A 246,123-nucleotide genomic window follows, 5' to 3' on the forward strand; every position below is an offset into this window, starting at 1 on the left:
CAGAAATTACTACAAAGAGTTGAATGCCAACAAGCAGGGGAATCTAGCAGAAATGGATAGATTGCTGGACACATACAACCTACCTAACTTGAACTATGAAGACAAAGAAAACCTAAACAGACTCATAAGCAAGTCAGAAATTGAAGCATTAATAAAGGCCCTCCCTCCAAAAAATGCCAAGGACCAGACAAATTCACTGCTGAATTCTACCAGACATTTAAAGAAGAACTAACTCCAATTCTCCTCAAACTATTTAAAACAATTGAAAGAGAGGGAATGCTCCCACATTCTTTCTATGGCACCAGCATCACCTTAATTCCTGAACCTGAAAAAGATGTAGCCAAGAGAATTACAGACCAATTTCCCTGATGAACATAGATGCAAAAATACTCAATAAATTTCTGGCTAATAGAATGCAACAACATATCAGAAAGATCATCCACCCAGACCAAGTGGGATTTATCCCTGGTATGCAGGGATGGTTCATTGTTCACAAATCAATCAAGGTGATACACCACATTAACAAACTGCAGAAGAAAAACCATATGATTATCTCAATAGATGCAGAGAAAGCATTCGATAAAATACAACACCCTTTCATGATGAAAACTCTAAACAAATTGGGTATAAAAGGAACATTCCGCAACACAATCAAGGTAATTTATGAAAAATCCAAGGCTGATATCATATGAGGAAAAGTTTGAAGCATTTCCACTGAGATCTGTTACCAGACAGGGATGCCCACTCTCACCATTGCTATTCAATATAGTACTGGAAGTTTTAGCCAGAGCCATTAGGCAAGAAAAAGAAATTAAAGGGATACATATTGGGAAGGAAGAATTAAAATTATCCCTCTTTGCAGACAATATGATCCTTTATTTAGGGGATCCAAAGAACTCTACTAAGAGACTACTGGAACTCATCGAAGAGTTTGGCAAAGTAGCAGGATATAAAATCAATGCACAAAAATCAACATCTTTTCTATAAACAGACAATGCCATGGCTGAGAAAGAACTTCTATCTATCTCATTCAAAATAGCAACAATAAAAAAGCAAATGCCTTGGAATAAACTTAGCTAAGGATATCAAAGACATCTATGATGAGAATTACAAAACTTTAAAGAAAGAGAAGAGGATACCAAAAAGTGGGAAAATCTTCTATGCTCATGGATTGGAAGAATCAATATCATCAAAATGTCCATTCTTCCAAAAGCAATTTATAGATTCAATGCAATACCAATCAAAATACCAAAGACATTCTTCTCAGATCTGGATAAAATGATGCTGAAATTCACATGGAGGCACAGGAGACCTCAAATAGCCAGAAAATCTTGTACAACAAAAACAGAGCCAGAGGCATCACAATACCAGATTTCAAGACATACTACAGACTACAAGGCAGTTGTTATCAAAACACCATGGTACTGATACAGAAACAGATGGCAAGAGTAATGGAACAGAGTAAAAATACTAGACATCAATCCAAACATCTATAGCCAACTTATATTTGATCAAGCAGCTAAAACCAATTCCTGGAGCAAAGACAATCTCCAACAAATGGTGCTGGGAAAACTGGATTTCCACATGCAGAAGTATGAGGCAAAACCCCTACCTGACACCTTACACAAAAATCCACTTAACATGGATTAAAGATCAAAACCACAACCTGAAACCATCAAATTATTAGAGAACATCGGAGAAACTCTGCAAGATATAGGCACAGGCAAAGACTTCTTGGAAAAGACCCCAGAGGCACAGGTAGACAAAGCCAAAATTAACAAATGGGATTACATCAAATTGAGAAGTTTCTGTACTGCAAAAGAAAAGGTCATTAAAGTGAACAGGCAATCAACAGAATGGGAGAAAATAATTGCAAATTATGCAACTGATAAAGGATTAATAACCAGAATCTACAAAGAGATCAACAAATGCCACAACAACAAAACAATCAATCCATTCAAGAGATGGGCCAAGGACGTCAATAGACATTTTTCAAAAGAGGAAATCCAAACAGCCAACAGACACGTGAAAAAATGATCAGGATCACTAGCTATAAGGGAAATGCAAATCAAAACCACAATGAGGTTTCACCTCACCCCAGTTAGAATGGCTTATGTACAGAAATCTACCAACAACAGATGCCGGTGAGGATTTGGGGAAAAAGGGACACTAACCCACTGTTGGTGGGAATGCAAACTGGTAAAGCCACTATGGAAGCCAGTCTGGAGATCCCTCAGAAACCTGAATATAACCCTACCATACAACCCAGCCATCCCACTCCTTGGAATTTACCCAAAGGAAATTAAATTGGCAAATAAAAGAGTTGTCTGCACCTCAGTGTTTATTGCACAATAGCTAAGACCTGGAACCAACCCAAATGCCCATCAACAGTAGACTGGATAAAGAAATCATTTGATATGTACTCTGTAGAATACTACTCATCGATAAAAGCAATGAAATCCAGTCATTTGCAACAAAATGGAGGAATCTGGAAAACATCATGCTGAATTAATCCAGTCCCAAAGGGACAAATATCATATGTTCTCCCCCAATCTGTGACAACTAAGCAAGCACCTACATTGAAAATGGTGGAAGTGAAACTGACACTATGAGGAACAGTGATTTGATCAGCCCTTGTCCTTACTGTCAAGGAAAAACTTACTATTTTATTCTTTTTAGTATTTTCTTTTTCTACTTAATACCATTGGTCAATCTCTTTATTTAACACGCAATTATTCTTAGCAGTTAGAATCCAACTGAAAATTTATCCCTGTTAAACATAAGAGTGGCAATAAAAGAGGGGAAGAGATGCACACTTCAGCAGAGGCTCACTTGGACTTACCCCTAAAGGTAAAGCTAAAAATGTCCTATGGACTCCAAATCCCATTAAGTTGGCAGGTTACCAATGCCATCTTACTAGCTAAAGTGATCAGTTTAAGTTCATAATTGATCATAAAGATAGTATTAAGTGTCAAAGGGATCACATAAATAAGACCAGTGTCTGCTAATAATACTTGATAGAATTAAAAAGGAGAGAACGACTCAACATGGGAAGCAGTATACAGTATACACAGCAGACTCAGAATGGCAAATGCCCTAAACAGCACTCTGGCCTCAGAATCAGCCCTTAAGGCATTCAGATCTGGCTAAAAAGCTCATGATAGTTTCTCATGGAAAGCCAAGACATTGTGGCAAAAAATGACCTAAATGAAAGATCACTGTGAGATCCCAGCGGAAAAAATGGGGCCATCAAAGGAGGAGGTACCTTTCTCTGAATGGAAGGGAGAATTTCCACTTTGATTATGGTCTTGTCTAAATAAGGTCGGGGTTTGTGAACTCAAGAGTCTTCCATAGCCTTGGCAGCTCATGACAAGAGCCTCAGGTTATTACTGATGTCATAAATGTAAGAGTATCAATTGTTAAATCAAAAACAAGAGTCCCTGTGCACTCACTCCCCATGTAGGATCTCTGTGTTTAATGTGTTGTACTATGAGAATTAATGGTAAAAATATTCTTCAAACAGTACTTTATACTTTGTGTGTCTGTGTGGGTACAAATTGTTGAAATCTTTACTTAGTATATACTAAGTTGATCTTCTGTATATAAAGATAATTAAAAATAATCTTAATGAAGAATGAGATGGGAAAGGGAATAGGAGGTGGATGATTTTTGAATGGAAGGGTGGTTATGTGGGGGAAAACAGCTATAATCCAAAAGTTGTACTTTCAAAATTTGTATTTATTAAATATGTTTTCTAAAAAAAACACATAAAAATTGAATCATGAAAAAATTGAGAAAGAACAGATATTTAGTCTCAAATGACGAAACCTGATTAAAACTAAGTGAAATGTAAAAAAGAAACACTGCAGAGGAGAAATGCAACAGACAGCATCAACAACATCACTAGTAATGGAGAAATCAAGAGTGTAGATTACATGACAGTATGAAATGATCACAGAATCCCTTCTGTTATGCCCTTAACAAAAACTGTATAATCCTAACCTAATTATACTGAAATATCAGAAAATATCCAATCAAGGACATTCTGCATGATTGGAATTTAGTCTTCAAAAGATCCATAGTCATTAATGTCAAAGAAAAGGAAGGAACTCCTCCAGATTGAAGAAATCTAAGAAAGGCAATAACTAAAAGAAATTCATGGATCTGAATGGGACTCTCTTATTATCAAGGACATCACAAGACATGTAACAAAACTTGAAAAGAATATGCAGATACACAGAATAGTGTTAACTTTGTGATTCTGAGTGTTTTAATGTATTTAGTATGTCCTTACTTATAGGAAATATATTCCAAAGTAGTCAGAGGTGATGGCATAACATCAGCAGATGACTCCCACTTTCTTTAAGAGGGCAAATTATTTGTACTAAAACTTAATTTTTTTTTAAATTTTAGCATTGTTTCCTAAAAGGTAATAAAAATTAAAAAGAAAACATGGAAAGCCATAGGTAAACATAATTTCTCCATGAAGAAGTTGTATGAATCAATGCCTAAAGTTAAAATTACATAATTTTGGTAGCACTATAAAATTATATTGCATCCAAGCAATGGTATTGACACTGGCCAGAGTATCAGTATACCAAAATGATGTCCATCCAAATCATTAGGTTTGTATGTAGTAGCAAAAATTGGCAAATACAAAGAAGCCCTTAATTAATCCCACTAAAGTGTTCAATTCAACTTGGTTTTCTGGGTGCTGTATAATGGCCACCGTTTGGACAATTCAGTTTGTAAAGTTAATCATACTGGTTTTCATTTGCAAAATCTGTGCTAAGTTAGTTATACATCCAACAGTTTCATGTGCTGCAACTGGCCTGCCATTGGGAACAGAAGTTAAGATGCCGTTTGAAATATCCTGAATCCCTGGTGGAATCCCTAGCAGGACCAGACTCCCATCCTGATTCCAGCTTCCAATAATGTGTACTCTGGGAAGTGGTGAATGACAGAACAAGTAATTGGATCCTTGCCACATAAGTAGGATACCTGAATTGAATTCCTGGATCCTGGCTTCAGCACAGCCCACCTATATTTCACTGTAGATATATGGGTACTGTACTATTGGAAGGGGGATCTCTCTGTTTTCCCCCTCTTTTCCCCTTCCCCTTTTTCTTGCTCCCACCCTTACCACTATCTCTGTCTTTCAAAAAATATAAATTGGAAATACAAAATTTCAATTGTAGATACATAACACAAAATGTTTTCAATAAATGAAGATTTTCCCACATAATATATTTAAAAAGAAATAACAGGTGTGTTACATAAGCAGTGGTCAGTAAAATTTTATAATATAGAGCATAAGTAAATGGTAACTGTGTTACATAAGCAGTGGTCAGTAATTGTAATACAGAGCATATTTTTTCTTTAAAATGTGTACGTATTCTTTTGACACTTTTAAAAATACACGTTGACTTAAACTGGACTCGTTGGTTCCTAGGTCACTTTTTAAGTTTCTCAGTAGCTGGAAAAAAGGAAAGAATTCCATTTTTTTAATATCAAAGATATCATAATTAACTGCTTAAATCAGTACAAGTTGATAATTTCAAGAAAAATTTGTATATTACTAAAGTACAAAATTACTATTAGACATAATTTGTCTATATTTACACAATGGAATTATTACTGTGAGCTAAATATCAGATCCTGTATTTTTCTTCTTTTTCATTCTTTCCTCAGCTTAACAATGTGATTAAAGATGAAGATAATACTGTACATCTCTAAATAACCATATGCTATGTCTAAAAATATAGATGAAGGGGCCAGCGCTACGGCAGAGAGGGTAAAGCCACCACATCCCATATGGGCACCAGTTCAAGTCCCAGCTGCTCCACTTCTGATCCAGCTCTCTACTATGGCTGGGAAAGCAGTAGAAGATGACCCAAGTCCTTGGGCCCCCACACCTGCATGGGAAGACCCAGAGGAAGCTCCTGGCTCTAGCCATTATGGCCAATTGGGGAGGGAACCAGTGGTGGAAGATATCTCTCTCTCTCTCTCTCTCTCTCTCCTTCTCTTTATCTCTGTGTGGAACTGTAACTTTTAAATAAATAAATACATCTTTAAAAAATATAGATGAGGCAACTTCCCTATGGGGATAGGAATAAAGTAGGGTACTATCATAACACACAGAGAAGAGAAATTGTTTCTAATTTTATGTCATTACTGTAGGTTTTTTTAGTGGCAGTGGCATGGAAGTTGACAGTACAAGGAAAAAATATACCTGATAGATGGAAAGCAGACTGAATGCAAAGAGAGAGAGCTCAGGAAGAGAACTTGTGGTATCATAAGTAGGCTGGTTAGTCTTGACAAATGGATTAGTGCTTTGGTTCCTTGCTAAGGATTTTGGAAACTTACTTGAGGGTAAAAGTCAATGAGCCCAGATGTTAAGTCTACTGTCAAGCAGCTGCTTATGAACTGTCATTGCTTGAGTGGCTATGACAAGGACTTGAGACGGCCCTTATGTCACTATGATGCACTTAAGAAGCTGATGATGCCACTGTCTTCTGAAAACAGCTTTCGTATGTAGGCTGACAGTATCACAGAGACAGCAGAAGCGTACAAAGTGTAGAGTCAGAAAAAGAGAGGCCCATAAACCTTTTTGAGATTTTTTTAAGCTATGGGATATGAAGACTATATGATAAATATATTCCTCATTATAATGTTGATATGTTCACATAGTTCATTAGCTTTATGTGAAGTAGTGAACCAAAAATAAAAAGGGATGCCGCTTGCTACTTACAGTTTATGTCATAAATCAATGCATTCACAAAATTTGACAACATACCTCCATCTCGTTTGCTAATTAAATTGTGTTGTGCTTTCCACATCTGAAACAAGGCAAATTTTATGTATAATATTTAAGTTAAACTAGTTACATTATCATGGGAATAAAGTATCAGTTAAAAATATGGTCCTTAATTCTTTTAAAAGACTAGACCACACTTGAAGCTGGCTTAAATAGAAAAACAGTCACATATATTAAACAAAATTCCTAGTGATTTTATGTTAACCCAATAGGAAAATATGATTAAAAAGTACATTTAGCATTAATCTGTTTCATACATATTATTTTAGAAAGGTGGCATTTAATTAGTACAAAGGTTAAAACAAGTCAAGTCAGATTTTACAATAAGTGAATGACTTTGTACTTACTAGAACAACTCTGTACTTTATAAAAGATGATTTTTTTCACTTTCATGTGTTTCCATTAACTGAATTTTCCATTACCCACTTCTAGAAAAACTCATTTTAAAGTATTCCATGGTATTTTCATCATGGAATATTAAGCAAATAAGTAAAGAAAGTGGTATTGTCATAATGTCATGTAAAAATTCTACTGGGGAAATATTAGATAAAAAAAACTATCCTGTGTATATTATAACACAACAGTACTGTATTCATTTGGACATGAGTATTCAGAAAATTCTACTTTTCAAATTCAATTGTTAGATGCATGACTTTCTAGAATGAGAAATAAGGAAACTAATGTATAACACTTTAATTTTCATTTCTTTTAGGAAGTTAGCAATGGGGCATGCATTGTAGACCAGCAAGGTAAGCAGCTTCTCTGATGCTAGCATCCTGTATTAAGGCATCGACTGCTCCACTTTCATTGCAGCTCTCTGATAATGCACCTGGGAAAGCAGCGAAAGACAGCCTGAGTGTTTGGGCCCCTGACACCCATGTAGGAGACCTGGGTGGAGTTCCAGGCTCTGGCTTTGGCCAGGCCCAGCCCTGTCCATTGTGTCCATTTGGGGAGTGAAGAAGCAAATGAACCTCTCTGTCTCTCCCTCCCTCTCTCTATCTCTGCCTTTAAAATAAATGTTGTAAAAATGTAGTCAAATTTTGAAACATTTGTTTTTTAAGTTTGATCTTATTTTTAAAAAATTATTTAATATAAACACATTTCATACAGTTCACAAATACAGTTCTAAAAAGTTATTAATTTTAATTATCCACTTAATTATGAAATGTGAAGAAATATTTCAAAATATATTGCAGCTGTCTCTAGAATATTCTTACTTAAATATTTTATATAAAAGTTATTATCTAATAAAATATCTCAACAGGCTTTAAATACTCCTACACATGACATAATGAATAGTTCATGGAGATCATGATAAAGTAATAGAAATACCTTCATTCTGGCATGAAGGCAAATTTTGTTGACTCGTATATTTTTCAATGATCTGAAAACATCTTTCCCATAAAGTTGAGATGTCAAGATCCTGAAGGGCAAATTTTAGAAATTGAACAATGAGTCAACAGCATCACCAAGTAGAATATGGGGGGAAAATAACTCACTACAATATGTTGGAAAGAACAGTTACTGGTAGAATCTTATGTTATCATAAATAAAAATTACATAAAGTATAAGTCACATTCTTACATAATTTGAATGAAGGAACTACCAATGTAATATTATTTTCCTCAATAGTTCTCCTATATATATATTTCCTATGTATAATAGATGATATTATCTTATATTACACTCAAAAATATTTAATAGTATACATTTTACATAGATAAAATGAGATGTCCTTCTTGAAAAGTTCCTTACTTTCATGTTAAAGAAACTGTAACTTTTTATTATTTTTTTATTAAACTTTTATTTAATGAATATAAATTTCCAAAGTACAGCTTATGGGTTACAATGGCTTCCCCCTCCCAAAACCTCCCTTCCACCCACAACCCTCCCCTCTCCCGCTCCCTCTCCCCCTCCAACCACATCACGATTCACTTACAATTCTCCTTATATACAAAAGATCAGTCCAGTATATATTAGATAACGATTTCAACAGTTTGCCCCCACATAGCAGCACAAAGTGAAAAAAAAATACTGTTGGAGTACTAGTCATAGCATTAAATAAGAGTGAACAGCACATTAAAGGCAGAGATCCCACATAATATTTTTTAAAAAATTAATTAATTTTCTATGCCATTTCCAATTTAACACCAGGTTTTTTTTTTTCATTTCCAATTATCTTTATATACAGAAGATCGATTCAGTATATAATTAGTAAAGATCTCATCAGTTTGTACCCATGCAGAAACACAAAGTGTAAAAATACTGTTTCAGTACTAGTTATAGCATCACTGCACATTAGACAACACATTAAGGACAGATCCCACATGGGATGTAAGTACACAGTGACTCCTATTGCTGACTTAACAATTTGACACTCCTGTTCATGGCGTCAGTAATCTCCCTAGGCTCTAGTCATGAGTTGCCAAGGCTATGGAAGCCTTTAGGGTTCGCTGACTTTGATCCCATTCCGACAGGGTCACAGTCAAAGTGGAAGTTCTCTCCTCCCTTCAGAGAACGGTACCTCCTTCTTTGATGGCCCCGTTCTTTCCACTGGGATCTCACTAACAGAGATCTTACATTTAGGTCTTCTTCTTTTTTTCTTTTCCATGGTATCTTGGCTTTCCATGCCTACAATACTCTCATGGGCTCTTCAGCCAGATCTGAATGCCTTAAGGGCTGATTCTGAGGCCAGAGTGTTGTTTAGGACATCTGCCATTCTATGAGTCTGCTGTGTATCCCACTTCCCATGTTGGATCGTTCTCTCCCTTTTTGATTCTATCAGTTAGTATTAGCAGACACTTGTCTTGTTTGTGTGATCCCTTTGTTTCTTAGACCTATCCAAGCCATTGAATGTGAACTGAAATTGATCACTTGGACTAGTGAGATGGCATTGGTACATGCCACCTTGATGGGATTGTATTGGAATCCCCTGGCACATTTCTAACTCCATCATTTGGGGCAAGACTGATTGTGCATGTCCCAAATTGTGCATCTTCTCCCTCTCTTTTTCCACTCTGAAATTTAACAGGGATCACTTTTCAGTTAAAATTTAAACACCTAAGAATAATTGTGTGTTAATTACAGAGTTCAACCACTAGTACTAGAAAAACAACAACAACAACAAATACTTAAAAGGATAAAGTATTACATTGTACATCAACAGTCAGGACAAAAGCTGATCAGGTCATTGTTTCTTATAGTGTCCATTTCACTTCAACAGGTTTCCCCTTTGGTGCTCAGTTGTGGCTGATCAGGGAAAACAAATGAAATTTGTCTCTTTGGGACTGGCTTAATTCACTCAGCATGATGCTTTCCAGATCCTTCCATCTTGTTGCAAATGACTGGTTTTCATTGTTCCTTACTGCTGTATAGTATTCTATGGAGTACATGCCCCATAATTTCTTTATCCAGTCTACTGTTGATGGGCATTTGGGTTGGTTCCAGCTCTTAGCTATTGTGAATTGAGCTGCAATAAACATTAATGTGCAGATGGCTTTTTTATTAGCCAAATTAATTTCCTTTGGGTAAATTCCAAGGAGTGGGATGGATGGGTTGTATGGTAGGGTTATGTTCAGGTTTCTGAGGAATCTCCAGACTGACTTCCATAGTGGCTTAACCAGTTTGCATTCCCACCAACAGTGGGTTAGTGTCCCTTTTTCCCCACATCCTCTCCAGCATCTATTGTTAGTAGATTTCTGGATGTGAGCCATTCTCACCAGGGTGAGGTGAAACCTCATTGTGGTTTTGATTTGCATTTCTCTGATTGCTAGTGATCTTGAACATTTTTTCATGTGTCTGTTGGCCATTTGGATTTCCTCTTTCGAAAAATGTCTCTTGAGGTCCTTGGCCCATCTCTTCAGTGGGTTGTTTGTTCTGTTGTTGTGGATTTTCTTGATTTCTTTGTAGATTCTGGTTATCAACCCTTTATCTGTAGTATAGTTTGCAAATATTTTTTCCCATTCTGTTGGTTGCCTCTTCACTTTCCTGACTGTTTCTTTTGAAGTACAGAAACTTCTCAATTTGATGCAATCCCAAATGTTAATTTTGGTTTTGACTGCCTGTGCTCCTGGGGTCTTTTCCAAGAAGTCTTTGCCTGTACCTATATCTTGCAGGGTTTCTCCAATGCTCTCTAATAATTTGATGGTTTCGGGTCATAGATTTAAGTCTTTAATCCATGTTGAGTGAATTTTTGTGTAAGGTGAAAGGTATGGGTCTTGCTTCAAGCTTCTGCATGTGGAAATCCAATTTTCCCAGCACCATTTATTGAATAGGCTGTCCTTATTCCAGGGATTAGTTTTGGATCTTTGATCAAATATAAGTTGGCTGTAGATGTTTGGATTGATTTCTGGTGTTTCTATTCTGTTCCATTGGTCTATCCATCTGTTTCTGTACCAGTACCATGCTGTTTTGATAACAACTGCCCTGTAGTATGCCCTGAAATCTGGGATTGTGATGCCTCCGGCTTTGTTTTTGTTGTACAGGATTGCTTTGGCTATTCGAGGTCTTCTGTGTCTCCATATGAATTTCAGCATTATTTTTTCCAGATCTGAGAAGAATGTCTTCGGTATCTTGATTGGTATTGCGTTGAATGTATAAATTGCTTTTGGGAGAATAGACATTTTGATGATATTGATTCTTCCAATCCATGAGCATGGAAGATTTCTCCATATTTTGGTATCCTCTTCTATTTCTTTCTTTAAGGTTTTGTAGTTTTCATCGTAGAGATCTTTAACGTCCTTGGTTAAGTTTATTCCAAGGTATTTGATTGTTTTTGTAGCTATTGTGAATGGGATTGATCTTAGAAGTTCTTCCTCAGCCGTGGCATTGCCTGTGTATACAAAGGCTGTTGATTTTTGTGCATTGATTTTATATCCTGCTACTTTGCCAAACTCTTCGATGAGTTCCAGTAGTCTCTTAGTAGAGTTCTTTGGGTCCCCTACATAAAGAATCATATCATCTGCAAAGAGGGATAGTTTGAGTTCTTCCTTCCCAATTTGTATCCCTTTAATTTCTTTTTCTTGCCTAATAGCTCTGGCTAAAACTTCCAGAACTATATTGAATAGCAGTGGTGAGAGTGGGCATCCCTGTCTGGTACCAGATCTCAGCGGAAATGCTTCCAACTTTTCCCCATTCAATAGGATGTTGGCCGTAGGCTTTTCATAAATTGCTTTGATTGTATTGAGGAATGTTCCTTCCATCCCCAGTTTGCTTAGAGTTTTCATCATGAAAGGGTGTTGTATTTTATCAAATGCTTTCTCTGTGTCTATTGAGAGAATCATATGGTTTTTCTTCTGCAGTCTGTTAATGTAGTGTATTATGTTGATTGTTTTGCGGACGTTGATCCATCCCTGCATACCAGGGATAAATCCCAGTTAGTCTGGCTGGATGATCTTTCTTATGTGTTGTTGCATTCTATTAGGCAGACTTTTATTGAGTATTTTTGCATCTATGTTCATCAGGGATATTGGTCTGTAATTCTCTTTCAATGCTGCATCTTTTTCCGGCTTAGGAATTAAGGTGATGCTGGCTTCAAAGAAAGAATTTGGGAGGATTCCCTCTTTTTTGATTGTTCTGAATAGTTTGAGAAGAATTGGAGTTAGTTCTTCTCTAAATGTCTGGTAGAACTCAGCAGTGAATCCATCTGGTCCTGGGCTTTTTTTTGTTGGGAGGGCCTTTATTACTGTTTCAATTTCTTTCTCAGTTATGGGTCTGTTTAGGTTTTCTATGTCTTCCTGGCTCAATTTAGGCAGGTTGTATGTGTCCAAGAATCTGTCCATTTCTGATAGATTTCCCTGTTTGCTGGTATACAAGTCCTTGTAGTAATCTCTGATGATTCTTTTTATTTCTGTGGTGTCTGTTGTTATGTATCCTTTTTCATCTCTGATCCTATTGATTTGGGTCTTTTCTCTTCTTTTTTTAGTTAGTTGGGCCAATGGGGTGTCAATTTTGTTTATTTTTTCAAAAAACCAGCTCCTCATTTGGCTGATTTTTTGTAATGTTTTTTTGGATTCAATCCTGTTGATTTCTTCTTTGATTTTAATTATTTCCCTTCTTCTACTGGGTTTGGGTTTGGTTTGCTGCAGATTTTCTAGATCCTTGAGATGACTTGAAAGCTCATCTATTTGGTGCCTCTCCAATTTCTTGATGTAGGCACCTATTGATATAAACTTTCCTCTTAACACTGCTTTTGTTGTATCCCATAGGTTTTGGTATTTTGTGCTGTTATCCTCATTTACTTCCAGAGAATTTTTGATTTCTCTTTTAATTTCTTCTATGACCTATTGTTCATTCAGCAGCATGTTGTTCAATCTCCATGTGTTTGCACGTGCTCTGGGGATTCCCGAGTTGCTAATTTCCAATTTCATTCCTTTGTGATCTGAGAAGTTGCATGGTATGATTCTAATTCTCTTGAATTTGCTGAGACTTGCTTTATGGCCTAGTATGTGGTCAATCCTAGAGAAGGTTCCATGTACTGCTGAGAAGAATGTAAAGTCCTTAGATGTAGGATGAAAAGTTCTGTAGATATCTGTTAGATCCATTTGGGCTATAGTGTCATTTAAATCTGCTGTCTCCTTGTTGATCTTTTGTCCTGTTGATCTGTCTATCTCTGAGAGTGGAGTATTGAAGTCCCCCAGTACTATTGTATTGGGGTCTAAGTCTCCCTTTAAGTCCCTTAACAAGTCTTTTAAATAAGCTGGTGCCCTGTGATTAGGTGCATATACGTTGATAATCGTTATATCTTCCTGTTGAATGGATCCCTTAATCATTAAATAGTGCCCCTCTTTGTCTCTCCTGACAGTTTTTGTGGTAAAGTTTATGTTGTCCGATATTACGATGGCTATGCCTGCTCTTTTTTCATTTCTGTTGGCATAGTATATCTTTTTCCAGCCTTTCACTTTCAGCCTGTATGGATCATTGTTGGAAAGATGAGTTTCTTGTAAGCAGCAAAAAGATGGGTTTTGTTCCTTAACCCAATCAGCCAATCGGTGTCTTTTAACTGGACAGCTCAAGCCATTAACATTCAATGTGACTATTGAGAAGGAGTAACTTTGCCCTGCCATTTGCCAAAGATATTTTCTAATATCTGGTTTGAGATTCCTGTGATCTTTTGCTGTGAGGTTTCCTTCCTTTACCTTCTTTCATATTGGTGACCGTGTTTCTGTTTTTCTGTATGTAACACATCTTTAAGCATCTTTTGCAGGGCTGGACGAGTGGCGACAAATTCTTTCAATTTCTGTTTGCTGTGAAAGGTCTTTATTTCACCTTCATTCACAAATGAGAGCTTTGCAGGATATAATATTCTGGGCTGGCAGTTTTTCTCTCTTAGTACCTGGGCTATATCTCGCCATTCTCTCCTGGCTTGTAGGGTTTCTGATGAGAAGTCAGCTGTGAGTCTAATTGGAGATCCTCTGAGAGTAATCTGGCATTTCTCTCTTGCACATTTTAGAATCTTTTCTTTCTGTTTCACTGTGGTGAGTTTGATTACAACATGTAGTGGTGAGGATCTCTTTTGATCATGTTTATTAGGGGTTCTATGAGCTTCCTGTATTAGGATGTCTCTGTCCTTCTCCAAACCTGGGAAATTTTCTGCTAGTATCTCACTAAAAAGGCCTTCTAATCCTTTCTCCCTTTCCATGCCTTCAGGAACTCCTAGAACCCGAATGTTGGGGTTTTTAATAGTATCCTGTAGATTCCTGACAGTATTTTTTAGATTTCTGATTTCTTCTTCTTTTCTTTGGTTTGCCTGTTTCCTTTCCTGTTCTGTCTTCTAATTTGATATTCTCTCTTCTGCTTCACCCATTCTGTTTTTAAGGCTCTCTAATGTGTTTGCCATTTGATCTATTGAGTTCTTCATTTCATTGTGGTTTTTTGTCACTATCTCAGTTTCCTGTTCTACTAGTTGTTTAATTTCATTTTGATTCCTCCTTAATATTTCATTTTCACGGGAGAGATTTTCTATCTTGTCCACTAAGGATTTCTGTAGTTCAAGAATTTGTTTTTGAGAACTTCTTAATGTTCTTATCAATTTTTTGAGATCTGCTTCTTGCATTTCCTCTATCTCTTCATCTTCATAATCTTGCATTGGCGTGTCTTGTTCACTTGGGGGCAACATAGTGTCTTCCTTGCTCTTGTTACCTCGGCTTCTATGTTTGTTGTTTGGCATGTTGGAGATAATTTATGGTGTTTTTTTTTTTTCCCTGTGGTTTTTTTTTTCTCGTTATACTATGCCTCTAAGTGAGCTGTGCTTTGTTGGATCCTTAGGGGCTGTGATGGGTGTGGCCAGAGAGCTATGCTTGATTCTTCAGGTTTAAGGCTGTGCAAAGAGCGACTCTCCCAGATTGCTCACTCCCTTGCTCCTTGCTGGATCTCTCTCTCTCTCTCTCTCTCTCTCTCTCTCTTTTTGACTCAGTTGGGAGTGGAGTTGAGGGTAGTTGAAATCTGGCCTCTGTGAGTATTCGTTTGATCTACCCCTGGGACAACACAAAGAGTTTATGCAGCCCTCAATGTCTTCTTGAGTTTCGCTAAAGTTACTGAGTTTGGCTGTGCTTTACATATGTAAAATCGCAGTGCTCTTGTTTTCCTTGGTGAGTGAAGGGAGAGGCCTCTGTTCCCCGCCCCCAATGTCTTACCCTCCTCCGTTGGTTCCCACGCTGGCGAGATTCTGTGGCTCTGGCTCGTCTCCTGCCACTCTGCTCAAGAAACTGTAACTTTATAGAGAAAATTTTTGTAAACCAATTTCAGCAAGATCATATGTGTTTTTAGATGACATGATTTATGTGGACAAACCTAAACACTCCACCAAAAAGCTGTTAGAATTGATAAACCAATTCAGTAAAGTTGCAAGTTACAAAATAAATATACAAAATCAAGTGCTTTTTCTAGGTTAATGATGAACTCATAGAAAAAGAAATCAAGAAAGAAATTTCATTCACTGTCAAAAAAGAAAAAAGAAATTTCATTCACAATAGGCACCAAAAAATCAACTGTTTAGGAATAAATTGAACCAAAGAAGTGAAAGGTTTATATAATGAAAAGTATCAAACATTGAAGAAGAGGTCATTAAGGACTCCAAAAAAAAATGGAAAGATACCACTTGCTCAGGGATTGAAAGATTCAAAATCATTAAAATGTCTATTCTATATAAGCAATCTATAGATTCAATGCAATCCCTATCAAACTACCAATGACATTCTTTACAAAACTAGTAAAAGCAATCCTAAAATTTGTATGGAATCACAAAAGACCCAGAATAGCCAAAGCAATCCTGAATGAGAAAAGTCAAGCTGGAGGCATCTACCTGACTTCAAAGCATACTACAAAGCTATAATGATCAAAGCAGCATAGTACTGGCATAAAAACCAATACATCTCTGTGAGTGAGATCCCAGTGGAAAGAACAGATCATCAAAGATGGAGGTACCTTTCTCTGAAGGGAGGAGAGAACTTCCACTTTGACTATGACCTTGTCTAAATATGATCAGAGTCAGTGAACTCAAAAGACTTCCATAGCTTGGCAACTTATGACAAGAGCCTAGGGTGATTACTGATGCCATAAACAAGAGTGTCAATTTGTTACGTCAACAACAGGAGTCACTGTGCACTTACTCCTCATGTAGGATCTCTGTCCTTAATGTGCTGTACATTGTGATTTAATGCTATAACTAGTACTCAAACAGTACTTTACACTTTGTGTTTCTGTGTGGGTGCAGACTGATGAAATCTTTACTTAATTTATACTAAATTGATCTTCTGTATATAAAGATAATTGAAAATGAATCTTGATGTGAATGGAATGGGAGAGAAAGTGGGGAAGGGGAGGGTTGCAGGTGGGAGGGAAATTATGGGGGGGGGAGCCATTGTAATCCATAAGCTGTACTTTGGAAATCTATATTCATTAAATAAAAGTTAAAAAAAAACTCAATACATAGAATGATGGAACTGAACAGAGAGCCCAGAAATTAATCCGCATACATACAAGCCAACTGATTTTTGACTAAAGTGCTCAGACCAAACAGTGGAAGTAAGGATAGTCTCTTGAACAAATGGTGCAGACAAAACTGGATTGATATGTGTAGAAGAATGAAATTAGATCCATACCTATCACCATATTCAAAAATAAACTCAAGATGGAGAAAAGACTTAAATTTTAGACCTGAGACTATGAAGTTGCTGGAAGAACACATAGCAAAATCACTCCAAGACATTGCTGTAGGGGATGGCTTATTGGATAAGATCCCCAAGCACAGCCAACAAAAGCAGAACTAAATAAATGGGACTCTGTCAGACTCAACAGCTTTTGCACAGCAAAGAAAATAATCAATAGAGTGAAGAGACATCCAAAACAATGGGGAAATATTTTCAAATCACTTTTCTGACAAAGGATATTAATTCCAGATATATCAGTAACTTTAAAATCTCAACAATAAATAATCCAGTTGACAAATGGGCAAAGGACTTTAATAGTTCTCAAAAGAAGAAATACAAATGGCCAACAAATATATGAAAACAGGCTCAGCATCCCAAGCCATCAGGGAAATGCAAATCAAAACCACAATGAGATATCACCTCACCCCTGTCAGAATGGCTAAAATCCAAAACAGAGAGCAACAAGTGCTGGTGAGGATGTAGAGAAAGGGGAACACTTATACACTATTGGTGGAAATATAAATTACTGAAGCCACTGTGGAAAATAGTGTGGAGATATCTGAAAACAAAAAACAAACTAGAACTAGATTTGCCATATGATCCAACAATCCCACATTGGGTATATCTCAAAGACTTGAATACTATTAAGAGATGCCTTCATACTTATGTTCATAGGAGCTCTTCACAAGAGCCAACATTGGGAATCAATGAAGGTGTCCACCATCAGAAAAATGGATAAAGAAAATGTGGTAGATATACACAATGGAATATTATTCAGGTATAAAGAAAAGAAGGAAATTCTACCATCTGAAGCAAAATGGATGCCACTGGAGGACATCATGATGACTGAAATAAACCAGACCCAGAAAAACAAATACTGCATGCTCTCCTTTATTTGTAGGGGATGAAATTAAAAATAAAATAGAAGAAAAAAGAAATGTATGTGTGTTAGCATTATTGAAAATACTGTTTTGTAAATTTTGTTATATATCTTTGTGAAACCAGTGGTTAAATGTGTTATATTACTCTAGTTTCAATGATCTGTGACTACTTCAAAATTTATTGTATATTATTTTTATACCCATTGTCTATTTTTCCCTCTAAACTAGGGTATTTTCCTTTTTAAACTTCTTATTCTGGGAAGTGTTAAGCCTTCGTACTGTAATGTAAATTTGAAACATTATCTCAAAAACTAAAAAAAAGGGGGGGGAGGAAAAAGTTTGGGAGGGAGAGATGGGGAGATTGTAAAGGTGGAGGGGAAAGTTATTAGGTCCTTAGGATTACATGTACAAAGTAAAATGAGTCTGTTAAAAACTAATTAAAAGTTAATATCAAAAAATACTCAAAATTTTTAGAAATTTTAATGCAATCAATAAACCCCAGGATTGGGGGAAAAATGAATACATGGATGGTGGGCATTGTGGTGTGACAGGATGACATCAGAGTATCTAGGGATCAGATTTCATCCATTATTCAATTCCAGCTTCTTACTGGTGTGCCTGCATGGCAGCAGATTATGGCAATGATGCCTGGGTTTATGCTACACTTGTTAGAGACCCAGATGGAGTTCCAGGCTCCTGATTCAGCCTGGTTCAGTCCTGGTAGTTGCCAACATTCAGGGAGTGAACCACTGGATGGAAGATTTCTTGCTCTCCCTGTTGCTCTATCATTCACATATATAGATGGATGGATGGATGGATGGATGGATGGATAGATGGATGGATGGCTAGCTGAATGTTAAAGTAATGGGTACTTGTAGAAGTGGTTTCCCTTTACAAAAATTCTCCTCCAGGCTTTCTTTCATTCTTTACTGCTTGACACCAGATATGACAGCTGAGGCTAACTGCCTTTGAGAACCAGGTAAGATATACAATCTCATAGTGTAAAAGCAAATATCCAGAGCATAGGGAGGGATCTTCCCCTCAAAGAGCAATTAGTCAAAGGGTCTTGAGTGTTGAATACTGTTTTCATCCTTACTGGTAGGAGGTTGCTGTGGTTCAGCTCATACCCACAAGTGAAATGACCTTTTAAAAGACACTTTCATGGCAGGTATTTGGTGCAGAGCTTAAAATGCTGCTTGAGTCACCTGAGTCCAGTGTCAGATGACCAATTTATGTGCAGGCTGCTGCAATTCCAATGAACTTAGAAAGGGAAAGGGAGTGCCACTTGCTACCTAAAAGTCAACAATTCCAACAAGAAAAATTACTGAAAAGATCAAGGAGGCGGCAAGATGGGGGAATAGGCAGGGAGCACACTTAGTCCGGGGGGAGAGAAAGTTTAATATAAGTGGAGATACTGCAGGGTCAAGGAAGAGTAGGGGATGAAACAGCAGAGGAAACTCTTCTGGAACTAGTGATTCACAGTGGACCTGCGTGGAGAGCGTGGGAGCCCAAGTTCGGGACACCAGCGGCAGACTCAACGCACCAGCACTGGAACGCGAGGTGAGCCGAACCTCCATAGCCTGAGATACCAGCAGGCAAGCGGTAAGAGGAGGCTAGAGGGAACGAGGCTTGAAACTCCGTGGGGAAAAGTTCACCAGGCTAACTAGAAGAGAGAGAAAAAAAATAAAAAAAGTGACTGATACGGACACAAGTTTCTCTCTCTCCGCTCACCTCTCAAAGGCGAGCAAGACAGAGCAGGCGCCATTTTGGACATACGTCATAAGCAGGGCGACCTCAGGTCTGAACCAGCCCTGAGCCTAGCAGAAAAACCTGACTCTGTCGGGAGGGGTGAAATAACAGGAGATTAGCATCTAACTTGGCAACCCAGTGGGAGACTGCAGGAGAATTGGAACCCACACTGAGGGCAGCAGAGATTCCCTGTGTGGTCCTTGGGAAAGAGCTTCCAATCTCTGGCTCCTGTGGGTATATCATTTGCCTGCTAACTACCTCCAATTACGTTCAGCTGTGCAGAATTACTTCCCTTTTAAATCAAAAAAAGAAAGAGAGATTTACCACACCTAACCTGGGAGTGTCATCCTTGACACGCCCTCAACCCTGAGGAACCAAACACAGCTCTCAGTCCACACTCATCTCAAGCCTCTAAGGCTCCACTGAAAGCAGACAGTCCACTTAATATAGAGCCATAGTGTAACAAGAAAAAACACCACAGTGAAGAAACCAAATATCTCCAACATGCCAAACAACAAATGCAAAAACCAAGCTAACAAGAACAAGGAAGAAACTATGACGCCCGCAAATGAAAAAGACACCCCAATTCAAGATTATGAAGATGATGAGATCGAAGAAATGCAAGAAGCGGATCTCAAAATATTGATAAGAACATTAAGAAGTTCTCAAAAACAAATTCTTGAACTACAGAAATCCTTAAAGGACAAGATAGAAAATCTCTCTCGTGAAAGTGAAATATTAAGGAGGAATCAAAATGAAATGAAACAACTAGTGGAACAAGAAATGGTGATTGTGACGAGAAATCATAATGAAATGAAGAGTTCAATAGATCAAATGACAAACACATTAGAGAGCCTTAAAAACAGAATGGGTGAAGCAGAAGAGAGAATATCAGACTTAGAAGACAGAGAACAGGAAAGGAAACAGGCAAACCAAAGAAAAGAAGAAGAAATTAGAAATCTAAAAAATATTGTCGGGAATCTACAGGATACTATTAAAAAACCCAACATTCGGGTTCTAGGAGTTCCTGAAGGCATGGAGAGGGAGAAAGGATTAGAAGGCATTTTCAGTGTGATACTAGCAGAAAATTTCCCAGGTTTGGAGAAGGACAGAGGCATCTTAGTACAGGAAGCTTATAGAACCCCTAATAAACATGACCAAAAGAGATCCTCACCACGACATGTTGTAATCAAACTCACCACAGTGAAACATAAAGAAAAGATCCTAAAAGGTGCAAGAGAGAAACGTCAGATCACTCTTAGAGGATCTCCAATTAGACTCACAGCTGACTTCTCATCAGAAACCCTACAAGCTAGAAGGGAATGGCGAGACATAGCCCAGGTACTAAGAGAGAAAAACTGCCAGCCCAGAATACTATATCCTGCAAAGCTCTCATTTGTGAATGAAGGTGAAATTAAGACTTTTCATAGCAAACAGAAACTGAAAGAATTTGTTGCCACTCATCCCGCCCTGCAAAAGATGCTTAAAGATGTCTTACACACAGAAACACAGAAACATGGTCACCAATATGAAAGAAGGTAAAGGAAGGAAACCTCACAGCAAAAGATCACAGGAAGCTCAATTTCTCTTTGACATAGAATTAAACTCTGATGCTCTGTTAAAGCAATGTGTTAAAGTAATCTATTATGTTCTCTTGATGTCTGTTAAATTCTAATTGTTCAAAAACAGCTGAATTTTTATTAAGAGCTATGGGTTATTTAAATATGTGCTTTTTTCAAAGATTTGAATAATCACCTTGTAACAATGATCAAATTTGGTCTATGTTATGTCATGATTTTAAGAAATCTTATTTCCACCAGATATTTTGGATTTTGAGCCTTCTTGGCATTCTTGATAGGCATTCAAAAAATCAAAGTTTCAAACAATCTGGTCTCTAAAATTTCCAGTAAATCCTGGACTTTGGTTTTTCCAGTTTGGGCCCAACTGAAAAAAATAGAAGGACCTATGTCTCTCATCTTATAGAGACACCAACTAATCAGTCTATTTGGAGTATATTAGAAGGACTGTCAGGATGTGATGTGGTACCAGACTTTAAGTTTCTATAATAAAAATGCTATTAATACAAATGTTTCAGAATTAAAAAGTCTAATGATCTTGTGTTACTAGACATGATAGTTATCTTAATGAGAAAGCCCCAGAGGCCTAAAGGGTTAAATAGTTGTAAAATCCTACAGGTGCTTTCAAAAATACTGTGAAGTAAGCAAGTGCCTCTTGTTGGTTGATGAGTTTATAATTTTAAACATGGCGACTTAAAGTCTTTTGTCATCCACAGTTATATATGATCTGCTGCTCATAAAACTAAAGCGTTGTTGGTTCTGTGTTTAGCTGTCCTCCTATAGGTTCCTATGGACTTTTTCCAGCCACTTTTATTGTATTCAGTACTTTGGGATGGCTCTGTAAACAGATGAAGCCAATAATGTATTAACAGTACCAACTGAGAGAAAGTACGGTTAACTGAGGTTACTAAAAAGAAAAAGCAATTCAAATCAATTGGCAATCTACAAAAAGAGTTAAAGATTTTAAAAGCTATTATTAAAATTGCTATATTGGTCTATTATGCTATATTATATGTGTGTACATATTGTATGTCCACATGGGGAAATTTTATTAAGAGTTTTATTTTAAATGGCTTATAGATAAGATTGTCCATAAATTTAAGCTGCTAAAATCAATCAAAGATACATTTTAATTTGTGGGACCTGAATCTGTGTATCATGTTTTAAACTTGTTGGTAGAAAGAAACTAAAAACATTTTAGATGGTTGTGCTTAAGTTTACTGGCTAAACAAACTACACCATGTTAGATATTTAAGAGGTGTTTTCAAATACATGATTCTTAAAATTTATAGAAGGCATTGGACCTTCTGGTAAATGTTTTCTTAAGTTGTTATCTAATGGTTGAAATGGTTTGCTAAGTATTCATGTGATATTGCTATTGTCAGCAAGCGATCTAGGACTAGCTCCCTCATTTCTCTATTCTAAGCCCAACTTGTTCTTTCATTTCTCTATTCTCTTCAAGGTAGGAAACTAATTCTATTATGAAGGAATCTGTAGGATGCACAATTTAATCTTTAGTCCTTATAAAAGAGATGGCTAACATTTTTCTGTAATAGCATAGCCAAAATAAGAACTTAAATAATAATCTCATAGCTAGATTCACTTCGCCATCAGCGAAGTATACAGTAAGTAGAAAAAACCTCCCTTTCAGACCAAAGGGAAAGAAAGTTTTAAAGTGAGAATATAATTTTCCTCATGGGCATTGTCTACCTTAGAAAAACTACTACAGAACATGCCTGTGACTATAGACTTGTAGTTCAGGCCACCGAAGATTAGAGATGGGACTTGGACACTCCCTTGACTTGCATTCTCTGGTCTGCTTTAACAAAAACCAGGAGGAAAAGAAAGCTCGGCATCAGAAGCAATGGGTGGCAGGCCTATTAATGGCTGATCTGTACAGTGATCTGCCTCAAAGAGACCCAACAGGCCAGTCCACTGCAGTGGCTTTCAATGTGGTAAGCCTGGGCTTCAGCAGAAGTCAGCTTGTGAAGAGCCCTAGTAGCTCTGCCAAGAGTTGGATCACTGGAAATGGACCTGCCCTGGAGTCGAAGGATGCCCAGGTCAGAGCCACAGATCTGATTGGCTCTAAGCTGAAAAGCCCTTCACTCAGCCCAACTTCCAAAGTGACCACTGCAGCTGAGGGGATGGCCAAGTAAGGTCAGCAGCATTGCAGGCAGAACTGTAAATTTCTTGTTAGAGATGCCCCCTGCCTTTACCTGGCCAGCTCTCCTCCCGGCCAGCCAAGTAATGAAAGTCAACAGAGTGCCTTCCCCTAGGAGGTTCACACCTCCCTTAGGATATACCCCATGTGAAGAGATAGATAGGTCTGGGCCTCTGAATTTACAAGGCCTAAAGCCCACCAGATTATTATCAAGCCCCTTCTATCAGGTTCTATTTGCCTCTCAATCAGAAAACTTAATTGTAGCTTAGACAGCACCTTTCTTAGCTCCTCTAATAATGACTCTGTCCTTTGTTCTAGGCCCTGTCTAGTGCACTTGGGCCTCATTCCTTTGTAATCATAACCTCTACTCTACCACCAATGGCTCTACTCCCAACCTGTGTGTACTGATGGTCCTCTTCCCCACTTAATGCTGTATAATTGTTCAAACCTGGTAAATGCCACTCTTAGGATCATTGGTTACTATCCTCACTCTGTCTTTTATGACCTTGTCTAAATATGATCAGAGTCGGGGAACTTGGAAGGCTTCCATAGCCTTGGCAACTCATGACGACAGCCTAGGGTGGTTACTGGCGCCATAAACTAGAGTGTCAATTTGTTGGGTCAACAACAGGAGCCACTGTGCACTTGCTCCTCATGTGGGATCTCTGTCCTTAATGTGCTGTACATTGTGATTTAATGCTATAACTAGTACTCAAACAGTATGTTTCACTTTGTGTTTCTATGTGGGTGCAAACTGTTGAAATCATTATACTAAATTGATCTTCTGTATATAAAGAGAATTGAAAATGAATCTGATGCAAATGGAAGGGGAGAGGGAGCAGGAGAGGGGAGGGTTGCGGGTGGGAGGGAAGTTATGGGAGGGGGAAGCCATTGTAATCCATAAGCTGTACACTGGAAATTTATATTCATTAAATAAAAGTTAAAAAATAAATAAATAAATAAATAAATAAAAATTAAAAAATGAAGGTAGATAGGAAGCAGAGAAGTATGGACTCAGACCACACACTCTCATATAGGAAGAGTGCATGTCACTAGCCCTGCAACATATTTGTGTAAATATCTTTATCATATGTGTTTTACATCCTTAACACTAATTGTCCTATTACATCTTACATAATAGATGATGACAACACATCATAAATGTCATTAACTTATGGGTGTAGTAGTGTACAATAGACCATACTATGCTATCTTGTCAGGTCTAATCCCAGAGTGAAGTTGCTAAAAGGGCAAAGAATGGTTTATTTCAAATTTTGACATGTGCTCTTAAGTTACCCTTCAGAGTCTTATAATTGTATTTAGCAACAGTAGATAATAACTTTTCCCTCACATTTGCCAACCATTAACTTTTAAACAAATACTTAGCAGTATGGTTTGCAAATATTATTTGTCTCTTGATATATTTCTAATTCCAAAGCATGGAATAAAATCCTTAGTAAAAATATGTTAATCATAGATAATAACCCAATTAGAAGTGGTTTTATAGCACAATAAAAATCACATCACCTAATGTTAAATATTGCTATAGACTTACGAATAATATTCTTCATTCTTCTTAGTGGCAGATTGCTGGTTATCAAGGTCCCCACTCTTTCTCTGCTGATTCAATCCACAACCATCACTGTCATCAGGAGGAGCAGCACTTTCATGCAAGTTTAACACTTCCATTTCCTTACGTTGGCAACGCTGCCCTTTTTCTTCAAACTTTAATGAAAGTTTCATATTAAAATCACTGTTAGTACATAAATATAAACATTTTTAGTTCATTTATTATTCATTTTATGTAGCACATTTATTGCTACATAAATGTTTTACATATACTGCTTTCTACTACAGTGACAGAAAAAAATTCTGAACATCCTGCTACTGGCTGGAAAAAGTTTGTCAATAATACTTTGGATATGACACATGTTACAATTCTGCAATAAAACAACAATGGAAACTGGAGAAAGAGAAACAATTCACCTCTGATAATTAGCTCTTACAATACACCACAGGCAATAGAGTGTGCTAGAATTCTACAATGGTCTTTAAATGCTAATGTAAATTTCTGATATTATTGATATATATTTTTTTTATTTTTGACAAGCAGAGTGGACAGTGAGAGAGAGAGACAGAGAGAAAGGTCTTCCTTTGCCATTGGTTCACCCTCCAATGGCCACCGTGGCTGGCGTGCTACAGCCAGCGCACCGTGCTGATCTGAAGGCAGGAGCCAGGTGCTTCTCCTGGTCTCCCATGCGGGTGCAGGGCCCAAGCACTTGGGCCATCCTCCACTGCACTCCCGGGCCATAGCAGAGAGCTGGCCTGGAAGAGGGACAACCGGGACAGAATCCAGTGCCCCGACCAGGACTAGTACCTGGTGTGCCGGCACCACAAGGTGGAGGATTAGCCTATTGAGCCACGGCGCCAGCTATTTTTTTTTTTTTTTGACAGGCAGAGTGGACAGTGAGAGAGACAGAGAGAAAGGTCTTCCTTTCGCCGTTGGTTCACCCTCCAATGGCCACCGCAGCCGGCACACTGCGCTGATCCAAAGGCAGGAGCCAGGTGCTTCTCCTGGTCTCCCATGGTGTTCATGTTCATGTAGGGTTATGATAAATAACCCTACACTTCTTAAAGATTTATTTACATATAAGAGAGAGAGAGAGAGAGAGAGAGAGAGCGTGCACATTCATCTGTTGGTTCCTTCCCCAGATGGCTGCAATGGCAAACACTGGGCAAGGCTGAAGTCAAGTGTCAGGAACCGCATCCAGGTCTCCCAGATCAGTAGTAGGGGGCCAAACACTTGGGTCATCCTCCACTGTCTTTCTCATGCCATTATCAGGGAGTCAGATTGGAAGTAAGAAGCCAGATTATGAATTGTCACCAAGTGGGATGCTGGCATCAAAGGTGGCAGATTTACCCACTGAGTAACGTCAGTTCCCTTTTTAAAATATTTATTTATTTATTTATTTGAAAATAACAGAGAAAGACAACCCTATAACTTAACTACATTGTAATAAACTTTTATCCTGGAAACATCAATTTTTAAAAAATCTAGAAAGACCAACACTTAGAATTCAAGAAATTTCCTTACAACATTATTGGATAAAAAGATTAGCTATTATGCAAAATGAGCCCATTTTTCTATTTTATGAAGGAAAGCTTATGAGCATAGTGCCAAGTGTATACAGTGAAAAACACAGTGGTTTCTAAGAAAACAGGGCAAGCAGTGGCATATGAATATGCCTCACATCATAAGCAACAACTTCTGTTTAAGTGCTTCACACAGAAATGAAGAACCAAACCAGAGTCTGACATAACTAGAGAAAGAACACAATTAAAGGGACCAAAAATCCACTAGGTTAACAAAGGACTGAATTGCTAGGAATCATCCTGTTGGGAGGACCTAAAATTCTTTTTAACTGGGTTTGCTCTTCAAAATAACAAAAATTTTAAGATTGCTGATACTGGCACAAGGAATTAATTGTCCAAGATAATCATGTTTAACATATTTTTAATCCAAGAACTGTTGAGGAGGAAGATGTATTTCATGGAAGTTCAAAGTGATTACTGTACCTAAGAAACTTGCCATGAATTTTAGTCAATGAAATATATTTGTGCTGCATTTTATATATTTTAGTTTTAGCATTACAACTCATGGAAATTTTGGTGCATTCTACTTCATTTCTGAATTATAAAATTTTGACAATTCTCCAAAATATCAAAGATGGTACTTCCTCATTTTATGCTTTTATTTCTATCCACATTTCACTATCTAATATGTTTATTAACCTGTATGGAAGCAATAAGAGAAACACATAAAATATGTCACTTTCTGTCATTGTCACTTGGGTTTTATATTAACCATCCAGATTTACAGGATTTGACAATGCAGGTCTCTAACAGCAAGGAGGCTTCCCCTTTGTGCTCCAAGCTATTTTTTCTCTCATTTCTTTTATAATTATTTTTTCTATAGACAATAACTTTTAAAGTATTCACACATCATTAAAACTTTAATAGTATAACATTCTTAACCATTGGGTTCACAAAGGTGTAAAACAAAGCTTTAGAAAACTATGTTGCCAGGCCAGTGCTATGTCCTTGGGCCCCTGCACCCATGCAGGAGGCCTGGAAGAAGCTCCTGGCACCTAGCCTTGGATCAGCACAGCTCCAGCCATTGTGGCCATCTGGGGAGTGAATCAGAGGATGGAAGACCTCTCTCTTTGTCTTTACCTCTCTCTGTAATCTGTCTTTCAAATAAATAAAGTAAATCTTAATTTAACTTTTTAAAATAAAGATCTTATTCACTTATTTGAGAAGCAGAGTTACAGATAGAGAGGAAGAGAGACAGAGAGAAAGGTCTTCCATATGCTGGTTCACTCCCCAGATGGCCACAATGAGGGGTGCTGGGCTGACCAGAAGCCAGGAGCCAAGAGCTTCTTCACAGTCTCCTATGTAGGTATGGAGCCCAAGCACTTGCGCCATTGTCTACTGTTTCCCCATGCTATAGCAGAAAGATGGATTAGAAGAGGAGCATCTGGGGCCGGTGCCGTGGCTCAGTAGGCTAATCCTCCGGCTTGCGGCGATAGGCACACCGGGCTCTAGTCCCGGTCGGGGCACCGATTCTGTCCCGGTTGCCCCTCTTCCAGGCCAGCTCTCTGCTGTGGCCAGGGAGTGCAGTGGAGGATGGCCCAAGTGCTTGGGCTCTGCACCCCATGGGAGACCAGGATAAGCACCTGGCTCCTGCCATCGGATCAGCAAGGTGTGCCGGTCGCGGTGCGCCGGTTGCAGCGCGGCGGCCGCGGCAGCCACTGGAGGGTGAACCAACGGCAAAAAGGAAGCCCTTTCTCTCTGTCTCTCTCTCTCACTGTCCACTCTGCCTGTCAAAAAAAAAAAAAAAAGAGGAGCATCTGGGTCTCAAACAAGTGCCCATATGGAATGCTGGCACCGGAGGTGGAGGCTTAGCCTACTAAGCCACAGCACTCGATCTGGGGGAATTTTAATTTCAAAATGGTTTTTATTTAAAGGCTCCCACTTATCCAAAATCTTATTGCTATAATCTAACATTTTTATATTATCCATGCTTCCCCTTCACTGAAATATTCTTTATAGCTTGACAGTTGACAATACAAATATAATAATGATGATTTGAAGGGTGATGATTTGAATGATTGATTTGTGAGTTCCAAACTGTGAAAACCCACAGAGAAAACAGTTCCTTTTCAAAAGCACATTAGGATGATTAGTCATCCTCGCAGCTACCATAGAACCAGACATCTGGCATAAATTGAACTGTGATAAAACCATACATTTTAGCTAAATTTTGGAAACTAATTCCTAATTACTTGTGTCAATTAGGCCTTATGTTTTGAACTGTACTGTACTGGCTGCATTAAATTAGTCATGTAGAATTGTCACAGTGCACTAGTGCATCAGGAAAATACTAATTACATGATGAAAATGTAAGGAAATAATTCTAATAGGAACACACAGAGGTGAGAAAGAGACATCAAGTCATACCATTCCCAGATATTTGTCATAGTGTCTCAGACACTAATAGAGCACCTGAATACACTATGTCAGTGCCTGGATTCCATTTCTGGTTTTGGATATGGTATTAAAAATCCTGTTGGGAAGGCCAAAATTGTGGCAAAGTGGGTAAAGTTGCTGACTGCTATGGTGGCACCCCATGTGGGCCTCAGCTCATAATTATGCTGTTAGACTTCTGATCCAGTGCCCTGCAAATGGCCTTTGAAAAGTAATGGAAGAAGGCCCATATGTTTGGGTCCCTGCTACCTACCTAGGAGAACCAGATGAAGCTCCTTTCTTTGGCCTGGCTTAGCCCTGACATTGTGACCACTTGTTGAGTGTGCCAGTGGAAGGAAGTAGTCTTTCTCACTGTCTCTCCCTTTCTCTGTATCTATGACTTGGAAATAAATAAGTAAACCTTAAAAATCCTGCTGTGGCTGGTGTGTGGTGCAATATATGAATCTGCCACTGGCAATGCAGCATTTCATAGTCCCATACTGGACTGTCAGTTTGAGCCCCAACTGTTATTCTCCTAATCCACCTCCTGCTCATGCAACTGGGAAAGCAGCAGAAGATGGCACAAGTATTTGGTCTACTGTCACCAAAATTTGAGGCTTGGCTAGAGCTCTGGGCTCCTGGCTTCAGCCTGGCCCAGCCCTGGCTGCTGCAGCCATTTGGGGAGTCAATTAGTGGATGGAAGAACTCTTAGTCGCTCAATTCTTTCATCCTTCCATCTCTCCATCTTTATCTGCCATTCTGCCTTTCAAATAATAGAATGAATCTCATTAAAAATTTCCAGCTAATACAGACTTGGAAAGGCATGACGTGATGTCTCAAGCAGTTAGGCCCCTGACAGGGAGACCTGGATGGAGTTTTGAGAACTTAGCTACTGGCTTTGGTTGGGTCTTGTCCCAATCATAGCAGGGATTTGGAAAGTAAACTTGTATGTGATAGCTCTGTGGGTTTGTCTTTCATCTCTCTCTGCCTCTTGGTTTCTCAAATAAATGTTTAAAAGACCAGACAATCATTCAGGTGTGGTCACTGGATTCAAATGACTTATATCACTTTTCACAAGTCTCCATTACCAGGGAAAGGCCAGCATATTAACATGTCTTGGGACTTCACTGAAGTCACAGAAATCAGTATGAAGCAGCTGCTCAAGTCAGAAAGCAAATCCTATCTCATTTCCAGTTGCCACTATGAAAATCACCATTATTAATACTTATGTGGTTATGAATATTGCTAGCATGAAGTTACTCAGTATTTTACACTTAAAATGTCTTATGTTTATCAAAACACAGCTAAATAAAAAATGATGAAATCTTTACTTAATATATACGAAATCGATCTTCTGTATATAAAGATAATTGAAAATGAAGCTTGACGTGAATGGAATGGGAGAGGAAGCGGAGATGGGAGGGCTGCGGGTGCGAGGGAAGTTATAGGGGGGAAAAAGCCCTTGTAATCCATAAACTATACTTTGGAAATTTATATTTACTAAATAAAAGTTTAAAAAAAATGCCACATGATCTAGCAGTCCCACTTCTGCTTATACACCTAAAGATGGGAAGGTACTGTATCGAGGATATCTGTGCACAACCATATTACAGCTGTACTGTTCATAAAAGCCAAAACAGGGAATCAAAGTGCCTTTCTAAAGATGAATGAATAGAAAAAAATGCAGCTCAGGTATGGAATGTAATAGTATTCAGTCATTTGAAAGAATGAAATTCTGCCATTTGCAGCAAAATGAAGGCAACTGGAGGGCATGATGTGAGGGAAAAGAAGATAGACACAGAAAAACAAATATCTTATGTTTTCCCTTAAAAGAGGCAGCATAAATCAAAAAATGAAGACAAAAAGGCAAATAAGGCAGAAATGCTTGTGTGTTTCGATACAGCTGCAAATGTCCTCTTGACAAGTTTTGTTTTATACCTTTGTCAAGCTCGTGATTAAGAATATTATGTATATAGATTCAATGATCTGGGATTACTTTGCAATTTATTGCAGATAACTGAAATAGTCCTTTTTCCATTTCATTATTGTCTTTGGCCTTGCCTATCTTCTTGCTATACTAGGTCTTTTTTTGCTTTTCACTTGTTGAACCAAGTATTTACAGGAGCCATGGAATGGAATGTAGATCAAGGACATAAAGTGAAAGCGAAGGAGAGAGGGGGTAAAGTGAGAGGAAGCAGGGTGGGAGGCACAGAAGGAGAGGGATGGAGGACAAAGGCATAGCATTATACTCTTAGAATTCCATGAGCTCTATGGAGCCTAATAAGACACTAAAAAGACAGAGAGAGACTCTAGAAGATATGGATACCATAGTTATCATTGTAATTGTGAAGTCTATTCGTCTTCACAGCTTCTACAAAACAGAGGATAATAGTAAATGATTGCAAACATAGCTGCCCTGCCTTCAAGAAAACACGAGGTTTGTGTTAACATCACTGAAATCAGGTATTTCCAAATCACAAGAAGAGACAGTACCTTAGAATTCCTTTCAGATTTGCTGTCTTCAGGATCTCTTTGGGAGGCAGACTCCTTATCTACAAATGCAGTAACAGATCCACTAGTGAGAACATTTATTCACATGGAACCAATTTACATAAAGGTGTGTCTCTCTCCACTCATGAATATCGCAATGCAATAAATATTTCAATGAAATAAAATCAATAGTAAGGATGAATTTCAAGGGTTGAAGCTGTTTCAGGAAGAAGTTGGTTATACTAAAAAGAAGCCAAAGAAAACCCTCAAAATAAATGGATACCGAATTCAGAGCTACTCATTTCTGTTCATTATATTTTAATATTAAGTTTCAAAGGATAGGCACTCACTACCTATGTCACCATTGTCCAATCCATGATCATAGTTGAATGCATATTTTTTAAAGGGCTGTTTTGGAGCAACTTGAGTGATGGCGGTATCTTTTAAAACCTTCTTACTCGCTACGGTTGACATTCCTTCCTATAGGAAGATAAATACACATTCAACAAATACACCCAAGTTCTCAACCCCTCAGCCACTCATTCAGGGAGACAGGATTTACCAAGTGTACCACGTCACAGGCACAGTCCTTGCAAAGGTTGAGCATATAAATAAACAGCAGATTCTACCCCATGCTCAGTTAAGCATATACACAAACAGCAGATTCTACCCCATGTTCTTTCAGTTGAGCATATAAACAAAGAGCAGATTCTACCCCATGGGAAAACAAAACAGAAAAGTATAAACCACTCTTTCTGCCAATGAAGTCAATATAGTTGAAGAAAAGGCAGAAAAGAGAATCCTCAGTTCAGTCTTGGAAGGTCAGGAAAGATTGCTTAATTTCTGGCCGAGAGTTAGAATTGGGTACAAAATAAGGACAGAAAGCCATCCGAGGTGTGAGGTAGATAGCTCATCTGACTTCTTCACCACTGGGCCAGGAGTTCAGCTCCTGATTCTTTTTTCTTAGGTTCTAAAGGCAAGAGAGTTGGCTGAAGCGAATGTCAAGATAGTCTCAAAACCTCTCCTTACGTAGCTTCAGATAAGTAAGGGGAAGCTTGTATTACATAGGTATCCCACTCTTTCCCAGATAAGAAATATCATCAAGAATATATGAACAAACAACAAATCTAGTTCAGAAATGGGCACAGCACCTCAACAGACCTGTCTCAAAAGAAGCCTCTCAGCTTAACAAACACATATATCCTAAAGAATGCCACTGAATGCTGTAGTGATCTCTTTGCTTTAACTTGTACGCATATTTTAGTATTTCCTTTTTTTTTTTCTCATTGGCTACCACAGATGCTCATTACACCTACGTGGGCATTAAATACTGGCATATTTTATGAATATGGTATATGGCATGCAAAAAGGCTATATCATCTTTCCAACGTACTGTAGCTAAAAGTGACAGTGCAACATACTAATATGTGCTATGACTTAAATAAAGTCAGTGATACCACTATACTGTAGCTTAAACTGAAGAGCTCTGAACATAACTACCTCACTCTCTTGTTGACACAGTAAGAAAACACATTTTAATTTATGTTACTATTTACATATTTACCAAAAGGACACTCCAGATTCATCAAATTCTAATTATCTCTATTTATGAAAACACCACCAAAGTTGTTGTCCTCCCACAAATTTACTACTTCTCATGTTATACCTTGCTCTAAATGTTACTACTTGCGTATGTCAGCTGCTATTCCAAAGATGTTAAGAATGCACTGAAACACAGGTATTAGGTTTTCAACTTGCAAGTTGTGGAAATAACACATTGATTTTGGTATCTAAAAATCTCATCAGCATGACAAGACATCTATAGATATAATGGAATCAGATGTCTGGTGGTACATTCTAAAACAATTTTCTTTTTTGTTGTTGTTGTTGTTGATAAATATAATTTGCGGAGCAAATTTACTTCTTTATATTACCCAGGTCCTATTTATGTGTTTTGAATTATGCTACAATTGTCACACTAAATAAGTCATGTAGAATGAACTGTAGAAGACTACTAAAGTAGCAGGGCAATAGTTACAACATAATGCATTACTAATTGTTTGATGAAAACAAGGAAATCAGAGAGTGTATGCACACAGATGACAAAGAAGAGCCACCCCCAGTACTCAGTAGGCCCCTGCCCCAGTGGCTCAGATGCTGAGCAGGACACCAGCATGCAATAGGAAAAACTCCAGGGTTCCATTACCGACCCCTGTGCAGCAACCCAGCTTCCTGCAAACGTGCAATCAGGGAGGGAGTCAATGATGTCTCAAGCTCTTGCGTCCCAGACACCCATGAGGGACACCGGGGTGAGTTTCTAACTCCTGACATTTGGCCTGGATCTGTTCATGGCGTCACAAACATTTGGCAGGTGATCTCTCTGTGTCTGCCTCACTTGTGTCTTTACTATCTCTCTTGATAAAGTGGTGACAGAAAAAAACAAGCACTCTTTTCTATATTTTACCATCAATTAATATAACACTCACATATAAAAGTCACAAGAAAACAAGGGACAGTACCTCAGACTTTAAGGAGCATTTTAAAGGCTCATCATCTGGTCTGAAGCCAGGCATATCTATAAAACATAGGCAGAGATGTATTAATGAGAACATTGTCAACTGTTGCTTTTTTTTTAAAGATATTTTAATTTATTTGAAAGTCAGAGTTACACCGAGACAGAGAGAGAGAGAGAGAGAGAGAGAGAGAGAGAGAGGTCTTCCATTCACTGGTTCACTCCCTGTTGGCTACAATAGCAAGAGCTATGCCAATCTGCAATCAGGATCCAGGAGCTTCTTATGGGTCTCCAATGTGGGCATGTGGGCATGTGGGCATGTGGGCATGTGGGTGCAGGGGCCCAAGGTCTTGCATCATCTTCTACTTTCCCAGGCCATAGCAGATATCTGGATGGGAAGTAGAGCAGCTGGCACTTGAACCAGTGCTGATATGAGATGCTAGCACTGCAGGTGGGGGCTTTACCCACTACACCACATCGCCAGCCCCAACTGTTGCTTTTAAAAATTTACACATTCAGCTGAGTTCATGAATAATATACTAAAATTAAAGTAACAGCAATAAGGAATTTCAGCTAGAGGGCCAGTGCTGTGGCATAGCAGGTAATGCCACAGCAATTCAGCACTGGCATACCATATGGCTACGGGTGCAAGTTCCAGTGGCCCCACTTCTGATCCAGCTCTCTGCTAATGTACCTGGGTAAGCAATACAAGATAGCCTGAGTATTTGGCCCCTGGCACACACATGGGAGACCCAGATGACGCTTCTGGATCCTGGCTTTGCCCTGACCCAGTCCTGCCCATTGTGGCCATTTGGGGAGTGAACCAGCAGATGCAAGACCTCTCTCTCTCTGTCTCTCTTGCACACACACTCACTCTCTCCTTCTCTCTCTCTCTCTCTCTCTCTCTCTCTCTCACACACACACACACACACAAACACACACACACAAACACACACTCTGCCTCTGACTCCACCTCTCCCTCTCTGTATCTCTTTCTGATAAAGATATAAATTAAAAAAAAAAGAATTTCTGCTTGTTCAATCAGCACTTTAAACCAGGGTGAGTTGGACATATAAACAAACAGCGAAAGAAAAATCATCAAAATAATGGAAATCATTTCAGTTGAGACATTAGTACTTAAACAGTGTTTCGTTGATAGATACTGACCAATAGTTTTGTCTTCTGGCACTCCAGCAATACCAGATAATGTGTCCTTTGCATGCTCTTGTGCACTTAGACTGACAGTCACATCCTTGTCAGTATCTCCACTTGATGGCATTGATGCTTTTCTCTATAGAAAGAAATAACACCACAAATTCAGCAACCATTCATTCACGTGCTCAGCCAAACAGGAAGACGTTTGCTGTGCTTGGGAAGCAATAGGCGTGCTCAAACAATGAGCTAAATATAAGGAAAGAAGACAGATTCTAGCCTGTAGACTAGGGGCAAATTGACCTATGTCGAACAAAGAACAGAAAACCAGAATTCCTCATTTTCAACTATTGCAGGCAGTAAATTACAATGAGGGTAGGATGACAGAATCTTGAGCATGACTTTGACAACTCAGGAAAGTCTGTAGGGTTAGGAACACATTGAGTAAGGCAGATAAAATGCAGGGGCAAAGCATGATGGGCCTTCTAAACAGAGCAGTGGGAACAAAAGGATGAGGCAAAACATGGCAAACGAGGGTTAATAACGTAAGGAAGTAAAATGGCCAACATATTATTGAAACTGAGAGAGACAGGTGCAGTACGTATCCAAGACCAAACCATGAATGCATATGGCATGCTGGAATCAGAGCTCTGCAGCAATGCGCTCCACCTTTCTCATTCACCATTTTGTCAATGTAGAAGAATATTTATAGTTATGCTAATACTAACGTGTCTATCATAAATATGTTGAATTCATTAAATTTTCCAAGATAGCCTATGTTTATTAAGACCCCAGTTAAACAGGCTTTATTTTCCCAAAAGAAAAATGAATTATTACTCATGTTTTACCTCGTGCTGAAATGCCATTACTTTCTGATCCATAATGGCATTTCGATTCATTATGCTTTTATTTGGAATTCTAAACACATTGAAATGGCAGTCCAAATATTTCTCTCAAAATCTCATTAAGATGAACAGGTGGCATTAGACATCACAAAATAATATTATTCACATTGGTGGAGCTAAAATAAACTTTTAATTTTTAAGATATAGCTAGTTTCCAAACCAAAACTGATTCCTTATATCTCTCAGGCCTACTTTATTATTGTCTACATTTAACTACACCAACGGAGTCACACACATGTGCAGATCTTCTCTAACGTGGCAGTGCACTGTTTACAATGCATTACTAACCTTATGATGGAAATAAATCATAAAGGGCAGACGTAAGAAAGGAAACTCAAACCTTCCTCTTTGTAGTCACTTGCCACAGTGGCTCAGATGCTAAGCAGGACAACAGCATACAATATTCCAGGATTCCTTTACTGATTCCTGCTTCTCTACCTCGCATCTTACTGATGCATATGCAAGGAAGAAATAGGTAGTGACTCAAGCTGTTGTGTCCCTGGCACCCATGGGAGGCCTGGGTTTAGTTTCTGATTCCTTTCACCTGGAATAGGCCTGGCAGGCATCTGGCCGGTATACTGTCTGTGTGTGTCTGCACACGCATCTTTCTTATCTTCCTCTCTGATTTGAAATAATTTTTAAAAGGCAAAAAAGGAGCAACTACACCTTTACACATCTTAGCATCAATTAATGCTCACATATCAAAGTCACAAGAAAATAAAAGGCAATAGCGCAGATTTGGAAGTGGATTCCAGACATTCATCTTCTGATCTGGAGGTAGCGACTGGATTTACAAAGCATATTCACAGCCCCTTGAATGAGAACGTGTATTTCTATGAAGTTTATAGGTAAATCCACAATCTATCACCATTCAGGAATATTGCAATGAAATGACAGTAGTGGCAATAAAGTGCAGAATGTAGAAACTATTGTAATAGGGAGATACTTAGCATATACATAAAGCTAAAGAAAATGCAAAAGGAAATGAATATCATAATGGGACCCACACTCCCCAGTTTAAACAGCAGCAATGATACTGTGATTCATTAAAATATACTGACCTCTTTGGCTATCCTTGCCCAACTGTATGACAGGAAATAATCCAGGATATCTCCTTCTGGGACACCTCCAGTGGCAGCAAGAACTTCACCCTTTCCACTTGATGTTTCTTCCTATGCCAAAAATAAATAAATAAATAAATCAATAAACAAACACTAAAGCAAAACAAGCAATCCAGAAACTCAGCAAACATTCAGTGGCTCAATCAGTAAGGTGCAATTTAATCTGCTTGTCAATTCCTAGGCACATTTCCTACAGAAAGATACATATATAAACAGAGGTATATTCTACCCTATGCTAAGTGGGAGCAGATACATAGGAAAACAAAGAATAGGAGCTTATAATTCACCACTTCTACCACTGAGGTAAAAAAAAAAAAAAAGCTACAGTAAAGGCTGACTTGAAACAAGACCCACAGCTTTCAGCATATACAAAAACTCAATTCCAAATGGATCAAGGAACTAAACTTAATACCTGAAGGTATCAAGGTACTACAGGAAAAACTAAGAGAAATGCTGTGAGGCATTGGCCTAGGCAAATACTCTTTGGATAAGACTCTCAAAGCACTGGTGCTAAAAACACAAACAGACAGGACTGAAACAAGACAAGAAGAGTCTGCCTATCAAAGGAAGCTGTGCATCTAATTTAATTTCTATTCTATTAATTCATTTTCAGAAGGTATAAAGAGCTCAGGAAACTTAACAACAACAAAGCAAACAATCTCTGGAAGAAACAGGTACAGGAAAGAACAGGTATTTTTCAAAGGATGAAATACAAATGGTTAACAGACTCATGAAAACATGCTCAGGGAAATGCAAATAAACAACATAATGAGGTATCACTTCTCTCCAGTAAGAACAGCTCTTAGCCAAAATCAAAGAATAACAAAAGCTGCTGAAGTGGTGTAGCCAAATTCACAAAAATTGGTATAGCCATTATGGAAAACAACACAGAGATTCTGTAGAAAACGAAAAATGGATCTACCATGTGATCCAGTTCTCCAACACTCCAGAATGCATCCAAAGAAACCAAAACAGCATATGAGACTGGTACCTGCATGCTCATGTTAATAGTAGCACAAGTCACAGTAGTAAAGGCATGAAATCAGCCTTTGAACTCCATGAACTAGTGATTGGACAATGTTACATGATGAAATATTACTCAGCCATAAAATATGAATTACTGATATTTGGAGCAAAACATAGAAATGGAGATCATTATTCTAAGTGAAGTAAGCCACCCAGAGACACAAATACCATGTTTTCATTTATTTGTAAAAGTAAATTTAGAGAGAACACAAAGTTGTGTGGCTATCATATGATCTGATATATGCTTAGAAATACTGTGACTCTGAGTTATTGTATTACACAACAATATGTTCCTGTTTCCTCACATAATGATCATTGAATTCCTCATTAGGTAACATTATTACCCATTTTTAAGAAAAGAGTGCATACATGTATACAGGTAATATATACGTAAGATGTGACTGTAGCAAAATGTAAAAAAAAAAAACGGTTACATCTTAAAGCTAAAAAAATGTATATAAACAGGCCGGCGCCGCGGCTCAGTAGGCTAATCCTCCACCTTGCGGCGCCGGCACACCGGGTTCTAGTCCCGGTTGGGGCACCGATCCTGTCCCGGTTGCCCCTCTTCCAGGCCAGCTCTCTGCTGTGGCCAGGGAGTGCAGTGGAGGATGGCCCAAGTGTTTGGGCCCTGGACCCCATGGGAGACCACGAGAAGCACCTGGCTCCTGCCATCGGAACAGCGCGGTGCGCCGGCTGCAGCGTGCTACCGCGGTGGCCATTGGAGGGAGAACCAACGGCAAAAGGAAGACCTTTCTCTCTGTCTCCCTCTACTGTCCACTCTGCCTGTCAAAAATAAAAAAAAAATGTATATAAACATTCAAAAGACTGAAGAAACACACACCACTTTTATGTCTTAATATCATTGAAACCTTTTATGGACAAGTACCTGAGAATCCCACGGTGATTCTACAGCTTCATCACTTATTCTGGAGATAGGCACTGCAACTACAAAATGTAGTAAGCAATCAACTAAGAAGAATATTTATGAAATGTACAGACACACGCAATTCATCTCTCTCTCCACTCATAAATAACTGGAGAAGCCGAAGGTAATACTGAAGGTGCTTTAGAGGATTGAGCAGTTTTAGGGAAAATGTCAGAAATATTTTAAAAAAACAAAACTTCCAAAACAAAGGTAAAATAAAATGGATGTAGGATTTCATTTAACACAACGTTGATGTTTCATTTAGCACTAACGTTGAAAAAAAAAAGAACATATATACACTCAAGGACCGCTTCTACTACCCCAGGGGATCAGTCTCTACTAACTTGCATGCCTAGAAATTGGTTAAGTGGGGCAATACCTTCTTCCCTCTTTAGAGGTTCTGCAGAGGATTCCTCCTATAGAAAAAAAGGAACCACAAAGTTAGCACACATACACATTCAATTACTCAACTACTCACTAAGACAAACATTTACTGTGTCTATCAAATCATAGGCACTGCCTAACAAAGACAGGCATGTAAACAGAGGCACATTCTACTCTAGGCTTCCATTGGGGTATATATACATATAGAGGAAAACAATGAAAAGGAAATTAAGATTCACTGATTCTACTACTGACGTGATAAATGAAGAAGTTACAGAAGAAGCTGGAGTTACAGAAGCTTCAGTTCAGCCGTGACAGTTTACAAAACAGTACAAGGCCACAGCCCTATATCTAAAGTACACAAAGTAGAGGGGCATTGTGTGTAGGGTCTTCTAAGAGAGGCTGCAGGAACAGAATGATGAGATAGAAAGCAACAAGACAAATGAGGGTAAGAAAGTAAGAAGGTAAAATTACAACACATTGCTTGGGACTGGGATACAGTTACTGTAGAGAATCAGGGACAAGCTGCAACTGGCATGTGGTATGCTACAATCTGAACACTTTTCTGTACAAGACTCCATAGAATCATGGCTCAATACTCTAGTCCTGAATACAATTTAGAAAGGCCAATCTGGCAGAATGTTCAGATGCATGCAATGCATTCTCTGAGGCATTTCTCAGATTTGAGAGCCTCAGGAGACTTAGGAGTCACATCTAGAAGAAGACTTATGGTACAGGAGCAGAAAACAAAAACACTCTGGGAAATGATGGCCTGTCAAAGAGATAAATGAATACAATAAGCTAAAATTGTATAAGCAAATTTTGTAATCATGGACTAAATCCTGATATTTTGGAAGTAAAAAAAGGAGCAAACTATCATGAGATTCTCATTGAAAATCACAGCTATCAATCATTTTATCAAGGATCTAAACTGTAACTGTTTTCATGTGTAGTTCTGTCATGTTACTGTAACATGCAGTTTTAAATTTCAGAAAAGACTTATGTCAACGAAACCTGTTGGAGATATTGAAATAGGAGATCGTAAAACATACATCTAAAAGTTTACAAGGTTAGACGTGCCAATGAGATGCCTGAGGAATGAAGAATCCTTTTCTGCACCATGATGATTTCAGATAGATATCCAAAACCATTCAGCATTAAGTTCAATTTGGTTTGCTCGTTTTTTAGTTAATTACATTTTTGAGCCTTCAAAACTAAAAGTACATAATAAGAAAACGGGAGAGGGGTTATAGATAGATCCATAGACATAGACCTAGACCTACACATAGAAATAGTCATAGACATAGACATATAGACACAGATATAGACACAGACATCAATAAAAGTATATACATAGATGATACAATCAGAGGGAGAGAGCGAAAGTGAGAGATCAGACAGAATCCTATAGAGGGTTTCATTATTCAAATTTCTGAAAATCCAGTCTAGGGTTTTCTAAAATCAGGAGCTGGGGACTCAGTCAATTTCTCCCAATTGGTAGCAAAGACTGAATTATTAATCCAGGGAAGCCTGTCAGGGTGTCTCCCGGCTGAAAGTTAGAATTAGGCAGAGGAAAAGGAAAGAAAGCCATCTGAGGTGTGAGGTAGATAGCTCATCTGACTTCTTCACCACCGGGCCAAGAGTTTAGCTCCTAATTCTTTTTTCCTAGGTCCTAAAGGCAAGAGAGTTGGCTGAAGGGAATGTCCAGGTAGTCTCAAAATCTCGCCTTCATGCATATTCAGACATGGGTAAAGAGAAGCTTATATTACATAGGTGTGAACTCTTTCCCAGATAAGAAATATCTTCAAGCATATTTGAAGAAACAACAAATCTAGTTCAGAAATGGGCAAAGCACTTCAACAGACATGTCTGAAAAGAGGTACAAAGGCAACAAACATGAAAAATTGATCAACATCAACACCCTCCTAGGAAAAACAAATCAATGCCTTAATGAGATATCACCCCCGTAACTCTCAGGATGGCTAAAAGTCAAAAGAAGCCACAAGAACTAGCAAGGATGTGCAGTAAGGTGGACACACTTGTACATTGTTGGTGGAAATGTCAACTAGTCTTGCTATTGTCTAGAGAAGTATGGAGATTTCCTTAAGAACTAGTAATAGAAATGCCATGTGATCTAGCAATCCCACTTCTGCTTATACACCTAAAGACAGGAAGGTACTGTATTGAGGATCTCTGTGACCACCATATTACAGCTGCAGAGTTCACAAAAGGCAAAAGAGGAAATCAAAGTCCCCTTTTGAAGATGAATGGATAGAGAAAATGTGGCTCATGTAAATAGTGTAATAGTAGTCAGTCATTTAAAAGAATGAAATTCTGGCATTTGCACCAAAATGAATGCAACTGGATGTAGGGGGAAAGAAGCTGGACACAGAAAAACAAATATCTCATGTTTTCCCTTGAAAGAGGCATCTGAAGTTGAAAAATGAAAAAAAATCATAAAAGTGGAATTACTGTAGCCTCAGGAAAAGACTCAAGAAAAAAACTGCAGAGGAAACGCTTCCGGATCTTGTGGATGAGACACAGAGGACTTACAGGGAACCCACAGCGTGGAAAACCAACCGAGACGAGCCGAGCGGCAGCGGCGGGAGAGGAGCCAGAGCCACAGAAGCTCGCCAGCACGGGAACCAATGGGAGGTAAGACAAATACCTGAGAAGTCCGAGACATTGTGGGGAGGGGAAACAGAGGCCTCTCCCTTCACTCACCAAGCAAAACAAAGAGCACCACGATTTTACATATGTAAAGCTCAGCCAAACTCAGTATCTTTAGCGAAACTGGAGAACACGTTGAGGGCTGCATAAACTCTGTGTATGGTCCCAGGGGTAGATCAAACGAATACTCACAGAGACCAGATTTCAACTACCCTCAACTCCACTCCCAACTGAGTCAAAAAAAAAAAAAAAAAAGAGAGAGAGAGAGAGAGAGCCAGCAAGGAGCAAGTAATCTGGGAGAGTCGCTCTTTACACAGCCTTAAACCTCAAGAAACAAGCATAGCTCTCTGGCCACACCCAACACAGCCCCTAAGGCTCCAACAAAGCAGAAAGCTCACTTAGAGGCATAGTATAACGAGAGAAAAAAACAAAAACAAAAACACCACAAATTATCTCTAACATGCCAAGCAAGAAACATAGCAGCGGAGGTACCAAGAACAAGGAAGGCACTATGACGCCCCCAGGTGAACAAGACACGCCAATGCAAGATTATGAAGATGAAGACATAGAGGAAATGCAAGAAGCAGATTTCAAAAAATTGATAAGAACATTAAGAAGTTCTCAAAAACAAATTCTTGAACTACAGAAATCCTTAATGGACAAGATAGAAAATCTCTCCCGTGAAAATGAAATATTAAGGAGGAATCAAAATGAAATGAAACAACTAGTGGAACAGGAAACTGCGATAGTGAAAAAAAACCTCAATGAAATGAAGAACTCAATAGATCAAATGGCAAACACATTAGAGAGCCTTAAAAACAGAATGGGTGAAGCAGAAGAGAGAATATCGGAATTAGAAGACAGAGAACAGGAAAGGAAACAGTCAAATCAAAGAAAAGAAGAAGAAATCAGAAATCTAAAAAATACTGTCAGGAATCTTCAGGATACTATTAAAAAAACCAACATTCGGGTTCTAGGAGTTCCTGAAGGCATGGAGAGGGAGAAAGGATTAGAATGCCTTTTTAGTGAGATACTAGCAGAAAATTTCCCAAGTTTGGAGAAGGACAGAGACATCCTAGTACAGGAAGCTCAGAGAACCCCTAATAAACATGATCAAAAGAGATCCTCACCACGACACGTCGTAATCAAACTCACCACAGTGAAACACAAAGAAAAGATCCTAAAAGGTGCAAGAGAGAAACGCCAGATTACTCTCAGAGGATCTCCAATTAGACTTACAGCTGATTTCTCATCAGAAACCCTACAAGCCAGGAGAGAATGGCGAGATATAGCCCAGGTACTAAGAGAGAAAAACTGCCAGCCCAGAATATTATATCCTGCAAAGCTCACATTTGTGAATGAAGGTGAAATAAAGACCTTTCACAGCAAACAGAAACTGAAAGAATTTGTCGCCACTCGTCCAGCCCTGCAAAAGATGCTTAAAGATGTGTTACATACAGAAACACAGAAACACGGTCACCAATATGAAAGAAGGTAAAGGAAGGAAACCTCACACCAAAAGATCACAGGAATCTCAAACCAGATATTAGAAAATATCTTTGGCAAATGGCAGGGCAAAGTTACTCCTTCTCAATAGTCACATTGAATGTTAATGGCTTGAACTGTCCAGTTAAAAGACACTGATTGGCCGATTGGGTTAAGGAACAAAACCCATCCTTTTGCTGCTTACAAGAAACCCACCTATCCAACAATGATCCATACAAGCTGAGAGTGAAAGGCTGGAAAAAGATATACCATGCCAACAGAAATGAAAAGAGAGCGGGCGTAGCCATCTTAATATCGGACAACATAAACTTTACCACAAAAACTGTTAGGAGAGACAAAGAGGGGCACTATATAATGATTAAGGGATCCATTCAACAGGAAGATATAACGATTATCAACGTATATGCACCTAATTACAGGGCACCAGCTTATTTAAAAGACTTGTTAAGGGACTTAAAGGGAGACTTAGACCCCAATACAATAGTACTGGGGGACTTCAATACTCCACTCTCAGAGATAGACAGATCAACAGGACAGAAGATCAACAAGGAGACAGTAGATTTAAATGACACTATAGCCCAAATGGATCTAATAGATATCTACAGAACATTTCATCCTACATCTAAGGATTTACATTCTTCTCGGCAGTACATGGAACCCTCTCTAGGATTGACCACATACTAGGCCATAAAGCAAGTCTCAGCAAATTCAAAAGAATTAGAATCATACCATGCAGCTTCTCAGACCACAAAGGAATGAAATTGGAAATTGGCAACTCAGGAATCCCTAGAGCACGTGCAAACACATGGAGATTGAACAACATGCTCCTGAATGAACAATGGGTCATAGAAGAAATTAAAAGAGAAATAAAAAATTTTCTGGAAGTAAATGAGGATAACAGCACAACATACCAAAACCTATGGGATACAACAAAAGCAGTGTTAAGAGGAAAGTTTATATCAATAGGTGCCTACATCAAGAAATTGGAAAGGCACCAAATAGATGAGCTTTCAAGCCATCTCAAGGATCTAGAAAATCTGCAGCAAACCAAACCCAAACCCAGTAGGAGAAGAGAAATAATTAAAATCAGAGAAGAAATAAACAGGATTGAATCCAAAAAAAAACATTACAAAAAATCAGCCAAACGAGGAGCTGGTTTTTTGAAAAAATAAACAAAATTGACACCCCATTGGCCCAACTAACTAAAAAAAGAAGAGAAAAGACCCAAATCAATAGGATCAGAGATGAAATGGGAAACGTAACAACAGACGCCACAGAAATAAAAAGAATCATCAGAAATTACTACAAGGACTTGTATGCCAGCAAACAGGGAAATCTATCAGAAATGGACAGATTCTTGGACACATACAACCTCCCTAAATTGAGCCAGGAAGACATAGAAAACCTAAACAGACCAATAACTGACACAGAAATTGAAACAGTAATAAAGGCCCTCCCAACAAAGAAAAGCCCAGGACCAGATGGATTCACTGCTGAGTTCTACCAGACATTTAGAGAAGAACTAACTCCAATTCTTCTCAAACTATTCAGAGCAATCGAAAAAGAGGGAATCCTCCCAAATTCCTTCTATGAAGCCACCATCACCTTAATTCCTAAGCCAGAAAGAGACGCAACATTGAAAGAGAATTACAGACCAATATCCCTGATGAACATAGATGCAAAAATACTCTATAAAATTCTGGCCAATAGAATGCAACAACACATCAGAAAGATCATCCACCCAGACCAAGTGGGATTCATCCCCGGTATGCAGGGATGGTTCAACATTCGCAATACAATCAACATAATACACTACATTAACAGACTGCAGAAGAAAAACCATATGATTCTCTCAATAGACGCAGAGAAAGCATTTGATAAAATACAACACCCTTTCATGATGAAAACTCTAAGCAAACTGGGTATGGAAGGAACATTCCTTAATACAATCAAAGCAATATATGAAAAACCCACGGCCAACATCCTATTGAATGGGGAAAAGTTGGAAGCATTTCCACTGAAATCTGGTACCAGACAGGGATGCCCTCTCTCACCACTGCTATTCAATGTAGTTCTGGAAGTTTTGGCCAGAGTCATTAGGCAAGAAAAAGAAATTAAAGGGATACAAATCGGGAAGGACGAACTCAAACTATCCCTCTTTGCAGATGATATGATTCTTTATTTAGGGGACCCAAAGAACTCTACTAAGAGACTGCTGGAACTCATCGAAGAGTTTGGCAAAGTAGCAGGATATAAAATCAATGCACAAAAATCAACAGCCTCTGTATATACAGGCAATGCCACGGCTGAGGAAGAACTTCTAAGATCAATCCCATTCACAATAGCTACAAAAATAATCAAATACCTTGGAATAAACTTAACCAAAGACGTTAAAGATCTCTACGATGAAAACTACAAAACCTTACAGAAAGTAATAGAAGAGGATACCAAAAAATGGAGAAATCTTCCATGCTCATGGATCGGAAGAATCAATATCATCAAAATGTCTATTCTCCCAAAAGCAATTTATACATTCAATGCAATACCCATCAAGATCCCGAAGACCTTCTTCTCAGATCTGGAAAAAATGATGCTGAAATTCATATGGAGACACAGAAGACCTCGAATAGCCAAAGCAATCCTGTACAACAAAAACAAAGCCGGAGGCATCACAATACCTGATTTTAGGACATACTACAGGGCAGTTGTTATCAAAACAGCATGGTACTGGTACAGAAACAGATGGATAGACCAATGGAACAGAATAGAAACACCAGAAATCAATCCAAACATCTACAGCCAACTTATATTTGACCAAAGATCCAAATCTAATCCCTGGAATAAGGACAGTCTATTCAATAAATGGTGCTGGGAAAATTGGATTTCCACATGCAGAAGCTTGAAGCAAGACCCATACCTATCACCTTACACAAAAATTCACTCAACATGGATTAAAAACTTAAATCTACGACCCGAAACCATCAAATTATTAGAGAGCATTGGAGAAACCCTGCAAGATATAGGCACAGGCAAAGACTTCCTGGAAAATACTCCAACAGCACAGGCAGTCAAAACCAAAATTAACATTTGGGATTGCATCAAATTGAGAAGTTTCTGTACTTCAAAAGAAACAGTCAGGAAAGTGAAGAGGCAACCAACAGAATGGGAAATAATATTCGCAAACTATACTACAGATAAAGGATTGATAACCAGAATCTACAAAGAAATCAAGAAAATCCAAAACAACAAAACAAACAACCCACTTAAGAGATGGGCCAAGGTCCTCAATAGACATTTTTCGAAAGAGGAAATCCAAATGGCCAACAGACACATGAAAAAATGTTCAAGATCACTAGCAATCAGAGAAATGCAAATCAAAACCACAATGAGGTTCCATCTCACCCCGGTGAGAATGGCTCACATTCAGAAATCTACCAACAACAGATGCTGGAGAGGATGTGGGGAAAAAGGGACACTAACCCACTGTTGGTGGGAATGCAAACTGGTTAAGCCACTATGGAAGTCTGTCTGAAGATTCCTCAGAAACCTGAACATAACCCTACCATACAACCCAGCCATCCCACTCCTTGGAATTTACCCAAAGGAAATTAATTTGGCAAATAAAAAAGCCATCTGCACATTAATGTTTATTGCAGCTCAATTCACAATAGCTAAGACCTGGAACCAACCCAAATGCCCATCAACAGTAGACTGGATAAAGAAATTATGGGACATGTACTCCATAGAATACTATACAGCAGTAAGAAAGAACGAAACCCAGTCATTTGCAACAAGATGGAGCAATCTGGAAAACATCATGCTGAGTGAATTAAGCCAGTCCCAAAGAGAAAAATATCATTTGTTTTCCCTGATCGGTGACAACTGAGTGCCAAAGGGGAAACCTGTTAAGTGAAATGGACACTATAAGCAACAATGAACTGATCAGCTCCTGTCCTGACTTTAGATGTACAATGTAATACTTTATCCTTTTTAGTATTTGTTGTTATTGTTGTTGTTCTAGTACTATTGGTTGAACTCAGTAATTAACACACAATTATTCTTAGGTGTTTAAATTTTAACTGAAAAGTGATCCCTGTTAAATCTAAGAGTGGAAAAAGAGAGGGAGGAGATGAACAATTTGGAACATGCTCAATCGGACTGGCCGCAAAGGGTGGAGTTAGAAATGTGCCAGGGGATTCCAACACAATTCCATCAAGATGGCATGTACCAATGCCATCGCACTAGTCCAAGTGATCAATTTCAGCTCACAATTGATAGCTCTGATAGGTCTAAGAGTCAAAGAGATCACACAAACAAGACAAGTATCTGCTAATACTAACTGATAGAATCAAAAAGGGAGAGAAAGATCCAACATGGGAAGTGGGATACACAGCAGACTCATAGAATGGCAGATGTCCTAAACAACACTCTGGCCTCAGAATCAGTCCTCAAGGCATTCAGATCTGGCTGAAGAGCCCATGAGAGTATAGCAGGCATGGAAAGCCAAGATATCATGGAAAAGAAAAAAAAGACCTAAATGAATGATCTCTGTGAGTGAGATCCCAGTGGAAAGAACGGGGCCATCAAAGAAGGAGGTACCCTTCTCCGAAGGGAGGAGAGAACCTCCACTTTGACTATGACCCTATCAGAATAAGATCAAAGTCAGCGAACTCTAAAGGCTTCCATAGCCTTGGCAACTCATGACTAGAGCCTAGGGAGATTACTGACGCCATGAACAGGAGTGTCAAATTGTTAAGTCAGCAACAGGAGTCACTGTGTACTTACACCCCATGTGGGATCTGTCCCTAATGTGTCGTCTAAAGCCAAGTGATGCTATGACTGGTACTGAAACAGTATTTTCATACTTTGCGTTTCTGTGTGGGCGCAGACTGATGAGGTCTTTGCTAATTATATACTGAAGTGATCTTCTGTATATAAAGAGAATTGGAAATGAAAAAAAAAAAAACAACCTGGTGTTAAAATGGAAATGGCATAGAAAATTAATTAATTTGAAAAAAAAATTACGTAGGATCTCTGTCTTTAATGTGCTGTACATTGCTATTTAATGCTATAATTAGTAATCCAATGGTAGTTTTTTCACTTGATGTTGCTATATGGGCAAAATGTTGAAATCTTTACCTAATATATACTAAACTGATCTTCTGTATACAAAGAGAATTGAAAATGAATCTTTACATGAATGGAAGGGGAAAGGGAGCGGGAAAGGGGAGGGTTGCGGGTGGGAGGGAAGTTATGGGAGGGGGGAAGCCATTGTAACCCATAAGCTATACTTTGGAAATTTATATTCATTAAATAAAAGTTTAATAAATAAAAAAAAGAAAAATGAAAAAAAACCAAAAAACAAAAAAAAAAACAAAAACAAAAAAAAAAACACAAAGAGACAGAAAAGCTTGTGAATTTCAATACTGCTGCAAGTGCCGTCTTTATAAACGTTATTGTATAATGTTGTCAAGCTCGTGGTTAAGAATATTATGCTACATAGTTTCAATGATCTGGGATTACTTTGCAATTTATTGCAGATAAGTGAAATAGTCCTTTTCCCATTTCATTATTTTCTTTGGCCTTGCCTATCTTCCTGCTATACTAGTTTTTTTTTTTTTTTTGCTTTTTACTTGTTGAACCAAGAATTTAGAGGAGCCATGGAATGTAATGTAGATCAAGGACATAAACTCAAAGCAAAGGAGAGAGGGGGTAAAGTGAGAGGAAGCTGGGTGGGAGGCACAGAAGGAGAGGGATGGAGGACAAAGGCATAGCATTATACTCTTAGAATTCCATGAGCTCTATGGAGCCTAATAAAACACTAAAAAGACAGAGAGAGACTTTAGAAGATATGGATAACAAAGTTATCATTGTAATTGTGAAGTCTATTCGTCTTCACAGCTTCTACAAAACAGATGATAATAGTAAATGATTGCAAACATAGCTGCCCTACTATGCATACCCTGTTCTTTCCCAGGTGGTAAGAGCAGAATGATAAATTCTATGTCTTTCTGTCTTATGCAAGTGTCTGTCTCCTAAGTAACTTTGTTTCTTCAGTCAATCACCAGTCCTGTTTTAACATCACTAAAATCAGGTAGTTCCAAATCACAAGAAGAGACAGTACCTTAGAATTCCTTTCAGATTTGCTGTCTTCAGGATCTCTTTGGGAGGCAGACTCCTTATCTACAAATGCAGTAACAGATCAACTAGTGAGCACATTAATTCACATGGAAACAATTTACATAAAGGTGTGTCTCTCTCCACCCATGAATATTGCAATGCAATAAATATTTCGATGAAATAAAACCAATAGTAAGGATGAATTTCAAGGGTTGAAGCTGTTTCGGGAAGAAGTTGGTTATATAAAAAAAAAGTCAAAGAAACCCTCAAAATAAATGGATTTCCAATTCAGAGCTACTCATTTCTGTTCATTGTATTTTAATATTAAGTTTTGATAGATATGCACTCACTATGTTTGTTATCTTTGTCCAATCCATGATCAGAGTCCTTCCCATATTTATTAATTGTCTCTAGTGGAGCAACTTGAGTGATGGCAACATGTTTTTTACTCTTCTTACCCGCTACAGTTGACGTTCCTTCCTACAGAACAATAAAATACAAATTCAACAAATACACTCAAGTTCTCAACCCCTCAGCTACTCATTCAGTGAGACAGCATTTACTATGTGTATCAAGTCAAGGGCCAGTCCTTGAAAAATCGAAGCATATAAACAAACAGCAGATTCTACCCCATGTTCACTTAGAGGCAGACATGGGAAAATAGAACAGAAAAGTATAAATCACTGTATCCATCGTTGAAGTATATATAGTTGAAGAATAGGTGGAGAAGTGTATCCTCAATTTAATCTTGGAAGGTCAGCAAGTATTGCTCATTTGGGGCTACATTTTGAAACGCAGATCAAATGAAATCAAAAGTCAGTCAGTCATGAAGGCATTCTATACAGCACAGATGAGGCAAACTATGGTATAGGCATAAACAAGGCAAATTAGCAGCCCCAGATATGGAGCTACAATGAGAACGTACTACTTTAGTAGAATGGGGTTTAGTGATGTATGGCAGATTTAAGACCTAAGGACCAAACCAATGGACATGCTGGAATGTGAATTCTCCCCTACTGGAATGGAAATCTACTCAATAAGCAGTTGAATTACATGATTACAAATATTTTTAAGGGACCACTCTGGCAGGAAATACACAATGTACAAAAACGTCTTCAGTTTGGCAACACCAGATTTGACGCACACAGACAACTTTTAGAAACCACATTTTGTCAAAGGAAAAAAACAAACAAACAAACTTTGAACACAAAATAAAAACTAGAGGGTGGGAGGTTATGGGGGATAGAGAAAGCTTGAAATATGGGTAAGAAACCAGAGTTACATTGAAGGAACGACTTCCTACTGCACTCACCTCCACCGCTGGGAAGAACCAGCACAGCAAAGGAAACACCTGGTGTCTAAGAGACTGACCGAAGGAAATCTTTGGTAAGGAAGTAAGGACAACTCTAAATGGCAGTAGGCTCAGAGAGCCAGTACAGAGAGAGGCAAGGACAAAGGTGTGAGGGGATTATGTTTTACAATAACCTAACACACACTGCATGAGCAAACAGAAGAATCCTCAAACCTGCAGTCATAAAGTAACATGAAGGGACGAAAAATCTTAGTCATCCTGTTTTGTTCAATACACATAATATACATGTATTGAAATACCACACTGTGGCCATAAACGTGTCATATTTAGTCACTCAAGAATTTTGAAAAGAAATGGGAATAGACAAAATCACTCAGAAAAAGCATATACTGATAAGAAAATACATATAAATAAATGTTTGTAAAACATTAAAATAATATAAGTAAATAATGTGAACCTAAAATGAAATCTGAAATTTGGATAACCAAAATAAAAAGGCAGAACCTATGAGATTTAATTTTTCAATTACATATTTCTACATATGTTTGCAGCATACAAAATGTCATATTTCTACATTTGTTTCAAGAATTTAAAATAAAATTTTAATTTATAAATTGAAATATAACATACATTTCTTACTACAGTGAGAATATGTGCTTCTGGAATTTTATGGCAATAGGCATTTTTCAAATCTGCTAAAAATAGAGTTCTGTGAAAAAATATAAGAGGCTACAGGAGGAGTGCTTTTCAAAAGTCTTGATTGCTTTAATGTCACAAAACCAAGTCCTGAGAGTCAGTCAGTACTCTGATTAAGCAGGGTGAGCTGCCAGACTTTTCCTTTTGTATTTTAAAAATTATCTCAGCTTCTCACAAAAAATAAGGAGACAGAAGGAAACAGGGAAGAAGAGAAAATGAATTAGAGTGGCATAGAGAAGCAGGCCTACAGAGGTGCCATCTGCTAATTCACTCTCCAAAAGCCTGTAAGGGCCAGGGCTCAGCCACACCAATGCCAGGACCTGAGTACTCCAACCAGTTTTTTTTTTTTTTCTCAGAACTTTTACTTATGGCAGACAGGTTGAGTCAAATGACAACGTAGTCAGGAAATCTTTCCTTTGTGTAGTGTTCAACCAACACTAAGCAAATACATGTGTGAGGTACATATGCAACTCTTTTCCAACTAGGCAATATCTTCAAAGTTATAAAAATCTCTACAAAGAGATAAATAGGGAGTCATGTTTTAGCTCCTAAAATGTGACATTCATTTCACATTATGTTTTTCACAAGTGACAATATAAATATCACCATGATTATGGCTGTCTCATGGTGTAAGTCTTGCTCATTCCTAATGCTTAGTATGATGAGGTCTGGGAGAGAGAAGAGAGGGGAAAAAAGCTGAATACAGAGGCCCTGCACTCACCTCAACCTCAGGGAAGAACCAGCACAGCAAAGCAAACACCAGGTGTCTTGGAGACTGACTGAAGGAAATCTTTGGTAAGGAAGTAAGGACAACTCTAAACGGCAGTAGGCTCAGAGAGCCAGTACAGAGGGAGGCAAGAACAATGTATACGGTAGCTCCTACGCTGGTGTTATGGCCAGGGGGACTCTATCTCACTGAGGAAAGTAAGCAGGAGGCTCTAAGGTTCCCACCATCATGGCAGAGCAGTGGCCCTAACTACAGAATTCCACAATCCTCGGTTTTCATTTACCCAGAAAGCTGACTGTGACTGAGGGCCTTCTTTGCCCTAAGAAAGACTCCATTATGCCTCTTTCCAAATCCCCAGACCCGAGTGGTTGCAGCAACACTGCGGCTATCCTCTATCCTGTCTTGGGGACAGCAAGTAGCCCAGATGCAGCAAAAGGACAGAAAGCCATCCTAGGTGTGAGGTAGATAGCTCATCTTACTTCTTCATCACTGGGCCAAGGGTTTAGCTCCTAATTCTTTTTTCCTAGGTCCTAAAGGCAAGAGAGTTGGCTGAAGGGAATGTCTAGATAGTCTCAAAATCTCGCCTTCACGCAACTTCAGACATGGGTAAAGAGAAGCTTATATTACATAGGTGTGAACTCTTTCCCAGATAAGAAATATCTTCAAGTATATTTGAAGAAACAACAAATCTAGTTCAGAAATGGGCAAAGCACTTCAAAGGACATGTCTGAAAAGAGGTACAATGGCAACAAACATGAAAAATTGATCAACATCAACACCCTCCTAGGAAAAACAAATCAATGCCTTAATGAGATATCACCCCCGTAACTCTCAGGATGGCTAAAAGTCAAAAGAAGCCACAAGAACTAGCAAGGATGTGCAGTAAGGTGGACACTTGTACACTGTTGGTGGCAATGTCAATTAGTCCTGCTATTGTCTAGAGAAGTATGGAGATTTCTTTAAGAACTAGTAATAGAAATGCCATGTGATCTAGCAATCCCACTTCTGCTTATACACCTAAAGACAGGAAGGTACTGTATTGAGGATCTCTGTGACCACCATATTACAGCTGCAGTGTTCACAAAAGGCAAAAGAGGAAATCAAAATCCCCTTTTGAAGGTGAATGGATAGAGAACATGTGGCTCATGTGAACAGTGTAATAGTAGTCAGTCATTTCAAAGAATGAAATCTGGCATTTGCACCAAAATGAATGCAACTGGATGTAGGGGGAAAGAAGCTGACACAGAAAAACAAATATCTCATGTTTTCCCTTCAAAGAGGCAGCTGAAGTTGAAAAATGAAAAAAACAAAAAAAAAAACAACAAAAAAAAAAAACAAAGAGACAGAAAAGCTTGTGTGTTTCAATACTGTTGTAAGCGTCGTCTTTATAAATCTTATTGTATAATGTTGTCAAGCTCGTGGTTAAGAAGATTATGCTACATAGTTTCAATGATCTGGGATTACTTTGCAATTTATTGCAGATAACTGAAATAGTCCTTTTCCCATTTCATTATTCTCTATGGCCTTGCCTATCTTCCTGCTATACTAGGTCTTTTTTGCTTTTTACTTGTTGAACCAAGAATTTACAGGAGCCATGGAATGTAATGTAGATCAAGGACCTAAACTCAAAGCGAAGGAGAGAGGGGGTAAAGTGAGAGGAAGCAGGGTGGGAGGCACAGAAGGAGAGGGATGGGGGACAAAGGCATAGCATTATACTCTTAGAATTCCATGAGCTCAATGGAGCCTAATAAAACACTAAAAAGATAGAGAGAGACTCTAGAAGATATGGATACCATAGTTTTCATTGTTAATTGTGAAGTCTATTCGTCTTCACAGCTTCTACAAAACAGATGATAATAGTAAATGATTGCAAACATAGCTGCCCTACTATGCATACCCTGTTCTTTCCCAGGTGCTAAGAGCAGAATGATAAATTCTATGTCTTTCTGTCTTATGTAAGTGTCTGTCTGCTAAGTAACTTTGTTTCTTCAGTCAAACACCAGTCCTGTTTTAACATCACTGAAATCAGGTAGTTCCAAATCACAAGAAGAGACAGTACCTTAGAATTCCTTGCTGATTTGCTGTCTTCAGGATCTCTTTTGGAAGTAGACTCCTTATCTACAAATGCAGTAACAGATCAACTAGTGAGCACATTAATTCACATGGAAACAATTTACATAAAGGTGTGTCTCTCTCCACCCATGAATATTGCAATGCAATAAATATTTCGATGAAATAAAACCAATAGTAAGGATGAATTTCAAGGGTTGAAGCTGTTTCGGGAAGAAGTTGGTTATATAAAAAAAAAAGTCAAAGAAACCCTCAAAATAAATGGATTTCCAATTCAGAGCTACTCATTTCTGTTCATTGTATTTTAATATTAAGTTTTGATAGATATGCACTCACTATGTTTGTTATCTTTGTCCAATCCATGATCAGAGTCCTTCCCATATTTATTAATTGTCTCTAGTGGAGCAACTTGAGTGATGGCAACATGTTTTTTACTCTTCTTACCCGCTACAGTTGACGTTCCTTCCTACAGAACAATAAAATACAAATTCAACAAATACACTCAAGTTCTCAACCCCTCAGCTACTCATTCAGTGAGACAGCATTTACTATGTGTATCAAGTCAAGGGCCAGTCCTTGAAAAATCGAAGCATATAAACAAACAGCAGATTCTACCCCATGTTCACTTAGAGGTAGACATGGGAAAATAGAACAGAAAAGTATAAATCACTGTATCCATCGTTGAAGTATATATAGTTGAAGAATAGGTGGAGAAGTGTATCCTCAATTTAATCTTGGAAGGTCAGCAAGTATTGCTCATTTGGGGCTACATTTTGAAACGCAGATCAAATGAAATCAAAAGTAAGTCAGTCATGAAGGCATTCTATACAGCACAGATGAGGCAAACTATGGTATAGGCATAAACAAGGCAAATTAGCAGCCCCAGATATGGAGCTACAATGAGAACGTACTACTTTAGTAGAATGGGGTTTAGTGATGTATGGCAGATTTAAGACCTAAGGACCAAACCAATGGACATGCTGGAATGTGAATTCTCCCCTACTGGAATGGAAATCTACTCAATAAGCAGTTGAATTACATGATTACAAATATTTTTAAGGGACCACTCTGGCAGGAAATACACAATGTACAAAAACGTCTTCAGTTTGGCAACACCAGATTTGATGCACACAGACAACTTTTAGAAACCACATTTTGTCAAAGGAAAAAAACAAACAAACAAACTTTGAACACAAAATAAAAACTAGAGGGTGGGAGGTTATGGGGGATAGAGAAAGCTTGAAATATGGGTAAGAAACCAGAGTTACATTGAAGGAACGACTTCCTACTGCACTCACCTCCACCGCTGGGAAGAACCAGCACAGCAAAGGAAACACCAGGTGTCTTGGAGACTGACTGAAGGAAATCTTTGGTAAGGAAGTAAGGACAACTCTAAACGGCAGTAGGCTCAGAGAGCCAGTACAGAGGGAGGCAAGAACAAAGTATACTGGAGCTCCTATGCTGGTGTTATGGCCAGGGGACTCTATCTCACTGAGGAAAGTAAGCAGGAGGCTCTAAGATTCCCACCATCATGGCAGAGCAGTGGCCCTAACTACAGAATTCCACAATCCTTGGTTTTCATTTACCTAGAAAGCTGACTGTGACTGAGGGCCTTCTTTGCCCTAAGAAAGACTCCATTTTGCCTCTTTCCAAATCCCCAGACCCGAGTGGTTGCAGCAACACTGCAGCTATCCTCTATTCTGTCTTGGGGACAGCAAGTGGCCCTGTTGCTACCAGGAGTGCCTGATTCCACCTCCCAGCTCCCCTGCCCACTGTCAGAGCCAGGCTGCTTTACAGGGCAAACAGTAGGTCCCTGCCTGTAGGGCTGAATTGCTGGGCACAAGCTTCAGGGGTCTGTCTTCTGCCTCTGTTTTTAAAAAGATAGAAGAAACAAGCACTGCATTTTAGATTTCAACTTCGCTTAGTGCTTATATTTAAAATATCATAACAAGAGACAGTACCTCAGGGTCCGAAGTTGATTCTTTAGCTTCATCTTCTGCTCCTAAAGTAAACATCATTTCTATAAGAGGTAGTCATAGATCTGATAATAAACATTATTATGAATTCTAAATATACATACATAGATGGAATCAGGTGCCTTCAGGGTGGTATTGCCATAGATTATCTTCCAGAGTGGCTATACTATTTTGCATATGGACGAGCAATGGATGAGAATCCCTATTGCTCTATTTCCTTATCTGCAATCACTGTTTTCATTGTTTTGAAATCCCTAGCAGTTCATGATGTTCAGAATCACTTCTTAAGTTCACTTGCCATCTTCCATGGGAAGGTGTTTGTTATGCTATTTTCCTGTTTTTAAGTCTGTTTGTTGTTTTTTAAATTTAGCTTTAAGAGTTCTCTAAACAGTTTGGTAATAGTTGTGTTTTTTTTTTTTTGGAAATATATCTTTTGCAAATATTTTCTTCCAGGTTATTTATTATACCCTTTGTGGTATATTGGAAGAACTAAATTTTTTTATGTGTTTATTTTTTTTAATTCTTTATTTTTTTGACAGGCAGAGTGGACAGTGAGAGAGAGAGACAGAGAGATAGGTCTTCCTTTTGCCATTGGTTTACCCTCCAATGGCCGCCACGGGTGGCGCACTGCGACTGGTGCACCGCACTGATCCGAAGGCAGGAGCCAGGTGCTTATTCTGGTCTCCCATGGAGTGCAGGGCCCAAGCACCTGGGCCATCCTCCACTGCACTCCCTGGCCACAGCAGAGAGCTGGCCTGTAAGAGGGGCAACCGGGACAGAATCCGGATCCCCATCCGGGACTACAACCCAGTGTGCCGGCACCGCAAGGCGGAGGATTAGCCTATTGAGCTGTGGCGCTGGCTAGAACTAAAATTTTGTTTCTTATCACTATTCACTTTTCATGAACATCAATATACTAGCAGAAACTCAGAATAACTGGTCTTTACAACTTGTTCACCCTAAAGATGCTTATGCAAATCTCATCCATGGCTGCCATACATTTTGTTACCTCAAGGGAATGAATGCTGTCACTTACGGTAAGGTAGAAAGGTATATAATTTATCTTACACTGCCTGCTTTCAGTTTATAGACCAAGCTGTGTCATGTCAAAATGCAATCTTAATTCTTTAGCATAGAAATCAATTTAAAAGGCCTGTTGTTTCCATCATCCTAAAATAATACCAAGAATCCCTAGAACCATCTGAAATAAAGTTCAATTTATCAATTTAAAAATATGCTAATTTATATTTTAATTTAACTCTGGATTTTCTAATTATTAAATTGATCTGCTCTATTATTTCTATGCCATGCCATCATTTGGTTATCTCCATAGCTTTACTCTATGATTCAGTCCTGAGAAAAGCAAATTTTTCTCGTTGTGCTTTTCTTCCTCAAAATGCTCCAGTAAATGTACATACATTAAAGCCTCATTAAAGGAAAAATAAATACACACGCACACACACACACACATCTCCATGAGTAATTCAACAATATATAAAAGTAACAGCACAAAAAAATTCCAAAGGGTTGAAGAAGTTTCAGAAAGAAGAATTTGGTCCTATGAAGAAAGATATTAAAAAAAACAATAAAATACATTGGGTAGCATTATTTATGGCTTCACATTAAACTTCATACAGTAACATTTAAATAGAAGGTTTTCATACACTGGATGGAACTGGAAATCACTATCCTAGAGAAATAGGCCAATCACACAAAACCAAATCTCACATGCTTTATATATGGAAGCTATAGAAAGTACAAAAACTGCTTGGATGCCATATTATTTGGTCTATAATCATATTGTTTTTAATGGATTATATCAATACATCCTTCTTTCCTCACTCTGTTAGCATTGTAATGAATCCCACATTTTTCTTACATTAATATTACTGTTTTTGAGAAAAATGTATATAAGTGTACATATATATCAAATGTTAAAAAATGTTCAATTTTAAAATTTACAAAAGAAATTTTGATCCACTTACCACACTTGTTATCTTCATGGACTCCATGAACACGAGTTATTCTGTCGTTCTTGGGTTGCTCTTCTGGTGCACTGTGAATGATGGCACTTGTACATCCTGGAATTATTAAGTCTTTCTATAGGAAAAAACACACAACCTCAGCAAACATGTTCACTCAGTTGTCCCACCACCCATTCACTCACTAAGACATTTATTGTGTAAATCAAAGCATAGGCACTGTCCTAGGAAAAGAAGAATTTGTCCACGGAAGGCACTTACTGCAGCATGTTAAAGTGGGAGTAGACATATAGTCAACAAAAACTCAGAGCAAGAAAAAAATTAATTCCATAATAGAGCATTTTACCTTGGCAAATGAAATGAGGCCTTTCTCATATGATGCAATCAGTTCATGATTAACATCAGGTATTTCCAAAAGCCTTGTGCACAAAAATATATAAGAAAAATAGTTAAATATTTTCTATAAAAAATCAGGGGAAACATCAACTAAATTTCTGCTAAATGATATTTTTTGATACAATGAAAATTTGACTCTTGTTTTAAAAAAACTTTTCATCCTCTATTTCTGCCTACATTACTCTCACCCGACTGAAATACTTGGTGAAGATAATACATCCCATAAAAAAATCTGTGAACATCAATATACTAGCAGAAACTTTACAACTTGTTCACCCTGAAGATGCTTATGCAAATTTCATCTGTGGCTGCCATACATTTCATTACCTCAAGGCAATGAACACTGTCACCTATGGTAAGCTAGAAAGGTATATAATTTATCTTACACTGCCTGCTTTCAGTTTATAGACCAAGCTGTGTCATGCCAAAATGCAATCTTAATTCTTCAGCATAGAAATCAATTTAAAAGGCCTGTTGTTTCCATCACCTTAAAATAATACCAAGAATCCTTAGAACCATCTAAAATATTTGAAAACTAAAGATATAAAAATCAAAAAACAAATGTGTAGGTTGTTGTTGGAAATGCCCTTCTCAGAGATATTAAGATGTTCAGTGATTTTCCCAAATAAGTGTTGCTGTTTCCTCATTCAGGTAAATGTAAACCAGTAAGACTTTAAATCCCATATAGGTGCTTATATACTTAAAAGGGAGACACTGCTGAGAAGAGTCATGGTACCTGTACTTTTGTTTCTGTTAATGGTATCTAAATATCTTGCCTCCTGTGAGCTCCTAACCCCAAATAACTCTTCAGGTGTCAATCACAGTTATGTGGTTTGGATAAGAGTTCAGATATCAACAAAAGGCCCATGTATTTGTGGCTTGATTGCAAAGTCTTATTTAATGGATAAATGGTAATGGTCAATGGATTAAGAGTAGAAACAATGCAATTATGGTGTCTAGGTGATGGGCCTAAAGGAGGTCTTTAGGTCACCAGGGGCTTGTATTGTGAATGAAGTTCTCCTGAGAGGAGTGAACTATACAATTGTGCTCTCTGCTGCTGGGTGCACCGTGTTATTCTCCCTTTGTATTCATTCCACCAACCAACATCCTCATCATGCTGCCACTTGTTCTTGGACTGTGAATCTCAAAACTTTATGCCAAAATAAATCCTATTCCTCTGTATGTTAGCCAACAGGTATTTTTCTGTAAGTAACAAAAAGCTGACAAACACATACAACCTCAAACATTAACATATTATACAGAAGATCAGTTTAGTATATATTAGGTAAAGATTTCAACATTTTGCCCATATAGCAACATAAAGTGAAAAAACTACCATTGGATTACTAATTATAGCATTAAATAGCAATGTACAGCACATTAAAGACAGAGATCCTACATAATTTTTTTTCAAATTAATTAATTTTCTATGCCATTTCCATTTTAACAGGGGAAAGGGAGCGGGAAAGGGGAGGGTTGTGGGCGGGAGGGAAGTTATGGGAGGGGGGAAGCCATTGTAACCCATAAGCTATACTTTGGAAATTTATATTCATTAAATAAAAGTTTAATAAAAAAAATTAACATATTAAGCCTACAAAGCACAGAATCCTGAGAAGAGGGTGGACTCAAACATACAATTGTAGGCACTACTTCCCTCTTCTAAAAAACAAGCTACGTTGAGTCTCAGTCATCTTGCCACAGCAAGTCACATGTAGCTCTGTAGGGCTTACCAGCCAATCCTATCCCCCTCTTACCAGATACATACCAGGGAGAGATGTCAGAAAATGGAAAAAAAGAGGTGGGCATGAGAGGACATCTGCCCTGGACCAAGTTCTTTGCAGATCATCAACCTCCAGGCCCCTAGTGCTCAAGGGAGACTAGATTACCCCTTTGAGTGTGTGTGTGTGGGGGGGGGCATGAAGTAGATGATATAGCATTACAGTCTTATCTGATATGGAGACTCTTCCCAGTGACTCTAAAAATCCACCTGTTGTGCAAGCATCCCATGTGGGCACTGGCTCATGTTGCAGCTACTCTTTCCAACTGTCTGCTTACAGCCTGGGAAAGCAATGGAAAATAGCCCAAGTCCTTGGGTCCCTGCACTCATGTGAGAGCCAGGAAGAATCTCCTCACTCCTGGCTTTGGATTAGCTCAGCTCTAGCCATTGCAGCTATTTGAGGATGAACCATGGATGGAATATATATATATATATATATATATATATATATATAGAGAGAGAGAGAGAGAGAGAGAGAGAGAGAGAGAGAGAGAGCGCGCAGGTTTTCTTTATTGATTCATCAGTTGATGAACATCTAGTTTGATTCCATATCTTAGCCATTGTAAATTCAGAATTTATCTGAATTGGACCTGTATCTTGATGCCACTGTTGTGTAAGTCTGTATCCATCCATGTTAAAGGGTAAGAGAATGCATTTGGGAGCAAGGCAGGCTGACATGGGTCAGTTAATTCTTTTACTACAGGGTCATAGGTCAATCAATCAACCCCTCAGCACTATAGTTGCCTAAATAGTAGGAAATAAACTACATTAACATATACATTGCAAAACTGGTTGGACAATTATAACAAGCAACAAATGTTAAGTACACAATATCCATCCAGCCCAGAGGAGAATACATAATGCATTTCTTTGCTTTCTATTAGTTAACAAATGGTTTTAAAAATCATTAAACCCTACCTTTTTCTATATTCTTTAGAATGCTCATCATCTATTAAAGAAAAGTAAATACATTTTAAATTAAATCAATAATAGAATAATATAGAATGTTATAATATATAGTACATTGTTAAAAATTACAGCTTTGGAGCCAGGTGTTTGACACAGAAGTTATGATGCTTCTTTGATGCTCACATCATACTGGAGTGCCTGGGTTTGGGTCTCAGCTTTGCTTTCAAACTGAGCTCCCAGCGTACCTTGACAGGCAGGAGGTTATGGCTTAAGTAATTGGGTCCTTGTGACCCATCTGGGTCCTGCTTTTGTCTGGCCCAGCCCCAGATATTGCAGGAATTTAGGGAGTAATTATCAGAGAGGGAAATAACACTCTCTGTTGGCTATCTATAGCTCTGCATCTCTACATTTCACATAAACTGAAAATAAAAATTAAAAAGAAAAGATTGATCACACTTACACACTTTTGATCACACTTGCAAATTATAGCAGAGTGATTATTAACTATATTATTGATAGCCATTATGGAACCTTACTTCTGCTACTTTGAATTTATCAATGTAAAGTGAATAATACAATTAATTAAGATGATATGGAAAACATATGCTCTATACAAAGACTGTAATCCAACTGAGAGACAATTGTATCACTAATAGAATAAGTATAAAAGACTGTAGGGTCCCAGTGCTATGTCACAGCAGATAAAGTCACTGCCTACAGTGCTGGCCTCCCTCATGGTTTCCAGTCCAAGTCTTGGCTGCTCCACTTCCAATCCAGATTCCTGTTAATGGGTCTAGGAAATCAGCAATAGATGTCCCAAGTTCTTGGCCATGTAACCATGTGTGAGTAGCTGAGTTTGACTACCAACTCCATGTTCTGACTTCAGTTTGCTGCCTGTGCAAACTCAGAGAGGCAGTGAGGCTCAAGTAATCAAGCTCCTCCCAAGCACGTGGAAGACCTAGATGGAGTTCCTGACTCCTGCCTATGGCTTCCATCCAAATGAGGCCATTGTGAGCATTTGGAGGACAAATCTGTAGATGGCAGCTTTGTTCTGTAAGTCTCCATGCCTCTCAGACACAAACATACACACACACACATAAACAGATATATATCTTTTTCTAAATTACACAAATGCCACAAAGAGATAAAGGGCCACAATTAGTGATTTTCTTCAAATAATTGTGCTTCAGGTTATAAATATCCTACAATAAACCTCTAAAATTTCTAAATACTAGATTACAAAGAAAGATTAAGGAAAACACACATATGATTAATGATTGACTTATCTGTAACTGCTCTTCTGTGATCAACTATTTCTTATGTTTACATTTTTTTCCTATGTTGGGACTAGCTGGAGAAGTTTTACCTGGATTTGTAGCTACAATCTTCTCAAGTACAGCATTTTCTCGAAACAACGAAATGAGTTGGTAATTTTGCCTATGTATAAGAATGAATAAAATTGTTTCAGTATTGATAAGGACAACTATCAAATGTATCAAATCCTTAGAATATTTCTGACAGTATCAAAGTTAGTACCAGAATTTACATTATGCCAACACACTTCATAATTATATGTTCTACAATATAATTTTCTTAAACTTATTGTAAAGATGAAAAACAGTAAGGTGAAGAAATCCTGAATTAAAGGGGGTATAACTCAATAAATTAACTAAAATTAGCATGACATAATAAGGTATCATAAACTCAGAAGACTCAGCTCTGTAGCCAACAGGTATGGACAAGTCACTTGTTTTAACCTCAAACTCTTCTAAAGAGTAAGGATTTTCCTATGTCTTCACTAGTAGTTGTAGAGATTTAATGTGTTAATATATAAAATACATAAATGCTCAATGAAATGAAGCAATGGAATACTTTGTTCTTGAAATTTACTACTGAAACTATTTTTGAATCCCGAAGAAAATCTGTAGTCTGTTTTTTCACTTTTCAGGCTACAGGAAATGTCATTAGTTTCTCATTCTGGCTATTAGTTACTCCATACAGCTGTAACCATAGATACCTCATCTACTTAACATATTGCAGCTACATGCATTTGTAAGTATATCACTTCACTAAGTTAGGTAACATAATTGATATGATTATTCACACTAAGGGTACAAAACTAAGAGCTGTCAAGTACTGGGCAGACTATTACTATTCCTGTTAAGGATTCAAACTCTGAACCAGTTGATATTTGCAAGTATGATGCTTAACGTCCCTGTTCAACTCCACCTAACTTGGAGGATAAAACTCCACTTTATTACATGGTTTCTGAGAAGTTATGCATGGGGCTTAGCTCACTTAAATCCATATAACATACTTTAGATTCAGAGAATTCTCAAGAATGGCTTGTGAGGCAGAATTTAAAACTACTTTGAAAATCTGATATAAAATGCACATAATTTAGAAGATTTTCATTTTCACTATTACAGCAAACAAATCACCTTAGATCCAACACATACTCTGGAGCACAGTAACATACATGGGACATTCCACAAACCAAGAATATATGTGCCCAGAATATAAAGAAGCCTTAGGGTACATATCTGGTGCAAAACATTAAATAAATTCTCATCTTTTCCTACATTATCTGAATTTGTCTGACAACAGAATGGTACCAAATATAAACTACTAGCAAAGTCAAGAACCTTATAAAGAACACATCATGAAGGTTTAAGGCTAAGAAGTAGATGCCACCTGAGGTTCTCATAAATAGCCTATTTTTTAGCTATATACATGCCAAAACCTAGGAAGTCAGAGTGGGGTGTTAATACTTTGTGGACAGTGACTGAGTATATAGGCATATGTAAGTCAACAAATAGACATTTTAATCTCAGGATATAAGTGCACATCACCACGAAGACTAGGGATCTGGATCAGTAAAAGAATCCTGGTAACAAAGGTCTATCATTACTAGACTGCAGGGGCAGCTTCCCTAGCAACATGGAAGTAATAAAAAATAAAAAATAAGTATTTTTTATTTTTATTTTTTGACAGGCAGAGTGGACAGTGAGAGAGAGAGACAGAGAGAAAGGTCTTCCTTTGCCGTTGGTTCGCCCTCCAATGGCCGCCGCGGCCGGTGCGCTGCTGCCTGCGCACCATGCTCATCCCAAGGCAGGAGCCAGGTGCTTCTCCCGGTCTCCCATGGGGTGCAGGGCCCAAGCACTTGGGCCATCCTCCACTGCACTCCCAGGCCATAGCAGAGAGCTGGCCTGGAAGAGGGGCAACCGGGACAGAATCCGGCGCCCCGACCAGGACTAGAACCTGGTGTGCCAGCACCGCAAGGCGGAGGATTAGCCTGTTGAGCCACAGTGCCGGCCCAAAAAATAAGAATTATTAGAACCCCATCTCTCTGATGAAGGAAGATTGCCTTGAGAACCTCATCTCTCTGATGAAGGAAGATTGCCTTGTCAGGCTTATGGAACTTCCTGGCTTCTTGTAAAACTCAAGAAAAAGAATTTAAGAGGCAGCTCCCAGGACAAAATATGAAATTTCCTGCTAATCTGGACATTGAAGGCCTAACCAACTAAGTAGAACTAGGAAGGTGTGACACTGTTTGGAGGATCATGGCAGGGGTTATATTTGAAATAACATGGATAATGTGGGCAGCCGCAGGGATAAAGACCTTCAAATCTCTGAGATAAAGAATTTGTACCCATCTGTACTTCTAACTAGCCAACCTTTCGCTTTGCTTTCTTTTTGTTTTTTTTTTTTTGTTTTTTTTGTTTTTTTGTTTTTTTTTTATTTTTGACAGGCAGAGTGGACAGTGAGAGAGAGAGACAGAGAGAAAGGGCTTCCTTTGCCGTTGGTTCACCCTCCAATGGCCGCCGCGGTAGCGCGCTGCGGCTGGCGCACCGCGCTGTTCCGATGGCAGGAGCCAGGTGCTTATCCTGGTCTCCCATGGGGTGCAGGGCCCAAGCACTTGGGCCATCCTCCACTGCACTCCCTGGCCACAGCAGAGAGCTGGCCTGGAAGAGGGGCAACCGGGACAGGATCGGTGCCCCGACCGGGACTAGAACCCGGTGTGCCGGCGCCGCAAGGCGGAGGATTAGCCTAGTGAGCCGCGGCGCCGGCCGCTTTCTTTTTGTTTTAAAGATTTATTTATTTACTTGAAAGTCAGAGTTACACAGAGACAGGAGAAGCACTAGGAGGAGGAGGAGGGGGAGGAGGAGAGGAAGAAGGAGGAAGAGGAGGTGGAGGATGAGAGAGGGCTTCATCTGATGGTTCACTCCCCAGTTGGCTGCAATGGCCGGAGCTGCACCGATTTGAAGCCAGGATCCAGGAGCTTCCTCTGGGATTCTCATGCAGGTGCAGGGGCTCAAGGACTTGGGCCAACTTCTATTGCTTTCCCAGGCCATAGCAGAGATCTGGATCGGAAGTGGAGTAGCCAGGAATCAAATCAGCACCCATATGGGATGCCAACACTTCAGGTGGCAGCTTTACCCTCTACATCACAGCACCTGCCCCTCTGTTTAGTTTCTGACTGTTGAAGTAAAGGGACTCACTGCCGTTCCAAAAACTGTGAGAGCTAAGTCATCTGAAAACATGAAGTACTTATACCTCAACTTCATGTTGATTACAATGTTAGTGTAAACACTTACATATTACGTTTTTGAAGAGCATGATCCCTAGCAGAATGTCCAGCAAGGTCTTCAGAAAGCACATCAACCCCTAGTTCAAGAAGAATGTGTACTATGTTTTCCGTACTATACCGTGCTGCAAACATGAGGGATGTTCTAAAATCACAGAAAGAGAACTTCATTAAAAACTTCAATGAGGCTACTCAAACAGCTGAGTTGCTCTATTTTACCAACTTAATATCTTGCCTGTGTATATGTGATCATTTACTTGTATTAATGGACATAAGCATCTTGGAATATCAAATGCTCATCTCCAGAAATTATCTCCAGTGTTAAAGAGAAAGAAACAAAATAAAGCCTCTTGTCTAACTGGGGTATTCCATAGAAGTTACTAATTTGAAGTCTTTAAGGGATAGTAACGCCATTGAGATCACTTGTTTAAATCAGGCAGTTTTAAGTGAAGAATTCACTCTTATTTCCCCAGTTTTAAATATTAAATATATCCCAGTCAGATAAGTAAAAGCTATCTGAAAGCATAAAGCTCTTATATTATATGGCAATAACAGTCACAGCAGTTTCAGTTAGCAATGGTGACAACCACGTGTCAGCTACTGAATTACATTTTATATATGACATTATATGCAACTACATCTGAAAGATAGGATACTTTACTATCCCACTTTCACTTCAGGTTAGATTTAATAGTTAATGTTCCCAAGGTTGCACACCAAACAGGTTGGACATCTGAGAATTAAGCCTTGTGCTATATGTCTTTTCTCTTTCTCATTTATTATTTGTCGTCATCAAAGGAAAAGCTTATCTAAGTAAACACATTTCTTCCCTCTTCCCATACTAATTACAAATAAAATTATAAGGATCAGGCATTTAATCTTGGTATTATGACATCAATTAAGAAGTCCCCTTCCCATATCAGACTACCTGGTTTGATTCCCAGATCCAGCTTCTACGTGTAGCCTCCTACTAATACAGACCCCGGAAGACATTAGTTATATTCAGCTTAGATGATTAGATTCCTGTAACTTCATGAAAGTCTTTATTGCATTCTTAGCTCCAAGCTTCAATCTGGCCCAGCCTGAACTGTTGCAGGCATTTGAGCAGTGAAACTGAAGTGAGAGAGTTCTAATTCTCTCTCTCTCTCTCTCTCTCTCTCTCTCTCTCTCTCTCTCTCTGTTTCTCTAATCTCTACCTCTCATAGAATTTTTTAAAAACCATGCTTTTAAAAATATCAAATATCAAAATAAAGCAGAATGAAAAAACTGATAAAATCATACTATCTGCTAATAACCACCTACAGTTGTTTAGTTATAACTTAACCACAATATACTTTGAAAAAAGAAATTAACAAAAAAAAAAGTCAGCAAAAAGACAAGATGATTTTCAATTCCTATTTATGTATACTACAGCATTTTTAAAAGTAGAGTATGTGGGCGCCAGATTCTGTCCCGGTTGCCCCTCTTCCAGGCCAGCTCTCTGCTGTGGCCTGGGAGTGCAGTGGAGGATGGCCCAAGTGCTTGGGCCCTGCACCCCATGGGAGACCAGGAGAAACACATGGCTCCTGCCTTCGGATTGGCGCGGTGCGCCGGCAGCCATTGGAGGGTGAACCAACGGCAAAGGAAGACCTTTCTCTCTGTCTCTCTCTCTCACTGTCCACTCTGCCTGTCAAAAACAAAAAAAAAAAATCAGAGTACATAGGAAAAAAAATGTTTTAAGATTTATTTATTTATTTATTTGACAGAGTTGGACAGTGAGAGACAGAGAGAAAGGTCTTCCCTCTGTCGGCAGAAAAATTTTAAAAAAATATTACAGAATGTTTAAGAAGCTCAATAGTGACTCATATTTATTAAAACAGTAAAACTAAAATGAATAACCTTTCATTAATATCAGACTATACAACCAAAAATCAGATTACTATTAAAATATAGCAGTCACTATCATAAGAGAATATGACCATTCCTATGTAGCTGGTTGTGTTGGCCAGTATGCATAATTGCTTTCCTAGCAGATAGATTTTTATTGTTACTTTTCATTGTATCTCAATAATATACTAACATTTTATTTCATATTTCTGACTTGAATGACTTTATAACTGATAAACATCACTGAGTTTAAAATATAGAATGAAGTAATTTACCTGTGTAGCTTATCAATTGCGAAAACATCTGCATTCTGTAATATTAAAAATTTAACCATACTTTCTTGGTTTTGTTGAATAGCCACTAAAAGTGGTGTGAGGCCAGTCTGTAAAATGATTCACAGTTCACATTATTACATATTTCTCAACAGAACTGAACACATTTCAGATGACAATGCAAACTCGGACATCAAATGTAGAAGGTAAATTAAAGGAGGCACTTTCTTCCCACCCCGTGCTTTCACATATGCTGCACATTTCTCTTAAAACTCTCCTCTCCATTGCCTCATTGTCTGGAACCTACACATCACCAAGACTCACTCCAAACAATTGCATTCCAAGATTCACTGCTTCCATCAAAACACTCACCACAGCATATTACAATTATTTGATTGCACCCAATAAAAACACAAGGTCCTCTGGAAGGCAAGGGCTACATGTTTTACCTCTGTAGCCATAAACCCTAAGACATAGTAGTTAATATTTCAAGCATTCTTATTGAACTGATGACCTAAATTATTGTCTCAAGAACAGCGTTTCTCAATACATATTTCCAAGAACATTTACTTTTGCACAAATTATATATATACTGTCCACCAACAGAAAAACGTCATGATCATGTGTTTGAGAAATATAAGAAAGCCATGCATCCTGTGTTCCCCTAGGTGGGGAGAGAAGCAAACTGGAGGGTATCTGCTTTTTAAAAACAGGAAACCCTCTGTACAGCATACAACTCAGTAATCTGAGCTCAAGGATCCCTGATTGGAATCCTTCAGATAATCCTGACAGTCAGAGGTGTGCATCAGTCTCCCAAATTTTATATTTTGAAACAATTTACAGAGGCAAACTACACACATCTCTGCACCATGTTCAGTCGATTCCTTTGAGTCTTTGTGTCAGCTGGCAATGCATTTCCAAATGATTTTGTATAAAGCAGGTATTAACATGTAATATCTTCACTTTTCTTAGCATCATCTAATTCACAAAAAGAAAGATCAGGCCCAACATGTAGTAAACAGGGCACACCCAATATATGATTTTCCAACAGTTAAACAATCATCCATTAGTATTTAAATCTGACAGTTTGTTATCCAAATGGATATTTGAGATACAGGAATGTTGAAACTGAACTATTAAAAGAATGTCCATCCATATTCTTAACACTACCATGGCTTTCAATTTTAAGTCTGCCATAGCGATTATGTGTCAGCGCTCCATGAATTCAAAACAACAAGATCTGATTGTGTACCATAAAGCTTCAATGAGGAAAAAGGTTCATAATTTGCTATAATTCTAACCATAAAGCCCTGCTTGCAATATACATTTCTTTGTAAAACGACCCATAAGCGTTATTCTGTAGGCTGAGAACTGTTAGTATTATTTCTCTTTGAATTTATAACTATAAAGGAAGAGAAAGACAGATAAAATCAGAGGTTAGTATTGTTGGAATGTAGCATCCATCAAACTCGAACTCTTCTAAAGATTCTTAATAGTTTTTGGGACCTAAGAACTTACACATTACAATTAAGAGTTTGGTGGTTCTTAACAAGGGTTTTATCAGACTCTCGGAGATATGTTTTTAAGTATACATGTAAAGGCGTAGTAAGATTTACTGAAATAAAATACTCTTGGGAGAGACTAGACTAGTAAGTTTTTCCAGGTCATTCTGATATACAACTCCAGCCGAGAACTGGTGCAGCAGACAACCACCACTTCCGTCTCTCCTCTCACACACATCATTTGGAGACTTGACCAAAACAAGGAATGAGGAAGAGACACACACACTGAACATCCCATTTCATTTTTCTTGAGTAGGAATAAATCAACTAACAGTAAACTCAAAGTGCGACTTAGATTTATTTGTAGGATCCTTTTCTTCTACTTTCCCACAAACACATTCTATATTTGAGAGCTGAGTTTAGACACTTTTCCTCAGCAGCACTTCCTACCAGAATAAAATGTCAATCATTTGTTCTTCCCTCTTGTTTTCTACATTCATCACCACCTAGTCACTCCAAATATGGTTCCCCCAAAGCAAATTTACAACTTATTAATAATATTAATGAAAGTACAAGTTATTATACTTTCAAAGAATACTTGGTCTACACAAAACTCAACAAAAATAAATCAAAAAATCCCACCTCCATATTTTCCCTCAATTACCTAATTTACACGTTTCATTCTTCTATCCTTTTCTCTTGCAAAGTTTCCCAGTTAACCCTTGACACTCTAAGGTAACTTTTATATAAATAAACTTATTTAGGAAATTGACAGCAACAGCCATATTTCTGTTTACTTATAACATGCTTTTTTCTTGAGTTTTAAGCAAAAGCCTATGTCAAGACAAAATTTGGCTTCTCCTGTTTTTGCACCACTTAGAAAAAAGTAACTGGGAAAATATATTTGAAAATATGTCTGACCTTTAACAAATTCAGTGCTTTTATAAATGCTGGCCATAAATGCCTCTCAGTCTGTCCTTTCCAGTATTTCTGCAATGGTATCAATATTTAAACCTAAATCTTGGACAGTTTTTATAAAATATCTTTATTCAATGCAGCTTGTACTCCCAAATATGAGAAACTGCTTCTATATATGTCAATCTTTTAAAAATGTATTTCCAATAGTGTAAAAATTAAGTTAGATGATCCATACCTTATTTTTTTTTTCAATGTCTGCATTGCTGGAAAGCAGCTTTTCGGCCATTCTTACGTTTTCTCCATAGGCCACATAGTGGAGAGCAGTGTTGCCAATTTCATCTGCACTATTTGGATCAGCACCATGATCCAGTAACAGTGTAGTGCAGTACTCAGTGCAACACTGTACAGCCTGCCAGTAATACACCAATCACAAATTGTAACTTCTAGAAATTCAAAGAAAAACTCCCCATCCCAATGGTTGCACCAGGTAGTCATATATAAATAAGATAAATTCATTTTTATTCTAAGTATATAAACCAAGCCCTTCCTATACTGGGGTGGTTGGGCACTAAATACCTTTATTAGCGGTGTTGCAGCCCTTTTATCTTGCCGATCAATTTGACATGCTCTGCTTATAAGCAGAGCTACCACATCTTGATGGCCTTTTGCACAGGCCCAGTGCAGAGCAGTCCTATAGGAAATTATATTGCACAATCACAAAACAGGCAATTCTCATGTAATTGTAAGAATAAAATAGCATATTCCCCTACCCTCAAATCTAATACTTTTCTTCTGAACAAAGAACTTTATGATCACTTCTTATCACTAAACTAATGAAAGAGAAGCCTATTAAAGAAAAATAACATGATCAGCCGGCGCCGTGGCTTAACAGGCTAATCCTCCGCCTTGCGGCGCCGGCACACCGGGTTCTAGTCCCGGTTGGGGCGCCGGATTCTATCCCGGTTGCCCCTCTACCAGGTCAGCTCTCTGCTATGGCCCGGGAAGGCAGTGGAGGATGGCCCAAGTCTTTGGGCCCTGCACCCGCATGGGAGACCAGGAGAAACACCTGGCTCCTGGCTTCGGATCAGCACAATGTGCCGGCCACAGCAGCCATTGGAGGGTGAACCAATGGCAAAAAGAAGACCTTTCTCTCTGTCTCTCTCTCTCACTATCCACTCTGCCTGACAAAAAATAAATTAAAAAAAATAAAAATAAAAAAAAATTTAAAAAATTAAAAAAAAGAAAAATAACATGATCATTACATTAACCACAGCTTGGTTAAATACTATTTTAAGTTATGACTAGGACTTTGAGTATCTCAATTTCCTGATTAAAAGAATGGGGAGAAAAAGAGTAGTTGTCTCAGTTTACCATTGTGATGCTTAAATGAAAATCTATGTAAAATATTTAGAACGGTTACTGACAAAACTAACAGCTCAGTAACTGTCAGACGTAGTCATTACTAATACCATGACTTAAAAACAGCATTTTAATTGAGTAAGATAATATAATTATCCTGACTTTCCATATATCCTTGAAGCATTAGAGAAAATATTATAATTCACTGACTCTTAATATGGTCAATGCCTCTCACTTTATCATTTCTCACATTGAAGTGCTGCTTATCATAATTCATTACTTTTCCCACTGTAATTGGCAGCATTTAAAAATTTAGCATCTATTGAGATAATTCTATGGTTCTATGGTTTTGTTCTTTGATTTCTTAAGGTGATGTATCAGATTTATTAATTTGTATATGTCAAAATGTCTATGTACATCAGGGATAAATCCCATTTCATCTGGGTGAAGGATTTTATTAGATGTGTTGTTGGATTCCATTAGCTAGAATTTGTTAAGGATTTTTATCTGTGTTAATCAGTGACACTGGTCTATAGTTGTCTTTCTTGGTTGTTAACCTTTTTTCCTGGTTTTGGAATAAAGTGATATAGACATTTGGACCAATGGAAGAGATTAGAGAGCTTAGAAATTCATCTGTGCATCTACCATCAACTAATCTTTGACAGATGTGCTACAATCACTCCCTGGGGAAAGGACAGTCTCTTCATCAACTGGTGCTGCAGAAATTCGATCTCTGCATGTGGAAGTAGGAAACAAGATCCATACTTTATAGCTTTCACAAAAAACAACTCACAATGGTTCAGGGATCTAAACCTAAGACTCAGAACCATACAATGACTAGAAAAAAAAACATAGGGGAAACACCATAATTCATTGGCATAGTCAGGGACTTCTTGGATTAGACATCAGAAGCACAGGGAATAAAGGCAATAATAGACAAATGGAGTTAAATCAAGGTAAGAAGCTTCTCCACAGTAAAGAAAGCACTCAACAAAGTAAAGAGGCAATCAACAGAATGGGAGAAAACAATGCAAGCTATACATTGGATAAAGGATTAACATCCAAAATATATACGAAGTTCAAGAAACTCAACAACAACAAAACAGAAAATACAGTTAAGAAGTCGGAAGAAGATTTAACAGACATTTTTCAAAGCACGAAATACAAATGGACAACAAGCACATGAAAAAATGCTCAGGATCACTAGGCATCAGGGAAATGCCAATGAGTTCCACACTCACCCTAGTTAGAATTGTGTTCATCCAAAAATCAAAAAATATAAAAAATGCTCGTGAGAGTGTGGGGAAAAGGTACCCGAATACACTGTTGATGGGAACGTAAATTAGCATAACTATTATGGAAGACAGTTGGAATATTTCTCAAAAATCTAAAAATAGATCTACGATATGACCCAGCTATTCCACTCCACAGAATTTACCCAAAGGAAGTAAAATCAGCATATAAAAGAGTTATCTGTAACCCAATATTTATAGTAGCTCAACTCACAATAGCTAAGATATGGAATCAACCCAGATGTACATAAACTGATGACCACATAATGTGTGCTATGTAACCATGATGGAATACTATTTAACCATAAAAGATGAAATCCTGTCTTTCACAACAATATGCAATTGGAGATCATTAAGCTTAGGGAAATACACCAGTCCCAACAAGCAACTAAAACATTTTCCTGGATTTGTAGTAACTAACATACAGAGTACAAAATATGCAGATGAGTGAAATCGACATTTTAGATTTGATTATATATAGCCCTTATCTATACTCCTGAGAAAACATTGTTTTCCCACTTACTACTTATTGAATTCTTTATTTAGTGGAAGGTTAAGCTTGTGATTACAAAGTAAAGTGAAACTTGGTCATTGTAAAAATTAAAATAAAAATAAGAAAGTAGGAGAGAGGGTGAGAGTCAGGCAAGGAGGGAGAATAGGTTGGGAAGTACCATTATGTTCTTAACATTGTATATATGAAATACATGAAGTGTGTTATCTTTATATAAAGTGTTTTTATAAAATAGAAAAAAAATGGCTCATTGATACCTACTGATCACACAATCCCCATGGTGCCTAACAATAAGCGCAAAATAGCATATAAAAACACATTTATGGCAACTCTAGCCATATGATTGGCATTAAATTTTAGTTTCTAAAAGTTCTATAGTTTAGAAGAGACAGATAACATTACAAACATGTTTAAAAACAAAGTAATTCTTTAATCTCAGTAATATTAAAAATTTAACTAGAGTGTCTACATCCGATCATTGTGGAAATGACAAGATAAAGAAAATTTCACAAGAATTCAAATACCTCTAAGTAACAATTTTAATCACATTTTGTTGGCTAACACAGTCCGCAATTTGTGTGTATGTATAAACAAACACTTTTCTCATACAAATTGCCTACATATTTGTATGTCCACATGCATCTGTGGGACTCCCCACCTTTAATGGTCACCTATCAATGCAATCTATGAATGCGCCATAATTTATAGGTCCATTATGTAGGTTCTTCTTAACATATGGCCCTTTTAAGCAGTTGTAAGAGGAAAAAAATGGCATGCCTACCTCTAAAAGTTATTTTAAAAGAATGAAATTGAAGGGTGGAGGGCATATGCGTTTTTCAAATACGACACAGGGGGCTGGCACTGTGGTGTAGCTGGTAAAACCACCACCTGCAGTTCCAGCATCCCACTGGGTGCCAGTTCGAGTCCCAGTTGTTCCTTCTGATCCAGCTCTCTGCTATGTCGTGGGAAAACAGAAGATGGTTTGGGTCCTTGGGTCCCTGCTTCCACGTGGGAAACCCAGAGGAAGCTCATGGCTCCTGCCTTAGGACTAGCACAGCTCTAGCCATTGTGGCCAATTGTGAAGTGAACCAGCAGATGGAAGACCTCTCTCTCTCTCTCTCCCTCTCCCTTTCCCTCTCCCTCTCCTCTCTCTCTGTAACTCTTTCAAATAAATAAATAAATCTTTAAAAAAAAAGTGACATAGTACTTAGAACCAAATTCTCAATATAAAAAGTCACAAGCAATTTGACCTTTACCCCTAATATTGCTATTCATTATCATAAACTATGTGGATGGAATGTAGCATTTCATTCATCTTTCAAATTAAATTCTTTTTCTCACCAGAGACACTAAATACTGTTTTCTATGTCCATAGATCACTTGTATACCTACAACACATATATATCCCAATTTAAAATTAAGTTCGGTATTGTTTTCCTGCTTTGCACAGATTTCTGTAAAATGAAGATACATTTTTTTCACCTGAAATAACCACGTTGTAAACATTTTTGAAGATACATTGTTTTGTTTTGTTATTTTCATCCAGATACACAGGAAGTTTTATTTTTATTTTCCTAAGCAAATATTCAGAGTAATTCCTTAAAAACTGCTTATTTAAAAGGCAGAGTGAAAGGGAGAGGAGGAAAGGTACAAAGAGCTGCCATTAACTGATTCACTCCCCAAATGCCCACAACAGCCAAGGACAGGCCTGGCCAAAGCTAGGGGGTCAGATCAGAAGCAAAGTAGGCAGGACTCCAACCTGTACTCAGCTATGAGACACCAGCATCCAAAAGCAGTGACTTCACCCACTGTGCTGAACTGTTCACCCCAGAATGTTTGCTTTTGACTTCAGTCTTAATCAAGTCTTTGGCCACTAAAAAATTTATTGCTCCGATTTGTGTTTTTTTCTGAAATTTTTCTCACATTGTTTATTTACAACTTTTAACTCGACCAGAAATTTAGCTTTGTGTTACAAAAATCTACTTTTCCTCCATTAAGAAGTATTTCATGCATAAGTAATCTGTGTTTTCTTATGAATATTAAATGCAACCAGTATCAAGTTCTAATTTTTTTTTCATATTATGTTTTTGGATTTCCAATGCATTTGCCCTTTCAACTGTCAGAAACCTGATTAATTCCTAAAAATAGCACATGTTTACATTTAAAACAGCACCTCATTACTTGCTACATTACAAATGCGTGTTAGCAGAGCAGTAAATGACAAGTAGAATGTGTAACTCAAAATTGTTAAACTTTGATATTTTTGTTTGGCGCATGTAAGACTGATAAAACTTAAAGCTCACTTTTTGGTAAAAGTGAGTTCTCTCACGCCAAGGTTTCCTTCTACAATCCCATGTGCACGCAGGTATCGGGTTTTACTGACTTTAACCCAGGGGTTGAGAGATTATGGAAATTTTCTTGTTATCTTTCGATCATGTGTATCACAACGTGGATCTGGACTTGTGTACATAAACATGGACTGGTGTCCAGGGAAGCAAGCAGGGGAGCCTGGGGCGAGGGCTTCCCGCACTGGGCCCCGCTGCCCACCCTCCAGTACCTGCTCTTGTGGTCCACGTCATCTACACGACTTCTTCCGCAATCCAGGATTTTCTCCACTGCGGCCTCGTTGCCTGCACTGGCAGCTCTGTGAATGGCACCAAGCTCCCAGTAGAGCAGGCGGTATCCAAAATGCGGCCGCCTCTTCAAGCGCTTTTTCTCAAACTCGGTCACAGTCCGGGCGCGCTTATGAGTCGCCCACGAGAAAAGTTTCTCCATAATCAAAGCTGTCAGGGGCTTTCAGCCACCTCTGCAGCACAATATAAAGAAATCTGGCAGTCTGGCCACCATATAACAGAGGAGCTTCGCGGTTTCCAACCTCTCAGCTCACAATAGCTGTCACCCAACAACTGCCAACAACTGCCGCACACGTGCGCCAGGTTTAGCCCCGCCCCTTCCGCTCCCGGACATTCCTTCCTCTTCCTTCAGACTCCGCCCAGAAGCCCCTCCCCCTCCGAGGCGGCCCCTGCACTCACTCCAGGTTGGCTGTGAACCTGTCCTCTGGGCCATGGGCTGTGCCCCAATGCCGGGCTGTGCTGCTTGCGCCACTTTCTCCTGCGGCCTGGACTCAGCAGAACTAGGCAGCAGGAGGGCCAGGAAGTGGGAAGGAGGGCGCCCCCCAGGAAGCACGGCCACCCCCTCCCAGCAGGGCAACCACACACCTTTCCCCTGGGCTCAGGAGATAGTGGGCTGTGTCTCCACGTGGCTTGGGCCCTGGTGATGCTCCACCCATGGGCCACACGTGCCCCTCTCCCCTGGGCTCAGGCATATGGTTGCGGGGAGGTGACAGGTAGGGGGCGGCCTCGACCTGCTGCTGGCCCCTCCACTGGCTTCTGGGGCTGGCATGCTCAGCCACCAGTAAACAAGTGGTGAGCCGGCAGCAGGGGAGATGCTGACCACCACGGATGCCATCACTTCCCTCTGGCACCGCCCCTCACCTCCCCACCCCCATCAGCCCCAGGTGGGGCATTTCTGTGGCACGGAGATGCCTCCCTCCCTGGGCTAAGGGCACCGCTCCAGGCAGTCCAATTCTAGCAGGGTGCAGCATGTGTTTGGGGGAAGGGGCTTCTCCTGGGAGCCAGCAGATGGTTTCTTCTGAGAGGTGGATTCTTGCGGATGCCTGGTTCTGCCCAGTGAGACCCAGACCCGCTGCTTTATTCTGGGGGGCAGACAAGGAGGCTGACAGAGCCAGAGGGCCTGTGGGGGCTCCTTCTGCCCCATCTGTCACGCATCCCCCTAAGCCCTGGCTGTGGTCAGAGTCTGCCCCGCCCACACTATAGGAGCTAGTGGGGTCCTAGGTGGTGGTGCTGAAGCTGCCAGGCTGTGGATCCTCTCCAGCACCAGATCTCCTGCCCTTTGGCCTCCGCTGTGTGGCAGCCATGCCAGCAGGAACTGCAGTTCCACCAGCCCTCTTGGCCCTGTAGAGACTCGGCTTGCCTTGTGCCTCAGACATGTGAGGGAAATGGAGTGGCCAGATGTTCCTGGCTGCTGGCCAGCAGAGGAGCTTGAACAGTATCTCAGCTCTGGGGAGTAAAACAACTTCCCCAGATATCACTGCCCAGGTACCCTGGGCCTGGAAAGAGGGGCTTAAAAGCCCAGAGGGGCTGGCACTGTGGCATAGCAGGTAAAGCCACTGCCTGCAGTGCCAGCATCCCTTATGGGCACCAGTTCAAATCTCGGCTGCTCCACGTCCAATCCAGCTCTCTGCTATGGCCTGGGAAAGCAGTGGAAGATGGCCCAAGTCCCTGGGCCCCTGTACCCACAGGGGAGACCCGGAAGAAGCTCCTGGCTCCTGGCCACATCTCCAGCTGTTGCGGCCAATTGGGGAGTGAACCAGCGGATGGAAGACCTGTCCCTCTCTGCCTCTGGCTCTCTAACTCTGCCTGTCAAATAAATTGATAAATTTAAAAAAAGAAAAGAAAGCCCAAAGGAGTCCCTGTCTGCCTGGGGAGCAGCAGAGGCTGGGCCTGTACAGATTTACCCTCTTTCCTGTCCCTCCCTCATGGCTGGACTGTGCCAAGTTTTGAGAGGACCTGAACTTTTCCTGTGGCTCTGCTGGGTAGGGTGAGCCAGGCCCAGGGCTATGTCTACTGAACCCACCCCCCAACTTTGGCTCCACTGGTATCAGGAGGGAAGCAGCTGGCAGGTGTCAGGGCAGAGGGGTGATCTCACCTACCCTTCCTAGAGCCAGGCTGCTGGCCTGTTTCTGTTCTGTTCTTGAAACACAGTAGCTGCACCTAGAAGGGTCCATAGTGGCCAAACCTAAGCTGCCTGTGACTCACAAAGAGGGAGTTAGTGGCTGGGCAGTAGGTCACCCGTGCTGCCTATCCAGGCCAGGCCTTGGGTCTCTGTGGAAGCCTGGCAGCAGGGGAGGGTGGTGACCCTGGGCCAGGTGTTTCTGGAGCTGGCTGACACCCAGGCATTTTTGGCTGGGTCATATAACCTGAGCTACCCCAGGGCCCTGGAGTGAAGTGTCTTTCTGGATCCTTTGTTTTCCTGTCTTCCTGACAGCTGCTGATGGGTCTCTGTGGGCTGTGCTCCCTCCATAGTGCTAGTTTTGCTAAGCATCAAGGCCAGGGAGCCAGCTTTAGAGTGGATTTGTGTGAGGGAGACACGTGTTGTAGCCTGAGCCCAGAGGTGGAATGCCAGGAGGTGCATCTGATGCACAGGTATCTTTACAGCCTAGCCTTCCTGAGGCATGGAAATTCTAGAGTCTCCCAATGGTGACAGTGGAGTTGAGTTTTGTCTTGTCCTGGTGGTGAAGTTGATCCAGTGGCTTTGCCCTTGCTCATGGAAGTACCACACAAGGGCAAGGCAGGTGAGTGCCATTTTGTCTCTTGTCACCTTCTGCCTGTGTAAGACAAACACTTGGGACAGGTAGTTGATTTTGAAGGTGACTCCAGGAAGCATGTGGGGAATGGAGCAGGGAAAAGCACAAAGCCAGGGACGAGTGAGCATGGTGGTAGGGCCTCCCCAGGCATCTCTCAGGGTAGTGTTCTCTCCTCTGTCGATGCCCTTGTTGACTGTGGACTTTTCTGAAGACTGATGGGTGCCACTTTGTGACAGCCATGATCTAGGTGGGCTGACGTGAGGGCTGTGTTGTTTCTGGAGCTGGTTTGGATGAGCTTAGGGCAACCCTTTGGTTCCTGGCACTTGTACTTGGGCCCTTTCATGGGGAGGGAGGTGAGTCTGGTTTGTTGAGGGCAGGTCCCTTGGCTCCAACAGCTGTGTTCCTGGGAAGATTCCATTTGGAGTGCCAAGGTGAACAACTGGCTCCCTGAGGTGTGGATGACTGGGTCCAGCCTCCTGCTCTTCGCACCCCACTGCCACTGCCCAGCTTGCCGTCAGCCTGTGCTCTTGCCCCTACCCAGATGGACCTGCCCAGGGCATCCTCCCTCATGGGACGCTAAGAGCACTGTCTGACCCTGGGGAGCTGAAGTGTAGGAAGTGACCTCACACCTTCTGACCTGTAGGCTTCATTTTCCTGGGTCTCTTCCTATCTTCATGCCAACATCTGGCCACGCTTTTCTACAATCAACCCAGCGCCCACAGCCCCAGGGAGTACTGTCTGCCTCTCAAATAAATAAATAAATAAGTCCTTTTTAAAAAATAAGAAATGAAAAGGAGGTATTACATTGATATCACAGAAAGACAAAGGATCATTAGGAACTATTATAAACAACGACATGCCCCAAATATCCACAACTACCAGGGCTGGATCAGTGCCCCCTGTGGGTGGCAGTGACCCAACTTGTTGAGCCATTATCTGTTGCCTACCAGGGAGTGAGAATCAGAAGCCAGAAGCAGCAGTCAAACTCAGGCACTCCTATATAGGATGCAGGCACCCCAAGCAATGTCTTAATTGCCATGCCAGATGCCAACTCCTTGACCAAATTTTTAAGCAACTAGCATCAGTTTTTCAACTCTCCTAAAATATCAGACAGGAAGGAATTCTGCCCAACTCACCCAATGAGGCCAGCATTACCTTGATTCCTAAACCAAAGAAGGTCACAACAACACAAACAAAACTATAGATCAATATCCCTGATGAACATAGATGCAAAAATTACAAACAAATTTAGCAATCAAATCTAGCAACATGTCAAAAAGACTATTCATCATGATCAAATGGCATTTATCCCAAGAATGCAAGGCTGGTTTAACATATACAAGTCAGTACATGTGAAATACCACATCAGCAGAATGAAGGATAAAAGTCATGTGATCATCTCAATACCTGCAGACAAAGCATTCAGTGAAGTCCACCATCCACTCATGATTAAAACCCTGAATGAATCAGGTAGACAAGAAACACATCTCATCACAATAAAGGCTTTGGGTGATAAATCCACAGCCAACATCATGCTGAATGGTGAGAAACTAAAACATTCCACTACTTACCAACAGTCACATTGAATATAAATGACCTCAACTCTCCAGTTAAAAGACATAGATTGGCTGAATGAAATTAAAAAAAAATTTACTTGTTGCCTATAAGAAACACATCTCACCAACAAAGATGCAGGCAGACTGAAAGTGAAAGCATAGAAAACATCAGGAATCAATTCAACAGGAAGATGTAACTATTATAAATGTATATGCACCTAATTACAGGGAACCTATAATTTAAAAGAAATGTTATTTAAAAGGAACTCTATTTTATTAAAGAAATGTTAGGGGATCGACTGAAATACAATAGTAATGAGAGATTTTAACACACCACTTTCAGCAATGAACAGATCAACCAGACAGAAAATCATCAAGGAAAAAGCAGAGATAATCTACACTATAGACCAAATGGACCTAACAGATCTACAGAACTTTTCATCTTACAGTTGTAGAATAAACATTATTCTCACTAGTGCATGGAACCTTCTCTAGGAATGATGAAACACTATGCTATAAAGAAAGTCTCAGCAAATTCAAACAAATCAAAATCATTCCATGCATCTTCTTGAACCATAATGAAATGAAACTAGAAATCAGCAACTCAGGAATCTCTAGAACATATGCAAACACTTGAAGACTGAATAACATGCTCCTGAATGAACACTGGGTCATAAAAGAAATCAAAAGAGAAATCAAAAAAATTATGGAAACAAGTGAAGATGACAATAAAACATATCAAAACTTATAGAATACAGGAAAAGTAAAGAGAAAAATCTATAATTGGTGCCTACATAAGAAATAGCAAAGGCATCAAATATGAGCTACCAATGCATCTCAAGGATCTAAAAAAACAACAGCAAACCAAACCCAAAACTAGTAGGAGAAAAGAAATAAGTAAAATTAGAGAAGAAATCAAGAAAATTGAAACAAAACACAATTAAAAGATCAGCAAAATGAAGAGCTGTTTTTTTAAAAAATAAACAAAAATGACACACCATTGACCTAACTAACCAAAATAATCAGAGAGAGAGGAGGACCCAAATCAATAAAAATTGGGGATGAAGAGGAAATGTAACAACAGACACCAGAGAAATAAAAAGAATCATCAAAAATTACTACAAAGAGCTGTATGCCAACAAACTGGGAAAACAAGAAGAAATGGATAGATTTCTGGACACATACAACCTACCTAAATTGAACCAGGAAGACACAGAAAACCTAAACAGCCTCATTACCAAGATGGAAATTGAATCAATAATAAAGACCTTCCCAACAAAGAAAAGCCCAGGACCAGATGGCTTCATTGATGAATTCTACCAGATCTTTAAAGAAGAACTAACTCCACTTCTTCTCAAGTAATTAAAAACAATTGAATCCTCTCAAATTCTATGAAGCCAGCATCAACTTAATTCCTAAACCTGGAAAATATGCAACAAAGAATGAGGACCACAGACCAATTTCAATGATGAAGCTAGATGCAAAAATCCTCAACAAAGTTCTGGTCAATCAAATCCAACATCAGAAAGATCATTCACCCAGACTAAGTGGTTTTATCTCTGGTATGCAAAGATGGCTCAACATTGGCAAATTAATCAGTGCGATATAGCCCAACAACAAACTGAAGAACAAAAACCAATGCAGATAAAGCATTTGATAAAATACAACACCCTTTCATGATAAAAGCTCTGAGCTAATTTGGTATAGAAGGAACATTCCTCAACACAATCAAGGCAATTTACACAACTCAGTTAAGAAATAGACATTTTTCAAAAGAGGAAATCCAAATGGCCAACAGACACATTAAAAAATGCTCAGGATCACTAGTCGTCAAAGAAATGCAAATCAAAAGCACAATGAGGTTTCACCTCACCCCCATTAGAATGACTTTCATACAGAAATCAATAAACAACAAATGCTAGCAAGGTTGTAGGAAAAAAAGATATCCTCACCCACTGTTGGTGGGAATATAAACTGGTAAAGTCAATATGGAATTCAGTATGGAGATACCTCAGAAACCTGACTATAGACATACCATATAAACCAGCCATCCCACCCCTAGGAATTAACCCAAGGTAAATTAAATCAGCAAATAAAAAGTTATCTGTACCCCCATGTTTACTGCAGCTCAAGTCACAATAGCTAAGATATGGAATCAACCTAAAGGCCTGTCAACTGAAGACTGGATGAAGAAATTATGGGATATTTACTCTATGGAATACTACACTGTGGTAAAGAAAAATGAAATCCAGTCATCTGCAACAAAATGGATGAATATGGAAAACATCATACTCACTGAAATAAAACAATCCCAAAGGAACAAAAACCATATGTTCTCCCTGGTCTGTGATAACTAATAGAGCACCTAAAAGGAAATCTGTGGAAGTGAAACTGATACTTTGAGAAGCTTGATTTGAGCAGCACTTGTCTTGACTGTCAAGGAATAGTTTATTGTTTTTTTTTTCTTAATAGGGAATGGCACTGGGAATGGGAGAGGGAGGAAGCGGAGGGTTGGGAGTGGGAGTGGGAGAGTAGGTATGAGGGTAAGAATCACTATATTCCTGAAGTTGTACTTATGAAATTTTTACTCATTAAATAAAAGGTTTCTTTGGGAAGTAAAAATTCAAGCCCAGCTCCCCTGCTCCCTCACAGATGCCAGCACCCCCAGATCACAGACTCGCCCCAAGGGAGGCAGCTCCCACCATCCAATGGAAACAGTGAGGGCTCTTTGGGGAAATGATGATGTTAGGGCTAGAGAAGGAACAGGAACAGCCTGGGGACCAGAAAGAAAATTCCCACAGTTGAATAGGGCCTGAGCAGGGGCACCAGAGCTGATGCAGAGAGAGCCTAGACCAACGTGGGATGATCTGAGCCACAAAACAGCAAGAGTCACATATTGTCACTCCCTGAGTCATGTTTCCTAATCCCCAGTACCCTGGAAGGTGACTGCACTTGGAGACACTCAGTGTGAGGCCATGGGTGATTCCTAAGGTGGTATGGCTTCTGTCCCAGAAGCAGAACTCATTCTGACACAGATGCACACAGAGATGAGCAGGTGGAGACATAGTGAGAGCCAATATGTACCTGTGGAGAAGCAAGGCCTCAGAAGGTCCCAGCCCTGTCCACACCATGTCCTCAGACCTCAGCTTCCAAGCAGCAAGAACGTGAACTTATGTGGAAATTAATCCTCCAATAACTACCAGAATATGGCAGGACCATGATGTCCCAAGAATTTCCAAACTCAGGGCCAGCATTTTGGTGTAGTGGGTAAACCCAGCAAATCTGATGCCAACATTCCATACAGGCACTGATTTGTCTCCTGGCTCCTAAAACTTCCAATCCAGCTCCATGCTAATGCCCTGAGAAAGGCAGTGGAAGATGGCCCAAGTGCTTGGGCCCCTTCCACACGAGTGAGAGACCTGTATAGAGCTTCTGGCTCCTAGATTCAGCCTGCCCCAACCCCAGGCATTTTGGCCATTTGGGGCGTGAACCACCAATGGAATATCTCTGTGTCTCTCTCTCACAATAACTCTTTCAAATAAATAAGTATCTTTTTAAAAAATCTCCAAGCTCTACCACTAGATTTTTAAACTGGGAACATCAACTAGTCTCATGTTCCCATCCTTCCCCCTATAGGAAGGATTTGAATATCTACGATAATCCTGAGTGCATACAGGCACACAATGTTACAGAAACATCTGCTAGACTCATACAGAGCATGCAATCCCTCCAGTCTCATACTCTTAAAGGAACTAGAAGCCCGAATCATAGAACTGGCATAGGTGTGAGCATTCAAGTTTTATGCATTTTTACCCTCCCTTTGTGAAGAAATCATGCTTCTCATATATTTCATGAGTTTCAGTCAAACTCCTCACAACTCTTTTCTTGTCAAAGATTTGAGATTTTTTTTTTATTCACAAACTGGTGTACAAATCACATGGCACAAATTCAACCTCAAGAAATGAAACCGTAGGAAAACAGAAATGATTGATACCAGTGCTTGATTGTGTTGGCGGAGTGAAAGAAAACAGTACAGTCATGTTCCATGCTAGAAACTGCACCCCTAAATTCACATGCCAAAGTACACTTCAGAATGTGACTACCTGGAGATAAGGCTTTGAAAGAAGTAATTAAATTAAAATCAGGTAATTTGGTGGGCCTAATCCAATATGCCTGGTACCCCATGAGAGGAGGTTAGAACCCAGTCACACAGAGCAGAAGCCAGGTGAGGACTCAGGGAGAAGACAGCCACCTGCTAGTCAAGGAGAAAGGCCTTAGAAGGAACCAGACCTGCTCACACCACAGTCTCAGCTTCCAGTCTCTAGAACTGCAAGAAGAGTTCCAATAGACCATCTCACACAATGGGGAGACCAAGCGCTGCTACAACAACAGACCTGTGCACAATGGAAACTTTCTTGTCCATAGCTCAGGAGCCATGCATTAGGAATAGTGGCTACAAGAAAGTTTTATGTGACAAAATGGTTGACAACAGCAAAATTACAGTATTATTGAGTTAACCCAGGAGCTTCCAACTGCCTTATCTTAGGTTAGGAGTGAAATGGATTCCCTTAAGTACTCCTGCAATATTGTAAAAGTAATGCTACCCCTGGTACAACTTCAACTTTGGAACAGATGGCTCTTCAGCAGTGACTAGAAGAGAAAACCACAGTAACTCACTTTAGATGGTACGAGTCAGATCTTGGTTGAGGGCCAGAACAAAGCATTCTGAAGGAGGATGCAGTCAGGCAATTTTGGTTCAATGCCTTGAAAGTAAGAAACTGTGGTAAGGATGACTGGTTCAAGCAAAGAACCACCTCTACTGCTGCCAGTTGGCACCAAACCATGGCACCACTCCTCTGCAAAGCTGTAACCGCCTCTCAACTGTTTTCTTGCCTTCACCCTCACCATCTGGAGTCTGTCCTCCAGACTACCCAAGGTGAGCCTTCACCAGCATGTCAGACAAAATGTTGCTGCTTAGCTCAAAACCCTGCTCCAACACACCTAGCTAAAGCCAAGTCCATAAGGATCGACATGACCCATCTCCCATCACATTTCTGACCTCCTTTCCTGCACCTCCCTTCATTGCTCACTTCCCTCTGGCCATAGAGGCCTTCTGAAGCTGCTGCTATCTGTTGCAGCTGGCAAAGGCTCCTCCCGTGCCCCAGCAGAACACACAAGACCTCTCACCTTCAAGTTTTTGCTCACATCTGACCCTCTCAGGTTGGTCTTTCTCCACCTACAACTGCACCTTCCATACACTCGCTTCTTTTTGTACCTATTAATCTATCATGTTTATTATGTTTATTGCCTATTTCTGGCTTCTGCCACTAGAAAGCAAGTTCCATTAGGGCAAGCATATTTGATGGAGAAGGACTTGGTATGTAGCGGGCTCCTATCTATATTTGCTTGATGAATGACGCTCACATTCTTGTTTTCTAAGAAATAAGTGGGGTCAGGGAGCATCCTCACCTATAACAGAGTCATATTCAAACCACAGGCTAGCGAGTAGCTCCCTCTTTTAGCCCACTTCCCACTGGGGTGTATAACAGTGTGAGTTGGGGAGGAGCCTTGTGTGAGAGATAGAGAGAACTTACAAGCTTGTAGCTCATGTCCTAAAGTAGATCTCTTCCCCTCTTTCTAAATCCCACCACTTAGAAGTCTTGCTTTGGTCTTTTTCCTTTTGGGTAGTTTCTTTCATGGAACATTACTGGTTGAGTTGTGCCCAGCAGCAAATTCATATGTTGATGTCCTAACCATCCAGGCCTCTGAATGTCACTGTAATTGAAAACACAGTCATTGCAAATGCAATTATTTATAAGTTAAGGTGAGCCCAATTGTAACATGAGTGTTCTTATTAAAGAATGAGATTTAGATTCAGAGATTTGCATAGTAGGAAGCCAGTGTGGAGACACAGGGAGATGGTCAACTGCAGGACAAGGAGAGAGGCCTGGTACAGACCTTTTTCTAAGAGCCCTCAGAAGAAACTAGCCCTGCTAAAACCTTGATCTTGGACTTCTAGGCAAAATCAGTTTCTGTTTTTAAGCTACCATCTCTGGTACTACTTTGTTATGGTGGCACATGAATACAGACCAACATGGAATCAAAGGCCCAGGGAAGCCGCCTTATTACTGCCCTTTAGAACAATAAGAGCTAGGATTATAGAAGGAAGATGTAAGCCTGGGCAAAAGGAATCTTGGAGCCTCAGCCTGGAAACTCTAGCCAGTGTTCAAGCGGTCTTCAGTATGGATGAGTTTGTAAGGTCACAGGATGGCTCCATAAGACTCAGTGTGCATACACATAGAGTACCTTGCTAAGATCCTTTAAAACACATAGCTGCATTAGATATCTATTTGGTTAGAGTATTCTATGCACCAGTCAAATAGCAACTAACAGGTATCTACTTCCTATTTCTCCAGATATTGGCATGTGGAGAATCTTATCTTAAGAGCCTTATAGAAGACTTAATCCACACCATTTCCTCGTAATACATCCAAAATCCCACTAGATCCAAGCAAGCAGGCTGCTTCCCTGGCCCTGCCAATTAGAAAGTCCTGCTTTGATCCTCTTTACCCTTGAGAAGTATCTATGGTGGCCAAGGGTCCTTGGTCTTCAGAGCTTGTCCAGACAGCCATGACAAGAAAGGCCTTCCCAAACAGCCAGGAGTCTGCCTCCTGCCACAGCATCTCTTCAAAGCACTGATCCCAAGGGTGGACCATTTTACTTCAGGCATACATCTGTGTCCACATGGAGATCACATAGCATACATTGAAGGGTATATTTGTCAGAGGACCTACGGGGAGAGTAAGGTGGCCCACTGCCGTGCCGCGCCGAGCCCTGCCGAGCCGCACGGAGCCATGCTGAACTGCACCTAGCAGCGCCCAGCCGAGCTGCGCCGCGCTGACCCGAACCACACTGAGCCGCACCATGGACATGGGGGCCACTAGAGTTGGGAAAACAGCGAGCCCAGCTACAGAAGCCCACCCATAGAATTTGAGCCCCGGCACTGCAAGCAAAGGTAACCCGAGACATTTGCTGCGAAGGTTAGACCTTAGTCCGAGCTCACGCGGCGGGGGAGGGGGAACTACAACAGGCTGACTGGAAGGAAAAAAAAAAGGGGGAACCAGCTGGGACACTAGCCTCCCTCTGCACTCTCCTTACAAACCCCAGAAAGACAAAGAGCAGGGACCATTTTACATAAGTAAAACAAACTCCTTAGCCTAGGCAACACTGAAGAACCAAACAGAGCTCTTTGGCCACACCTCCAAGATGCCAAACAAACGTACAAACCAAGGTAACAAGAGCAAGGAAGACACTATAATGCCCCAAATGAAAAAGACACCCCAATTCAAGATTATGAAGATGATGAGATAGAAGAAATGCAAGAAGTGGATCTCAAAAAATTGATAAGAACATTAAGAAGCTCTCAAAAAACAAATTCTTGAACTACAGAAATCCTTAATGGACAAGATAGAAAATCTCTCTTGCAAAAATGAAATATTAAGGAGGAATCAAAATGAAAGGAAACAACTAGTAGAACAAGAAACAGTGATAGTGACGAGAAACCATAATGAAATGAAGAATTCAATAGATCAAATGACAAACACATTAGAGAGCCTTAAAAACAGAATGGGTGAAGCAGAAGAGAGAATATCGGAATTAGAAGAGAGAGAACAGGAAAGGAAACAGGCAAACCAAAGAAAAGAAGAGGAAATTAGAAATCTAAAAAAAATTGTCGGGAATCTACAGGATACTATTTAAAAAAAACCCAACATTCGGGTTCTAGGAGTTCCTGAAGGCATGGAGAGGGAGAAAGGATTAGAAGGCCTTTTTAAGTGAGATACTAGCAGAAAATTCCCCAGGTTTGGAGAAAGACAGAGACATCTTAGTACAGGAAGCTCATAGAACCCCTAATAAACATGACCAAAAGAGATCCTCACCACGACACGTCGTAATCAAACTCACCACAGTGAAACATAAAGAAAAGATCTTAAAATGCCCAAGAGAGAAATGCCAGATTACTCTCAGAGGATCCCCAATTAGACTCACAGCTGACTTCTCATCAGAAACCTTACAAGCAAGGAGGGAATAGCGAGATATAGCCCAGGTACCAAGAGAGAAACACTGCCAGCCCAGAATATTATATCCTGTAAAGCTCTCATTTGTGAATGAAGGTGAAAGAAAGACCTTTCACAGCAAACAGAAATTGAAATAATTCGTCACCACTCGTCCAGCCCTGCAAAAGATGCTTAAAGATGTGATACACGCAGAAACACAGAAAAGCGGTCACCAATATGAAAGAAGGTAAAGGAAGGAAACCTCACAACAAAAGATCACAGGAAACCCAAAAATGATAGGGCAAAGTTACTACTTATCGATAGTCACATTAAACGTTAAAGGCCTGAACAATCCAGTTAAAAGACACCGATCGGCTGATTGGGTAAAAGAACAAAACTCATCTATCTGCTGCTTACAAGAAACACATCTTTCTAACAAAGATGCATACAGACTGAAAGTGAAAGGCTGGAAAAAGATACACCATGCCAACAGAATTAAAAAACAGTTGGCATAGCCATCTTAATATCAGATAACATAAATTTTACCACAAAAACTCTTAGGAGAGACAAAGAGGGGCACTATATAATGATTAAGGGATCCATTCAACAGGAAGATATAACGATTATCAATGTATATGCACCTGATTACAGGGCACCGGTTTATTTAAAAGACTTGTTAAGGGAATTAAAGGGAGACTTAGACCCCAATACAATAGTACTGGGGGACTTCAATACTCCACTCTCAGAGATAGATCATCAGGACAGAAGACCAACAAGGAGACAGTAGATTTAAACGACACTATAGCTCAAATGGACCTAACAGATACCTACAGAACTTTTCATCCTACACAGAAAGACTTTACATTCTTCTCAGCAGTACATGGAACCTTCTCTAGGATTGACCACATGCTAGGCCATAAAGCAAGTCTCAGCAAATTCAAAAGAATTAGCATCATACCATGCAGCTTCTCACACCATAAAGGAATGAAGTTGGAAATTAGCAACTCGGGAATCCCTAGAGCATGTACAAACACATGGAGACGGAACAACATCTCAAGGATCTAGAAAATCTGCAGCAAACCAAACCCAAACCCAGTAGGAGAAGAGAAATAATTAAAATCAAAGAAGAAATCAACAGGATTGAATCCAAAAAAAATTACAAAAAATCAGCCAAACAAGGAGCTAGTTTTTGAAAAAATAAACAAAATTGACACCCCATTGGCCCAACTAACTAAAAAAAGAAACGACCCAAATCAATAAAATCAAAGATGAAAAAGGAAACGTAACAACAGACACCACAGAAATAAAGAATCATCACAAATTACTACAAGGACTTGTATGCCAGCAAACAGGGAAATCTATCAGAAATGGACAGATTCCTGGACACATACAACCTCCCTAAATTGAACGAGGAAGACATAGAAAACCTAAACAGACCCATAACTGACACAGAAATTGAAACAGTAATAAAGGCCCTCCCAACAAAGAAAAGCCCAGGACCAGATGGATTCACTGCTGAGTTCTACCAGACACTTAAAGAAGAACTAACTCCAATTCTTCTCAAACTATTCAAAACAATCAAAAAAGAAGGAATCCTCCCAAACTCTTTCTATGAAGCCAGCATCACCTTAATTCCTAAGCCAGAAAAAGATGCAGCATTGAAAGAGAATTACAGACCAATATCCCTGATGAACATAGACGCAAAAATACTCAATAAAATTCTGGCCAATAGAATGCAACAACACATCAGAAAGATCATCCACCCAGACCAAGTAGGATTTATCCCTGGTATGCAGGGATGGTTCAATGTTCACAAAACAATCAACGTAATACACCACATTAACAGACTGCAGAAGAAAAACGATATGGTTATCTCAATAGACGCAGAGAAAGCATTTGATAAAATACAACACCCTTTCAAGATGAAAACTCTAAGCAAACTGGGTATGGAAGGAACATTCCTCAATACAATCAAAGCAATTTATGAAAAACCTATTGCCAGTATCCTATTGAACCGGGAAAAGTTGGAAGCATTTCCAAAGAAATCTGGTACCAGACAGGGATGCCCACTCTCACCACTGCTATTCAATATAGTTCTGGAAGTCTTAGCCAGAGCTATTAGGCAAGAAAAAGAAATTAAAGGGATACAAATTGGGAAGGAAGAACTCAAACTATCCCTCTTTGCAGATGATATGATTCATTATGTAGGGGACCCAAAGAACTCTACTAAGAGACTGCTGGAACTCATCGAAGAGTTTGGCAAAGTAGCAGGATATAAAATCAATGCACAAAAATCAACAGCCTTTGTATACACAGACAATGCCACGGCTGAGGAAGAACTTCTAAGATCAATCCCATTCACAATAGCTACAAAAACAATCAAATACCTTGGAATAAAGTTAACCAAGGATGTTAAAGATCTCTACGATGAAAATTACAAAACCTTAAAGAAAGAAATAGAAGGGGATACCAAAAAATGGAGGAATCTTCCATGCTCATGGATTGGAAGGATCAACATCATCAAAATGTCTATTCTCCCAAAAGCAATTTATACATTCAATGCAATACCAATCAAGATACCGAAGACATTCTTCTCAGATCTGGAAAAAATAATGCTGAAATTCATATGGAGACACAGAAGATCTCGAATAGCCAAAGCAATCTTGTACAACAAAAACAAAGCCGGAGGCATCACAATCCCAGATTTCAGGGCATACTACAGGGCAGTTGTCATCAAAACAGCATGGTACTGGTACAGAAACAGATGGATAGACCAATGGAACAGAATAGATACACCAGAAATCAATCCAAACATCTACAGCCAACTTATATTTGATCAAAGATCCAAAACTAGTCCCTGGAATAAGGACAGTCTATTCAATAAATGGTGCTGGGAAAATTGGATTTCCATGTGCAGAAGCTTGAAGCAAGCCCCATACCTTTCACCTTACACAAAAATTCACTCAACATGGATTAAAGACTTAAATCTACGACCCGAAACCATCAAATTATTAGAGAGCACTGGAGAAACCCTGCAAGATATAGGTACAGGCAAAGACTTCCTGGAAAAGACCCCAGGAGCACAGGCAGTCAAAACCAAAATTAACATTTGGGATTGCATCAAATTGAGAAGTTTCTGTACTTCAAAAGAAACAGTCAGGAAAGTGAAGAGGCAACCGACAGAATGGGAAAAAATATTTGCAAACTATACTACAGATAAAGGGTTGATAACCAGAATCTACAAAGAAATCAAGAAAATCCACAACAACAGAACAAACAACCCACTGAAGAGATGGGCCAAGGACCTCAATAGTCATTTTTCGAAAGAGGAAATCCAAATGGCCAACAGACACATGAAAAAATGTTCAAGATCACTAGCAATCAGAGAAATGCAAATCAAAACCACAATGAGGTTTCACCTCACCCCTGGGAGAATGGCTCACATCCAGAAATCTACCAACAATAGATTCTGGTGAGGATGTGGGGAAAAAGGGACACTAACCCACTGTTGGTGGGAATGCAAACTGGTTAGGCCACTATGGAAGTCAGTCTGGAGATTCCTCAGAAACCTGAACATAACCCTACCATACAACCCAGCCATCCCACTCCTTGGAATTTACCCAAAGGAAATTAATTTGGCTAATAAAAAAGCCATCTGCACATTAATGTTTATTGCAGCCCAATTCACAATAGCTAAGACCTGGAACCAACCCAAATGCCCATCAACAGTAGACTGGATAAAGAAATTATGGGACATGTACTCCATAGAATACTATACAGCAGTAAGGAACAATGAAACCCAGTCATTTGCAACAAGATGGAGGGATCTGGAAAGCATCATGCTGAGTGAATTAAGCCAGTCCCAAAGAGACAAATATCATTTGTTTTCCCTGATCGGCGACAACTGAGCACCAAAGGGGAAACCTGTGGAAGTGAAATGGACACTATAAGAAACAATGACCTGATCAGCTCCTGTCCTGACTCTAGATGTACAATGTAATACTTTATCCTTTTTAGTATTTGTTGTTGTTGTTGTTGTCCTAGTACTAGTGGTTGAACTCTGTAATTAACACACAATTATTCTTAGGTGTTTAAATTTTAACTGAAAAGTGATCCCTGTTAAATTTCAGAGTGGAAAAAGAGAGGGAGGAGATGCACAGTTTGAGACATGCACAACCAGTCTTGCCCCAAATGATTGAGTTAGTAATGTGCCAGGGGATTCCAATACAATCCCATCAAGGTGGCATGTACCAATGCCATCTCACTAGTCCAAGTGATCAATTTCAGTTCACATTCGATGGCTTGGATAGGTCTAAGAAACAAAGGGATCACACAAACAAGACAAGTGTCTGCTAATACTAACTGATAGAATCAAAAAGGGAGAGAAAGATCCAGCATGGGAAGTGGGATACACAGCAGACTCATAGAATGGCAGATGCCCTAAACAACACTCAGGCCTCAGAATCAGCCCTTAAGGCATTCGGATCTGGCTGAAGAGCCCATGAGAGCATTGTAGGCATGGAAAGCCAAGATACCATGGAAAAGAAAAAAAGAAGAAGACCTAAATGAAAGATCTCTGTTAGTGAGATCCCAGTGGAAAGAACGGGGCCATCAAAGAAGGAGGTACCTTTCTCTGAAGGGAGGAGAGAACTTCCACTTTGACTATGACCCTGTCGGAATAAGATCAAAGTCAGCGAACGCTAAAGGCTTCCATAGCCCTGGCAACTCATGCCTAGAGCCTAGGGAGATTACTGACGCCATGAACAGGAGTGTCAAATTGTTAAGTCAGCAACAGGAGTCACTGTGTACTTACATCCCATGTGGGATCTGTCCTTAATGTGTTGTCTAATGTGCAGTGATGCTATAACTGGTACTGAAACAGTATTTTTACACTTTGTGTTTCTGCGTGGGTACAAACTGATGAGATCTTTACTAATTATATACTGAATCGATCTCCTGTATATAAAGATAATTGGAAATGAAAAAAAAAAAAAACAACAACCTGGTGTTAAATTGGAAATGGCATAGTAAATTAATTAATTTTTTAAAAAAATATTATCTAGGATCTCTGCCTTTAATGTGCTGTACACTCTTATTTAATGCTATAACTAGTACTCCAACAGTATTTTTTTTCACTTTGTGTTGCTATATGGGGGCAAACTGTTGAAATCGTTACCTAATTTATACTAAACTGATCTTTTGTATATAAAGAGAATTGAAAATGAATCATGATGTGATTGGAAGGGGAGAGGGAGCGGGAAAGGGGAGGGTTGTGGGTGGGAGGGAAGTTTTGGGAGGGGGAAGCCATTGTAACCCATGAGCTGTACTTTGGAAATTTATATTCATTAAATAAAAGTTTAAAAAAAAAGAAAATTAAAATAAAAGAAAAGAAAAGAAAATCAGAGTAAAAAGAAAATGTAACAATGGATACCACAGGAAATTAAAGAATCATCAGGAATCACTATAAAAACCTCTATGTTAACAAACTGGAAAATATAGAAGAAATGGATAGATTCCAGGACACATACAATCTACTAAAATTTAGTCATGAAGACACAGAAAACATAAAAGACAGAAATTGGCTGAGTAATACAGACTCTCACCATAATATAAAGCCCTGGACTGGATGGCTTCACTGCTGAATTCTACCAGATTTTCAAAGAACAAATTCCAATTCTTCTAACTACTTTTCAAAACATGTGAAAAGGAGGGAATCCTACCAACTCTTTAGGAGACCAGTATCTCCTCAGTTCTAAAACTAGAAAAAGATACAACAAACAGAAGTAGAGACCAATAACCCCGATAAACATAAGTGCAAAAATCCTCAACAAAATATTAGCTAATGAAATTCAACAACACTTAGGTAAGATCAATTCCCTGGACCAAGTGGGATTTATTCCTGGTATGCAGAGATAGTACATTTTCAGATCAGTAAATGTGATACATCCAACTAACAAACTGAAGAACAAAAACCATCTGATTATCTCAATAGCTTCAGTGAAAGCACTTGATAAAATACAATATCCTTCTATGATGAAAACCTTGAGCAAATTGGGTCTACAAAGCACATTCCTCAACACAATCGAAGTAAGTTATGACAAATGCATGGTCAGCATCTAATTGAATGGAGAAAAGTTAGAAGCATTCTCATTAAAATCCAGAAGCAGACAAGGATGCTCATGCTCACCACTGCTATTTTTTATTCCTGGAAATTTTAGCCAGAGCTATTAGGCAAGAAAAAGAAATCAAAGGCATACAAATTGGAAAGATGGAAGTCAACTTCTCGTTATTTGCAAATGACATGATTCTGTATATGGGGATCCAAAACCTCCAATAAGAGTTTATGAAAATGTGTGAAGGAATTTGGTGATGTTGCAACATATAAAATTACCACACAAAAATCAATACCATTTGTAAACACAATGTCTTCCTTGACAAGGAACTTCTAAGATCAGCCCAATTCACAGAAAAAATTAAATACTTTGGAATACATTTAACAAAGGATGTCAAAGTTCTCTATGATCAAAATTACAAAACATTAAAGCAATAAATTGAAAAAAAATCACAAAAAAATGAAATGACCTTCCATATTCATTGATTAGAAGAACTAACAGCATCAAAATGTTCATTCTATTGAAAGAAATTTACGGGTTCAATGAGGTCCCAGTAAAAATACTTATGACCTTCTTTTCATATCTAGAAAAAAATGATGATAGAATTCATATTGAAACACAAGAGACCCTGAATACCAAAAGCACTCTGATACAACTGAAACAAAGCCTGAGGCATCACAATACCAGTTTTCAAGATACACTACAGGGCAATTACAATCAAAACAACCTGGTAATGTCATAGAAATAGACATGTAGACCAATGGACAAGAATATAAACTCCATCACTTCTCAGTCTTTTGACTAAGATCAAGTGAAGAACAGAAACTCCAGAAATCAATCCACATATGTACAACCAAGTAATTGTTGACAAAGGAGCTAAAAACAATCCCTGAAGTAAGGACAGTCTCTTCAACAAATGATGCTGGGAATATTGGATCTCTGCATGCAGAACTATGAAATAAGATCTCTACCTTACATCTTCTGAAAAAATCAACACAAAATGGGTAAGGATATAAATCTATGACCTGAGAACATCCAATAACTAGAGGAGAATATAGTGAAAATTCTGAAAGACATTGGCAAAGGCAAAAACTTCTTGGAATAGACCCCACATGTCCAGGCAATCAATGCCAAAGTTTACAAATTGGATTACATGAAGCTGAGAAGCTTCTGAGCTGGAAAAGAAACTTCAGCAAGCTGAGAACCAATTGACAGAATGGTATAAAGTATTTATGAACTATGACACTGATAAAGGATTAATATTCAGACTCTATAAAGAGCTCAAAAACTCAACAACAACAAAACAAACAATCGAGTAAAGAAATGGGCAAAAGACTCTCACAGGCATTTTTCAAAAGGGAAATTCAAATGGCCAACAGACACATGAAAAAATGCTCAGGATCACTAGCCATCAAGGAAATGCAAATAAAAAACATAATGAGGTTTCACCTCACCCAGTTAGAATGGCTCCCATACAGAAATAAACAAACAATAAATGTTAGACAGAAGATCTAGAGGAGCGGTTGTTTGATTTGGAGACAGTGCTTAGAGCAGCAAAATTCATCATTCATTCCCCTCGTGGAGAATTTAATGAGGTATTTAATGATGTTAAGTTACTGATTCATAATTATAATGTTCTCAGCAAAGGAGCAACACATGCATTTGCATAGTATAACTTGCATCTGTTTACTCCCATAAAAATTGAACGTTATGAAAATCAGAAAAAAAGCAATCTGATATTAATCCAAAATCTAGAATACATATTAAGATTTATATCATAATTTGGTTGCTCTGGAATTCTACATTTCTTCATGGATACGAAAAGGACTCTAGCAATATAAATGTTTAACCAAAAATGCTGTAAATGAAAATGTTTGGTGAGATGACTAAATCCAACATGTTGATAACAGACTTTGTATACATAAACAGACTTTGTTTCAAATTTGGTCACTTTAGAAAGTAAGTAACTGATCCAAGATCCAGGAAGCAGAAAATGTGATTAATCAGGGAGAAGGTCAGCAGAAACTGATCTTTGTGCTTCTGTAAAAGAACATGATCCAAAGAGTAAAAAGATAGATGGACAGCAAACCATTATTGCATACATAGAAAACCATCAGTTTGAAGCAAAAAACTTTTAGAATGGCCCCTGGAGATCAGAGTGGAAGTTTTCAGTCACACCTTCAATTATTCAGGTCGTTGGTATCTTGACAATTCAGGTTCCTCACTATAAAGATGGTATTGTTCAGCTAGTGAGTCATAAAGATCTACAAGATTCCCCAATGAATCTAATGAAGCACAAATAGCAAAATAACTTACAAAAATTATATAAACTGTGAGAAATGAATACTAGACTGCTGGGAGTGAATTATCAGATAATGTCTGACACTACTTTCAAAGCCAGTTGCATGCAGTTGCCAGTTACATGCAGTAAGATTGATTGGAACAAGATCCTTAGCTACAAGATTGGCAAAGAGATGGCGGATTCATAGATGAACACTGCATGGCCACTTCACACTTTAGTGTCTTTTGCATTAAAAAAAGGAAATTTTTGCAAAAGTATTCAGAACTGCCAAGCTGCCCAGTCAGATGGGCTGTTGCCATTTAAAATCACTGTAGTTAAACAGTTTGATTACAGCACATAGCTTAACTAGTCAATCACTACTTTTCATTTCAGAAAGGATTGAAAATGGGTTTAATTTACTTTTTTAAAAAATTGAGTGGATTATGGCTCTTTTTTATTTGCATACATTTCATAAGTACAACTTTAGGAACAGTAATTCTTCCCACCAAACCTACCCTTCTACCCATACACCTACCCCACATCCCCATCCCTCTCTCATTCCCAGTCTGTTCCTTTACTAAGATTTTAATTTAACTTCATACACAGAAGATTAACTCTGTTCTAAGTATAGAGTTCAACACTTTGTATGAGGGATAAAAAGAAAGAGAGAAAAAAATCAAAACAAACAAAAATCTAAAAACAAAAAAAGCCTAAAAAATAAGATCAAAAGCTGTTCCTCAACAGTCCAGACAAGGGTTGTTCAAAACGATTGCATCTCAATGGTAATATCATTTTTTTGAGACTTAATTATCTTTAAAGAGGAAGCTAGGAATGATATATCTTTTGTGAGCACTTAGACATAACTATAATTTGTGTGACATAGAATATCCTCCACTTAAGATGCTAAAATGAATTCTTTGAGAACAAGCTTTACTGTTAAGTTTCATAATACAACTCTTTGAGAACAGACGTCCTGCATGGGAAGTTAGCACAAAGTGACTCCTGTTGTTTATTTAACAATACACAACTGATAAAGGATTAATAACCAGATATATAAAGAGACCAAGAAACTCCACAACAACAAGACAAACAACCTAGTTAAGAAATAAGAAAAGGACTTAAACATTTTTCAAAAGAGGAAATCCAAATGGCCAACAGACACATGAAAAAACGCTTATAATCACTAGCCATTAGGGAATTGCAAATCAAAACCACAATGAGGTTTCACTTCACCCCAATCAGAATGGCTTTCATACAAAAACCAACAAACAATAAATGCTGGTGAGGACGTGGGGGAAAAGATACTCTTGTCCACTGTTGGTGGGAATGTAAACTGATAAAGTCAGTATGGAAGACAGTATGGAGATATCTCAAAAACAAGAATATAGAGATACCATATGACCCAGCCATCCCACTCCAGGGAATTTATCCAAAAAAATAAAATCAGCATACAAAAGAGCTATCTTTACCTCCATGCTTACCACAGCTCAATTCACAGTAGAATAAACATAGAATCAACCCAAATTCCCATCAACTGAAGAGTGAATAAAGAAATCATGGGATATGTACACCATGGAATACTACACAGCAGTAAAGAAAACAGGATCTGGTCATGTGCAACAAAATGGAGTTTACTTTCTGTTTTGTATTTACTTCTGTTAGGCCTTTCTTAAAATGAAGTTCATGGTTATCAATTTTTGAGGTGTTTCAAAAATATTTTACTGTAACTTTACAATTGTCTTCAGTTTAGAAAATGGGTAATTTTTTATATTTGCACAATTATTTTTAAATGAGGTCAATAATAAACATTCTAGTTTAAGGTGGTTGATGGATTTAGCCATATATACTGCTGGAGAAATCATTTGCCTTCTCCCTCACCTCTTCCATTTCTTTAAGATGATTAGAGGGAAAGCATGTTTCTCTATCCATTGTGTTTAAACCTTTCAAGAAAGTTATTTAGCCAACTTAGTGTTTAACTAAACTTTTGCTAAACAAAGCCAAGGTCGAATTCTGTTAAGATTTTGAAATTAAATGAAAATAATATTTCAGAAATTCATTTAGTGTTTTTTCCTTGTGATAGCTATGTAAATTAGATTGAATTCCATGTGTCCCTGAGTTATTTTTATCATAAAGGCACCAATGTGTTACAACAAGGCAAATTGTAATACATATAATTCTGAACCCAGAAGTACTGTCCACACAAGAATACACAGGTTCAGGCTGCTGACACTTGGCCAAAGGTGGGTTATCTCCACCTTTGGGATTGGGAACTGGGAAAGGGAGGACAAGACAAAAGTCAAGGACAAGAGGAGGCTAACAAGACTGGTAACATTATAATTTAGTGTAAGTCATCTCTTCTGAGACAGCTGTTGCTGGGACACTTCTCTAGTTGCCTCCTCAGTTCTTCCTTTAAGCATGTTGTGGCCCACACACACTGGTGGGTCTTATTTGTCCCAGTTGGAGAGGATCCAAGGCAACTCAGGCAGCCTCCATCCATGGAATCCTCATTGAGTGCTCAGGAACGACCCCTTTTCTAAAGAGGACCCCAAAGGAAAGACTGGTAATCTCTTGAAAATCTCAAAACCCTGGAACAGGGATGATTGTCATTCAAAGGTGTGACTGTGGGCTTTACTCAAGAAGAGCGGCAGTACCTAGTTCCTGCTCACAGAGTCTTTACATGGACATCATGTTGGAAAACTATTGGCAGTTCATCTCTGTGCAATGTCACATGACCAAGCCTGATATGATCCTCAAATTGGAATGAGGAGAAGAGCCAAGGGCACCATTTGTAGGTCACACCTTAGAAGAGAACAAGAAAACCAAAGACTTTTCAGTGAAATTCAAGGAACATAATGATAAATATTCTAGATCAATTGTATGCATCAACTATAAGAAACCAATTAAAGAGAAGAGTAACATATATGAAAAGTCAAAGTCAATCACTCTAGGCAAAAATTCTGATAATTCAAAAATCTTACCTCCTGAATGATATTCATGGAAAGATTTTGGAAAGTGTTTCAAAATCGATCATCAGTAATCTAAGTCCAGCAAGAAAGAGACTCAGTGAGTATAATGGACATGGGAAATCACCCCTCAGTACAAAGCAAGAAAAAACTGATCCTCAAGTCAAATCCAATAATCAAAGTGCCAGGGCTTTCAGTCATAATGAAGGGCTTATACAGTATCAGAAGACGAGAACTCCAGTCAGTCATTTGGATATGATGCAGTGAGAAATAATTCCTTAAAACGGGAGGCTTAATTACAACTACACATAGCAGAGCATAGAGAGGGGAAAAGCTCATCTGTGTACAATAAAAAGAGAAGAGCAACTAATATTAAAAAAAAAACATGCTCTGAATATGGGAAATCCTTTTGCAGGAAGTCAGTATTGATTCTACATCAGGGAATTTCCACAGAGGAAAAACCTTATCAGTGCCATCTATGTGGAAATGCATTTAGAAGGAAGTAATATCTCATTGATCACCAAAGAACTCACACAAGAGAGAAACCTTCTGTAGTGAATGTGGTAAGCCTTTCCATTGAAAGACAGCCCTCACTGATCACCAGGGAACACATACAGGGCAGATAGCATATGAATGTTCCTAATGTAGGAATGCCTTCAGGTTGAAGTCACATCTCATTCAGAGAATACAGAAGAGAAACCGTACAAAAGTAATGAAGACCACACTGTCTCTACATCAGAGGATTCACACTGAGGAGAAACTCAAAATGTGTAAAGAATGTGGGAAGTCCTTTCACCAAAAGGCAAATCTTACTGTCCAAAAGAGAACTCATACAGGGGAGAAGCCATATATTTGTAATGAATATGGGAAATCCTTTCTCCCAAAATACAACCCTTGCTCTTCATGAGAAAACTCTTAATGAGGAGAAACCTTACATTAGCAATGAAGGTGGAAAGTCTTTTTGTCAAAAGACAACCCTTGTTGCACACCAGAGACCACACACAGGAGAGAAATCTTATGAATGTCCTCACTGTAGGAAGGCCTTTAGAATGAAGTCATACCTCATTGATTACCACTGAACTCATACAGAGGAAAAAAAACATATGAACGTAATGAACGTGGGAAGTCATTCAGTCAGAGGACAAATCTCATTTTACATCACAGAATTCATACAGGGGAGAAACTCTGTATCTGTAATGAATGTGGGAAGTCCTTTTGCCAGAAAGCAACCCTCACTGTACATCAGAAAATACACACAGGGCAGAAATCCTATGAATGTCCTCAAAGTGGGAAAGATTTTAGTAGGAAGTCATATCTCATTCATCATCAAAGAACAGACATGGGAGAGAAACCATATAAATGTAATGAATGTGGAAAATGCTTCCATTAGAAGACGAATCTCATTGTACAGCAAAGAACTCACACAGGTGAGAAGTTTGTAATGAGTGTGTAAGTTCTTTCATTATAAGATAAATGTCATTTTCCATCAGAGAACTCATAAAACAGAAAAGATGCAAATGCAGTAAATGATTTGATTACTTTGTGAAGTATTCCCAAGTTATTTTTAACTTTTAGGGTTTCTTAAAGAAAGCATGTTTTACATGTTTATGTAATTTTAATCACAAACATAGTCAGGATTATTAAGTTCCATATTACATAACTACCATTTACTAGTGTATGAAATGGGTATAATCATTGTTAGTGAACTCTTACCAGCTAAAATATTTCTTAAAGTTTTTAACTCATACTTTATTAAAAAATACATGCAGAGGTAAATTATAAAGTGGTTATAAGCATCAGTCTCTCTTGAAAAGAAAGAAAATATCTCTGAACTCTTCCTCATTGTACTCTGTGTAATAAAGAGTAGTGAGTTTTTTTTCTCTGAAGATTGCCACATCCCTGGCTTATAATGTCATAAAGTAATTTTTGCATGATTGATATATGAACATACATCATGAATTGTGTCCTGCTTCACTCAACATTTTAAAGACATGTGCATTATTGCATGTGCCCTTAGTGTATTCATTTTAATTTTGTAGGCAATTCCATTTTAAGAATAGAGTAGATATTTATCCTCTTGCTGTGTATTTGTATTTTTATAATTTTCTGTTATAATAAAAATACTGCTGTAAGTATTTGCTTATAAAAAATCCTGAACTTATGACTCAGTTTTTTTCTTGAAAAAGCTGAAATTCAATGCAATATTAAAATGCAAATTTTCCTATTAAGTAGAAAAATCTCTTACCAATGAGTCATATACGATTTCAAAATGCATTATTTGACCCTACATTATTTGATCTTATGTTCTCCCTGATTGGCGACAACTAACTAAGCACCAAAAAGGAAACCGGTTAAAGTGAAACGGTGACTTGATCAGCCCTTGCCCTGACCGCTGATGAACAACTTAATACATTATCCCTCTTAGTATTTTTTATCTGTTCTACTTAATACTATTGGTTTAATTCTATAATTAATACACAGTTATTCTTAAGTGTTGAAACTTAACTGAAAAGTGATCCCTGTTAAATATAAGAGTTGGAATCAAAGATGGAAGAGATGTACAATTTGGGACATGCTCAATCGGACTTGCCCCAAATGGTGGAGTTAGAAATGTGCCAGGGGATTCCAATACAATCCCATCAAGGTGGCATGTACCAATGCCATCTCACTAGTCCAAGTGATCAACTTCAGGGAGATTACTGACGCCATAAACAAGACTGTCAAATTGTTAAATCAACAACAGGAGTCACTATGTACTTACCTCTCATGTGGGATCTGTCCTTAATGTGTTGTCCAATGTGAAGTAATGCTATAACTAGTACTGAAACAGTATTTTTACACTTTGTGTTTCTGCGTGGGTGAAAACTGATGAAATCTTTACTTAATGTATACTGAATCGATCTTTTGTATATAAAGATAATTGAAAATGAATCTTGTTGTGAATGGAATGGGAGAGGGAGCGGGAGATGGGAGGGGTCCAAGTGGGAGGGAAATTATGGGGGGGGGGCTAATGTAATCCATAAACTGTACTTCGGAAATTTATATTGACTAAATAAAAAAAAAAAGTTCATGTTAACTGAACAGAAAGGTAAGGTTTTTTTTCGGTGTAAAAAATTGAAATTCATGCATACCTGGGGTCTTCATAATGTTTGTGGAAAATACATATTATGAAAAACTATTAAAAAATACCACTTTTATTATGTACAATAAAATGTTTCATTAGCTTCAAAAATAAATAAACAAGTGCTGGTGAGGATGTAAGGGAAATGATACCCTAATCCACTTTTGGTGGGAATGTAAACTAGTGCAGCCATTGTGGAAGTCAGTGTGGATACCCCTTAGAAACCTGAAAAATAGATCTGCCATAAGACCCAGCAATCCCACTACTAGGCACGTGCCTAAGGAAAATCAAATCAGCATATGAAAGATTTATCTGTACCTTCATGTTTATTGCAGTTCAATTCACAATAGCTAAGATATGGAATCTAACCAGATGTTCATCACCTGATGAATGGGTAAAGAAATTGTATGTATGTGTGTATATGTATATATATACATATACATACATATATATATATACACACACACATACATACCATGGAATATCACTCAGCCTTAAAAAGAAACAAAATACTTTGTTTTGCAACAAAATGCGTTCAAATGTAAACCATTCTAATTACTGAAATAAGTCAGTCACAAAAAGATAAATACCAAAAATGTAATATATGGGAGTGAAAATTGATATCTGACCATTGATGATTATTAACAGCTCTTGTCTCTACTACCAGGGAACAGTGCTTTTTTATCTTCTTACTATTTGTTGAACTCTTAGTGTATGGTAAATATTTTGAGTATAAATAGACTGAAAGTAGATCAGTATACAATTAAGAGAGGGAATAGGAGAGGAAGGAGAAGGAATGGTGGAAGCATGGGCAGAAGGGAGGGTAGGGTGGGAAGCATCATTATGTTCCTAAATCTGTGCACCTGGAATACAATAATTTTGTATACCTAAAAGAAAATTTTTGAAATACATTTTTGCAGCTTGCATTATTAAAATAGACAGAAATAATTATGAGTAGATAGAAATGTCTGAACCTTGAATGTTTTATGGAGAGGAAGCAAGCTGAGAAAAGTAGCCAGCAGAAAATTCAGGTCATTTCTTTTGCAAAGAACAAGGATCCCAGAGGGCATAGCAAAGAGCCATAGCTTCAGGTGACCCTGGCACTGTTACAGAGACTTTTCAGGGATACTGGGTAGGAATGAGTTACTTTATTTAATAATTGCAGCCTGAGGTAAATTTTGCTGGTTTTATATGTCCACTCAGTTTCTTTCATATTCATTACAGAAGCAATGTAGAATATGGGCCAAATAGAGTGATTTGCTCCAAATGAACAGAACATGATGCCATGTCACTTCCAACACTTAGGTAGAAAAGGATTTCTAACTCAGTCTGCTTGCTCTTGGAAGGCAGCCCCCACGTTGTGAGTAAGCTCAGGCCACAAAGAGAGTTTAGTTTTACAGAGCAGGTTTTAGGTTTTCAGTTACTTGTCCCAATTAAAGATCCAGAAAATGACAATCATCATCAAGCAGATATATTAGAAAATAAGCATACAGATAATTCCATCTCCCTGCCTACTAGCAAGTGATTTGGCTCTAATGATTTGGAATCATTTAAAAAAATATGGCTAGGCCTTATATCACAGACCAGGGTTTAAGACATAGGATCAAAGCTTGCTTGTCAGGGCCAGAGCTGTGGCATAGTGCATAAAGACACTGCCCACTGACCGGCACCCATGGATCCCAGTGCAAATCCCACCTATTCCACTTCTGATCCAGCTCTCTGTTATAGCCTGAGAAAGCAGTGTAAGATGCTCCAAGTCCTTGGGTCCCTGCATCCTCGAGGGAAACCCAGAAAAATTTCCTAGCTCCTGACTTCAGTTCTTTCCAGCTCTTGCCATTGTGGCCCTTTGGGGAGTGAACCAGCAATGGAAGACCTCTCTCTCTGCCTCTTCCTCTGCCTCTCTGCAGCTCAGCCTTTCAAATAAATTAAATTTTTATTTTTAAAAAAGCATGTTGTCTTTTTAGAAGAAGATACATTAAAGAGTTATTGTGTTTATTTGAAAGACAGAGTTAGAGAGAGGTAGAGACAGACAGAGAGGTCTTCCATCCACTGGCTCATTTCCCAAATGACTGCAACAGCCCAACTGAGCTGATCCAAAACCCAGTAGCTAGAAGCTTCTTCCAGGTCTCCCACATGGGTACAGGGGCCCCAGGACTTGGGCCATCTTCTACTGCTTTCCCAGACCACAGCAGAGAGCTGGATCAGAAATGGAGCAGCCAGGACTCAAACCAGCATCCATATGGGATTCAGGAACTGCAGGCCAGGGATTTAACCCACTGCATCAGTGCTGGCCCCAAGAAGATACATTAAAAACCTATTTTTTCCTCTAGAGTCAAGACTACTAAATTAAGAACTTTTATTTCACTGCTCAAAGAACTGAGAGATTTATAATATACAAATTAATCAATTTGGTTCCCATGAATTGCCAAAGTTTGTTTAAAAATAGAGGTTTGGGGGCAGCCATTTAGTACTTTGGTTACATTACTGACTGCAACAACTGCAACTCACATCACAGTGTACGACTGGAGTCTGGGTTCCTTGACTTTTGCCCTACATTCCTGCTAATCCACATCCAGGCAGGCCCACCATGAGAGGTCAGAATTGACTTCTGGGCTTCTCACTTTGACCTGGCCTACTTCTGGTTGTTGTGGGCAATTCAGTAGTAAACCAGTGAATAGAAGATCTCTCTCCATATTTTTTACACTCTCTCATTCACTTTGTCTCTCTCCCTCTCTTTTTCTTTCAGTCTTTCAAATAAAAATGAAAAGAAAAAAAACCTAGAGGTTTTTACATGGAAAACACTGAGTTAATAAGTTATTTTAAAAGTTTTTTAAATTAGTAATTAATTTATATTTTAGTTTCTGAAAATACACTAGAAACTTTTTGATCAAAAAAATATATTCCATATTCAGGATATTCCAGATTTTGTAAAGTCATCTTTCTAGGACAATATTTTTGGAAAATTCATGTCTGATTCCCATTTCATTTGATCCTCACCTGACTTCACAGTAAGATAAATAGTCTCATTCCTTGTGCATGTTCTTCTATGGGTTTCATTTTTTATCAAGGAAATTTTTCTCTAAATAAAGCTTAATTCTCCATATACTACAAAAACATAACTTTCATGCTTCATGTGGCTTTTCTATCAACTGTCCTGTTTCTCCTCCACTCTAGTACTTTTTAATCCATGCTTTCAGACACAGATCTATTTTTGGTTAACTTCTCATCTTTTTTAGACTAAAATCTGATTTCTGATCACAAAAAAAAAAAAAAACCTTGAGAATCACCCAGGAACCATTTTGAGTTCTTACTCTGCTTTCCTTCTCAACAGCAACTGCAAATAGTGGCCACACCCTCCCATATGCTCCTCTAATCCCACTTCATTCTAAGTACAGCAATAACTGCGTTTCAGTCCTGTCTCTTTTTGTTTACTTCTCACAGATTATATCCTCCCCCCCCCAATAAATCATTACTAGATGTGGATTACACTCATCGACTCTTAATTTTTCTTTTACAAAAGATTCATTTGATGGCAGGAAAGAGAAATATTGAGTAAGCACATGAGACCAAGATATCTTCCATCTGCTAGTTCACTCCAGAAATGGCCACAAGGCCATTCAGATCTCCAACATGGGTGGCAGAGACCCAAGCACTTGGACCATCTTCTGTTGCCTTCTCAGGTACATTAGCAAGCAGCCGGATTGGGAGCAGAGCAGCCAGAATTGAACTGGAACTCTGATGTTGGATTCTGGCTTCGCAGGTGGTGGATTAACCTACTGCACCACAATACATGCCCATAGGCTGTTAAGTCTTGTACATTTGACACTGTTATTGTGGGTATATCTCTCAGTGTAGTGCTGTTTTCTAATACTGTGGAGGGGCACTCTAACCCTTAGGATGTTGACCAGAGTATTTTGTCCTGTTTATTTTTTTTTAATGCAAAGGTTTCATGGGAGTCAAATAATGGCTTCCTTAGCTTTCGATGGAATACTTCCCTCTCCCACAGAGATATGGCCTTAGGGAAATCTTCTAGAGTACCTTTCAGATTCACACCCAACTATATCAATTACAGTCAGCTGGAGTTATCTCTATGTTCTAATTCATTATTCACTACAAAATTGTGTCCAGGATGTCTTTATCCAGGTCATCTCTGGTATAGGGATTCGTGAGATGGGACTCTTCTGGAGAGGTAGGGACTGCTGATGAGCTAGCTGACTGAGAGCTATCTCTTATTAAACTTTTGGTTTATAGGGTAGACTTCCAAGTGACTAAAAATTCTATGGCAAATTCCCAAATAAACTGTGTGGGAATTTACAGAAAATCCTTCATTATTTGAACAGCTACGATACTATAAAGTTGGATACTGTGAACATGTTTTTGAATGTTTAACTCCTTCATGTATTTCTGTATGACAAATAAGTAAAGGGACATCTCCCAGTTATCGCATCTACAGACCTATCATCAGCATACTGACTTGTCACATTTATGGAGCTAATTCATTACCAATTCAAGAGAAAAAAGCACATTTCAATGTTTTCTAAGTCATGAGAAAGTCCAGTGTGCACAAATGTTCTAGATGCCCAGACATGTGCATCTGTATAATGCAACGGCACTATAATCATTGCAACTTAAACAAACTAATTATAATCAACTACCACATTGCTCCATATTATTGTTTACGTAACATCTTGTGATCATAATATGAATGATAGGAAAAACCTATTTCCTAGTAAATAGTTATATAATATTCACTATCCATCCAAAACCTGGAATCACATCAATCTTCTGTGATATTGAATTGAGTCATTATAAAGGCTGATGAACATAGACTAACAAGGTAAAGTTTGTTTCTGAACCTGCAGTTCAGAGCTCTATGTTACTCTGTAAGCAATGCTGAAGTAGTCATTTCTCTGTTTCTTTTAAAACATCCAAAGAAGAAAGAAGAAAGGTAACATGTTCTTTTCCGTGAAATTGGATAGAATTAATATCTATCCTGGATAAATAATACGACTTACAACCTAGCAAAATAATTCATTCTCAAAATCCCACTGAAGAGTTTAGATTTTTAACAAAAGAGATTCAGAATTCTAGCTCAAATCATTATTCAACCATATTGCCACTTTAAAAGTATTTATGAGTATTAGCAGGGACACCCAGTGATAGCTGTGCACCCACAACCTTAACAACATTTTTCACAGAAAACCAAATGTAAAAATAATGCAAATAACCATCGATTGATGAAAGGATCGAAAAGATATACTGTAAACTAAATACTGTTTTACAATGTACAACAATTCTAACTGAAATCTTACTAACAAAATAATTAATTTCACGGACATAGTCAATTGCTCCAACAAAGCTAAGTGGACTTGCACTGGTAGCAGCAAGTAGTTTCTGTAACAATATAGGAATACACTTATCAATATATAGTTATCAAAATATACTTTTCATGTTAGCTAAAATATTTTTACAATCAGACAAATAAAAACTCATGTTCAGTGTGAGAGAATGTATGAGACTGACTTACTGAACTTGGTTTTATCAGGTTTCTCTGCAACTCTTTGATTTTATCTGCAAGCAGTTTGATGGTACCTTTTAATTCCAAAACTTCAGGCGTCAGTCTAAAATAAAATGTGTACTGAAAAATAGCCTCACATATCTAAACATAGACATAACTTCTGAGTAAATATCAGAAGATATAATTATATAAAATCTTAAAAATTTCTTAAAAATTTGAAAAGAAGATGATTAAATGATTTGGCAACATATCATGCTCCCTTGCATGTTTTATATGAATAATATGTAAGGAATATTTAGGGAATAAGGGCAAAAACTATGCATTTCAAAGCTGACTTCCTCCTATGGCTTTGCATACATGTATTTATGATGATAAGCAAATTGTATATTTCTCATTATCCATGGCCTCTGTACTCCATAAGGATGCAATTTTGCATGATACCTTGAATTATGGTGTGCCAGGTGATTTTGAGACTTCTGCACCTTTGGTACCACTTCTAGGTGTAGAGCTTCTGCTTCTTGGAACCAAAACAAAGAATAATTAAAGAGTTTTACAATTACCTGGCATAAATCTGTTCATTAACCTTTTTTTCAGATTCATTTATATCTTTGATAGGCTGATTCACTCCACAAATGGCTGCAATGAGTAGAGCTGGGCCAGTGTAAATCCAAAATCCAGAAGCCAGGAACTTCTTCTGGGTCTTCCACGTGGGTGGCAGGGGCTCAAGCACTTGAGCCATCTACTGCTGCCTTTCATGGTGCATCAGACAGGAACTTGTTTAGAAGTGAAGCAGCTGGGACTTGAGTCGGTGCCTGTAGTGGATGCCAGCATTGCAGGCTGAGGTTTAACAAGGTATGCCACAAAAACAGCCTCCACTACCTGCTTTTGCAGCTTACATTTTACTGGAACGCAGCAATGCCTACTCATCTGCATATCGCTCAGGGATACATTTAGCTGAAACTGCAGAGTTTTCTTGTTGCAACAGACATAACCAGGTAAACTATCTACAATAATGCTATGGTCAAGAATAATTAACATTGTTGTCATGTTTGCATAAGTTTTGACATTTTGTGACAACTGACATGTCAAGGAAAGTTCTCTATTAAACAAGCTACACCCGATTCTTGATCCCACAATTTCAGATGTCATCCAACGCGGAAGATGAAGGCCAGAACACATCCCAAACCCTGAGTAATCCCTTCATCAGTTCCATTAGCCAACAGCATTTTTCAGCTTACAGTTTGTAGATCACTTTCTGTACTATTTAATAGGGAAATTATCATAAAATACAATGCAAACAAGACTCCAAATTGGGTAACATACCCTATATATGACCATCAGAGATGGACTAAAACCTCACACCTAAAAATATTACATTCAATCATCCCTTAAGGCATTTGAATCTGGCTAAAAAGCCTATGAGAATATCTTAAGCATGGGAAGCCAAGACACTGTGGCAAAAAATGACCTAAATGAAAGATCTTTGTAAGTGCGATCAATCTCAGTGGAAAGAACGGACCATCAAAGGAGGAGTTAATTTCCACTTTGATTACTGATGTCATAAATAAGAGTGTCAACTGTAAAATCAACAACAGGTGTCACTGTACACTTGCTCCCCATGTAGGACCTATGTCCTTAATGTCTTGTATTATGAGAATTAATGGTAGCACCAATTTTCAAACAGTACTTTACACTTTCTGTGTCTGTGTGGGTGCAAACTGCTGAAATCTTTACTTAGTATATACTAAGTTGATCTTCTGTATATAAAGATAATTAAAAATGAATCTTAATGAAGAATAGGGGGGGGGCTGGTGCTGCGGCTCAGTGGGTTAACACCCTGGCCTGAAGTGTTGGCATCCCATGTGGGCGCCGATTCTAGACTCAGCTGCTCTACTTCCAATCCAGCTCTCTGCTGTGGCCTGGGGAAACAGTAGAAGATGGCACAAGTTCGTGGGCCCCTGCACCCACGTGGGAGTCCCAGAGGAAGCTCCTGGCTCCTTGTTTCAGATTGGCACTGCTCCAGCCATTGCAGCCAATTGGAGAGTGAACCATCAGGTAGAAGACCCCCCCCCGCCTCTCCTCTCTCTGTATAACTCTTTCAAATAAATAAATCTTTTTTTCTTCTTTTTTTTATTTCTTGACAGGCAGAGTTAGACAGTGAGAGAGACAGACAGACAGACAGAAAGACAGGTCTTCCTTTATCCATTGGTTCACCCCCCAAGTGGCCGCTACGGCCGGCGTGTTGTGGCCAGCGTGCTGCACTGCTCCGAAGCCTGGAGGCAGGTGCCTTCCTCCTGGTCTCCCATGTGGGGGCAGGGGCCCAAGGACCTGAGCCATTCTCCACTGCACTCCAGGGCCACAGCAGAGAGTTGGACTGGAAAAGGAGCAACCGGGACAGATTCTTTTAAAAAAAATGAAGAATGGGATGGGAGAGGGAGTAGGAGATGGGATGGTGTGTGGGTGGGAGGATGGTTATACGAGAAAGAACCACTATAATACAAAAGTTGTACTTTTGGAATTCATATTTATTAAATAAAAGTTTTCCATTAAAAATATTAGATCCAATGAGTAAATCAACTCTTCCAAAACAATTCATTCTAAGGATAGCATAAGGTTCTATGTTTTGGTGTACCAGAAAAGCTGTAACCAGTGCACAAAAACTATGGAACTACAAATCCTAGTTCTGGCTACAGCATGAAAGAAAGTAAATTTAGACCTTTTTGTTCCTCAGAGCATATAGCCTGAGTATCTGATAGAGAAATCGTACTCTATTGCAAATAAGTGCATTCAATTTTATAATTTATTGCTTAAAATGTATTTGGAGTAAAATTTTCATCCTAAAGCTTTATTCACAATACTATGTCAATATTTGAAAGAAGAAATTTCTGGTAAGGTATAAAGTATTTATCTGAAAAAATGATAAGCTAAACTATCCTCAATCTATACAAAGATAGGTGAATTTTTTTATTCCATGAATAAAAATAAAAGCCTTGTGAAATAAAGGACTAGGTGGCTCTGCACAAACTGGATGACACACATTGAGAAGTCTCAAGTCCATACAGTCAACAGTGTGACAGAAGGAAAAGCTTATTGACAAAAGGGAAATATTGGGCTGGGTCTGAATAAATGGTGTTACATGAATAGAAGTAAAAGACCAGAAAGGACAACATGAGTTTGATTAAATCCAATGACAGGGGAGGAGAAAATTTGTCCACGCAGCATGGTGGAAATGATAACATTAAGTGGAAATAATCTAAATGTTCATCATACAACAGAACTGTATTCTACTACATTGAACATTGTTTCACAACAGAAAGTATAAATAGATGTTATAACATGGGTGGCAGTATACTACTGAAAGTATATACTGAAAGTAGTATACTAAGTGAAAGAAGCCATTCATAAAAGGCTACATACTGTAGGTCTCTATAAAAATGAAATTTCCTGGGCAGGGAAATCTTTGGAGACGAAACAGTGTGGTGGTTGTGTAGGGCTAAGGAAGAAAGAGGGACTGAAGGGGTGATGGATAAGTGATACATGGTTTCTTTTCAGGGTGATTACAAATATTCCAAAATTGACTGAGGTAATAATGGTTACCCAACTCTGGGAACGTACTTTGGAATAGTGAATTTTGTTATATTAATTGGCTCACTCTACATATGCAAAATGTGTGAGAGTTCTTTGAAAAGTTTGTCAAAATGGGTTAAGAGGTAAGCGAGTTTTTTGCAAAAAAATTTTAAATTGATGCACACTTTCTCAGAGTGCGCATTTCCTGTGAACTAAGTGAAATTGCATCTCAGTTACTCATTTTTAAAAATCTAGGAGCAGGACCTATTTTGGATGTATAGACCACACATGACCTGAACATTTCCCTACTTCTATGTGTGTACATGTTTGTGTGTGTGTATATATACATATATGTGAAGTTCAAAATAAAGAAATTAGAATTCTTCAGTTAGATTGTATATTTTATACCATATTAGCATTTTGTGTAACAGTATTATGGGATTTCTGAACAATTTATCCTGAAATACATTAAATTAACATACATAGGTTCTATGTCTTGTCACATAAGTGAAAATAAGAAATAACAGAATTTTAGAGAATTATAGTGAATTTTATCCTTCAATTTAATCTTCCCTGTTTTACCATGGCATTGGAATACTACTAACTGTATCATATAACAAGAAAAATGTCTCTCAACTTCTGTGAAGAATGATAGTTAACTGTGACCTTTTTGATTATTATTTTAATAAAGAACATAAGAAAAAATGCCAAGTACAGTGAATGTCAGAGTTAAACAAGAAAGTACCTTATAATGATAAAACCATGCTAATACTACAATGAAAATTAACAACAAATCTGTGTTTACTGACATTTTGTATCCTAAAACACTTGTTTGTTTGTTTTCTTTGCGTTTCTTCCTTCATTTAAAAAAATCATCTGGGGGCATGTGAGCGGCCTCCCGTGGCGGGGGTCCTGGGGCGGGGGCGGGGGCTATGCTATGTACAGGTGGGTGCCGCCCTGGGTTTGGCCAAAGCCTCGGCCCCGCCCCCGGCCCCCGGGCTGGGCGGCCACGCCCACAGCCACAGCGGCCACGCCCACAGCCACAGCAGCCACGGCGGGGGGGGGGGCTCTGGGCACCGAGGCCGGCCCCCACGGTGAGGCCTGGAGCTAGCTTTCCATCATGCATACACATTACTGACTTAAATTGAGATAAAAAAAGATGTCACCTTCCTGCATAATCAGTGTTATATTATTTAGCCAACAGATTCAGTTCACTATTTCTCCCCTGATAAATCTGTAACACTTAGCAAGCTACTCCACTATCACAGAGCAATCATTGTGTTGGTACACTAAAACTGCTACAATTCTGCAGTGTAGAACTATAGAGTGCAAGCAACTTACTTGTAAAAATGGCTAAAGTAAATAAGAAAAATACCTGTGAGGAACTTAATTTTGCTAAAATTTGCACATTTATAATTTGATAAAAAGGAGGGACCATTAAAAATTGCTGAGAGGTTATATGAACACATCAGTTGACAGTGAAATGCCTTTGGTTGAAGACAAGTTGGCATGAATAACAAAATTAGACCAACTAAAACAGTTAAAAAGTTACAAGGGAAATGTATTATGTGGTGCAGCATCTTTGCTTTTGTTCATCTGGAAATCTGGCATGAACTGTCAAGGTAATCCACATAATTCAAAATCATTTCAAAATATTTCTTTTAGGTCTGAGCATTTCTGTTGAGTTCATCATGGTTTTAAATATGGCAAGATAAAGACATTAAAATTATTATTTTAGGAGTATAGAATTTAGTATTGATATTAATCTATATGTATGAATAATTAATAATTTTAAACAACTTGAAAATTTCAGAGGTGACATAGTGTCTGAAGTGATGGGACAAAGACATAAGCCTCAGCCATTCTCAATCATTGCCCAAAAGACAGAAAATTTATTCCTGTCCCTGAATCTCAATTCAGTTTCACACCCTAATGTCGTCACATCCCAAATTCTTCCCCAGGCTTGGAAGCCCAGTGGCCAATTTAAAGACCAGTATGGAGGAATTTGCCTCTACCTACTGACTATTCCCACCTCCAACCTAAGCCTTCCTAAGATAAAGAAGCCCAGCCCGCTGGGGTCCATGCCTCCTGCCATGTGTTCCCTCAATGTGCACGCCAGTGGTTGGTCACCCACCTCTGTGGATTGATTTTCTCTGAATAAATTCAGTCTGGCTGCAAATTTGTAACCTGCCTCCTCTCTTGTTCTGCATATCTTTTCCTGCCATTAAGTAAACTATGTCTCAGGTCTACATTTATTTCCTTGAGACAAGGTATATTTTCAAGCGGATAAGAAAGTTCATTTGTGGCCTATAAAGTTTTATATATGCCTAGATTCAATATTTATCCATAATCAAGTATGACTGAGTGTTCTTTCAGGGAGCTTAAAATTATTACATTTCCCTTGATAATTACTTATATTTGGCTTTATAGTTTTCAGTTGCTTTTAAATGCAACAACCTGTGAATTTTAGTGTTATTTCTTTAAAAATTTATCAGTTTTTAACTACCAAGTCTTCAGATGAGATTGCCTATCTGTGCTTTGAGCCCTTTCCTTTTTACTAAGTTCATTTTCATTTTGATCGCCCTTTTCTACCTTAATTTACATAAATTATATTCTCTTATACATGCTCATAAATACTTCTTTAATGTGGATCACTATTGTAGACAGCTAATCCTCTATATTCTATGCTGATTCTTATGTGTATGTCTTTGAGGATAGTGTTATTTTCTGATTTGGGACCACTCTCAGTGCTATGAATTTGGCCAGCAGAAACATTTTGCTTTCCTTTTCTACTGCAAAACTTTCAGATTATAGTCTGTCTCTGCTTTCTTTTGAATACTTCTCTCTTGCATACAGCTATGATCCTAAGGCAGTCTTCTGAAGTTCTGTCAGATGTACATTCAACTAGATCAATTGGAGTCATGCAGAGCTATGAATAGTTCCCAATTCATACTTTTTACTACAAAATGGCGTCCATGAAATAATATCCGAACTCTCTGGTAGAGAATACATGAAATGAGAACATTCTGGAAAACTTTAGGGGTCACTGATTGAGTGGGTAAGAAACTTATTAAACAGTTGATTCCTGGAATAAATTTCAAAATGATAATATTTCTTTGACAAATTACTATGACAAATTACTAATTTTTCCAAGAATTTAGAAGAAATTTTTCATTATTTGAACAAACTCAACTTATTGGGTACTGCATCTAACTTTGAATGTTGAACTCCTTAACATATTTTTGTATGGTAATAAAGTAAAGAGACATCTCTTGGCATTCTTATCTACAAAAGACCCATTATCAATATACTGTCATGTCATCTATTTTGAACTAATTTTTATAGATCTAGAAAAAATAATCTTTCAGTGTTTCCTAATTTGCGAACATGAGCAGTCAATATAAATGTTCTTAATCTCCAGATAGCAGGATCTGTATAATTTAACTGCCATCTATTCATCGTCACTTAAGGAAACTAATTAGTACAATCAGTGACCTCATTGCTCAGTTAGTGTTTACATGTAATCTTGTGATCACAATTTTTATGACATAAAGACATGAATGATAATCTTGTTTCTCTTGTACATAGTTATACAGTATTCATTATCCACCTATAAACTGGAATCCATGGATCATATTTCAATATTTTGTGAACCTGAACTAAGTTTTTATACAGATTGATGAGCACAGACTACCAGAGAAAAGTCTGTTTCTGAACCAGCAGTGCTTAGAATGCTCTGTCGCTATGTAAGACAGTGTTGGAGTAGTCATTTCTCAATGTGTCCTTTTAGAAATACAAAGAGTCGAAGTAACACATTCCTTGTGGTAAAGAGGGATGTATATTGATCTAGTATCCATTTTGGATAAAGAATACAACTTACGCCTTAGAAAGTAATTCATTCTCATAATCTCACTGCAGAGCTTAGATTTAAAAAGAAGATATTCATGGCCTGGCACTGTGGTGTAGCAGGTAAAGCCATTGCCTGCAATGCTGGCATCCAATATGAGTGCCAGTTTGAGACCCGGCTGCTCCACTTCCAATCCAGCTCTCTGTTATGGCCTGGGAAAGCAGTACAAGATGGCCCAAGTCCTTGGGCCCCTGCATCCACATGGGAGACCCAGAAGAAACTCCGGGCTCCTGGCATCAGACTGGCACAGCTCTGGCCATTGCAGCCAGTTGGGGAGTAAACCAGAGGGTGGAAGACTTTCTCTCTCTCTCTCTCTCTCTCTCTCTCTCTCTCTCTCTCTCTCTGCCTCTCCTTCTCTCTCTGTGTAACTCTGACTTTCAAATAAATAAATAAATCTTTTAAAAAAGGAGATATTCACAATTATAGATGACATAATTATTCAATGTTATTGCATTTTAAAAGTACTCTAAACATTAGCAGGGACTCCAAGTAACAGCTGTACACCCATGGCCACAGCAAAATTAGTCAAGGTAGACCAAAGAAACATAATGCAAATACACATCAACTGATAAAAGAATACAAAAGATATACTAAATATAAAATGTTATTTTCAATGTATCACAATGTTTAATTTAAAACTGACTACCAAAATAATTTACCTTTTATAAAGCTAAGTGGAATGGAACTGGTAGTAGCAAGTAGTGTTTGTATAAATACATTAAATATACTTATCAATGAGAAATAAAATATTTCCACAACCTCCTAACAGAGAAATAAAAACTCCTTTACAGTGTGGTGAGAAGGGACTGACTTACTGAACTTGGTCTTATCAGGTACTTCTGTTGCTCTTCAATTCTGTTTGCTTGAATTTTGATGGTATCTTTTAATACTGAATTTTCATATTTAAGCCTAAAATGAATATTGAAAAATGTCCTTATACATCAATCTAAATATACACATTAATTTTTGAACAAACATTTGAATGTGTAATTATGTAAATTCTTAAAAATTTAAAAAGTAAACTATTTGATGACTCTATCATGTTTCCTTGTGGGTCAGTATGGATACAGTGTAATGAACAATTACAGGATATGCATAATTCAAAGTAGCTTAAAAATAACATTTTTGCCAGGCTTCACATACATGTATTTATAATGATGAATACATGGTTTATTTCTCACTTTCTTTGATTTCACTGCTTTATAAATGGACTCCAGTTATTTTGCAAATACCTTGCATTATAGTGTTCAAGGTGATCTTGTAACTTCCTCACATTTTGTACCTCTTCTTGGTGTAGTGCTGCTGCTTCCTGGAACTATAACAATAAATTTTTGAAACGTTTTACAAGTACCTTGTAGAAATCTGATAATCACCTAGTTTTTACTTATTTATTTGAAAGGCAGAGTTACAAAGAGAATGTGAAGGACAAAGGGAGATCTTAAATCTGCTAGTTCACTGCCAAAATGGCCCTCAAAGGATGGGTCTGGGCCAAACCAAAGACAGGAAGCAGGAACTTCACCTGGGTCTCCCACATAGGCAGCAGAGGCCCAAGCACTTGGGTCATCTACCACACATATGCAGGGAGCCAGAGCAGAAATGGAGCAGCAGGGACTTGAACCAGTGCCCACATGAGATGCCTGCATTGCAGATGGAAACTTAACCTACTACACCACAAAACCAGCCTACGTTAACTTGTTTTGCATCTAAAATTTTATTAGAACACAGTAATGCCTGTACATTTGCATACTGTTCATGTGTACACTTATGCTGTAACTGCAGTGTTTACTTGTTGCAACACACTTCACCTGGCCCAATATCTACCATAATACAATGGTCCAGAATCAGTATCATTGACTTCATATTCAAATAAATTTTGACATTTCAGTCAGGTGGCATGACAATGAAAATGGTGTCTTATACAAGTTGTATTCAATTCCTGCAGACACAGTAGAAGCTGGTATCCAACTGGGGAGATGGAGGCAAGAATACACCCCAGGCCCTGAATAACACTTTCACCATTTCCATGAGCCAACAATATTTTTTCCACTTAACAGTTTGTAGACAAGTTTCTCTGTGTACTATTTAATGGGGGAAGGATCATTCATGGGGGGCCAGTATTGTGGCATAGTATGCTAAGCCTCTGCTTGCAGCACCAGCACCCCTTATGGGTGCTGGTGTGCGACCCATAATCTGTATCTTAGAACACTTGTTTATTAAACTAGCTCTAGACTTCCTATTGACATGCCAAATATCATACGTACTTTTCTGTTGATTTCACCTAACTCATCCATTATATCCTTTGTCTTATTGTTCAACTTATAGTAAAAACACGCCATATCTTCCAGGGATGCTTCTGATTTAGACTGTCTTTGCTGAAGCTCATCATGTTGCTGCTGCAGGTGTTTCACATCTACCTGATAATATATTTCTGTTAGTGTTTTATAATTCACCTCACTGTCAAATAAGGTTTATATTTCATGCAAAGGTATACACAACTGGTAGAGTTTTTGTGATGATTTTGATTTATGTGTTGTCCTCTTTATGATGGTGTATAAGTAATAAATATCCCATTGGACACGTATGAGCTAGCAATATGCCATGCTATATCTCTCAGGATGCTAGCCAGCAGTAGTGATTTGCAGCTCCCAATCAGCCACACAATCACAAGGGCCAATGACCAGCACTCTAAGTTTAACAACCTGTTAAGCTAGAATTTTGAGGAAGTTATGTGTATTATATATTTTTGACTTATTTTCAATTTAACAGGTATCACCCTATCAAATGCCAATGAGCATTTGTAGTTTGATAATATAACCATCTACAGCAAATCATATTCATTCCTCTATGTATACACAGTTATGATTACTGAACTCAGGTAACACAGAAACAGTTATTTTCCTGCCCAATCAGTATTATTTTATTCATCCAACAGCTTCAAGTCACTGTTTTTCTCCCTGATACATTTGTAACATTTAACCTACTGAAGTATCATAGAGCAATGAGTATGTGGCTGGAACTAGACTTCATCTAACTGGCCTCACACTTCCATATTCCTTACCAAGTGTTTCCAAATTTCCCACCAAAGCATGCTTAATGGCAGAACATAACAATGCAATTTGAATGGCTTATCCATATATTATGGGTGAGAAATTGAATCTCAAGTGGCCAAGATGTGTCAAAGATACTAGTGAATGGTGAAGTCAGGACTTACTCAAGGAAAACTAACCAGACACACTGCTATTAATCTTATCATTCAATACTATTTGCACTATATTTTCTATGCCATTCTGTTTCTCTATGAAATCATAAGTCTATTATCCCATGGGTAGCTTGTCTCTTAGAGATAAATTCTTTCCTTCCTGGAATGTGCTAGATATAAAATTAGAACCTACTGGTTCTAAAACTTCAGTCTGAAAGGTTATTTCACTTGACAGATGGTATGTCATTAAAGCGAACAAAACAACATTAAAGCAGAAATTCAAATTCTGACATACCTGTGGCTGGTTATGTTTACTTCTTCAAGCCATTCTTGTACTTTCTTGGGTGTTGTTTCTACATCTTTACTTGTTGGAAAATGAACATGTTCTAATTCCGGGACCACATTTGCAGAGTTACTGATTCTGCAATGACAACAGAATGGCTTCGTGAACATGGCCCATCGTGATTTTCTTTTCTTATGACTGCCTGTAGCAACAAAAACACTGTGTCTCAGTTGAAACACTGGCTTCAGTTCTCTGGTGTAGGTAAGCCTCAATCCAGAAAGCATCCTGGACCACAACAGTCCTAGACACCTTGGTCTGTGACAGCTCATTATCAGGAATCAAAAATAATTTAAAATCAAAAATAGCTACTCAAAGCCCTTAATTCACATTCATGCCTTTCAAAATGTTTTTGCACTAAAGTAAGCTTACCTTTTCATTATGCTTTCCATGAACTTTTTGAAGTCCCTTTGTAGATTCAATTCAGTTAATCATCAAATCCAATCCTATCCTGAATCAGTTCAGATTCTAACCCAGTGAAACGAGTAAGACCTCTTAACGGAATACAATTCAGTAATGCAGGGTGGGGGGGGAAAGGTTGCTCAGATAAACTGGAGGACAGAAAACATAAAGTGCATAGAGCTCGGGATCTAAGAGAGAAGCTTACCCAGAAGTTCCATTGTCACCAGAGATCACTAGAATCAACTGGCCTTGGCAGGTTCCTGATGTGGTAGCTTGATGCTCCTGGGGCCCACTGCAAGGTCTCCTTTGGATCAACTACACCAATCTGTTCAACAAAAAGGTGAAATATTTATTAAGTGAGAAATAGCAGCAGAACTTTGGCCATAGATAGTTCAGAAATCCCCCAATCTAGACATGGTGTACTATATTCATAATCAGAGAAGCAGCAACTCACAAAAACACCATATCGCAGCATTTCAGAGTTTGCTTTATTTGGAAGTAACTGGGCAGCCTTCAGCCTTGGATTGCTGAGGCTCAGTTGCGTGGTTACTAGGGTGGATCCTTAGGGAACAACCGCCTTGCACATCAAGCTAGGGAGCAGTTCACTACATAGTACAGAAGCCACTTTGCCCCAAATTATGTCGCTCAAGTATGGTGGACAGTTTAAGTCTAATATGTGAGAGGTGAACAGGGAAGGATGACACACATCCTGGCAGAGCTGCAGTGAGCCCAACGGGGTGGGGGGTGGGTGGGCGGAGACCACAGGCTGTAGCGGCACTCATGTAAGAGAGCAGCACCAAGTAAACCTGCCTCCAACAGGCAGCTCCCACCCCAGTTCCTCACCCCGGCAGCTGCTGCAGCCACCAGGCCCCGCACACTCCTTCAAAGTCCAAGGGCCACGTTCACCATCAGTGGCCTTTGACAAAGTAAGCTCCCACCTAAGCAGGATGAGTCGTCAACGTGGAGGCCTTGTTATATCATCTGCCCAGACCTCTGGGTCACCTCCTTTCCAGGTGCTGCGCCTCACCCCAACCTCGGCGTTAGAGAAACGGCAGGCCAACAGAAACTCAAGATGGCTCCGCCCTGTGTTTCTCTTCTGAGAAGCCTTAAAGGACAGTTAGGCAAATGATGAGACAGTAGCCAATGAGAGGGTAGGGAGCTTGTGATTGACAGCCTTCCCAGAGTTTCTGCAGATCCCACCTGGTCTGCTCTATCCTTCTCTTCTCCCCTCCCTCCTCCTTCCCTCCCCATCTCTTCTATTCTGTGTGCCTTCTTCTTGAGTAAGGTTTTTGCTCTCTTCCTGCCTTCTCTTTTCTATGGCCCGAGAGCGGCCTCAGCTCCTTCTCACCTCCTTAGAGTGGCTGGAGAGTCCCTTCCTCCACCTTGCCCTGCCCTGAATGTGGTGGCCCTTGGAGCATCTGGTTCAGTTCCCCTGCCAGGCTACACTGTCCATGCTACCAGCATACTGAGAGCAGGCACACCACTTGCCCCCGAGCTAATGGAGGGCCCTCCCCATCCCAGGCCTTGCTAGACTACAGGCTTCATCTACTCAAGAGACCCTTTCCATTGTCTGCCTTGGTTTTCAGGAAGGGGTTCATGACTGGTGGAGATGGGGGCATTTCAAGGATCCCCAGCACACTGGATGGAGCAGGTGCCCTCCAAGTGTGCATGGAGAGGCCCGGGAATGGAAACCTAGGACAGGCATCTGTGAAGCCAGTCAAGAAGGTAGTCATGGTCAGAGAGAAGGACGTCAGAAATGGAGGGATCCAAAAAATGTGAAGGGAAAAAGCTTGCCTGTGGATGCAGAAGCCAAATCCTCCCCTAAAGAATGTGATTCCGAGCTGAGAAGCACTGGACAGAGGGGGAAGGGGAGGCTGCACACCTGTATTTCCTATTCAGCCTTCAGCCTCTGGTACTAGTCAGGCTTTGGCTGTCAAAGTGAGGCAAGAGCAGTGCTAAATCATTAGATAATCACTACTTTGTGCTTGCTAGAGTTCACTAGACTTAAACTTTTGGAGAAAGTGAAGGAATTTGTGATTTTCCTAATCCCTCCCCCATCCAAATAAGAAGCAGTGTTGATTGTTATAAACCATCCTCTGACCCCACTTTCTGAGCAGCAGGAGAATTAGAAATGAGGTTTCTCAAAGCTTGCCCGTCATGTGCTTTTGCATGCCACCTTAGTGTCTTTTTCTTTTGCTTGGTTTGTGCTCTGCCTCTGCTGTCTCTTCTAGATGCCATCCTCCTAACTGGTGATGGATTGCCTGAGGCCAAGATCTCTGAATCGCTGAACTCTCCTCCAGGTTAGAACAGAAATCATTAACCACAAGAAGAGTGCATCCAAAACATATGTATGCAAGAGGGGCCCAATATCATTGGATGCTTCTTTCCTAGGCTTTCTGTCTTTTAGACACAGAAACATAAGAGCATGCAAGTAGTGCAGGCAGATTTTGAATCCTGCACTTTTTCTATTCTTTTATCAAGATGAGACACTTTACAAAAGAATCAATTTGAAGAAGGAGCTATTTTAATTATCAATTTTTTGAAAATCTGAAATTCTTTCTGGACTACTTACTCATAAAAAGATAAACACCAAAATAATGCATTTAGATTTCTCAGGATCAAATCAATTTTTTTAAGGTAACACCCCAAAGTAACTTAGAAGAAAACCAGCAAGCTTTTATTTGACTAATTTTTTTAGAAAAGCGCTGTTAAGAAAATAGTGGGGCACTGTAGTGCAGCTGGTTAACCTGGTTCAAGTGTGGTTTCTCCACTTCTGATCCAGCTTCCTGCTGGTGCACCTGGGAAAGAAGCAGAGATGGCCCAAGTCCCTGGACCCCTGCCACTCAAGTGGGAGTCCTGGGAGATGCTCTTGGGCCCTGGCTTTGGTTGTGACCATTTGGGGAGTGAACAAGTGGATGGGAGATCTCTGTCTCCTCCTCTGTAACTCTTTCAAATAATTCCTTAAAAAAGAAAAAAAATTAAAATAGTGTCTTTCCAACTTGTCATGTTTTAGTTTGCAGTGATTTATGATAACTGGAGAAAACTCATATCTAATTACTTCATTAGGCGTGACTAGTCCAGAAATAGTCGTGTGACTATCTATAAAACAGTACCAAATAAATGTGATTGCCTACCCAGAAAGCCATTTAGTCATTTTGAATATGTGTGATTTGGTTGAATTTCTTTTTCTGATGGTGAGGTAGTCGACTGGGAGGTCCAAATAAATAAATAAAGTCTAGAGAATCATATATCTTAAATAGCATATTGGAATATCTGTGGTACTTCATAAGCCATTTTAAAGAAGATGTTTCTATCCAGTTTTCCATTTCCTTTAGATATGAAAAACTGTACTAAAAGTGCTCCTGTTGCAGACAAATGTGTCTAAATGACAGACTGAAATTTTCTCTTATGATTTAGAGGGAAAAAGAATATTCTAGAAATATAGATTTTTCTAGATAAGCTCAAAATGGATAAATTGTACATATTTGGTAACAAAGTATTTTTTCAAAACTAAAAATAAGCTAAAACATCATTTTATGTTTTTGAAAAGATATTTTCTTATATGATTGAATAAATAAAATAGACTGTCATTTGCCAAAGAATTCCACATACAGACTATTAATGATATTTTAATATTTAAAATTAACTTTATAAAACAATATCTTATATGTTCTAAAATAAAATGACATATCTCAATCACCTTTTAGTAAATTTCAAAATAATTATTAAATGGTTTCAAATTCTTAAGTGGGTTTTGCAGTTTGCAGGCCACTTGAAAAAAAGTGAGGTCTCAGAGGCCCACAAGTTGCGTTCCGAGGGCTCACCTTGCTGACCTGGCACAGCAGAGGCTCTCTCTGGAAAAGGGTAGGTGGGTGTTCAAGGCCAGACCCACTGCATGATGCTCTGTCTGGATGGAAGCAAAACGGATGGTGGTGCCATGGGATCCACATGGTAGAGGAATGGAATCCAGGGCAGAGACACTCACCGGGAGCATCGGCCAGTTCACTTTCTCTTCTTTATGGTCATCACCGTTGTCCCTCTCTGTAAGAAGTTCATGATTTAGAATTATATCTTAGGGAGACAAAAGACCCAGTGAAGTCTTTTCCAAGATGATGTCTATCCAAAATGAAAACAAAGACCCCCCCAATGAAAACAAGCAAGGGCTATTTATTCAAGGCTTGTTACAGCAAGCGAGTCAGTCACCATCACTTCTGTTTTGGCAGAGGTTCAAGGGCAGGCAGAGCAGTGGGAGGTTTACTGGTGCAAACAAGGGATGGTTTCATGTATGCCCTGAATGGAGGCCTTTGGTTTTGGGGAAGCTCGAGGCAGCTAGCTAGAAGCAGGCATACTATGTGACTGCTTCAGGGAGCACATTGGATTTTCTCTGACTAGTCCTAAATTGGAAGGGAGGACAAATATTAGGGAGGCTGTCTGTTACTAATCAGTCCCGGACAGATCAGACTGATTATTACAGTGGTTCAGTGGCAAGCTTCCTAGATATCTTTGGCAGACAGAAGGACTGGTTTCTTGGGAAAGTGGCTGCAGGCTATGGGTCAGAGTTTTATTTTAATGTGATCTGGCCATTGTCCATTTGTATATTTAGTTTCTCACCAAACAGTACATTTACTCAAGCTGAGAGTAGCAATTTACATTTCTAAATTATTTGTTTATTTGAAAGGCAGAGTGACACAGAGAGGGAGAGACACAGAATAACAGGGAATGACGGAAAGTGGGAGGGAAGGGTAATAGGGAAGGTGAAAGAGAAAGAGGGAGAAAGAAAGAGAGATACCTTCCACCTACTACTTCACTTCCCAAATGATCACAATAGCCAGGTCTGAGCCAGTCTAAAACCAGGAGTAAGGAACTTCATTCAGGCCTCTTTTCATACTTGGCCATATACTGCTGCCTTTGCAGGTACTGCAGGTACTAGCAGGGAACTGAACTAGAGGTGGAGCAGCCAGGACTTGAAATGATGCGAGCTCATATAGGATGGCAGCATCATAAACAATGGTTCAACCCAGTGTGCCCCAACACCAGCCCCAGAAATTTATGTTTTATGTTTAATACTGTGTGTCCAGAATTATGCCCCCCATTGTCTTCTGTAAAATATGTGAGGCCATCTATGGCCATAGCAACATTTTTCATGGTAGACCAAAATTAGAAATCATGCAAATCTCCATCAATTTATGAAAGGATACAAACTATGTATTATAAATAAAATACCATGTTTTCCTATCCCACAAATTTAAATTGAAATCTTAGTACCAAAATAATTCATTCAGAATATTCATTTTATAAAGCTAAGTGGACTTGCACTGGTAGTAGCAGTAGTATGTGTATGAGTACACAACATACACTTATCAAAGAGACTTTTCAGGGGGCGGAGCCAAGATGGCGGATAGTGAGGACGTGTGCCTTAGTTTGGGAAAATAAACTTTCATAAAAGTGGAATTACTGTAGCCTCAGGAAAAGACTCAAGAAAAAAACTGCAGAGGAATCACTTCCGGACCTTGTGGAGGAGACACAGAGGACTTACAGGGAACCCACCACGTGGAAAACCAACCGAGACGAGCCGAGCGGCGAGCCAGAGCCACAGAATCTCGCCAGCGCGGGAACGGAGGAGGGTAAGAAAAAAACCTGAGAAGTCCGAGACATTGGGGGGAGGGGGAACAGAGGCCTCTCCCTTCACTCACCAAGCAAAACAAAGAGCACCGCGATTTTACATATGTAAAGCTCAGCCAAACTCAGTATCTTTAGCGAAACTGGAGAACACATTGAGGGCTGCATAAACTCTGTGTGTGGTCCCAGGGGTAGATCAAACGAATACTCACAGAGGCTAGATTTCAACTACCCTCAACTCCACTCCCAACTGAGTCAAAAAAAAAAAAAAAAAAAGAGAGAGAGAGAGAGAGCGTCCCAGCAAGGAGCAAATAATCTGGGAGAATTGCTCTTTACACAGCCTTAAACCTCAAGAAACAAGCATAGCTCTCTGGCCACACCCATCACAGCCCCTAAGGCTCCAACAAAACAGACAGCTCACTTAGAGGCATAGTATAACGAGAGAAAAAAAAACAAAAACAAAAACACCACAAATTATCTCTAACTTGCCAAGCGGGAACGGAGGAGGGCAAGAAAGACAAAGACCTGAGAAGTCCGAGACATTGGGGGGAGGGGGAACAGAGGCCTCTCCCTTCACTCACCAAGCAAAACAAAGAGCACCGCGATTTTACATATGTAAAGCTCAGCCAAACTCAGTATCTTTAGCGAAACTGGAGAACACATTGAGGGCTGCATAAACTCTGTGTATGGTCCCAGGGGTAGATCAAACGAATACTCACAGAGGCTAGATTTCAACTACCCTCAACTCCACTCCCAATTGAGTCAAAAAAAAAAAAGAGAGAGAGAGAGAGAGAGAGCGTCCCAGCAAGGAGCAAATAATCTGGGAGAGTCGCTCTTTACACAGCCTTAAACCTCAAGAAACAAGCATAGCTCTCTGGCCACACCCATCACAGCCCCTAAGGCTCCAACAAAACAGACAGCTCACTTAGAGGCATAGTATAACGAGAGAAAAAAAACAAAAACAAAAACACCACAAATTATCTCTAACATGCCAAGCAAGAAACATAGAAGCGGAGGTACCAAGAACAAGGAAAGCACTATGACGCACCCAAGTGAACAAGACACGCCAATGCAAGATTATGAAGATGAAGAGATAGAGCAAATGCAAAAAGCAGATTTCAAAAAATTCATAAGAACATTAAGAAGTTCTCAAAAACAAATTCTTGAACTACAGAAATCCTTAATGGACAAGATAGAAAATCTCTCCCATGAAAATAAAATATTAAGGAGGAATCAACATGAAATGAAACAACTAGTAGAACAGGAAACTGCGATAATGAAAAAAAACCTCAATGAAATGAAGAACTCAATGGATCAAATGGCAAACACATTAGAGAGCCTTAAAAACAGAATGGATGAAGCAGAAGAGAGAATATCGGAACTAGAAGATAGAGAACAGGAAAGGAAACAGTCAAATCAAAGAAAAGAAGAAGAAATCAGAAATCTAAAAAATACTGTCAGGAATCTACAGGATACTATTAAAAAACCCAACATTCAGGTTCTAGGACTTCCTGAAGGCATGGAAAGGGAGAAAGGATTAGAAGGCCTTTTTAGTGAGATACTAGCAGAAAATTTCCCAGGTTTGGAGAAGGACAGAGACATCCTAGTACAGGAAGCTCAGAGAACCCCTAATAAACATGATCAAAAGAGATCCTCACCACGACACGTCGTAATCAAACTCACCACAGTGAAACACAAAGAAAAGATCCTAAAATGTGCAAGAGAGAAACGCCAGATTACTCTCAGAGGATCTCCAATTAGACTTACAGCTGATTTCTCATCAGAAACCCTACAAGCCAGGAGAGAATGGCGAGATATAGCCCAGGTACTAAGAGAGAAAAACTGCCAGCCCAGAATATTATATCCTGCAAAGCTCTCATTTGTGAATGAAGGTGAAATTAAGACCTTTCACAGCAAACAGAAATTGAAAGAATTTGTCGCCACTCGTCCAGCCCTGCAAAAGATGCTTAAAGATGTGTTACATACAGAAACACAGAAACACGGTCACCAATATGAAAGAAGGTAAAGGAAGGAAACCTCAGAGCAAAAGATCACAGGAATCTCAAACCAGATGTTAGAAAATATCTTTGACAAATGGCAGGGCAAAGTTACTCCTTCTCAATAGTCACATTGAATGTTAATGGCTTGAACTGTCCAGTTAAAAGACACCGATTGGCTGATTGGATTAAGGAACAAAACCCATCCTTTTGCTGCTTACAAGAAACCCATCTATCCAACAATGATCCATACAAGCTGAGAGTGAAAGGCTGGAAAAAGATATACCACGCCAACAGAAATGAAAAGAGAGCGGGCGTAGCCAACTTAATATCGGACAACATAAACTTTACCACAAAAACTGTTAGGAGAGACAAAGAGGGGCACTATATAATGATTAAGGGATCCATTCAACAGGAAGATATAACGATTATCAACGTATATGCACCTAATTACAGGGCACCAGCTTATTTAAAAGACTTGTTAAGGGACTTAAAGGGAGACTTAGACCCCAATACAATAGTACTGGGGGACTTCAATACTCCACTCTCAGAGATAGACAGATCAACAGGACAGAAGATCAACAAGGAGACAGTAGATTTAAATGACACTATAGCCCAAATGGATCTAACAGACATCTACAAAACATTTCATCCTACATCTAAGGACTTTACATTCTTCTCAGCAGTACATGGAACCCTCTCTAGGATTGACCACATACTAGGCCATAAAGCAAGTCTCAGCAAATTCAAAAGAATTAGAATCATACCATGCAGCTTCTCAGACCACAAAGGAATGAAATTGGAAATTGGCAACTCAGGAATCCCTAGAGCACGTGTAAACACATGGAGATTGAACAACATGCTCCTGAATGAACAACGGGTCATAGAAGAAATTAAAAGAGAAATCAAAAATTTTCTGGAAGTAAATGACGATAACAGCACAACATACCAAAACCTATGGGATACAACAAAAGCAGTGTTAAGAGGAAAGTTTATATCAATAGGTGCCTACATCAAGAAATTGGAAAGGCACCAAATAGATGAGCTTTCAAGTCATCTCAAGGATCTAGAAAATCTGCAGCAAACCAAACCCAAACCCAGTAGGAGAAGAGAAATAATTAAAATCAAAGAAGAAATCAACAGGATTGAATCCAAAAAAACATTACAAAAAATCAGCCAAACAAGGAGCTGGTTTTTTGAAAAAATAAACAAAATTGACACCCCATTGGCCCAACTAACTAAAAAAAGAAGAGAAAAGACCCAAATCAATAGGATCAGAGATGAAATGGGAAACGTAACAACAGACGCCACAGAAATAAAAAGAATCATCAGAAATTACTACAAGGACTTGTATGCCAGCAAACAGGGAAATCTATCAGAAATGGACAGATTCTTGGACACATACAACCTCCCTAAATTGAGCCAGGAAGACATAGAAAACCTAAACAGACCAATAACGGACACAGAAATTGAAACAGTAATAAAGGCACTCCCAACAAAGAAAAGCCCAGGGCCAGATGGATTCACTGCTGAGTTCTACCAGACATTTAGAGAAGAACTAACTCCAATTCTTCTCAAACTATTCAGAGCAATCGAAAAAGAGGGAATCCTCCCAAATTCTTTCTATGAAGCCACCATCACCTTAATTCCTAAGCCAGAAAGAGACGCAACATTGAAAGAGAATTACAGACCAATATCCCTGATGAACATAGATGCAAAAATCCTCAATAAAATTCTGGCCAATAGAATGCAACAACACATCAGAAAGATCATCCACCCAGACCAAGTGGGATTCATCCCCGGTATGCAGGGATGGTTCAACATTCGCAAAACAATCAACGTAATACACTACATTAACAGACTGCAGAAGAAAAACCATATGATTCTCTCAATAGACGCAGAGAAAGCATTTGATAAAATACAACACTCTTTCATGATGAAAACTCTAAGCAAACTGGGAATGGAAGGAACATTCCTTAATACAATCAAAGCAATATATGAAAAACCTACGGCCAACATCCTATTGAATGGGGAAAAGTTGGAAGCATTTCCACTGAAATCTGGTACCAGACAGGGATGCCCTCTCTCACCACTGCTATTCAATATAGTTCTGGAAGTTTTGGCCAGAGCTATTAGGCAAGAAAAAGAAATTAAAGGGATACAAATCGGGAAGGACGAACTCAAACTATCCCTCTTTGCAGATGATATGATTCTTTATTTAGGGGACCCAAAGAACTCTACTAAGAGACTGCTGGAACTCATCGAAGAGTTTGGCAAAGTAGCAGGATATACAATCAATCCACAAAAATCAACAGCCTTTGTATACACAGGCAATGCCACGGCTGAGGAAGAACTTCTAAAATCAATCCCATTCACAATAGCTACAAAAACAATCAAATACCTTGGAATAAACTTAACCAAAGACGTTAAAGATCTCTACGATGAAAACTACAAAACCTTACAGAAAGAAATAGAAGAGGATACCAAAAAATGGAGAAATCTTCCATGCTCATGGATTGGAAGAATCAATATCATCAAAATGTCTATCCTCCCAAAAGCAATTTATACATTCAATGCAATACCCATCAAGATCCCGAAGACCTTCTTCTCAGATCTAGAAAAAATGATGCTGAAATTCATATGGAGACACAGAAGACCTCGAATAGCCAAAGCAATCCTGTACAACAAAAACAAAGCCGGAGGCATCACAATACCTGATTTTAGGACATACTACAGGGCAGTTGTTATCAAAACAGCATGGTACTGGTACAGAAACAGATGGATAGACCAATGGAACAGAATAAAAACACCAGAAATCAATCCAAACATCTACAGCCAACTTATATTTGACCAAAGATCCAAATCTAATCCCTGGAATAAGGACAGTCTATTCAATAAATGGTGCTGGGAAAATTGGATTTCCACATGCAGAAGCTTGAAGCAAGACCCATACCTATCACCTTACACAAAAATTCACTCAACATGGATTAAAGACTTAAATCTACGACCCGAAACCATCAAATTATTAGAGAGCATTGGAGAAACCCTGCAAGATATAGGCACAGGCAAAGACTTCCTGGAAAATACTCCAACAGCACAGGCAGTCAAAACCAAAATTAACATTTGGGATTGCATCAAATTGAGAAGTTTCTGTACTTCAAAAGAAACAGTCAGGAAAGTGAAGAGGCAACCAACAGAATGGGAAAAAATATTCGCAAACTATACTACAGATAAAGGATTGATAACCAGAATCTACAAAGAAATCAAGAAAATCCACAACAAGAAAACAAACAACCCACTTAAGAGATGGGCCAAGGACCTCAATAGACATTTTTCGAAAGAGGAAATCCAAATGGCCAACAGACACATGAAAAAATGTTCAAGATCACTAGCAATCAGAGAAATGCAAATCAAAACCACAATGAGGTTCCATCTCACCCCGGTGAGAATAGCTCACATTCAGAAATCTACCAACAACAGATGCTGGAGAGGATGTGGGGAAAAAGGGACACTAACCCACTGTTGGTGGGAATGCAAACTGGTTAAGCCACTATGGAAGTCTGTCTGGAGATTCCTCAGAAACCTGAACATAACCCTACCATACAACCCAGCCATCCCACTCCTTGGAATTTACCCAAAGGAATTTAATTTGACAAATAAAAAAGCCATCTGCACATTAATGTTTATTGCAGCTCAATTCACAATAGCTAAGACCTGGAACCAACCCAAATGCCCATCAACAGTAGACTGGATAAAGAAATTATGGGACATGTACTCCATAGAATACTATACAGCAGTAAGAAACAATGAAACCCAATCATTTGCAACAAGATGGAGCAATCTGGAAAACATCATGCTGAGTGAATTAAGCCAGTCCCAAAGAGAAAAATATCATTTGTTTTCCCTGATCGATGACAACTGAGCGCCAAAGAGGAAACCTGTTAAGTGAAATGGACACTATAAGCAACAATGAACTGATCAGCTCCTGTCCTGACTTTAGATGTACAATGTAATACTTTATCCTTTTTAGTATTTGTTGTTGTTGTTGTTGTTCTAGTACTATTGGTTGAACTCAGTAATTAACACACAATTATTCTCAGGTGTTTAAATTTTAACTGAAAAGTGATCCCTGTTAAATCTAAGAGTGGAAAAAGAGAGGGAGGAGATGAACAATTTGGAACATGCTCAATCGGACTGGCCGCAAATGGTGGAGTTAGAAATGTGCAGGGGATTCCAACACAATTCCATCAAGATGGCATGTACCAATGCCATCCCACTAGTCCAAGTGATCAATTTCAGCTCACAATTGATAGCTCTGATAGGTCTAAGAGTCAAAGAGATCACACAAACAAGACAAGTATCTGCTAATACTAACTGATAGAATCAAAAAGGGAGAGAAAGATCCAACATGGGAAGTGGGATACACAGCAGACTCATAGGATGGCAGATGTCCTAAACAACACTCCGGCCTCAGAATCAGCCCTCAAGGCATTCAGATCGGGCTGAAGAGCCCATGAGAGTATAGCAGGCATGGAAAGCCAAGATATCATGGAAAAAAAAAAAAGACCTAAATGAAGGATCTCTGTGAGTGAGATCCCAGTGGAAAGAACGGGGCCATCAAAGAAGGAGGTACCCTTCTCCGAAGGGAGGAGAGAACCTCCACTTTGACTATGACCCTATCGGAATAAGACCAAAGCCAGCGAACTCTAAAGGCTTCCATAGCCCTGGCAACTCATGACTAGAGCCTAGGGAGATTACTGACGCCATGAACAGGAGTGTCAAATTGTTAAGTCAGCAACAGGAGTCACTGTGTACTTACACCCCATGCGGGATCTGTCCCTAATGTGTCGTCTAAAGCCAAGTGATGCTATGACTGGTACTGAAACAGTATTTTTATACTTTGCGTTTCTGTGTGGGCGCAGACTGATGAGGTCTTTGCTAATTATATACTGAAGTGATCTTCTATATATAAAGAGAATTGGAAATGAAAAAAAAAAAACAACCTGGTGTTAAAATGGAAATGGCATAGAAAATTAATTATTTTGAAAAAAAAAATTATGTAGGATCTCTGTCTTTAATGTGCTGTACATTGCTATTTAATGCTATAATTAGTAATCCAATGGTAGTTTCTTCACTTGATATTGCTATATGGGCAAAATGTTGAAATCTTTACCTAATATATACTAAATTGATCTTCTGTATACAAAGAGAATTGAAAATGAATCTTTACATGAATGGAAGGGGAAAGGGAGTGGGAGGGGGGAGGGTTGCGGGCGGGAGGGAAGTTATGGGAGGGGAGAAGCCATTGTAACCCATAAGCTATACTCTGGAAATTTATATTCATTAAATAAAAGTTTAATAAAAAAAAAGAGACTTTTCATACTAGCTAAAATATTGCTAAAATCTCCTAATAAAATCTCCTTTTCAGTATGACAAAAGTTACAAGACTGACAAAAAGTTAAAAGTTTGAAAGTTTAAGCAGTTACAAGATATTCTTGATCCCCAGATACCAGTATCTGTATAATGTAAGTGCACCATATCCATCATCATTTAAAGGACCTAATCAATAAATCAGTGACATCATTGCTCCCTATCAGTGTTAACATAAAATTTTGTGATGGTAATGTCTATGCAAAAAGGACAGGAATGGTAAGAAAATCCTCTTTTTCATGGTAAACAGTTACACAGTCTTCACTATCCATCAATAAATTGGAATCCTGGATTATGCCTCAACCTTTTGTGAGATGGAACTAAGCCTTTACAAAGATTTTGGAACACATACTAATGGGGAAAAGGTGTTTCTGAATCTGCAGGGCTCAGAGTTCTATGTTATTCTGCAAGGCAACACTGGAGAAGTCATTTCTATTACATAACATTTATTTCCTTTAAAAATCTGAAAACATAACGTATTTCATGTGGCACAAAACCATGTAGAATGAACTAGTATCCATTCTGAATAGAGACTAAAACTTATACCTTGGAAACTAATTCATTTTCAGAATCCCACTGATAAGTTTAAATTTTAACAAAACAGATTCAAAATTTAGTCCAAATCATTACAAAACCATCTTGGCATTTTAAAGATAATATAAATATTAGCCAGGACACCAAATGATATACACCTGTGATCATAGCAACATATTTCTTAGTAGACCGAAGAAGGCAGAAATCATGAAAATGTCAATCAACTGATGAAAGGTATCTTGTAAATAAAATGTTGTTTTTTGATATATCACAATTTTAACCAAAATCTTACTATCAAAATAATTAATTCTGTGAATTCAACCCATTTCTTCTACAAAGCTAAGTGGACTTTCCCTGACTACCAGCAAGAAGCACCTGTATGAATACAGAAAATATACTTACCAACAAGAATTCTGACATTAGCTAAAATATTGCTGCAATCTCTTAATAGAAAAATAAAACTCCTTTTCAGTGTGACGGAAGTGAAGAGAACCCACTTACTGAACTTGGTCTTATCAGATTTTTCTGCAGCCCTTCATTTTTGCCTGCTTTCTTTTTGAGGGTGTGTTTAAAATCCAACATTTCCAACTCAAGGCTAAAATGTACAATCAAAAATATTCTCCCACATCAATCTACACATACCCATAATTTCTTAATAAACATCAGATGGTATAATTATGTAAAATTCTTAAAATTTGAAAAGTAAATGTTTTGGCACTGTATCATGTCTGCTTGTGTGGTTTTGAAGATAATCTACAATGGATGTTTATGGAATATGGGCAAAACTTACACATTTCAAAGGACTACAAAGGTGAAACTTTCCTCTGGCTTCACATAGATGTATTTATGATATAAACAAGTGGTCTAATTATGATTCTTGATAGCTTCTGTGAGTTATAAGGACTCGAGTTATTTTGCATAATACCTTGAATTATACTGTTCTGAATTATTTTATGATGTCTGCAACTTTTGTACAACTTCTTGCTGTTGAGCTTCTGCCTCTTGGAACTAAAACAAATAATAAAAATTGCTTTACAGGGGCGGAGCCAAGATGGCGGATAGTGAGGACGTGCGCCTTTAGTTTGGGAGAATAAAGTTTCATAAAAGTGGAATTACTGTAGCCTCAGGAAAAGACTCAAGAAAAAAACTGCAGAGGAAACGCTTCCGGATCTTGTGGATGGGACACAGAGGACTTACAGGGAGCCCACCGCATGGAAAACCAACCAAGACGAGCCGAGCGGCGGGAGAGGAGCCAGAGCCACAGATTCTCGCCAGCGCGGGAACCGAGGAGGGTAAGACAAAGTCCTCAGAAACCCGAAAAACTGGGGGGGGGGGGGAAACAGAGGCCTCTCCCTTCACTCACCAAGCAAAACAAAGAGCACCGCGATTTTACATATGTAAAGCACAGCCAAACTCAGTAACTTTAGCGAAACTGGAGAACACATTGAGGGCTGCATAAACTCTGTGTGTGGTCCCAGGGGTAGATCAAATGAATACTCACAGAGGCCAGATTTCAACTACCCTCAACTCCACTCCCAACTGAGTCAAAAAAAAAAAAAAGAGAGAAAGTGAGCCAGCAAGGAGCAAAAGAGTGAGCAATCTGGGACACTCTTTACACAGCCTTAAACCTGAAGAGTTTACCTGAAGCATAGCTCTCTGGCCACACCCATCACAGCCCCTAAGGCTCCAACAAAGCAGACAGCTCACTTAGAGGAATAGTATAACGAGAAAAAAAAACACCACAGCAGAAAAAAAAAAAAAAAAAAAAACACCATAAATTATCTCCAACATGCCAAATAACAAACATAGAAGCCGAGGCAACAAGAGCAAGGAAGACACTATGACGCCCCCTAGTGAACAAGGCACGCCAATGCAAGATTATGAACATGAAGAGATAGAGGGAATGCAAGAAGCAGATCTCAAAAAATTGATAAGAACATTAAGAAGTTCTCAAAAACAAATTCTTGAACTACAGAAATCCTTAATGGACAAGATAGAAAATCTCTCCCATGAAAATAAAATATTAAGGAGGAATCAACATGAAATGAAACAACTAGTAGAACAGGAAACTGAGATAGTGACAAAAAACCACAATGAAATGAAGAACTCAATAGATCAAATGACAAACACATTAGAGAGCCTTAAAACAGAATGGGTGAAGCAGAAGAGAGAATATCGGAATTAGAAGACAGAGAACGGGAAAGGAAACAGTCAAATCAAAGAAAAGAAGAAGAAATCAGAAATCTAAAAAATACTGTCAGGAACCTACAGAATACTATTAAAAAAACCAACATTCGGGTTCCAGGAGTTCCTGAAGGCAAGGAGAGGGAGAAAGGATTAGAAGGCCTTTTTAGTGAGATACTAGCAGAAAATTTCCCAGGTTTGGAGAAGGACAGAGACATCCTAGTACAGGAAGCTCATAGAACCCATAATAAACATGACCAAAAGAGATCCTCACCATGACATGTTGTAATCAAACTCACCACAGTGAAACATAAAGAAAAGATCCTAAAATGTGCAAGAGAGAAACGCCAGATTACTCTCAGAGGATCTCTAATTAGACTCACAGCTGACTTCTCATCAGAAACCCTACAAGCCAGGAGAGAATGGCGAGATATAGCCCAGGTACTAAGAGAGAAAAACTGCCAGCCCAGAATATTATATCCTGCAGAGCTCTCATTTGTGAATGAAGGTGAAAGCAAGACCTTTCACAGCAAACAGAAATTGAAAGAATTTGTCGCCACTCGTCCAGCCCCGCAAAAGATGCTTAAAGATGTATTACATACAGAAACACAGAAACATGGTCACCAATATGAAAGAAGGTAAAGGAAGGAAACCCCACAGCAAAAGATCACAGAAATCTCAAACCAGATATTAGAAAATATCTTTGGCAAATGGCAGGGCAAAGTTACTCCTTCTCAATAGTCACATTGAATGTTAATGGCCTGAACTGTCCAGTTAAAAGACACCGATTGGCTGATTGGGTTAAGGAACAAAACCCATCTTTTTGCTGCTTACAAGAAACTCATCTTTCCAACAATGATCCATACAGACTGAAAGTGAAAGGCTGGAAAAATATATACCATGCCAACAGAAATGAAAAGAGAGCGGGCGTAGCCATCTTAATATCGGACAACATAAACTTTACCACAAAAACTGTTAGGAGAGACAAAGAGGGGCACTATTTAATGATTAAGGGATCCATTCAACAGGAAGATATAACGATTATCAATGTATATGCACCTAATCACAGGGCACCAGCATATTTAAAAGACTTGTTAAGGGACTTAAAGGGAGACTTAGACCCCAATACAATAGTACTGGGGGACTTCAATACTCCACTCTCAGAGATAGACAGATCAACAGGACAGAAGATCAACAAGGAGACAGTAGATTTAAATGACACGATAGCTGAAATGGATCTAACAGATATCTACAGAACATTTCATCCCACATCTAAGGACTTTACATTCTTCTCAGCAGTACATGGAACCTTCTCTAGGACTGACCACATACTAGGCCATAAAGCAAGTCTCAGCAAATTCAAGAGAATTAGAATCATACCATACAGCTTCTCAGACCACAAAGGAATGAAATTGGAAATTAGCAACTCGGGAATCCCCAGAGCACGTTCAAACACATGGAGATTGAACAACATGCTCCTGAATGAACAATGGGTCACAGAAGAAATTAAAAGAGAAATCAAAAATTTTCTGGAAGTAAATGAGGATAACAGCACAACATACCAAAACCTATGGGATACAACAAAAGCAGTGTTAAGAGGAAAGTTTATATCAATAGGTGCCTACATCAAGAAATTGGAGAGGCACCAAATAGATGAGCTTTCAAGTCATCTCAAGGATCTAGAAAATCTGCAGCAAACCAAACCCAAACCCAGTAGGAGAAGGGAAATAATTAAAATCAAAGAAGAAATCAACAGGATTGAATCCAAAAAAACATTACAGAAAATCAGCCAAACAAGGAGCTGGTTTTTTGAAAAAATAAACAAAATTGACACCCCATTGGCCCAACTAACTAAAAAAAGAAGAGAAAAGACCCAAATCAATAGGATCAGAGATGAAAAAGGAAACATAACAACAGACACCACAGAAATAAAAAGAATCATCAGAAATTACTACAAGGACTTGTATGCCAGCAAACAGGGAAGTCTATCAGAAATGGACAGATTCTTGGACACATACAACCTACCTAAATAGAGCCAGGAAGACACAGAAAACCTAAACAGACCCATAACTGACACAGAAATTGAAACAGTAATAAAGGCCCTCCCAACAAAGAAAAGCACAGGACCAGATGGATTCACTGCTGAGTTCTACCAGACATTTAGAGAAGAACTAACTCCAATTCTTCTCAAACTATTCAGAACAATCAAAAAAGAGGGAATCCTCCCAAATTCTTTCTATGAAGCCAGCATCACCTTAATTCCTAAGCCGGAGAAAGATGCAGCATTGAAAGAGAATTACAGACCAATATCCCTGATGAACATAGACGCAAAAATCCTCAATAAAATTCTGGCCAATAGAATGCAAGAACACATCAGAAAGATCATCCACCCAGACCAAGTGGGATTTATTCCTGGTATGCAAGGATGGTTCAACGTCCGCAAAACAATCAACGTAATACACTACATTAACAGACTGCAGAAGAAAAACCATATGATTCTCTCAATAGACGCAGAGAAAGCATTTGATAAAATACAACACCCTCTCATGATGAAAACTCTAAGCAAACTGGGTTTGGAAGGAACATTCCTCAATACAATCAAAGCAATATATGAAAAACCCACGGCCAACATCCTATTGAATGGGGAAAAGTTGGAAGCATTTCCGCTGAGATCTGGTACCAGACAGGGATGCCCACTCTCACCACTGCTATTCAATATAGTTCTGGAAGTTTTAGCCAGAGCTATTAGGCAAGAAAAAGAAATTAAAGGGATACAAATCGGGAAGGACGAACTCAAACTATCCCTCTTTGCAGATGATATGATTCTTTATTTAGGGGACCCAAAGAACTCTACTAAGAGACTACTGGAACTCATCGAAGAGTTTGGCAAAGTAGCAGGATATAAAATCAATCCACAAAAATCAAGAGCCTTTGTATACACAGGCAATGCCATGGCTGAGGAAGAACTTCTAAGATCTATCCCATTCACAATAGCTACAAAAACAATCAAATACCTTGGAATAAACTTAACCAAGGACGTTAAAGATCTCTACAATGAAAACTACAAAACCTTACAGAAAGAAATAGAAGAGGATACCAAAAAATGGAGAAATCTTCCATGCTCATGGATTGGAAGAATCAATATCATCAAAATGTCTATTCTCCCAAGAGCAATTTATACATTCAATGCAATACCAATCAAGATACCGAAGACATTCTTCTCAGATCTGGAAAAAATAATGCTGAAATTCATATGGAGACACAGAAGACCTCAAATAGCCAAAGCAATCTTGTACAACAAAAACAAAGCCGGAGGCATCACAATCCCAGATTTCAGGGCATACTACAGGGCAGTTGTCATCAAAACAGCATGGTTCTGGTACAGAAACAGATGGATAGACCAATGGAACAGAATAGAAACACCAGAAATCAATCCAAACATCTACAGCCAACTTATATTTGATCAAAGATCCAAAACTAATCCCTGGAATAAGGACAGCCTATTCAATAAATGGTGCTGGGAAAACTGGATTTCCATGTGCAGAAGCTTGAAGCAAGACCCATACCTTTCACCTTACACAAAAATTCACTCAATGTGGATTAAAGACTTAAATCTATGACCCGAAACCATCAAATTATTAGAGAGCATTGGAGAAACCCTGCAAGATATAGGTACAGGCAAAGACTTCTTGGAAAAGACCCCAGGAGCACAGGCAGTCAAAACCAAAATTAACATTTGGGATTGCATCAAATTGAGAAGTTTCTGTACTTCAAAAGAAACAGTCAGGAAAGTGAAGAGGCAACCAACAGAATGGGAAAAAATATTTGCAAACTATACTACAGATAAAGGGTTGATAACCAGAATCTACATAGAAATCAAGAAAATCCACAACAACAGAACAAACAACCCACTGAAGAGATGGGCCAAGGACCTCAATAGACATTTTTCGAAAGAGGAAATCCAAAGGGCCAACAGACACATGAAAAAATGTTCAAGATCACTAGCAATCAGAGAAATGCAAATCAAAACCACAATGAGGTTTCACCTCACCCCGGTGAGAATGGCTCACATTCAGAAATCTCCCAACAATAGATGCTGGAGAGGATGTGGGGAAAAAGGGACACTAACCCACTGTTGGTGGGAATGCAAACTGGTTAGGCCACTATGGAAGTCAGTCTGGAGATTCCTCAGAAACCTGAACATAACCCTACCATACAACCCAGCCATCCCACTTCTTGGAATTTACCCAAAGGAAATTAATTTGGCTAATAAAAAAGCCATCTGCACATTAATGCTTATTGCAGCCCAATTCACAATAGCTAAGACCTGGAACCAACCCAAATGCCCATCAACAGTAGACTGGATAAAGAAATTATGGGACATGTACTCCATAGAATACTATACAGCAGTAAGGAACAATGAAACCCAGGCATTTGCAACAAGATGGAGGGATCTGGAAAGCATCATGCTGAGTGAATTAAGCCAGTCCCAAAGAGACAAATATCATTTGTTTTCCCTGATCGGCGACAATTGAGCACCAAAGGGGAAACCTGTTGAAGTTAAATGGACACTATAAGAAACAATGACCTGATCAGCTTTTGTCCTGACTCTAGATGTACAATGTAATACTTTATCCTTTTTAGTATTTGTTGTTGTTGTTGTTGTTGTTCTAGTACTAGTGGTTGAACTCTGTAATTAACACACAATTATTCTTAGGTGTTTAAATTTTAACTGAAAAGTGATCCCTGTTAAATTTCAGAGTGGGAAAAGAGAGGGAGGAGATGCACAGTTTGGGACATGCACAATCAGTCTTGCCCCAAATGATTGAGTTAGTAATGTGCCAGGGGATTCCAATACAATCCCATCAAGGTGGCATGTACCAATGCCATCTCACTAGTCCAAGTGATCAATTTCAGTTCCCATTCGATGGCTTGGATAGGTCTAAGAAACAAAGGGATCACACAAACAAGACTACTGTCTGCTAATACTAACTGATAGAATCAAGGAGGGAGAGAAGGATCCAGCATGGGAAGTGGGATACACAGCAGACTCATAGAATGGCAGATGTCCTAGACGACACTCTGGCCTCAGAATCAACCCTTAAGGCTTTCGGATCTGGCTGAAGAGCCTATGAGAGCATTGTAGGCATGGAAAGCCAAGATACCATGGAAAAGAAAAAAAGAAGAAGACCTAAATGAAAGATCTCTGAGAGTGAGATCCCAATGGAAAGAACAGGGCCATCAAAGAAGGAGGTACCGTTCTCTGAAGGGAGGAGAGAACTTCCACTTTGACTGTGACCCTAGTGGAATAAGATCAAAGTCAGCGAACTCTAAAGGCTTCCATAGCCCTGGCAACTCATGACTAGAGCCTAGGGAGATTACTGACGCCATGAACAAGAGTGTCAAATTGTTAAGTCAGCAACAGGAGTCACTGTGTACTTACATCCCATGTGGGATCTGTCCTTAATGTGTTGTCTAATGTGCAGTGATGCTATAACTAGTACTGAAACAGTATTTTTACACTTTGTGTTTCTGCATGGGTACTAATTATATACTGAATCGATCTCCTGTATATAAAGATAATTGGAAATGAAAAAAAAAAAAAACCTGGTGTTAAATTGGAAATGGCATAGAAAATTAATTAATGTTTTAAAAAATAATATGTAGGATCTCTGCCTTTAATGTGCTGTACACTCTTATTTAATGCTATAACTAGTACTCCAACAGTATTTTTTTTTTCACTTTGTGTTGCTATATGGGGGCAAACTGTTGAAATCGTTACCTAATTTACACTAAACTGATCTTTTGTATATAAAGAGAATTGAAAATGAATCATGATGTGATTGGAAAGGGAAAGGGAGTGGGAAAGGGGAGGGTTGTGGGTGGGAGGGAAGTTTTGAGAGGGGGAAGCCATTGTAACCCATGAGCTGTACTTTGGAAATTTATATTCATTAAATAAAAGTTAAAAAAAAAAAGAAAAAAAATTGCTTTACAAAGACAATGTACAAATATGCTCAGTAACTGGCTTTTTTTGGTCTGTTTTTATTTTATTTATTTATTTATTTATTTATTTGACAGAGTTATAGGCAGTGAGAGAGAGAAACAGAGAGAAAGGTCTTTCTTCTTTTGGTTCACTCCCCAAATGGCTGTAACGGCTGGAGCTGCACCAATCCGAAGCCAGGAGCCAGGTGCTTCTTCCTGGTCTCCCATGAGGGTTCAGGGGTCCAAGCACCTGGGCCATCCTCCACTGCCTTCCTGGGCCACAGCAGAGAGCTGGACTGGAAGAGGAGCAACCGCGACTAGAACCTGGTGACCATATGGGATGCTGGAACCGCAGGCAAAGGATTAACCAAGTGAGCCATGGTGCTGGCCCTGTTTTTATTTTTTATTTTTAAAAGATGTATTTATTTGAATGACTAAATTACAGAAAAAGAAGGGGAGAGAGCAAGGGAGAGAGAGAGAGCTGTTTCCTTTACTGCTTTATTCCAAAATGGCTGCAATGAGTAGGGTTGGACCAGACTGAAGCCAGGATTTAGGAGCTTCAACAGAGTCTCCCACATTAATGGCAGGCATCCAAGCACTCAGGGTTACTACACTGTCTTCCCAGGTACATTAGCAGGGAGCTGGATAAGAAAAGGTGTGACTATGATGAAACACAGTACCCATATGGGATGCCAGCATCACAGGCTACAGCTTAACCTACTATTTCACAGTATTGACTCCTAGTACCTGGTTTTATAGCTGAAACTTTATCAGTGGGGTGGCATTGTGGCACAGTGGGTTAAGTTGTAGCCTGCATGCTAGCATGACATATGGCAAGTTGTAATCCTGGCTGCTCCATTTCCATTCCAGCTCTCTTCTAACGCTTCTGGGAAAGTAGTGGATGATGGCTCAACTTCTTGGACCCCTGTAGCCATGTGGGAGACACAGAAAAAAACTTCTGGGCTGACCATGCATCAGTTTGTGGCCATTTTGGGAGTAAAGTAGCAGATGTAACACATCCGTTTCTCTCCCTCTCCATACCATCCCAACTCTGTCTTTCAAATAAATAATATAAATATTTTTTTTAAAAATTGGGCCAGCGGTGTGGCTTAGCATGTTAGCCACTTGCTGCGACACCAGCATCCCATACAGGCCTGTATCAAGTCGTGGCTGTTCTACTTCCAATCTGCCCCCATGCCAATGCATCTGGGAAAGCAGATGATGGCCCATGTGCATGGGCCCCTGCACCCACTTGGCAGACCTGGATGAAGCTCCTGGCTCCTGACTTTAGCCTGGTCCACCCCTGGCCATTGCAGCCATTTGGGGAGTGAACCAGTGGATAGAAGATCTGTCTCTCTGTCTCTGTCTCTATCTCCCCCTCTGTAACTCTTGACTTTCAAATAAATAAATACTTAAAATAAATAAATAAAAATACAAAATGTTAGTGTTACACACCAATGTCTTATGCTTTGCATGTTGCCCATAAATACATTTACACTGCTATTGCACAGTTCCTTGTGCAGCAGACATCACCTGGCACAATATCTACAATCAATTTATGGTCAACAATAATTAACATTATTTCATGTTTGTGTAAGTCTTCACATTTTAGACAGGTAGTATACCAATGAAAGTGGTCTCTTACACAATCTGCACTCAATTATTGCTCATGCAATTGAAAATGGGGAAGATGAAGATCAGAGTACATCCCCAGCCCTGAATAAAGCTTTCACCAGCTCCATCAGGCAACAGTACTTTTTCACTTACACTTTGTAGATCACTTCCTGCCTGTACTATTTAATGACCAATGATTATCAAATAAGTGCAAACAGTACTCCAGATTGAGTAGCACACTTTATATGATCATCAGACATAGGCTAAGACAGAGACTTTGAAATATTGGACACAACAGCTAAATTAAATTTCCCAAATCAATTAATTCGTGGGGTTCATTACAGGCACTCTGTGGTTAGCATATGATTGTATGTTTTTACCTATCAGAGAAGCTGTAATCAGTAAAAGGAGCCATAAAACTATAAATCCATGCTACTCATGAAGGGAAGTCAATTTAAACTTTTTTTTTGTAGTGAGGGTAGTCTGAGTATTTGATAGCCAAATTCACCTGTACTGCTAACAAGTGCATTTAAATTTATAACTTGTTGTTTAAAATGCATGTACAATAGAAGTTTTATCCCAAAGCTTTGTTCATCATGCTATGTCAGTGTCTCAAGGAAAAAATTCCTGGTGTGGTATACATTGTTAATTTTATGTGAACTGATAAGCTAAAACAGTTTCAGTCTGTACAAGCATAGGTGGCACTCATGTAAGATTATCTCCCCTGAGACAAATTCAATTTTGAATGAGATTATTTCCCATGAACACAAATGAAAGCAATGTGAATTAAGGGCTATGCTGTTCTGCACAAACTGGATGACACACACTGAAAGTGTAAGGTCTGTAGGAGTCAAAAGTATGACAGAAGGAAAAGCTTATTGACAAAATGGAAATTTGAGTCTAAGTCTGAATAAATGAGGTTACATGCACAGAACTGAAAAAAGGACAGAAAGAAGAAACTTGGAGAGTTGGAAAAGTAGGGCCAAATTTCAGAGTTTGAATAAATCCAATGACAAGAATAAAAAGTTTATATCCACACAATAATTTGGAAATGAATGTTCAGACAGCATGATTAATAATAACTAAAAATTAGAATCAATCTAAATGTACATCAACTGATGAGTGTATAATGCATACAACAGAATTTTATTCTACCATATAAAAGAACATTACTTCACCATAGAAAGACGTACCAACATGGGTGATGTAGCCTGGGTATGGAAGAAACCGTGTAAATGATAAGTACTGCAAGAACACTGCTTTGCATTGGGCCTGTGTAAATGGCCATATGGAAATAGTGACCTTGCTAATCAACAGACATTGCCTGATGGATCCTCTTGATAAAAAAGATACAACACCTCTAATGAAGGCCATACAGTGCCTCGATCAGGAGTCTGTTACTCTCATTGTGTCATGGTGTTGAACCAAATCTTCAGAATGAAATTGGCAACAATGCACTACACTATGTTGCCTATGGTGAGCATCTAAGAATGGCCAAAAAGCTGCTTTCACATAAGACAGATATGGAAATAAAAATAACTGGCCTCACACTTCCATATTCCTTACCAAGTGTTTCCAAATTTCCCACCAAAGCATGCTTAATGGCAGAACATAACAATGCAATTTGAATGGCTTATCCATATATTATGGGTGAGAAATTGAATCTCAAGTGGCCAAGATGTGTCAAAGATACTAGTGAATGGTGAAGTCAGGACTTACTCAAGGAAAACTAACCAGACACACTGCTATTAATCTTATCATTCAATACTATTTGCACTATATTTTCTATGCCATTCTGTTTCTCTATGAAATCATAAGTCTATTATCCCATGGGTAGCTTGTCTCTTAGAGATAAATTCTTTCCTTCCTGGAATGTGCATAAATGGTCTTAAGGCTTCTAAGGCAACAAGACAACTGGCAGCTGCCATCTGGGCCTCTCTTAACACTGGCTCTATGGGGATCCAGCTATGGTGTAAGAAATAACACCTACTGCCATGTTGTGAGAAAGCTGAAGTCAGCTGAAGTCAGTCAACTAGGATGAAGAAATGATTACCTTCTGCCAGCTTTCAACAGCCTCATGAATGAAAGAACCATCAGCCCCATTCACCATCAGACTATACACACAAGGGACTCCAAGTATGAACCTCCCATCCATACCCAAAATAGTGAGAAATTAATGTTTGAGGATGATGTGTTAAATAGGGTTACAAAATTGCAACAAATTTCTTTCTGCACCTAGGATTGTACTGTTTTTCAGTAATAGCACCATCTAATTTATTGTGTTTAATGCTAGACCTGGGACTCACTCTGTGATTCAATGAAACCGACAAATGTTTATGAGCGCATATCATGTGCTAGGGACTTCTAACACCCTGTTGAACAAAGCACAATGTTCTGCTATCTCAGAGAGCTTATGTTCTAATGAGGCTTAAAACAATAGAAGGTAAAACACAGCTACCACTGAATCCAGCTGAGTTGTGAAGACAGCCATGAAACTGCCACACACCCTGCTGCTCACTGTTTTAAGAGACAGGGAAATCCACAAACACCCACTGACTTTTTAAAACTTATCTATTTATTTGAAAGGGAGAGTTAGAGAGGCAGAGGAAGAGGGAGAGAAACAGTGAGAAAGTCTTCCATCCTCTGGTTCACTCCCCAAAATGCTGCAATCCGAAGCTGGAGCTTCCTCTGGGTCTCCCACCTGGATATAGGGGCCCAAGAACTCAGGCCATCTCCTACTGCTTTCCAGGCCACAGAGAGCTGGATCAGAAATGGAGCAGCAGTGACTCGAACTGGCACCCATAGGGGATGATGGCACTGCAGCCAATGGCATTATCCACTATGCAACAGGGCCTCCCCCTACCTTTAAAAAAGACTTATTTAAATGGCAGAGTTAGAGCAAGAGGCAGGGAAGACCCACTCACATTTACTTCAGCCTGGAGTGCTGACTGGGATCTGAGTAACAGTAGGGCATACAACAGGGGAACCGCCTCACTTCCTTTTCCTACCCCAGTCCCATGGAGTGCCAAATTCCACAGTGGGGGGGCGGAGCCAAGATGGTGGATAGTGAGGACGTGCGCGGATAGTGTGGGAAAATAAAGTTTCATAAAAGTGGAATTACAGTAGCCTCAGGAAAAGACTCAAGAAAAAAACTGCAGAGGAAATGCTTCCGGATCTAGTGGATGTGACACAGAGGACCTACAGGGAGTCCATCGCGTGGAAGCCCAGCCGCGGGAGCTGAGCCACAGAATCTCACCAGCGCAGGGACAAACGGGAGGTAAGACAAAAACCTCAGAAACCTGAGACATTGGTGGGGAAAGGCAGAGGCCTCTCTCTCCACTCACCTAACAAAACAAAGAGCAGGCGCCATTTTACATATGTAAAGCGCCAACCAGTACACAAACTCAGTAACTTTGGGACTATAGTGAAACTTGAGAACACATCGAGGGCTACATAAACTCTTTGTGTGGTCCCAGGGATAGATCAAACGAATACTCACAGAGGCCAGATTTCAACTACCCTCAATTCCACTCAGCTGTGTGGAATTACCTCCCAACTGAGTCAAAAAAAAAGAGAGAGAGAGATCCAGCAAGGAGCAAGGGAGAGAACAATCTGGGTGAGTCACTTTTTGCACAGCCTTAAACCTGAAGAATCAAGCAGAGCTCTCTGGCCACACCCATCACAGCCTCTAAGGATCTATCAAAGCAGACAGCCCATTTAGAGGCATAGTATAACAAGAAAAAAAAAAACATAAATTATAAATTATCTCCAACATGCCAAACAACAAACGTAGAAACCGAGGTAACAAGAGCAAGGAAGACACTATGATGCCCCCAAATGAACAAGACACCCCAATCCAAGATTATGAAGTTGAAGAGATAGAGGAAATGCAAGAAGCGGATCTCAAAAAATTGATAAGAACATTAAGAAGTTCTCAAAAACGAATTCTTGAACTACAGAAATCCTTAATGGACAAGATAGAAAATCTCTATCATGAAAATGAAATATTAAGGAGGAATCAAAATGAAATGAAACAACTAGTAGAACATGAAACTGTGATAGTGACAAGAAACCATAATGAAATGAAGAACTCAATAGATCAAATGACAAACACATTAGAGAGCCTTAAAACAGAATGGGTGAAGCAGAAGAGAGAATATCGGAATTAGAAGACAGAGAACAGGAAAGGAAACAGTCCAGTCAAAGAAAAGAAGAAGAAATCAGAAATCTAAAAAATACTGCCAGTAATCTACAGGATAGTATTTAAAAAAAAAAACGAACATTCGAGCCGGCGCCGTGGCTCAATAGGCTAATCCTCCGGCTTGCGGTGCCAGCATACCGGGTTCTAGTCCCAGTCGGGGCACCAATCCTGTCCCGGTTGCCCCTCTTCCAGGCCAGCTCTCTGTTGTGGCCAGGGAGTGCAGTGGAGGATGGCCCAAGTGCTTGGGCCCAGCACCCCATGGGAGACCAGGAGAAGCACCTAGCTCCTGCCATTGGATCAGCGTGGTGCGCCGGCCACAACACACCTACCGCAGCAGCCATTGGAGAGAGAACCAAGGGCAAAAAAGAAGCCCTTTCTCTCTGTCTCTCTCTCTACTGTTCACTCTACCTGTCAAAAAGAAAAAGAAAAAGGAAAAAAAAAACATTCGGGTTCTAGGAGTTCCTGAAGGCAAGGAGAGGGAGAAAGGATTAGAAGGACTTTTTAGTGAGATACTAGCAGAAAATTTCCCAGGTTTGGAGAAGAACAGAGACATCCTAGTACAGGAAGCTCATAGAACCCATAATAAACATGACCAAAAGAGATCCTCACCACGACACGTCGTAATCAAACTCACCACAGTGAAACATAAAGAAAAGGTCCTAAAATGTGCAAGAGAGAAACACCAGATTACTCTCAGAGGATCTCCAATTAGACTCACAGCTGACTTCTCATCAGAAACCCTACAAGCCAGGAGAGAATGGCGAGATATAGCCCAGGTACTAAGAGAGAAAAACTGCCAGCCCAGAATATTATATCCTGCAAAGCTCTCATTTGTGAATGAAGGTGAAATAAAGACCTTTCACAGCAAACAGAAATTGAGAGAATTTGTCGCCATTCGTCCAGCCCTGCAAAAGATGCTTAAAGATGTGTTACATACAGAAACACAGAAACATGGTCACCAATATGAAAGAAGGTAAAGGAAGAAAACCTCAGAGCAAAAGATCACAGGAATCTCAAACCAGATATTAGAAAATATCTTTGGCAAATGGCAGGGCAAAGTTACTCCTTCTCAATAGTCACATTGAATGTTAATGGCCTGAACTGTCCAGTTAAAAGACACCGATTGGCTGATTGGGTTAAGGAACAAAACCCATCTTTTTGCTGCTTACAAGAAACTCATCTTTCCAACAATGATGCCTACAGACTGAAAGTGAAAGGCTGGAAAAATATATACCATGCCAACAAAAATGAAAAGAGAGCGGGCGTAGCCATCTTAATATCGGACAACATAAACTTTACCACAAAAACTGTTAGGAGAGACAAAGAGGGGCACTATTTAATGATTAAGGGATCCATTCAACAGGAAGATATAATGATTATCAATGTATATGCACCTAATCACAGGGCACCAGCATATTTAAAAGACTTGTTAAGGGACTTAAAGGGAGACTTAGACCCCAATACAATAGTACTGGGGGACTTCAATACTCCACTCTCAGAGATAGACAGATCAACAGGACAGAAGATCAACAAGGAGACAGTAGATTTAAATGACACTATAGCCCAAATGGATCTAACAGATATCTACAGAACATTTCATCCTACATCTAAAGACTTTACATTCTTCTCAGCAGTACATGGAACCTTCTCTAGGACTGACCACATACTAGGCCATAAAGCAAGTCTCAGCAAATTCAAGAGAATTAGAATCATACCATACAGCTTCTCAGACCACAAAGGAATGAAATTGGAAATTAGCAACTCGGGAATCCCTAGAGCACGTGCAAACACATGGAGATTGAACAACATGCTCCTGAATGAACAATGGGTCACAGAAGAAATTAAAAGAGAAATCAAAAATTTTCTGGAAGTAAATGAGGATAATAGCACATCATACCAAAACCTATGGGATACAACAAAAGCAGTGTTAAGAGGAAAGTTTATATCAATAGGTGCCTACATCAAGAAATTGGAGAGGCACCAAATAGATGAGCTTTCAAGTCATCTCAAGGACCTAGAAAATCTGCAGCAAACCAAACCCAAACCCAGCAGGAGAAGAGAAATAATTAAAATCAAAGAAGAAATCAACAGGATTGAATCCAAAAAAACATTACAGAAAATCAGCCAAACAAGGAGCTGGTTTTTTGAAAAAATAAACAAAATTGACACCCCATTGGCCCAACTAACTAAAAAAAGAAGAGAAAAGACCCAAATCAATAGGATCAGAGATGAAAAAGGAAACATAACAACAGACACCACAGAAATAAAAAGAATCATCAGAAATTACTACAAGGACTTGTATGCCAGCAAACAGGGAAGTCTATCAGAAATGGACAGATTCTTGGACACATACAACCTACCTAAATAGAGCCAGGAAGACACAGAAAACCTAAACAGACCCATAACTGACACAGAAATTGAAACAGTAATAAAGGCCCTCCCAACAAAGAAAAGCACAGGACCAGATGAATTCACTGCTGAGTTCTACCAGACATTTAGAGAAGAACTAACTCCAATTCTTCTCAAACTATTCAGAACAATCAAAAAAGAGGGAATCCTTCCAAATACTTTCTATGAAGCCAGCATCACCTTAATTCCTAAGCCGGAGAAAGATGCAGCATTGAAAGAGAATTACAGACCAATTTCCCTGATGAACATAGATGCAAAAATCCTCAATAAAATTCTGGCCAATAGAATGCAACAATACATCAGAAAGATCATCCACCCAGACCAAGTGGGATTTATCCCTGATATGCAGGGATGCTTCAATGTTCGCAAAACAATCAACGTAATACACTACATTAACAGACTGCAGAAGAAAAACCATATGATTCTCTCAACAGATGCAGAGAAAGCATTTGATAAAATACAACACCCTTTCATGATGAAAACTCTAAGCAAACTGGGTTTGGAAGGAACATTCCTCAATACAATCAAAGCAATATATGAAAAACCCAGGGCCAACATCCTATTGAATGGGGAAAGTTGGAAGCATTTCCACTAAGATCTGGTACCAGACAGGGATACCCACTCTCACCACTGCTCTTCAATATAGTTCTGGAAGTTTTAGCCAGAGCTATTAGGCAAGAAAAAGAAATTAAAGGGATACAAATTGGGAAGGAAGTACTCAAACTATCCCTCTTTGCAGATGATATGATTATTTATTTAGGTGACCCAAAGAACTCTACTAAGAGACTACTGGAACTCATCGAAGAGTTTGAAAAGTAGCAGGATATAAAATCAATCCACAAAAATCAACAGCCTTTGTATACACAGGCAATGCCACAGCTGAGGAAGAACTTCTAAGATCTATCCCATTCACAATAGCTACAAAAACAATCAAAAACCTTGGAATAAACTTAACCAAGGACGTTAAAGATCTCTACGATGAAAACTACAAAACCTTACAGAAAGAAATAGAAGAGGATTCCAAAAAATGGAGAAATCTTCCATGCTCATGGATTGGAAGAATCAATATCATCAAAATGTCTATTCTCCCAAAAGCAATTTATACACTCAATGCAATACCAATCAAGATACCAAAGACATTCTTCTCAGATCTGGAAAAAATAATGCTGAAATTCATATGGAGACACAGAAGATCTCGAATAGCCAAAGCAATCTTGTACAACAAAAACAAAGCCGGAGGCATCACAATCCCAGATTTCAGGGCATACTACAGGGCAGTTGTCATCAAAACAGCATGGTTCTGGTACAGAAACAGATGGATAGACCAATGGAACAGAATAGAAACACCAGAAATCAATCCAAACATCTACAGCCAACTTATATTTGATCAAAGATCCAAAACTAATCCCTGGAATAAGGACAGCCTATTCAATAAATGGTGCTGGGAAAATTGGATTTCCACGTGCAGAAGCTTGAAGCAAGACCCATACCTTTCACCTTACACAAAAATTCACTCAACATGGATTAAAGACTTAAATCTACGACCCGAAACCATCAAATTATTAGAGAGCATTGGAGAAACCCTGCAAGATATAGGTACAGGCAAGGACTTCTTGGAAAAGACCCCAGGAGCACAGGCAGTCAAAACCAAAATTAACATTTGGGATTGCATCAAATTGAGAAGTTTCTGTACTTCAAAAGAAACAGTCAGGAAAGTGAAGAGGCAACCGACAGAATGGGAAAAAATATTTGCAAACTATACTACAGATAAAGGGTTGATAACCAGAATCTACATAGAAATCAAGAAAATCCACAACAACAGAACAAACAACCCACTGAAGAGATGGGCCAAGGACCTCAATAGACATTTTTCGAAAGAGGAAATCCAAAGGGCCAACAGACACATGAAAAAATGTTCAAGATCACTAGCAATCAGAGAAATGCAAATCAAAACCACAATGAGGTTTCAACTCACCCCGGTGAGAATGGCTCACATCCAGAAATCTACCAACAATAGATTCTGGTGAGGATGTGGGGAAAAAGGGACACCAACCCACTGTTGGTGGGAATGCAAACTGGTTAAGCCACTATGGAAGTCAGTCTGGAGATTCCTCAGAAACCTGAACATAACCCTACCATACAACCCAGCCATCCCACTCCTTGGAATTTACCCAAAGGAAATTAATTTGGCTAATAAAAAAAGCCATCTGCACATTAATGTTTATTGCAGCTCAATTCACAATAGCTAAGACCTGGAACCAACCCAAATGCCCATCAACAGTAGACTGGATAAAGAAATTATGGGACATGTACTCCATAGAATACTATACAGCAGTAAGAAACAATGAAACCTGGTCATTTGCAACAAGATGGAGGAATCTGGAAAACATCATGCTGAGTCAATTAAGCCAGTCTCAAAGAGACAAATATCATTTGTTTTCCCTGATCGGCGACAATTGAGCACCAAAGGGGAAACCTGTGGAAGTAAAATGGACACTATAAGAAACAATGACCTGATCAGCTCTTGTCCTGACTCTAGATGTACAATGTAATATATCCTTTCTAGTATTTGTTGTTGTTATTGTTGATGTTCTAGTACTAGTGGTTGAACTCTGTAATTAACACGCAATTATTCGTAGGTGTTTAAATTTTAACTGAAAAGTGATCCCTGTTAAATATAAAAGTGGAAAAAGAGAGGGAGGAGATGTACAATTTGGGACATGCACAATCAGACTTGCCCCAAATGATGGAGTTAGAAATGTGCCAGGGGATTCCAATAAAATCCCATCAAGGTGGCATGTACCAATGCCATCTCACTAGTCCAAGTGATCAATTCCAGCTCACTATTGATGGCTCTGATAGGTCTAAGAAACAAAGGGATCACACAAACAAGACAAGTGTCTGCTAATACTAACTGATAGAATCAAAAAGGGAGAGAAGGATCCAACACGGGAAGTGGGATACACAGCAGACTCATAGAATGGCAGATGTCCTAAACAACACTCTGGCCTCAGAATCAGCCCTTAAGGCATTCGGCCCATGAGAGTATTGTAGGCATGGAAAGCCAAGATACCATGGAAAAATAAAAAGAAGACCTAAATGAAAGATCTCTGTTAGTGAGATCCCAGTGGAAAGAACGGGGCCATCAAAGAAGGAGGTACCTTTCTCTGAAGGGAGGAGAGAACTTCCACTTTGACTATGACCCTATCGGAATAAGATCAAAGTCAGCGAACTCTAAAGGCTTCCATAGCCCTGGCAACTCATGACTAGAGCCTAGGGAGATTACTGACGCCATGAACAGGAGTGTCAAATTGTTAAGTCAGCAACCGGAGTCACTGTGTACTTACATCCCATGTGGGATCTGTCCCTAATGTGTTGTCTAATGTGCAGTGATGCTATAACTAGTACTGAAACAGTATTTTTACACTTTGTGTTTCTGTGTGGGTACAAACAGATGAGATCTTTACTAGTTATATACTGAATCAATCTTCTGTATATAAAGATAATTGGAAATGAAAAAAAAAACGGTGTTAAATTGGAAATGGCATAGAAAATTAATTAATTTTTTAAAAAAGGCCGGCGCCGCAGCTCACTAGGCTAATCTTCCGCCTTGCGGCGCCGGCACACCAGGTCTAGTCCCGGTCGGGGCACCGATCCTGTCCCGGTTGCCCCTCTTCCAGGCCAGCTCTCTGCTGTGGCCAGGGAGTGCAGTGGAGGATGGCCCAAGTGCTTGGGCCCTGCACCCCATGGGAGACCAGGAGAAGCACCTGGCTCCTGCCATCGGAACAGCGCAGCGCACCTACCGCGGTGGCCATTGGAGGGTGAACCAACGGCAAAAAGGAAGACCTTTCTCTCTGTCTCTCTCTCACTGTCCACTCTGCCTGTCAAAAATAAAAATAAAAATAAATATTATGTAGGATATCTGTCTTTAATGTGTTGTACAATGTTATTTAATGCTATAACTAGTACTCCAACGGTATTTCTTTCACCTTGTGTTGTTATATAGGGGCAAACTGTTGAAATCTTTACCTAATATATACTAAACTGATCTTCTGTATATAAACAGAACTGAAAATGACAAAAAAAAATTCCACAGTGAAAAATCAAGCAGCACGCCTCTGATCTTCTACCCAGCATCACAGTCAGAGTCAGGGCAATGTGTGGGGCAAAGGACAGATTCCACTGCATCTTGCAACCAAGGGAGCTTTTGGGCATCAGGCCCAGAGCAATGCTTAAACACTCCATGTATGCAAGGGAGAGTCACCTTAGCTTCTGGGCATTAACACCTGAAGCAGCCCATAGGAAATTCACTCCCACCCTAGATGATCTGGGTAATGACTCCAATATACCCTGCAATATGAGGACTGTAACAATTCATTCTAATTTTCTCTAAGCCACTGTCATCTATTCAGTGGACATAGGGAAGAACCTACCTGTGTTCCAAACCTCTGGATTCATACCCTCCAGAGGAAAATCTCCTGTAAACCTTCTAGTCACCCTGCAGGACTGGAGCACATCCAGTTCATATTTCCTATCCTAGGACTACAACTGTTGGTATCATAAGCCACAGCAAGAGTTGGACTCTTCTAGCAGGACCAGAGGAAGGGTCCATCTGCATCACACCATCTTAGAGGCACAGCGATCAGTGTCCAAGCCCAGGCATCATTCTAGCTTGCCAGCAGGACAAGGAGGTGGCCACACCTATCTCTCTCAGCACCAAGAATAAGGCCCTGGCTATCATATTTGGCAGAAAAACTGACACTGAACTCCAAGTAGACTAAAGATACACACCCAAGGAAACCCTTACTCATCTCAAAGCCACACTTCTAGTCCTACAAACTGCAGAGGACTAATTCACTGTGTTACTTACAGACATTGCTGATATTAAGACAAAAAGAAATCACTCAGAGACTACACACCTGGCCTCATCTTGATCCAAACCCAGAGCAACAAGCCAAGTGACACCCTGTATTCTGGATGAATCATTCCTTTACAATGGAAACTTTTCTATAAAGATGAGGGACAAATACACAAGATGGGCAGATGTAAACATAAAGACACAGGAGACATGAAGAAGCAAAGTAGCATGACAACTCCAAAAGACGACAATAATCCTCCACACTCAGATCATGAACTGAAGGAAATCTATGACAGACATAGGATTAAAAGTAGTAAGTATAAGGAAGCTCAATGGGATGCAAGAGAATACAGACAGCCTGAAGAAATAAGGAATTCAACAAGCTAAGGCGTTAGGCTTCACTGAGAAGAACCAAACAGAAATTTTGGACATTATATCCTCAATCAGCAAAATAAAAAATATAATCAATAGCTTTAACATCAGAATAAACCAACTGGAGGAAACAAACATTTATCACTACAAGGACTAGAACTTTGAAATAACCCAATGCAGTAAACTTGCATGTACAAAATAAACACACAGAAACAGTAGCTTTTTTGAAAGAGTTTTAAAAATTTATTTGAAAGCCAGATCTACTCAGAGGAAGGAAAGAGGAAGAGAGGGGGAGAGATAGAGATTCATCTTCCGTAAGCTGGTTCACTGTCAAAATGGCTGCAATGGCTGCGGCTGGTGCTGGGGCTGGCGCTGGCGCTGGGACTTGGCAAGGCCAAAACCAGGAGCCAGGAGCTTTATCTGGGTCTCCCACATGGGTGCAAGGGCCCAAGGAGTTGGGCCATCTTCCATTGCTTTCCAAAGTGCCTTAGCATAGAGCTGGATCGTAAGTGGAGCAGTCAGGACATGAACCAGCACCCATAATGGGATGCAGGAGCTGCTAGCAGTGTCTGTGCCACAGTGGAGGCCCCTATAGAACTCTCAGAAAGAGAATTCAAGAAAGAAATCCCATTTATAATAGAAAACAAAAAATCAAATATTTAGGAATAAATTTAACCAAAGCAGTGAAAGATCCCTACAATCAAAACTATCAAACATTGATGAAAGAAACCATGAAGGATACGAAAAAGGAAAGATATTCCTTACTCATGCATTGGAAAAGTCAGTACTATTAAAATGTATATACTGCCTGAGTAATTTACAGACTCAATGGAATCCCTATCAAAATACCAATGGCATTCTTTACAGACTTAGGACAATTCTAAAATTCATATGGAATCACAAAAGACCACGAAGAGCTGAAATGACCTTGAACAAGAGAACCCAAGCTGGAGGCATCAGAATACCTGATTTCAAAGTTTACTACAAAGCTATATAATTAAAACAGCTTGGTATTGGCATAAAAACCAATTAATAGCTCAGTGGAATAGAAGAGAGAGTCCCAAAATCAATCCACATACATATAGTCAACTGACTTATGAAAAAGTGCTCTGACCACACAGTGGAGTTAATGATAATATCCTCAAAAATGGTGCTGTCAAAACTGGATGCATGTACATAGAAGAATGAAATTAGATCCATATCTCTCACCACATACAAGAATCAACTGAACATAGATCAAAGACCTAATTTAAGCCCTGATATTTTGAAGTTGCTAAAAGAAAATGTAAGGGAAAAACTCAACGACATCAGTATAGGGAACACCTTCATGGACAGGATCCCCACAGCCCGGGCAACAAAAGCAAAATTAAGTAAATGGGACTGTATCAAACTCAGAAGCAAAGGAAATGACAGAAGTGGACAGACATCCTAAAGAATGCAAAAAAAAATCTGCAAAGCATCTATCTGACAAAGGATTACTATCGTGAATATATCAGCAACGTAAAAAGTCAAAAACAACATCAATTCAATTCAGAAAGGGAAAAGGGCTTACCGGCAGTTCTTGAAAAGGAGACTGAAAATGCAAATGGCCAACAAATATATGAAATAAAATGCTCATCTCTAGACTTCAGAGAAATGAAATCAAAACCACAGTGAGAAATATCCTCACCCATAACAGAATGGATAAAATCCAAAATACAGAGTAACAAATGCTGACCAGGATATGGTGAAAAAAAGAACACTTAAACACTGCTGGGAGAAATCTTAATTTGTTTAGCCATTGTGGAAAACAATGTGGAGATGAGATGTGTTTTAAAACCAGAAATAGATTTGCCACATCACAGTACTGTGTATATACCAAAATACTTGAACACAAGCTATCCAAGAGATACCTGCATCATGTCTTTAGCAGCACTGTTCACAATAGCCAAAATTTGGAACCCACCAAGGTGTCCGTCATTAGATGAATGGGTACAAAAAATGTGGTATACATACACAATGGAATCTTACCCAGCCATAAAATGAATGAAATTCTACTATTTGCAGCAAAATGGACACAAGTGGAGCACATCATGTCATCATATTGAGTGAAATAAGCTGGACCCAGAAAGACAAATACCACATGTTCCCCCTTATATGAATTTAGGGAAAAAGAAGAAGAAAGGCTTGTGTGCATCAGTATTACTGCAAATACAGCTTTGTAAAACTTTTATAACTTTGTGAAACCAACAGTTAATCTTACAGTACCACAGTTTTAATGATCTGTAATTACTTTAAAATTTACTACATGATATACAAAATGATCATTTTTCTATTCAATTGTTGTTTACAGTCATTGTCAATATTCTCACTAAACTGGTAGCATTTTGCTTTTTATTTGTTAAACTTATTTGTTAAGGTATTAGCCTTTTTACTGTAATTTGAAAATTGGCTCTCTCAAAAACTAAACCAAGGACAAAGAAAAGAGAGAAGGAAACAGTGCAAGAGAATAAGGTGGAGGGAGGAAGGGACTATCATTAAGTTCTTACAACTGTGAATACAAAGCACACTGAGTCTATGACACACTACTTAAAATTAAAAGAAAATACAAAGAAAAATGATGCACATTAATTTGTTCCCTACATCACTGCTTACCTATTTGCAAAAAAAGAAATGCAAAGACTGAATATAGAACTAAGAAAATGAGGTACATTAGGTAAATAACAGATACAAAAACATTAACTATAAACATTATGGTACACACAAAAAAAAACTACATATGATGGGGCTGGCGCGGCGGTGCACTAGGTTAATCCTCCGCCTGCGGCACCAGCATCCCATATGGGCGTTGGGTTCTAGTCTTGGTTGCTCCTCTTCCAGTCCAGCTCTCTGCTGTGGCCCAGGAGAGCAGTAGAGGATGGCCCATGTGCTTGGGCCCTGCACCCGCATGGGAGACGGGGAGGAAGCACCTGGCTCCTGGCTTTGGATCAGCATAGCTCTGGCCATGGAAGCCATTTGGGGAGTGAACCAACGGAAGGAAGCCCTTTCTCTCTGTCTGTCTCTCTCACTGTCTGTAACTCTACCTGTCAAATAAATAAATAAAAATCTTTTTAAAAAAAACTACACATGATGTCACAAGAAAAAACTTTGAAACATAGGTTAACATGCCAATTAAAGTCACCTCATTCCACACTACAAGTACTTGGGTTAAGTGTCCACATTCAGCTCCTGACTCTAGCTTCCTATTAACGTGGACCTATAAGGCAGTTGTGATAGCTCAAGAAATCAAGTACCTGTTTCTGGCTCCTGACTCTAGCTTCCTGTATTGTGGACTTGGAGAGAAATGGTTATGGCTCAAGTATTTGGGCACCTATCACCCATGTGGGAAACATGGAATGAGTTCCCAACTCCTCAACTCAGCCAGTCTCAGGACCAGTAGTTGTGGGAATTAGGAAGTGAACCAACAGATGGGAGTCCTCTTTATATCTGTTTCTTGCATTGTGTGTGTGTGTGTGTGCAGGCATGTATCAGTATCTGCTTCTGAAATACATTTTCAATATAAAAATCACATTTTGGAAAAAATTTTAACTTTATTGATTTGAAAGGCAAAGAGAGCCTCCTATCTACTCCCTCACACCTCAAATGCCTGCAAACAGCTAGGACTTGGTCTGGATGAAGCTAGGAGCAAGGAACTCAGTCTCTCACGTAGGTGACAAGAACCCAGATACTTTTGCCATCACCCGATGTCTCCCAGAACACACATTACCAGAAAAGCTGGAACTGGAGATGGATCCAGAATTCAAATCCTGGCACTGTAACACAAGACACAAACATCCCAAGGACTGACTTAACTCCCACACCAAATGTGTGCCCACAAGAAAGTTTTTAGCACTGACAAATGACACCCAAAGGCTGTTAAAAAGCCTAAAGCTAGTATTAGGTGATCTTTCAAAACTAAAGGAAAACTCCCTTGGATTTTTTTGCATATCTTCCTTTCCCTTCATTTAGCGTATTATAACAATTATGACAAGTTTTCCTCTCCAATCTCTTCATTTGTAATGCCTAACTGAAGTCCGGTCCTGATTTCATAATATGAGTATAGGCCAAAAACAATCCTTTTTCACTGGTTAGTATTAATATATGTCTGCTTAGTAACAATTCATGTCAACAGAAATAAATAATAAATGACAACAGCAACAACCAAAAAAAAAAAAAAAAAAAAAAACCTTGATAATCTTAAATTTTCTCTCCACATCAGTCACATAAAAAAATTTAAAGAGGCCGGCGCCGCGGCTCAATAGGCTAATTCTCCGCCTAGCGGCGCCGGCACACCAGGTTCTAGTCCCGGTCGCCCCTCTTCCAGGCCAGCTCTCTGCTGTGGCCAGGGAGTGCAGTGGAGGATGGCCCAAGTACTTGGGCCCTGCACCCCATGGGAGACCAGGATAAGCACACCTGGCTCCTGCCATCGGATTGGCGCGGTGCGCCGGCCACAGCGCGCCAGCCGCGGCGGCCATTGGAGGGTGAACCAATGGCAAAGGAAGACCTTTCTCTCTGTCTCTCTCTCTCACTGTCCACTCTGCCTGTCAAAAAAAAAAAAATTTAAAGAAACTCAAACTCTGTGACAATAGGGAAAATCCTCCACACTGTAAATCATCTAAGACACAAATATTTCAAATGCATCTGCCTATCCCATCAACTTAAAAATATTCTAGAATGCACTGGTAATTATTCCTTTTAATTTATTAAAACCAAAGTAAGAGTTTTTATTGGAAACAACAACAAACAAATAATTAAAATACATAAAATATACCACCGGACAACATTTTGTCCCAGCAGGAATACAGGAGTGCCCAGCCACTCTCCCAGGCTGCAGCCCATCGTCTGTGTGCCGGCTGCTGCTTCCCAGACCCTCCACGAATAGTGAGGGCCCTGTCAGACACTGGGGTTGCAACCTGAAATGGACGCTCACTCCTGCTACAACTTGTAGCCACAGTCTCATCGGCACCCAAATCACAAAGCCAGCTAAATGCTGTGGACCACAACCTCCAGGCAAGAGAGAATGGTCCTGGCACACCTGCCATCTGCCTCTCCATCCGCACTGCCAACACCTGGACGCTCTCAACCCCGCATGACCAGGATCACCAACTCTGGAAGCCGGCGGTTCCCAGATGATGCAGGGAACTCACTGCTAGCAGGCAGCCTGTCCCCAGGTGAAAAGCTGACTGCCAGGCAGTGGCTGTGGACAACTAGCATCCAAAGAATACTGACCCCTCACCCTCCTTTTCCTCTGGACGCCATGATGCAAAGGCAGGGGGAGGGGATCATCTCTGTGTGCAGGCCATGAAAACCGGAGAGGCCCACTGGCTCCAAGGGGACCTGCACCCCACACTTCCCCGCCCATGGCCTGAGGCTCCTTCGCCACTGCCTCTCCACTGCTGCCTGCTTCTCTGCACTACCCCACACATTGCCACAGTCAACGCCACCTCCGAACTGCACGACCCTGCCCACAACGCCCCATGCTCCACCAACGCAGACTTGCCTTTCCCAGCCTACACTGCCTCACTTCCAAGGAACCGCTGCTGCTGCTGCCCATGAGGAACTACACTTCAGCGCCGCTGCCCCTCGTCTCATCAGCTCTCCGCCACCTGGTTCTCCCTCGCTGCCCTCTGTGTTGCTGCTGCCACCATAGACTTACACCTCCCTGCCTAGGAAGCCCCACGCTTCACCAAGGCGGACTTAGAGCCATGCTTCCCCACCAACGATCAAAACCGCCCCACGGGTCGCTGCCACCACCTACTTTACCCTTGCTGCTCAATGTGTCCCTGTCGCCGACGACCACCCCATGCTTCACGGAGTCACTGCTGCCTCATCCTTCCTCTCCACTGCCCACCGCAGAACTGTGCTTCCCTCCCATGATGCTCCACGCGATGCTGATGCCCACACCCACACCACTACCCACCTGGACACTGAGGCTGCCACCGCTGCGGGCCAACACGGAACTGAGCAAAGCTGCCGCCATGGCCTGGTTCCCACCGTGGAAGACTTCTGCTCCCCTGCCCGCCCAGAATGCCACAATCCTCACCGACACCAACACCGAGCCACGCTTCCCCACCCAGGACGCCGGATGCTTCCCCACTGCTGACCTCACTGCCACCGTGCTAGGGGTCGCGGATGCAGACCTGCACTGCCTCGCAGATGGCCACAGGCTATGGAGTCACCACCGCTGCCCCATCTTTCCTCTCCGCTGCCCGCTGTGGAACTGTGCTTCCCCGCGCATGACGCCCCATGCAAGGCTGACGCTGACGCTGACGCCTCTGAGGCCTCTGCTACCAACACTGAAGCCCCTGCAGGAGGACACAGACCTGCGGCCCCTGCCGCCCCTTGGTTCCCCACTGCTGCCAGACAGGCAGCCACTGCCAAAGTCTTCTGCTTCCCCGCCCCTGACGCTTCACGGCCGCCACCACTGCCTGCCTAGCCACTGCTGGCCAACGTGCACCACGGCCACCGGTACACACCTGCTCTTCCTGGCCGACCGCCAAACGCTTCCCAAGTTGTCGCTGCCACATCCTTCTCTCCGTGGCCGGGCACTGAACTGCGCTTCCCCGCCAGTTCTGCCGATACTACCAACGCCAAGGCCTCATGCAGGCAGACGCCACACAGGCACCAATGCTGACGCCGGCACATGGGACGCCACTCACTAACCTGCGTGAGGCCGCAGCCAGCCCAGGTTTTCTCTAACTTTCTTAGCAGGCCAGTGCTTCGCTGCTGGGCCACTGAGCGGCCGCAAACTCTGGACTGCTGGGCAGACTCCACTCTCCTTACGGGGCATCAACAAACAGTGAGTGGACACCTGGCCGCAGGGAAGGGGAGGGACACCTGAGCTGGGGGTCGAGCGGGCAGGGAAGTCGAAGTGTCTCTCACCAAGGGGAGTGGGGGACCGGGGAGCCCCAACGTCATGATGGTACATACCTGCATTTCTTCACTGACCGCCAGACACTTCCCCAGAGTCGCCGCTACCGCCACAGCATCCTTCTCTGCTGCCCGCAGACGAACTGCGCATCCCCGCTCTCCCACGACGCCCACGCTACCCCGACACTGCCAGCCGTTGCCAGCATTTGGGGAGTAAACCAGGATAGCAACTTAAAAGAAAAAAATAGAAAAATGTTTCTACCGGAGTATTAAAACATGGTCTACGACTAAATATAAATTAATAAATACTAATACATTAATATGTTCAAATATCAGAACTCTATACCCAGTTTAATTCCAGAAATTAAAGGAAGACCTAGAAATCTAAAAGTATGTGGGGCCAGCCTTTTGTCATAGCAGTTTAAGCTGCTGCCTTCAATGCCGATATCCCATATGTGTGCTGGCTCCCATCTACTCCCGTGCCAATTCAGCTACTGCTGATGGCCGGGAAAGCAGCAGAGGGAGGCCTAAGTGCTTGGGCCCCTGAGACCAATGTGGGAGACACAGAAGAACCTTCTGGCTCTTGGCTTCGGCCTGGCCCAGCCCTGGCCACTGGGGTCACTTGAGGAATGAACTGGCAGATGAAAGATCTCTGTCTCTCCCTCTCTCTATTTCAAATAAATAAACAAACCCAAAATATATATATATAATTATATATATAATGTATAAAAACTATATATAACTCAGCTCATCCCATTTACAGATAAAAAACAAAAAAGATCATTAAAATATGTTAATGTTGATATTTGCTAAAATTCAACAAGCAACCCCTAAGAAAATATAAGACCGAGTAAATACTTCTTTAATCAGAAATATTCAAAGACATGTATTACTATCACTTTTCTTTAACACTCCGCAAATGTTAAAGTTGCCAAGTGTTAAAAATTCTTGACAGCTTAAATAGTACTCAAACAGTATTTTACACTTTATGTTCTGTGTGGGTGCAAACTGATGAAATCTTTACTTAATATATACTAAACTGATCTTCTGTATATAAAGATAATTGAAAATGAATCTTGATGTGAATGGAATGGGAGAGGGAGCGGGAGATGGGAGGGGCTGCAGGTGGGAGGGAAGTTATGGGAGAGAAAAGCCATTGTAATCCATAAGCTGTACTTTGGAAATTTATATTTACTAAATAAAAGTTTAAAAAAATTCTTGATAGCTAATAAGCAATTATAAATAGTACTTATAATATTTTTATTAAAAATGAATAAATACAGGTTACTTATGTATGTTTCTATGTTTGTTTTCTGAACAGTGTATTTCTACAAGACAAAAAAGTAACTTCAGCTCTAACATGTGTAGGCTACCAGAAAAGACAGGCATTTTGAAGAACTTTACATGAAATATTACAGGATATTTTTGCTTTACTTACCTTGTAATATGGTCAATGTTGGCGATTTGCTTCTGGTTCCTTATGATCTCAATGGATGCCCAAAGATGCTAGATAGCTTTTGTATCTGCCTGTTGTCTTTTTGTTAAGTGTGCCATGACCCATTTACTTCTTTAGCTGTAGTGACACACAAAAACACATGGAAAAGAACACGGATTACAAGATGAATTGGCAACATAGGGAGTAACAAGTATATTAATAGCAGCCCTCAACTTGTATATTCATTGTCTATCTTCACTAGGACATAGCTGGCATTCAACAACACAATTCATTCAGGATCACAATACTTAAACTGTCAAAAGAAAGGACTCAAGTATAAAAACCACTGTATTTCTCTCAGAATTATCAAATAATAGTTTACTGAAATTTAACAACTTAAATTAGAAATATTCGTATTTAGGGGCTGCTGCTGTCGCAAAGCAGGTAAAGCCACCACCTACAGTGCTGGCATCCCATTAGGGCACCAGTTCAAGTCCTGGCTCCTCCACTTCCAATCCAGCTGCTATGGCCTGTGAAGGCAGTCGAAGATGGCCCGGGTCCTTGGGCCCTTGCACCTATATGGGAGACCCTGCAGAAGCTCCTACCTTCAGATCAGCACAGATTCTGGGGCCATCTGGGGAGTGAACCAGCAGATGAAAGACCTCCCTCTGTCTGCTCTGCCTCTCTGTAACTCTGCCTTTCCAGTAAATACTTCCTTTTTTAAAAATGATATATATTTAAGACGTGGCAGACAAGAACACTAACATGACTTTTAAGTTCAATGCTTCAGTGAAGGTGCTTGCATCTCTATGCAGCAGCTGCTTAAATCAAAGAGGTTAGGCCCACATATATGATTGTAGAGTTGTTACCATAGATCAAATCTTCATTATTTTATACGTATGTTACTAAAAGCAACGAAATCATAAGTTATTCCCTGCAATCAATTTCCATGTATGGTTTCCACTCATTAAAACACCACTAAACGAAACTGTTGTCAGGGACCCACATATTTACTACTCTCTGAGGTTATCATTTTCTGAAATCTTTGCGTACCTACATTTGACAACTGAAATGTAATACTTTGAGGACACAGGCATCAGCCTCTCAAATCTAAGTTGTACAAAAAAAAAAAAAAAAAAAAAAAAAAAGACAGCCCCAACTGTTTCAATTTCATTAGGACAAGAAAGGCATCCACATTCACCTTGGAATCATATACTTGGCCAAATGTTCAGTGGATTAACTCTTTTCTTTTTTTTATTAAATTATTTTTAAAACTTTAACTGATGTCTTTTTTCTACTTTTTAACCTTTTTTATGAAAGAAACCTTGAAAATTATTAGAATGATAGAATACAGCAGTAAAGTCCTTGGCACATTACTGAGTTAGTAACTACAGGATGAAAACATAAGGAACTAATTCCTTATAGGCATTCACTAAGGGGAAAAAGAAGAGGGGAACCATCCTCTTTGCAGCGGTTAGCCAACAGTGAAGAGGCTAGGAAGAGGCCTATGTAGGTCCAATAAGAGAGTGCCTGCCTGCGGGCGCGGCGTCCACACCCTCCCCCCGGCCGAGGGCGGCTCGGAACACCCCGCCCGCTCTGTGCGCAGGGTGGGGGAGGCAGCCGGGCCGACCTGGGCCCGCAGCGGCGCGGGGCGGGGAGGGCGCGCGCGCACAGCCGCCACCCCCGCGCAGCCCCGCGCGCCAGCGAGGCCCCCCACGTGGGGCTGAAGGACCCTTATGGGGAAGAGGGACGGGAAACTAGGCCTGGGCAGATATCAGGGGCTTCTTAAGAGGTTGGATGTTCCCCAGGGTCCAGCGGGCACGTTCTCTGGGAAGGAAAAGTCTATCCCCTTTAGAGAACCTCTAGGCATGCCCAGAGCAGAGCTGCCACTCCCCTTCGGAGAGTCTCAGTACTCTCCTCAGCATTCTTCTCAGCTGGTTCCCTCAGCACTCTCCTCAGCATTCTCCGGTATGCTAATTGTCCCTCCGAACCGGCCAATCCCATATGCTAATTTGTTGACTATATAACCTGTGTGAAACTGCCGCTCAGGGCTCCTCACCGCCTTAGGTGGGGGCCCATTTGCGCAAACGTACAATAAATACCTCATGCTTTTTGCATCAACTGGTCTGGAGTCTGGATTTTTGGGCGTCCTCTCGAGCAAGTGGGCATCTCTACAACTGAGAGGTCCAACATTTTGGCGCCCAACGTGGGCTCGAGGTCGCCCTCAGACCCATTGTCTGCAGGACCAGTTGGAGGTATAATTAAGTGTTTTCTGTTTGTTGTTCTTCGTCTTGAGTATTCTGACTGGATTCTGACTGGAGTATTCTGACTGGCCAGTATCTGACCTGACTCTGTGGGACCAGTGGGGGAGGCAGGCGTGCCCAGCAACCCCTGGTCCGTTCCCCGGAGGACGCTCCGGGTTATGAGGGGAAACCCTCGGTCCGTTCCCCCGGAAGACGCTCCCGGGGTGGTCGAGGTGGGTCGGAGACCAAGTCTCCCTCCTTCCCGGGGAGGGCTGGTCAGGCAGCCGCTCCCAAAACTAGCGCAAGCCATGTGGTTTGTCTTGCTTATTGTATATGTTTGTGCATTGGCTGTTCTTTTTGTTTGGGCTAAAATCCTTGCACACATGGGTCAACAAATAATCACCCCTTTAAGTCTCACTCTAGATCACTGGAAGGACGTTCGAGAACGCACGCGCCACCTCTCATTGGAGATTAAAAGGAAACAATGGGCAAAATTCTGTTCCTCAGAGTGGCCGGCCTTCGAGGTCGGCTGGCCAAGGAACGGCACTTTTAACCTCAATATTATTATACAGATTAAGGCGCGGGTCTTTCAGCCAGGATCCAATGGACACCCTGATCAGGTGCCCTACATTACTACGTGGGAGGATCTTTCACGTAATCCCCCTCCCTGGATAGAACCCTTCTCCTTCCCGACGGAGCCCATACGTACCCCGTTACCCCCTCCTCCTATCCCGGTTGTGCCAACCTCCTCCCTATACCCTCTGAAGGAGATTCGAGATCCAAAACCTGACAAGCCACCGGTTCTTCCGGCTGATCAGGACTTTCTGCTCTTTGACTCTCCCCCACCCTATCTTCCCGGCCAGCCTGCTCCCCCGCAGGGACTCCCACAACAACCAGAGCGGGATGTGCAACCTTCTGCACCATCCCCTGATTCCACGAGGGCAGGGGAAGAAGTCTCAGCGCCTTCCCCGCCTGCGCCTCCGTCGAGGGCAGGCAGGGGGCTCGGGAAGCGTCTGGAATTCGCAGGCTTTTCCTCTTCGCTCGGTGGCTGGCCAGATGCAGTACTGGCCATTTTCTGCTTCCGATCTTTACAATTGGAAAACCCATAACCCCTCTTTCTCTCAGGACCCCCAGGTTCTGACTGGGCTGATTGAGTCAATTTTATTGACTCATCAGCCCACCTGGGATGATTGTCAGCAGCTTCTGCAGACCCTCCTCACTACTGAGGAAAAGCAGCGTGTCTACCTTGAGGCACGGAAAAATGTCCCTGGAGCAGATGGCCGACCGACCCTACTGCTAAACGAAATCGAGGAGGCGTTTCCCTCAACCCGTCCTGATTGGGACTACACCACCGTTGCTGGTAGGGAGCGACTTTGTCTTTACCGCCAGATTCTCCTTGCGGGTCTCAGAGGGGCTGGAAAGCGCCCCACCAATTTGGCCAAGGTACGTGCAGTAGTGCAGGGGGCTGAGGAAACGCCGGCAGGCTTCCTAGAAAGATTAATGGAAGCCTACCGTACTATACAAGATTTAATAAAGGAGGCAGAAAAGATTTACAACAAAAGGGAGACCCGAGAGGAGAAGGAGGAAAGGATCCGCAAGGAGCAGGAGGAAAGGGAAGACAGAAGAGACAAAAGACGTAATCGAGAGCTTAGTAGAATTTTGGCCACCGTAGTGCAGGATATAGAAAGGAGTAGACCAGGACAGAATAGGGACTTGGGAGACAAACGAAAGCCTCGGGTGGAAAGAGATCAATGTGCCTATTGTAAAGAAAGAGGACACTGGGTCAAAGACTGCCCGAAGAAAACACAGGGACCAAAGAGGAGACCAGTTCCAATCCTGTCCCTGGAAGAAGACGACTAGGTGAGTCAGGGCCAGGAACCCCCCCCCTGAGCCCAGGATAACCCTTGAAGTGGGGGGCAGACCGGTAACCTTCCTGATTGACACGGGAACCCAGCACTCGGTACTGACTTCAGAAAAAGGGCCTTTAAGCTCCAAGATTTTCCTCAGGCCTGGGCAGAGACTGCGGGAATAGGGCTGGCCGTTAACCGGCCTCCCTTGATCTGAAGCCCACGGCCATTCCCTTGTCAGTTCGTCAATATCCGATGGGCAAGGAAGCTAAGGAAGGTATCCGGCCACATATCCAGAGACTGTTACACCTAGGCATTTTAAAACCTTGTCGTTCACCTTGGAGCGCCCCCCTACTACCAGTAGAGAGGCCTGGTACGGGTGACTGCCGCCCGGTACAGGACTTGCGGGAGGTTAACGGGAGAGCGGAGGATATGCATCCCACAGTGCCCAACCCCTACAATCTGCTAAGTACCTTGCCTCCGACCCACGTATGGTACACTGTGTTAGATCTAAAAGATGCATTCTTTTGTTTAAGACTGAGCCCTCAGAGCCAATCCATCTTTGCTTTTGAGTGGAAAGACCCAGAGACCGGGTTTTCAGGACAACTCACCTGGACAAGGTTGCCCCAAGGATTTAAAAACTCGCCTACCTTGTTTGACGAAGCTCTGCACCTAGATTTGGCCGACTTCCGAGTCAACCATCCGGACCTGGTCCTCCTGCAATATGTGGACGACCTCCTCCTTGCCGCTGAAACTGAGCAGGACTGCCTAAAAGGTACCGGGGCCCTACTACAGAGACTGGGGGAATTGGGCTATCGAGCCTCCGCGAAAAAGGCCCAAATATGTCAGAAACAGGTGGCCTACCTAGGCTACCTCCTAGAAGGAGGGCAACGGTGGCTGACGGAGAGCTCTAATTCCACCCCCCACCGATGCCAGAAAGATGCGGGAATTCCTCGGGAGTGCGGGATTCTGCCACCTTTGGATTCCTGGGTTTGCGGAGCTGGCAGCCCCATTGTACCCCCTCACGAAGTCCAATGCTCCCTTTCAATGGAGAGAAGAGCAACAGCGGGCGTTTGACAACATAAAAAAGGCCCTATTGTCAGCCCCAGCCCTGAGCCTCCCTGATATGACCAAGCCCTTCACATTATACGTGGATGAGAACAAGGGAGTGGCGAAGGGAGTGCTAACACAAATGCTTGGACCCTGGAAAAAGCCGGTGGCATACTTTTCAAAAAAGCTAGACAATGTAGCGGCCGGCTGGCCTCCGTGCCTCCGCATGATAGCGGCCGTGGCAGTTCTGGTGAAAGACTCGGATAAATTGACTCTAGGCCAACCTCTCACCGTAGTGGCACCTCATGCTGTGGAGACAGTTATCCGTCAGCCACCAGACCGGTGGCTCTCAAATGCTCGGATAACTCATTACCAGACTATGTTATTAAACTCAGAGCGGGTCCGGTTTGGGACTGCCACCTCTTTAAACCCGGCCACCCTGCTCCCGGAACTGGGGCCCCAGGCCCAGGTAATCCATAACTGTCACCAAATCCTGGCTGAGGCCCACGGCACCCAAAAAGACCTAACCGACCAGCCTCTGCCGGATGCTGAAATGACCTGGTTCACGGATGGGAGCAGCTTTCTACAGAACGGTGAGCGGAGGGCTGGGGCAGCGGTGGTGGATGGAAAAACTGTTATCTGGTCAAGTGCCTTAAAGCCTGGAACTTCTGCTCAAAAAGCCGAGCTCATAGCCTTAATTCAAGCTTTAAAACTGGCACAAGACAAAAAGGTCAACATTTATACAGACAGTCGGTATGCTTTCGCCACTGCCCATGTACATGGGGAGATATACCGGCTAAGGGGCCTTTTAACCTCAGCAGGCAAGGACATTAAAAATAAGCAGGAAATCCTAGATCTTCTACAGGCCCTGTTCCTGCCCAAAATGTTGAGTATAATTCATTGCCCCGGGCACCAACGAGGAGACGACCCCGTAGCAAGGGGAAACAGGATGGCAGACGAGGCCGCTAGGGCGGCAGCCCTGAGCCAACAGGTGCTCCCGTTAAAGACAATTGAGCCCACCCAAGTATCGAGGGAACCACCTTTCCTCTATTCGGACCAAGACTTAGATACGATCCAGCGGCTCGGTGCAGAGTATGATGAACAAATAAGGGTTTGGAGGCTCGGAGAGAAAATAGTCCTGCCACACCAATTGGCTAAAGAAATAATTACCAGCCTCCATCAATGGACTCATTTGGGATACAAAAAGCTAAAAGCAGCCTTACAGGAAGATAGGCAGTCTTACTACATCCCCGGATTTGACTCTTTAGCCCAGCAGGTGACTGAATCCTGTGTTCCGTGTGCCAAGGTAAATGCCAGACACCTCAAGCTCCCGGAGGGAGCTAGGGTAAGAGGAGACCGACCAGGAATCAACTGGGAGGTCGATTTCACTGAAATAAGGCCGGGCAGTTATGGGAATAAGTATCTTCTAGTTTTTGTAGACACCTTCTCCGGATGGACTGAGGCATTCCCCACAAAACGGGAAACCGCCCAGGTGGTCGTCAAGAAGATCATAGAGGAGATCTTCCCCCGGTTCGGCTTGCCTAAGGTAATCGGGTCCGACAATGGCCCAGCGTTTGTCTCCCAGGTAAGTCAGTTGGTGGCCAAAGCATTAGGCATAAATTGGAAATTGCACTGTGCCTATAGACCCCAAAGTTCAGGACAGGTAGAAAGAATGAACAGAACAATTAAAGAGACCTTGACCAAATTAGCGTTGGAGACTGGTGTTAAAGACTGGGTCCAACTCCTCCCTATGGTGTTGTTCCGGGTCCGAAACACGACCTCTCATTGCGGGCTGACACCATACGAAATCCTTTATGGAGGGCCCCCACCAGTAGCAGGCTTGCTTGACCTTGCCAGTGACTCCGTTGCCAATGCCCCTAAGTTACAGGCCCGGTTGAGAGCACTCCAGATCATCCAGAACCAGGTCTGGAAACCTCTTGCAGCAGCCTACCAACCCAAGACGACAACCATTCCACATCCTTTCCAAATCGGTGATGCTGTGTATGTCCGAAGGCACCAATCTAAGACTCTAGAGCCCCGGTGGAAAGGCCCCTTCACTGTGCTGTTGACAACTCCCACCGCTCTCAAGGTCGACGGAATCGCTGCTTGGGTCCACGCCTCACACGTGAAGCGAGCACCACCTCCCCAGGGCCCCGAGGATCCGGATAGACCAGCCGAATGGAAGCTCCAGCGCACTCAGAACCCACTCAAGCTAAGACTTTCAAAAACTGTTTAATATTTATGATGTTCCTGGCCTTTCCCCATTGTTTTTCCAATCCCCATGCTCCGCAATTGTTAACGTGGAACCTAACCCAGTCCAGCAAGAACAGAGTTTCCTCCCTCCAGTGAGGCAGGTTCTCCCCAGGCCGGTCCAATAGATTTTATGATTAAAATCTTTGCAAAAAGAAAAGGAGGGAATGAAGGACCCTTATGGGGGAGAGGGACGGGAAACTAGGCCTGGGCAGATATCAGGGGCTTCTTAAGAGGTTGGATGTTCCCCAGGGTCCAGCGGGCAGGACGTTCTCTGGGAAGGAAAAGTCTATCCCCTTTAGAGAACCTCTAGGCATGCCCAGAGCAGAGCTGCCACTCCCCTTCGGAGAGTCTCAGTACTCTCCTCAGCATTCTCCTCAGCTGGTTCCCTCAGTACTCTCCTCAGCATTCTTCTCAGCTGGTTCCCTCAGCACTCTCCTCAGCATTCTCCGGTATGCTAATTGTCCCTCCGAACCGGCCAATCCCATATGCTAATTTGTTGACTATATAACCTGTGTGAAACTGCCGCTCAGGGCTCCTCACCGCCTTAGGTGGGGGCCCGTTTGCGCAAACGTACTATAAATACCTCATGCTTTTTGCATCAGCTGGTCTGGAGTCTGGATTTTTGGGCGTCCTCTCGAGCAAGTGGGCATCTCTACAACTGAGAGGTCCAACAGGGCCTGCCTGCGGGCGCGGCGTCCACACCCTCCCCCCGGCCGCGGGCGGCTCGGAACACCCCGCCCACTCTGTGCGCAGGGTGGGGGAGGCAGCCGGGCTGACCGGGGCCCCGCAGCGGCGCGGGGCGGGGAGGGCGCGCGCGCGCAGCCGCCACCTCCGCGCAGCCCCGCGCGCCAGCGAGGCCCCCCACGCTCCGGGGCGCGCGCGCGGGCCCCGGCAGGGCGGAGGCCGCGTGTGGCAGCGGCGAGGGCCGACGCCAGGCTGCTGTCCCCCACGCCACACCAGGCACCCCATCCCCCTCCAGCCCGCTCCAGGCCTCGGGCTCCGCACTGACTTGACAGGCCTAGTCGAGAAGCCAAAGACCAGGACCCCACCCCCACCCCGCGCGCTCGGCGCCCCCCCCCCCCCCCCCGAGCTTCGGCCTTTGGGACCGCTGCCGCCAAGCCCCGAGCTGCTGGCTTCTCAAACTCCGCCGCTCCTAGATTCAGGGCCCCTGGATCAGACGAACCCCCCTCTCCCCCGTCTCTTCAAAACGGATGAATCAAACCAGCCGAAAATGCTCCCCCTTTATGCATTTTCTTTCAAAAGTGCTGAACTCCTGCTCTTCCCTGCTCCGCCTTCCCTCTGCGCCCACGCGATAGCGCCTTTGCTTGCTCCTCCTTTTCACCCCGCTGTCTCTTTCCCCTTTTCCCCCTGCCCCTTGGAGGAGCTTGGTGGGGGCAGGGCCAAGCTGCTCTCAGCTGTGCCTCTTCGTGCCCTGCTGTCCTGCGGAGGAGAGCGCAGAGGGTTCCGTGGCAGTTGGAGGAGCCAGAGAGGGGGTGGGGCGGCGGCCTCAGGCCCCAGATGCTCTTGGGACTCCTTCCCTAACGGACCCAACTGCCTCTTGAGTCCATTGCCCAGGCTCCCAGCGGCCCCTTCTGTCAGCGGAGTCCTGGCCCTATGGGCCCCACAGGCCCCCGCCCTGTGCACTGAGTTAAATGCCTCTGTGAGGCTTCCAGCTCTGCTGGGACACTGATGGGGAGAGGAGGAGGGGAGAGTGGAAGAGATTAGGGGACAAGGACAGGATGGTGTGGGGGACCCCAGGCATCCCCTGCATGGAAGTGGCTGATGTCCTGTGCTGCTCACCAGGGGCACCCACATCCCACGGGAGAGCAAGGCACCTGACTGGTTGGCAAGGGGTGTTTGTGTGTTCCCTTCCGGGCCAGTTTTCTGTCAGCAAGAGCAAATACATTTTCTTATAAAAATGTTTATTTTCCAAGGTATAAAATGTTGCTTTAGTGCAACCCGAATTAAAGATGATGAGACTATTCTTGAACAGACACAATGAAAGACTAATAAGATGAGTAAAAACAAATGAGGTTGTTTGTGGAAGTGAATTATATATCCTATTTGGTAAACTTCCTTACTGATATACATAATGAACTGCACAAAAACTAAAGAAATTACAACTAACGAAAAGTTGTCAGACTACTTATTGGCATGTGTAGGTGATTTTGGTAGTAAATTTTGCATAGTTTTACAAAATGAAGTAAATGTCATTGCTTTTTAACTGGAAAATCAGTATTAGCAAACAAACTCAGTGAAGGACCCTTATGGGGGAGAGGGACAAGAAACTAGGCCTGGGCAGATATCAGGGGCTTCTTAAGAGGTTAGATGTTCCCCAGAGTCCAGCGGGCAGGACGTTCTCTGGGAAGGAAAAGTCAATCCCCTTCAGAGAACCTCTAGGCATGCCCAGAGCAGAGCTGCCACTCTCCTCAGCACTCTCCTCAGCACTCTCCTCAGCACGTTCCCCTCAGCACTCTCCTCAGCACGTTCCCTCAGCACTCTCCTCAGCACGTTCCCTCAGCACTCTCCTCAGCACTCTCCTCAGCACTCTCCCTCAGCACTCTCCGATATGCTAATTGTCCCTCCGAACCAGCCAATCCCGTGTTGCCACTGCATCCCATATGCTAATGGTCCCTCTGAACTGACCAATCCTATGCATGCGCATTAGGAATATGCTAATTCGTTGCCTATATAACCTGTGTGAAACTGCCGCTCAGGGCTCCTCACCGCCTGAGGTGGGGGCCCGTTTGCGCAAACGTTCAATAAAAACCTCGTGCTTTTTGCATCAACTGGTCTGGAGTCTGGATCTTTGGGCGTCCTCCCGAGCAAGTGGGCATCTCTGCAACTGAGAGGTCCTACAATTTGGCGCCCAACGTGGGGCTTGAGGTCGCCCTCAGACCCATTCTCTGCAGGACCAGTTGGAGGTATAATTGTTTTCTGTCTGTTGTTTTTTGTCTTGAGTATTCTGACTGGATTCTGACTGAACTATTCTGACTGGCCAGTATCTGACCTGACTCTGTGGGACCAGTGGGGGAGGCAGGCGTGCCCAGCAACCCCTGGTCCGTTCCCCGGAGGACGCTCCGGGTTATGAGGGGAAACCCTCGGTCTGTTCCCCCGGAAGACGCACCGGGGTGGTCTGGAGGTGGGTCGGAGACCAAGTCTCCCTCCTTCCCGGGGAGGGCTGGTCAGGCAGCCGCTCCCAAAAATAGCGCAATAGCGTTCGATTTGTCCTAGCCATGTGTTTTGTCTTGCTTACTGTATATGTCTGTGCATTGGCTGTTCTTTTTGTTTGGGCTGAAATCCTTGTACGCATGGGTCAACAAATAACCACCCCTTTAAGTCTCACTCTAGATCACTGGAAGGACGTTCGAGAACGCGCGCGCCACCTCTCATTGGAGGTTAAAAGGAAACAATGGGCAAAATTCTGTTCCTCAGAGTGGCCGGCCTTCGAGGTCGGCTGGCCAAGGAACGGCACTTTTAACCTCGATATTATTTTACAGATTAAGGAACGAGTCTTTCAGCCAGGATCCGATGGACACCCTGATCAGGTGCCCTACATTACCACGTGGGAGGATCTTTCACGTAACCCCCCTCCCTGGATAGAACCCTTCTCCTTCCCGACGGAGCCCATACGTACCCCGTTACCCCCTCCTCCTATCCCGGTTGTGCCAACCTCCTCCCTATACCCTCTGAAGAAGATTCGAGATCCAAAACCTGACAAGCCACCGGTTCTTCCGGCTGATCAGGACTTTCTGCTCTTTAACTCTCCCCCACCCTATCTTCCCGGCCAGCCTGCTCCCCCGCAGGAACCCCCACAACAACCAGAGCGGGATGTGCAACCTTCTGCACCACCCCTTGATTCCACGAGGGCAGGAGAAGAAGTCTCAGCGCCTTCCCCGCCCTCCAGCCGCCTGCGCCTCCGTCGGGGGCAGGCAGGGGGCTCGGGAAGCGTCTGGACTTCGCAGGCTTTTCCTCTTCGCTCGGTGGCTGGCCAGATGCAGTACTGGCCATTTTCTGCTTCCGATCTTTACAATTGGAAAACCCATAACCCGTCTTTCTCTCAGGACCTCCAGGCTCTGACTGGGCTGATCGAGTCAATTTTATTGACTCATCAGCCCACCTGGGATGATTGTCAGCAGCTTCTGCAGACCCTCCTCACTACTGAGGAAAAGCAGCGTGTCTACCTTGAGGCACGGAAAAACGTCCCTGGAGCAGATGGCCGACCGACCCTACTGCCAAACGAAATCGAGGAGGCGTTTCCCTCAACCCGTCCTGATTGGGACTACACCACCGTTGCTGGTAGGGAGCGACTTCGTCTTTACCGCCAGATTCTCCTTGCGGGTCTCAGAGGGGCTGGAAAGCGCCCCACCAATTTGGCCAAGGTACGTGCAGTAGTACAGGGGGCTGAGGAAACGCCGGCAGGCTTCCTAGAAAGATTAATGGAAGCCTACCGTATGTACACCCCGTTTGACCCCCTGGCAGAGGACCGGCAGGGAGATGTAATCATGTCCTTTATAGGACAGTCAGCGCCGGACATCCGCAATAAATTGCAGCGGCTAGAGGGGCTTCAGGGGTATACTATACAAGATTTAATGAAGGAGGCAGAAAAGATTTACAACAAAAGGGAGACCCAAGAGGAGAAGGAGGAAAGGATCCGCAAGGAGCAGGAGGAAAGGGAAGACAAAAGAGACAAAAGACGTAATCGAGAGCTTAGTAGAATTTTGGCCACCGTAGTGCAGGATACAGAAAGGAGTAGACCAGGACAGAATAGGGACTTGGGAGACAAACGAAAGCCTCGGGTGGAAAGAGATCAATGTGCCTATTGTAAAGAAAGAGGACACTGGGTCAAAGACTGCCCGAAGAAAACACAGGGACCAAAGAAGAGACCAGTTCCAATCCTGTCCCTGGAAGAAGACGACTAGGTGAGTCAGGGCCAGGAGCCCCCCCCTGAGCCCAGGATAACCCTTGAAGTGGGGGGCAGACCGGTAACCTTCCTGATTGACACGGGAGCCCAGCACTCGGTACTGACTTCAGAAAAAGGGCCTTTAAGCTCCAAGACTTCCTGGGTTCAGGGGGCAACTGGAGGGAAGTTATATCGCTGGACAACCAATCGAGAGGTCCAGTTAAGTACAGGACTTGTGACACACTCGTTCTTACTAGTGCCAGACTGCCCCTACCCCCTCCTGGGCAGGGACCTACTCTCGAAGGTAGGAGCCCAAATTCACTTCCATGAGAAAGGAGCTACCATCACAGACTCAGGAGGGTGGCCCCTCCAGGTATTAACACTACGCTTGGAGGACGAACACCGATTATTCGAGAGGCCCTCGTCCACCATGGCTCCCATGGACCCCAAGTGGCTCACAGATTTTCCTCAGGCCTGGGCAGAGACTGCGGGAATAGGGCTGGCCGTCAACCGGCCTCCCTTGATCATAGATCTGAAGCCCACGGCCATTCCCGTGTCAGTTCGTCAATATCCGATGGGCAAGGAAGCTAAGGAAGGTATCCGGCCACATATCCAGAGACTGTTACACCTAGGCATTTTAAAACCTTGTCGTTCACCTTGGAACACCCCCCTACTACCAGTAAAGAAGCCTGGTACGGGTGACTACCGCCCGGTACAGGACTTGCGGGAGGTTAATAGGAGAACGGAGGATATGCATCCCACAGTGCCCAACCCCTACAATCTGCTAAGTACCTTGCCTCCGACCCACGTATGGTACACTGTGTTAGATCTAAAAGATGCATTCTTTTGTTTAAGACTGAGCCCTCAGAGCCAATCCATCTTTGCTTTTGAGTGGAAAGACCCAGAGACCGGGTTTTCAGGACAACTCACCTGGACAAGGTTGCCCCAAGGATTTAAAAACTCGCCTACCTTGTTTGACGAAGCTCTGCACCTAGATTTGGCCGACTTCCGAGTCAACCATCCGGACCTGGTCCTCCTGCAATATGTGGACGACCTCCTCCTTGCCGCTGAAACTGAGCAGGACTGCCTAAAAGGTACCGGGGCCCTGCTACAGAGACTGGGGGAATTGGGCTATCGAGCCTCCGCGAAAAAGGCCCAAATATGTCAGAAACAGGTGGCCTACCTAGGCTACCTCCTAGAAGGAGGGCAACGGTGGCTGACAGAGAGCCGAAAAAGGGTGGTTGCTCTAATTCCACCCCCCACCGATGCCAGAAAGATGCGGGAATTCCTCGGGAGTGCGGGATTCTGCCGCCTTTGGATTCCTGGGTTTGCGGAGCTGGCAGCCCCATTGTACCCCCTCACGAAGTCCAATGCTCCCTTTCAATGGAGAGAAGAGCAACAGCGGGCGTTTGACAACATAAAAAAGGCCCTATTGTCAGCCCCAGCCCTGAGCCTCCCTGATATGACCAAGCCCTTCACATTATACGTGGATGAGAATAAGGGAGTGGCGAAGGGAGTGCTAACACAAATGCTTGGACCCTGGAAAAAGCCGGTGGCATACTTTTCAAAAAAGCTAGACAATGTAGCGGCCGGCTGGCCTCCGTGCCTCCGCATGATAGCGGCCGTGGCAGTTCTGGTGAAAGACTCGGATAAATTGACTCTAGGCCAACCTCTCACCATAGTGGCACCTCATGCTGTGGAGACAGTTATCCGCCAGCCACCAGATCGGTGGCTCTCAAATGCTCGGATAACTCATTACCAGACTATGTTATTAAACTCAGAGCGGGTCCGGTTTGGGACTGCCACCTCTTTAAACCCGGCCACCCTGCTCCCGGAACTGGGGCCCCAGGCCCAGGTAATCCATAACTGTCATCAAATCCTGGCTGAGGCCCACGGCACCCGAAAAGACCTAACCGACCAGCCTCTGCCGGATGCCGAAATGACCTGGTTCACGGATGGGAGCAGCTTTCTACAGAACGGTGAGCGGAGGGCTGGGGCAGCGGTGGTGGATGGAAAAACTGTTATCTGGTCAAGTGCCTTAAAGCCTGGAACTTCTGCTCAAAAAGCCGAGCTCATAGCCTTAACTCAAGCTTTAAAACTGGCACAAGACAAAAAGGTCAACATTTACACAGACAGTCGGTAAGCTTTCGCCACTGCCCATGTACATGGGGAGATATACCGGCTAAGGGGCCTCTTAACCTCAGCAGGCAAGGACATTAAAAATAAGCAGGAAATCCTAGATCTTCTACAGGCCCTGTTCCTGCCCAAAATGTTGAGTATAATTCATTGCCCCGGGCACCAACGAGGAGACGACCCCGTAGCAAGGGGAAACAGGATGGCAGACGAGGCCGCTAGGGCGGCAGCCCTGAGCCAACAGGTGCTCCCGTTAAAGACAATTGAGCCCACCCAAGTATCGAGGGAACCACCTTTCCTCTATTCGGACCAAGACTTAGATACGATCCAGCGGCTCGGTGCAGAGTATGATGAACAAATAAGGGTTTGGAGGCTCGGAGAGAAAATAGTCCTGCCACACCAATTGGCTAAAGAAATAATTACCAGCCTCCATCAATGGACTCATTTGGGACACAAAAAGCTAAAAGCAGCCTTACAGGAAGATAGGCAGTCTTATTACATCCCCGGACTTGACTCTTTAGTCCAGCAGGTGACTGAATCCTGTGTTCCGTGTGCCAAGGTAAATGCCAGACACCTCAAGCTCCCGGAGGGAGCTAGGGTAAGAGGAGACCGACCAGGAATCAACTGGGAGGTCGATTTCACTGAGATAAGGCCGGGCAGTTATGGGAATAAGTATCTTCTAGTTTTTGTAGACACCTTCTCCGGATGGACTGAGGCATTCCCCACAAAACGGGAAACCGCCCAGGTGGTCGTCAAGAAGATCATAGAGGAGATCTTCCCCCGGTTCGGCTTGCCTAAGGTAATCGGGTCCGACAATGGCCCAGCGTTTGTCTCCCAGGTAAGTCAGTTGGTGGCCAAAGCATTAGGCATAAATTGGAAATTGCACTGTGCCTATAGACCCCAAAGTTCAGGACAGGTAGAAAGAATGAACAGAACAATTAAAGAGACCTTGACCAAATTAGCGTTGGAGACTGGTGTTAAAGACTGGGTCCAACTCCTCCCTATGGTGTTGTTCCGGGTCCGAAACACGCCCTCTCATTGCGGGCTGACACCATACGAAATCCTTTATGGAGGGCCCCCACCAGTAGCAGGCTTGCTTGACCTTGCCAGTGACTCCGTTGCCGATGCCCCTAAATTACAGGCCCGGTTGAGAGCACTCCAGATCATCCAGAACCAGGTCTGGAAACCTCTTGCAGCAGCCTACCAACCCAAGACGACAACCATTCCACATCCTTTCCAAATCGGTGATGCTGTGTATGTCCGAAGGCACCAATCTAAGACTCTAGAGCCCCGGTGGAAAGGCCCCTTCACTGTGCTGTTGACAACTCCCACCGCTCTCAAGGTCGACGGAATCGCTGCTTGGGTCCACGCCTCACACGTGAAGCGAGCACCACCTCCCCAGGGCCCCGAGGATCCGGATAGACCAGCCAAATGGAAGCTCCAGCGCACTCAGAACCCACTCAAGCTAAGACTTTCAAAAACTGTTTAATATTTGTGATGTTCCTGGCCTTTCCCCATTGTTTTTCCAATCCCCATGCTCCACAATTGTTAACGTGGAACCCAACCCAGTCCAGCAAGAACAGAGTTCCCTCCCTCCAGTGAGGCAGGCTCTCCCCAGGCCGGTCCAATAGATTTTAGGATTAAAATCTTTGCAAAAAGAAAAGGAGGGAATGAAGGACCCTTATGGGGGAGAGGGACAAGAAACTAGGCCTGGGCAGATATCAGGGGCTTCTTAAGAGGTTAGATGTTCCCCAGAGTCCAGCGGGCAGGACGTTCTCTGGGAAGGAAAAGTCAATCCCCTTCAGAGAACCTCTAGGCATGCCCAGAGCAGAGCTGCCACTCTCCTCAGCACTCTCCTCAGCACTCTCCTCAGCACGTTCCCCTCAGCACTCTCCTCAGCACGTTCCCTCAGCACTCTCCTCAGCACGTTCCCTCAGCACTCTCCTCAGCACTCTCCTCAGCACTCTCCCTCAGCACTCTCCGATATGCTAATTGTCCCTCCGAACCAGCCAATCCCGTGTTGCCACTGCATCCCATATGCTAATGGTCCCTCTGAACTGACCAATCCTATGCATGCGCATTAGGAATATGCTAATTCGTTGCCTATATAACCTGTGTGAAACTGCCGCTCAGGGCTCCTCACCGCCTGAGGTGGGGGCCCGTTTGCGCAAACGTTCAATAAAAACCTCGTGCTTTTTGCATCAACTGGTCTGGAGTCTGGATCTTTGGGCGTCCTCCCGAGCAAGTGGGCATCTCTGCAACTGAGAGGTCCTACACTCAGTAGTGCACAGAAATCTTTCCAAAAAGCAGTGTCACGTTTCAGCATATGTTTATAAAATTGCAGCAAGCCATGAGTATTCACACAGACTATTCTGAGTATTTAGATTGGGACTCTTATATCCCTCCTACTCACTATCTTAGCTTTTATCATTTAGTCCCTTTCCCTGCTCCATGCTTATAAAACCCAAATTGTCCACATATGTTTAGGTTGTGTGCCTGCCAATGCTGACATGACATGGGATAAGGGACATGCTATAAAGAGGTGAACATTCCAAAACCGAAGGGAAGACTGCTGGGCTTTTCCGATGAAAACACGTGAATGATTTTTGAGATGTGGGAGAGTGCATAGAAATAACTGCACAGTGGCTGAGGCATAGCAGACATGGACTACATGATATATAGTATCATGATTTCCATTTATAAAATAATGGCTACGGAACCTGTTCCAACATGAAGGCTACTAGAGAACAAGTTTTTGCTATTCTGGAGAATAACCCCCAGTTTACTAATACCTGCACAGCACCAACTACCGCTAAGTCAGAGTCAAAGGAGAACCAGTGATCCTGAGAGCACTGGGTGTCACTGCCTGGTGGCCTCCTTGGCTGGGCTGACATACAGAGTGGTTAATACTCACCTACTGGTCTCAAACATTACCACCACTGTGGGTGACATAGCCCAAGGAGTTGTCTTCAACTTCAGAGATTTACAGAAGTCTCTAAACTCACTAGCCCAGACGATCCTAGACCACAGACTTGCTTTGGACCATGTGCTAGCTCAACAGGGAGCAGTACATGCGCTAGCAAATAGCTCTTGTTGCCTCTCTATCAACACCTCAGGAGCTGTAGACACATGAACAGCTCACACCCTACAAAAGGCCACAGGGTGGTTCAAAGGCTGTCAGTGAAAACCCACCTGCCATGTCAGGTTTGGGACCACGGCATAGGTACTTTCTCTGCTGGGCCCATTCTCTATGCAGCCTCGTCAAATTTGTCCCTCAATAGTTAGACCCCATCGAGACACAATGGTCCTTCAGATGGAAACCCACATGAACTGCATTCTTCCACCACAGCAACCTGGGTGACCACCACCACCACCCTGGACCCTCAGAGCCTGAGGGCTCCTAGGATGATTAAGCCCTGTCAGCAGGAAGCAGCCAGACTGACACTGATGTCCCAGGTCCCCAGAGTAGCAGGCTGTGGATTAAAAGAAGGGAGGATTTGAGTGGAGGTTTATGGATGGAAAACATGAAAAGTCCTCAAAGAACAAAGGAAGCACTCATGTTAGGACCCATTGGGGTGTCTGTTTCTCTTTACCATAAGCAGGAGAAAATTCACGGAAATGCAGCAAGCATCAACTGGCCACCTGGCCATGTGAGTCACCCCAGCCCCAGAATGTGTTTTCACTGATGAGCGCTTTATATTCCCTTCTGTTACAGGGCTCATAGTCTCAAGTGGATTGATGAGGCCTTTTACAGTATGACGACACTCTTCACACTCCCTGCCTGCCTGGCATCTCCCATTCCAGTTCCCCTCATTTCCCCCTCCAGACAAGATCCCCTACCTTCAGTTAGGGGAAAATGGCCTGTGGCTGGTTCTGGCTGTTTCCTGATGAACAAGGTAGTCGTGGGGAACAGGCAGTCAGGGACTCCATCAGGAACATGGCCTACAGGCCCACTGTTGTCGCGCTTAGATGTGTGTCTTACGTGTGTAGTGGGACATCTCTGGAAGAAATCGGTTGAGAGAAGCACTTTGGCACACAGGGTCTGAGTGAGTGTATAACATGGATTATACTATGGGCCATGACAGAGCCACCGACATGAAAGCTAATAGGTCCAATCATATTTGGAGCTAAACTATGAATTGTGTTTAGTTCTTCCAAGAAATGTTCAGTCTCCTTGTGAATGAAGTTACAATGTTGCAAGATACTGAAACAACACATACCAGCTGGCACCACAGACCCTGTCTCATGTTTCAGCAAGGGGCCTTCCAACCAGTAGGAGCATGGTGGTGCAAGACTCCTTGCCAGACCTAGCTCAGCACATCATTTATGTAGGATAAAGCTGCAGGGATGACAATGGCCATTTTGGCAAGTATACAGGCTGTCTGACTGACCTCCTTATAGGTGCACGCTGCTTGTCTAGGGACTATAAAAACAAGAGAGGCCATGACCACTGCTCTAGATAGGCTAGGCTAGAGTGAATTATCACAAACAAAGGGTAGTGACAATGACTGTCTGCTATGTGGGGTCTAGGCAGTGGAGATGGGTGAGACTTTGGGCAAAAACCCGCTGTTCTTATAAAATATCTTCATTCAATTTCAGCTTGTGCTCTCAAATATGAGAAGCTGCTTCTATATATGTCAGTCTTTAAAAATGTATTTCCAGTAGCCTAAAAATTAAGTTTGATGATCCATACCTTATTTTCTTTTCGATATCTGCATTGCTGGAAAGCAGCTTTTCAGCCATTCTTATGTTTTCTCCGTAGGCCACGTAGTGGAGGGCAGTGTTCCCCATTCCATTCTCAATATTTGGATCAGCACCATGATGCAATAAGAGTGTAGCACAATTCTCAGCGCGACACTGTACAGCCTGCCAGTAATACACCAATCACAAGTTGTAACTTCTAGGAATTCAAAGAAAAACTCCCCATCCCAATGGTTTCACCAGGTAGTCATATATAAATGAGATAAATTCATTTTTATTCTAAGTATGTAAACCAAGCCCTTCCTCTACTGGGATGGTTGGGCACTCTATACCTTTATCAGCGCTGTTGCAGCCCTTTTATCTGGAGGATCAATGAGACATCTTCTGCTTAGGAGCAAAGCTACCACTTCTCTGTGGCCTTTTGCACAGGCCCAGTGCAGAGCGGTCCTATAGGACACTATATTGCACAATCACTTCACACTGGTGGCAGCCATTTCATGTCTTTGGCTCCTTTAACCTTTATCAAATGTCCAGTTGGTTGGATGAGGTCCCTGTTGCAGCTTGCACCATTTTAATAAAAACATTGCTTCTGCATTTCAATGTGATCTGGTCACTGATAGCTTCTTGGGCATCTACTTATCTGGGCATAACAGTTGCGGGCAGGTGACAGGCGGGGGGCGGCCTCGACCTGCTGCTGGCCCCTCCACTGGCTTCTGGGCCTGGCGCACTCAGCCGCAGTGAAACAAGTGGTGAGCCGGCAGCAGGGCAGACGCTGACCACCACGGATGCCATCACCTCCCTCTGGCACTGCCCCTCACCTCCCCACCCCCGTCAGCCCCAGTTGGGGCATTTCTGTGACGCCCAGATGCCTCCCTCCCTGGGCTCAGGGTGCCGTCCAGGCAGTCTGATTCTAGCGGGGTGCAGCACGTGTTTTGGGGCAGGGGCTTCTCCCAGATGGTTTCTTCTGAGAGGCGGACTCTGGCGGTTGCCTGGTTCTGCCCAGTCTGAGACCCAGGCCCTCTGCTTTATTCTGGAGAGGCCAGAGAGGCCAGCAGACAGGCCTGGCCCAGTCATGTGCCTCGTCCCTGCAGGCCCTGTGGCCCTGGTCCCCAGCGATGTGGGAAGAGGGTCCCGAGTGAGACTCTCAGGGACACTCAGACTGCGGCCCTCCCTGTCTGGGGGCTGCAGGGAATGGAGGGAGCTTGGAGGCCAGTTCTTGCGCCGTGTGTTGGGGGTGAGGCGGCTGGACGCAGGCATTTCCTGGGGGCTGGGTGGCCAGGGTTGGGGGGAGGTGTCCATCTGGTGCCTGCCCGGGTGTGGTGAGCTGTGTCTGGCTTCTGTGTGCAGGGGGCCAGGGGCACGTGTGCATCTGTAGGAAGCCTGCGGAGGCAGGGGCACCACGATCACAGAGCTCTTTCTGGCCACACAGAGGACTTGCTCCCCTGAAGATGATGTCCATGGAGGAGTGGATGCAGCCTGCTGGGTTGCTGGGAAGGTTGCTGATGGAGGGGCCAGGAGTGTGTCTGGGGGAGTTAAGCGGGGACTGGGTTCGGGACCCACCACGTGTCCCCCTCTTGTTTCAGAATTGGTACTGTGGCAGGCTCAGGACTCCTTTCCCTCAATCCCAGCCCCAAAGAGCAAGGGAATGGCCCCCCACAGGGGCTGTGTGTATGGGTCAGAGGTCAGATGTCAGGGTGCTGATGAGCCCTGCTGGGGCCCCATTATTTCCAGGCTGGTGTTGAGCAACCATGGAGAGGGCCCAGGCTCCTCCACACAAAGGGAACCTGGGGACAAGGGTCACACTGGCTCTCACCCTGAGCAAAACAACGTTCCCAGGTATCAGTGCCCAGGTACCCTAGACCTGGAAGGAGGGGCTTGAAAGCCCAGAGGAGCCCCTGCTGCCTAGGGAGCAGCAGAGGCTGGGCCTGCACAGATTTCCCTCCTCCCTGTCCCTCCCTCCTGGCTGGACTGTGCAGAGTTTTGAGAGGACCTGGAACTGTTCCTGTGGCTCTGCTGGGTAGGGCCAGCCAGGCCCAGGGCTATGTCTGCTGAGCCCACCCCAGCCTTTGGCTCCACTGGTATCAGGAGGGAAGCAACTGCCAGGTGTCGGGGTGGGGTGGGTGGTTACCCCTGGGCCGGGTGTTGTTGGAGCTGGCTGACACCCAGGCATTTTTGGCTGGGTCATATAACCTGAGCTATCCCAGGGCCCTGGTGTGCAGTCTCTTTCTGGATCCTGTGTTTTCCTGCCTTCCTGACAGCTGCTGATGGGTCTCTGTGGGCAGTGCTCTCTCCTTAGTGCTAGTTTTGCAATGGAGATCTGTTGCCGTTGATTTTTCAACAATGTTGCAGTGGGTTCGTTTCTGAGAAGAGCAGCGTGGTGGGGGCAAGAGGCGCGGAGTCAACACACAGACCCCGGGAGTTGGGTGAAAGCAGGCTTGAGGCGAGCAGCCGGCAGACTCCTTTATTACAGGTGATACAACAGCTTATATAGCCAAGACCAGCCAATCTGGTCAAGGGGCGGTCTATACCCCAACCAATCACAGCCTGTTGCCAGGCAGTTTCCAGAGCCATCCAATCACAGCCTGTCGCCAGGCAGTTTCAAATCCATCCGATTTGCTGCTGGCTTCTCAAACTCCGCCGCTCCTAGATTCAGGGCCCCTGGATCAGACGAACCCCCCTCTCCCCCGTCTCTTCAAAACGGATGAATCAAACCAGCCGAAAATGCGCCCCCTTTATGCATTTTCTTTCAAAAGTGCTGAACTCCTGTTCTTCCCTGCTCCACCTTCCCTCTGCGCCCACGCGATAGCGCCTTTGCTTGCTCCTCCTTTTCACCCCGCTGTCTCTTTCCCCTTTTCCCCCTGCCCCTTGGAGGAGCTTGGTGGGGGCAGGGCCAAGCTGCTCTCAGCTGTGCCTCTTCGTGCCCTGCTGTCCTGCGGAGGAGAGCGCAGAGGGTTCCGTGGCAGTTGGAGGAGCCAGAGAGGGGGTGGGGCGGCGGCCTCAGGCCCCAGATGCTCTTGGGACTCCTTCCCTAACGGACCCAACTGCCTCTTGAGTCCATTGCCCAGGCTCCCAGCGGCCCCTTCTGTCAGCGGAGTCCTGGCCCTATGGGCCCCACAGGCCCCCGCCCTGTGCACTGAGTTAAATGCCTCTGTGAGGCTTCCAGCTCTGCTGGGACACTGATGGGGAGAGGAGGAGGGGAGAGTGGAAGAGATTAGGGGACAAGGACAGGATGGTGTGGGGGACCCCAGGCATCCCCTGCATGGAAGTGGCTGATGTCCTGTGCTGCTCACCAGGGGCACCCACATCCCACGGGAGAGCAAGGCACCTGACTGGTTGGCAAGGGGTGTTTGTGTGTTCCCTTCCGGGCCAGTTTTCTGTCAGCAAGAGCAAATACATTTTCTTATAAAAATGTTTATTTTCCAAGGTATAAAATGTTGCTTTAGTGCAACCCGAATTAAAGATGATGAGACTATTCTTGAACAGACACAATGAAAGACTAATAAGATGAGTAAAAACAAATGAGGTTGTTTGTGGAAGTGAATTATATATCCTATTTGGTAAACTTCCTTACTGATATACATAATGAACTGCACAAAAACTAAAGAAATTACAACTAACGAAAAGTTGTCAGACTACTTATTGGCATGTGTAGGTGATTTTGGTAGTAAATTTTGCATAGTTTTACAAAATGAAGTAAATGTCATTGCTTTTTAACTGGAAAATCAGTATTAGCAAACAAACTCAGTAGTGCACAGAAATCTTTCCAAAAAGCAGTGTCACGTTTCAGCATATGTTTATAAAATTGCAGCAAGCCATGAGTATTCACACAGACTATTCTGAGTATTTAGATTGGGACTCTTATATCCCTCCTACTCACTATCTTAGCTTTTATCATTTAGTCCCTTTCCCTGCTCCATGCTTATAAAACCCAAATTGTCCACATCTGTTTAGGTTGTGTGCCTGCCAATGCTGACATGACATGGGATAAGGGACATGCTATAAAGAGGTGAACATTCCAAAACCGAAGGGAAGACTGCTGGGCTTTTCCGATGAAAACACGTGAATGATTTTTGAGATGTGGGATAGTGCATAGAAATAACTGCACAGTGGCTGAGGCATAGCAGACATGGAATACATGATATATAGTATCATGATTTCCATTTATAAAATAATGGCTACGGAACCTGTTCCAACATGAAGGCTACTAGAGAACAAGTTTTTGCTATTCTGGAGAATAACCCCCAGTTTACTAATACCTGCACAGCACCAACTACCGCTAAGTCAGAGTCAAAGGAGAACCAGTGATCCTGAGAGCACTGGGTGTCACTGCCTGGTGGCCTCCTTGGCTGGGCTGACATACAGAGTGGTTAATACTCACCTACTGGTCTCAAACATTACCACCACTGTGGGTGACATAGCCCAAGGAGTTGTCTTCAACTTCAGAGATTTACAGAAGTCTCTAAACTCACTAGCCCAGACGATCCTAGACCACAGACTTGCTTTGGACCATGTGCTAGCTCAACAGGGAGCAGTACATGCGCTAGCAAATAGCTCTTGTTGCCTCTCTATCAACACCTCAGGAGCTGTAGACACATGAACAGCTCACACCCTACAAAAGGCCACAGGGTGGTTCAAAGGCTGTCAGTGAAAACCCACCTGCCATGTCAGGTTTGGGACCACGGCATAGGTACTTTCTCTGCTGGGCCCATTCTCTATGCAGCCTCGTCAAATTTGTCCCTCAATAGTTAGACCCCATCGAGACACAATGGTCCTTCAGATGGAAACCCACATGAACTGCATTCTTCCACCACAGCAACCTGGGTGACCACCACCACCACCCTGGACCCTCAGAGCCTGAGGGCTCCTAGGATGATTAACCCCCTGTCAGCAGGAAGCAGCCAGACTGACACTGATGTCCCAGGTCCCTAGAGTAGCAGGCTGTGGATTAAAAGAAGGGAGGATTTGAGTGGAGGTTTATGCATGGAAAACATGAAAAGTCCTCAAAGAACAAAGGAAGCACTCATGTTAGGACCCATTGGGGTGTCTGTTTCTCTTTACCATAAGCAGGAGAAAATTCACGGAAATGCAGCAAGCATCAACTGGCCACCTGGCCATGTGAGTCACCCCAGCCCCAGAATGTGTTTTCACTGATGAGCGCTTTATATTCCCTTCTGTTACAGGGCTCATAGTCTCAAGTGGATTGATGAGGCCTTTTACAGTATGACGACACTCTTCACACTCCCTGCCTGCCTGGCATCTCCCATTCCAGTTCCCCTCATTTCCCCCTCCAGACAAGATCCCCTACCTTCAGTTAGGGGAAAATGGCCTGTGGCTGGTTCTGGCTGTTTCCTGATGAACAAGGTAGTCGTGGGGAACAGGCAGTCAGGGACTCCATCAGGAACATGGCCTACAGGCCCACTGTTGTCGCGCTTAGATGTGTGTCTTACGTGTGTAGTGGGACATCTCTGGAAGAAATCGGTTGAGAGAAGCACTTTGGCACACAGGGTCTGAGTGAGTGTATAACATGGATTATACTATGGGCCATGACAGAGCCACCGACATGAAAGCTAATAGGTCCAATCATATTTGGAGCTAAACTATGAATTGTGTTTAGTTCTTCCAAGAAATGTTCAGTCTCCTTGTGAATGAAGTTACAATGTTGCAAGATACTGAAACAACACATACCAGCTGGCACCACAGACCCTGTCTCATGTTTCAGCAAGGGGCCTTCCAACCAGTAGGAGCATGGTGGTGCAAGACTCCTTGCCAGACCTAGCTCAGCACATCATTTATGTAGGATAAAGCTGCAGGGATGACAATGGCCATTTTGGCAAGTATACAGGCTGTATGACTGATCTCCTTATAGGTGCACACTGCTTGTCTACGGACTATAAAAACAAGAGAGGCCATGACCACTGCTCTAGATAGGCTAGGCTAGAGTGAATTATCACAAACAAAGGGTAGTGACAATGACTGTCTGCTATGTGGGGTCTAGGCAGTGGAGATGGGTGAGACTTTGGGCAAAAACCCGCTGTTCTTATAAAATATCTTCATTCAATTTCAGCTTGTGCTCTCAAATATGAGAAGCTGCTTCTATATATGTCAGTCTTTAAAAATATATTTCCAGTAGCCTAAAAATTAAGTTTGATGATCCATACCTTATTTTCTTTTCGATATCTGCATTGCTGGAAAGCAGCTTTTCAGCCATTCTTATGTTTTCTCCGTAGGCCACGTAGTGGAGGGCAGTGTTCCCCATTCCATTCTCAATGTTTGGATCAGCACCATGATGCAATAAGAGTGTAGCACAGTTCTCAGCGCGACACTGTACAGCCTGCCAGTAATACACCAATCACAAGTTGTAACTTCTAGGAATTCAAAGAAAAACTCCCCATCCCAATGGTTTCACCAGGTAGTCATATATAAATGAGATAAATTCATTTTTATTCTAAGTATGTAAACCAAGCCCTTCCTCTACTGGGATGGTTGGGCACTCTATACCTTTATCAGCGCTGTTGCAGCCCTTTTATCTGGAGGATCAATGAGACATCTTCTGCTTAGGAGCAAAGCTACCACTTCTCTGTGGCCTTTTGCACAGGCCCAGTGCAGAGCGGTCCTATAGGACACTATATTGCACAATCACTTCACACTGGTGGCAGCCATTTCATGTCTTCTGTCTCCTTTAACTTTTATCAAATGTCCAGTTGGTTGGATGAGGTCCCTGTTGCAGCTTGCACCATTTTAATAAAAACATTGCTTCTGCATTTCACTGTGATCGGGTCGCTGATAGCTTCTTGGGCATCTACTTACCTGGGCGTAACAGTTGCGGGCAGGTGACAGGCGGGGGGCGGCCTCGACCTGCTGCTGGCCCCTCCACTGGCTTCTGGGCCTGGCGCACTCAGCCGCAGTGAAACAAGTGGTGAGCCGGCAGCAGGGCAGACGCTGACCACCACGGATGCCATCACCTCCCTCTGGCACTGCCCCTCACCTCCCCACCCCCGTCAGCCCCAGTTGGGGCATTTCTGTGACGCCCAGATGCCTCCCTCCCTGGGCTCAGGGTGCCGTTCCAGGCAGTCTGATTCTAGCGGGGTGCAGCACGTGTTTTGGGGCAGGGGCTTCTCCCAGATGGTTTCTTCTGAGAGGCGGACTCTGGCGGTTGCCTGGTTCTGCCCCGTCTGAGACCCAGGCCCTCTGCTTTATTCTGGAGAGGCCAGAGAGGCCAGCAGACAGGCCTGGCCCAGTCATGTGCCTCGTCCCTGCAGGCCCTGTGGCCCTGGTCCCCGGCGATGTGGGAAGAGGGTCCCGAGTGAGACTCTCAGGGACACTCGGACTGCGGCCCTCCCTGTCTGGGGGCTGCAGGGAATGGAGGGAGCTTGGAGGCCAGTTCTTGCGCCGTGTGTTGGGGGTGAGGCGGCTGGACGCAGGCATTTCCTGGGGGCTGGGTGGCCAGGGTTGGGAGGAGGTGTCCATCTGGGGCCTGCCCGGGTGTGGTGAGCTGTGTCTGGCTTCTGTGTGCAGGGGGCCAGGGGCACGTGTGCATCTGTAGGAAGCCTGCGGAGGCAGGGGCACCACGATCACAGAGCTCTTTCTGGCCACACAGAGGACTTGCTCCCCTGAAGATGATGTCCATGGAGGAGTGGATGCAGCCTGCTGGGTTGCTGGGAAGGTTGCTGATGGAGGGGCCAGGAGTGTGTCTGGGGGAGTTAAGCGGGGACTGGGTTCGGGACCCACCACGTGTCCCCCTCTTGTTTCAGAATTGGTACTGTGGCAGGCTCAGGACTCCTTTCCCTCAATCCCAGCCCCAAAGAGCAAGGGAATGGCCCCCCACAGGGGCTGTGTGTATGGGTCAGAGGTCAGATGTCAGGGTGCTGATGAGCCCTGCTGGGGCCCCATTATTTCCAGGCTGGTGTTGAGCAACCATGGAGAGGGCCCAGGCTCCTCCACACAAAGGGAACCTGGGGACAAGGGTCACACTGGCTCTCACCCTGAGCAAAACAACGTTCCCAGGTATCAGTGCCCAGGTACCCTAGACCTGGAAGGAGGGGCTTGAAAGCCCAGAGGAGCCCCTGCTGCCTAGGGAGCAGCAGAGGCTGGGCCTGCACAGATTTCCCTCCTCCCTGTCCCTCCCTCATGGCTGGACTGTGCCGAGTTTTGAGAGGACCTGGAACTGTTCCTGTGGCTCTGCTGGGTAGGGCCAGCCAGGCCCAGGGCTGTGTCTGCTGAGCCCACCCCAGCCTTTGGCTCCACTGGTATCAGGAGGGAAGCAACTGCCAGGTGTCGGGGTGGGGTGGGTGGTGACCCCTGGGCCGGGTGTTTCTGGAGCTGGCTGACACCCAGGCATTTTTGGCTGGGTCATATAACCTGAGCTATCCCAGGGCCCTGGTGTGCAGTCTCTTTCTGGATCCTTTGTTTTCCTGCCTTCCTGACAGCTGCTGATGGGTCTCTGTGGGCCGTGCTCTCTCCTTAGTGCTAGTTTTGCTAAGCATCAAGGCCAGGGATCCAGCTTTAGGTTTACCAGAGACAGCCAGCACATGCTAGGGTGTGAACTGGGCCCTAGAGGCTGAGACTGTTACGGGCATGGCCTGGCCCAACAGTGAGAGGCCACACCACCTGGAGGGGCCTCTTCAGGGGCATCTGGTCTCTCCTTCTGCCCTCTTCCCAACAGCTTACATGAAGCCCTGTCTCAGCCAAACCCTCCTCGTAGACCTCCCTGATCACTGCATGGTGTCCTATCCTCTGCAGTGGGTCAGCCCAGCACCCAGGATACTGTCTGTGAGCTGGTAGTGGTTCCCAGCCAGCTCTTCTCTGGGTTGAGCCATGGTCGGCAGCACAATGACCAGAGAGTTCTTGGATGGGGAGAAGAGGGCTGTGTAGCATCTCCCAGCTCAAACTTTGGGTCTAGGGCTGCCTCTGGATGCAGAACAAGGGGGTGCCTGCAGGGCTGGGCAAGTGGAGTCCAGAGCCTGTCCTGTAGGCTCTGCCCTCCTTTCTATCCCATCGCTGCCCTCCTTGTCCTTGGAAGTTCCAGCTGCCCTTCTGGTGCCAGCTGCAGCTCAGGAATTGTGGGCAAGCGTTGGATGCACCCCATCCTTGCCACAGATGTGTGGTGGTGGGCCCTGTGTGCGCTGAACTCGGTGTCTTCAAGTCTGTATGCCTGTGAGGTTCTGAGCCAGTATGCTCTGCATCTAGTCACCCCCTGGCCACCAGAGGGCAGCACACACAGGAGTCCTTGCAAGTGGCCTCCCTGGGCTGACCAGGGTTTCACCCAGGTGGCCCTGTTTCCTGTGTCTCTGCTGTCAGTCCTGTGAGACTCCTGAACTGGGCTTCATGGAGGTGACTGGGGGATTCACCTGGAGTGGCCTCCTTCCAACCCGCATCATTGGCAGTGGAAGGCCACAGCACCTTTGCATATGGGCAGTGGGGATAGTGAATGATAGAGTTCCTACCCAGGAAGATCTCAGGTCAGACAGGGCCCCAGGAGAAGTACACAGAGGGCTGGGTCAGGATGAGGTAAGCTCTCTGCACCCTCAGGCTGTGTCACGGCCACACAAGCCTGAAGTGCCTCTTCCTGTGCCCTGATCCAGGCTTGGGAATTCCCAGACATGCAGGAGCACAAGCAAACATGGCACTGACTGGAGGCAGGAGCTTGGTGCCTTCTCATCACCTGCCTGGACCCTCTGTCTGCTCTCAGAGCTGATCCTGAGAGGGTGGGCATGAAGGTGCCTTGCAGACCAGAGGTGGGGCCTTCCATGTCAGCTGTGGGCAGTCTAGCGCTGAGCAGATGTTGTCCTGGTTGCTGCACTGGTCCATCCGCAAAGGGAGCAGTCTCAACTCAATCATAGTTTCTAAGACAGCCCCTCTGATTCTTTAGGGGTTGCTTAGACAGGGCTGGGGTTTGAGCAGGGCAGCAGGCTGGGCCCTCTGCTGTGCTCTCTCTACTCACCTCATTGCTAATGGCTTCTCTGGGCTGGACAGAAGAAGGTCGCTGAAGTTTGTGAACCAGCCAGGCCAGAGGTCGTCTAAATAAAAGTCAACAGCAGCAGGAAGCCTCAGGTCACGGTGCCTGCTGTGGCCCTGGGCTACTGAACTTTAGTGCTCCTCAGCGTTCTCATCTGAGAAGTGGTGGTGACGAAACTTTCTCCCAGGAATGGACGTGTAAGTAAGAAGACAGAATGCGTGCACATAGGGTTTGGCATCTCTCTCTCTCTCTCTCACTCTCTCTTTCAAATAACTAATTTTTAAGGCCCCAAGTAGAAATTGTATGATGTAAGGTATTTTTCCACCTCTCTCAAAGATGCTGAAGCAGACAGAGATGGGGATGCCGGCGAGTTCCATCTGGACTCCCACAGGAGTCACCCCTGAAAGCCCACGGAATTTTTGGAGCTGGAGAAAAAGATGTGCTTGCTTCAGTTTGCGATTTCAAAATGAGGAAGGGAACTTGCAAAGTGGAAGTGCTTACAGCCCTACCACCACCACCCCCCTGGGAGGGCAGAAGGGTTCATCTGAGACCTCTGAGTGTGCTGCTTGTTAGGGGTATATCTAGGGCAAAGGCCAAGGCTCCTCCCGAAAGGGACAGGAAGTGCACGCCAATGCAGTGCCTCCCTGGGCTTGGGTCCGAGCGCGGGCCCTTCTTCCTCCACCTGGACCTCAACAGGACAGGACAAAAATGGAGAAGGCCAGAGCTGCCGAGGGCTGACCCAGGCAGTACCCAGTGGATACAGAAGTCTGTGATCTCTCTCACAGAGAGGCTAAGGGACGAGAAAACGAGAGCATCGGTGGAGTGGTGACAGACAGGGAGCACACATCCCCACAGGCCTGCACAGCCAGCCCCACAACAAGTCCAGGTCCAAACAGGTCCCCCCACTCCCTGGTGTCAGAACTCCATCCTCCTTGGAAGGCAGAGAAACACAAGCAGGATGCAACATGCCACCAACCCCCATTGAAGGTGGCAACTGTGTTTGGTCCAAAGAGGGGGAGAGGCAGGCAGGACAGGAGAGCTGCTGCCCTGTTTGAAGCATGACCAGGAGGGAGGGGGACCTGTGCGAGATGCAAAAGGGAGAGCCCTGAATTTTCTAGAAAAGAGACTTTTCCAAAAAGGACAAGGGGCAGTGTTGCGGTGCTGGGCACATCTTAACAGAAGCTGGCGCGGGTTGTGCTATTTACCAGGGCCCCCTTTATCCGCAGCTGGAGACACAACCAGGAGTTCTGTCCAGGGCCAGCTTGCAGGTGACGAAACTGGCGCTCGAGAGGTTAAAGAATCTGCCCCAAGTTGCCCAGAAATGACCAGAGATCGCATAAGCGGTTTCTTGTGCCACATTTCTAGGAGCCCTAATTGAAACGCATGCAGGTCTAAAACCTGATTGTTTCCCAAGTTTCTGGTGGCATCGGGTGGACGGACATCTCTCCCAAAACCCAATCACAAAAGGAGATGGAACTGATATAGGCAGGCAGATAGGACTAAATGCATTAGATTTGTGAGCTGGAGACCATGCTTTCGCCCTGCCCCCTACCTGACCTCACCTGTATGCCCACCTGCCAATCAGACTCCGTAGCCACTCCCTTTTGAAAGTGAATAAAAGGCCTGGAGCATGGCGGGCCCTCCCCTCCTGAAGTTCGGCCTTCTGGGTCCCACTCTCTGTGTTCCTGCCCAGGCTACATGCCCTGTGCAAGCCCCTGCATGCATGCTCATTCCACATGGCTCCCGGCCTGCTCTCTGCCTGCTGTGGACTCAGGATCAGTTTCTAGACTTCTTTCTCCTCTAAATAAAGCCCTCCCTTTCCTGTATATTTTTTTCACTGAATAAATGCTAAAAACTGTACCATGTTGCCTGTTTCATTTATAAGCAGCCGATATTTAGACTTCTTATGTAAATACACAGCAAGAACCCTCAACATTTTGAGTAAAGGGCCCTGATTTCAGAATGAAAGGGCCGTTAGTAACCTGAGAACTTGAACTTGTGGTATTGATACTATCAGGTCAGTTCAACTCAGTACAAAGCTGTTTCCTAGACTAGGGGGTTCTGTGTTTTCAGTTCTGTGTCTTTGTCTTTATTTCCTGTCTCAATAGGCTCTAGGGACCCCAGGAGCTCTCAAGATGATGTTGGGGTGGTGGCGAGGTCAAAGCTATGTTCATGCAAATATAAATCAATTGTTTGCCTTTTTCTCACACCCTTGCCCCTCTCTGGGCCTCCAGAGAGGCAGATGGGAGAATGCAGCTGTCTTCTGTGAATCCAGACTTTAAAGAGATTTTCTTTCCTGCAAGAATTTTTTTTTTTTTTTTGGAAAACCATTAAAACTTATTTCTGCTAAGATGGAATTGTTTTATTATTTTCTCTTTAAGATTTATTCATTTATTTGAAAGTTAGAATTACACAGAGAGAAGGAGAGGGAGAGAGAGAGAGAGACCTTCCATTCGATGGTTCACTCCCCAACTGGCTACAACAGCTGGAGCTGCGCCGATCTGAAACCAGGAGCCAGGAGCTTCTTCCAGGTCTCCCACACAGGTGCAGGGACCCAAGGACTTGGGCCATCTTCTACTGCTTTCCCAGACCATAGCAGAGAGCTGGATCGGAAGTGGAGCAGCCAGGACTAGAACCAGCACCCATATCATATTCACCTTCCCAGTACCTCCCCTCCCCCACTCTCAGTGGCTTCCAGGAATTTGAAACCTGTATCCGGCAGGTCTGTGGGTGCAACCCAGGGACCCTGACCAAAGGACGACTCAGAGTGACCAGGTCTTGCCTTTCTGAGTCTTACAGATGACAGCAACATTTATTATCATCATCATTATTATTGGAGAGGCAGAGAAGCAGGAAGTGCAAGTGACCTATTTAGCAACAGGATATTCTTGGTGATACGGGTACTGAGGACTTTCTGAGAAGGGGCAGGTGCCAGAACGGAAGGGCTGAGCTCCAAATTTCCTGCGTTCTCTTTTTGTGAAAATATAAACTGTCCTTACGGCAAACTCTCAACGGCCGCACCTGTGAACGGCCCATTTTTATACAGCGAGTACTTCCCAACAGAACTCGATGTGCTTTTAAAATTCTACAGAAGAGCCTGTGCTATTTTTTTCTAATTTATCTTGTTTGAAAGGCAGAGAAAGAGGGGGAGAAAGAGGGAGAGGGAGGGAGGGAGGGAGGGGTAGAGAGAGAGAGAGAGAGATGTCTTTAATCTCGTTTCACTCTCCTATTGTCCACAACAGCCAGGGCTGGGTCAAGCTGAAGCCAGGAGCTCCATGAGGGTCTCCACGTGGGTAGCAGGGGTCCAAGTACTTGGACCATCACCTGCTGCCTCCCAGCATACATGTTAACAGGAAGCTGGAATCAGAAGTGGAGGAGCCAGGACTCCAACCAGGGTTCGGATGAGCTTAAACTCTTGCCTAGAAACCGGAGGAAGTCCGTAGGAGACAGCTCAGACTTTCAGCTCACTCACTCAACCGAGCAGACTTTTGCTATTTGTGAACAATGAGTAATGGAATTGAGACCCATGGATGTCAGACGGGACAGTGGAAACCCCTGGCAGGTGGCCAGCTTGGTCATCCAGCTCACATCTCTGATGGTCAGGTTTTTTTGGTTGATCCTCAGACCATTCTTGAACTTGGCTCACATTTGATGGGTGCTTTCCATGGAGCATCAAATTCATTTCCAGTGCGTAGAGCTATTGAATGCACTGACCATTCTCCAAATGCCCACAATGCCTGGGACCAAAGCAAGGAGCTGGGAACTCCACCCAGGTCTCCCACATGGGTGGCAAGGACCAATGACTTGAGCCATCAGCTGCTGCCTCTGAGGGTCTGATTTAGCTGGAAGCTGAGCCAGGTACCAAACCCAGGTGCTAGTGTGGGATGCAGGCATCTTGCTGTGGGGATGCAAGCACACAGCTGTGTGGCCAACACACAGCAGGAGCCTTTTCAGTGTTCTTTAATGTTATTGGCAGGGAATAAAATGGCTTTGAAATTTGGTTTCAGGGGGACAATGAGAGCCTCCAGCAGCTGAAACATCCACCCCACACTACAGGTCCCTGGCACCTTAATGAAAGCTTAGTTTACTACGCATTGTAGTTAACTCCCAACTCATAGTCATCAAAAGAGGGTGGACCACGAAACGAAGCCCACGCATGGAGTGTCTCATCTTCCAGATCTTTACACCACTCTCTGATCTCTGATCTCTGTGACACTAACTAAGGTTAGTGCTATGCTCGTTGTACCCCCTAGGGCCACAGAGGAACAGACAGCTGAATGATGTGCCTAGGGTTAGGGCTGGGATGGGGCTGCTCCCGCTCTAAGCTGTCCATCTGAGAACAGCTAGCTTTACCAACCAGCGCTGAGCTCTGGCTTTGCACCTGTCCCTGGGCCAGGCCCCAGGGCCACAGACAGGCACAAAGCTGGGCCCCACCTCAGGGAGACCAGTGCTCCAAGCTCATTGCATAGCTTTCCTTCCTCATGATTCATCCATGAGGCAGGTGCATGGGTCTCTCTCACACTCCTGATTCCTGTGCTCTCAGAACGAGGCACCCTGTGGACTGCTGTCATGGAAGCTGTGCCACCACCTCCCAGAATGACCTCCACAGTGTCACATGGTTTGGGAATGGGAAAGTTCCATGGGCCAAAGGTCAGCGAGAGAAGAAAGGTGTGAGATTTCATACATAGGTATTTGGGGTAGCAGTGAAGTCACTGGTTGGGACGTCTACATCTTATATTGGACTGTCTGGGTTCTGGGCCCAGGTCTGCTCCTAATTCCAGTCTCCTGTTAATGCATACCTTAGGAGGCAGCAATGGAGACTCAAGTACTTGGGTTCCTGACACCCACATGGGAGACCTGGGTTGGGTTCCAGATTCCTGGCTTCAGTTAGATCCTGCTCCTGCTGTTGCAGGCATTTGGGGAGTAAACCAGTGGATGGAAGCTGGCGCACTCTCTTGCTTGCTCACTCTCTCTCTCTCTCTGCCCTTCAAGTGAAAAATAAATAAGCATTTTAAAGTAGATAGAACAAATATAGGCATATTTAAGAGAAAACAGAAAGGTCGAGGTTTTGGAGGATTGGTTTTTCATGAACTTATTAAATATGTAATACAAGTCTCTAACTTCGGGGTCCCTCTGCATCGACTTACCTTCAGGACATACCCCAAGTCACTGATCTTCACCAATCAGACCAAGAACAAGGAACTCATGCTGGTCCAAGCCCCACGTCTCCAGGGGGAAAGGAGAATTGGCTCCCTACTGCCCTTTCACGTTCCTTGGCTGCATTGCAGTCACTAGACAAAAAACAGGATTAACCGGGGAAAAGCTACCGCACCCGGGAGGGAGTCCCACGGAACACAAGACTCAAAGCTGAGTCAAACAACTGACTTGTTACTGAGCTAGAGAGAGCCAGGGGCATCTGGAGGAGGGGAGGGGAGGAATCGCAGGCAAACAGAAGCTGTCTGACTGGGCAGGTGCAGTATCCCGGCGATGACAGGCATTTCTCCTCTGTGTGGCTACTTCGACTCCTGCAACTTCGCCTTGTATGTGTACAACCTGTAGCCAAAGGAGAATGTTCCAGAGCACTCTAGCTGTACTTCTCAGAATAACCAGCATGAATTATGCCACAGAAGTTTATTTGGGGTGGCATATGCTAGTGTCCTACACCCATATTTTGGGGTTCTGTGTCCTGAGCTTCAACATCACCCATCACCCGCATTTATTAGAACTGCCTCTGAGCTCTAGCCCTGGCATGGGACTCAGGATACCGGAGTTTGCTCCCAAATCCATATTCTTCGCCACAAGTTCAGACTAATTTTACCGTTATTTTTGCACTCTCTGCAATCATCAAGGAAAATTTTACTGCCATGAGAATGCAATAAATTCGACCATAACTTGATCTGCTTTGGAACACTCCTGGGCCGACGTCAAACCTGTTTCATTTCCATCAACAGTATGAAACGCAAAACAAATGAAGACTTCCAAGGAAGGCTGTCACGGATGATCACTGCCTGGGCATGCTGAGGATGTGGCCAGGCCATAAAGAGGACGAGTTCCATCACGTGACCGCGGCAAGGGCTCCTGTCCCATGAAAATTTGCAGCTTTCTCTGGGGCAGCTCCTTCCTTTCCTGGGTTGTGTTGGCCAAGGGGGACCATGTGCCTGCATTTTTCAAAACCTACCACTAGGTGGCGTCACATAGTGGTCCAGGCAGGGACCTGCTGGCTCTTCTGTTTGTTCATCTCTGTTGAAGGAGATGCTGTCTTTCAGGATGTCAGTCTGAAGGCACCAGTGTCATCATAAACTATGAGCACACACATTTGTTAGACTTTTGTTAGCCTCTGGTGTAGGGGCTTCAGCTGTGACCCTTTCTGATGGTTGGAAGGAGGCTCACCCCCGTTCTAGGTATCAGAACACCAGCTATGGCCAGAGCAACACCGATCCGAAGCCAGGAGCCAGGAGCTTCCTCCGGGTCTCCCACGCAGGTGCAGGAGCCCAAGGATTTGGGCCATCCTCCACTGCCCTCCCGGGCCACAGCAGAGAGTTGGATCAGAAGTGGAGCAGCCAGGACTTGAACCAGTTCCCATGTGAGATGCCAGCACTTCAGGCAGCAGCTCCACCCACTACGCCACAGCGCCAGCCCCTTCATTAACTCTTAATTCTAATTCCTGTTCATTTGATCTGGAATGTGTGCTTTGTAAATAAAGTCCAGTGTGGCAATGGAACCTGTTCCAGGATTGGACCATCAGCTCATGCACGTTCCCGCCCTCTGCTCCCTCGACTGTCTCCCAGCTTTTAGGCACCTGCTCCCCCATAACCACCAGAAAGGGCCACCCTGTCTCCCTCCACTAGTGGATACCTGGCAGGGGCATAGAAAGTGCCTTTGCTTTTTAAATTTTTTATTTATTCTTAACTTATTTGAAAGGCGGGGGGGGGGGGGGGGTGGAGATCTCTATCTACTGTTTTACTCCTCAAATGCTCGCAACAACATGGGCTAGGAGCCAGGGACTCAATTCAAATCTCCCACGTAGATGTCACTGACTCCACTGGTTGCCCCACCACCTGCTGCCTTCCCAGGAAGTGGGGGAGCCAGGACTTGAGCCCAGGCACTCTGATGTGGAAATGGGTATCCCAAGCAGAGTTTTCCCAGCTATGTTACATGCCTGCCAGAATTCATACTCAGGCTTCCTTAAGTAATAGCATGCAATTGCAGTAGGCAACATAAAAATTACATTTGTGCACAACTAGAAGGAATGTCTCCACGGCGGGGGTCTTTGTTTTGGTCACAGCCACAGGCAGAAGGAACCCCAAGTAGCAAACTCTTCCCTAAGGGCTGCCATCGGCCAAGTTCTTCGTTGGCCGTGGAGGGAAGATTGTGAGGTCAGGTACACCCAGCGCCTGCAGGCCTCTGAGCTGCATGGCCCTGGGCAGGAAGGCAGGAAGTCGCAGTGGTGAGCGCTGCTCTGCCTGTCACAGATTTCACAGAAGGCGGGTGCCCCTTAGGTAAGGACTGACCACAGAGCGACAGCAGCCCGAGAGCTGGGCTTGGGTTACATGAACTATCAGGCCCAGGAGCTTGTGACGCATGGAGAGATGGTGACAGGAGTGCCTGGTGGGCACGACACCTTGCCGGGCCCCTCACCGAGTACCACATTTCAATCATACATATCCAATTACAGGCAACCACCAGAAATAAAGCTTTACGTACACCAACTACCATCTCACCCAGGTATTTCTCCACCGCTGGGGGAGTGAGGTTGCTTAGCCTGAAACTGAGATGTTAGAGAGATCTAAAAATGAAATTCTTTTTTAAAAAATTTATCAGGGCCGGCGCTGTGGCATAGTAGGTAAAGTCTCTGCCTGAAGTGCCAGCATCCCATATGGGCGCCAGTTCATGACCCGGCTGCTCCACTTCCGATCCAGCTCTCTGCTATGGCCTGGGAAAGCAATGGAAGATGGTCCAAGTCCTTGGGCCCCTGCACCCGCATGGGAGACCTGGAAGAAGCTCCTGGCTGCTGGCTTTGGATTGATGCAGCTCCAGCCATGGGTGGCAGGGGTCCAGGCACTCAGGCCATGATCTGCTATCTCCCAGTTGCATTAGCAAGGAGCTGGATTGGAAAAAGAAGCAGTGCTCCAAGTGGCAGCTTAAGCCACTGTACAAAAATGCCCATGCCTAAACCCACCTTTTCATCCCATTTTTCCATGAGAACTTGGACATGCCCTCATCTATGAAGCAGACTTTTTTTTTTTTTTTTTTTTGACAGGCAGAGTGGATAGTGAGAGAGAGAGACAGAGAGAAAGGTCTTCCTTTTTGCCGTTGGTTCACCCTCCAATGGCCGCTGCGGCCGGTGCATCTCGCTGATCTGAAGCCAGGAGCCAGGTGCTTCTCCTGGTCTCCCACGCGGGTACAGGACCCAACCACTTGGGCCATCCTCCACTGCCTTCCCAGGCCATAGCAGAGAGCTGGCCTGGAAGAGGGGCAACCAGGATAGAATCCGGCGCCCCAACTGGGACTAGAACCTGGTGTGCTGGCGCCGCAAGGCGGAGGATTAGCCTGTTAAGCCACAGCACCGGCCGCAGACTTTCTTTTGTTTTTGTTTTTGTTTTTAATATTTATTCATTTATTTGAAAGAGTTACACAGAGAGAAGGAGAGGCAGAGAGAGAGAGAGAGAGGTCTTCCATCCACTGGTTCACTCCTCAATTGGCCACAACGGCGGGAGCTGCACCAATCCAAAGCCAGGAGCCAGGCGCTTCTTCCAGGTCTCCCATGCAGGTACAGGGGCCCAAGGACTTGGGCCATCTTCAGCTGTTTTCCCATGCCATTGCAGAGAGCTGGGTTGGAAGTGGAGCAGCCAGGACTTGGCGTCCACATGGGATGCTGGCACTGTAGACGGCAGCTTTACCCACTACACCGCAGCGCCAGCCGGGAAGCAGACTTTCTGCAATAAGTAGAAAGCCTTCCTCCCGAGAGAGATAAAACAAAGACCTGAATGCTCGTTCAACAGGCATTGTAACAAGCCCCCAACAAGTGCACAGCACCACTTAGACACTAGGGCAGACATAAATGAAATGTGGAATCATGGGGGAGAGGTGAGGTGGAATTCCTCTGTGACAGTGAAGAGCAGTGGTCACATCTTCCTTCCACAAACCTGTAAGCGCTTCCTCTGAGAAAGGGACCCTGGAAGTTCTAGAACAGACCACAAGACCCACTATGAGCTCTGGCTCTAGGAATATGGCACTGGGGGAAAGTCCCCACTCGCCACTCCTGCTTGCCATATCGCAGTGCCTGGGATCGAATCCCACCTCTACTCTATCTGGCTTCCTGCTCATGCACACCCTAGGAGGCAGAAGATGATGGCTCAAGGGCTTGGGTCCCTGCCACCCTTGGGGGAGACCTGGATGGAGCTCTGGGCTCCTGTGGCTTCAACCTGGCTCAGCCCTGGCTGTTGTAGGCATTAGAGGAGTGAACTAGTGGATAGAATACCTCTCTCCCCAAACCCGCTTCCATCTGTCTGCCTTCCAAATAAATAAATAAATAAATAAATAAATAAATAAATCTTTTTTAAAAAAGGAAGCAATGACACAGAAAATAAAGGAGAGAGAATATTGGAAAGGGTAGTTCTGAGAATTCTGAGAATTAATATAATTCTCAAGTTAATACACTCAGATGTCTCAGAAATCCCACGCTGAATAATTTGCCAACACAGCTCTGTGTAAGCATTGCAGCGACTTTCAAAATATCAAAAATTAAAAGATCTTACAAGCCACCAGGGACGGAGGATGAATTATCTACAAAGGAATGAAAACAGAGCAAGTGGCCGATGTCTCAGCAGTGAACGTCATAGAGCTGTAAATCAACATCTCAATGTTAACGCTGTAGAAAACAGGAGTGTGGACCCTAAAATCTAGACTTTGGAAACCGAAGAAGACCTGAGATACAAGAAACATTGGTGAAGCAGCACAGCATGGGGAACAGGCATCCGCAGAGCACATGAACCAATGCAATCTATAAAATGTGAAGTTAAAACTTCCTGCACCCCAGCAGCCATGGCTGCAGTTACGGACACTGTCGGTAACCACGTCCCCAGGTGCTTTGATTTGAACAGAGAATAAAGTTAGTGAACATTTCACATTTCATGTTTGTGTGATGTCATCAAGCAAAATCAGTGAAAGAACAGACATAAGGAATAGTTTACCCATGGAGGGAATATATGGATGAAAAAAAAAAAAGTGTCATAGGGGAACAGCGTAGTGGCGTAGCCAGTTAAGCCGCTACCTGCAAGGCTGGCATCCTGTATGAGGGCAGGTTCAAGTCCCAGCTGCCCACTTCTTCTTCTTCTTTTTTTTTTTTTTTTTTTTGACAGGTAGAGTGGACAGTGAGAGAGAGAGACAGAGACAAAGGTCTTCCTTTGCCGCTGGTTCACCCTCCAATGGCCACCACGGCTAGTGCGCTGCGGCCAGCGCACTGCGCCGATCCGATGGCAGGAGCCAGGTGCTTATCCTGGTCTCCCATGGGGTGCAGGGCCCAAGCACTTGGGCGGCCATCCTCCACTGCACTCCCTGGCCACAGCAGAGAGCTGGCCTGGAAGAGGGGCAACCGGGACAGAATCCGGTGCCCCGACCGGGACTAGAACCTGGTGTGCCGACGCTGCTAGGCGGAGGATTAGCCTAGTGAGCCGCAGCGCCGGCCAAGCTACCCACTTCTGATCTAGCTCTCTGCTAATGACCTGGGAAAAGCAGCAGGAGATGGCCCAAGTGCTTGGGACCCTGCTACCCATGTGGGAGACCCAGAGGAAGCTCCTGGCTCCTGGCTTTGGTCTGGTCCAGCCCTTTGCAGCCACTGGGAAGTGAACCAGCAGATGGAAGACTCCCCTCCCCCCCGCCCATAACTCTGACTTTCAAATAAATAAAATATCTTTTTTCAAATGCCTCAGTCAATATGGTTGAATCTCAAAAACATAATTTTGCACCAAACTAAATTCACCTGGTACAATGAAGTTTCAAATTAAGCAACACATGTCATTGTCAGTCAGGGCTGGTTCACTCCCCAAATGGCCACAACAGCCGGGGCTGGACCATGCTGAAGTCATCTGGGTCTCCTATGTGGGTGTAGGGGCCCAAGCACTTGGCCATTATCTACTGCCTTCCCAGGCACATTCGCGGGGAGCTGGATTGGAAGCGGAGCAGCCAGGACTGGTGGTGTGATTTGGGATGCTGACGTCCCAAGCGGCAGCTTCACCCACTGCACCGCAAGGCCAGTCTCTCTCTCTCTCTGGATTTTCTTTGTTGAGTAATGCTTCTGAAAACCTGCCGTGTCTGAGCCCCAGGACCAACATCCTCTGCTCTCCCTCTCCATAGACCATTGTGGACGTGGCCTCTCTGGCTGCTGCCCACTGTGACCCTGACGCCTGTCCTAGGGTCAAATGGTTCTGCCTGGCAACAGCTTTGCTGCCAGGACCCCCAGTTCTGGGCAGCACCTCCTCCACCTGCCCTGGCCAACAGAATACACTGAGCTTCCTGGCGGCGCTACTGTACCCCCAGCCACACTGTCCTCACCCCTAGGCAAGCAGGGCCTCCCAAGGCACAGAGCCCACCAGTGCCTTCCCTAGTCTGACTTAGCAAACCCACTGCAGCAGCCTCGCCTCTCCAAGCCTTGAGACCCCCCTCTGCCACAGTCTGCCGCTGCACCCATTGCTTTACCCAAAAAAGACGTCCTGCTGAGGCCTGGTCCCCTCGGACCCCAGCCACGGTGTACTGGGGGGAGTCCTTCTGTCCTGTGTTCATTAACACCCCCTCAAGCTCCACTTCCAGATGCATGGTTCTTGCTGCTGCCACTTTGCACTGGTTGCAGCTCCTGCAGCTGTTGGATATTAACCCTTCCCTCCCCGTGAGGTCACACTGGGATTTGAACCTAGCGACGGATGTGGTGGCCAGGAGGGGGGGACATGAGGACAGATATCGAAGAGGCCACACAGCATCTCCCTGCACAGAGTGCAGGCAAAGGGGGACGGGCTTCTGGCACAACAGTTAGAACACCACTTGGGAAACCCACGTTCCCACATCGGAGTGCCAAGTTTCAAGGGCTGGCTCCTCCACTTCTGATCCAGCTCCCTGCTAATGCACACCCTGGGAGGCAGCAGGCGATGGCCCAAGAGCTTAATAAGTCCCTGCCACCCATCCATGTAGGAGACGCACAGATGGAGCTTCAGGCTCCCGGCTTCCACCCTGCCCAGTCCTAGCTGCTGTAGGCATTTGGCGAGTGAACCAGCAAATAGGCAATAGGAGGAAGGGCAGGAGGATGCATCGGGGGGAAGTCGTGGCCCCAGCTGGAGTCCAGCTTCACCCAACCCCACGGGACGCTCTGAGCAGAAACTGCCCAACCACATCATCTCTCCTTGAGACGGTGGATCCGGTGGATCTGGCTTTTTTGCAACGCCCTGTGAATTCATCTTTGGCTGGGAGCTGTACCCAGGGCAATTGGGGCAGGGCTGAACCTCCCAGAAGCAACAGCTCTTGTCAGGCAAAGGGAACTTCCTGGGAGAGGGGGGTCCAGTTGGCAGCTTAAAGCTCATAGCAACTTGCCGCAGGGTAGATTGGGGAGCGGGGCAGGTGCAAACACATTGAATGCAAGGCATCGCTCCCATTCGCGGCTCTGAAGGCATCAGCGCAAGGAACAGTGGTGGGAACCTGGAGGCCAATGGGATGCGTGCAGAGGCTGCCTGAAGATTCATGAACCCCCAAAGGGGATTCAGGGCAGTGCCTCTCCTGACCCCACTCACCTCTCCTCTCCTCCTTCTGTCTCTCACCAGTCAAAAGCCAATCAGAAGTCAGCCTCCTGAGATGCCAATTGGAAGTCAGCCCATAGGAAGGATCAGCTACCCCAACCCAGACACCACCTTGGACCTTGCATCCCACACCAGAGGGTCTGGTTTCGAGTGCCAGCTTCCTGCTTGGAGGCAGCAGGTGGGGATGGCTCCAGCAGTTGGGCACCTGCTACACTCATGGGAGGCCCAGGTAGAGCTCCTAGCTCCTGGTTACAGCCTGGGCCAACCAAAGTTGCTGCAGGCATTTGGGGACTGAACCAGCAGATGGAAAATTCTCTCTCTCTCTATCTCTCCTCCTCCCTCTCTCCCTCCTTCCCTCCCTCCTACTGTTTCTCTGCCTTTCAGATAAAGCAAAAGTAAATAAAAATTTTTAAGATAAATAATTAAAACCAACAAGAAGCTGATGTCTACTGTCACCACTTATTTCCATCAGATAATGGATTGGGTCATGACACAGGAAATGAAATTAAAGGAAGTAGAATGGGAATTGAAGAAGTAAAATTGTTGACAGATAATATGAATTTCCACATGTGGAAAATCTAACACAATCTAAGTCCTAGAATTACAAAGTGACCCTGCTTTGTTTTTTTACATAATATGAATTTTCAGATACTGAGTCCATGTCTTTATACCAACAGGAAAGAACTGGAAAATGTACTTAAGACAACTTTAAAACTTTAATAAAGAAAAGAACCAGAGGCAGCATTGTGGTGCCATGGGTTAACCTGCCACCTGTGACGCTGGCATCACTTATGGGTGCCACTGCTCCACTTCTGATCCAGCTCCTTGTTAATGTGCCTAGGAAAGCAGCAGAGGATGGCCCAAGTGCTTGGGGGCCTGCACCCATGTGGGAGACCTGGGTGAAGCTCCGGACTTCAGTCTGACCCAGCCCTGGCCATTGCAGCCTTTGGGGGGAGTGAATCAGTGGATGGAAGATCTCTCTGTCTCTGTCTCTCTCTCTTTCTCCCTCTTACTGTAACTCTGCTTTTCAAATAAATTTATCTTTTTTAAGCAATTATTTATTTAATTTGAAAGGCATAGTTACATAAAAAGAGGGAGAGACACAGAGAGAGAGAGAGATTTTCCATCCGCTTGTTCCCTCCCCAAATGGGCACAACAGCCAGAGCTGTGCCTATCTGAGGCCAGGAATCAGGAGCTTCTTCTAGGTCTCCCATGCAAGTGCATGGGCCCAAGGACTTAGCCATCTTCTGCTGTTTTCCCAGGCCATAGCAGAGAGCTGGATCTGAAGAGGAGCAGCTGGACATGAACTTGCACCCATATGAGATGCTGGCACTGCAGGCCAGAGCTTAGCCTATGATACCACAGCACCTGCCCCCTAAAAATCCAAGTTTATCAAGAGACATGAAGTTAATTCTGAAGTTTATGTAGTAAGTTAGATCTAGGACATTCTTTTTTATTATTCATTTTTAAAAAGATTTATTATTTATTTGAAAGTCAGAGTTAGAGAGAGAAGGAGAGGCAAAGAGAGAGGTTCACTCCCCAATTGGCCGCAACAGGCGGAGCTGCGCCGATCCGAAGCCAGGAGCTCCTTCTGGGTCTCCCACGTGGGTGCAGGGTCCCAAGAACTCGGACCATCTTCTACTGTTTCCCAGGCCATAGCAGAGAGCTGGATCAGAAGTGGAGCAGCCGGAACTGGAACCAGTGCCCAAATGGGTTGCCAGCACTGCAGATGGCGGCTTTAACCCACTATGCCATAGCGCTGGCCCCTAGGACATTTTTGAGCAAGACAAAGAAAAATTTGCCCAAGGGTGTTTCAAAAAGCTTGGGGGAAAGGGTATTCAAAGATAGGGTATTTTAAAAAAAAAACTGTAATCGTAATTTAAAAGAATTGAAATCTATGCCTGATTTTCTCCTATATGCATTTTCCATGGACATTTGGAGGTGCCCATGTGTAACACTATGGTGATAATCTAAGTGTGATGTCAGCATATGATCAGAACAATGGCCCAGTGGGAAAAAAAAAAAAAGGCCCAGAACCAACCAACGGAAACTTGATCTGTGATAGAGATGACGCTGCCGCCAAGTAAAGAGATGGACTATTCATTGGAGGGAGCTGCTGGTTTAACATCATGGCAAACACACACACACACACACACAGAAAACAGATGCCTGATTTGCCATAGACAATATCAATCACATGTAGATTATAAACCCAAGTGCCAGCAGCAAACTGATAAACTAGAAATCCACACATGCAAATTAGGACCCAGAGAATCACTCACACCTGTGCCTCGAAAGGACCCAGAGAATCACTCACATCTGTGCCTCGAAAGCACAATGCCAGCATCCCATCTGAGTGTTGGGTTGCATCCCGGCTGCTCCACTTCCAATCCAGCTCCCTGCTAATGTGCCTGGAAAGGCAGCGGAAGATGGACTCAAGTGCTTGGGCCCCTGCCACTCACATGAGGCATGAAGCTCCCGGCTCCTGGCTTCAGCCTGGCCCAGCCCCAAACATTGCAGCCATTTGGGGAGTGAACCAGTGGAAGGAAGCGCTTTTTCTCTCTCTGTCTTTCCCCGCACCCTGTAACTCTGCCTTTCAAATAAATAAAATAAATCTTTAAAAAAAAAACTACAGTACAAAATGTATGATTCTCCTTCCGAAGTTTGTGGGAAATGGCATGAGAAGACAAGTTTATTTTGGTGCAAAAAGAAAAAAGAAAAAAAAAACTGAAATGCGTGCATACATGAGGTCTTCGGAAAGTTCATGAAAAAGGCATCTCATGAAAGAACTCTGCGTGGATTTCCCAGCGAACGAACCTCTTCCTCCCACTTTCCAGCGTGGGAAGAGCTCAGTTACATGGACAGATGCACCACCGTGGCCTTATTGCGTTTCTGCCCAGGGGTTGATGACTATCTGTCGTTCTAGGCAGAACACAGAATTTCTCGGTTCCATGAGCTCAGAGACAAGACAGCCACAGCCGGTGTGACTCTAGGAAAGCTGTTGAACTTCCTGAACCTTTCAGAGCGCCAGGAGGCCTGGCCCAGAGGTGGACAGATGTTGCTCTTCCATGTCCCTCTCCGGCCTCCCTGGCACACAGAGGGGGGGGGTGGGGGGTGGAGGGGTGGCTGCCTCTGCCTAGCGCCCCCTATGGGAGAGAAGACCCAGGCCACTTAGCGGGGTGGCAGTCTTTAGTCTGCTCCAGGTGAACTGGCTGGCCCAGCCCCAGGCCATCTACACCCGCAGGGCTGGGAGTCCAGTGTACTTTTAGAGAACATGCTCCTATAAGTTTCTATCTGGGCAGGCATCACGCCACACCCTGCCAATGGACAGGAACCTCCGGTAGGAATGTTCTGAACTTCAGTGAGGAGCGTCCCTCGGCTTCCTCTCAAGTCAGCCGTTGGTTTCCAGCGTGGATCTGCAGGGCCCTTGAGAGTCTGGTGTGAAACCCTAATTTGGAGGCATGAGTCACCACGGCCAGGGCAGAGCCGGGGAACCACCTGCCCACTGCGGGCAGACCTCAGGGGGGGCGAGGAGGAGGGTGAGTCACACAACAGCGACCCAGGAGAAATCTCTGGCCAATTCCCCACTTCTCTCAAGTAACGAGGGGCTTTTCCTTGTGCTTAAAGCCAGCAAACAGCAGCCAAAAACCCACAGCCCAAAGATGCACCAGCACTTTGATTGAGATTCCACATGCAAATTGTCATAGCCTGCCAACCCGGGAAGCAATTTTGTATTTGCTTGTCTGTTTCAGCTTCTTATTCTTGGACAGTGACAACTAGACAGATGCACAGAACCAGCTGCCCTGCTGTCACCATCCAACCTCTGTGAGGCCGATCTCACCTTGCAAGTCTCTGCTCCCCTGGGTGAATGGAAAAGAAACTCTACACAAGGTGGCCAGCTCATCAGTAAACTCCATGGGGTTTCTGAACTTGTGCTTTCCAAGTAAAACCAGCGATGGCCAAGCAAGTGAGCTTTGCCAGCATCGGTAACCCACCTGTAACTACTTCCCGTGTGCACAGCTTGCCTCGTCCTAGGTCACACACAATTTCAAGACCACAGTCTAAAGCTAGGCAGTGGAGCTCCAGCAGAACTTGAACTGTCTCCCGTGGCGCTCTTGTCAAGTTGCTGTAAGAAGAACTGCATGGAGCAAGTCACCACTGGCTTTGTAATAGGTTCAATCAATATTGTATAAGGCACCCACAATACTCAGAATCACCCCAACACACACATAGTACAATGTGGGGCTGCTGTTGTGTTGTAGCAGGTAAAGCCTCTGCCTAAAGTGCAGGCATCCCATGTGGGCACCGGTTCCATTCCCAGCTGTTCCACCATTGATCTAGCTCTCTTCTCTGGCCTGGGAAAGCAGTAGAAGATGGTCCAACCAATTGGACCCCTGCACTCATGTGGGAGACCCGGAAGAAGCTCCTGGCTCCTGGCTTCAGATAGATCAGCACAGCTCTGGCTATTACAGCCAATTGGGGAGTGAACCAGTGTGAAAGACCTCTCTCTCTCTCTCTCTCTCTCTCTCTCTCTCTCTCTCTCTGCTTCTCCTCTCTCTGTGTAACTCTGACTTTCTTTCTTTAAGATTTTTTTTTAATTTATTTGACAGGCAGAGTTACAGATAGTGAGAGAGAGCGAGAGAGAGAGAGAGAAAGGTCTTCCTTCTGTTGATTCACCCCCAAATGGCTGCCACAACCGGCGCTGCACCGATCCGAAGCCTGGAACCAGGTGCTTCCTCCTGGTCTCCCATGCGGGTGCAGGGGCTCAAGCACTTGGGCCATCCTCCACTGCCTTCCCGGGCCACAGCAGAGAGCTGGACTGGAAGAGGAGCAACCGGGACTAGAAACCAGCACCCATATGGGATGCTGGTGCCGCAGGCAGAGGATTAGCCAAGTGAGCCACAGCGCCAGGCCCCAACTCTGACTTTCAAATAAATAAATGTTAAAAAAAAAAAGTACAATGTACAAACCCCTTTGAACTTCCAGGTAGCCTCCTGGGGTTTATTATCATGCATAGTTGTTTTTAATAAAGATTTATTTTATTTATTTGAAAGGCAGAGTTACAAAGAGTTACAAGGGGGGGGGGGTCTTCCATGTACTGGTTCACTCCCCAAATGGTCACAAAGGCTGGACCTGGGCCAGGCTGAAGCCAGGAGCTTCTTCTGAGTCTCCCACATGAGTGCAGGGGTCCAAGCACTTGGGCCATCTCCTACTGCTTCCCCAGGCCATACCAGAGAGCTGGATCAGAAGCAGAGCAGCCAGAACTCAAACCAGAGCCCACATGGGGGTACCAACAGTGCAGCTGGAGGCTTAACCTTCTACGCCACAGCACCAGCTCCATGCACAGTTTTAAAAGGAAGAAACTGAAGTTCCGAGCAGCCAACTGCATTCCCAGACACTCGCTAGATAGAGGGCAAAGGGTCAAACTCCAAGGTCAGCGCTGCTTTCAGATCAGGCCAGAAGTGTTGCTTAGGGGGAAAAGTGCCCAGAAACATGGAGTATCGCACAAATGGAACTTACACATCTCCTTGTCTATCAGAAACGGAAAAGCAGGGACTGGTGTGTGGCGCAACAGCTAAGATATCACTTGAGACTCCCACATCCCATATCCAAATGCTTGGGTCTGAGTCCCAGCTCCACGCTCGATTCCATCTCCCTGCTAGTGCACACCCCAGGAGGCAGCAGGTGATGGCTCAGGTCCTTGGATCCCTGCCACCCATGTGGGAGACCTGGATGGACTTCCCAGCTTCCAGCTTCAACCTGGCTCAGCCTTGACTGTGGTGGACATTTGAGGGGAATGAACCAATGATTGGGAGCCCTCCTCCCCACCTTTCAAATGAATAACAAGTAAGATATTAAATGTCAAATGATGGATTGGTGGTTACCTATAGCAGCAATGCGTACCAAGGTATCAAACCGAAGGGCTGAGAAGAAAAACGTGCCCCAGGGAACACGAGGTCCTACAGGAAGTTGTGAACGGTGACAGCCACTCATGCCCTGTTCAATGCCCCTCTCTCCCCCGCCCCGTACCCACCTTCCAGGAGCAGAGGGTCTGTTTGAGTGTCGCAGACGGGTGCAAAGACAGGCAGACAAAATCTGTCTGAGGAGCAACCCTGGGAAGAGGAAGATGCAACCAACGGATCTCGAGAGACTAGAGAAGGCAGCATGATGGCTTTGGCTCCAGGGAATGCCTTCGCCAGCCGCTCCGCCCCTGGTCCTTCTGTGGGTCCCAGACACAATCGCTCTGGGGTCACAGGAATGAGAGGTGATCAGCCTGTCTCTCACCATCCCCACTGCCCCGCCAGCTCATTCAGTACTACCCATTCCCAGGAGGGAGTCCCAGGCTCCTGGCTTCAGCCTGGCCCAGCCCTAGCTGTTGCGACCATCTAGGGAGTGAACCAGTGTAGGGAAGATCTCTCTGTCTCTGTCTCTCTCTCTTTCTATAACTTAAATAAATAAGTAAGCCTTTTTGTTCAAAAATTTAATTTAAAAAATTTTTAACGAACAGGTCATTCTTGCACATTTTTCTGAGCTACTGTGTACAATATTTCAAAACACAGGTGCACAGCACGAACCAACCTATCAAACAGGCAGTCTTGGCATTTCCTCATCTGTCTTTGTGTTGGAGCCTCTCATTGGTTCTAAATGCAGGGTATAATCCATTATGCTGAATGATAGCCCCCCCACACACTGTTTTTTGAAAGAAGAACCAAATATGCAGTCAGCTTTCTGGGTTTCTTTGCCAATTCATGGTTTTTAAGATTTTTTAATTTTGACTTTGCTTTCTCCCAGAGATAGACCAGAAACATTTGCTTACTTAAAGCTATCTTTTTTTTTTTAAGTTGGAAAGATCCACTGTGAAACTTTTTTTTCCTTAAAGCTGTTTTTTAATTATTATTATTTGAAAGGCGAAGTTACAGAGCAAGAGAGATCGTCCATCCACTGGTTCACTCCCCAAATGACCACAATGGCTGGAGCTCAGCTAATCCAAAGCCAGGAGCCAGGAGCCAGGAGCTTCTTCCCGGTCTCCCACGTGGGTGCAGGGGCCCAAGCACTTGGGCCATCTTCTACTGCTTTCCCAAGTGCATTAGTAGGGAGCTGGATTAGAAGTAGAGCAGCCAGGACTCGAACCAGTGCCCATATGGGATGCTGGCCCTGCAGGCAGCAGCTTAGCCCGCTACACCACAGCACCAGCTGCCAGAGCTACTTCTTAAGCTACAGTTCTCAGTCACCCCCTGCTGATGTCCTTAAACGGGAACATCAAGGTCGTGCCACTTCGCTAGCCAGCTCCCACAGAAACACACAGCCTCCATCCAGTTTTCCCTTGTTGACCTCAGAGATCAACCAACCACACGTGATGCTCTCTCCTCTGTGCTGAGCCAGCAGGTGCTCAGTGCCATGCTCTGGTTCACCTGGACAAGAGAACGGGCAGGGGGCAGCCCTCTCGTGTCAGGGACAGCTTCAGGGACCAGACGCATCTCTTGAGGATGTGGAGTTTAAATTCTAGGCTGAGGTTTAGATGACACAGACCACAGATCTGAAGCACACCCTTAAGTAGCAGTCTTGAGCTTGTTTATTTTGAAGATCCAGATCCAAGGACTAAACAGAAACATAAGCTCCAGACGCAGTGCTGTTCAGATACCAGAATACCCACAAACAAGCAACGAACAGGCCATCTGCGGATACTGCTCCTCTACCGCGTGGACACTGAAGCTTTTTTTTTCTTTAAGATGTATTTATTTACTTGAAAGGCAAAGTCACACAGAGAGAAGGAGACAGAGATGGAGAGATAGACAGAGAGACATTCCATTTGATGGTTCACTTCTTTAATGGCCACCAACAGCCAGGGCTGGGCTAGGCCAAAGCCAGGAGCAGAAGCAGCAAGAATTCAGGTCTCCCTCAAGGATGCAGGGGCCCAATCACCTGGGCCATCTTCTGCTGTTTTCCCAGGCTCATTAGCAGGGAGCTGGATCGAAAGTGGAGCAGCCGGAACTTGAAGCAGTGCTCATATGAGATGCCAGCATCACAGGTGGCAGCTTAACCCACTGTGCCAACACTAACGCCCAGCTTTTAACCCAAAGCATGAGTATGCTTGCATGAGTGTAGTTCATGGAAAATAGAATGAAGAGATATGATTATAATGGTGCAAAACTTATTTTGAAATCCACTCAAGGGTTTTTCATAGTACATATTTTCCAGGACTCAAGTGTGTGGATTTCAGACATTTTCGCAACAAAGCAAGCTAATCTTTCAATTCCATTTTCCATGAACATTTTGAAGAACACTGATGCACACTGGGCTTTGTGTGCTTGAGCAGTTCGGGGATCTCAACACCATCTAAGGAGGAGGTCATGGTGATATTTGGAGGTGGGCACTTGGCATAGGGGTTCAGTCCACTGCTCACGACTCCTGCGTTCCAACATGTCATGCTGGGGTTGAGCCCTGACTCTGCTCCGGATTCCAGCTCCCTGCAGATGAGCACCATGGGATGCAGCAGGCAGTGACTGCTGTAATTGGGTCCCTGCCACCAAGGTGGGGCAACTTAGGCTGAATTCCCAGCTCCTGGCTTTGGCATAGCTCAGCTCTGGCTGATGTGGGCATTTGGAGAGTGAACCAGTAAGAGAAAGATCTCTCTCGATCTGTGTGCGTCCGAGTGTGTGCCTGTGCCTCTTTCTCTCAGTCTCTCTGCCTTTCAAATAAAATAAAATAGAAAGAGTGACTTTTTCTGGTGTGCATTTAACAACAAAAACGAACAGATAGCATGTATCTTTTACTTCTCTGTAGCTGTTCAGAAGGATTTCAAGACAAAGATTGAATTGTTTGGAATAACAATTTACTGAATCCATTGCATGGTTACTGATACTTTTGTACAAGGAGTGATCACCTACTGGCAGGATACATGGAGCAAACACAGCACAGGCTACAAAGTAGAGTACAGTGGTTCCAACCATCTCTACTACCCTGAAATGCAACTGACAGAGAAAAAACTTACACACATGTCCAAAGCGCCTAAGGATTTGTTTCAGATTTCAGAGAAGCTGTTTAAAAAGCTACATGACAGGGCGTAGAGGGTGGCTGAAGCCGGCTGGCCGGGTGGGTGGTGGCAGATTGTTGGCCTAATTGGCATGCAGGCTGTGTCAGTCATTGTGTGACTGTGGCCCTTGGAAGCACCTGTCTTCCGGCCTGGAGACAGCTGCCCCGCGGATGAGGCAGTCGAGCCCTACATGTGGCATTCTGTTCGCCGAGAGAATTGCTGAGTTGGCCAAGGCCACGAAGGAGCAGAAGACAGTTGTGGGCCCGGCCCTTGTTCCAATCTGGGAGAAGTACTGTGTGGATGGCCCTGGCCCTCGGACAGAGCAGAGCGAGGGCGCCCACGCAGACCAAGAGGCCGCCGCCATGCAGGGTGACAACAAGGACCAGGCGAGCTAGGACGCGCTGGTTGCTGTGGCTCTGTCACCTCTCTCAACCCTGCGTCTTTCCTGGAAACCCACAGGCCTCGTACACGACCCATTTGCAAGAGAAAACAGAAAAGCAACGTCAGGAAGGGGTTGGTTGTGCGGTGACAGTGGTGCGGCTGACTTCTGGTAGAAGATCCAGGTAGGGCATGTGCTGGCCTCCATGCTCGCCAGAAGCACCACTGGAGTGAGCGTGAGTGATCTTTGTGAAGCCCAAGAGGGCAAGGAGATAAGGGATCAGGCGTGACTGAGGATCAAGCCTGCATTCCAACAGAGTCCGGGGGCAGCACTGTGGCATAGCAGGCTAAGCCTCCGTGTGTGGCGCCGGCATCCCATATGGGTGCCAGTTCTAGTCCCGGCTGCTCCTCTTCCGATCCAGCTCTCTGCTATGGCATGGGAAAGCAGTAGAAGATGGCCCAAGTCCTTGGGCCCCTGCACCTGCGTGGGAGACTGGGAGGAAACTCCTGGCTTCTGGCTTTGGATCGGTGCAGCTCCAGCCATTGCACCATTTGGGGAGTGAACCAGTGGATGAAGGATCTCTCTCTCTGTCTCCCCCCCTCCCCCGTCTGCAACTCTGCCTCTCAAATAAATAAATAAAACCTTTAAAAAAAAAAAAAAAGAAAGAAAGGGAGAGTCTCACTAGAGAGTCTAGTGAGGACAAATTTCAGTGCCAAGACCTCGACCTCCCAGCACATGGGGCGCTCAAATGCTGGCAACCCAGGCTGCAGAAGAACAGGAAGATGCAAGACTGTGTTGGCTTTTCCCAGGGACACAGCACATCCCATTGGAATCCTGCCCAGCACTTCCGCTCAGCTAGCGCACATTCAACTGCTAAAGCAGAGAGGGCAGCCAGGGTCTGCTGACGCCCAAGAGCCTTTTCATAGGGAAAGTGCAGGTTAAAGCCAACTCTCCAGGAATTAACACGTGAAGATAGAGAAGAAAATTTTCAAAACAAGAAAACAGGAAGACAAGACATTCTACCTATGCAATGTGAACAGTGTTTAAAAGAAGCTTTTCTAAGAACGGTGGTGTGCTGTTAAAATTCAAATACACTAGGAGAGGGGCAGGAGTTTGGCCATGTCGAACATCATAGTACCTGGGTTCAATCCCCAGCTCTGGCCCCTGAATCCAGCCTCCTACCAATGCAGCCGGAGACAGCTGAAGTACCCGGGCTCCTGCTGCCCACACAGCAGAGACCCAGACTGAGAGCCCAGATTCTGGTTCCAGCACCAGCTCAGCCCTGGCCAGTGTAGGCATCTGGGGAGTGAATCAGCAGAGGGAAGATCTCTCCCTCGCCCCCTCCCTCCCTTTCCCCCTCCTCTCTCTCTCCCCCCCCCCCCCTTCACTCTCACTCCTCGCTAATCAAGATTACCAGAATACTCAGTGTGTTTCATTTTCCTGAGTAATATTAGTGAGGGAGCTCTCAAGACTAAAAGCAGCCTATACTAACGCCATCCCACAACTCCTTCCAGCACGCACACACTCAACAGAACAGGATGACAGGATAGAAGCCCCTGGTAACTGAGTTCTGATCACCGATGACAAGATCTGGTTTTCCATCTAGGTTTAGAAAAAACAAGCCGGAAGGGGCTCCATGAACACTGTCCCTGGCTTTCACAGTAACTACCGTGGAACCACTGCCTTTGTTCCTTGGAGATAATGTGATAAAGCCATACAAATACACCCAGACTGCGAGACCTCAGCGGCTTGGTCTTTATACCAGCCCCTCCATTTGTTCGGAGTCTTTGTTTTGTTTTGTTTAAAGATTTATTTTATTTATTTGAAGAACAGAGTTACAGAGAGAGGTAGAGACAGAGAGAGAGGGGTCTTCCATCTGCTGGTTCACTCCCCAGATGGCCGCAAAGGCTGGAGCTGCACAGATCTGAAGCCAGGAGCTAGGAGCTTCTTCCAGATCTCCCACGTTGATGCAGGGGCCCATCTTCCATTGCTTTCCCAGGCCATAGCAGGGAGCTTGATTGGAAGAGGAGCAGCTGGGACCAGAACCGGCACCCATATGGGATACCAGAGCTTCAGGCCAGCACTTTAACCTGCTGCACCACAGAGCCAGCCCCTCAGAGTCTTTCTTCTTCTTACTTAAATAGAACTTCGCTGCTGTACACCAGGACACGAACCCAGAATCATCTCACCGGTTTCCCTGCAACATTAGCCCATGAGCCAGGGAATTGGGGTCACTAGTAATAAATATGGAGACCATTAGCACCCTAAAAAGGCAAAGGTTAACGTGGGGGGGCAGGTAGGAAGCCCAGTTTCCTACGTGACTCAGCTCTACGTAGTACAATAGCCGTGTAAACACTGGTCGTGCATTCGGCTGAAATTACGGATAGTGGAGGGAAGCCCAGGACAAAGGAAATCGCCATGAGTGTGCTGGGGGCTTGGGGCTGCTTGTGGAAGGAAGCCAGTCTCTGCACGACCCGAGGCTCAGCCAAAGCCTTGGGGAGCAGGCACCTCTGGGGTGCAGGAAGTGGCCAAGGGGGTGATTTCCGGAACTCTGGGTTCCCATGAAAAACCACAAAGGCCAATTTCATTCTTGAACTGGGCACAGCGATCACACTCCATAGAAACGGAAGGCAGAGCAGCAGGGGGAGTTGCTAGGGCCTCCACGTGTAGAGTGTTAGGTTTTAGGACGTCAGGGTTAGAAGGAGGAGAGGAGGCAGCTTGTTCAAGCAGAGGAGACCTTATTTTAGGGGGAGGCGAATGGGGGCGGGGGTGAGAGAGAGAGTGGGGGTCGAGCCTGCCCGGATAGAGTCTGAAGCCAGGTTTCCCTCCGTCTGAACAGCAAGCAGGCAGAATCCATTCTTGGGCAGAAGGAGGTGCAGAGTGCCACAGGGACCCCATAAGGTCGTGCAGAAAAACTCCTAGGGTGCACTGTCATTGTGGTTTGGAATGTCCCCAGGTGCGGACTTTCCGGAGCAATAAATAGTAGCCTTTGTGTTATCCACCTGCCCCCAGTGTCCTCAGGCCTGGGGATTCAGGCCCAGTGTCCTCACCCCTCACCTGGAGTAAGAGGAAGGCAGGGGGCAGAGGCACTGTAGCTGGCAGGAACAGATGTGCTGTGTCTTTGAGGTAGCAAAGAGATTCAAAGGTGTGAGTACCTGGCGTGGGCGTTGTGACGCCATGGGTTAAGTCACTGCTGGTGACACCCATGCTCCATATTCCAGTACTGGTCCAAGTCTCAGAGGCTCTGCTTCCATTACAGCTTCCTGCTCATGTGCCTGGGAAGGCAGCAGGTGATGGTCCAAGTCCTTTGTCCCTGCCACCCCTGTGTGAGACCTGGATGGAGTTCCAGGCTCCTGGCTTCAGCCTGGCTATGGCTATGGTGAACATTTGAAGAGTGAACCAGCAGAGGGAAGATCCTGTCTCTCACTGGGGGCATTTGGCATAGTGATGGAAAGACCCCATGTCGGAGTGCTTGCTTTGAGTCCCAGCCACCCTACTTCCAATCCAGCTTTCTGCTAGTTTCCGGCCTGGAGGTGGCAGGAGCTGGCTCAAGTACTTGGGCTCCTGCCACTCTGGTGAGTGATCCAGATTGAGTTCCTGGGTCTGCACTTTAGCCTGACACAGCTCTGGCTACTGCAGGCATTTGGGGAGTGACCCAGTGAATGGAGGCCATCTCGCTTTCGCTCTCATTCTCTCTCTCTCTCAATAAATAAAAATTAATTTAAAAACCACAAGGTATGGTTTTATAGGAAGATCTCATCTACACATGGGAGTATTGGAGCCTCTAGCAGAGGTGTCAATGGCTGTGGGCTTCCACGGACCATCTGGGGAGCAGGTGCGATGGCTTGGGAGGAAAGTCAAGAGTGAAAACACCATGGTGGACCCCTAGAGAACTCAGAGCAGCCAAGGGAGATGGAGCAGGAAGAGCCAGCAGGGTAGAAGGGAGGAGAGGGTGCATGGGAGGCCATGAGCGGATCACGTGGGCACCATCCTGACCCCCAGCGGAGACACTCGAGTGGAAACAGCTCAGGACCACAGTTCCACCACGTGCCAAGTGGCCAGGGGACAGCAGGTTGGGCGCTAGGGACCACTGCACACAGAGGCAGAAGACAGCGACCCCACTCGGGGCTGCTCCCACCATGGGATGCCAGCTCCAAAGACTGGCAGGGGAGGGGGTTCCAAGGCAAGGGCTCCAATGGTGCCCAAGGGGAAAAAGAAAGTAACAAACCCCACGGTGACAAACTAGAAGTGAGCGCAACTTCTGGGAATCACGAGCCCTGTGTGCGGCCCGCGTGGAAACCTGCTAGCATGCGTGGGGTTATGAGAAACGGATGAGTAAAGGCTCGAGGGTGTGATTTCCTTGGCTTTGTCTTGTACATCTGGGCAGGTGGAGGAACCTCCTCTGGTTTAACCATAACCACCAAGATGTGTCATTCTGGGGGGCTGCTCCTGTCAGCGGGCGGCTCCCCTCCCCCTCCCAGCCTGCCAGGACGGCTGTCACTTGCTGCCACCGGGGTCTTTCCCACTGGGGAAACCACTTTCGAAGCACAAGAAATGAGACGTTTGGCAAAACAGAAAACCAGCCCTCCGGGCAGGCAGTTAAGCCCAGTTATGCCCAGTGGAAAGCCAACTTTACAAGCCTGGAGCAACATCTTTGTTGAAATGGTCGCACCAGCTGCTGTTTTCTCTGTGTGCTGTCTTAATCAAACAGCAACCAGGGCAGGATAGTAAAGCATTACACTATTTGTTTTTTCTTTAGCAAGCCCAAAGACAAAAGTCAAGGTTCGGCCGGCGCCGCGGCTCACTAGGCTAATCCTCCACCTTGCAGCGCCGGCACACCGGGTTCTAGTCCCGGTCGGGGCACCGATCCTGTCCCGGTTGCCCCTCTTCCAGGCCAGCTCTCTGCTGTGGCCAGGGAGTGCAGTGGAGGATGGCCCAAGTGCTTGGGCCCTGCACCCCATGGGAGACCAGGAGAAGCACCTGGCTCCTGCCATCGAATCAGTGCGCTGCGCCAGCAGCAGCGCGCCAGGCGCGGCGGCCATTGGAGGGTGAACCAGCGGCAAAGGAAGACCTTTCTCTCTGTCTCTCTCTCACTGTCCACTCTGCCTATCAAAAATTAAAAAAAAAAAAAAAAAGTCAAGGTTAGCATTTGGCCTCAGGGTTAGCAATTCCAGTTAGGCTGTGTCTCACATTGGAGTGCCTTGGGAGATGGAGCCTGCCGTTCCCAGATCCAGCCCCTGCCTCCAGCTTCCTGCTAAGGCCCACCCAGGAAGGCAGCAGATGGTGGCCCAGGTCATTGACTTCTGCCACCCATCTGGGAGACCTGGCTTGAGTGCCCAGATACCGACTTGTGACATCGCCCTCCAGCTGATGCGGGTACTGGGGGGCTGAGCCAGCAAATGAGAGCATGCTCGCTCACTTTCTCTCTCTCTCTCTCTCTCTCTCTCTGCCTCTCTCTCACTCTTGCTCTCACTCTCTCTTTCTCTCTCTGCCTCTCAGAAAGGAAGCTCACAAACCTTAGGGTGCACGAGTTTCAGGTTTCTGGAAATGCCATAGGAGTGTATTCTGCGTTTTTCCTTGATTGCTATTGTTGCTGAATGTTTGGTGAGAACCCTAAAAGAAGCCTGCCTACTGCTGATAAACGCTAGCCCACAGGACTCAAAGTAGGGCGTCAAACGCCACAGATCCGTGGTTTTCACTTCGTCGGCTCTGGTTTATGTGGTCATCTGTGGCAATGAAAGGAGATACTTTTATTTTTCCTGTCCCCAAACAATACTTGTTTAAACAATACTTTAGAAAAGAAAATAACTTGCAGAAATGTTTTTCTCTGTATTTTGTTTAAGATTTATTTATTTATTTAGAAAGTCAGAGTTATGGGCAGGGGGAGAGAAAGAGAAGAGAGAGAAAGAGAGAGAGAGGTCTTCCATCTGCTAGTTCACTCCTCAGATTGCTGATACAGCCAGAGCTGGGCCAGGTCAAAGCCAGGAGCTTCATCTGGGTCTCCCACATGGGTGGCAGGGGTCCTAGCACTTGGACCATCTTGCACTGCTTTTCCTAGGCCATGAGTAGAGAGCTGGATGGGAAGTGGAGCAGCCGGAACATGAACCAGCATCCTAACTGGATGCCGGTGTCACAGGCAGCAGCTTTAGCTACTACACCACAACACCAGCTTCCTCCTTTTCCATCTATCTCGTTTCTTCTTCATTCACAGCCCATATGTTGATTGCTTGAGAACGTGGGATAAAAGAATGAGTGAATCACACCCCAAGCTCAGCTCCCCCGAGAAGACAGAGTCGTTGGTTGTAAACAGTAAGAACTGGCTGCCATAAACATGGGTAAAAAATGCAATGTGTTGGAAACATGGACTGCCTCACCACACCAGAAAACAGGCACTAAAGGCAGCTGGGCAGCTAGGCTCGCCCCAGGCCCTGCTGGTTAGGCTACTGCCACCGCCCTTGTGAGCAAGGACGGGTCACTTCCACCTGCGCCAGCAGCCTGCTCGGAACACCGTCTGCCACCACAAAGGCCCTCTCGGAGACTCAGAGTCCCTGCTTCACCCCCTCCATATCTGAAGCTGTGCTTGGGAACATCTGATGGACCCAATGTTGGTCTCCAGCTCTCATGTCTGACTTCAGGGAGGGGGTGATAGAATCTGCCCCCTACCTGGGGTTCTGGAGAGAAAGACAGGACTCTGCAGCTCATAGTCCAACACCAGAGGGAGTTCCAATGGCAGGTGACGTAAGAAGTGACATGAGGCCACCGTAGCGATGGAGGATGAATTTTTTTTACTCTTAGTAAAATCAGCTTGTATCACACACACATGCACCCTCACACCTATCTTACACACTCATACACATCTAAATATAAGTCTCCCGTGGAAGTATTTATCATTACTGATCAGACCCACCTGCTCCTGTCTGGTGAGTGGCAGACAGAAGCTAGAAGAGCGAGACCCATAGAATGCAGTGCCAAGAGCATCCCTAGGGTGTGCAGGGTGCACCACCTGCACCACCATGCCCAGCAGCCCTGCATGCATTGCATTTTGCTCCATTTCATTTTTTTTGCAAATACTCATTGCAAACCATTAAGTTGGCTTCAGGAACCGCTAAGAGGTCCCCACTGTTTGGAATATACTATGTTACTGCGCTCAGAGTAACAGGCTAGAAATACGTGGGCCCATTTTCAAGGCCTCCTTCTAGCTTAGGAGTTTCTCTGATCTTTCCAAGGGGAAGTTATTCCAGAAGAAAACCTCTCTGAACACGCTGAGCTGAGATGTTCCAGTTTCTCTCGCTGCGACTTTTCCCTCCTGTTTGTTTCCCATCGGATGTCTCATTAACTCTGTACAGGCAGAAGGATCAGGGCTCCCTCTCTTCCTTCCTTTCCCACGTCTTCCCTGCCCTTCCAGACTTTAACAAATGGACTGAGCCTGTAAGATTGCCATGCTGCCTTCAGCAGCTATGTTTTTGAAAGGACTTGTGTGAACTTTAAATGGATCTCAAGCGCATGAGCACCAATACCGGCTATTCGGCTTTGACAACTTCCCTGTCATTAGGAGCAAACTTGGTTTTGCCAAATGTGGAAATAGAAAGGGCCATTCCTAAAAGTATCTGAAGCTGACCTTAGCCCATAACACGAAGCCCAGTCCTTTTGTGCTGCCTATCAGAGCATGGCCAAGACTGGGGCACCTATCATGGGGAATAAATGAAAGAAAGTTGCCTTAATATTTTTGTGCCTGTCTCCCGGAAACCCTGGATCCTGGAGACCATTGGGTCACCTGCTTGGTCCTTCTTGTCTTGTTCCAACTCCGCATGCCACTTCCACTGGCTTCCATTCCAGAAAAGAAAACCTTTTTTTAAAGATTTATTTATTTATTTGAAAGTCAGAGTTACACAGAGAGGGAAGGAGAGGCAGAGAGAGAGAGAGAAAGAGAGAGGGAGAGAAAGAAAGTCTTCCATCCAATGGTTCACTCCCTAGTTGGCCACAACAGCCAGAGCTGCAGGGGCCCAAGAACTTGGGCTGACTTCTGCTTTTCCAGGCCACAGCAGAGAGCTGGATCGAAAGTGGAGCAGCTGGGACTCGAATCGGCACCCATATGGGATGCCGGCAGTGCAGGTGGCAGCTTTACCCACTCCGCCACAGCGCCGGCCCCTGTGACTCTCTTCTGTACAATACTGTCTTCCAGTTGCCCCTTTCCTTCAAACCCACCCAGACCACTGCTTTTCAAAAATCTCCTGTTTGGGTAGCACGTCCTCAGTAACAGGGCACCATGGCCATCTGTTCTGCATGCACACATGGTGGGCACTGCACCCAAGTCCTCCGGATGGCATTGCTCATCTGATACTGTCTGGCCAAACGGGCTTCCACTGAAGTGTGCTGTTCAATTTTGAAGGTAAATTCACCCACTTGAAAAATCCTCTTGGCTTTCTCTGTCATTGCCCCATCCATCCTTAGCTTCTCGCATCTCACTCGCAGATCTTTGTGTCATCTGAGCCCATCTCTCCTCATCTTTCAACCCTAAGCTGTGGTGTCTCTCCAGAAGCTTGTACTAGTAGAAGTGGACTGAGCTGGCTGTCAGAGAATCTGCCTTTAGACTCTCGGTAGCCCTGCATCTCCTAGACAGTGCGGTTCCCTTTTTGGGAGATGTCTCTACAGCTGTCAGTGAACAGACTTCCAAATCCTCTCCAAAATCCTTTTTCTGCTTTACTACTCAATGCTCCTGTAACCTTACAGCACATTTCAACACAGGCTCAGAATTTTGCAGCCACGAGATCAAAAATACAGCTGAGAAACTGTTTTAAGAGTTAGCTCTAAATTGCTATTCGTTCTAGGCAGCTCATTATAAATGCAGCAATTTACTTTGGCACTGTTTGGGTGGGGGGTGAAGACATTTCATTTCTCCAGAGGCTTGGGGGTGAATACTGTAATGTTTTCAAGTTTGGCAGGGTGTGGGGAGGAAGTGGTCAGGTGCAGGGTGCTTGGTGGACGTTCAAACAGGTAAACAGTGGTCAGCGCTGCACGGGGGATTTCCTTGTGCTGGCCTTGCAGGCAGATGTGCACGCCAGAGTGGTTCCCCTGGACTCTCATTCCTAAGGTGCCCCATGCTGCCTCTTGGTTGGGATCTGACTGCAGTCATTGATCGATCACGTAGTTTCAATCTGGTGGCTGGAGAGCTGGACTCACTCCCACTTTGCTTCTCTCCATCTGAAATGGAATTTGCATCCTTTGAGCAGTAAAACTTGGAACAGAACTTGACAAAAATCCAAGCTCACCTGCTGATGAACTTTCCATTCTCAAAAAAAAAAAAAAAAAAAGTAAACCAATCAATCTCCCAAAGTAACAGGGCACGGCTGTGTTTGCACCTCTTGGCACAGCGGGGCTCAGAGCCTCTCCCTCTGCTCAGAGGTATCTCCCTCAACTCTTACAGGTATTTTTAGTGCACCTGTGATAATCAAGTAAAATATTCCAGGAGCCAGCACTGCAACATAGCAGGTAAAGTCATGGCCTGTAACACTGGGATCCCATATGGGTGCTGGTTCTAGTCTTAGCTGCTCCACTTCTGATCCACCTTCCTGCTAGTACACCATCCTTAAGACCTTGTAATCTCCCAATGTCTGATCTCCAATTATCACCATGCTGGGAATTAGCTGTCAACCTAGGTAGCACCTCAAGTTCAAAACTTTCTACTTGGGGAAATTTGAAGAATAGATAGTGAGTAAAGTCAAGAAAAGAAAAACCTACACAGAGCAAGCCAAGTACCAGACCACCTTGAGAGCTCAGACAATCTCTATGTTCCTGGACACTGCTTTCTGTTTTAATGCTTATTTGTTTAATTTTATTTATTTGAAAGTCAGAGCAACACGGAGAGAGAGGCAGACAGACAACAGAGACAGAGGGATCATCCCTCCTGCTGGTTCACTCCCCAAATGCCTGCAACTGTTGAAACTGTGCCTCAGCTAAAGCCAGGAGCCAGGAACACCATGCAGGTCTCCCACGCCAGCGGCAGGGATCCAAGCACTTAGGCCACCACTTGCTGCCCCCCAAAGTGTGCATGGCAGGACACTGGCTTGGAACTCACACACTCTGATATGGGCATCTTAAGTGGAGACAACCCACCGTGCCGCAACACCAGCTTCTGGAAGCTTCTTTCGGTCAGTTCCTGTAAGGGCTGGCAGAGGTCCAAGAGGCAACATCTCCATTACCCTGGACCAAGCGCACACAATGTGGCCTGGGTCCCACATTGCCCTCAGGTCAGTCTTCATCCAGATCGTAGCCACCCTTGGGAACTGCAGCCCACTCCCTTCCTGGTGCCTCTCCTTCAGTCAAGTAGGAGGTTCCAAGAAGCAGCACCACCCAATTGCGGTGGAGCTCACATAGGAGGGGAGGCGGGGACTCTGCAGGTGACCAGTCCTGCGCCTACCATGCACACTCTGCCCCCAGCACAGGGTGGGTTTCCTCAATTCCAGCAGCATCTAGGGGCAGGGTTGGGGCTAGCACTGTGCCATCTCAGAGTAGCTGGGCTTGCCGCCCTGCTGTCTTCTGAGTCTGGCTTCCTGCTCACGCAGATGCTGGGGAGCAGGGGTGATGGCTCAGACACTGGACTCTCACCTCCCACGTGGGAGGCCTGGATGGTGCTCTCAGCTTCTGACTTTTGGCCTTTGTGGGCATATAGGGGGTGAACCAGTGATGAGAACCATCTCTCTCTCTCTTTCTTAAATAAATACTTTTTAAAAAGAGCATCTTCTTGAAATGGCAAATATTTAAAAAAAAAAAAAAAAAACTATGACCAAGGAAAGAGCCCAAATGAAGAAAATGACATCTGTCATGGCACCTGTCACTCACTTTCTCAGTCTTACTGAATAAAACCCTTTCTGTGTCTCTACTGTACTAAACCTTCCTAACTGTGCTCCCTAAGGGTGTGTTTGTGTATCAGGAATTATCAGAAAGTTCAAACACAGCTTGTAAGAAATTAATCCTCAGGAGGGAATGTGGCCGTGGTCTTTGGGGGTCCCCGTACCTGCTCCACATAACCTTGGCAATGGCAGCTTGTATTTCAATCGCAGGCAGACATTTAGGAAAGGCAGCCAAACACTGAGGTCAAAAATACTCGACTTACAGAGAAGGCACTAGAACGCAGCTCACGTCCTTATGTGCTGTTTCCATCACACATATTTCTGAGCTATCCCACTTGAAATATACACAAAATGGACACGTGCTACATGTGAAATGAACACAATACACGTGTAATCAACACTTGACACAGGTGAGACATGACACACATGAAATCAACTTATGATGCATGCAGAATGAACACGTGCACATGAAATGGATTGTGACACACATGAAATGAACACATGATACATGTGAAATGAGCACACACCCATGAAATGAACAGGTCACATGTGAACTGAACACGTGTAATCACATGGCACAGGTGAAATGCACATGATGCACATAAATGGACACATTACACACATGAAATGACACATGATGTATAGGAAATGAACATGTATCATGTGAAAAGAACACATCACAAGCATGGAATGAGACATGATATATAGGAAGTGAGCACACGCCCATGAAATGAACATATCACACATGAAATGAACACATCATACATGAAATGAACACATGGAATCACATGGCACATGTGAAATGCACATGGCGCACGTGAAATGGACACATTACACACATGAACATGGTGCACATGAAATGGACACCTTACACACATGAACATGGTGCACATGAAATGGACACCTTACACACATGAATGTGGTTTTGCACATGAAATGGACACATGGCACTGTGAGACAAACATGCTATGCACATGACATGGACACGTGACCCACATGAAATGAACATGCTGCCTTCACTCACCCTACCAAATGGAAGCCTCCCTGCTGATTTCATTGGAATACCTGAAGCGGGGTGAACCACCTCTTCTGTTCTTTCGATGTCCCTTCCTGAGCGCTGCAGCCTCACAGCCGGTGCCCCGGCCTGCAGGGTACACACAGCGTCCTGATTCAGTTGCCTTCTTTTTGCACCACTTCCGATCGGGGTAGGGGGTGGTCTCTGCTCTCTCGGTTCATTGCTTCACTTTTTCTTTCCTTTCTACTTCCCTCTGCCTTCGTGATATTCCCTGGATGAAAGTCCTTCAAAAAGGGTGAGCAAGTGGCCGGCATTGTGGCACAGCAGTTGAAGCCACCATCTGTCACATCCTATATGGACGACAGTTCGAGTCCCCACTGCTCCATTTCTGATCCAGCTCCCTGCTAATGCACCCGGGAAAGCAGAGAAGGGTGGCCCAAGTGCTTGGGCCCCTGCCACCCATAGGTGGACCCCTGTAGAAGTTTCAGGCTCTCAGCTTTGGCCTGGCCCAGTCCTGGACATTTGGAAAATGAACCAGGGAATGGAAGATCTCCCTCCACTCCCTACACCCTCTCGGTAAATCTGCCTTTCAAATAAAATAAATAATTTTTAAAAGTGTAGGAAAGGGTAAGAGTGAGGCTAGAGGGGCAAACAGAGAATGAACAGCACCTGTAGAGAGACACAGAATCTCCTGGTGGGGATGCCTGAGCTCAGACCCATATTGCAAAGGCTCCTGTAGACAAGGAGGTGCCTCCATCACTGGGAATCCGGGGCTGTTCTCAGCAGCCACAGATATCTCCTCTCCAAAGCACATCACTGGTCAGATCCTGTCAGGTGGAGGGGCATTGGGATGCAGTGGGTTAAGCTGCCTCTTGGGATGCCCACGTCCCACATCAGAGCACCGGTCCAAGTCCCAATCCGCTCTGCTTCCTATCCAGCTCCCTGCCAATGTGCCCTGGGAAAGCGGCAAATGATGGCTCGAGGGCTTGGGTCCCTGCCACCCACATGGGAGATCCAGATGGAGACCCTGGCTCCTGGCTTCATCCTGGCTGGGCTCTGGCTGTTGTAGTCATTAGGAGAGTGAATCAGTGGATGGAAGATCTTTCTGTCTCTTCTGTCCCTCCCTCCCCCCCATCTCCCTCCTTCCTTCCCACTCTCTCCCCCCTCCCTCCTTCTCTCCCCCTCTCCCTCCCTCTCCTCCCCTCCTTCTCTCCCTCTCTCCCTCTCTCCCTCTCTGCTGTCAGATCTCATTTTCTTTGCTCATCAGCCCACATTCCAGTGTTCAGGCTCCCACACGTGTCCCAGACGGAGGGTCCGCCCATGACCCTGGATCTCCAGGGCTGTAAAATGCACGAATCCTCCAGAAAACTCCTGAGCAAAAAGCTTCCTTGAGGGACTCCCTGGTGTCCACCAGTCTTGGCCGGCCTGAACTCGTTTGTCACCAACACCTCTGGAATCTGCCAATGACACATGCGGGTGGCAAAGCTGCCCAGTCTGGTTCCACCTCCGTGACTCACTTGGCCTCCCTCTGTGATGCCAGATTGTCCTGGGAGGTCCCTGGCTGGAGCTCGCCAGACCTCCCAAGCAGGTTCACCCTCCACGGTTTTTTTTCCTGGCCACTGATTCGTTTCCCACCCCATTTTGCTTAGCCCTGCTAACATCTTATTCTTTCCTACCAAGGCTGGACAGCAGTTTCTCTCGTGCTGTTGTTCTTGCTTCCCTCTGTCTTCCCAAAGCAGCCCCTTCCCTCTTCTGCTCTGTTCCCCCTCCCCCAGTTCCCTTGGCCAGAAGTTACCATTCTCTTTCCACCTTGGGACCTCGGAACCCAAGCCTTTCTTCAGCCGTGATGCAGCGGCCAGGCAGCTGGTCACCAGGGGACCAGGATCCTCCCTTCCAACCTGGATACTCCTGAGTGCCTGAGTGGGTGTTGTCAATGAAGTCACCAGTGGGGACTTCCGGTGCCCACCACTGCCTGCAGAGGTGTGGATCCCTGCTCCACTGAAATGGCAGCCCTGTTCTCTGTGCTGCTCTGCTGCCCCAGGCCAGCGCCAGCTCTGTGTCCCTGCCACACTCAGGTGGCCTGCAGAGTCACAGGCGTTGCCTGTCTGCCAGATCCACCCGAGTTCTCCCTAACCGAGGGATTCACCCTGCAGACATGACCGTGACCGCAGCCCCTGGAGGTTGCCTTTAGGTGGCAGCTCCTTCTGCTGGTGGGCACCTCCCTTCCCCAGGGTCCCCCTGGTACAGCTCCCACCCCGGTTCCAACAGCCCGGTTCCCCAAAACATCCCCAAAGCCCGCAGCAACAAGCCCCGGTGCTTTCTAGTCCACTCCAGCTGTGGGGCTTGAGCCTCTTTGCCTCTGCCAGCAGACGCCTGACAGCAAACAGCCCCACGGTGATGCCCCCCTCCCATGTCCCCTGACCTGACAAGAGCCGGCCCCTCAAGTCAACCCCAGGGGTCTGACTGCCATCATATCTCGTCGCCATGACAGTCGTATGCACTGTAACAAAATCCCCCATAACCAGCATACCCTCATCTCAGCTGTCACTTCCGTGTGATGAGAATATTCCAAATCCTCTCTGCTAGCTATTTTATATAAATGATTCTTAGCTGTAGTCACCCTAGTGTGCAATTGAACTCTACAATTACTGGAGCACAGCGTGGAAGCCGAGTTCTGGTGCCACCCAGACTCCACCTGCATCTCCTGGCCTAAACAGACCCAGCCATTAGCTTGAGTCTCCCTGTTTGTGACTCGCCTTGCCCTGTGACGGGAAGCATGGCCCATGAGCTCCCAGGTTCTGCACCCTCATGCTGTGTGCGTATGTGCAGCCCAGGGTCTATTTCCAGCATATGCTTGGCAGGTGTATCCAGGGTCACACCCGGCTGGGAGGGCACAGCAGGCCTTGGCCAACGTCTGGTCTGGACCCTTGATGAGTCTGACTGGTAGCAGAGAGGGATCTACAGAGAGCAGGTGTGTCACGACAGGTGCACATTGCCGTTTCTGCAGCCTCAGCTCCATTGTTGGTGATGTGTCCTTAGGGAAGGATTTCTCACTCTGCTTCCCTGACATGTTAGTTACCACATCCCATAACTTAGTGCGTTGACCATAGAGGTAACTGACTCCATGGCGTTGTCTCCAAAGAAAGCCAACTCTGGGGGCCGGCACTGTGGCATAGCAGGTTGAGCTGCTGTCTGCAATACCAGCATTTCCTATGCGTGCTGGTTTGAGTCTCCGATGCTCCACTTCCAATCCAGCTCCCTGGTGATGGCCTGGGAAAGCAGTGGAAGATGGCGCAGGTACTTGGGCCCCTGCACCCATGTGGGAGACCCAGAAGAAGCTCCTGGCTCCTGGCTTCTGATAGGTCCTGCCAAGGCCATTGTGTCCAATTGGGGAGTAAACCAGAGGATGGAAGATCTCTCTGTCTGTAACTCTGCCTCTCAAATAGATAAGTAAATCTAAAGAAAAAAAAAAAAAGGCTAGCACTGCAGGCGGGACTCAGCCTGGCCCCTACTCTCCATACACACCTGAGCTGATGTCAGGGCCAGAGCGCAAAACAGCTGGCGCCCAGGAGAATGGGGAGCAGGCGACAGCTCCACACACAGGCTCCTGGAGCCCTGCCCCCAGCTCTGCCTGCCTACCTACACTGGGGAGACCCGGCTCCCACTCACCTCCCACTGCCCGCCCTGACAACCTCCCACAGGCGTTGGGACTCCCGTGTGGCTGTCGCTGTGGTTACACGCCACCATAGCACGCGTCCCCGCCCGCCACTGCCCAGGCCAGGAGCCGCCCTGGCACTGTCCTCCACCCAGCGCAACAAACAGCCTCTTACTCCCCGTCCTCGCAGTCCTGTGCTGGGCCCGGCTGTGTCCCTCAGCTCTCAGCTGAGTCACGGCGCTGCCTCCACTTCCAGCTGAGTTTTGCCACATGGGTGGAGCTCCTCGTCTCAGCCGAGCCCCCAAGTTTCCTTGACCATTGACACCTCTCGTTGTGACACCACTGTCTCGGGCCAGTGCTCATCCCAGCGGGAGGGGTCGGCTCCTGGATGTCCCTAGCTACCTTTCAGGGTGCATCCCAACTCCCCGCTCAGTTCTTTTCCCATTCATTTTTAAAAAGATTTATTTATTTGAAAGGCTGAATGACAGAGAGAGAGGAAGAGACACACAGAGAAGGAGAGACCTTCCATCTGCTGGGTCACTCCCCAAATGGCTGCAACAGCCACAGCTGGGCCGGGCTGAAGCCAAGAGCCAGGAGCTTCATCCAGGTCTCCCATGTGGATGGCAGGGACCCAAGCACTGGGCGCATTAGCAGGGCGCTGGATCAGAAGAGGAGCAGCTGGGACTAGAACTGGACTTGAACCCCACATGGGATGCCAGCCTTATAAGCAGCGGACTAACCCCCTGGTACGCTGCAACGTCAGGCTCTCTCTTCCCATCTCTTCAGCAACCTCCGATCCACGTCCTCTCCTCTCGGTCCACGGCACTTCCTGTTGCAAATTTTGCTTTTCTTCAGGGGAGGGCCCCGCCGGCCCCCTGGCAGTTGCACCCAGCCTGTTTCATTTCCCCCTCTCACTCGGAGGCTGCCTGTGCTGTGGCCTGCACAGGAGTCGTTTATAGCAATGTGACTTCCTTCCCCCCAACGAGCATCCCAGCCTTTCCAGATGAGGATGTTTTATTCAAAGCAGGACTCCAGGGCATGGTGCTTGGGACGTTATTCTCAACTGCGTGTTCGTGTTCCGTCGTTTCTTTTTAGTGCCATTGCTTCTAAAATAACAGAGTGATTCTTTGTCCTTGTAAATATAAGGATGATACATTGTGACAAGAAATGGTTGCTAATTAAAATGCTGCATTTTTGAATGGTGTTTGCCTTGTGTTGTTTAAAAAGTACAATTCTGGGGGTTACGTAGCTGCTCTCAATGCCGGCATCCCATATCAGAGTGCTGGTTCGAGTCCCAGCTGCTCCACTTCTGCTCTAGCTTTCTGCTAATGGCCTGGGAAAGCAGTGGAAGATGGCTCAACTGCTTGAGCTCCTGAATTCACATGGGAGACCCAGAGGAAGCTCCTGGCTCCTGGCTTCGGATCAGCCCAACTCTGGCCATTGCAGCCATTTGGGGAGTGAACCAGTGGATAGAAGATCTCTCCGTTTGTCTCTCTCTCTGTCTCTCTGTCACTCCTCCTGTCAAATAAATAAATAAAGGTTTTAAAAGTAGATTAAAAATTAGAATTCTAGAATTTAAATAAAAATTGTAATATCGCATATACTCACATAGCTATCAATCCTGCCATTTTCACTCCGGACTAAAACTCATTCATCCAACACTCACTGGGAATTCCTAGGTGTGTGGGATTGAATTCACTGTGATTGGCCCAGCAGGGAACACACCAGCGGCAGGACCCAGGCTAGTTCCACAAGAAGCAGGAAGACCCCCTGGGGCTCTTCACAGCCTTGGATGTACTGGGTCTTAAGCATGGCTCCTGCTGGCGGCCCCCATGGATCTGAGGGAGGAGCTGCCCAAAGAGACCCCCTGGAGAAAGCCCTGCTGGAGCCCACCCACCTGCCATGCAGACCAGGTGTGTGTTGGGGTGGGGGGAGGCTGTCAGTGTCCCACTCAGCATCCAGCAAACGGAGGTTGCTAGAAGCTGGGTGCGGAGTCTCAGCACAGCCCGGGGCATGAGTCCCCTCAGCCTGGAAAGGAGCCACCCAGCAAAGGTCTTTGCGAACCACAGAAGGGGCTGGGGGTTGGGGGGCGTTAGGTGAGGCCCTGAGTACGCCGTGCCCGCCCGCAGGAGCGCAGGGGCCAGTGTGAGAATTCTCAGGCAGCCGCAGAGCTGTGCAGAAGGTTGGAAGTCTGTAGCACCCTCCCTTGCCTTGGGGCGGGGGTGGGGAGCGGTGTCCCAGTCTGGATCTGAAGACTGAGCAGGAGTTAGGGGGCCAATAAGGAGGAAAGACAACTCTGGGCAGAGGAGCAGCCTGAGTGCAGAGCAGAGGGGAATGGGCAAGGGGGCTTTGAAGGCCGAGTCTAGAGGAGCCATGGGGGTGCGGAGGCCAGGGATGGAGGTGGCAATTTTATCACGAGAGCTACGGCAATGTCCCTGCAATCGCTGTCAGATTCACCACCAACAAGGCTCGGGCTCCAGCCTTGAAGCTCGGATCAACCCCTTTGTCGACGATTTGCTCTCTGTAAGGATTTTCACTAAAATGTAAAATCCATCCCATGGCTTGCTGATCCGTTGTCCCTGCCATCACTTTCGCAATGATCACCACGCTGTCACCCTCACAGCTCTCTGTGGCTCTCAATACAACTGAAACTCCATCCTGATGCTACTGAATCACCTCTCCTGGGTAAAGAAGGCCACCTCTTCTTTCGTCCAATTCTGGTTCCTTGACGCATCCCCAGTGCGCATCTCAGACCCACCCAGTGGGCAGGGCTGGTGCAGACAGCACCAGATCCAAAAGGATGAGATCCTTCCATTTGTGGCAATGTGGGTGAACCAGACCATGCTAAGTGAAACAGGTCAAAGATGGCCTGATGTCCCTCATCTCTGGAATGCAAAAGAATGGACCTCATGGATGTTGAAAGTAGAACTCAGAGGCCGGCACCGCGGCTCACTAGGCTAATCCTCCGCCTTGCGGCACCGGCACACCGGGTTCTAGTCCCGGTCGGGGCACCGGATTCTGTCCCGGTTGCTCCTCTTCCAGGCCAGCTCTCTGCTGTGGCCAGGGAGTGCAGTGGAGGATGGCCCAAGTGCTTGGGCCCTGCACCCCACGGGAGACCAGGATAAGCACCTGGCTCCTGCCATCGGATCAGCGCGGTGCGCCGGCTGCAGCACGCCAGCCGCAGCGGCCATTGGAGGGTGAACCAATGGCAAAGGAAGACCTTTCTGTCTGTCTCTCTCTCACTGTCCACTCTGCCTGTCCAAAAAAAAAAAAAAAGAGAGAGAGAGAGAGGCTGCGCAGGGTATGGGGACCATTCGCAGTGGGAGAAGTCAGCCGGTGGTGATGAAGCTACAGTTACACAGGAGAAATTGGTGCTGGTGGTGCATTGCACAAAGAAACGTTGGCTGGCTGTTGAAGGTACCGGGCATGCTAATTACCCAGAGTTGATCACTACACAACATATGGGTGTCTCAAAATATCATCCATGTGCAATTGCTATGTGTCAATCAAAGATAAGTCAAAACTTAAAAAAAAAAAAAAAAACAGGAACAGGATGGGTGTTGTGGCACAGTGAGTTAAGTCATTGTTTTGGGACACTTGCATCCCATGTCAGTCCCAGTGGGTGGAAGATCTTGCTCGCTCTTGCTCTCGCTCTCCCTAGCTCTCGCTCTCTCTGTTGCTCTGCCTTTCAAGCAGATGAAAATAAATAAAGGAAAATTCCTTTAAAAAGAAAAGGGAATAGCATAAAAATACACGAAAGGGCCACCTAAACATGTCCACTGACATGTATCTCCCATCACACACTGGGGCGCTTGGTACACCATGAGAAATACCCAGATTTCACCCCAGGAAAAGAAAGCCCCCAGATGGAATTGCATGTGTCTCTTTTAGTTTTTCTCATTTTCACTCCTTTATTCATTTTATTGGTGAGACAGAGAGATATACGGAGACAGCTCTTTTATTTGCTGGTTTGCTCCCTAAATGCCCAGGCTAAGCTAAGAGTCTGGAACTCCATTTGGGTCTCCCATGCAGGTGGTAGGGACTCAACTTCTGGAGCCAGCACCTGCTGCTCCAACAGGGAGCTGGAATCCGGAGTGTAGCCAGGAATGGACTCAGAGGAAACATGGGGTGCAGGTGTCCCAAACAGCACCTCAACCAGTCCATCAAGCACGCACCCCGCATGTGTTTCTGAGCGGAGGCGAGAGACCTGGTGGAGACGGCGGGGGGAGACTTTAGCGGCACTGAGCTCTCCCACAGAGCGTTTTCAAGCACTTCCTCTTTCTCTCAGCCCTCTTTTTAGCTCTCCCCGCTGAGTGACTGCTGACCGCCAGTGCGTGCAGAAGAGGAAGGAAGAGAATGAACCCTGCTTGAGAAGCAGAGCTGTGTGAGGTCGGACGTGATGGGTCCACAGCTGCAGCTTTGTGCTCAGACTTCTCCTAAGCCTCCGACCAGTGTCGTCAGCCGCCAGGCCGCACTTCCCTTGCTGATGTCGAGGAGCCAGAGCACGTGGTGGACACTGGAACTGTTGGAGAAAGGCAGCAGCCCTCCGTGGGGGCTGCTGTCTACTCACCCATCCCGTCTTGCCATTGGCTCATCTTTCTCGACCGCTTAGCTTCCTCTGACGTTGAATTTTGTTCATTAAGGAAGAACCCTGTTGAGGCCGGTGCTGTGTTATACAAGGTTAAGCCTCCACCTGCAGTGCTGGCATCCCATATGGGCACCGGTTCAAGCCTCGGCTGCTCTACTTCCGATTCAGCTCTCTGCTCTTGGCCTGGGAAAGCTGCAGAAGGTAGCCCAAGAGCTTGGGACCCTGCACCCAAGTGGGAGACCCAGAAGAAGCTCCTGGCTCCTGGCTTCTGCCTGGCCCAGCCCCAGCCATCACAGATGGAAGGTTCTCTCTCTCTCTCTCTCTCTCTCTCTCTCTCTCTCTCTCTCTCTCTCCTTCTTTCTTTGTATCTCTGCCTTTCAAATAAATCTTTAAAAAAGGAAGAACCCTGTTTTCATGGTTCATAATTTCTTGCTAAGTAGGCTATGTCCACCGAGAGAATAAACCCCATGTCAACATTTATAAATATTTCAGAAAACTGACACTAACAATCTATCTCATCCCTGGTGTTAGTGTATTTTCTTAAACTTTTATTTATTTATTTGAAATGCAGAATGACAAAAAGGAGGGAGAGACAAAGAAGAGAGATCTTCCCTCTGCTGGGTCACTCCCCAGATGGCCACAATGGCCAGGGCTGGGCCAGGTGGAAGCCAGCAGCCAGGAATTCCACTCAGGTCTCCCACATGGGAAGCAGGGGCCCAGAGAGTTGGGCCATCTTCTGCTTCTTTTCTCAGGTGCATTAGTAGGGAGCTGGAGCAGAAGTGGAGCAGGTAGGACTTGAAGCGGTGCTCATATGGGACGCCAGCATTGCAGGCACCAGCTTAGCCCACTGCACCGCATTACCTGCCCCCCAATCAATGTCAGAAATATTTCAGAACACTGACAATAACATCAGACTTGGTAACTTTTAAGTTTGTTTTTCAAAGGCTTGCTTATATATTTATTTATTTATTTATTTGAAAGGCAGAGTGACAGAGATAGATGGAGAGATAGAGACACGGAGATTTTCCATTGTTGGTTCACCCTCCAAATGGCCAAAACAGCCAGGGCTGTCCCAGGCCAAAACCAGGACCTCAAGCTGGGTCTCCCTCGTTGGGGACATGGGCCATATATTTGGGTCTGGTGTTGTGGTGCCAAGGGTTAAGCTGCTGCCTGCAGTGCTGGCATCCCATATGGGTGCCAGTTAATATCCTGGCGCTCCACTTCCTTTTTTTTTTTTTGGACAGGCAGAGTGGATAGTGAGAGAGAAAGACAGAGAGAAAGGTCTTCCTTTTCACGTTGGTTCACCCTCCAATGGCAGTTGCGGCCGGTGCATCTCGCTGAGCCGAAGCCAGGAGCCAGGTACTTCTCCTGGTCTCCCATGTGGATGCAGGGCCCAACCACTTGGGCCATCCTCCATTGCCTTCCCGGGCCATAGCAGAGAGCTGGCTTGGAAGAGGGGCAACCGGGATAGAATCCGGCGCCCCAACCGGGACTAGAACCCAGTGTGCCGGCACCGCAAAGCGGAGGATTAGCCTGTTGAGCCACGGCGCCAGCTGCTCCACTTCCGATCCAGCTCCCTTACTGAAGCATGTAGAAGACCAGGCTGGAGTTCCAGGCTCCTGGCTTCAGCCTGGCCCAGTCTGGCTGATGTGGCCATGTGGGAAGTGAGCCTGCAGATGGAAGATTCTCTCTCTTTCTTGCTCTCTCGTGCTCTCTCTCCTCCCTTCACTCTCTGCAACTCTGCCTTTCAAATAAATAAATATTTTAAACAACGATCTGTCTACATTTATCTGTTGCAGTAAAGGACACTGAGTGAGTTTCTCCCTTCCACCTGTCACTCGGGTACGTCTGTCAATGACTGTAAAAACTATCTTTGCATATCCATGTGTAATAGACATTGTGCTTAGATTTGCAGGAGGGACTTTCTTCACTTCCGCTTGATTCAAAAACAGCTCATGTTCATTTTATTTAATTATTTATTTAGTTTGAAAGTCAGAGCTACAGAGAGAGAAGGAGAGACAGAGAGATCTTCCATCTGCTGGCTTACTCCCCACATGGCCACAGCAGCCAGCACTGGGCCAGGCCAAAGCCAGGAGCCAGGAGCTTTATCCAGGTTTCCCATGTGAGTGACAGGGGCCCAAACACCTGGGCTGCTTTCCCTAGGCACTTAGCAAGGAGCCAGGTCAGAAGTGGAGCAGCTGGAACACGCACCAGCACCTATGAGGCTTCACCTGCCATGCCACGTCATCATTTTACGTTAACGTTCATTTTAACTCCAAAAGTTTCTTTCATATGAGACAACAGACAATCAGTTAGGAAAGGGATATGGTTCGCACACATCCTATTTCACAAGAAATTGCAAAATTCACAATGCACTGCATATTTTTGTTTTTTTATACTTGATCACAGCAGCTCTCACAAGTCTTTGCATTCAGTAGCTTCCATCTCAAGGGCCGGTGCTGTGGCATAGTGGGTAAAGCCGCCATCTGTGGTACCAGCATCTCATGTGGGCACCGGTTCGAGTCCCCTCTGCTCCACTTCCAATTCAGCTCTCTGCTATGGCCTGGGAAAGCAGTAGAGGATGGCCCAAGTCCTTGGGCCCCTGCACCCGCATGGGAGACCCGGAAGAAGCTCCTGGCTCCTGGCTTCAGACTGGCACAGCTCTGGCCATTGTAGCCATCTGGAGAGTGAACCAGCAGATGGAAGACCTCTCTCTCTCTCTCTCTCTCTCTCTCTCACTCTCTGCCTCTCCTCTCTCTGTGTAACTCTGTCTTTCAAATAAATAAATAAATCTTAAAAAAAAAAAAAAACAGCTTCCATCGTCTTCCATACATCCTCCCCAGCCACTTCTCCCAGATTCATCCTGTGTTTGATTTAAAAAGAAAGCTTGTAGCATCTTTCTTCTGCAAGAATCAGCCAGGCCAGGGCAGGGTGGGTATAAACTCTGATGCAATTTGGCCTGGGTCTTTAAAATGAGTCTCTGGTTCTTGGGAAAATGAGTAGGGCATTAAATATTCCTCTTTCAGTTTCTTCTTTATTTTTTATGAATACAGAGAGAGCAGATTTCATAGGAACAGTTCTAGGAAGATAATCAGACTTTCCTCCTTCTCCTTCCTTCCTGTCTTGTTTTTTCTCTAATTTTTGCAAAGACATAATTTCAGTCCACTCTACAATCACAGGCATAATTCCCCACTAGCCATCATATTCAACAAGTGTAAAGCAGGAAGGCCCCAGTTCCACAGGAGTATAAACCATTCCTAGACGATTTTTGTATTCTATATTAACTGTCAGAGATTAGAGAAAACATATGACATTTGTCTTCTGGGGACTGGCTTATTTCACAAAGCATAATGATTTTTAGTGGCATCCATTTTGTTGCAAAAGACAGGATTTTATTCTTTTTTTGTGGACGAGTAGTATTTCATAGTGTACATATACCATATTTTCTTTTTTTTAAAGATTTTATTTTTTTGAGAAATAGAGTTACAGACAGAGAGAGACAGAGAGACAGAGAGAAAGGTCTTCCATCCGCTGGTTCACCCCCCAAATGTCCACAGTGGTCAGAGCTGGGCTGATCCAAAGCCAGGAGGCAGGAGCTTCTTCCCATCTGGGCTGTTGTGAATTGAGCTGCAATAAACATGGGGGCACAGATAATTCTTTCATATGCTAATTTCATCTTATTTGGGTAAATTCCTAGGAGTGGAATGGCTGGGGTCATATGGTAGGTCTGTATTCAGATTTCTGAGGAATCTCCATACTGTCTTCCACAGTGGCTGTACCAGTTTACATTCCCACCAACAGTGGATTAGGTACCTTTTTCCCCACATCCTCATTGGCATTTTATTAATTTTTGATTTCTGGATGAGAGCCATTCTAACTGGGGTTAGACGAATCCTCATTGAGTTTTTTCTTTTCTTTTTTCTCTCTCTTTTTTTTTTTTTTTTTTTTTTGACAGGCAGAATTAGACAGAGAGAGAGAGACAGAGAGAAAGGTCTTCCTTTTTCCATTGGTTCACTCCCCAAATGGCTGCTACGGTCTCGGCGCACTGCGCCAATCCGAAGCCAGGAGCCAGGTGCTTCCTCCTGGTCTCCCATGCGGGTGCAGGGCCCAAGCACTTGGGCCATCCTCCACTTCCTTCCCGGGCCACAGCAGAGAGCTGGACTGGAAGAGGAGCAATCGAGACAGAATCCGGCACCCCAACTGGGACTAGAACCCTGGGTGCCGGCGCCACAGGCGGAGGAATAGCCTAGTGAGCTGCAGCGCTGGCCCTCATTGAGTTTTTTATTTGCATTTCCCTGATGGCTAGTAATCCTGAGCACTTTTTCATATGTCTGTTGGCCATTTGAACTTCATTCTTTGAAAAATGCCTGTTCAAATCCTCTGCCAGTTTCTTAACTGAACTGTTTGTTTTTATGTTGTTGAATTCTTGAGCGCTGTATAGATCCTGGCTATTCATCCTTTATCACTTGCATGGTTTGCAAATAAGACCAGCATCTTTGTTACTTCTCTGTGTTCTTCTTCAGAATTTGACACTATGTAGCTGTCTAGGCTGCTGTTCCAGAGTTGAGAGACCTCTCTGCAGTATTTGTGAGCCAACACTCAAGGACTAATTTTAAAGCTGGGTTCTTTCTTACAGGTTGGTTCCAGCCATTTATGAACATTTTGTGCCTGATTGACCTCATCTAAAATTTTATTCAAGAAGAAAGTGTAACTTAAAATATAAAAGTAGGGATGGGGCTTGGTATAGATGTTAACACAGTGCTGTGGACACCCCCATCTGTATCAGCATGCCTATGTCCCAGGGCTGGCTCTGCTTCTGATTCCAGATTCCTGCAAATGTTCACCTTGGGAGGCAGCGAGGGAAGGTTCAGGGTTTGGGTATGTAACATCCACATGGGAGACCTGGATTGAATTCCTGCCTCAAGGCTTTAGCCTGCCCCGGCTTCAGCCACAGTGGGCATGTGGCGAGTGAACCAGTGGATGAGAGCTCTAGTTCTCTCTGTCGCTGTCTCTCTATATTTCAAATATATTAATTAATAGTAATATTAACAATGAGAAGAAGAAATGAGAAAAATGGGAGTGGGCACTTGGTTTGGTGGTGAAGACCCTCTCGGGATGCCCTCCGTCCATATTGGAGTCCCTGGTCTGGATTTGAGTGCTGGCCCCACTTCTGAGTCAGCTTCCTGCTAATGTGCACACTAGGAGGCAGCACTGGGGTGTCCGCTACCCACGGAGAGGCCAGGAGGGGGTTTCCAGCTCCCAGCTTTGAGCTGATCCAGTCTCAGCTGTTGTGGGCATTTGGGGAGTGAAGGAGGGCTTGAGAGCTCTCTGTCTGTTTCTACCTTGCGAAACAGACAACAGAAAGCAGAGCGTAAACTCTAAAGTGATCCAACTTCAAAGCTTAGGGCTGGGGTTTCACAATTAGTCTCTGTGGCGAGCACAGCCTCCCACTGAGTGCGCTGGGTTGCCTGGGAAAGCCTTTTCACTTGATACCCACATTCTGCAGCTTTTTCCATTGATGAGGTGCCTGACAAAGAATGCACACAAGTTTTCCATAGTTCCAGCAATGTCACATGTGAGGAAACACGTCCCGTAGAGTCAAGCCTGCAAACGTTCAGAGAAAGATTTACAGAAGGCACAAATATGGACGGTGCCTGGTTTCTTCCCTCCCTCCCTCCCAAGCCATCGGGGCTCCCTGCACTTTTTTGGTGTTTGGGAGACATCTACAGAACCATGACGCTATCAAAGAACTCTGCCTGTTTTCTCCTCTCTGCTCAGTAGCAGTGCAGTGTGGGGAGGATCTCATTTTCCGTCTTTAGCCAATTGCTGCTCAGCTCACGCACAACTAGCATTGGACACTCACCAAAAGTGCATTGCCTGGATTCAATTTTCAGTGTTTTTTTTTTAAGATTTGTTTATTTATTTCAAGGGCAGAATTATAGAGAGAGGGAGAAACAGAGAGAGAGACAGATATCTTCCATCAGCTAGTTCACTTCCCAAATGACCACAATGGCCAGGGTTTGCCAGGCAGAAGCCAGGAGCTCCATCAGGGTCTCCCATGTGGGTGGCAGGGGCCCAAATACTTGGGCCATCTTCTGTTGCTTTCCCAGGTGCACTAGCAGGGAGCTGGATCAGAAGCTGAGCAGCCGGGACTTGAACTAGCACTCAAATGGGCTGTTGGCATCATAGGTGGTGGTGTAACCCACTGCACCAAAATGCCAGCCCCCAAGTTTCAGTTTTAAAAGCAGCAACCAGCAAAATAAATTAAGACAAGTCCATTTTAATCTAGTGATGTTACTCAAAATATTTCTTGTAGGAATCAAAGTTTGCTGATTACTCCAAATTATCTACCTTTTAATATTTATTAAAGGATAGGTCAGTAAAAGCTAAGTTAATGCTTGACATTATTAAGTCAGGCGTTGGGGGGTATTTGGCATAGGGGTTAAGATGCCACTTGGGGGGACCAGCATCCCATATAGACACTGGTTCAAGTCCCGGCTGTTCCACTTCTGATCCAGCTTTCTGCTGTGGCCTGGGAAAGTAGTAGAAGATGGCCCAAGTCCTTGGGCCCCTGTACCCACATGGGATACCTCGAAGAAGCTCTTGGCTCCTGGCTCCTGGCTCCTGGCTCCTGGCTCCTGGCTCCTGGCTCCAGATCGGCGCAACTCTGGCTGATGCAGTCATTTGGGGAGTAAACCAGCGGATAGAAGACTCTCTCTCTCTTTCTCTCTCTCTCTCTCTCTCTCTCTCTGTTTCTCTCCTTCTCCTTCTCTCTGTAATTCTACCTTTCAAAAAAAAATAGATCTTTAAAAATAAATAAATAAATAATTTTTTTTAAAAAATAGAACATGTAAGAAGTCTATAGTAACCACAGTGATTATTTAGGCCAACAAGAGCATTTTGCAGGAAGGAGTATTTTTGTCACCAACCAGTAATCAGTAGGAGCTTGGCAGAGTGGACCATGTGACACAGTGGTTAAGATGCCACTTGGGACACCCACATCCCACGCTGCAGTGCCTGGGTTCTAGTCCCACCTTTGTCCAGCTTCCTGCTAATGTGTGCCTGTGCACTCGCTGTCCACCTGGGGGACCCAGGTACAGTTTCTGGCTCCTGGCTTCAGCCTGGCGCAGCCCTAGCTGTTGTGGCCATCTGGGGAGTGAACCAGTGGATGGCAGGCAGATCTCCCTCTGTCTCTGCTTCTCCCTCTCGTTGCCTCACAGAAAAGTAGTAATAAAAGTCAACTTTTAAGAAGTAACAAAAGGCCATCAGCTTCTAGTGATGTCCTCGTTGTCTTTGAACTCCCATGGTGCCCCACTCTGGAGGACAGCTCCTGTCTCCCACCCTCAGGAAACCACTGCTCTGCCCTTGTGTAGATGACAGCCTTGGGTGTTGGGTCACAGCGTGAAGAGGTGATTAAGCCACAGTCTACCCAGTCTCAATGTGTCCCATCCAGCACCTCCTCCACTCTGGAGAACCACCCTGGATCAGAAGAAACAGGCAGGCAGAAAGAGGGTGGTTGTGTGTGTGTACATGTAGGTGTGTGTATGCTCATGTGTGTGTGAGCACATGTGTGTGCTCATGTATGTGTGTTTGTGTGTGCATGTATGTCTGTGTGCATGCATTTGTGTGCATATTTGGGCATGTGCATGAATGCATGTGTGTACACATGTGTATGCACGTTGTGTGTATACACGTGTTTGTACATGTGCATCTGCATGCATGCATGTGTGTATGTGTATTGTGTGCATGTGTGTATGCAGGTGGTGTGTGTACATGCATGTGTGTGCGCGCATGTTTGTTCGTCTGTGCATGCATGTGTGCACGTGTGTGTATGTGTGTGTGTGTGTGGTCTCTGCCGCCTCCTTGTCACACAGGAGCCCAGGGCGGCAGGCGCTCTTCCAGGAAGCAGCTGTTGCCTTCCTGTGGCCTCTTGGCAACATCGCCAGCCAGGGGCTCGTCACCATGCTGGCACATGTGGAGCCAGATTGACCTGAAGTTCACCCCACTCCTGCCTCCCTCCCCAAGGAGTGCCCACTCAGCCTCCTTTCTCTGAACATTTTCTTCCTCCTTTTCATCACCCTGGATGCCTGGGAAGAATGCTTACTGGACTCAAAAGGGCCAAGTCTAGACTGGCACCTGGTCTAGCAGTTAAGATCAGGGTGGAACATCCACACACCATATCAGTGCCTGGGTTCAAACTCCAGGTTTGAGTCCAGGCTTTGTTTATGATTCCAGTTCCCGCTACTGTGTGCACCCACATGGGAGACCCGAATAGAGTTCTTGGTCCTGGCTTCGACCCTGCCCAGTCCCAGCTGTTGCAGGCATTTGGGGAGTCAACCAATGGATGGGGCCTGGCAGCATGGTGTAGCAGGTTAAGCCGCTACCTGTAGCGCCAGCATCCCATATGGGCACCAGTTCGAGTCCCGGCTGCTCCACTTCCTAGTCTAGTTCCCTGCTAATGCGCCTGGGAAAGCAGCAGGAGATGACCCAAGTGCTTGGGCCCCTGCACCCGTGTGAGAGACCTGGATGAAGCTCCTGGCTCCTGGCTCCTGGCTTCAGGCTGGCCCAGCCCTGGCTGTTGCGGCCATTTGGGGGAGTGAGCCAGAGGAACGAAGACCTCTCTCTCTCTCCCTCTGTAACTCTGCCTTTTATATAAATAAAATAAATCTTAAAAACAAGATGGAGAGGACCATGTGCTCTCTTTCTGCTTCTCTAATAGATTAAACAGAAACAAATAAACCAGAGCCTATTGTGTGTTCCAATCAGCAGCCGCCATTTGTCCAGCCATTCCACAAATCCCATCATCTTTAGCTTCATTGGCGAGATGATATAGTGAGTGGTTCCCCTCGGGCTCCTGCACGCAGAGCTGGAATGAGAGACCACTGAGCTCCCTCAGAGCCTGCTTGGCATTTCAGCTGGCCTCCCCTGTAATTCCGGGAAGGAACAGTCAGCTGTCACACCCCGACAGCCAGGTGGCTGGTCTTACTGCCCCCGGCCCTATAGAAGACAGTGAAGCAGGATGCCATGGAGTCGGCTCAGCACCCTGAACTCATCCCAGCACTGAAAAATAAATGAACGAAACCTTTGTTCTTAGGAGATATCTTGAAAAAGTTCGTGCAAAACGGAATCATGAGATGAGCTTTGGAATTCATGCAGGGTTTTCCTTCTGTGAGCTTTGGGAAGAACCGCCTGGTCTTCACGGATTTCAACACCGCGGTGCCAGAGTGAACTTCCGGTTCCCACAGAGGCTTCGAGGTCCCCTTGAAGGTGTGAGAGCTGTAAGTGTCACTTTGATTCTGAAGCAAGGCACCACAGAGTCCCCATGCCTCGCAGAAACAGGGGAGAACTCTGTCATCCAAGTTCCAGCTGTTGGAGGGGCTCTTGGGACCAACAGCACTTGGGGTGCAGAGTGGGAATATTACTCTCTCTCTCTGTGTCTCTGTCTCTCTCTCTCTCTCAATCCAAGCTTGCCTGCACGTACTCCCCTCCCCCAGAGAGAGCTGAGCACAGGTCCTGGGGAGGAAGTGCACACACTGGTTTAAAAACAACAACAACGAAAACTTGGGTGGGTGGTTTCTCTGAATCTCTCTCTTCTCTTTTTGGCCCAAAATTGAGCCTTGGAAACCTGATGTTGGAGCCCCAAATTGTGTGCTATCGTGATTAGCATTTTCTTATGCATTTAAGATTAGCTCACAGGAAAAAAAAAAAAAAAAAAACTGCAAGTAAAACGCTGGGCCAGAAAAGAAACCATCAGTGACAGCAAAGAAATTCCTAAGAATTCCTGGACGGAATGTACTTCCTCCGGCCGGGATTGGAGCCTCCTGGACTGGTTTCCAGCTGGAGTCGGTTCCCAGAAGGCTTCGCTGCTGGGCTCCCTCCCCTGGCTGTCATAGGGCGGGGCTTCAGCACATCTTCATGGCCAATCACATTGCAAAGATGCCTAACACCCCCAGGAGGTGCTGGCGTCCTTGTGCAGTGACTGCTTCTCAGAACGGTGCTGCCCGTGAGGGCCGGACTGTGAGTGTGCATAGCAGGGGGTTAAGGGTGTGCCCTTTGGGGTCCCACCGTGGTGCCTGATGACACAGCGGATGTCAACATGCAAAGTTTGCACGAGTGGTCACAAGCACACTGGCTGATTCCTGTAAGGGAACCAAGGTTGGGCAACTTCTCAGAAGGTCCAGCAAATTCCTGGAAGGCTGTCTCCATTTTTCTTTGTGTCTATCTTTTTTACTAAGATTTTATTTATTTATTTGAGAGGTAGAGTTATGGACAGAGAGATGGAGACACAGAGAGATAGGTAGTCTATCTGCTGGTCCACTCTCCAAATGGCCACAATGGCCGGAGCTGCACCAATCCGAAGCCTGGAGCCAGGAGCTTCTTCCAGGTCTCCCATGCAGGTGCAGGGGCCCAAGGACTTGGGCCATGAACCACTGCTCTCCCAGGACATAGTAGAGAGCTGGAGCAGCTGGGACTCAAACCTGCACCCATATGGGATGCTGGTGCTGCAGGTGGCAGCTTAACCCACTGCACCACAGCACCAGCCCCAGTCTGTCTTTTTTTAAACAGGTCTCAAGGCAAATGCAAGGTGTGCAGTGACGATGGGAGGATGAGACTCTAGTGGTGCCCATGGGACCTCTGGCAGACCCATCTGTCCCTCACCTGTGACAAAGCCCACCTGTGACAAAGGCCTCCTGTCCATTCTGTTCTGTGGGGCACTCTTGACCACCTCCCAGAGCCAAGGGACAGTGAGGGCAGGCAAGAGGTGGCGTTGTGATGCAAGAATTCAGTCTGAGCCACATGCAAGCCTAACAGTGCCACTGCCCATCTTCTCCGGAGGTGAGGGGTGGATTCCCTCAGAACCCACCAGGCCTTCCTTGCCCCCTGTAAGGTCCTTGCCTGTCTCAGGCTGCAGTCCTCAGCCTCCCAAGTGGACAGTGAAGCAAGTGTGTGGTCGCAGGTCTCAGCCTTGAACTTGACCTGGC

The 246,123-nt window shown here is 43.4% G+C and overlaps 1 protein-coding gene, 2 long non-coding RNA genes and 1 pseudogene across 3 annotated transcripts; 1 reads left to right on the forward strand and 3 right to left on the reverse strand.

Annotated features, from left to right (window-relative positions):
- Positions 1-5,277: 5,277 nt before the first annotated feature.
- On the reverse strand, positions 5,278-8,218 carry LOC133773958 (uncharacterized). Its single transcript, XR_009867983.1, has 3 exons — positions 8,150-8,218; positions 6,797-6,839; positions 5,278-5,476 (listed from the first exon to the last, which is right to left on the reverse strand). It is a non-coding gene; the product is annotated as an uncharacterized LOC133773958 (long non-coding RNA).
- Positions 8,219-49,673: 41,455 nt separating this feature from the next.
- LOC133773915 (uncharacterized) lies at positions 49,674-54,544 on the reverse strand. Its single transcript, XR_009867978.1, has 3 exons — positions 54,465-54,544; positions 50,021-50,150; positions 49,674-49,733 (listed from the first exon to the last, which is right to left on the reverse strand). It is a non-coding gene; the product is annotated as an uncharacterized LOC133773915 (long non-coding RNA).
- Positions 54,545-54,785: 241 nt separating this feature from the next.
- Positions 54,786-163,888, reverse strand: LOC133773513 (POTE ankyrin domain family member A-like). The gene is made up of 15 exons (XM_062210822.1): positions 163,757-163,888; positions 162,379-162,548; positions 124,216-124,271; positions 118,551-118,703; positions 117,522-117,604; positions 117,105-117,198; positions 109,257-109,339; positions 71,238-71,352; positions 70,897-71,070; positions 68,245-68,351; positions 66,114-66,248; positions 58,780-58,852; positions 58,437-58,551; positions 56,437-56,477; positions 54,786-54,941 (listed from the first exon to the last, which is right to left on the reverse strand). The coding sequence occupies exons 3-15, from the start codon at positions 124,222-124,224 to the stop codon at positions 54,786-54,788; spliced, it is 1,338 nt and encodes a 445-aa protein (XP_062066806.1). The 5' UTR covers positions 124,225-124,271; positions 162,379-162,548; positions 163,757-163,888.
- Positions 80,526-97,421, forward strand: LOC133773846 (F-actin-capping protein subunit alpha-1-like; annotated as a pseudogene).
- Positions 163,889-246,123: the final 82,235 nt, after the last annotated feature.

The sequence above is a fragment of the Lepus europaeus genome, chromosome 14 (assembly GCF_033115175.1).
Source record: "Lepus europaeus isolate LE1 chromosome 14, mLepTim1.pri, whole genome shotgun sequence".
NCBI classification, from domain to species: Eukaryota; Metazoa; Chordata; class Mammalia; order Lagomorpha; family Leporidae; genus Lepus; species Lepus europaeus.

What these genes read in the sequence shown, in the direction of transcription:
- LOC133773513 (XM_062210822.1), bottom strand. An exon ending in GCTCTTCAAAAACGTAATAT is followed by an intron (nt 58,853 to 66,113) that starts GTAAGTGTTTAC and finishes TTTGTGCACAAG; the next exon opens with GCTTTTGGAAATACCTGATG. An exon ending in AATCAACTTCGGACCCTGAG is followed by an intron (nt 54,942 to 56,436) that starts GTACTGTCTCTT and finishes ATTGTTCTGTAG; the next exon opens with GAAGGAACGTCAACTGTAGC.